Raw genomic sequence first — 282599 nt, 5'->3', positions numbered from 1 at the left:
CAAAATCATAATAAAAAACTATATATTGTTCCATAAATATACCACAATCTACAGTTGTGGGCTGGGGTGTGGTTCAGTGGTAGAGTGCTTGCTGGCATATGTGAGGCACTGAGTTCGATTCTCAGCACCACATATAAATAAATAAGTAAAATAAAGGTCATCAATAACTTAAAAAAAAGAAGACTCTACAATAGCTCTCAACTGTGTCTATGCCAATTCTATACCTTATTCTCTGGTTTATAAGATAGATATGGGCTTGGGATACAGCTCAGTATAGAGTGCTTGCCTAGCATAGATAAGGCCCTGGGTTTGATCCCCAATACAGAAGAAAAGAAAAAGAAGATAGGTTTGAGTTGGTTACTAAAGTAGTCCTTATACCCTACTGGTGATGCACACCTATAATCCCAAAGAGACAGGAGAATCACAAGTTCAAATCCAGCCTGGGAAATTTAGTAAGACCCTGTTTCAAAATAAAAAACAAGGGGCAAGGGGCTGGGGATATACCTCAGTTGGTAGACTGCTTGCCTCACATGTAGAAGGACCTGGGTTCAATCCCCAGCACCACAAAATAAATAAATTAAAGAATAAAAACCAAAAAGGACTGGGGATGTAACTCAGTGATTAAGAATTCCTGGGTTCAATCCCCCATACCAAAAAAAAAAAAAAAAGGAATAAAAGTAATGGGGATGTAACTTATTGATAGAACACCCCTGGGTTCAATCCCTAGTAACAAAATTTTTTAAAAAATAGTAGAACCTGGGCTGGGATTGTGGCTCAGCGGTAGAGTTTGCCTAGCACGGGCGAGACCCGGGTTCAATCCTCAGCACCACATAAAAAATAAAGACGTTATGTTGTGTCCATCTACCCCTAAAAAATAAATATTTTTTAAAAATAAAATAAATTTGGCTTTAAAAAAAAATAGTAGAACCTTACTTCCCATGAATTCCCATCTAAGATTCTCCATTTCAACCAGGACCCTCATTTCTGCCCATACTAGCCTTCTACCTAAATTGGCCTCTCTCTATTCTCCTCCTCCAGGAGACGTCTGTAAACATATTATTCTACCCTCTGCCTTTTCTGGATCTGCAGACCACAGGCTGTGCCACAAAACTCGCCTCTTAGTTATGCATTATCTCCATCTCTCCAGGGTCCTGCGAGTACAGATGCTGATCCTCAGTAGATGGAAAGCTCCTCTAGAGCAGAGACTGTACCTTGAACCTTCCCTTAGCATCGGCCCTGTTAATGGGCACATGGTGGGCTTAGAATAGATTCGGAGATTTAGAAACAAAAGGGACTTCAATTTCATTTTACAGATGAGTTAACAGAGACTCAGAAAGAATAAGTTGTAATCTTCCTCTGCACTCCCACATTACTCCGTTTGTACCTCTTTTATGGTATTTATTGCTTTCTGTTTGTGTTTTAATTATCTTTCTACCTTGTTGTACCGGTCTTTCTCTGTACTTTTATGAGCTACTACTCATTTGCCCTTGGCTTGAATGCTGGTCTTCCCTACGGCTCTGTCTTGGGTCAGCTAATCTGAGCCATCCATCCCCAAAGCCTTCAGTGACCCCCAATAAAGTGGATGATTCATTCATCTTTAGTCCCACAGTATCTCAAGTGTCAGCTCCGTGGGAATGTACTCCTCCCTAATCCTTGGGTCTAGCGGATGGCCAAATTCTATTCATTTACTATGGAAATGCTACATTAACTCTGATCCCTGTATTCACTGCCATTTGCCATGAGTTCAGTCCTCCTCGTCCCTTAATGATAGGAAGAGCTTCTTACCTTCTCCTTATAATCTTTCTTTTCCTGTTAATTCACCCTCAAAGTTGCTACCTAAGTTATTTCCCTGAAAAATTAATAAGGCCCTTTGACACCTACAATAAAATCTGAAACTTCTGAGGCTACAGGTGTAGTTCAATTGTAGAGTGCTTGCTTCGCTTGTGTGAGGCCCTGGATTTTATCCCCAGTACCACAAAATAAACATATTTCTTAGTCTGGCATGCAAAGCTTGTAAGAGAAAGGCCAATAGTGAAGCCAGTGGTTAAGTTATACTAACTACCAGGAGGTGAATTTTGAGTGTTATGTGAGTGGTATGTGACCTCAGGCAGATTTATTTACTTCTCTGTGTCTGTTTTCCCTTGTTTGAAAAATAAGCACATGCCATGCATGAAGGCAAACCCGCCGTAATCCCAGCCACTCAAGAGCTAAGGCAGGAGGATCACAAGTTCAAAGCCAGCCTGAGCAATTTAGCAGGGCTTTAAGCAAATTAGCAAGACCCTGTCTTAAAGTGAAAATTTAAAAGTTCTGGGAATGTAGCTCAATGGTAAAGCATCCCTGGGTTCAATCCCCAGGAACCCACCCCTCACTCCCATCACACACACAAAAAAGATCAGGGTGTGTGTGGCTCACTGGTGGAATGCTTGCTTACCATGTGCAAAGCCCTAGGTTCAATCTCCAACCCAGAAAAGGAAAAAAAAAAAAAAAAAGATGTGGCTGGGCATGGAGACATGCCCCTGTATCCCCAGTACTCAGGAGGATAAGGGGAGAGAGTCATTTGAGCCCAAGAGTTTGAGACCAGCCTGGGCAACAGAGCGAGACCCTGTCTCAAAAGAATAATAATTTTCAAAAGATGCTATTTGCCCTTTTTGCACAGATTCCATTATCTCCATGGCAAAAACAATCCTCGGGTCAACTTGAAGCTGGGGCTTTTAAGAAAGATGTTATGCCTGAAAAAAACCAACCTTCCTTTCTTAACTCACATTGAACACTGAGGAAGAGGCTGGAGTCATGGCCAATTACTTGCACGTAGCTGCACCGTCTAGAGCAGGAAGGGACCAGAAATTTTTATAACCCTAAGAGAATGGCAAGAGAGCTTCTTGAAAGATCTGATGGTATCTACTCTAATCAGGTAAATCCAGCAAAAGCCAGATGTCCTCAGGGGGGAACCCGGAGGCAGGGAAGCTGTCCCCTGTACCTGTGTAGGCTGCCTCATCCTGTCCTCAGCTCCGGGCAACTGTCTTCAAGTCATTAAAATTCTTGTGTATCTACCTGCTTGACTTTGTTGGTGCCTTTTATTTTTTATTTTAATTTTGGGTCTAGGGATTTAACCCAGGGGTGCTTAACCACAGAGTCACATCCCCAGCCCTTTTTACTTTTTGAGACAAGGCCTCACTATGTTGCTGAGGCTCCTGAGCCTCTGGGATGATAGGTGTGCGCCATGTGCTGGGCTGTTGGTGTCTTTGGATTAATTACAACCTCGTCACCCTTTTATAAGTACACAGACTGGTATGAGAAACTGGGGGGAGGCAGAGATGGGGCCAGGTTGATCCGTGGGTACTAAGTTATAGGTAGACTGGAGCAAGAATTACAGTTCTGTTATTGCACAGCAAGATGGCCTTAGATAACAGCAATGCATTTCAAAAAGCTACAAGAAAGGAGTTGGAAGGTTTTTCATCATCAAGTATTGATGTTTGTCAGATTAACCTGATTTAAAACATTGCACAAGGTATTCAGGTATCAAAGTATCACATGGTAACCCATAAGTGATCTATGATTTTCAAGTTTTTATATAGAAGATGAAAAAATTAAGTTCACAAATTTTAATAAAAAAAAAAAGAAGTGAAATTGGCTGGAAGCTCCTCGCTTCTGAAGTAATTTGGAAGAAGTTTTTCTAAAATTCGAGCAGAGAGAGAGTGCAAGATTCCTAGGTGCCCAGAACACCCTCAGAGGAAGATCACAAGAATATTGTAGCTTAAAGTGCAAAGGTACCAACTCAATGCTGGTGCCCCTCAGACCTTGACTTCAGGTGGTTTGGCACCGTAGTTTGGAAAAATGGACACTGAACAAGGTCCAAAATACTCTCTCCTGGGCATTTTAGTTGCTTTTAAAATTTCATTTTATGATGGTACTAAAAATTGAACCTGGGGAGCTCTACCACCGAGTGACACCCTCAGCCCTTTCTATTTTTTATTTTGAGACAGGGTCCCTCTAAGTTGCTGAGGCTGCCTTGAATTTGTGATCCCCCAGCCTCAACCTTGTCAGTCCCTGGGATTACTGCTGTGCACCTCCAAACCTGGTTTAGTCTGGGTGTTTTAAATCAGCTCTTGCCAGAGGAGCCTGGCTTCCTGGGGTCCCTAATGTCTCCTTGACAAGTTAACTGGGCTTGTCGATGGGAGAAATTTAAACCAGTGAACCCTGAGGGCTGGGACACATAGCTGGGTTAGAGACTGGAGTCAGCACAGGAATCGAGGATCCATTCAAACCACGCCACCACGACCCTGAGCAGCTTCCCGAGCAGAACTGCTGAGGTGGTAGAATTGGGAGAGGACCAGGGTCCCTGAAGCGTGTCCTTTAACTGTCATTGGTGGGGCTTTTAGTGGCATCGTGGAGAAGACAAAGGAAGAAGGAAAGTGAGGCAAATTATAGAGAAGTGAAACATGTTAAATGAGAACAGTAATCGAAACCCCCGGGGGCTATAGAGTTACATAAATATTATCCTATCAATGTTTGATTATGTAGACCAGGTAAAGGTAATGGTGTTTATTACCACATTACATTTTTTCCCCATATTTTTGGTTGGTTCATTCTAGCTGCCCCTGATGATGGATGGGATTTGTTATTACAGATTCATACCTGCGCACAACATAACGATGTGATTTGGTTAATATCAGCTCCCCAACACTTTGCCCTCTCTGGTTTATGTTCTTCACAGATGCATACTGTTGTTTTTTTAAAAAAATTGACACATAATATTTGTGCATATTTGTGGGGTATAGTTTGATAATTCAATATTTGTACACGATGTGTGTAATGATCAAATCAGGGTGATTAGCATTTCTGCCTCTTCAAGCACTGATTGTTCCTAGGTATTGGGAAGCTTCGGACTTTTCCCTTTTAGTTATTTGAAATATACAATAAACGGTAAGTTACGGCCAACCTACTGTGCTGGAGAACACTCGAATGAATTAACCTCTCCCTAAGCCTTCTCCCCTGGCCCCTTCCTAGCCTCTACTCTCTACTTCCATGAGGTCAACTCTGTAAGCTTTCACAAACAAGTGAGAACATGAGTATCTGTCATCTGTGCCTGGCTTACTTAACAGGATGTCCTGTTCAGTCCATGTTGCCGTAAATAACAGGATTTCATTCATTTCTGTGGCTAAGAGTATTCCGTGATGTGTAGGGACCACATTTCCACTCATCTGTTGATGGACGCCTTGATTGATTCCACACCTTAGCTATTCTAGATAGTGCTGCAGGGCTGGGGATGTGGCTCAAGTGGAAGCGTGCTCACCTGGCATGCGTGAGGCACTGGGTTCGATTCTCAGCACCCCATAAAAACAAAATAAAGAGGTGTGTCCACCTAAAAAAAACTAAAAAGATAAATATTAAAATAAATAAATAAATAGTGCTGCAGTAAACATGGTAGTGCAGGGGTCTCTTGGACATTATTTCAATTTGGGGGGGACTTAGACCTAGTGGTGGGATAGCTGGAATCCTATGGTCGTTCTATTTTGGGTTGTTTGGGGATTTTATTTTCCCTTTGTTGTTGTTTTGTGGGGCTGAGGAGTTCTACTACTGAGTCCCATCCCCAGTCCTTTTTATTTTTTATTTATTTTGAGACAGAATATCATTAAGTAGCTGGGATTACAGGCCTGCACCACCGTGTGTCTTCTGGTTTTGAGACAGTCTTGTTTGTGTTTCCCAAGCTGCTCTCCAACTCCTGGGCTCAGGTGATCCTCCCTCCTCAGCCTCCCAAGTCCTGGGGACTACAGGTACGTGCCACCATACCCAGCTATTTTGAGGAATCTCCATACTGGTTTTCATAACAGCTCTACTAATTTACATCCTCACCATCGGTGTATTCAGATTTCTCCCTTCTCTGCTTCCTCACCAGCATTTATTTACTTTTTGTCTTTTTTTTAAGGTAGTCATTTTTCTGACTGGGATAAGATGATATCCCACTGTGGTTTTGATTCGCATTTCCCTCATGATTCCTGATGTTGAGCATTTATCAAATGCTCTTGTGTAGTTATCTTTTTGTTTTTTGGTGCTGAGGATTGAACCCAGGACCTCTAGCATGCTAACCATACCTTCTGCCACTGAGTTATACCCCAAGGTCCCTGTATGGTTTTTTTTTTTTTTTTCCAAAATGTCTATTTTTCTAGACATTTAATACAGGAGATTTAATACAGGGACACTTAACCATAGAGACACATCCCCAGCCTTAACCCTCGCTTTTTTTTTTTCTTTCAATATTTAGTGTATTAGTTGTATTTGGACACCATACCTTTATTTTATTTATTTATTTTTATGTGGTGCTGAGGGTCGAGCCCAGGGCCTTACATGTGCTAGGCAAGGCTCTACCCCTGGAGCCACAATTCCAGCCTTTTCCCCCACCTTCTATTTTTTATTTTGAGACAGGCTTTCAGTTGCTTAGGGCCTCACTGAATTTTTGAGGCTGGCCTCGAGATTTCGATCCTCCTATCTCAGCCTCCCAAGTTGCTGGGATTACAGGTATGCAGGATCACACCTGTCTATTTTTTAATCAGATTTTTTTTTTTTTTTTTTTTTTGCTGCTGAGTTACTCGAATTCTTTAAATATATTCTGGAAGTTAATCCCTGTTGGATGTTTAGTTTCAAAACATGTCATTCCATTTCTCAAGTTATCTATTTTCTCTGTTGATGATTTCCTTTGTTGATGGTTTTCCTTTCTATTTTTCTGGTCTCATTCCCCTTAGCACTGGTGTGTGATAGTGTACAGGGAGTGTTGGCAGAGAGCTCACTCAGGGCCCAGTGTTCAGATTTTATTGGGACTTAATTACATAGATAAGAGGAGTTGTTGATCTCAGTCTCCAGGTCACCTGATACCACCCGAAGCCCCCACCAGGGGTGAAGTAACATTGTCGGTCTTTCTGGTAGGGCCCTAAGTCACACTGTTAGAGTATCCAGTAAGATACAGGCCCCCAGACAAAGATTCCCAGTCAGGCACAACATTCCAAATGCCTGATAGGAGAATCTTCACAAAGCCTAAGGCAAGGGCCAGAACTTCTCTTTGGGTAAACTCTTTTTTTTTTTTTTTTTGGTAGTATTGGGGATTGAACCTCAAACATGGTAGGTAAGCCTCTACCACTAAGCCTTTTTGTTCTTTTTTTGAGTCAGGGTCTTACTAAGTTGCTTGAACTGGCCTGGAACTTGAGATCCTCCTGCCTTAGCCTCCTGAGTAGCTGGGATCACAGATGTGTGCCACTGTGCCTGGTCTGGCTTGAATTCTTTTATTTATTTATTTTATTTTTTAGTTGTAGATGGACACAATACCTTTATTTTATTTATTTTTATGTGGTGCTGAGGATGGAACCCAGGGCCTTACACATGCCAGGCAAGTGCTCTATCACTGAGCCACAGCCCTGGCCCCTTTGAATTCTTTACTTCATGTGTTTATATAAAAAAGCAAGGGGGGCTGGGGATGTGGCTCAAGCGGTAGCGCGCTCGCCTGGCATGCGTGCGGCCCGGGTTCGATCCTCAGCACCACATACCAACAAAGATGTTGTGTCCGCCGAAAACTACAAAATAAATATTAAAAAATTCTCTCTCTCTTTCTCTCATCTCTCTCTCTCTTTAAAAAAAATCCTCTAAAAAAATTAAAAAAAAAAATAAAAAAGCAAGGGGCTAGGATGTGGCTCAGTGGTAAAGTGCTTGCCCCGCATGTGCAAGGTCCTAGGTTCAGTCCCCAGCACTGCAAAAACAAATTTAAAAAGAAAGCAAGGAAACAGGCATGCTGGACTACATCTGCAGTCCTATCTACTTGAGAGGCTGAGGCAGGAGGGTCTTTTTAGTCCAGAGTCTGAGGCCAGGCTAAGCAACATAATGAAACCCTATCTCAAACACACATGCACAAAAATAGAAGGAAAGAAGGAAGCTTTGTGAACTGGGAATGTTGCTTTGGTAGTGCGCCTGCAGAGGATGTGAAGACCCTAAGTAGGAACTCCAGCACTGCAAAAATGGAAAGAAAAGAAAAGTGGCTTTGTGTTGAGGCTGGTGTAGAAAGCTCTTGGAACCAGCCCAATACAGTCCCAACCTTTGTTAAAAGAAACCATTAGGGGCATATAAAGAAAAATCTTTTGAAATCTAATGGGAACAAAGCTACACTCCCAAGTACCAGTAAAACTGGTGGTTCTAAGAATGTGCAGGAAGAGGGCACCGACTTACATCAAAACTGGGTTTGGGGGCTGGGGTGTGGCTCAATGGTAGAGCGCTCGCCTAGCATGTGTGAGGCCCAGGGTTGGATTCTGAGCACCACATCCAAGTAAATGAATAAAACAAAGGTGTTGTGTCCATCTGCGACTTTAAAAGTTTCTTTAAAATGTCTTTGTTGGGGGTATGCTCCATGGTAAAGGGTGTGTGTTTAGCATGCTCACTTCACCATGGGGCTGGATCCCCAACAGCATAAATAAATAGAAAGAAAGAAAGAGAGAGAGAAGGTTAAAAACAATGGCTTTGCGCTTTCTGGTTTAGAGTATGGCGTGTAATGAGCTGCAAGTTATCTTTTTTAACAAGGAAACAGCTGGGGGGAAAAACCCAGAATTAACATTTTTTTTTTCTTTTCTGTTACTGGGACTTGCTTAAACACTGAGCCACATCCCCAGTCCTTTTTTATTTTGAGACGGGGTCACATTAAGTTGCTTAGGGCCTTGCTAAATTGCTGAGGTTGGCTTGGAACTTCCGATCCTCCTGCCTCAGGCTCCCCAGGCACTGAGATTGCAGGCGTGGGCCACCGCCCCTGGCACCAACACCTTCTTAGGTCTGTCAGAGAATTGAAGATACAGGGCAAATAACTGTCCCCAAAACTAGACAGACAGGTGGGAACAGAGAATCACAATCCACTAGAGCTCAAATCTCCATGAGAAAAAGTATTCGTTTAGGGAAACTAGACGAAATGCAGAAGACTCAATACCAACAAAATTCTAGGGGCTAGAGGTGTAGCTCAGTACTACAATGTTTGCCTAGCTTAAGCAAAACCCTATTCTAATAATCCCTAGCCCCACAAAGTAAATAAATACACTAAAAATAAAAATAAAGAAAAGAAAAAAAAAAAAGAAAAGAAACTGGGCACAGTAGCTCAGGGCTGTGATCCCAGCAAATCATCAGGAGGCCGAGGCAGAAGGATCACAAATTGGAGGCCCGCCTCACAACTTAACTAGACCCTAAGCAAACTGGAGAGACCCTGTCTTAAACACACACACACACACACACACACACACACACACACACACAAAGGACTGGGGATATAGCTAAGTGTTAAATGCTCCTGGGATCAAGCCCCAGTACCAAAAAAAAAAAAAAGGGGGGGGGGAGAAAATGGAATCACATAAAAGACTCAATTAAAACCACAAAAAGTAAAAAAAAAAAAAAAGAGTGAAAAAAATAGGAACAAATAATTGAAGCAATGAATAGAAAGCAGTAATGATATGGTAGCTACAAACCCTACTACATCAATAATTCTTTCACTTCTCAATGATTTAAATATAGCAATTGAATTAAAAGACAGAGGTGGTGCCGGGTGTGGTGGCATTGGGAAGCCGGTCCCTGAGATGCTAGGCATTCTGTGGTGTGGATTCTGCAGTTTTTCTTTGAAGGAAATTTGGTGTTTCTTTTCTCTTCTCAGAGAGTTCGTTGTCACATGAGGCTGTCAAGGGGGATTGTCTTAACTTGTTTGTGCCGCTATAAACAAATACCAGTGAAAGGTATAAAAAACAAACAAACAAAAAAAAAACCCAGAAATTTGGGCTGGAGTTGTGGCTCAGTGGTAGAGCACTTGCCTTGCATGTGTGAGGCACTGGGTTCGATGCTCAGCACCACATAAAAATAAATAAACAAAATAAAGATCCATCAACATGTAAAAAAAAAAATTAAAAACAAATAACAGAAATTTATTTTTCACAGTTTGGGAAGCTGGGAAATCCAAAATCAAGCCACCAGCAGGTTCAGTGTCGATTTTCAAGATGGTGCTTTGAGTGCCCTGTCCCCATGAAGGTAGAAGGGGGACCTAGTTAGTTCGTTCCAGCCTTTTTGTAAGATATGGTTCTCATTTCCCAGGGCAGAGACCTCCTTACCTTCATCACCTCCCGAAGGCCCGCCTCGCAGTGAGGCTGCACTGAGGATTACCTTTCAACACTGATTTTGGAGACGATATAGACATTCAAACTATAAACGGGATTATAGTATTCCTTGTCTTGAAGCCAAATCTACGACTCTTACATACATCAAATCTACATATGTTTAAACCATATGTGTCAAAATTCACCAAACAGTCCACTTCATTATTTTTTAATTTTTATTTATTATTATTATTATTATTATTATTGTACTGGGGATTGAACCTAGTTGCACTCAACCACTGAGCCACATCCACAGCCCTTTTTATATTTTATTTAGAGACAGGGTCTCCTTAAATTGCTTAGGGCCTCGATAAGGCTGGCTTTGAGTTGGTGATCCTCTGGCCTCAGCCTCCTGAGCTGCTGGGATTACAGGTGGGCACCACTGCATCCGGCTCCAAATTGTCCATTTCAAATGTGCTCATTTATGCACATTGAGGCCACAGCACTGAATAAATAAATAGAATAAAATAAAAAGGAGGGCCAGTGGGAAAGTCTTTGGCCTCTGTCTTTGTTCTTGGCAAGGCCCTTATTCTATTATTTCAGTGGCTATACAGGACAAAAGAAGCAGAATAACTTTCTAAAGAGTTACTAGAACCAATTATCAGTAAATAAATTCAAACAAAAAATAAATATCCAAATTTCAAGGAAGCATAATTTGGTAAACTAGATAGAAAGGTATGCTCACTTAAAGGGAAAGAAATTCAGATCAGCACAGACTTCCCAACAGCAAAATTGAATGCCAGAAAACAAGAGTAGCATCTACAATATACTTAAGGAAAGAAACTGAGGAAAAGATTATTATTTTGGGGGGTTGGGGGAGTACCAAGGATTGAACTCAGGGTCACTTGACCACTGAGCCATGTCCCCAGCCCTATTGTGTATTTTATTAAGACAGAGTCTCACTGAGTTGCTTAGCACCTCCCTAAATTGCTGAGGCTGGCTTTGAACTTGTGATTCTCCTGCCTCTGCCTCCTGAGCTGCTGGGGTTACAGGCATGTGCCACAGCACTGGGCAAAGATTATTTTTTTATTCAGTCAAACTGCCTTTTCAAACATAAAGGTTATCAACAAACACATTTAAGCCAGCAATAACTCAGAGAATATTAATTGCATGCATGCTTCTTGAAGAGACTACTAGCACTGCTGGGGGAATGAGGAGGCTGAGGCAGGAGGATTGCAGTTCAAAGCCAGCCTCAGCAACAATGAGGAGCTAAGCAACTCAATGAGACCCTGTCTCTAAATAAAATACAAAATATAGCTGAGGATGTGGCTCAGTGGTCAAGTGCCCCTGAGTTCAATCCCTAGTACTCAAAAAAAAAGAAAAGAAAAGAAAAGAAAAGAAAAGAAAAACAAAAAAAGCTACTAGCAAACTAACAATAGCCAGCCAAGAAAATGTGGGCAAACTTTAAAGGACTGACAGGAGATTTTAATGTTTTGAATTCCAGTTTTCAAACTAGCATGCCAAAATCAAGTTAGGGAGAAGAAAAAAATGAAGGGAATGAAGATGACATAATATTACATACCCTGTCATCAACATAGGAAGACTTGAATTACCAAAAAAAAAAAAGAGAGAGAGAAGGGGGAGGTAACTTGAAAACAGAGTAAGTCTGCAATAGCTCAGAATCAAAAGGTATCTTTTAAGTGTGATAAATCAAGTAGGCAGTGGAGTTGGGGCATAGCTCAGTGACCGAGCACATGCTTAACCTGCAAGAGACCTTGTGTTCAGTCCCCAACAGCAGAGACAAAAAAAGCAAGAGATGAATAAGCATATTGAATGCCATAAAGGTAGGCCCTGAGTCAGGTAATGCTACCAATTGAAATTGGCTCAAGAAAGGGGAGGGGAGACAGGAGGAAGAGGATGCACACCCATGATGCCCATGGCAGGGAAGCAATAAATACTGTTTTAAAAAAAAGTGCTCAGGGAGGGCATTATATAAAGGTAGAATTACAAACATAATCATGAGAAAAAACAAACAGGGGACTGGGGATATAGCTCAGCGGTAGAGCTCTTTCCTAGTATGAGAGAGGCCTTGGGTTCAATACTCAGCACTGAAAAAAATGCATCCATCTGTAGAGATAGAGATTGAAAGCGCACACAAAATACAGAATTGATCTTCTTCACTTTTAAACACATCAGGCACACAGAAAAATACATGAAATATGAATTACAGAATAATCAATAGTTGCAAAGCACATGCTCATTAAGTATTACCCAAGTCAGGAAGCGGAACATTGCTAGCATTCCTTCCTGATCATAATCTCCAACACAGATAACTACTATTCTGACTTTCATGCTAATTATATGGTTTTTTTAAAAAAAAAATTTATAGTTTGACAAACTATGTATAGATTCCCAGTCTTGCCTATTTTGGGACTCTTTGGAAATATTATAATCATACTGTATTTGTTCTTTTGTATCTTATTTATTTTTTCGCTGCTCTGAGAATCAAACTCAGGGCCTGGTGCATGCTAGGCAAGTGCTTTGCACTGAGCTACATTCCCTGCCCATCTTCTTTTATTTAAAAATGTGTTTCAGAGGCATCCATTATATTGCACATGTAGGCAGTTTGTTCGTTTTCTTCGTAGGATAATAAACCACTGTTGCCTGAGCATAACAACCATTTACTAAATCCCAATAATGGCGTTGTATGAAATAGAGAAATTGTAGCTCGTTTAGGTTTTCCTTTGCATTTCACTGATCACCAGCCCTCCTTCATGAATTTGTTACCTATTTAAATGCCCTAATTTTTGAATTGTCTGTTCAGGGTGTTTTGCTCGTTTTTCTAGTAGGTTGTTTTTGTTTTCTTTTTTTTTTTTAAGATAGCTTTGTGCAAGGGGGGGGGGGCGGCAGGGAAGTATTGAGGATTGAACTCAGGGGTGCTCTGCTTCTGAGATACATCCTCCAGTCCTTTTTATTTTTCATTTTGAGACAGGGTCTTGCTAATTTGCCCAGGCTGGTCTCTAACTTGTGATCCTCAGCCTCCTGAGTAGTTGGTATTACAGGCATGCACCACTGCACTTGGCTCTTTCTATTATCTTGATGATGTTTTTGGATGAATAAAAGTTCTACTTAATATAGACTAATTTATCTTTCTTTTTCTTTACAAGTGATGATTGTGTGTGTGTGTGTGTGTGTGTGTGTGTGTGTTTGTGGATGGAACCTAGGATCTTCTGTATGCAAATCAACTGATGTTTTTTGAAATTAAATTAAGAAATATTTGTCTTGGGAGGCAAGTGGTAAGTTTGAGGCCAGCCGGGGCAACACAGGGAGACCTTGTCTCAAAATAAAAAATAAACTGGGTAAGGTGGTGCATATCTGTAATCCTAGTGACTCGGGATGTTGGGACAGGAGGATCACAGTTCAAGATTAGCCTGGTCAGTTTAGCAAGATCCTGTCTCAAAAAAAAAAAAAAAAAAAAGTGCTGCCGACATAGCTCGGTGGTAGTGAGTTTGCCTGGCATGCTGGAGGCTCTGGGATTCATTCCCATCACCACAAAATAAGTATATTAAAATAAAATGAGTTTCAGGACTAGGGTTGTGGCTCCTGGTAGAGCGCTTGCCTCGCATGTGTGAGACACTGGCTTTGACCCTTAGAACCACATAACAAATAAAATAAAGGCACTCTTCCATCTACCACTACAAAAAAAACTTTTTTTTTTTAAATTTAAAAATAAATAAAATGGGTTGGGATGTAGCTCAGTGGTAGAGTGCCTCAATACTGGGTTCAACCCCAGGACTATAATAAAAATTTTTGAAAACCAGGAACCAGGACACTTTTGTCGAAGGGTTGGCAGTACCTCAGTAATGGAGTCTTGCCTGGCTTGCATCCCCAGAACCATGAAAAAAGAGTTTCTTTAACCAGAGGTCATGAATGCATATGGTATCACCTAAATTTTTATAGTTTTGTCTTTGGTTTGTTTGTGCTGAAGATTGAACCCAAGGCTACGCCTATGATGGGCAAGTGCTTAACTACTTAACTAACAGCAAGCCCTAGTTTTGTCTTTCTGACAGATGATCCATACCCTTTGGAATTTTCTGGAATTGATTTTTTTTTTTTTTTTGTGGTGCTGGGGATTGAACCCAGGGCCTTGTGCATGTGAGGCAAGTACTCTACCAATTAAGCTATATCCCCAGCCCTTGGAATTGATTTATATGAATGGTACTAGTTACTTTAAAAGGTGAGAATAAGATTCTGGGCTGAAAATGGGAAATTGCTGAAAGTCAATGTGGAAAGCATTTAGACTACTTGGTCCCTTCTCCACTCGGTGTAGCCAGGCAAGGACCTGTCCAGGTAGGCGATATGGGCTGGGCTTTAGGTGTTTGCACACCCCATACTTGGGGCTAAAAATGGAGGGAATCAATGAAAGTTTGGTTTTCTTCTTCAACTCTGGACCCTGAACTTAGGAAGTTAGGAATATACTCTCTGAGAGACTCAGAATTCTTCTACAAAGAAATTGACCCTAGAGAAAAGACTTAACAGATAAAAAGGTTGGTGAATACTCCATCCCTAGGTCCACCAGATCACCTAAGAACAACTCAATGGCTTTTTTTTTTTTTTTTATAAGAGACAGTGAGAGAGAGAGAATTTTTAATATTTATTTTTTAGTTCTCGGCAGATACAACATCTTTGTTGGTATGTGGTGCTGAGGATCCATCTGGGCCCCACGCATGCCAGGCGAGCGCGCTACCGCTTGAGCCACATCCCCAGCCCAACTCAATGGCTTTAAACAACAAATCTAAACCAGGTGTGGGGGTGCACGTGTGTAATCGAAGCTAGTTGGGAGGCTGAGGCAGGAGGATTGCAAATTCAAAGCCAGCCTCAGCAATTTATCAAGGCCCTCAGCAACTCAGAGACACCCTGTCTCTAAATAAGGAATAAAAAGGGCTGAGGATGTGGCTCAGTGTTCAAGTGCCCCTGAGTTCAATCCTTAATACCAAATAAACAAGTAAATAAATTAAATAAATAAGTAAACAAAAAGGGCAGGGGGTGTATGTAGCTCAGTGGTAGAGAGCTACCCTAGTCACACACACACACACGTATAATAATAATAATAATAATAGTAATAATAATAATAATAAATGTTACAGACTAGAATCACCCAAGGGAAGAGGCACGTAGGATGGGTTCCAGGAGAGTTTTAGGTGTAGAACACCTACCTGTCCTCTCTCAGTGGAGTTTGCAGACAGGTTTTATTTCTCACAGCAATGGTGTGTGACAAAGTTCATGGAGTACTGCCAATCAGGGAAGCTCACCTGAGCCTTGATGTCCAGAATTTTTATTGTGACTTGGTCACGTAGACATCACTGATTGTCTAGGTGGCTGACCCTCCAGCCCCTCCAGAGCTTGAACTGATACTGCATGGTTCAAAGCCCCCACCATAAACCACATTGTCAGCATAGACTATCTGGCATGGCCTAAGGCCCCCAGGTAAACAAAGACATTCTTATCAGGCAGAACATTCCAAGAGTTTAGAGATTACCTCTCAGGAGGTGCGGGCAAGGGCCAGGCCCCTCTTTGGGTGAGGTTAATGCTTTACTACACATGCATGAATAGCAGGTGAATAGCAGGAGGTCAGGATCATTGGGAACCATCTTAAATGGTTGCCCATGACACTCACCGCTTAGAAAACTTCCCCCTCTGGAGGATTTGGATCAGCCCCAGCCCCCAATCCCTAGGGATTAAACCCAGGGCCTCATGCATGCTTGGCAAACACTCTGCCACTGAGCCACATCCCAGCCCATAAGTGGATCATTCTTAAATATAATTAGACTACCACTCTTTTTTTTTTTTTTTTTTTGGTACTGGTGATTGAACTCGGAGGCGCCTAACCACTGAGTCACATTCCCAGCCATTTTATTTTTTATTTTGAGACAGGGTCTCACTTAGCTGCTCAGAGCTTTGCCAAATTGCTGAGGCGATCCTCCTGCCTCAGCCTCCTGAGATGGTGGGATTCCAGGTGTGTACCATGTGTCTGGCTAGACTACCACCCATTTAAGGAAAGTCTCCACTATAAGAGAGAGAGACCAAAACAAACCATGAAGGAAAAGAGAACTTAGAAAAACCAGAGAGAATTCAGGGAATAAAGCCAGATTAGAGCCTGAGGCTGTAGCACAGTGGTAGAGAGCTTCCCTAGCACTTGTGAGGCACTGAGTTCAATCCTCAGCACCACATAAAAATAAACAGATAAGGGTTGGGGTTGTGGCTCAGTGGTAGAGCATTCACCTAGCATGCTTGAAGCATTGGGTTCCATCCTTAGTATTAAGTAAAAGTTAAAAAGAAATTGTGTCCACCTACAACTAAAAATATATATATTAAAAACATTAAAAAACAACAACAACAACAAATAATCTGGGCATAGTGGCACACACCTGTAATCCCAGCGGCTAGGGAGGCTGAGAGAGGAGAATCGCGAGTTCAAAGCCAGCCTCAGCAATTGCAGGGCGCTAAGCAACTCGGTCTCAGTGAGACCCTGTCTCTAATAAAATACAAAATAGGGCTGGGGATGTGGCTCAGTGGCTGAGTGCCCCTGAGTTCAATCCCTGGTACCAAATAAAAATAAAATAAAATAAAATAAAAGCATGCTATTCATCTACAACTACAAAAACATTTTAAAAAAGAAAAACTAGATTTAAAAAAGTAACCAACTGAAAAGCAAAATGAAACAAATGTTACGATATTAATAGAGAGATCAAATATTGCATCTACAAGTAAAGAACAAGATAAGATAGTTAAAATATGATAAATAAGCTAAAATTTAAAAAGCTTAATATTTGGGGAGATGGGAGAAGGGACGTGTGATGGAGTATTGCGGGGGAAGACTACAACTTAGGTAAGTCTTCGTTGTCTAAAGTAGGTAGTTGTCAGGGGTGAATTCAGGTTTTGCAGGGCCTGAAAAAATACAACTGGGGAGACATTCTTTAAGAAAAGTAATGCAAGGCTGGGGTTGAAGCTCAGTGGTGGAGCGCTTGCCTAGCATCTGTGAGGCCCTGGGTTTGATCCTCAGCACCACATAAAGATAAATAAAGGTATTGTATTCATCTAAACTACAAAAAAATATTTTTTTAAAAAAGAAAAGTAATGCAAGACTGGTGTAATAGCATGTACCTGTAGTTCCTACTACTCAAGAGACTGAAACAAGAAGATTGAGAGTTTGAGGCCAATCCAGTCAATTTAGCAAGACCTTGTCCCTTAGGAAAAAAAAGGAAGAAAGGGAAAGGAGAAAGGAAGAAAAGAAGAAGAATACAAAATTACAAGTTCAAAGTTACTGATGGGATTTTGAAGTCAGATCTGGTGGTGCACTAATTCTAGACACTCAGGAGTCTGAGGTGGGAGGATCACAAGTTTGAGGCCAGACTCAGCAACTTGGCAAGACCCTGCCTCAACATAAAAAATAAAGGACTGGGTAGCAGGGTGTCTCAGTGATAAAGCATCCCTCATCCCTCAGTTCAATCCCGAGTGTAAGCACAAAATGACGGAGACAGGTGCACACCTCATGAATCTATCAAAGCCTTTATTCAGCAGCGAAGTCAGGCATCGAATGGACACACATTCTGGAGAGAAAATGACTGCCATTACAGGAGGGGTCTGGGCTTATATAAGTTACACACTGGGAGGTGACTTAACCATTGAAGACTTCAACAGGACATGGGCATTCAGGAAAAACTTTGCAAACATTAGCAATTTGTTTTTACTGGGCAAGAATGGAGGGTCCATTGTAACTGTCACTGAGGAAGGACGTATTGGGAAAGGATCAATGCTTGCCCTTTTCCAGGGATTGTCTTGTCACTGGGTGATATGTACTTCCTTCCCAGGAATTGTCCTGTAACTGGGAAAAGACTATTGGGAAAGGATCAAGGATCGATGCTATCAATGTTTTGCCTTCTTCCTCCCTTCCTCTGCTCAACCACACTGTGTTGGGGGTTGTCATCTCCATATCCTTCACCCAGGACCACAAAATAATAATAATAATAACAACAACAACATTTAAGAAAGAAAGAAGGGTTTAAAGCTGGAAGTGTAGCTCAGAGTTTAGAAACACAAATACCAAAAGAAACAACTGAAAGGATTGAAGGTTGGGCTGGGGATGTGGCTCAAGTGGTAGCGTGCTCGCCTAGCGTGCCTGAGGCACTGGGTTCGATTCTTAGCACCACATAAAAACAAAATAAAGATATTGTGTCCACCTAAAACTAAAAAAAAAAAAAAAATTGTATTAAAAAGGTATTGAAGGTTGGATATTGAAGAAATCTGGGTAGAATGAGATATGCCATGGAATTGCTTTCTTGTCAAAAGTCCTGGATGCTATTTGACTTTTTGTCCTATATATAGGTCCCCTTCCTTGTTTAATTCACTTATTTATTCATTCGTTCTTTTCTTGTGGTACAGGGGGTTGAATCTAGGACTTCACACTTCATACTTGTTAGTCAAGCAAACACTCTACTATGAAGACATAACTGCAGCCTTTTGTTTTTTTTTTTAAATGGTACTAGGGACTGAACACAGGGGTACTTTACCACATAGATATTGAGCTACATCCCCAGTCCTTTTTACTTTTATTTTTATTTATTTGTCAATGGACTTTTTTTTTTTTAAGAGAGAGTGAGAGAGGGGAGAGAGAGAGAGAGAGAGAGAGAGAGAGAATTTTTAATATTTATCTTTTATTTTTTAGTTCTCGGCGGACATAACATCTTTGTTGGTATGTGGTGCTGAGGATCGATCCTGGGCCGCACGCATGCCAGGCGAGCGCGCTACCTCTTGAGCCACATCCCCAGCCCCGTCAATGGACCTTTATTTATTTAAATATGGTGCTGAGAATCGAACCCAGTGCTTCATGCATGCTAGGCAAATGCTCTACCACTGAGCCACAACCCCAGCCCCCACCCCAGTCCTTTTAACCAGTCCTTTATATTATTTTCTTGAGATAGGGTCTTGCTAAGTTGCTGAGGCTTGCTTCTACTTGTGATCCTCCTTCTCAGCCTCCTGAGTCCAGGGGATTACAGGTGTGTGCCATTGACCTTGCTCCTCAGCTCTTTTTAAAATCTTATTTGGAGACAGGGTCTTGCTAAGTTGCCCAGGCTGGCTTCAAACTTGGAATCTTCCTGCCTCAGCTTCCTGAGTAGCTAGGATTACAGGCTCATTCATTCTGTTTTAACTCCATACCTCAGTTCCAACCCCCCTTCTTTGTTAGAGTGTCATTCTAATGTGTTTAATGACCTCTCTTGATCAATATGGTGAAATAGGCTGTTGGCTCCTTCCCCTGCGTGCAAATGTGGAGAAACTACCTGTTTCCAGATAACAAAGAGCAAACTGTAAGAAACTCCTGGGCAGATAAGGTTGTTTTGAACTAGTACGTGTGTACTGGGGAGTTGGAGTGGTGGTTGCACTCTGGGACACAGAGCATTGCCTTGGCTATGAAAGGGTCATTTGGACAAAATCAGCTCATTTTCCTTCCTCTTCTTGCCTCTCCAGCCCCCTGGCATTGGATCATCATTGCCAGCCTCGACTATAGAAATATCTGCAATCCAATACCAGGGGTGGCTTTATCAGAGCACCAAACCCTGCTAGACTGATGAGTTAGAAAAATGGGGAGGTGGGGGTGGACTGGCCACGGGCATTATTCCTCCTCTTTAACCAAAAAATACCCTCTGCTGGTGGATGGCAATCCAGGGAGGGCTCCTCCTGAGGTTCAAACTCTGAATTGCTACTTAAAGGAAAGGGAGGAGGTATGATTAATTGGTTTCCTAGTACCTGGGGATATCTACCCTAGGGCTACTCTCCTCCTCTCTCCTTAAACTTTTCTGGGTTAACAAAGAACTAGGATCTGGCTTTTCATCTTTTTCCAATAGGCATTTCCAGAAAGAGTCGCCAACACACTCAAGGAAATATGCATTCACAGGCCAAAGGAAAGCAAATAAAACTACTCAAAAAGGGTGTGTGTGTGTGAGATGGGGAGGACATATCTATCAACCAAAGCGCCAAGGAATTAAACAAATGATGAATAATTTGTGAATAAGTTGTTCTGTTTGGTTTTTGTTTTAAATGTGTGTGTGTGTGTGTGTGTGTGTGTTGTATGTTGGAGATTAAACCCAGGACATGACATATGCTAAACATGGGTAGTAAAACCACTGAGTAAACCCCCACCCTAAATAGTATAGATAGATAGATAGAGATTGATAGATTTTTTTTTCTTTTGCAATACTAGGGATTTAACCCAAGGGCCCTCTACCACTGAGCTACATCTCTAAGCACTTTTTACTTTTTAAAAAAATTTTTAATTGTAGATGGACACAATACCTTTATTTTATTTATTTTTACGAGGTGCTGAGGATTGAACCCAGTGCCTCATTCGTGCCAGGCAAGTGCTCTGCCACTGAGCTACAACCCCAGCCCCTTTACTTTTCATGTTGAGACACGGTCTCTCTAAGTTGCTGAGACCGGCCTTGAACTTTCAATCCTCTGAGTCACTGGCATGAACAGACCTGTGCCACTGCACCCTGGTTTCAGCTAGCATGTGTCTGTAAGGGTGCTTACTTTTTCCCCTTTCTCTATTTTAACTCCTTTAGCTTTGATGAACCCCCAAAACAGACCTTATCATTAGGACTGTGAGCGTAGGTAGATTATATGGCAAAGGATACCAGAAAGGATGGAGAAGCAGAGAGTGGCACATGGCAGGGAAAAGCCAACAAAGAGTCTACAGATGAACAGTTCTGTTGTGGGCAGCTAGGACTTTGTTTTGCTGGGGTCCTGCTGAGAAACCACGTGAAATGCCTCAGAATCCTTCCACTGATGTCACTGAAACTGGAGTTTCAATGTTTGAGATGAGAGTTTGAGAGGAGATTCTCCACGTCAGTCACCAGTTTCCTCTGGGTTCTTGTCTCCCAAATTTTTGAAGAATAAAATCCATGGACAGTCATGCAAGGAAAAGGAAACGGAGCAGGATTTTTTAAGCGAAAAGAGATGGAACTTCCACCATATAGGAGGGGGCATGATAGCAAAAAAACTGCATTTTGGTGTGCCAGCTTAGGAGTTTATATGTAGTTCTGGGGAGATCATGGAGCAAAATGTATGTTAAATAGAAACTGAAAAAGTAACAAGGGCTGGGTTGTGGCTCAGTGGTAGGGCACTTGCCTGGTGTGTATGAGGCACTGGGTTCGATTCTCAGCACCACATATAAAAAAATAAATAGAGGTCCATTGACAACTTAAAAGAAAAAAAAATATATATATATAGTATTCCTACCTTCCTATTGTCTTCCATCTGAGTTCACTCCTACTTTCTGATATATATATATATATATATATATATATATTAATAGTTTTTAATTGTAGATGGACAAAATATTTTATTTTGTTTATTTATTTTATGGTGGTGCTGCCGGCCTCCTACATACTAGGTCAGTGCTCTATCGCTGAGCTGCAACCCCAGCCCCACTTACTTTCTGTTTTCCAACTCTGAGACACAGGGGTTGACCGGAGGTGTTCCGACAGGAGAGCCACAGGTTTTTTACATTGAAATAGGCCTTGCTGGTGCTCATTAATTTGTCTACCGGTTAGCCTCCAGGTGTGTTTTCTGCATTTGAATAAGACTGAGCATTGATATTCTTATTCACCAACACCCATTAGTTGGTGGCCGCCCTCCCCGACAGATATTAAGCCCCTTCACTTCCACCTCTCTGATTGTGTTGCTCAGCAATTATACATTCCTGGAGATTTCCGAAAAAGACCTCCGTTGGAGAAGGACAGAAACACTGGCGCTTGAATGGGAATCTCGTCGGGTACTGAGAACTGTTGACAGCCGTAACGGAAGTCAGATGGGTTGAGAGGATTTGGAATATGGCATCAATGGTACCTGCTTCTCTCTCTCTCTTTTAATATCACTATGAAATCACCAAGTTAAAAAAAAATACCATTGTTTTTTTAATTGCTGTGACCAAAATACCAGACAAAAACAACTTAGAGGGGCTGGGGATATAGCTCAGTTGGTAGAGTGCTTGCCTTGCATGCACAAGGCCCTGGGTTCAATCCCCAGCACCACACAAAAATAAATAAATAATTATTTGAATATATATATATTTTTTTATTTAGGAAGAAATATTTATTTTGGTTTAGTGTTTTTTTGTTTAGAGTATTCAATCTGCTGGCTCCATGCTTTGAGATTGAGGTAAGGCAGAAGATCATATCTGAAGGGCACGGTAGAGGGAGACTGCTTAGTTCAAGGCCATTGGGAAACAGAGAGAAGGAGCTGGGCCGAGAGGGAGAAGGAGGGGAAAGGGCCCCGGAGAAGATGAACTTTTCCAGCCCGGGCCCACCCAGGGACCTACTACCTTTATCTAGGTCCCACATCTCAGTATTCCATTCATTTATTAATGGATTAATCCATACAATGGAAATTAACCCACTAAGGAAGTCAGAACCTTTATGATCCAATCATTGTTAGAAGCTCCACTTCTGAAGACATGACATTTTGGAGGGCATTCCAGATCAAAACCATCACAGAGATCTGGGTGGGTGGTGCACACCTGTAATCCCAGTGGCTTGGGAGGCTGAGGCAGGAGAATGCAGAGTTCAAAGCCAGCCTCAGCAACAGTGAGGCAGGTGCTAAGCAACTCAGTGAGACCCTGTCTCTAAATAAAATACAAAATAGGACTGGGGATGTGGCTCAGTGGTTGAGTGCCCCTGAGTTCAATCCCTCATACCTCTACAAAAACCCATAACAGTCATAATCTTTAACATTTTTCTTTTTTTTTTTTTTTTTTGGTACCGAAAGGGTTCTTTTTTATTTATTTATTTATTTTTAGTTGTTGATAGACCCTTTATTTTATTAATTTATGTATATGTGGTGCTGAGAATTGAACCTAGTGCCTCACACATATGAGGCAAGTGCTCTACCACTGAACCACAACCCCAGCCCTGAACCCAGGGGTTCTTTATAACTGAACTCTACATCCTCAGCCCTTTTCATTTCTTATTTTGAGGCAGGATCTTGCTAAATTGCCCAGGCTGGCCTGGAACTTGCCTCAGCCTCCCAAATGGCCAGGATTACAGGTGTGCTTCACAACGCCTGGCTGGATTTGGAAGTTTTTTAAAATAAAAATCAAAACAGCATGATTTGGGGGCTGGGAACACAGCTCAGTTGGTAGAATATTTGCCTCATCTGCACAAGGCCCTGTTTCAATCTCCAGCACCACACACACACACACACACACACACACACACACACACACACACACACACACCACATATATACAAAAGAATGGCATGATTTTGGGGGTTATTCCTTTATTTGTTTTTCAGTACTGGTAATTGGACCCAGAGCCTCACACATACTAGGCAAGCACTCTAACACTGAGGTATACCCTGAGATCTTTTTTTTATTATTATTATTATTTTTGAGACAGGGTTTCACCAATTTTCCAAGGCTGGCAGTGAAGTTGTGATCTTCCTGGAAAGGCCTCCCAAGTAGCTGGGATTCCAGGTGTGTATCACCACATTTGGCTGCTTTCTACCATGTTATTAATGAGACCTGACTAAATAAAAAAGAGAGAAAAAAAGAAAACTGGGCTGGGAATAGAACATAGCTTAGTGGTAGTGTGCACGTGCAGGTCTTTAACTTCAATTCTCAGCATCCCATTAAAAAACAAACAAACAAACAAAACACTAAATTGAGTTTATCCAATCCAGTGTCTCCCACATGCTAGGCAAGTGCTCTACCACTGGGCCACAGCCCCACCCCGGGTGGTCCCTTATTAATCTCCCTCTAGATAACATCTCTGATGTGTGGATTAGGATGATAATGGTTACCTAGCTTACTCTTTAGGAAACTGAAGGCCACTTTGCTGAAAACATTGACTCTTCATGTAGGCCTGCCCAAATTTTTTTTTTTTTAATTTTTTTTAAGAGAGAGTGAGGAGAGAGAGAGAGAGAGAGAGAGAGAGAGAGAGAGAGAGAGAGAGAGAGAGAATTTTAATATTTTATTTCTTAGTTTTCGGCAGACACAACATCTTTGTATGTGGTGCTGAGGATCGATCCCGGGCTGCACACATGCCAGGCGAGCACGCTACCGCTTGAGCCACATCCCCAGCCCATGGCCTGCCCAAGTTGGATGGGTGCCTGACTGAAAGGGGATGAAAAGGCTTGGCCTCTCTCTCTTCACATTGTGTCCGTCTCCTGTGTTGTCCATCAGATTCTACTCAACTCTGCCCATAGAATGAGAAATGTTTTGTCCAAAATTAAAAATAGAGGGGCTGGGATTGTGGCTCAGCGGTAGAGCGCTGGCCTAGCACAGGCGGGACCCGGGTTCGATCCTCAGCACCACATAAAAATAAAGGCATTATGTTGTGTCCATCTGCATCTAAAATAAATAAATAAATAAATATTTTTTTTAAAAAATTAAAAATAGAGTTAATTTGACCCAGACTCCAAAGCTAAAGGCACCTGCAGCCACCATGATTGGAAACCAAGACATAATGAAGAGACGTGGCACCCAAGATCTTCATCTATTCCCAGAAAGGACATGAATGTTCTTCCCCTTTATTAACCTATTCCTCTTCCTCATTATTCCAGAAGTCGGAGAAGGTGATTTGGGAATAAAGCTTCTTCTTTTCCACACTTTGGCTACTGAATAAAGCCTTTCTCAGGCCCCGACACTTATCTCTTGGGCATTGGTTTTTCCATGGGATGAGCCTGCCAACCTGGGTTCTTTGATTGATTGATTGATTGATTGATTCAGTACTGAGGATTGAACTCAGGGGGCACCTCACTATTGAGCTGTATCCCAATGCCTCCCTGGGCCCTTTAAGATTTTTATGGGGCCGAGGTTGTAGCTCAGTGGTAGAACACTTGTTAGCACTTATTAGGCACTGGGTTTGGTCCTCAGCATAAAAATAAATCAATAAAATAAAATAAATCAATAAAATAAAAGTATCGTGTCCATCTACAACTTATATATATATATATATATATATATTTTTTTTTTTTAAAGAGGTCTTTATGGTTATACATAGTAGCTAGATTCCTCCTGACAAACTCAGACACGTGTGGATGATTTCATGATTTCAGTTCATGATCATCCCTCTCCTCCTCCTCCTCGTCCTCCTCTCCCCTTCTCCTCCCTCTACTCTACCAGACTTCCTTTAGCTTGTTTATTATTTTGTATTTGATTGGTGCTTTATGTAAAAATTTATCCTTCCCTCCCCCTTTCATTTATTTTACTTTGTTTTCCACAAATGAGAGAAAGCATTCAACTTTTGAGTTTCTAAGTTTGGCTAATTTTATTTAATATGATATTTTTCATTTACATCCTTTTTTTTTTTTTTTTTTTTGTACAAGGAATTGAATCCAGGGGTGCTTAACCACTTAACCAGCACTTTTTTATATTTTATATAAAAAAGTCTGGCTGGGCACAAATAACCGAGCTGCCACAAAGCACTTGTATGTTCAAACAGGAAACTTTATTGCCCGAACTCCACCAGCACTCCACGCACACTTCCTGGGAACTCTCTTCCACTCCACCGGGCTGCACTCGCACTCACTCTGAGAACCCCAGGAGAAATCAACGGGAAATCCAAAGTAGGGGGCAACTGAGGCAGCAAGAGAGGCGGGCCCTATTGCCGGACAGTAAAGGTCTAATATACAATTGAATACACAGCTTAACATAACCATCATCATCTCAATGGCTCCCTGGCGTCACCTCTCAACCACTCCCTTCTGGCAAAAATGCCATGCGTGATCCCGACTCAGCTGTGGCCCTCAACAGGTCTCATTGAGCTGCATAGGGCCTCCCTAAATTACTAAAGCTAGATTTGAATTTGTGATCCTTCTACCTCAGCCTGCCAAACTGCTGGGATTACAGTGTGCAACACTTTTCCATTCCTTTACTGACAAATGCCATAATTTCATTCTTTTTAGTTGGCTGAGTAGAACTCCACTCTCTCTATAGAACACAGTTTCTTAATCCATTCATCTGTTGATGGGCATTTCCCCCAGCCCTTATTTAATTTGATGCAAGGTCTTGTCTAAGTTCCTAAGACTGGCCTTTTGTTCTGAAAGGTAAAGTTTCTAAGCTGCAAGGTCTGAGTTAAAAAGTGAAGGACCAGGTATTGTTAAGTTCCTCTGCCACACGCAGAACCTGAAATTCCTGAGGCAGTTAAGACAACGCCCTACTGGCCATTTAGCCTAGGGCCCTGTGTAGCTTGTCATGTAGGCATACAGGGCCCTGAACCAATCAGTTTGAATGTGTACCCCGCTTAGGAGTGACCAATCACCCCCGCCCGACCTGTTCCTGCCAATGAATGTGCTAATCATGTATGAGAGTTGTTGTTCAATTTTCCCGTGCCTCATGCTGATTTGTTCTGATGTATACAAAGCCCCCGCCCTCCCCAAAAAATGTACTTAAGCACTGCTTAGCCTCTGCTCTGGGCTCTGGGCTGCTCTCGCTTCTTGAGTGAGGCCTGGAGCCTCAGCGCACTGAATTGGATCCTCAATAAATCCCCTTCTGCAATTGCATGAGTCAGTCTCTTGGTGGTCTCTTCCTCCGACTTTTCGCCGGACCCTTACAGTTCCTCCTGCCTCCGCCTTAGGAGTCACTGAGATTACAGGCCTGTGCCACCATGCCCTGCCTAAACCTGAGTTCTGTAACAAAACTACATTTAGTTGCAAGTTGCTATTAAACTTACTTTCTTCCTTTGTTCATTTTTTTCTTTCTTTGCTTCTTTTCTTTTGTGGTCCAGGGGCACTCTACCACTGAGCTACCCCCTGGCATTTTTTAATTTATTGAAGTACTGGGTATCAAACCTAGGGGTACTTTACCCCTGGGCTACATTCCCAGTCCCCCAGCCCTTTTTATTTTTTACATTGAGACAAAGTCTCCCTAAATTGATCTCAAACTTGGAAACCTCCTGCCTCAACTTCCTGATTTTCTGGGATTATAGACATGCAACAGCATGCCCAGCCAGAAAACTTTCTTAAACAAGAAAGAAATATGGGGACCAGGTTGTCTCCTGCTCTGAGCTATTGCATTTGATAATCAGGATTTTGCTCTGAGCAACTCCATTTTGAGTTTAAGCGCTAAGGCAGAATGACTTGGTAACTTGTCTGGGCAGATAGATAACCACTAGAGGTTGGATATACATACAGAATTGATGGAAAGGGACAACCCCCAGGTGCTCAGCACAACTATAAAGCACAAACTGATAATTTGTACCAAAAATTTTTTTTACCACCTGTCCCTGTGAACACACTGAATTAAATCAGAGGCACATGAATGAATCCATGCCATGATATGGATGTTGTGAGCCAGGCAAGAGGACGCAGCTCAGTAATCCTAGCTGCTCTGGAGGCTGAGGCAGGAGGATCCTAAATCCAAAGCCAGCCTCAGCGAAATCAAGGCATTGAGCAACTCAGTGAGACCCTGTCTCTAAATAAAATACAAAATAGGGCTGGGAATGTGGCTCAGTGATCGAGTGCCCCCAAGTTCAATCTATGGTACCTCCCACCCCCAAAAAGTCAGCCTTATCAATTTAGCAAGGCCTTAAGCAAATTAGTGAGACCTTGTCTCAAAATTAAAAAAAAAAAAAATAAAAATAAAAAAGGCTAGGGATGTGGCTCAGTAGTTGAGCACCCCTGGGTTCTATCCCTAGTATCAAAAATAAAATAAAATAAAATAAAGTGAATGACTCTGAGGTCCCTGTGAATCTATTGTTATTTGATAAATTCTGATGTTGTGGAAAGACATAAACGTGTCTGGCTTATGTTAATGCCTCAGCCTGGCTGGGCACGATTCAGGAGCCACTTGTCAAAAGAAACGAACTTTATTTTTAGAACCATACAGGCCAAACAAAACAGCTCCTCAGGAAAAACCCTCAGAGCCCAACTGCCACCACCGGCTTCCCACAAGCCTCTCACACAAAACACAAGCCTCACCACTTCCCACAATCCTCCTGCTCTTGAGGCCTATTGGCTGAGTCACGTGGGCGGAGCCAAAGAAGTCCCCCAATGAGCATCACCTCAGAGGAGCCAATCAGCTAGATGTTGCTGGGGCCGCTGTGAGCCAATCATCAGCTGGCAGGCTGAAAGGGCGGGGAAACAGCCCAATGAGCATCACCACAGAGGAGCCAATCAGCTAGATGTTGCTGGGGCCGCTGTGAGCCAATCATCAGCTGGCAGTCTGAAAGGGCAGGGAAACAGCCCAATGAGCATCACCACAAAAGAGCCAATCAGCTAGATGTTGCTGGGGCCGCTGTGAGCCAATCATCAGCTGGCAGTCTGAACGTTTGCTGGCAGCTGGAAGTTTGCTGGGGCCCCTTCGGCTGTGGCTCTCAACATGTTAACATCATAGCTCACTCACAACTGGCATAGTTGGCAGGATTCCATTCCTTAGAGAAGGAATCCAATGATCAAACAGTAGCAAAATAATTGAAAATATTCAAAATATAGGTAAAAATGGCAATATAGATAAATTTTGGCACCCATACCAACTTCTGCCAACCTAAGGCAAACCATCTGTGGTGAAACCCAACTAGGGCCCTGGAAGGAGAGCACACCTCGGATCTGTGCAGAGAGGTGTGGTAGGTTGGAGATCTGGAAGGCACTCAAGCCTGCACTCAAACCAGTTATGAGAACTGGTTTACAAAAAGAAACATATAAAGTAGCAAAAATAAGGGAAACAAACCTCAGTTCACACATCTACAATTATTCCTCTGTAAGGTGGACAACAGAATTATACTAAGAAATTATTTGAGTGGGCAAGAAAACTAGGAAACCAAAAAAATTAGTGTTAGGAAGAAGATAAAGAACAGAATAAAAAGAAATGCCCTAAAATGGTGCTTGTCTTCAGGGATCCATGGTACCCCACAGAGCAGGAGGTTAGAAGAGAGATAGCAATAACAGCCCCAGAGGAGATAAAATTAGATTTAAAGGATCCTACTGATGTAAACCCTTTAATATACAGAGATCCTAAAGAGGAACCTGCAAAATATTTTTTTTTATATATATATATTTTTTAAAGAGAGAGTGAGAGAGGAGAGAGAGAGATAGAGAGAGAATTTTTTAATATTTATTTTTTAGTTCTCGGCGGACACAACATCTTTGTTGGTATGTGGTGCTGAGGATCGAACCCGGGCCGCACGCATGCTAAGCGAGCGCGCTACCGCTTGAGCCACATCCCCAGCCCTGAACCTGCAAAATATTAAAAAGCCTGTCACAGGTTGGTTGGGACAGATTTCGAGCAAACTGCTGCTCATAAAATGGGGTAACTCAGGGCAGGGCACAGCCTTTTCTCCACAGAAGTTTATTTATAAACGTCATTAGTACATAGACCTCGACTAGTTGAAAGATTTGAAAGATGGAATCAAAGAACCAGCCTTCAGATCTGGGATTGTGGCTTAGTGGTGGAGTGTTTGCCTAGCATGTGTGAGGCACTGGGTTTGATCCTCAGACCTCATAAATAAATAAATTAAATAAAGATACTGTGTCCATCTACAACTAAAAAAGAAAAAAACTAGGCTTCAGCTGGGTATGATGGTGCATGCCTACAAACCCAGGGATATGGGAGGCTAAAGGTAGGAGGGTCAAAAATTTGAGGTCAGCCTCAGAAAATTAGTGAGAACTTATCTCAAAATTTAAAAAATAAAAGTAAAAAGATATGGGGATGTAACTTAGCAATAAAGTGCCCCCTGGGTTCAATCCCCAGTACAAAAAAAAAAAAAAAAAAAGCATGGGGGGACTAGCTTTAGTTGAGCATGGTTATTTCTCAACTCTGGAGGCTGAGGCTGGAGGATTGCAAGTTAGAGGCCAGTCTGGGAATCTTATTGTGACCTTGTTTCAAAATAAAAATAGAGGGCTGGGGATATAACTCAGTTGGTAGAGTGCTTGCCTTGCATGCACAAGGCCCTGGACTCAATCCCTAGTAACACACACACACACACACACACAAAAAAAAAAAAAAATAGAAAAGGCTGAGACTATGGCTTAGTGGTAGAGTGCCTCTCTACCCTGTTCCCCCACCAGAGAAAACCAGGCTGTTTCCATCTTCCTGCCATTTTCTTGCTAATTGATGAAATATTATACATATTCCAAACAAGGAGACAAAGGAAGAGTCAAGAGCAAATGACTTCCACTTAAGTTTTATTAGCCAGAATTGAGTCACATGGTCACAGTTTGCTGAAAGAGGGTCTAGAACACACTTCTCTATTCTGGAGTAAGGCCCGCAAAAAAATTGTTTAGAAAGAAGGTTGAGTGAGTCAATCTCCTGTATAACTTAGAATGAAACATATATAAATGGACAAGAATCTGAAGAGTTAGCAATGACATTTTTCTTCTCTCTTTTTTTCCCCTCCTACTGAAGATTGAACCTGGGATACTTTCCCACTGAGCTGCATCCACAGCCCTTTTTATTTTATTTTATTTTATTTGTGGTATAAGGGATTGAAACCAGGGGCGCTTAACCACTGAGTCACATTCCCAACTCACCCTTTTTTAAAAAATATATATTTTATCTAGAGACAGGGTCTCGATAAGTTGCTTAGGGCCTCTTTAAGTTCCTGAGGCTGATTTTGAATCTGCGATCCTCCTGCCTCAGCCTCCTAAGTTGCTGGGGAATGCACCTGGCTAACAATGGCATTTTTCAAAGTTGTCCAAGTCGTTATGATAAAATGGGACTATTTGTGAAGCATAAGTTGAATGAAAAGAAAATTTGTTTTGAAAATATACTGTGTTGGGGCTGGGGATGTGGCTCAATCGGTAGCGCACTCGCCTAGTGTGCATGCGGCCCGGGTTCGATCCTCAGCACCACATACCAACAAAGATGTTGTGTCCGCCGAGAACTAAATAAAAAATGTTAAAATTCTCTCTCTCTGTCCCCCTCTCTCTCTCTCACTCTCTCTTTAAAAAAAAAAAAAATATACTGTGTTATTAAATGGATCTCTATTAAAATTATTGTGACATGTCTCTAAATCTTTTTTTCTTTTTTTGTACTGAGAATTTAACAGGAGTGTTTTACCACTGAGCTACATTCCCAGTCCTTTTTGTTTTTATTTTTTGTTATTTTGAAACAGGGTCTCGCTGAATTGCTGAGCATCTCACTAAATTGCTGAAGCTGACCTTGTACTTGTGATTCTCCTACTTCAGCCTCCAGTGTTGCTGGGATTACAGGCATGTATTACTGCATTCAGCTGTCTCTTAATCTTGTATAAATTAATCACTATCTCTCTAGCTATTAGCTATCTATTTGATTCATGCTTTAATTTATAGCAACAAATACCTGAAATCAACTAGACCTGTTCCCTGCCTCCTAAAGCATGGGAGGGGATATGGGGATAGAAAGATAGTAGAATGAAACAGACATTAGTACTTTATGTATACATATGACTGCATGACCAATGTGATCCTACAACATGTACAATCAGAAGAATGAAAATTATACCTCATCTATGTATGATATATCAAAGTGCATAAATGCATTCTACTGTCATGTATAACTAATTAAAACAAATTTAAAAAAATTTAGATGTTCTTGCCGAGTGTGGTGGTACACTCTTGTAATCTCAGCTACTCCAGGAGGCTGGGGTAGGAGAACCTCAAGTTTAAGGCCAGAGCAGCAATTTAGTGAAAACCTGTCTCAAAATAAATTCAAAAAGGATTGGGGTATTGTTCAGGGGTAGAGTGCTTGCCTAGTGGGCATAAGACCCTGGTTTCAATCCCCAGTACCATGTACCATACACACATACATACACATACCCACCCCCCCAAAAAAAATAGTAAAAAAGAAAAAATAAAAATAAAGAAAAGAAGAAAACCTTCCCACCTGGGGACTTGTAACAGCAGGGGCTGGAGATGTGGCTCAAGTGGTAGTGCGCTCGCCTGGCATGTGTGCGGCCCGGGTTCGATTCTCAGCACCACATACAAAGATGTTGTGTCGGCCAAGAACTAAAAAATAAATATTAAAAAAAAAAAAGAAAACTAAAAAAAAAAAAAACATGCAGCAGCTTGAATGTGGCTTTTGGGCTGCTTTAGTGTGTTGACTCATAACCTTTGGCATCTTCCCTCCACCCCTAAATGGTGAAGAATTGCCCCATTACTGTACCTGCTACCCACCCCTCTATATTAGTCAGGATCTCAATTCTTTCATGGTTTTGGGGGGACCTTAGCCATAAAATCCCTCAGTAATTGTATTCCAATTCCAAACCAGCATCCTGGACCATTCCTTGTAGTGATTAATTTGTATACTTACACAATAAAAACACAGCAGTTTTAACATCAAATAAAACATAAATGTGACTTAAAATGGGCAGACAACACGTCCTATTTGACCATAGTACAGTAGATTTACAACTGAAGGAGGTGATAAAGTAAATCCATACATGAATAAATCCTCTAGTAAATCCATACATCTCTGTGACAAATGCAACAATATCACAAAATTTTGAAAAAATCACTTGTAGTTAGTTTCAGAATGCAATTATTTTTGTACACCAGACTTGCTTTCTTATTTCCATTCCATTTTTTTTAAACACAGAGAGAGAATTTTAATATTTATTTTTTAGTTTTCAGCGGACACACATCTTTGTTTGTATGTGGTGCTGAGGCTTGAACCCAGGCCACACGCATGCCAAGCGAGCATGCTACTGCCTGAGCCACATTCCCAGCCCTCCATTTTTTTTTTTTTTTTTTTAGTTGTTGATGGACCTTTATTTTATTCATTTATTTATATGCGGTGCTGAGAATTGAACCCAGTGCCTCACACATGCAAGGCAAGTGCTCTACCACTGATCTACAACCCCAGCCCATTAAAAAAAAATCTTATTATTAATTTATAGCTATCTTTGCTAGGGATACTTTGGAGGATGGTGATTCATTACATAATAAGGTGCTAGAAAGTAAGAAAAGACAATCTTTAGCAAATAACCCCCTATATATCCCAAATGCATACTATAATGAAATGTTATTGTATTAACATGGCATTTGCTGCAGGGTAAAGTATTCAAGGTTGTAGTCCTGAAGGTCTGTGCTCAAATTCTGATGCTTCAACTAACCAAGACTCATTTTTTTTTTTTTGATCTGTTTTAATAGAATGATAATTCCTATTTTTTAGTTTTAAAATTTGTTCACAAACAATTTCAATTCTATTAAAGAGTTACAAGTACAGCACAAAACCTTTTTTCCTGGACCATTTGGAAGCAAACTGCAGACATGATACCCCATCACTTTTGAAATTTGTTGATGTATTTCCTACAAACAAGGATATTTTCCTATTTATCCATAGTACTACTATCAAAATCAGTAGACTAACACTGATACATTACTACCACCTAATTCCTTAGACCCTGTTCAACTTTTACCAACTGTTTCAATAATGTCCCTGGTACCAAAATAAATATACCATTTTATTTCCATTTATGGTGCTGGGGATCAAACCCAGGGCTTCACACATGCTAGGCAAGTTCTCTATCACTGAACTACATCTCCATCCCTGATTATTTTGAAGTTTAGTACATTAAGTACATTCATGTCATTGAGCCTGTTGGAGGGGCTGTGAGAAGCTGAGCAGTCCGCTGGGCTAGGGGCCAAATTTTGATTACATCAAAGCACTGCTGAAGCAGGAAAACTGTGGTTACTAGTGAAAAATTTTTTGGCATATCACTAAATAGTAATAATAAGTACCTATCTGCCATCTGAATAAAACGGTAAGCAAAATCAGGTATCATCCCTTTCATGGAGTTTAATGAGACAAATATCAATCAGATAATAACACTAGTGAAAGCATTAATGCAAACAGAGACATTATGATGAAAGTATTATGTACTTCTTTTTTTTTTTGAGAGAGAGAATTTTTTAATATTTATTTATTTTTTAGTTTTCGGCGGACACAACATCTTTGTTTGTATGTGGTGCTGAGGATCGAACCCTGGCCACATGCATGCCAGGCGAGCGCCCTACCGCTTGAGCCACTTCCCTAGCCTCAGTATTATGTACTTCTGTGTTAGTACATAATACTGATCTAGATACTTTCCATGTATCAATTTAGCCATCAAATAATTTATTATATGTACTATAGTAAAAATACCTATAACTATTTTCCTCGCTGATATGAGTATGTGATGAAACAGGCAGAGAAAGATTAATTAAGTCATCCAAGGTCGAACAAACAGTAGGTGACAGCTGGAATTCAAATCCAGTCAGGCCTGATTTGAATTCCTATTCTATAATGCTTCTTAGAAATAGTCTAAAGGGAAGAAACAGAGATATATATGAACATCTAACAAAAATTGTTTTGATCTAGACGGGAACTTCTCTAAGTTGGAGGAGGTATTAAATCTGTAAAGTTTGTGGGGACGGTGGTGCAAAATGATCATTCCAGCTAGAGAAGAGCATATGCAGAAAGCCCTGGGGCAACAGGGAGCATGGCGCAGTGAAGAAACCAAACCTAAGGCCAGCGTAGCAAGAATGCAGAAAGCCAGCGGAAACTAGGGCATGCTGTGTCTAGTGAGCCAGTCCTGCTCAGATGTTATAGGTTTATAAGCTCTTAAGGATTTTGTTCTTCACTCTAGGATCAATAGGAAGACAGGAATGTTGTTTGGAAGAGCAAGGATCAGCTCCCTTTAGAAAAGATCACTCTTATTGCAGGGGAGTCAGAACTCACAGAGCTAAGGAGGTGGTGTCTTGGGGTGGGAATTAATTTAGGATAGTGGGAATGGAGATAATTAGAGGGATTTGGGCCAATATTTAGAAAGCTAAATCAACAACACTGTGTGATAGATTGGATATGAGGAGTCAGAAACTGCAGATTTTAAGAATACCCAAACTATCATTATTATCTTCTTTCTTTCTTCTTCCTTTCCTTTCCTTCCTTCCTTCCTTCCTTCCTTCCTTCCTTCCTTCCTTCCTTCCTTCCTTCCTTCCTTCCTTCCTTCCTTCCTTTTTTTAGGGGTCCCAGGGATTGAACTCAGAGGCACTTGATCACTGAGCCACATCCCATACCTATTTTGTATTTTATTGAGAGACAGGGTCCCACTGAGTTGCTCAGTGCCTGGTGTTGCTGAGGCTGGCTTTGAATTCTGGATCCTCTGGTCTCAGCCTTCCCAGTCTTTGGGATCACAGGTATGTGCCATGGTGCCCAGCTGGGGTTACAGGCATGTGCCACAGTAATCCCGTGTAGACACAGCATGCCCTAGTTTCCGCTGGCTTTCTACATTCTTGCTACACTGGCCTTCGGTTTGGTTTCTTCACTGTGCCATGCTCCCTGTTGCCTACATATGCTATTCTCTAGCTGGAATGATCATTTTGTACCACCGTCCCTAACTCTCTTTCTACTTACAACTCAGTACATGATAATATTGAGATAGGAAACATGGAAAATGTAGAGATTTGGGGGGAAGATTCTTGAGTTTTTTTTATTTTTTATTTTGTTTTGAGACATTGTCTCACCAAGTTGCTTAGAGTCCTGCTAAATTGCTGAGGCTGGCTTTGAACTTTTGCTCCTCCCGCTCCAGGCTCCTGAACCACGGGATTACAGGTGTGCACCAGTGCGCCATGGTAGATTAAGTCTTGAATATGCTGAATTTGACATTCATGTGGAAAAATTAAATAGGCTGTTGTCAAGAAGGGCCTGGACCTCAAAGGATATATCTGAACTGAAGATACAAACCTGGGAGTCATGTTCATAGCAGCACAATTCACAATATCCAAACTGTGGAACCAGCCTAGGTGTCCATCGGTGGATGAATGGATAAAGAAAATGTGGTATGTATGTACAACAGAGTTTTATTCAGCCATAAAGAACTATGAAATTATATAATTTTCAGGCAAAGGGTTGGAAGTTGAGAAGGTTAAGTTAAATAAGCCAGACTCAGATGGTCAGGGAGACATGTTTTCTCTCTGATGTGGAAACTAGAGAGGAAGAAGGAAAAGAAAGGTGTGGGGGTGGATCTCATGAAAATTAAAGGGAAATCAGCAGAGGGAAAGGACCAAAAGGAGAGAAAAGGAAAGAAGAAATACTGGAGTATGATATTGGGCAAATTACATTGTTATATTTGGTGTAGATACAAATATGTAACAATGAATCCCACCATTACCTACCAATAAATAAATAAGGGGGAAAAAACACAACAAAGCCACTTGCAAGTTAACAAAACAGAAAAAAACAAAATGTGAGGGTTATCATTGTGTAGATGGTGGCATGAATGGATGCTTAGGGGAAAATTATTGAGAAGAGAAGGAAATGTAGGCAGAATTTGAGAAAACCCAGCATTTAATAAGCCCGTGCAGAAAAGGGTTAACTTATTAGGCTTGATTACTAAAATTAAGAACATTCCGGCTGGGGATGTGTCTCAAGCGGTAGCGTGCTTGCCTGGCATGCGTGCGGCCCGGGTTCGATCCTCAGCATCACATACAAACAAAGACGTTGTGTCCGCTGAGAACTGAAAAATAAATATTAAAAAATTCTCTCTCTAAAAAAAAAAAAAAATCCAAAGAAAAGCTTAGTTTAAGGTCTCCTGGGAAATAACCTCTATGTACTTGGAATATCCCAATAAGTATATTTTTTTGTATGCCTGAGGCTTGTGAGCATGAAGTCTAAGTAGTTGCCAGTCGTTACCTGCCCATGTGACTCTGATATCAGGGCTTGGGTGAGCTTCCCCACTTGGCAACACTGCACATGTGTTGTCACCCATCATTGCTAGGAGAATTAATGTTCGTGCAACTCCAACAGGAGGGGACACCTGGAAACTCGGATTTGTTTTCTTCTGGTCTTTGTTCCTCAAGCCTTTTCCCTTTGCTGATTTAAACCTGTGTCCGATAACTTCAATAAACCATAACAGTTTTCAAACTTATGTAAGTTCCTCTACCAAATCATTGAGCCTAAAGGTGCACCTGGGGACCTCTGACACAGTCTGTAAACTAGAAGGAGCAGTCCAAGGGGGTTGGAGGAAAATCGGGAGAGGATGGTGTCATGAAAGCCAAGGAAATAAGTAATTCCAGAAGGGAGGTTGGCCAACAATGTTAAGTTCCTTGGAGAAGACAAGTAAGATTAGGGGTAAAATATGTCCATTGTATATCAAAATATAGAAGTAGTCCACAATCATGGTGAGTAGTTTTGTTAGAGTGATGGGAGTGGAAACCTGGCAAGAGTGGAATGTGACAGAGATATTTAAATAAAAAGATCTGTTTAAAAAAAGTTACATGTTAATTTCATTATAAATAAATTTAATAGAAAAATACATCAAAACAATTCATCTAATAATCCAATAGGGATTTCTTTGAATTTATATCATACATTAAAAACTTCTACAATGGGCATACTTTATGAATCAGCAATTCTTTCTATTTTAAGGACTCTTCAGAAAAATAATTATAGATATGCAAAAATCATTCATCAAAATTCTTGTCTTTTAAAATTTATTTTTCAGTGTTAGGTGGACACAATATCTTTATTTTACATTTATGTGGTGCTGAGAATTGAACCCAGTGCCTTGCACATGCTAGGTGAGCACTCTGCTACTGAGTCACAACTCCAGCCCCATCATCAATTTTTTTTATATTTATTTTTTAGTTGTAGTTGGACACAATACCTTTATTTTATTGATTTACTTTTATGTGGTGCTGAGGATCGAACCCAGGGCCTTGCACATGTTAGGTGAGTGCTCTCCCGCTGAGCCACAACCCCCTTCCCCCTTCATCTTTTTTTTTTTTTTTTTTTTGGTGCTGGGGATTGAACCCGGGGCCTTATGCATGCAAGGCAAGCACTCTACCAACTAGGCTATATCCCCAGCCCTCATCATTGTTTTTAATAACAAATATTGGAAACTACCTTATTATCTAATCTTATTATCTATGGCTAATATATTATAGTACCTCCACATAATGAAATCTATGTATTATCTAATTGGAATGTCTCTTGCTGATTTCAAGAACTAGATGTAATGTGTATGAAAACACTTTGTAAATTGTAAAGTACTATTAAAATGTGTTTATTACTGGTATTACTAAAGTGTCCCTGAAAGACCTTTGAAACACAGAAAAGTCAATAGGTAGTAACTAGCTGCAGAACTTTGCTATCTGTCCTGCTTTTCTTGGCCTTAGTGGTTCTTCTAGTTACTCAGATAATAGAGCAAGTTAAATGTCCATCATGAAATGCTGAGAAGTGAAGTTTAAATGATAAAATGTCACCTTTCTATCCCTTGACCTTATCCACTGGTGAGTGCAAGTTTGGCATATTTACAGAAATGTCCCAAATCTCAACTGCGGCTCAGCATCCCTCTGCTGATCCTCGGACACTGTTCTGCACCGGCTATTGACCACAGTTGCTCTGTTTGTGAGGTATAGACCAAGTCAGGTGTGATGGGTGATGGTGCATGCTATAATCCCAGCAACTTGGGAGGCTGAGGTAGGAGGATCACAGGTTCCAGGCTAGCCTCAGAAGCTTACCAAGACTTTGACTCAAAAAAAAAAAAAAAGTGGGAGGAGGGTTGGGCTAGGGATGTGACTCAATAGTAGAGTGACCCTGGGTTAAATCACACAGATCTCTCTCTCTCTCTCTCTCTCTCTCTCTCTCACATACACACACACACACACACACACACACACACACACACACACCCCACACCACACACAGGTACAGACCAGCAAATCCTTTTGCAAATCCTCATGACACCCTCTGGGCTACTGCCTTACTGCTGCCTTCGGTACCTACTCACCTCCAGTGCTGTTTTCTTGAATAACTGGAAATATTCCATTTCTGGCTATCCGATATGTCCGAAGGTTTTTCTCCACAGCAGGCCCTATCAATATCATGTTGAGAGGGTCATGAGCTAGGTAAGGAGAATGGCTGGACATAGCCTCTCCCTATACATACTGCTCGGATAGGCCCACAGCATGATTTAGCTTCTTAATGTTTTCTCTCAATAGCACATAAGAAAAGGATTGTTTCCCACTCTAGTTCTGTCTCCTTCAGGGAACTCTGGGTCTACTTTCATATCGATGTTTAATCATACACTAGGTATCATTATTCATACTCCATAAACACTATTTGTCAAACAATCCTGAGGAAACACCCTCTCACAACTGAGAAATGAAGAAAGTTAAGTAAGCTGCCCCAAACGCAAGCCAGTAGGTGGGGAAACTAGGTTTCATAGTTAGCATTTTGGTCCTCTATGATATTTGGTTTCTCTACCAGACAGGTTTCTACATCACATCTCAGACTCTTCTGTGAATTTCATGTTTTCTCAAGTAGGATTTCTGGGTCCCCAGAAATCTTACTTGAGAAAATAAAAAATATTTTAGTGTCAACACATATTCCATGACAGTTAAATTCTAGGCACTGCTTTCTCAAAGCACCCCGTGCACTTCAGGGGCTGTTTCCTCCGTATTAAAGTTATGTAATTTTGGGGGGAGTATTGAGAATTGAACCCAGGGATACTTTACCTCTGAGCTACATCCCCAATACTTTTTATTTTTTATTTTGAGACTAAGTTGCTGAGTCTGGTCTTGAACTTATGATCCTCCTGCCTTAAGCTTCTGAGTCACTGGGATTATAGGGATATGCCACTGCACCTGGCTCAAGTTATATAATTTTTAAAAACACCCTCACACTTTTTTTTTGTTGTTGTTGCTGGAGATTGAACCTGGGGCCTTGTGCCTACCAGCTGAACTATAACTATATCCCCAACCCAAATAAAGGGAAACAGTAGCAGGTATCAAAAGGTTAATAAAAACTTTTGGCTGAAAAATTAAGTCCATTAACCTTATTATTATTATCATTTATTGAGACAGGGTTTAAGGTGCTTAGGGCCTAAATTGCCAAGGCTGGCCCTGAACTTGCAATCCTCTTGCCTCAGCCTACTGGTGGCTGGGATTAAAGGTGTGCACCACTGCACATAGTAATAACCTTATTTTTTAAAGTAAAGTTATTTATATTCCATATTTTTCACTACCTACTAGATACTATCCTGGTCTAATCAACCATTATTCCTTAACTGAATTAATATTGTATTTGAAATACAACAGGTCTTTCTTCTTCCACTTTTACCCTTTATAGGTGATTTCTCTAGAAAGTAGCCACACTGACTTTTTTTGTCAAGCTTCTGCTTTGAGCTGGGTGCAGTGGTGCATGCAATTTGGGAAGCTGAGGCTGGAGGATGACAAGTTCTGCTTTGAGTCTTTGCTAAAAAATCCATCCAGGGTTTCACATCTTACTCAGTGGTCTTCTGCTTTTTTTTTTTTTTTTTTTTTCAGGACTGTGGATGGAATCCAGGGCCTTGTAAATGCTAGGTGAGTGCTTTACTACCGAGCTGTAACCCCAGTCCCTTCACTCAGGGGTCTTAAAACTGGGATATGAGCTGGTAGTTGGTGCACACCTGTAATCCCAACAACTCAGGTCGAGGCAGGAGAAGCGAAAATCTTAGGTCATTCTGTGGAATTTAGTGAGACCCTGTCTTAAATTAAAATAAAAAGGGCTGGAGATGTAGATCAGTGGTTGTAGGTCCTTGCTTAGCATCTGGATGGCCATCTTAAGTGAAAACTGCCATCTTAAGATAAATTTTTGTTTTCCCTCCCAAGGGCCTTTCTGAGAAAGGCTCACCACTCCCTCATACAAATCCAACCCTTGACCACCTGCATTAGGACCCACCCGGCTCTAATACCTGAGCCTGCCCCACAAAATCAGAACCCAAGCCTGAATTGCCTCTGTCTCTGGAGAGATGGCCTTTATTTGTCAGCTCTGACAAATAAACTCTCATGTTTATCTCTGCCTGGTCTCTTTCATTTCTCACTGGCTGGTCTCCTAGTTCCTCGCTTTCCTTTCATGGATGCTGAAACCCAGGATCAGGTTCCCCAGTGTGCCCACTCCCCTTTTTGAGGGTCTCTGAGTGTCCTGATCTGAATTCCATCGTGGAACCCAGCCCTCCATTCTGCTGAACACTCTCTCTGCACCCACCACTGGACATTTCAGTAAGACCCATCTCCAGTCAACCTAAATGAACTACGAGTCCTGGGAAGTGACCATCGATTGTCTGGCACTCCCAGGGTTACCATGTCGTCGGGAGCACTCCCAGCCACAGCTTTCACAGCTATGGCTGATCCCAACTATTGACTGGGTCTATAGGTGGTCTTTTATTTGGGTTTTGAGAAAAACTACAGAGGAGGATTGGGAATTGTTCCTGGTGAGACCTCTCAGGCTTGGTTTAATCTCTATGGGCTTCTGCCCTAGATAGTCCTAGCTGGGCACCCAAGTGCCTCTATGGGCCCTGCCCCCAGTGCTTACCCAGTGGTGGTGACAACCCCTGAGTGTAACCAGTCCTCTGGACTGGGTGATACTAGAGACTGGGGGAAGCCCCACCTCTAAACTCACCTCCTATATCTCACCATGGGCAGCTCCTCATCCATTCTCTCCCGTAGTCCCCTAGGTTGCCTCCTGGCTAACCTAGAGTCTCTCTCTCACCCCAGACCTAAAAACCCCAAAACTTATCTGTTTGTGCAACCAGATCTGCCCTTAATATCCTTTGGACTCTAACTGGCTGCTTAATGGCACTTTAGATCCAAATATTATCAGAGATCTTTTCAAGTATTATGAGCATTGGGGAAAATGAAAAGGATATCATATTCAGGCCTTCTCCTCTCTAGTTCTAAGCCCTCTTTCTGCAACTCTTGCTCTCTAGCACAAGTGCTCTTAGCTCTCACCTCCCCTATGCCTGCTTCCAAAGAGACAAAAAATCCTACCCAGGACTCTTCCTTCTTCAACCTAGCTCATGAGCCTCCACCATACCACAGTTCTCTTTCTGATGAGGCCACCTCAGCAAATGTCCCCTCAGCCCCTCCACCCTTCTCTCCTCCTGCTACACGATCATGGGCTGCTGCTGCCCAACCCACATCTCTGTGTCCTTTATGCGAGGTGGCCTGGGTGGATGGTGTAATCTGGGTTCATGTGCCTTTCTCTTTGTCAGATATTTCACAGATAGAAAAGCCGCTTGGGTCCTATACTTCAAGCCCCACCAAAATTTCAGTATCTGACCCAATCATATGATTTGACCTTCCATGATGTCCGTATGATCTTGTCTAACACCCTCCTGCCTGAGGAGCACAGGTGAGTTTGGGAGCAAGGTAGAAATTATGCTGATGAGGTACATCAGACCTCCCCTCCCCATCTGATTGGCACTGGAGCAGGCCCTGATTGGAACCCCAACTGGGATTATAATTAGCCTGGAGGAGTAACTAGTAGAAACCAATTCATTACTTCAGGACTTAGAAAGGTACCTCATAAGACTATCAATTATGAGAAGCTCCAGGAAGTCATCCAAGATAAAAATGAAAATGCTCAGCATTTTAGATCACCTGACCAAGGTTTTATTACAATATACTGATCTGGACCCTGAGACTCCAGATGGGAGACAACTACTAATGACCTACTTTTTCTCCCAGAGTTTCCCCAATATTAAGGCCAAACTAAGGTGCCCTGAGAGGGGTCCCCTAACTCTCCAAGCTGAGGTTCTGGGAGTTGCTTTTAATGGGAGAGACTAGAAGGTAATCTGCTCAAGCCATCCATCCGGCTTCAGCATCTATCCCTGGTTCCACTGGCCCATGGAAGGGTCCCTCGGGACCACTAGGACCCTGTTTTAAATGTGGTCAGATTGTTCACTGGTCTCATACATGTCCTAAGCCTCGAAAGTCTCTGGGCCCTTGTCCTAAATGCCATCAGAAGGGACACTGTGCTGCTGAATGTCCCTGAACCCATAGCAGCTCCAGGCTATCCAGCCCTTCTGGTTCCCCTTTCCAACACTTAGGACTGGCTGCAGAGGACTGACAAGGCCCAGGTCCCCATCACCTGATTACTACCATCACTCTGTGGGAATCCAGGGTAACTCTGTGTATTTCAGGTAGGCTGTCTCTTCCTCCTAGGCACTGGGGCTACATATTCAGTCCTCAAGGAGGCCTACCACTCATTCTATGACCTCTATTGTTGGGGTAGAGGGCAAACCTTACCAGCCTTTGCAAATATCTAGCCTTGTTTGTGCCTTTGGCTCTCCAGTTTTCACCCACTCCTTTTTGGTCATTCCACAGTGCCCTATTCCCCTTATGGGAAGGGACATTCTCACAAAGTTGGGGGCTACACTTTCCTTCTCCCCAGAAGGGCCTTATACCATGAGCCCATTCACATTCATCTCAAAAACCCCCTCCATTTTATAAGGGCTTACATTCCTTACCCCCACTTCCGCCCCCACTGTCCCCTTTTATCTCTACACATTTTCCTGGTGGAAGATCCCAGTCTTATTTTCCATATGTGCTCACCTTTAAATCCTGCTACTCTCCTCCCAGCTCCTCAGGACTCTTCCACCTCTTCTCCTCTTCCTCATTCATGCATTGAAACTTTGGAGAAGTTTCTCCCATATCCCTCCCACATACAGGAAGCCCCCTTGGAAGGGGGTAATGGGAAGGCAACATACACATGGTTCACAGATAGCGCCTCCTTCCTTCAGGAGGGAGTTCATCGGGCAGTGCAAGCTATAGTCTCTCTAACCTCTGTTGTGGAAGTGGCTCCTCTCCCCAATAATACATCTAATCAGCAGACTGAACTCGTTGCCCTCATCAGAGCCTTCACTTTGGCAAAGAGAGGCTCCCTCAATGTCTACACTGACTCTAAATACTCTTTCCACATACTTCTCTGCCACTCTGCTATTTGGAAGGAGTGTGGATTCCTCACCACCAAGAGAACTCAATTACTAATGCCCCTTTTATCTCTGGTCTCCTTCAGGCCTCAATGCTTCCCACTGCCATTGGAACTGAAGGATGGCAGCTAAGTAACCCCCTTCTCCAGTGGGCATTTCCTTTCCTGACCTCTCTCCTTGTCATAGGCCTTTTGCTAATGCTCGCCCCCTGTGTCATTAGATTTATTCAAGACCAGATTCAGGGCTGGGAATGTGGCTCGGGCAGTAGTGCGCTCGTCTGGCATGCGTACGGCCCGGGTTCGATCCTCAAGCACCACATACCAACAAAGATGTTGTGTCCACTGAGAACTAAGAAATAAATATTAAAAATTCTCTCTCTCTCACTCTCTCTTTAAAAAAAAAAAAAAAAAAAAGACCAGATTCAAAGAATCTCTAGCCAAACTGAAAACCAGCTTCTTATACAGGACTTTTAATCCCTCACCAAAATTGGGCCATCCAGAGTCAGTATTGCCCAGCACCTCCTGACCATCACCATTGCCCCTAACAAGGGTCCAGATGCCATCCCTTCCAGGGAGAAAGAAGCTGTAGAAGATTGATCTACGCCCCTGTCCTTTAATGAGCCCAATAACAACAAAAAGGGGAGAATGTAAGGTCCATGCTTAGCATCTGGATGGCCATCTTAAGAGAAAGTTTCACTTTCCCACCCATGGCCTTTTTGAGAAAGGCTCACCACTCCCTCATACCACCCCATCCTTAACCACCTGCATTAGGATCCTGGCTCTAATCCCTGAGCCTGCCCCATCTGCCTGGTCTCTTTTATTTCTTGCTCCCCTGTCTCCTGGTTTCTCGATTTCTTTTCCATGGTAGAGTGCTTGCCTAGTCGGTGGGAGGCCTTGGGTTCAATAGCTACTAATGAAAAAAAAAATGGGTGAGGGTATTAAACTCATTTAGTGTCCTTTTTTTTTTTTTTTTTTTTTTAAAGAGAGAGTGAGAGAGAGGGAGGGAGAGAGAGAGAGAGAATTTTTTTTATTTTTTAGTTTTCCGCGGACACAACATCTTCGTTTGTATGTGGTGCTGAGGATGGAACCCGGGCCGCAGGCATGCCAGGTGAGCGCGCTACTGCTTGAGCCACATCCCCAGCCCCTTAGTGTCCATTTTTCCATTAGATTTAATTTAAAAATGTCAGTATTACAAAATGTCAGAAATTACACTGCAACTAGTTTAAACTTATGAAAAACTGTAGAACATGTTTGAGGAGAGAAAATGTTTTTTCCAAAAATTCTTTAATGGACATAAAATTTTATAAAAATTAAAGACCACTTCTGTATCTGGCCTGGTCTCCTTAATAATTCTCTTATCTTATGCCTTTCTACCCTCAACCTTGCTCAAGGCATTCCAGCCACAATGACTCCTAGCTTGTTCCTCTAACAAGCTTGCCTCAGGCCTTTACACTTGGAACACACAGAGTCCTTCACCTAATCAGCAGAGACCTTCCTCAATCATCTATCCCTTTCACTCTTATTTTTTCAGGAAGCTCCTTTGTTTTGTTCTTGCTGTGTAATCTCAGCTAAATCTGACACAAAACAAGGTTAACACTTGTTTTTCTTTTCTTTTTTTTTTGAGAGAGAGAGAGAGAGAGAGAGAGAGAGAGAGAGAATTTTATTTATTTTTTAGTTTTCCGCGGACACAACATCTTTGTTTGTATGTGGTGCTGAGGATGGAACCCGGGAGGCACGCATGCCAGGCGAGCGCACTACCGCTTGAGCCACATCCCCAGCCCAACACTTGTTTTTGAATGAGTAAAAAATGTTCTTTTTTTAGCCATAAGGCAGGCTGGCCTTTAACTTATCCTTCTACTTCTACCTCCGGAGTAGCTAGGATTACAGACCCATGCCACCACGGACAGTTTCATATGGTTTATTTTTTGGTACTCTAGAGTCTTTTAACCACTGAGCCACAGCCTCTGTTTTTTTTTTTTTTTTTTAAATTTTTAAATTTATTTTTTAAATAGTTGTAGATGGACATCATGCCTTTATTTATTTATTTTTATGTGGTGCCGAGCATGGAACCCAGTGCCTCACACATGCTAGGCAAGTGCCCTGCCACTGAGCTATAGCTCCAGCCCCTCAGTTTTATTTTTTATTTTGATACAGGGTCTCCTTAAGCTGCTTAGGGTTCCCTAAATTGCTAAGGCTGGTCTCTCAACTTTCAATCTTCCTGCCTCAGCTTCCTGAGTCTGCGAATTACAAACTCAGTATTTCAGGCATGGGTCACCATTTATGTGGTTTATTTTAAAGACTTAACATCATATACAGATAAGTTTCTCGGGAATATTGTCAAAAAACTAAGAATTTATGAGCCTAATACTGAAGCAGCCATTATAACACATAAACCCATCTAAATACTTAAAAAAATTTTCTTTAAAAAATTTGTAGATGGACACTATAAGGTCCTTGCTTAGCATCTGGATGGCCATCTTAAGTGACAGCTCACCATTTTAAGGAAAAAGTTTCACTCTCCCGCCCAAGGTCTCTCCCTCATACCAGCCCAACTCATACATTCTTGAGCCGGCCCCATAAGTCCCAGAGCTCAAGCCTGTTTTGCCTCTCTCTACTTTGGAGAGATGGCCTTTATTTGTCAGGTCTCACAAATAAACTCTGGTGTGTATCTCTGCTTGGTCTTGGGCTTTCATTTCTCGCTTAACCGTCTCTCATTCCTCACTTTCCCTTCAGACTCAATACCTTTATTTATTTATTTAATTTTTATGTGGTGCTGAGGGTGGGATCCAGTGCCTCCAAGCGCTCTACTACTGAGCCACAACCCCAGCCCTCAAACCCCCAAATACTTTTTCCAAATAAAAAGACAACTCTTAGGGAGCTGCCACCCTACTAATCCCGGGACTCGAAGAGGGACTCCCAGGACGTAATCATATTGGGTAGAGCGGTGACACCCCACACTGTCACAAATCAAAATCTGCTTAAGTGACTTTTCAGCATCCATCAGCTCGCTCTCCCACTTCCTGATTCAGGTCTGGGGTGTGGCCGTGGCATCTCGGCTTTAAAAAGCTCCTCAGTTGACTGCTTCGTAGCAACGTTTGAGATGCACCTTAAGAAGCTATAAAGAGCCTAAGGAGTTGCTTCCTTAGTGGGTCTTTTCAGGCTATTCTGGTGACCACTATAGATATATATATCCATAAAAAAAAAAAAAAGCCCGCTTTACCGCTCCCCTGGGTCACAACCTCTCAATTGAACAGGCGTCAAAGCACCGCAGAGACCCAGGAGGTGGCCACAGCGGAGCCAAGAGGACTCAGCGTCCGACTGAGCCGCAGGTGAAGCTTCCCCGGAGACGCGCCCGTCGCGAGGGATGGTGCCGCCTGGGAGACATTCGTTCGGGAAGGAATCCGGCCCAGACTCCAACCCTTCCACCCTTCTCCCCATCGCACCACCCCTGCGTCCGAGCTCATAACCACCTCCAGGCAAAGGCCACCCAGTGCCAGTGGCCTCTAGCTTTAAAAGCTCCTTCGGAGCTAAAAGGCCGTCGCGCTGACGCAACGTACCGGCCCCTGAAGGCCGAACAGGAGTCGAGGACGGCCCCGCGCCCGCGCACCGAATTCCCGCCTCCCTCCGGAGGACGTCCGTGCGTACGTGCGCGCGCCGCGCCCTCTCTCCCTTAACCGCGCGACGCGAGGGCGGGGGCACCCCGTGCGCGCACGCTCTCGTTGGTTCGCTCGCTTGCTCGCTCTCGGCGGCCGCTCTCGCTGCGGCTGCGGCTGGGGCTGGGGGCGGCGGCGGCGACGCGGGCGGCGGGCGGCGCGGGGCGGTCCGGCGGGTTCAAAGAGGAAAACATGGCGGAAAACAAAGGCGGCGGCGAGGCTGAGAGCGGCGGCGGGGGCAACGGCAGCGCGCCGGTAACTGCCGGGACTGCCGGGCCCGCGGCGCAGGAGGCGGAGCCGCCTCTCGCCGCGGTGCTGGTGGAGGAGGAGGAGGAGGAAGGCAGCAGGGCTGGCGCGGAGGGCGGCGCGGCCGGGCCCGACGACGGGGGGGTGGCCGCGGCCTCCTCGGGATCGGCCCCTGCTGCCTCTGCCCCAGCGGCCTCAGTGGGCCCTGGGGTGCCCGGGGGAGCCGTATCGACGCCGGCCCCAGCTCCAGCGTCGGCTCCCGCTCCGGGTCCCTCGTCGGGGCCGCCGCTTGGGCCACCAGCCTCGCTCCTGGACACCTGCGCGGTGTGTCAGCAGAGCTTGCAGAGCCGGCGTGAGGCGGAGCCCAAGCTGCTGCCCTGTCTTCACTCCTTCTGCCTGCGCTGCCTGCCGGAGCCGGAGCGCCAGCTCAGCGTGCCCATTCCGGGGGGCAGCAACGGCGACATCCAGCAAGGTGAGTCGGAGGCCCTGCCCTACGTCGGGCCGCAGGGGATTTGTAGAGCCCAGGAGGATCTGGGAACCAGGTGCTAGGGACCGAGGCTGCGCGGACCGGCGCGGTCCTGTGGCGGGGGTGGGGTAGGGGGAGTCTAAGACGCTAAAGACATGGCCCCTGGGACAGTTCCAGAGCGGCTGGACCGCCAGAGATATGGGGAGAGTGAAGGGAGGGGTGCCGGTTGCGAGACACTGGGGGAAGGGACTCTGGCTGCGAGGGAGGTTTGAGGTGCGGATACTAGTTGAGCCAGGTTCTGCAGCGTGTGGACCCTGACCGGTAGAAAAGAGGGGTTTGTGAGACCCGTTGTGAGTAGGGTGTTTTAGGGAAAGGCCCGTACCTGGAGAAGGGTTGTTGAAAGAGTGGGTAGGAGATAACGGCAGTGAGGATGGATTGCTCTTCAGGGAGGGAAATGGACCTGTTCTTGGTTAGGAGAAAGAACTACAGCTTAAATGGAGGTAGGTGAAAGACATTTGGAAGCTTGGGGCCAAAAGAAGGCTCGTGTTAAAAAATAATTTTAAGATGACATTGGGAAGGAGAATCTGGGGAAGTGGTAATAGCTGTGAAGGGCCTTCGTGATTAGGGAAAATCCTAAGATTTGAGGATGAAGGAGAAATGAACTTGGAAGGGACATAGGAGTTAGGAGTGTTGGGCATGCATTTGCTTCATTTATTGTACGTTAATGAGCTTGCAGTTAGGGCATTATGCTAGGAATGAATAAAATACCCAACGAAAATGTCATTCACACTCTAGAGAGAAAATGAATATATATCGTGCAATAGTGGAGGCTGGTATTCGGTACCATGGTTGGTGACACAGTGCAAACTTTGCAATAAAGGAAATCCTTGAGACGGCTTCTTGAAGGGTGACTACATCACCGGGTAGGAGGATATTCAGGGCAACAGAGCCCCTTTTTATATTTCTAGAATTAAAGGATGTGTAGTGTGATTGGAGGAAGTTAGATTGGATTAATGGGTGGAATAGATGAGGGTTCCACAGTCCCTTTTCTGTACTCTTAGGTCTAGGTGTGTTTTGGACTTCAGAATATAGTATTTTGGAATTTACCTTTTTCTAGTAAGATCTCTTATGTAGTATGCTAGTGGGATCTGTTTTTAACTTTTTGCTATCAACATGTTTACATTTCTGCATTAAAATATCATGTTGAATATCATGTTGTTGAGATAGACAGTAGCCTCCAGAGATTCAGGTTGGTTTTGTTGCAAGCTTATGAAAAAACTAAAATTTCAAAACTTTATTTTGGTATCGAGGATTGAACCTACTGATTCTTAACAACTGAGCCACATCCCCAGCTAAGTTGCTGAGGCTGGCTTTGAACTTGCCATCTTCCTGCCTTAGCCTCCTGAGCTGGAGGGGTGTGCACTATCACGCCTGGCTAAAATTTCAGAACTTTTAAATTTTGATTATGGACTTGTTCTAAAGGGTTGGAATTTATCCTGTAGAGTATTCTGTTTAATAGAGGGCCTTCCTGAAGGCTTTTTTATCAATAGTTTAAAAGGATCAGATTTGTGATTCAGAAAGATCACTTGAAGCACTTGAGAAATGAAGGCAGGTGAGGCTGGAAGCAGGGAGACCAGTTAGAATCTCAGAAGTAATCTAGGTGAGAAATTATCATTTGCATGGGTAGTTTAGGACTGAAAATGAGGTGTTACACAAGGAAGCATTTTTGTATGGAGGAATGGTAGGCACTTTGTGAAACACTGAGTTTGCATGTCTCCTTTGCCACTTTTTACTTACTGTGTGGATAGATTAATTATTCTTAGCCTCAATTTTCTCATTTGTGAAATAGGGACAAAACTATACATACTTAATAGAGATATTGAGAGAATGAAGTAAAAAAAATGTATAGTGACTAAGTACATGGTAGTTACCAATGAAATGGCAACTAGTTTATTACTGATAACTGACTAAGTGGAGGTGGGCATTGAGATTGATGTGAAGGGGACACATGTTGGATGAATTTCAGGTTTCTTGTTTGGTGGGTGGTAGCTCTGTTAATGTAAATAAAGAATTCAGGCATAGGACTGGAAGATGTAGAGTGCTTGAGATGTACAGTGGTAGAGTGCTTGCCTAGCATGTGTGAGGCCCTGGGTTCAATCCTCAGCACTCTTAAAAAAAGAAAACCAAAAAACCCCAAACAAACAAAGAACAGGCACAAAAGCAGGTGTGTGTGGTGGAGGGAGGATATAATGATGAGTTCTGTCAGATATGGTTTTGAACTATTGGGACATGCAGGGAAGAATGTTAATAAGAATGTTAATAAGAATAACAGGGCTGGGCTGTAGGTCAGTGGTAGAGTGCCTGCCTTGCACGTGTGAGGCAGGGGTTCAGTCCTCAGCACCACATAAAAATGAATAAATATATTGTGTCCATCTACAACTAAAAACATATTTAAAAAAAAAAGAATAAGGTTTTAGTGGATGGAGAAGATGTATCAAGGATAGCTGCTTATGGCCCCATGAGCATGATAAGACACATGGGATTCAATGTTCTTGTGAAAACCTGGATTAGGTGAGAGATTTAGAGGGAACCCAACATGCAAATTATGTTTGTGATTTAGGGACTGAGGCTATAGAGTTGGCTCTGGAATTTATGCAGGAGAGAGAAGAATAATCTGTAAATTCCCTCTTCAATTCTCTATCATTTGTTTTTGAACTAGAATAAATAAGTGGAAGCAAGTTGATACTGTCAAGAAATCTTAAGTAATTGCTTTCTAAACAACATCTAAAACAAATTGAATGTGGGAATCTACCTTGTTTTTAGGTAGAGCATATAAAAAATACCTTTTTGGTAGTAACTCAGGTACCTTTTGCTCCTGAAAAATGAGAACAGGCAATGCTAATATGGACACTGAATTTAGAGGTAGGGAATATATTTTTGCCACTTGATTAGAGGTAGTTTATGCTTTTTCTTTTATAGTTTCTTTATAATGTCATTCTTTAACATTCACTAAGTTGAATTTTGAATCTGAAATTGCTTTATAACTGAAATGCTTTAAAAATGCAAGGTATTATTAAACAACATGTGATTTCATCTTTTCTATTCTGGAGAGCCATAGCTGGTAGTTCAAATCACCATCTTTCCTAAGTGGTTCTCAAACAATCACAAGTATACCACTCTTTCTCTCTCTTTTTTTTTTTTTTTTAAAGAGAGAGTGAGAGAGGAGAGAGAGAATTTTTAATATTTATTTTTTAGTTCTCGGCGGACACAACATCTTTGTTGGTATGTGGTGCTGAGGATCGAACCCGGGCCGCACGCATGCCAGGCGAGCGCGCTACCGCTTGAGCCACATCCCCAGCCCACTCTTTCTCTCTTAACTGATCTTTTTTTCTAAATCTTTTGATAAACTTATTCTCACGGTTTTACTGTCTCTCTAGGTTGATAGTTCTCAAAGTGTGGTGTCTAGACCATCATCATCATTATCAGCAGCAGCAGCATCTGTTATGAATGCAAATTCTTGGGCCTCATGCCAGACCTTCTGACTGGCAGTCTGTTTTAACAAGTCCTGTAGGTGATTCTGATGCACGCTTGAATTTGAGAACCACTGTTCTTGAACGAAGAGCTTCTCACATCAAATGTGTCCTTAGAAAGGCTTTCTTTTGCCTGGTGGTGGGGTGGGGTGAGGATCAAACCCAGGGCCTTGTGCATGCAAGGCAAGCACTCTACCACCTAAGCTATATTCCTAGCCTTAGAAAGGATTTTTTTCTTGACTACTCATTTTAAAGTACTTTTCCAGGTGACTCTGTGACATATTTTATCTTAACACAGCTAAAATAAAAATGTTAGTTCTTGTCTCTTTTTCTAAAAGAATATTGTAGAATGTACAATCAATAAATAACTTTGGATGAACAAGACTCACCTGGAGAGCTTATTAAAATGCTGATTTGAGAAATTCTTCAGTGATTCTGATTCAATTGGATTGACTTTGCATCAGCACTGTTGTTTTTTGTCTTTAGTGGGGTGGGGTGAAAACAACCCTTACACATGCTAACATCTCTATCCTTTTTGAATTTTACTTTGACTCAAGATCTTGCTAAATTACCCAGGATCTTGCTAACAAGTCCTCTAGGTGATTCTGATGCAGAATGATTCTTATGATCTTCCTTCCTCAAAGTATCAAGTGGCCAGGATTATAGGCATACACTATCAAAAAAAAATTTTTTTTTTTTTTTTTGGTACCAAGGTTTGAACCTGGATCCACTTAAGTAGTGAGCCAAATGCCCAACTCTTTTTATTTTTCATTTTGAAACAGGGTCTCACTAAGTTGCTTAGGGACTTGCTAAGTTGCTGAGGCTGGCCTTGAACTTCTGTCCTTCTGCCTCAGCCTTCTGAGTTGCTTAAATACAGACATGCATACCATCTACACTTTTATTAAGTACTATATGTGATTCTGGAGCAGGTTATACCTCCGACACTTTGAGGAACTTGAGTAAGTTGCATTTGATTCTGCTCTTAAGAAGAAGTTATGTGATCTTTGGGAAAGGCACTAGGCATCTTGTCAGGGTTTTAAGTAGTATAAAGAGGCAGAGTTCCTACCTGTAAAATTCTATTGATTCTGTTATTTTTTTAATTCTGTTATCTTATTTTAACTTTTTATATCTGTTTAAGCTTAGTATTATAGTTTGTGGGAAGGAGTGGAAGAATCAACATAAAAAACTATTTTATTTATGAATTCTTCAGTTTATTGTAAAAAGCCTGAGATGGTAATGGGGAGGAAATACCTCTGGGTTTATTATGAAGAGTACTTCTTCTTCATATTTCTGCTAATCAAACACCATGGTGAGCCACTCTGGGAAGTCTTCTGTTTGAACCCTTGGAATTTCTTACCCTAGGAATACATATACTGCACAGCAGTTCTAACCTCTGTATGACTTATCTGGGCACTTTTTAGTCCCAGCTTTCTCTGATGTCCTTTTTTAGTGAAATAAGTTGGAGTGTTAGGGATCCAATCTGGGCCTCACGCATGGTAGGGAAGGGCTGTAAATTGAGCTATATTCCCAATCCCTTGAATTTTTGGATGGTAATATGGTATCATATCAGCAACCAGTCATTAAAAGATGTGTCAAAGGGAGCTAACGGTCAGACCTCTCTAGCCATCTTTAACTTGTAATAATAGCAAATGATTAATCTGGTTCAGCCTCCTGAATAGCTGGGAATATAGGTGTAAGTGCAGCCAGGCCTACTAAGCGGTGATCTTTAGTTTGGTCCCCAGAATGTAGGTATCATGGTGTCTCTGAGTCCCTATTAAGCTCTGCAAGTTTACGACTGATTTCATAACTTTAGTAGTCCATTTACTATGCTGACATGTTAATGGTGAAATAGCAATAATGGATGAAACTGCTAACACCTTTGCGTAAGTTAATATAGTTGCTTTAAACTATTCATTGTATCTTTATTGCCACATTGGTTTCAAGTTGAATTACTTGGAACCAATAAAAAAAATTTGGGGAGGGTGGGTGCTGAGAGCCATAGCCAAGTAGGAATGACGCATAGCATTTTGGGTTGAAAGGTGACCCTGCTCAGGGATTAGGGTGGCTCCGGGTTTAGGGTGGATCCTGATGGGAATAGGGCGGATCCAGGATTAGGGCGGGTCCTGCTGGGATTAGGGAGTATCCTGCTGCCTCAGGCGCCTGCTCCTTTGGAGTTCCCGGTTGAGTTCTCCGGGTTCTGAGAGAATTGGAGCCAAATGCTGCAGTCTGGCTGGGCACAAAATAATCGAGCCACCACACCTTGTAGATTCAAACAGCAACTCTATTCCTATTCCCGAACTCTCACCAGCACTCTACACGCATGTTCTGGGAAAATCACCCCCTCCACTGGGCTCTGCTTACCAAATACTCCCTGAATCCACGAGAACTCAAGGAACGCTCGCCTAAGGCGAGCCTTGTTAATTTGCTGAGGCTGGCTTTGAACTTGCAATCCTCCTGTCCACCTCCTGAGCCACTGGGATTCCAGGCATGTACCACTGTGCCTAGCTAAGCATACTTTTTAAGTCTTTTTTTTTTTTTTTAAAATATGATGACATAGTCAGTTATCTGACTACATAATTATTTGAAGAAGCTATTGAATGTATTCTTCCCTTTTCTTAAGCATGTAGACATAGCTATATGAGGTTAGATTTTCTTCAGAATTTATATTCTTTATGTTATTCAAAGAAAACAATTTGTCAAAACAGATTAAGTGAGCTGAGTTTGGTGGTTCACACCCATAGTTCCTGCTACTTCATAGTGCTTTCTTCTTCTTTTTGTAGTGGTGGGTATTGAACCCAAGGCCTTGTGCATGCCAGGCAAGCATTCTACCAACTGAGCTATATCTCCAGCCTGAGTCCCTGCTACTTGAAAGGCAGATGCAGGCAGCTCCCTTAAGTCCATATATATATATATGAGTTTAAGGTCAGCCTGGGATACATAGTGACACCTGTCCTAATAAACAAAAGCCCCCAGATGAAATGCAGAAGTAAGTATCTAGATGTCCTGTACGAAAACACACATTGCAGAGATTGAGAAAATGTAGGACAGTGCTATTCAATTATATGTGTAAATACTTTTTATGATTCTGAGGATTGAACCTAGGGCCTAGCACTAGCATATACTCTACCACTGAGCTACATTCCCAGCCCCATAAATTTTTTTATTTGGAAAATAAGTTAGTTTTGATTAAAAAAAGTTACTTGAGTATTATTTAGTCAGCTTTTCATCACTGTGACTGAAGTACCATAGAACAACAACTTAGAAGTAGATGCTGCTCCAAAATTGGGGGCCAGGGGGTAAGGGAAGAATAGAGGAACGTTGAGTTGTGCAGTGGGATGTGAGGGAGGAGCGAGGGTGGGGGGATGGGAAGGACAGTAGAATGAGATGGACAATATAAATGTATGGTTGCATATCAATGTGACTTTGTACCATGTATAGGAAGAGGAGGGAGAAGTTTGCTCCATTTGTATACAGTGTGTCAAAATGTATTCTACTGTCATGTATAACTAATTAGGACAAATTTTAAAAAAGAACAACTTAGAAGAGGAAAAGTTTATTTGGGCCTCACAGTTTCAGAGGTCTCAGTCCATAGACAACTGGCTACATTGCTCTGGGACCAAGGTGAGGTATCACACCACAGAGGAAGGGCCCAGTGGAGGAAAACTGCTCCCTTCATGGCAGGGTCAGGAGAGAGAGAGGGGAGGAAGAGGCCACAGGGAAGAGTTCTTCCAGGGCATGCCCCAAGTGATATACCAACTCCAGCTATATCCTACCTGCTGACTGTTACCACCCAGTCAGTACATTCAGGCTAAGATGGACTGATTATGTTATAGCTCTCATAATACAATCATTTAACCTCTGAATATTCCTGCATTAACAGGAGCTTTTGGGGACACCTCATATCCAAACCATAATAAACGTGTAAAGAGATGCTGCTGCTAATGATTATTATTCTATTTATGTGTAGTAATGGAGGTTGAACCCAAGGCCTTGTACATGGTAAGCAAGCCCTCAACCACAGAGCTATACCCCCATTCCTTGTTATTTTTTATTGAGACAGGGTCTTGCTAAGTTGCCAGGGCTGGCCTTGAGCTTTGGGATGCTCAGGACATGTCATTTGAGTAGCTGGGATTATAGATGTGCATCATCATGCCCAGTAATAACTCATTTTAAAATAAATTAATATTAAAATTTCTGCTTTAGTTTCTGATGCTTTACATATTGATGGCTATAATCACCTAAGCAAAAGCTCTGAGTTCTCAGTAATTAAGAATGTAATTATGCTGGGTGCAGTGGTGCATGCCTGTAATGCCAGCAGCTCGGGAGGCTGAGACAGGAGGATGGAGAGTTCAAAGCCAGCCTCAGCAACCGTGAGGCACTATGCAACTCAGTGAGACCCGGTCTCTAAATAAAATACAAAGTAGTCATGGGGATGTGGCTCAGTGAAATTAGTAAAAAAGGGATCCTGAGACTAAAATGTTTGAGACCTGCTCCCTTAAAGGACAATAAGAAAGTGATAATTTAGATTCATCAGGCCAGAAGGAAGAATATTAAATTACAGAACAGTAGGAGGCGGCAAATTTATACATTTATCGTCTTTAATTTTGGTACCCATCACAGTTCAATATAGAGCCTACCCCCAATAGAGTAAAAATGAAGTAAGTATTTAGTAACTGAAGCTTGGCTTTCATAAATAGCTTACTGTAGATCCGATTCATCCTCCTCCCCCATATTTATGACTTAAAGTTCCCTCACTGTACTTTGCTGAGGCCAAGTTCAGAGACTGGGATCAAGGAAGTAGATAACTGCCTCTCTATTCCTAGTCTTTGGATCCAAGGGGAAGTGAGAAAAAAGTAAGGATGAATGAATGCAGATACAAATTTTTTTGGTACTGGGGATTGAACTCACGGTACTCAACCACTGAGCCACACCCCCAGCTCTATTTTGTATATTATTTAGAGACAGGGTCTCACTCAGTTGCTTAGTGCCTCGCCATTGCTAAGGCTAGCTTTGAACTTGAGATTCTCTTGTCTCAGCTTCCTGAGCTGCTGGGATTACAGGCGTGTGCTACTGTGCCCAGTCAGATACACCATTTTCAGAAAAATATGTAAAGCTTGTGTTCTAGTAATATAAATGATATGCACTATATAGTAATAAGTATATAGTGTACTTTGTGAGTATGGGTGTGTATATGGTGGTAGGGATCAAATGTAGGGCTCATGCGTATTAGGCAAGTGCTTTCCTACTGAGTTATATCTCCAGCCCCAGCAATACTTTTTGAATGCTTATAATGTATGATTTATGTTTCATCTATCAATTATTTGTCCATGTGTTTTTATTTTTCTTTAAATTACATTTTTATTTGTTTTATAAACATTCTTTATAGAGTTCATATAATTTTTTTTGTTGGTTATGGAAGTTGAAGATTTTTTTCTGAGCTTATAGCTTGGTGTGGTAGTCAGCCTCCAAGGTGGCCCCATATTCCTGTCTCCTGGTTATTTACTTGCTTCTATGATTTCTACACACAGTTTCTCAGGGCTGGTCTCTGTGACCAAGAGAGTATAACAGAATCAACAGTGACTTCTCAGGCTTGGTCATTAAAAGAATATAGCTATTTCCCTGCTCTTTGGATCCCTTGTTCTTGGGCAAAAAAGTTGCCGTTTGTGAGAATACTATAGTAGTCCTTTAAAAGTGCCAGAACTGGGGTTTTCTGCCAATACCCAGCACCAACAGCCATATGAATGAGTAGCCCTGGCTCATGTCTGATGCAGCCTTATCAGAGGTACTGAGTCAGAGCTGCTAGCCATGGCCCTGCAAATACCTATTTAAAGGAAACTTTTAGAAATAATTATTGTTATAAGCCACTGAGTTTTGGAATAATTTGTTACACAATGGATAATCGATACACTTGATTTAGCCACTGTTTTCAAATAATTTGTTACACAATAGATAACTGATACACTTGATTTTTACTTTATAGAGAGCTGATTTTTCATGTTTGAGTGTTTTAAAAACTTTTAATCAGTCCATCCCACCCTTCATGCCTTGCTTTTTATTTGTGGTACTGGGGATTGAACCCAGGGGCACTCTACTACTGAGCTATATCCTCAGCCCTTTTTATTTTTTATTTCAAGACAGGAGCCCCCTTGGTTGCTATGATTGGCTCTGAACTTGGATCCTTTTCCCTTGGCATCCTAAGTTGCTGGGATCAGAATCTTACCAAGTAGCCCAGGTTGGCCTTGAACTTGATCCTGCCTTAGGCTCCCAAGTTGCTAGACTCCCCCTACCCCCATGTTGCTCTATAGCTATTTAATATGCTCTTCACATATATCTTGTTCACCATGCCTGGCTCAACCGACATTCTGAAAAATCCTTTTTTTGGTACCAGGGATTGAACTCAGGGACATGAGACTACTGAGCCACATCCCCAGCCCTATTTTGTATTTTATTTAGAGACAGGGTCTTAAAGATTTGCTTAGTACCTTGCTTTTGCTGAGGCTAGCTTTGAACTCTCCACACTCCTGCCTCAGCCTCTTGAACTCTCCACACTCCTGCCTCAGCCTCAGCTAGGATTACAGGCATGTGCTAGTGCGCCTGGCTCCAAAAGATTTTTTTGTTGGATTTAAAAAATCATTTACATTTCACATTTCTATGAGCTTTATTTGGTTTAGTTTCATAGAATACTCCCCACTCCCCCACCGTGGATTTAATATCTTCTTTCTTTGGGAATACTAATTAAGTTTAACATCCCTAGATATTTTACTATTCTCACTATTTATGTTTTTCTTCTCTACCTGTCCCCTTCTTTTTCCCTCAGTGCTGGGGATCAACCAGGGACTTCTGCATGCTAGGCAAGTGTTGTACCACTGAGCTAGTTCCCCAGTCCTGTAGTCTATTTAAACAACATTAATAAAAATACCATTGCATACTATCATTTCAAACAAAAGAGGAGAGTGGATTTCATATATTTTGCTCTAAAGGCACAGTGAATTATTTTCATGGTGTTGGCCAAGCATAGTGTTTTTATACTTTGATTTATAGTTATGTTAAAAGATACAGCATGTAGCATACATGGAACCAGACTAAGCGCTAGTCATATTCCCAACTCACAGGAGAGCAACATAAGTGAAGTTTAAAATGAATATTTAATCACAGCGGAATTTTTTAAAGATAAAAGTGAAAATGAGGCTAAGACCAAGGTAAATTTCCGAGTGATGCCTTCATTAGCCAAGCAGAGAAAGCCCTTTACCTGTGGTGAGTTAATTTAAATCATCCTCAGGGCTAGGTGAGGACCTACAGTCCAGCTACTTAGGAGGCTGAGCCAGGAGGATCATTTGAGATCATAAGTTCAGACCAGTGTAGACAGCATAGCAAGGCCTCCATGTCAAAATAAAAATAAAACAAAAGCAACAACAAAAACCTATAAATCCTCCTCAGTTAAACAGCAAAATGTTATTTTCCAAAAAGAATTTCATTCTTATTAGTTGATTTATTACAGATATTTTATGCCACGTGCGGTGGAACATGCCTGTAATCCCAGAGGTTCAAGAGGTTGAGGCAGGAGGATTGGGAGTTTAGAGCTAGCCTCAGCAAAAGTGAGGTGCTAAGCAAGTCAGTGAAACACTGTTTCTAAATAAAATAAAACATAGGGCTGGGGATGTGGCTCAGTGGTTACTAGCCCCTGAGTTCAATCCTTGGTACCCTGCTCCCCCCAAAAAAATTTTTACTAGATTAATATATTTTGAATTTTGTTGATAAAAATTTTAGAAATTTGTTTTCTTATTTAAGTACTTACATAATATCTTTTAATATTATCTGTTGGCCCACAAAGCCTAAAATATTTACTGTGACTTCTGATGCCATATCCCACACTTGAATTGAGTGGGAAGGATTAGACATTGGTCATGAGTCAGATTTCAAGAAGTGTGATGTATATAGCCTACCTTATTGTCCAGGATTTGTAAGAGTAAAAATTTCTAAATTTCTACTTCTAATATTACAAATGACTGCAGAATAAAAAGTATGAATTACTATGTGGTTTACTAACAGAACGCCAATATCCAAATTATATAACTTTTTTTTTTTCCATTACTGGGACTGGCTTAAAAAGTAAATCTCATGTTCTAAGTACTTACACAAAAATTGTCACTGAAATGATAACCTATTGTTTTTTCATCTTCAATAGAGAAAATATAAGGGTTGAGTACTTATGAAAAATTGGAAATAATAATTTTAAGCACTGAATTTCAGCTCTCCTTCATTATATTAAATTTTCTGCTTTGTTCTGGGATGTAGTTAATCTGTAGAGTGCTTGCTTAACCTGTACAGGGACTTGGGTTCAATCCCCAGCACCACAGAAACAGCAAATAACACTAGGGTAAAGACTGACATTTAAGCCACCTTAAAATTTTTTTTTTCCTGCTTTGTGTTGAGTCTTACTTTTATGTGTTTGAGAAATATTAAAGAGATATGTAATGAACCTTGAACTCCTTAAACCTTACTGAAGAGCTAATACTCAGAGTATTAAATAGCATAAGACATACTGTAACAGTAAACTAATCAAGTGTTCATTGAAATATTGTTCAGTAGAAGATTCTGATTAGTTATGGCTGAATTTCGCTGCTTCTCCTCTTATTGTTTTTTTTTTTTTTAAAGAGTGAGAGAGGAGAGGGAGAGAGAGAGAGAGAGAGAGAGAGAGAGAGAATTTTTAATATTTTATATTTTAGTTCTCGGCGGACACAACATCTTTGTTGGTATGTGGTGCTGAGGATCGAACCCGGGCCGCACGCATGCCAGGCGAGCGCCCTACCGCTTGAGTCACATCCCCAGCCCTCTCCTCTTATTGTTGATTTAGAGGTGATGATCACCTTTTCTTAGATGATTTTATGCTTTGGCTATAATTACTTCTAAACTATTTAATTTTCCCTTTTTCTGTTTTCCTTCTTCATTTTATGTTGCATACTTTCAAGATAGGTTGTTTGAATTACAAGAATTAGCGTGGATAGTGTGGAAAGAATTATGTGGATTGTTGTTGAATTATTTGACTAATTCAACAACTTCCTTTTTATAAAATAACATCAGTTTCAAGGTAAAACTTTTTCTTGTTACTTAAAAAAAATTTTTTTTAGTTGTAGATGAACACAGCATCTTTATTTATTTTTATGTGGTGCTGAGGATCAAACCCAGTGCCTTACGCGTGTGAGGCAAACACTCTACCACTGAGGTACAGCCCTAACCCTTTCATGTTTCTTTATTTGCTCATAAAAATTTCTCGGGGCTGAGATTGTGGCTCAGCGGTAAAGCGCTCGCCTAGCATGAACGGGACCCGGATTCGATTCTCAGCACCACATAAAAAATAAAGGCATTGTGTTGTATCCATCTACACCTAAAAATAAATAAATAAAATATTAAAAAAAATTCTCTCAAAGGGGTAATATTATCTTCTTTTTCTTTTGGTGCTGGGGATTAAACCCAGGGCCTTGAACCTGCTTAGCATATGCTCTGCCAGTGAGTTATACCCCAAACCTTCAATAATTTCTTTCCCTTCTAAGAGGTCTTGTTCTACTGTCCAGGTTAATCTTGAAATGATCCTCCTGCCATAGACTCCTGAGTAATTGGAACTAAATGTGTATGTCATTGTGGTTTTCTTTTATTTAGTAGTATAGGGATTGAACCCAGGGACTTGGGCATGCAAGTGCTCTACCACTGAGCTACAACCCTAGCTCTTTTTATTTTTTGTTTTGAGACTGGGTCTCATCAAGTTACCCAGACTACCCTAGAACTTGTGATCTTCCTGCCTCAGCCTCCCTAGATTACCAGTGTGTGCCACTGCATCAACCCTCTTTCCTTTCTCTTTCCCTGTCTGTTTCTGTCTCTGTTTCTCTTGAAGCAGAGTGGGGAAATCGTACCTAAACGTAGTTCTTCCATGTGGAGATAGTAGGATAAGCCTCAGATACCTTTAGAAACCATTGTAAGACATAAGGTGTAATGGAGGTTAACTAGCCTAAAACTGAACTTAAAAAAAAAAAAATCAGTTGATTTGAATTGAAATTTGAATTTAAAAAGTACTCTGTTTTGGCCAAATAATACCAGGTAGGCTGCTAGTTTTCTGCCTTTGTTCTAACTTAGTAGAATCTTATTATTAGTCTCTTTATTTGTATTGGATATAATTAATTATAATTCGACTTCTTAATTTTCTTTTTTTTTGACTTCTTAATTTTAAAAGCTTAAGTACTTAAGTAAACTTTTTTCTTGAGAGTGTTTCCATTCAGTAAGCTATAGCATAATATGTTCATTAGTAAGCATCACTGTACTCGTCAGTATTGCTTTTTTTTATCTAGTTGGAGAAACAAATGCAAGAGCTTTTTAAATTGTGTACATAAATCTTACAGTGAAATTTGGAAAGTTGATTATAATGCTGCATAAATAAATGATGCTTAGGTCTCAAAGTAAATTCATAAATTTTTCTATCCTGTGTTACAGGTACCCTCAGAATTTTACTGATTCTGTGTCGAACCATTTTTGTGGGAGTAGTTTAATTTGTGTTTTCCTGACAACTAGTAAAGTTCAGCATCTTTCTGTGTACTTATGGCCTTTTCCTCCCCCTCCCTTTTTTTTTTTTTTTTTTTTTGGGGTGGGGTGGTGCTGGATATCAAACCCAGCCCTCACTCATGCCTGGCAAATATTCTACCATTGAGCTTGTGCTCTACCACCAGCTCTGGGTGCCTACATTTTTTTCTTTTTCTTTTCTTGGGGACCGGGGATTGAACTCGGGACAACTTAACTACTGAGTCACATCTCCAGCCCTTTTTTTGTATTTATTTAGAGACAGGATCTCACTTGCCATTGGTGAGGCTGGCTTTGAACTCCTAATTCTCCTGCCTTAGCCTCCTGAGCCACAGGGATTACAAGTGTGTGCCACTGCGCCTGGTTTATATTTTTTCTTAATGGATTGTCTGCCCTTTTAAATTTTTTTCCCTTCCACTGGGTGTATGTAGGATTCTTTTCATATTCCAAACATGAATCCCTTGTCAGATATGTTGTCAGATTTATATATATATATATATATATATATATACACACACACACACCAGTAATTGTCCCCCTTCCCTCTGCTGGTACTGGGGATTGAGCCCAGGTGGGCTTTGCCACTGAGCTGTGCCCCTGCATCTTTTTATTTTGAGACAGTCTTGCAAAGTTTCCAAGGCTGGCCATGAACTTAGACAAATCTTCCTACCTATAGCCTCCCGAATAGCTCGGATTACAAGTGTGCCCAATGATACCTGGCCTTGCCTAGTAATTATATTTTAGAATTTTACATTTATTTTAGCTTTTGAGTAAGTAGTACTTTTATATTGGCTCAAAAATTAATTAAGTCCACAAAATTACATAGTGAAAATCCTCCTTCCCACTCCTTGTTCTCATCTAGTTCCTGTCTCTCCAATAGGTAGCATGTGTTAATAGTTCATTTTGTCTTTTAGTTAAATCCATTCATTGTTGGAAAGAATAGCCTCTTCAAAGAAATGATGTTGGAACAATTGAATATTCAAGTACAAAACAACGAAGTTGGGCCTTTCCCATGCATATGCAAAAATTAATTTAAGATGGATCAATAAGCCAGTGGTGGTGTGTACCCTGTAATCCCAGTGGCTCTTGAGGATCATGAGTTCAAAGCCAGCCTCAGCAATGGCGAGGTGTTAAGCAAGTTTGTGAGACCCTATCTCTAAAAATAAAATACAAAATAGGGTTGGGACTGTGGTTCAGTGATTGAGTACCCTTTAGTTGAATTCCTAGTAGACCCCCCCCCAAAAAAACGATGGATCAACAACCTAAAAATAAAAACTGAAATCAAAACTCAGAAAAAAATAGTATATCTTCATGAACTTGAGATTGGAGATGCATTCTTAAATATGAGCAACAAAAGGAAAAAAATAGATAAATTGAATTTCATCAAAATAAAAAACTTTGGTGCATTAAAGGAAAGTAAAAAGATAACCTATGAAGTGTGAGGAAATATTTGTAAGTCCTATATCGGATAAGGATGTAGTATCCAGAATGTTTAAAAAACTCTTAACAAACTAATAATAAAGACAGATAACCAAATTAAAAAGTTGGCCAAATATCTGAATAGACAGTTCTGTAAAGAAGACATGAGCAAAAAGTGCACATGAAGGCGGCGTGGTGGCGTAGGCCTATAATCCCAGTAGCTTGGGAGGCTGAGGCAGGAGGAATTCGAGAGTCAGCCTTAGCAAAGGCGAGGCGCTAAGCAACTCAGTGAGATCCTGCCTCTAAATAAAATACAAAATAGGACTGGGGATGTCGCTCAGTAGTCGACTGCCCCTGAGTTCAATACTCATTACCCCCACTCCCCAAAAAAGCTCATGAAAAGATGCCCAAGATTCTTTGTCATGAAGAGAAATGTAGCCCTGGGTGGGAATATAGCTCAGTGATAGAGTGCAGAGCCCTGGGTTTGATTTTCAGCATTGGAGGGGAAAGTAAAAAGGGAGGGGTGGAAGGAGAAGAAAGGGAGGAGAAGAAGGAGGGAAGGATGGGGAAAGGAAGACAGATACCATTTTATGCCAAGTAGGATAAAACTGGCACCCAGTGTGATGGCTGAGGCAGGAGGATCATGAGTTCAAAGGCAATTCAGTGAGACTCTAAGTAAATACAAAAAAGGACTGGGGATGTGGCTCAGTAGTTGAGGGCTCTCTGAGTTCAATTCTCAGTAACAAAACAAAACTGGTAGTGCTTGCTTAGGCAGCAAATACACTAAAATTGGAATGATACAGAGAAAATTAGCATGGCCCCTGCACAGGGATGACATGCAAATTCACAAAGTATTCCATATTTGTGGAAATAAATGTTTGTAAATAAATAATTAATTTTAAAAAGTGGCAAATGTTGGAAAGGATGTAGGGAAATTAGAACCTTTATATATTGCTGGTAGGAATAGTGATTCTTCAGAAAGTTAAATGTAGTACTAATATGTAGCTTATTAATTCCATTCCTATATTCTTTCATATCCAAAAGTTGAAAACATTGATTCAGTGATACCAATCAGTGTTAATTGCAGCATTACTTACTAACCAAAAGGTGTATATAGCCTAAGTGTCCATCAGCAGATGAAGTGATAAAATAATGTTATGTACCTAAAATGGAATATTATTTGCCCATAAAATGAAATGAAATTCTGAAACATGCTGCAACATGAATGAACCTTGGAAATATAAGTAAATTAAGCCAGACACAAGTGGGCAAATATTTTAGTGTCTACACTGATAATGAAACATTCACAATAGGCACATTCATAGAGATGGAAAGTTGATTTTAGATTACAGTGCAAGGAGGTTGGAAGGAATGTTGAATTGTTGCATTTCTGTTTGAGATGATGAAAAGTTTTGGAAAAGGTGGTAATGATTAGATGCTTGCAAAACATTGTGGCTCTTTTAAGCCCACATAGCCATTTTAATTTTTATGTATACGACTATGTGGCCTTAAAAGAGCCTCAATGTTTTGCAAGCATCTAATCATTACCACCTGGATTTGGAGGCAGAGGCTCAGTTAGAGGCTGAGGCAGGAGGATTGCTTTGAGTCCAGGAGTTCGAGGCTAACATAAACGACTTAGCAAGATCCCATCTTAAAAAGGCAAATATTGTTTTATATATATTATAACACTAAGAAATGCTCTAAAAAGTGATTTTAAAATCATGTATTTGAGATATTTTTTATCATATATTTAAAAATCAGTTTTGACTGTGAATTCTTTATTGTAGAATTCACTGAATAAAATTCACTTGTAACTGTAGTATAAATAATTGCTTTACTTTTAGAGTCATTCATAAACTTGGGCAGAGTGGCAAAAAATTTGACTTGCCTGGCAGTTCCTGTATTTCCAGCTGAGATTGAACAAGGCACTGCTCTGCCTGTTTTCAACTCTTTCATTGTAAACAAGTATCCTCTTTAGTGCCTTTTGTTGGTGATTTCACTATTTAAAATGACCCCCAACTGAAACACCTAAATGCCCTAAATGCCCTCTTGTGTCCTTAAAAGCACCAAATGTGTGCTTTTATGGGGAAAATAACTTAGAGAAGCTTCATTCAGGCTTTAAGTTCCAGTACTTAGGCTGTGAATTCCATGTTAATGAACTAGCAATATTGATGATTGAAAATATTGTGACCAGAGGCTTGTAGAAACCTAATCCTGTATTTCCCCAGGACCATTATTTAGAATTTACTAATTTATTGTTTGCATCAACTTTGTATCACCTAACTACTCTGAATAATGAGAATTGACCCAATGTCAGAGCAAATAAAGTCTTTTTCTTGGGGAGGGTATGTGTACTAGAGATAAAATCCTGGGCCTTGTGCATATTAGGTGAGCACTCTCCCACTGAACTATACCTCCAGCTCCTAAAGTCATTTTTTTATGTAAATGGAAATACTACTTTGAAGCCTATTTAATCTGATATTAATGTAGCCACTTTTTTCTTAAAATATTTTTTTTTAGTTGTTGATGGACGTTTGTTTTATTCACTTATTTATATGTGGTGCTGGGGATCGAACCCAGTGCCTCACACATGCTAGACAAGCACTCTACCACTCTACCCCAGCCCTAATATAGCCACTTTTTAAAAAAATATTTGTTTTTTGATTGTAGTTGGACACAATATCTTTATTTTCTTTATTTATATTTATGTGGTGCTGAGGATTGAACCCAGGGCCATGCATGTGCTAGGTGAGCGCTCCACCACTGAGCCACAACCCCAGTCCCCACCCCCCCAGCCACTTTTAAAAAGAAAAAAATGCTTAGAACTGTGGGTATATATAGCTCAATGATTGAACACTTAACCTACTACCCATAGGACTCTGGGTTTGATCTCTAACACTGCAAAAACAAAACAAGCAAGCAAGCAGCTGAAAAAACCTTTGGGAATCAGAGTCGGGTGTGTTGCAAGTTTGAGGCCAGCCTTGGTGGCATAGTGAGACCCTGTCTAGGTAGATAGGCACACTGGGGATATAGATCAATTGTAAAGTGCCCTTGGGTTCTAATTCCCAGTATCAAACAAACAAAAACCTACCAGAAAAACCACCTAAAAAAAAAACAGTTGGAAGGTAGGTATGTAGTAGCTCTGTGGTATAGTGCCTGCATAGCATCCGCAAAGCCCTGAGTTTGAGTTCCAGAACTACAACCAACTCACCCCATTCCCCCTCTTAATTGACATAATTCACAAACCATATTTCAGACATTTGAAGTATATGTTTTGGTAGTTGTATGTTCACCGAATTGTGCACTATTGCCACAGTCAGTTTTAGAATATCTTCATTATTTCCCATAGAAATGGTTCCCATTATTGATTATTTCATATTTATTGCTTCACCCTCTCCCCATATACCTGTGAAGCTGTTGTCCACTACAGTGTGGAAGTCTCATGTCTCCACAGAGGGCATTGTCTTGAGCATGAGCTATAATGAAAAATGATATAATTACCTGAGATATAATGATTTTTGTCAGGGTTCTCCTTGACTGTTTCTCTTATCTCTATTAAACTCTCTCCCTGTTGGTATCATACCTAGCTGTTAGGCTCTATTAATTGTTTTGATTACTCTTTTTTTATCAGTTTATTGGGACAAGTTTTTCCATAGACTGTTGTGATTGATCCTTCCTCCACCCCTCATAGGTTTTGAAGTTAGTTTTAGGTTTCTTCTGTCCCTAGCAGAACTCTTTAGAGATCTTTTTGGTTCTGTCTTGTAAAGTAGTTTGCCCCATTGTTTAGCTTGCTATTCTTATGGAGCTATCATCTTCCTTTTAATTATTTGCCACCCAAATTTCCTGTTTTTAAGAGTGCCCTTAGGCTTGAATTTATCCATCATTCTGTTCCAGCTCTTTATTCTTATAGTCCTCATTTTCTCCTGGAAAATTAAGTCTTTGAGCCTCTGCTTCAAAGTTGTTGCTGGAAACAATGATCTACTTTTTGGGGGTGACATGAGCAGTTTGTTGGGTTCAGTAGTATTTGGTCTCATTGACTTCTCCTGGCATGGATCCAGGTGAGCTGTTCCAACATGTTTTGGCTATCTTTGCTCTAGGAATTGGTATTGGTTAGAAGAAGGGAGCTTGTAATTTCTGGGTACACACTGTTTTGAATTTAGCATTTGCAGTCCAGGGCTAGGAGAGAGAGAGAGAGAGAGAGAGAGAGATAATTTTTTAATATTTAGTTTTTAGTTCTCGGCAGACACAACATTTTTGTTTGTATGTGGTGCTAAGGATCGAACCCAGGGCGCACGCATGCCAGGCGAGTGTGCTACCGCTTGAGCCACATCCCCAGCCCCACTCAATAGTTTCAACAGTGGATTTATTATTTAGTAAATCATGTTGTAAAGAGATGTATGTTATCCAGATTTTGTTGTTCAGTTTAGAGTACAGGTAGTGTAGATTTAATATGAGTTTTAAATGCCCTAGGATTTTTGCAGTGGTAAGTGAGGATTGGCTTCACTTTAAACTTACCAGTGCCATTAGCCCATAATAAGAGAGTCAGCCTGTTCTCAATTTTCCTCTAGCTATGAAAGTCCTAGATAGTGTCTTCTTTCTGTAGAATTGTGCCTAAATTGAAAATCTTTTGTTTAGCATATCCACTTTCATCAATTATCATAGCCAGATCTTCTGGATAACTTACTGTATATTCTAAATCAGCACTTGGTGCTGTTTCACCTGGTACTTTTATGTTACAGAGACAGCTTCTTTTCTTAAGTCTCATTAACCAACCTGTGCTATTTTCAACTTTTCTTTTGCAGTTTCATCACCTCTCTCAGCCCTCATAAAATTGAAGGGATTTAGGGCTTTGCTCTGGATTAGGCCCGATTTAAGAGAATGTTGTGTCTCGTTTGATCTTCTATGCAGATTGCTAAACCTTTCTCTGTATCAGTGATAAAACAAGGCTGTTTTGCTTTCCTATCATTTGGGTGTTCATTGGAGTAGCACTTTCATTTCCTTCATGAACTTTTCATATGTCTCCACAACTTGGCTAACTGTTTGGCACAAGAAGCCCCAGCTTTTGTTCTATCTCAGCTTTCAAAATGCCTTCATAGGCTTGATCTTTTAAGTGGGACTTAAAGGGTAACTCTTCATTTCATTTGAACACTTCAAGGCCATTGTAGGATTTTTATTTGCTCTAATTTCAATATTATTGTGTCTCAAGGAATAAGGACGCCCAAGGAAAAAGCAAGACTGGGGCTGCAATGGTCAAATCACACAAAATTGATTAAAGTCACCATCTTATGAGTGTGGTTTGTGGTGCCCCAAAAGCAATTATAATAGTGATGTTTAAAAATCACTGGTCACAGGTCATAATAAAAGATGTAATACTAATGAAAAAGTTGATATACTGTGAAAATTTAGGAAAATGTGACAGACATGAAGTTAAGTACATGTGTTGGAAAGATGGCATTGATAGACTTTCTTGATACAGGGTTGCCACTAACCTTTAATTCACTGTGAGTGCAAGATTATATGTACACATTTATTAGACCATTTAATTTTCCTGTAGGTAATGAGTCTCTGCTTTTCTGTTTTATTTTGTTTATCTCCATACTATTTTGTTTTTCTGTTTCCCCTTTATTTCACCAGATTTTTCCTTACATAGGTTTGAAGGTGAATTATTAGGTGCACATATGGTTTTAATCATATCTTCCACATAATTGATATTTTTATCATTATAAAAATTTTTGTTATTTTTGTGTACAGCTTGCTAGGCAAATACTCTGCTACTAAGCTACATTATATCCCCAGAACTTTTATGACATAGGGTCTTGCTATGTTAACTCACAATCCTCCAGCCTCAGCCTTCTGAGTAGCTGAGATTGTGTTTGCGCCACTATGCCCAGACTCTAATTAATTTTTATTAGAACGACAGAGGCCAAATATTTTCTTTCTTTTTTTTTTAATATTTATTTATTTTTTATTCTCAGCGGACACAACATCTTTGTTTGTATGTGGTGCTGAGGATCAAACCCGAGCCACTTGCATGCCAGACGAGCGTGCTACCACTTGAGCCACATCCCCAGCCCCCAAATATTTTCTTATATAATTTGTTTTGAACTACTTCCCCCTCTCTACCCCACATATTGGGGATTGAGCTTAGGGTTGCTCTACTACTGAGCTATATCCCTAGTCCTGTATTTTTTTGTTTTGAGACAGGGCCTCACTAAATTACCCAGGCTGGCCTCGAATTTGCGATCCTTGTGTCTCAGCCTCCTAAGAAGCTGGGATTACAGGCATGCACCATGGTGTCTGGCTGTTTTGAACTATTTTATTGTGAAATAAGATAATGTATACCATGTTAGAAAATATTTTCTGTTTTGGTACTCCTTAAAATTTAAAAGAAAATATTTCATGTTTGAACCATAATATTTTTTTCCTAATTGTCAATTATTTTACTTCATTGAGTTGGCAGTTTTCTTTTCAGTGAAGGTACTTTTTTTTTGTTGTTATTGTGGTAGTGGTGGGCAGGCACTGGACTTATGAGATATATCTCAACCCAGCAGGTCATCTTTTTTTTTTTTTTAATTTGTTCTAATTAGTTATACATGACAGTAGAATGCATTTTGACATTGTACACAAATGGAGCACAACTTCTCTTTCCTCTGGCTGTACATGGTGCTGAAATACAACAGTAGTGTAATCATACATGTATATAGATAGGGTGTAGTTAGAGTAATTATGTCTTCTTATTCTATTATCCTTCTCGTCCCCACAGCCCCACCCCTTTCCTCACTCCCCCCTCTAAAACCAAAGTTCCTTCATTCTTCCCTATCCCCTGCCCCACTATGGATCAGCAGTCCACTTATCAGAGAAAACATTTGGCCTTTGGTTTTGTGTTATTGGCTTATTTCTCTTAGCATGATATTATCTAGTTCTGCCCATTTGCCTGCAAATCCATAATTTCTTTCTTTAAAGCTGAATAATATTCTATTGTGTATATTTTTCCACTCATTTATTGAAAGCCATCTAGCTAGGTTGGTTCCATAGTTTAGCTTTTGTGAATTGAGCTGCATCACGTGGCTGTGTCACTGTTACATGTTGATTTTTTTAAGTCCTTTGGGTATAAACAGAAGTGGGATAACTGGGTCAATGGTGGTTCCATTCAGAGTTTTCTGAGGAATCTCCATACTGCTTTCCATAGTGGTTTCACCAATTTGCAGTCCCACCAGCAACGTATGAGTGTAACTTTTTCTCCACATCTTCACCAACACTTACTTTTGCTTGTATTTTTTTAATATTTATTTTTTAGTTTTAGATAGATACAGTATCTTTATTTTATTTCTGTATGGTGCTAAGGATTGAACCCAGTGCCTCATGCATGCTAGGCGAGCACTCTACCACTGAGTCACAACCCCAGCCCCTGTTTGTATTCTTTTTTTTTTTTTTTAAAGAGAGAGTTAGAGAATTTTTTCAATATTTATTTTCTAGTTTTCGGCGGACACAACATCTTTGTTTTTTTGTGGTGCTGAGGATGGAACCCAGGCTGCACGCATGCCAGGCGAGCGCGCTACTGCTTGAGCCACATCCCCAGCCCCTGTTTGTATTCTTGATGATTGCCATTCTGACTGGAGTGAGATAAAATCTTAGTTTTGATTTGCATTTCTCTAATTGCTAGAGATGATGAACATTTTTTTATGTTTGTTGATCAATTGTTTTTCTTTGAAGTATCTGTTCAGTTTCTTAGCTCATCATTTTTTTTAAGTTATTGAATTGTTGGGCACAGTGTCGCATGCCTGTAATCCCAGTGTCTGGGGAGACTGAGATAGAAGGATCGAAAGTTCAGAGTCAGCCTCAGCAACGGGAAGGCACTAAGCAACTTAGTGAGACCCTGTCTTTAAATAAAATACAAGATAGAACTGATGATGTGGCTCAGAGGTTGAGGTCCCCTGAGTTCAATCCCTGGTACCCAAAAAAGAAAGAAAGAAAAAAAGAAAAAAAAGAGTTATTGAATTAATGTCCATATGTATGCAGTCAGAAAAATCTTGTTTTGGAGAAAGAGTCTCACTTTGTTACCTAGACTAATCTTGAACTGGTGGTGTCTAATGATTCTTCCTTTAGCTTGTAGCTTCCTGAGTACTAAAACTACAAGTGTGTGCCATAGTACCCATGTAGTAAAATCTTCAATTTTTAGAATTTTTCCCTTGTTAGTCAGATTTTTTTTGCTGACTAACAGAAGGGCATGGAGAAGGAATGCTGCTTACTTCAATGGTAGCCAGAAAGCAGAGAGAATATGAGACAACAGGTACAAAATATGGACTCCAAAGACATGCCCCAGTGACCTACTTTCTCCAGGAAAGCCCCACCTGCCTGCAGTTACTACCTAGTTAGTCCATTCAAAATTATTAACCCAGCAAATGGGCCAATCCACTGATTAGATCACAGCTCTAGTAATTTAATTACTTCACCTAAATGTTCCTGCATTAATATAGGAGCTTTGGGGGAATACCTCATATTCAAACCATAATACTATGGTGAAGGCGCATCATTATAGTTTTGTGGACATAGTAAAGCAGATTCTTTTTCTAAGTTAAAAATTTTCATTTATTGATTCAGCTTTGGGGTCAGATCCTTTTTGGCCAGTTTTATGTGTGTGTTTGTCTGTGGGGTGTGTCTGGGGATTGAACCCAGAGCCCATGCCAGGCAAGCACTTTACCACTGACTTACATATATTTTTAGTTGATGCATTACCCTGTTCATATTTGTGGGGTGCAGTACTATAATTGGGTATATTTTGTACAGTGTGTAATGATCAAAACAGGGTAATTAGCGTTTCCATTTCCTCAAAAGATTTATCATTTCTATTAACTGGGAACTTTCAATTTCTTCTTGGTATTTTGATATTATATATTGTTGTAGACTATGCTCATTCTAATGTGCTGTAGAACACCAGAACTCATTTCTCCTACTAAGTGTATTTCAGTCTCCATTATTGGTTCTACCCTCTTCCCTTTATAGTTTGTAGTGATCACTATTCCATTCTTTTCTGAGAATGATTTTTGCAGCTTTCACAAATGAGTGCCTGCCTTATTTCTTAGTTCACTTGACATAGATCCCCCAGTTTCATCCATGTCACTACAATTTTACCCATTCATCTATTGAGGGACTTTCTTGGGGGGGGGCTACCAGTGGATTTTTTTACTTGTTTATTTGTATGTGGTGCTGAGGATCGAACCCAGGACCTCACACATGCCAGGCAAGCACTCTACCACTGAGCCACAACCCAAGTCCTTGAGGGACATTTTGATCCTGTATGTTGGGTATTGTGAATAGTGCCACAATAAATATGGCAGTACAGGTATCTCTTTTACTCATGATTTCATTTCCTTAGTGGGATATTTCCAGAATTGGATAAGTAGATGGTAAGGTAGTTATTTGTGGCTTTTGAGGAACCTCCATTCTGTTTTCTATAATGACTATACTAATCTACATTCCCACTCATGTGTATGAAAGTGTTCCCCTTTCTGTTTTACCTTACAAGCATTGTTATTTTTTGTATTTTTGATAATTGCCATTCTCAACTGGAGTGAGGTAACTCATTGTGGCTTTGATTTGTATTTCCTGGTTGATTGATATATTGAACCTTATTTCATATGCTAATTTCCTTTAGATAGTGGGGCCTTGTTCATGCTGGAAGAGCATTGTACCACAAAGCTGCATCCTCAGCCCTTATTTGCCCCTTTGAAAATTGGATGATTGTTGTTGTTGTTGTTATTCTTAACTGTTGAGTTCCTCATTTATTCTAAATATTACTTCCTTGTCAGATTGTTGGTTTGCAAATACTTTATTCACTATGAGGACTGTTCACCCTTTTGTTTACTTTGCTGTGCAGAAGCTTCTTTTTTTAAATTTATTTTTTAATTATTAGTTGTTCAAAACATTACAAAGCTCTTGACATATCATATTTCATGTATTTGATTCAAGTGGATTATGAACTCCCATTTTTACCCCATATACAGATTGCAGAATCATATCGGTTACACAACCACGGTTTTACATACTGCCATACTTGTGTCTGTTGTATTCTGCTGCCCTTCCTATCCTCTACTATCTCCCCTCCCCTCCCCTCCTCTCCCCTCTCCTCCCCTCCCCTCCCCTCCCTCTACCCCATCTACTGTAATTCATTTCTCTCTTGTTTTTTTTCCCTTTCCCCTCACTTCCTCTTATATATAATTTTGTATAACAGTGAGGGTCTCCTTCCATTTCCATGCAATTTCCCTTCTCTCTCCCTTTCCCTCCCACCTCTCATCCCTGTTTAATGGTAATCTTCTTCTCATGTTCTTCCTCCCTGCTCTGTTCTTAGTGCAGAAGCGTCTTTGTTCAATATAATATCATTTGTCAATTTTTGTTCCCTGTCTTCAATGGTTACGTCTTAAAATTTGATTTTCCTGGCTACTAATTTTCTTCTAAAGAGTTGTCATTCCTTTTTCCAGGTCTTTTAATTTTTATACTATCGAAATTATGTTTATTTGTAATTGCATTTTTATAAGAGTTCTGAGTCCTTTTTAAAAAATTTGTTTTTTTTATATATACATGACAGTAGAGGTATATTTTGACATACTATACTTACAAGGAGTATAACTTATTCTAATTAGGATCCCATTCTCTCTCTTGTTTTTTTTTTTTTTTTAAATTCAATATTCACCTCTGCTTCATTGCTGTAGCCTCTGCCATAGCCACCTCTTCCTCTGCTGCCTCCTCAATTAGTTTTGCCTTAGTAGGAGAGAATATGAGACAACAGGTCCCATTTTCTGATTGTTCAGCTTGGTTGCCCTCAAGTTATGGAACCTCCTTAAATGGGATATACTTGTTCTTAGCCTATTCGTGAGTATGGCTTCTTTTACAGGGTCAAGTTTGGCCATGATTATGTGGTTAGTGGTCATTGGTGAACCATTAGACCAGGGTAGACATGATACATTTTGTTTCATCTGCTCTGTACTGATACTTTTTGAAATTTAATGTCTTTTCCAAAGAGTTGCAGTGCCTCTACTGTTCCCTGCTCAGCTAATATAGCTGGAGTTAGAGAAGATGACCTTTCATAATTCTTTCATGCCTGATAAGTCTGTTAGTGCAGAATTCAAATGACCTCCTAAAGAAAACAGTAAATAAGCAGTTTACTGGATCTAGGCAGCCATGGAATTTGGGTCTTCATGGTTATGAGCTGAGATTTCATGGGCCATTATAATTCTCTGCCTCCTTCTGGCACAAGAGAAAAGAAAATCTAGTTGTATGCAAGTTTAAAGCACACATGTGCACATGCAGACCAAAGCCTTGCCTTCTGTGAACATATATCATTATGAAGAATTATTTCTGTTCGGTTTAGTGAAAAATCAATTTTATGCAATGTTCAGTAAACTCTTTGTAGGACCAGATAGTAAATATTTTAGGCTTTGTGGACTGCATACAATGTTTATAGATTTTTCTCTTTTCCCTTAAAAATATAAAAGTCACCCCCCCCCCCACACCTTTTGACATACTGGGGATTGAACCCCAGGGCCTCAGTCATTTTAGCAAGAGCTCAACTACTGTGTTATATCCTCAACCCTTTTTATTTTGAGACAGAATCTTGCTGAATTACACATGCTAGGTTTTAATTTGCAGTCATTCTCTTTGCTTCTCTTTATTATCAGCTCTTATCACGGGGCAACGAACATTTTACATCTCCAGCTCCTCATGCTAACAGCTGTCTGCTGTTACCTCCTTTGCTATAAAATCTCTAAAAAATCAACGGGCCTGTTGTTTCAGAATCTAGTTATTTTCTCTTTTTGCCTTCATGCCCCTTAGTTAATACATATTTCTTCTTAGCTGCCTATTGTTGCCTATTGTTGGGTACACATAGGGTGGAAATAGAGATGAATGGACATAGTATATGGTGGAGAGAAGAATTTGCTTAAGGATGATTATACCTCTCAAATTCAGGGCTGTTGGCACCTCTTGACAATCTTATTCTCCAGCTTTCCGTTCCCTGGGTTATTTAATTCAGACTTTCAAAAACTCAGTCCACGGGCTGGGGATGTGGCTCAAGCGGTAGCGCGCTCGCCTGGCATGCGTGCGGCCCGGGTTCGATCCTCAGCACCACGTACCAACAAAGATGTTGTGTCTGCCGATAACTAAAAAATAAAATATTAAAATTCTCTCTCTCTCTCTCTCTCTCTCTCTCTCTCTCTCTCTCTCTCTCTCTCTCTCTCTCTCTCTCTATCTCTCTCGCTCTCTCTTAAAAAAAAGAAAAAAAAACTCAACCCACAAGGAGTTTCTCATTACTTGTACATACTCCTCTTTAAGTAGGGGCCATAAGTGATAAATCCCCTCAACTTCTTTTTCCACCTGAAAATGTATCTTTTTCATTCATAATTATTTTCTAAGAGAAAGGAGAGAGTTGTTGATTGAAGGTTGATTGAAGTGGCTGCTGGAGGGTATCAGCAAGGGAGGCTAGGGGTGACTAAATAAAAAGATTGTTAGGTTCAGCCCAAGAGTCTGCTAACATTTAAACATAGTGTGCGCTGGTGCGGTGGCGCATGCCTGTAATCCTGGTCACTCGGGAGGCAGAGACAGGAGGATAGCAGGTTCAAAACCAGCCTCAGCAACCCAGTGAGTCCCTAAGGAACTCAGCTAGACCCTGCTTCTAAATAAAATACAAAAAGGACTGAGGATGTGGTTCAGCGGTTAAGTGCCCCTGGGTTCAATTCCAGGTACCAAAAAACAAAAAGCGCAAAAAAAAAAAAAAAAAAGTATGCAATTCTAAAAGTAAATCGATAAGAGTGATGACAAGTTGACCATAAATGGAAAAGTAGTTTGATTCTTGTTTCAGTTATACATATATGTTTGTATACTTTATTTTGATGTTAACATGGAATTTGCAGTTGACAGTGTCTGAAAGCCATCTTCTAAATCTGAACCTTCCTTTTCTTCTGATAGACTAATAAATATTGGTACTGTCTTTTTAAATTTCTTTTGGTGATGTTCAAGATTAAACCCAGAATTTTGTGCGATTTAGACTCTGTAGCTAGCTACATCTCAGTCCGAGGTATTGTCCTTGACATGGTTTTTCCTTAGTAATCATAACTCCTTATCAGATTTGAATTACTTATGTACTGGTGGGTTTTATACAGATTCCTCAGATTCACAACTATGCTAGTTAAGTAGGATGTACTTAAAGCCTACTCATTACAAATATTTTGGTGAAAATACATTTTTTTCATTGAGTAATTGTGTAATTTTTCATGGATGACCCACACCAGAAACTACAATTTTGAATTTCTTTCTTACTGTAACTAATACTACTCCCATCATCATGAAGTCATTTATTGTGCCAGTTGATTTTTCCTCATCTCTAATTATAATCATCTATATTACTATGGAGTCTTAGTTTAATCTTATTTTGTTATTAATAGACAGTAGACCAACTTTTTAACTAGAAAGGTAGGTTAGCATAGTTTTTAAGAGCTCATTCTGTAATGAAGAAAATGTGGTTTATATAAACAATGGAGTATTATTCAGCCATAAAGAAGAATGAAATTATGGCATTTGTTGGTAAATAGATGCCACTGAAGACTGTCATGCTAAGTGAAATAAGCCAGATCCAGAAAGTCAAAGACTAAATCTTTTCTCTGATATGTGGAAGCTAGTCCAAAATAAAGCGGGGTAGGAGAATTCCACTAAAATAGAAGAAAAATCAGTGGAGCAGAGGAAAGAGTTGAGGTAGAAGGTGGAGGGATGGAATAAGGGAAGAACAGTGGAATGAATCTGACCTAACTTTCCTATGTACATATGTGAATATCCACAAGACACTAATTAAAAAAAAAAACTTTTAAATAAATAGGAGAAAAGTCAGTAGAGACGAGGGGAGAGAATGGGGAAGTACTGGTGACTGAATTAGAGCAAATTGTATTCCATACTTTTATAATTATGTCAAAAGGAATCCTGATGTTATGTGTAACTAAAAAAAAAAAAAATTAAAAAAAGGACTCATGTTGTAGTCCCTCACATCTTGGTTTCAGATGTTGCCTGCCCTGCTGGGCCCCCTCCACCATTTATATCACCAAATGTCCTTGAGAAAGTTTCCTGGTCTCACTGAACCTCTTTCTCCTTAAAAGTGTGGAGAGTCACCGAGAGTCACTGAACCTACTTTAACAGGTCTAAATGAACTAATACATATTAATTTTATAGTAAAATCTTACATTAATGTAAATGTAATTTGACCATGATTGGCTCCTTTCTTTAGCAAAGCCTTCATTCTCAAATGGAAACTAGAATTCTTGAGTGAGGACAGAAGTGCAGGATATAGCAAGGTTGAGCTGGGAAACATTAGACAAGGGGCATAGCAACGGAAAGTAAAGTTCACATCTGCAGTAGTTTTTTTTTTGGATATTTTTTAGTTGTAGTTGGTCACATACCTTTATTTTATTTATTTATTTTTATGTGGTGATGAGGATTGAACGCAGGGCCTTGCACGTTCTAGGTGAGTGCTCTACAGCTGAGCTACAATCTCAGTCCCTACAGTAGTTTTTATAAGTCAATTTTTGTGAATCAGGCTGAAAAAATTTGTACCAACCAGCAGAGATTTCTTGGAATTCTTTTTTTTTTTTTTGTACTTGGGGTTGAACCCATGGGCACTTTACAACTGAACTACATCCCCAGTCCTTTTTATTTTTTTCAAAGTTATTTTAAATTTTAATTTTAATTTTTTTTTTTTTTTTTTTGTCGTGCTAGGGATTGAACCCAGGGCCTTGTACAAGTGAGGCAAGCACTCTACCAACCAGCTATATCCCAGCCTCCTTTTTTTGTTTTGGGACAAGGTCTTGCTAAATTGCTGAGGTTGCCCTTGAGTTTGTGATTATCCTATCTCAGCCTTCCAAATTGCTGGGATTATAGGTATGCACCATTGCACCTGGCTATTCGTGGAATTCTTCGCCTGTGCTTTAGAACAGTTATTCTTAAAGTACTGTTCTCAAAGCTGTAGCTTCAGCGTGGCACCTAGTTGTTGTCTTAATCTTTGAAATTTGTTATTGGCTACTTAGTAAGGCTTCCACAGACTATATTCACTTTCTAACAACTTGACTATTTTATATGACCCAATTTCCAGGCCCTCAGATATTGTGTTAAGGCATTGCTTTATTGTAGTTTTCTTCTTGTTTTTCTTTTGGAGGTGCTGGGAATTGAACCCATAACTTTGTTAGGCAAATGCTGTACCACTGTATTACATCTTCATGTCCAGCTCAACCCCCCATCTCTTAGTACTAGGGGTTGAACTTAGTGTTTTATGCATACTGGGCAAGAACACTACCACCGAGCTATGTTCCCATGTCTTTTAATTTTGAGACAGGGTCTTAAACTTGAGATTCTCCTGCTTTAGCCTCCCAAGCTCCACCCCCCCCAAGGTTGTATAATAAATAGTAAGCCTAGAGGTAATTTTATACTATATTTTTAGTGTACCTCTGTTTTGACTGTTGACTGTCACATGAGGTTATGAATGGAATTTTCCACTTATGATCTTATTTTGGTTATCAGAAAGTTTTGAGTTTTGGAGCATTTAGCTTTTAGAATTTTGGATTTAGACTCTCTAAGTCCCGTGAACAGAAGGGCATTTGGATCCATTCATTAAATCATGATATTTATCTATATAAATATCTATATGCAAATTTTGATATCATGTACCATGATATAGACTGAAGAATGTATATAGACACGATACAATACACAAGTGTGCACAATTATACATAAAACAGACAGGAAACAAAGATTTGATAACTTAAATCCTTATAGGTAGGTAAAAGAACTATTATATTTAACCCTTTAGAAATTAAAATAGAGCCTGTAACAGATTTTTATAGTATGACCCAGACATGAAAGGGGCTTGTGCAGTTTATAGGAATAGTGTCTGTCAGTTATGGTGGGCACTGAAATCAAAGGTTCAGGTGGCCACTCATCCTCAGTGTGGGCAGATTTACGTCCATCATCACCACTGTTTATTTTCCATTCTTAGGACTCTTCAGAGGAAAAGAAGACTTTTACATATTGGATCTTTTCATTGTCCTTCTTTGTCCCTAAACCTAGAATTTTTATTCCCTATTTCCTTTCCTCCCCTCCCCTCCCCCCTCCCTTCCTTCCTTCCTTTTCTTTCTTTTCTTTCTTGTTCCTGTTACTGTAATTAAGTTCTCCCCATGTCCTCAATTCCTACACCTTATTGGAGGTTTCTTGTATACTCCAGGTACTCTGTGCTCAATCCTTCTTACTGGGGATTTCTTGCACATTCCCCATTCCCCTTTCCTAGGTATGGTTTCATGTTTCTGAATATAGTCTCAATTCCTCCCTTCATAGGGGTTTCTTGCACTCATGTCTTAGTAACACTCAAACAGCCTCTGGTATATCCTGACCACCAAGGAAGTACTCTTTCTTGAGAATAGATTTTACCTACCTTGGTCTATGCACGGAGTTACCTTGTCACTATGATGCTTTTTTGGGGTCATTTTTTGGCCTCAGGGATTACAGTTTCCTTCCCCACTCTGAAGCCACTATGTCAAGGCAGTTGGGTTGTGTCTCCTGTAAGGAGGAAGTCCTCACAACCCCCTAGTTGACTTATGGAGCCCCATGTTGGGCACCAAAATTGTTAGAAATACCAGGAATTTTTCAAAATTGTTAGAAGTTAACAATTTCTAAATATCATTTCTAAATTTCTAAATAAACAATTGTTAGAAATTCAAAATTGTTAGAAATACCAGGAGTTTTACAAAATAGGTAGAAACACCAAGGAATCAAACACATGCTCGGAAATAGCCTGGCAATGTGAACTACTTCTGCTTAGAAGGGCATGCTACTGTACCTGGCTAGCTAATCCCAATTAAGGCTAAATAACTGTATTTTGAAAATAAGCCATTGAATTTTTTTGTTTGTCACATGACTTATTGTGGTTAACTCTTAAGTCTGGTGAGGATTTTAATCTGTAGGACACCTAAATCCTACTCCATAGCTTTATAAAAGGAAGTTATTACAACTTTTAAACTTTGTTGCCTTGTTCTCAGCAGTTGTATGGAATGATCTTGTGTGGCCTACTTGAATCAGTGCTGCATTGCTTGGGCAATGTAAAATTGCTTGGGCAGTGTAAAATAGCTCTTATTTTAAATGCAGACATTTATATAATTTTAAGATTTGTTGATAATTAAAGAAGCATATAACAAAATGATCCCTAAGCAAATTTCAACTGTCTTGGGGATCAGTCATACTGGTTGCTGTGCAATTTGTTCTTATAGATTAATTAGTGGGGTTTGCTGATGTCTTTAGACTTGCATTTATTACCTTATGTCTCACTGGGACTTCCTTAATCTCATGTTTCTGAATTGCAAGCTTCTCTGAAAAACTTTTCAGCAAACGAGTCTTTCTTAGGTGTATCCTTGTGTTTCTGATGTACACTAGGAGGGGTTTCTTCTTCACTATTCAGTTATCCTTTTCCATTTAAATTCTCTTAAAATTGCTACTTGTTGATTTGTGTGCCTTGCCCCTTTGTCCACCTTCAAGTTTTTTTTCCAGGGTTAGTGTGTTAATCTTCTAAATTTCTTAATATTTTAATGGGGATTTCGAATGAGAAAAAGGTGAATTTGTGTTGTCAGCCTGCTAGATTAAATTGAAAATTTCAAAGAACCCGAGAGCTTGTTGATCTTCAAAAGAAATAGAATAACTGGGATAACATTGAATCATCTATTTACACAGGAATAATGAGTACTTTGATCATATTGACATTCCCCCTACCCCTGTATTAGGATTTGAACCCAGGGGTACTTTACTACTGAGCCATATCACCAGCCCTGTTCTTTAGTTTGCTAAATTGACCATGCTGGCCTTGAACTTGCTGAGGCTGGACTCTTAACTTGTGATCTTTCTGCCTAAACCACCTGAGTTGCTGGCATTACAGGTGTGCACCACTGTGCCCAGTATCTTTTTTTGTTTTTGTTTTTGGATGCTGAGGATTGAACCCAGGGCTTGTGAATGCTAAGCAAACATTCTACCATTGAGCAACATACCCAATCCCAATTTGAGTCTGTCTTACTGTGAGCATAGACTGTTGCTCCATATTTTGTGTTCTTTAACAAAAATATTCCTTTAGTTTGGTGTTGCAAGGTTTACATTAACTTTTTAATAAAATAGTTGTATATGAACACAACACATTTATTCATTTATTTATTTGGTGCTGAGAATCGAACCCAGTGCCTCACATGTGCTAGGCGAGTGCTCTACCACCAAGCTACAACTCCAGCCCCCTACATTAACTTTTAAAATATTTTTATCTGCAATTATATGTGTGTATATATACATATATTATGCTATCTTTTATAGCCCCTTATCTTTAGTGAACTTTATGTATGCTATCCTTTTTGCATCTGTTTTTCCATTCTTAGTTGAATTGGGTTGTCCTGTCAACTTGGAAAATGATAATCTAATAGAAGGATTCTCAGGACTCAGAAAACTGCTAGACTCCTGTTTTGTCATAGTGAAAGGATACGTATTGAAATTGGCGAAGACTAAAGGTGTCCTAGAGAAAGAAGATGCAAACTCTGAGATGTTCCCTTCTAGTGTAGTTAAACTGTTAGGTACTTAACTATCCTAGGAAAAAACGTGGGACAGTACACAGCATATTGCCAAGCAGGGAATCTCACCTGAGCCTTGGGATTGAGGGTTTTTATCAGGGGATCAATCTTTAAGGGATGCAGCCTCTGTATAACTGACAGCAGCAACTATGGATGCCAGTCCCCTCAGAAGTCAATATGAATGCAGTAGTCCTCTGGTATACTAAAACAGGCATTCTCCCTAGTCATACTATTGGCATAAACCGTCTGTCTAAAAGTACTTGGTTGCCTGTAACCTCCAACACGCTAAAAACACTCTTACTAGGCTGGAGTTGTGGCTCTGTAGAGCTCTTGCCTAGAGCATGAGAGGCCCTGGGTTCAATTCTCAGTACTACATTAAGATAAAGGTATTGTGTCCAACTACAACAAAAATAATAAAAAAATAAAAACTCTTATTCTGGCAGCCCATCCCATTGGTTCAAAGGTCATCTCCAGTTCTGAGACAGGCCTTAAGAATGTGCAAAATTTGACTAACTCAGGCCTGCCAAGCAAATACTTTTTTGTACACTATAAATTCATGTTTATTCTTTAAGACTCCAGGTGAGCATAATCTCTTCAGCAAAAAGCTACCTTCTAAGAGTTAATTACAGCTGGGTGTGGTGGTTTAGGCCTGTAATCCCACCTATTCAGGTGGCTGAGACAGTAGGATTCCAAGTTCCAGGCCACCTGGGTTAAAATAGTAAGACCCTGTCTCAAAATAAAAAGGGCTAGGGATATAGTTCAGTGGTAGAATGCCCCTGGGTTCAATCTCCAGTGAAACCTCCCACCCCCCACCCACAAATAAAAATAGTTGCTCCCATATCTTTGCCCCTACAGTTAATTATACTTATTTCCTTTATAATCATTCTATTTATTTTTCTTTCTTTCTTTTTTTTAGAGAGAGAGAGAGAGAGAGAGAGAGAGAGAGAATTTTTCAATATTTATTTTTTAGTTATTAGCGGATACAACATCTTTGTATGTGGTACTGAGGATCGAACCCGGGCCGAACGCATGCCAGGCGAGCGCGCTACCGCTTGAGCCACATCCCCAGCCCATATTTATTTTTCTTAAAAATTTTTTATAGTTGTAGATGGACACAATATCTGTAATTAATTAATTAATTAAAATTTTAGTTGTTGATAGATCTTTATTTTATTTATGTCTTTATATGTGGTGTTGAGACTCGAACCCAGTGCCTCACACATGCTAGGCAAGCACTGAGCCACAATCCCAGCCCTCTTTAGCTCTTTCATAAAGGCAAGGACTATGTCATTTTCATTCTTATCTTCAATTTTATTGATACATAATAGATTGTTGTATTGACTTTGGTGTTTTTTTAAAGTTCCTTAAACTTTAAAAAATGTTATGTTACCTCAGCAGTTTTGGTAGTATAAATGAATTTCCCACAGTAGCATAAATTAAAGTATCTCTAAACCAAGTCATAATTTGAGGTTATAAGATTGTATTTTAGTTTTCTATAGCTGCTGTAAACAAAATAACCATAAACTTGATGTCTTAGAACAACACATATCTTACTTATAGTTCTGGAGGCTGAAAGTTTGAAATCAGTTTTAGGTTTGCCTAAAGCCAAAGTTTTGGCAGAATTGATTCCTTCCACAGGTTCTGGTAGGAGAAAATCTGTTTCTTTGTCTGTTCCAGCTTCTAGTGGTCCATCTTTCCTTCATCTTCAAAGTACAACACTTTAATCTCTGTTTCCATTACCAATTGCCTTCTGCTTTTCTGTAGTCTAATCTGCATGTACCTCCCTCTTATAGAATCAATTCATTACATTTAGGGCCTTTTGGGCATTCCAGAAATATTTCTAATCTCAAGGGCCTTAATCTAGTCTCATCTGCAAAGTTCCTTTTGCCCGGTAAAGTAACATTTATAGGTTTCAAAGATAAGGATTTCTTTTGGGGCCATTCTGCCAACTGCATCTTACATAATAAAAACAAAACAAAACAAAACAAAACACTGTTTTGAGGGCATATTAACACTTGTTTTCTCTTTCCTCTAGGGTATCCCCCGCACCTGAAATAACTCTGGGTTATATTACATAGTTCTCTTGTTGCTCATTACTTTGATCTTGTGTGTGATAAATGAATGCTTTTGATCATTCACAATTTCCTTTTATTTCTTTTGAAGAATATTATTTAATGTTGCCACTTTGTGTTGTAGTTGGTGTAATACGGTGCCCAGTATGCCGCCAAGAATGCAGACAGATAGACCTTGTGGATAACTATTTTGTGAAGGACACATCAGAAGCTCCTAGCAGTTCTGATGAGAAATCAGAACAGGTATGCTTCTCAAGTTTTCTTTATAGTAATGTCTTGATATGAAAATGTAAATCATAAGAAAAATGTGTTTGGATAGTTAAGTAGTTTAGGATAGTACTGCTATAGATAGGTCTGTTTCAAATTGAAAATAAAGGATGGCTCTCTACTCTCAAACATTAAATAAAACTTTATTTTATTTATTTATTTTTTAAAGAGAAAGAGAGGGGGACAGAGAGAGAGAGAATTTTTAACATTTATTTATTTTTTCTTAGTTCTCGGTAGACATAACATCTTAATTTGTATGTGGTGCTGAGGATCGAACCCGGGCCGCACGCACGCTAGTTGAGCGCGCTACCGCTTGAGCCACATGCCCAGCCCTAAATAAAACTTTAAAAGTCAAGTTTTGCATAGACTTTGTATTCTAAGCCTTAGATTTTTTTATTACTTAAATGTTTGATATATAAGGAAAAGGATTTTGTTGAAGATAAATAGATAATAGAATAATTTTATTCTTTGGATAGTGAATTAACCAGTGTATTTGAGACCCAGTTAGAAAGTTTTCCCTATTTTATTTTGTAGATCTCTATTTGGTAAATTTAATATAGATCAATATTCTTTCAGGTATGTACTAGTTGTGACGACAATGCAAGTGCCGTTGGCTTTTGTGTAGAATGTGGAGAGTGGCTATGTAAGACATGTATTGAAGCACATCAAAGAGTAAAATTCACTAAAGATCACTTGATCAGGAAAAAAGAAGATGTCTCAGGTAAGATACATGTGTTTTTAACCTTTTTCTTTTGATTCTATACAATTTTTCTACTTTTTTATAAGTTTTGGATACTAGCATCAATAAGAATTAAGAAAATTAGTCAAAATTTTTATTATGTTTAGTTAAAAAACTAATTTTTTTAAAAATTTTGCTACAGAATCTGTTGGAGCATCTGGTCAGCGCCCTGTTTTCTGCCCTGTACACAAACAAGAACAGTTGAAACTCTTCTGTGAAACATGCGATAGATTGACATGTAGAGACTGTCAACTATTGGAACACAAAGAACATAGGTACAGAAGTCATACTCAATTATTGAGTGCTTAAAAATTACTTATTCTTCTTAAAGCAAATATTGACCCCCAATTTTGTCCCTTAGCATTTTAAATCTAACTTTTGTGTGTTTTATTTCTTAAAGTAGTGTGTGTTGATTGATGAATTATTTGTTTTCATGTTCATGTCTAATTGACTGTCTTATGAATATTTGTCAATGTATCATTATGTAGGGTTGGGTTTGCAAGAATGGAATTATATTATTTATTTGTTGTTCTTGTGGTTCAAATAAGCTATTTCCAACTGTAATGTACTTAGATTATGGATTATAATCTGTAAAGCAATGTCCTCATGGATGGTTAACTGACATTCTCATAAATACAGCTAATTGATATCTAACATCAAAGCATAAATATAGATTTCAAATTAGATGTGTTATTTGCAGGAAACTTAGGAATTTATAAACAGCTAAATAAATATAAGCACTAAGCTTAGTTATTCTTTTAATACACAACTTTGTATTTTAACCATATTTTGTCTTGAGAATTAGTAATATTTATTCACTCATCATAAGTCCCTTTCATCTGAACTGTTTGAAACTGTACTGAAAGTCTTAAGTCAGGTATATAAGAAAATTCTTATAAATTTTCCCACCTTCCATGGCACCTTTGTATTACAAGTAAAAAAGATTATTTAATCTATCCATAGTCTAGAATTTTTGAACATGTTTTTATTATGTTTAGTTAAAAAACTTTTAAAAAACGATTGTTTCAAAGAACAATGTTTCTAATGGATGGAAATAAGTTTTATGAATCTATTGTCAAGAAAGGTTAGGAGAAATTAGTTTAACCATACTTAGGTTATGTGTGTGTGTGTGTGTGTGTGTGTGTGTGTGTGTGTGTGTGTATGTATGTGTATGTATATGTCCCGAGGCCTCACTGTGTTGCTTGTGTAGGCCGGCCTTGAATTTGCAATTCTCCTGCGGCAGCCTCTTGAGTAGCTGGGATTGTAGGTGTGTGCAACTGTATGATTTCTTTAATGAATTAATTCATGTTAATTGGATCTGATAGTCCTAATTGCTAATAATCATTGCATCTTTACTTTGTGTCAGGCACCCCCCCTCCAAGTCTTTTTTATTTTTTTTATTTTGAGACAGGGTCACACTAAGGTGTTGAGGCCTGCCTTAAACTTGAGATCCTCCTGCCTCAGCCTCTTGAGTCACTGAGATTGTTATAGACATTCGACACCACACCCAGTTTGTGCCAGGCACTTTTCTGAATGTTGAATGCTCCTTTAATTCACAGCAGCTATTCATGAGTTATAAGTACTGGCATTATGACTGTTTTAAAGGGAGACCATCTCCCCACAGAAAGCTTTAGTGGTCTGTATAGGGTCCCATAGTAAGTGCTAGAATCAGGATTTAAGCACTCACATTCAGGTTTCAAAACTCTTCTTAATCTCTGTGCTCATTTCCCCCCATATGGTATATAAAGTACAGTAGATAGAATATCTCAAATTTGATTGTAAAAGGAAATGCTTTTTGTTCTTTTTTTAATGGCAACTTTCACTACTCTAAAAGAATACTTACTAATCCTGTATTAGCCTTAGTTTGTTCTGTTCAGAAGTGTCTTATTTTACCTGGAATGTGGCTAATATTTTACTTGAAGTGACTAATCTTATGGATGCCTTCACCTTTAGGGACAAATCCTATCTGTCTGTCTATTTATTTATTTAGTTGTAGTTGCACACAATACCCTTGTTTATGTGTGGTGCTGAGGATTGAACCCAGGGCCTTGCACCTGCTGGACGATTGCTCTACCACTGAGCCATAATCTCATCCCCTAGGGACAAATCTTATCATTGATTATTTTGAAATGGTCTCATTCAGACATTAGATTACCTTTCTCAGAGATGTAGTGAGATATTTTTTTTGAGCACTTACATTCCTTTTTTAAAAAAAATTCTGGTTTGCTATATGACAACGGAATGCATTACAATTCATATTACATTTATAGAGCACAATTTTTCATATTTCTTTGTATACAAAGTATATTCACACCACTCATGTCTTCATACATGTACTTTGGATATGCTATCCATCTCATTCCACTATCATTTCTAACCCCATGCCTCCTCCCTTCCCCTCCCACCTCTCTGCCCTATCTAGAGTTTGTCTGTTCCTCCCATGTTCCCCCTCCCTACCTCACTATGAAACAGCTTGAGGCTGGTTGTTTTCAAGAATCATAATAATAACCATTATTTATTAGGTGGTTAGTATATGTCCAATATTGTTAAAACACCATGAACTAGATTTTTTTAAAAGTTATGTTTATTGAGATTATAATTTATATGTGGGGCCATTTACTCCGTTTAGTTTTATAGTTATATGAATTTTGATAACACAAGTATAAAAAAGACAGCAAATATGGATATATAGTACTGTTAAGATACAGAATATGGGGGGGCTGGGGATGTGGCTCAAGCGGTAGCGCGCTCGCCTAGCATGCTTGCGGCCCGGGTTCGATCCTCAGCAGCACCACATACCAACAAAGATGTTGTGTCCGCCGAGAACTAAGAAAAAAATAAAATAAATGTTAAAATTCTCTCTCTCTGTCCCCCTCTCTCTCTCACTCTCTCTTTAAAAAAAAAAAAAAAAAAAAAAAAAAGATACAGAATATGTTACCTTGTCCTTATTTTTTTAAATAGAGAAATTAATTTTAATATATTTCCATTTAACCCAATGGATTGCCAACATAATTTGTAAAAAAAAATAATTGTTAGTAAGATATTTTATGTTCATTTTCTTTGTATTAGTAATTCTTTGGAATCTAATATCTATTTAACACATAGCACACTATACATATACATATTTTAAATATTCATTGGCCTCATGTAACCAGTGGCTGCCATATTGGCTCTTTTCTCCATCTTTCAGCTTTTGGTGAGACATATGCTGTAGGCTGCCTTATAAGTCCCCTTGTTATGTGGTTTCTTGTGGAGTTCCATCAGAAAGGGACACCAAAGAGATGAACTTAGAATATTCAAGAATAGAGTGAGGTGTTTTATACTGTGAGTTGGTTTCTACATGCTTTTGGTGGGAATCACTTCAGTTAGGTCACCTTCTCCTACAAATTTTTTATAATGGCTCTCTCTTATTTCACCTCTTACATCTCCAAGTTTCCAGGAGGAAAGGTGCTTCACAAAATTTGTTAGATACCCTCAACCTTGCCCTTACCTTTATAATTACCTTATTAAACAATTTTTACTCTGATTGATTTTTTTCATCCTTGAATCTTGAATAATGGATTTTAAATTATAAGAGAGTAAAATATACCTCATCTCCTATCATAGGCAATGTAGATACACATACCAGATTAATTATATATTAAAATATAACAAAATCCTAAAACTTTTAAAGAACATATATGTATAACTTTGTGAAGAGAAATGGAAAACAAAAAATATGAAATAAACAAAAATCTGAAAAATAGATGATGATGTTAAATTTTTTGTGTAAAATTTATTAAAAAGTTGAAAGAGACATGAATTGTATTACAAGTTATTTTTGTTTGTTTTTAATATTTAGCTTGACCTTTTCTCTTTTGGTTGGCTTTTCCTTTATTGTAGTTATTCCCGTTGCAGATTTTCATTGTTGTTTTTTATTTCCTCCTCTTGGGTTATTTTGCCAAGAATGTTCTGTAGTGCAGGCTTTCTTGTTATAAATTCTTTTAGCTTTTGTTTATCATGGAAGGTTTTTATTTTAATGTCAAGTGTGAAGCTTAATTTTGCTGGCTATAAGATTCTTGGTTGGCATCATTATCTTTTAGAGCTTGGTATATGTTGTTGCAGGATCTCTTAGCTTTGAGAGTCTGTGTTGAAAAATCTGCTGAGATCCGAATTGGTCTTTTCTTATTCTGGATGCTAGGCATTTCATTTTAATGTGTCTTGGTGTAGATCTGTTGTAATTTTGTACATTTGATGTTCTTTAGGCCTCTTGTATTTAATTTTCCAGTTCATCCTTCATGCTTGGGAAATTTTCTGCTATTATTTCTTTGAAGAGATTGTGCATTCCTTTGGTTTAAATCTCAGAACCTTCCTCTATCCCAGTAAATCTTAAGTTTGGTCTTTTGATGGTATCCCATAATTCTTGGATATTCTGTTCATCGTTTCTTACTATCTTCACTGTGAGGTCAACTTTATTTTCAAGATTGTATATTTTGTCTTCATTGTCTGAGGTCCTGACTTCCAAGTGATCTAGTCTGTTGGTGATGCTAAGTATTGAGTTTTTTTTTTTTAAAGATAGAGTGAGAGAGAGAGAATTTTTTAAATATATTTATTTTTTAGTTTTTGGCGGACACAACATCTTTGTTTGTACGTGGTGCTGAGGATCGAACCCGGGCTGCACGCATGCCAGGCGAGCGTGCTACCGATTGAGCCACATCCCCAGCCCCAGTATTGAGTTTTTTAATTGGCTTATTGTTTCTGTCATTTCAAGTATTACTATTTTTTCCCCAGTATCTTTATCTCTTTCTTGAAGTAATCTCTTGCAAGTTGTATTTGCTCTCTCATCTCTTTGTTGGAGTGATCAATTTTTGCCTGTATCTACTCACTTAGGTCATTTTTTTAAATTCCCAAATCATTTTAGTTATGAATATCCTGAACTCCTCTCCTGACATTTCACTATCTATGGATTCTATTGTTGTAGTATATTGGTTTGTTTGGGGCACTTTCCTCCCTTGTTTTTTCATGATGTCTATGAGTCTTCCTCTCTTGCAGTGTAGATCTGAGTTATTTTAGCTTCTGCCCTATTGTCTTTTAGTGTCCCTATAGGTTACCAATACCTCACTTTTAATGGATAGATCAATATTACAGCACTCAATGTACCCAACGTGTAGGCATATATCAGTTAGCTTCTATTTTTACATATACAGTTTTGTTGCTAATCAGAAATGATGAGCTTGGATATCTTCTGCCTTATAGTCAATAGGTTTGTATAATGGTTTACAGTTTCTAATTGTAGAAGGGGGGTTTGGGAGATTGGCTGAGATGTTTATGAAGTAGGATGTGAGAATATGGAGGTATTAGATTATATGACAAGTGAGAGGGATAATCATAAGAAGCTGGCTGTTAGTAGGAGAAACAAGAGATAGGCAATCCCATGCAAGACTCCCTGTTACCTCAGCAACAGGATAACTGTTAGCTCCCCTAGTAGTGATACCTTTGGTGCAGCCAGTACACAGGGACCTTGATGATGTCATCAGGTCCTTATTGTTGTCCCTTGATAAAAGTGGTGATACCCAATTTTGTGGTGGTGGCAGCCTCAAGCTTATATGTACCTCACCTCTGGTCTTTGGGCTACCGGGCGGCAGGCAGGCCTCTTCTCCGGGTTTCTTATATAATGTTCTAAATTGATGGTGACGGGCAAGAAGAAAAGGAAGATGTTATACTTTTTCTCATGAAAAATAGCTTTGTTGGGCATGGCTTAAACCCAAGGGGACTTAGAAAGGAAAAGAAAGAGTAGCTTCAACTACCTCCATCTCAAAGTTTACTCTGATCCTTCCCTTTCCTTCACTATATTTCTTAATTCGGACTTAGATATGAGTAATAATCTATTGATGTGTCTACCTGAATATAGGAAAAAGTAACCTTTTTCTCCTTTTATGCTTAATTCAGGACCCCAACCATTTGTGTGGATTTCTTTCCTTCCTTCCTTCCTTCCTTCCTTCCTTCCTTCCTTCCTTCCTTCCTTCCTTCCTCCCTTCCTCCCTTCCTCCCTTCCTCCCTTCCTCCCTTCCTCCCTTCCTCCCTTCCTCCCTTCCTCCCTTCCTCCCTTCCTCCCTTCCTCCCTTCCTCCCTTCCTCCCTTCCTCCCTCCTTCCTTCCCGTGTGAGGGCGGGGGGACACAGAGAGAGAATTTTTAATATTTATTTATTTTTTCTTAGTTCTTGGCGGACGCAACATCTTCGTTTTTATGTGGTGCTGAGGATCGATCCCGGGCCACAGGCATGCTAGGCGAGCGCGCTACCACTCGAGCCACATCCTCAGCCCCTGGATTTTTTCTTTCACATTGACCAGTTCTCTGATACCAGCTGGAATTAGGAGTCTGTCTAGAATTAAGAATCAGATCCCATTGGTTAAGGGTCTAGTCCCACAGACTACCTACTTCAGATGCCATAAACTGATGACTTGGGTTTGCTAGATCATTTGCTAGAGTGACTTGCAGAACCCAGGGACATCCTTAACCTACTACTGCTGATTTATTATAAATAATACACATGAACACCCCAATAATGAGTTACATAGGGAAGAGCTTCCAGTCTCTTTCTGTTCTAGGCTTGTTACTGCCTACACATTCAGCAACCTGGAAGTTTTCAAAGTCCTGTCTTTTAAGTTTTTAGGTAGCTTCACTGTGTTATGGACAAAGACATCGACCATTTGTAATCAACTCAACCTTCAGACCCTCTTTTCTTCCTTTAAGCTTAGAGGATAAGACTAGAAGGTCTAACCCTCTAATCATCTGGCTGGTTTCTTGTTGGTTTCCTTGGCTATCCTGGACCCCCAGCAATCAGTCATTAAAAATATTAGCATATTAAAAACTCTTACCACTTCAGAGATTCCAGGGTTTGTGGAAACTGTGCAGAAAGTGAAGACAACAATTATTTGTAAACTGGTGACTTGGGTTTGCTAGATCATTTGCTAATTATGTTCCAAACATAGTCAAGGAGGTACTACATTTTTTTTTTTAAGAGAGAGAGAGAGAGAGAGAATGAATTCTTTAATATTTATTTTTCAGTTTTTGGCAGACACAGCATCTTTGTTTGTATGTGGTGCTGAGGATCGAACCCCGGGCGCATGCGAGCGCACTACTGCTTGAGCCACATCCCCAGCCCCTACAATTTTTTTATATTGTGTGTGTGTATACATATGTATATATATGTTTGTATATACATACACAGAGATACATCTTGGTTCTTTAAGATTATCTTTGCCATATAAGTTTTTGCAAGTATGCTCTCTGATGTTCACAGTGAAGAAATTATCTCTAATGACACAGTTCTCAGAACCTGTCCCATTCTTAAGGGTTGTATGACTATGTGTTATATCATGAAATCATACTTTTCTTTTTGTGTGTATTTCTATAATATTTTTCTTGGATATATTATTGACAGAACTCATGTCATTTGACTTAAATAGCTCAGGTTCTTATTACTATCAACAGATTTATAACTGGTCTCTCTGGTTTGAGGTTTGCCGTGTCAAATTCATTCTGTTAGTATTGCTCTCAGGATTATTGAAGTATAGTGTCCCCAAAAAGCAGCAACAACAAAACACTGCAGCGTTCCCCTCACAGTTAGAGTTCCAAGTTTTCAGCATAGCATACATTATTAATTTAACTAGCATCTTTCTCCTTTAAGTATTTTTTTAATATGGGGCTTTGCTATGCTGCCTAGGCTGACCTTAGCCTCATCCCTCCCTGCTACCAGCATCTTTATCTTCTGTTTGCAAACACCTTCTCTACTACCACCATCATTCTATTTCCTCCTCCTCCTCCTCCTCTTCTCCTTTTCCTCCTCCTCCTCTTTACTACTACTTCTCCTTTCTTTATTTTCATTGGTACATTACAATTATATATAATAAGACCATCTTCTCTGTTGACATTCACTGAAAACCCACATTTAAGGGGAAATAACATGCCTTTTGAACTGATTAGTTTTTACCTTCTTTAGCAAAAGTGGTGGTTTTTTGTTTATTTTTTATGTGGTGTTGAGGATTGAACCCAGTACCTCACATGTGAGAGGCCCTACACCTGCCAAAACCCAAGCCCAAGGGTGGAAGCTTTTTAAGGATGCTGTCTATTTACCTTGGAATTGCTGTCCATAAATGATGTAACTGTTGATTAATAGAGAGCTGTTTATTAGTGTATAGTAGATCCTTAGTTGGTTCACAAGCTAGCCTTAGGGGGAGGAGGGGAAGAGGATACCTATTTGTAAATGTGAAGAGTACCTATTTGCATTCTCTTGGTTGTGTGTTCCTGTGTAAACTATTTCCATTTTACAGGGAACTGTTCTGACACTGCCTTCCTTAACAGAGTGTTGTTTTACATCATCGAAGACATGGGTATTTCAGGCTTGAGGATTATTTTATATCCTAAAGTCATCTTTCACCCTCTCCCTGTACTGGAGATTAAACCCAGGGCCTTGAATATGCTCTACCACTGAGCTACATCCCTCAACCTTTTTTTAAAATTTGAGACAGGGACTTAGTTGCCCACCATAGCCTTTAACTTGCAATCTAGTCTAAGCCTGCCAAGTAGCTAGGATTATAGGTGTCTACCACGGCCCAGTCATACATTCTCAACAAATGCCCAAAAGTAGGTAATATTTTCTCAGATGATGTATATTGTATCATAATATCCAGAAGTTTTCTGTTCTAGAATTCTCATGGTTGCCTGTAGATGGCACTTACAGTCTTTTGTTAAGCTCTAGTTGGCATAAGTATATTTTGCTGTCACTTCTAAAATCACATTTGAATGTGGATCATAGTGGCCCAAAAGTATTGAGACGAGACTGCTTTCTGTAATTTGGATATGACCTGTTCAGGCCTCATTCAAATATGGATGTTTTATTCCCCCTTTTAGTTTTGTTTGGTTTTATACTTTTTATTTTTTGTGTCTTTATTGTGGGAAATTTCAGACATACATAAAAGTATAATAGTAAAAAATCCCTGATTTTCTCAGCACATAACTTCAACCATTTTTTTCCCCTATGTACCCCACATACGTTCTTCTCTCCCTCTTCCTTTGCCCTGGAAATTATGAAGATTATTCCAGACATGAGGAAGGTCAACATTTAGTTGTGGCTTACAATGTACTAAAAATGTACTGCAGGTTGTGTTTTGTCGTTTTCTAAATAATACTGTATATAGATGGTTCTAAAGATGGTTTGACTTAAAATATCACAAAGGTAATATGTGTTCAGTAGAAATTATACTTGGAATTTTGATCTTTTCCCAGACTAGCAATATGCAGTATGCTAGGCAATGGCAACAAGCTGTACTTTTGGGTATTTAATCACAGTAGATAGTGATATTCCCATATTTGGAGTGTATGTCCTTTAAAATTCAAAGATATCAACAAACACTAAGCTTAGTTCTAAGGTAGGTGATAACAGCAGATTTTCTTGATTTGTGGAGTGTCATGATCTAGGTTATTTTTAAAAATTACAACCATTTGAATAGTCTGAACCTTTTCTGGATTTTTTAACCAAACTCTGTTGGTCATACAACCATTGCATTTAAGTTTGTGTTACCTTGTTCTTAGGTTTCTGATATTATCATAATGTTATCCATATAGTGTTATTACACTTGAGACCTGTATTTAGTCTAAGTCTCTCTTAATCAAGTTATGACAATTAAACTGGTGAATGGAAGTAACCTTGTGGCAATATGACAGGTATGAATTGGATCCCTCCCATGTGAAAGTAGGTACTGGTTGGCTTTTTTTTTTTTATTTGGGTTGCTGAGAATTGAACTCAGGGGCAGTCAGCCACTGAGCCACAACCCCAGCCCTTTTTTGTATTTTATTTAGAGACAGGGTCTCACTAAGATTCTCAGCACTTCGAATTTCCTGAGGCTGGCTTTGAATTCACAATCCTTCTGCCTTAGCCTCCCAAGTCACTAGGATTACAGGCATTCGCCAGTGTATCCAGCTGGCCCTTTTTTGAGATGGAGACAGAAGAATTTTTTTTTTTCCCATAAGTTCAGCCACTGAGTACCAGTCTTCCTTAGGCAGTTATTTATTTTTATGTTAAGACCATATCAGGGACTGCTGATACAGTGGTGACACTACTTTATTCTAATCTTAATAGTCAACTGTGAGTGAGTCTCAATGAGGTATTCACGATTTTCCACAGGCCATGCAGGGCACATTGTATAGAGAATTCGTTGGTACCACCTTCTATTTTTTATTAAAATGATAATCTCTTTTTGTCTGCTATGTATCCTGTGCTATTTCAAATTAACAACCTCTATGTACTTGAGCAGATCTAGAGGTTCCCATTTAGCATGTCTAATTAGACTGGCTTTTCTGTGAACTCTAAGCCTTCTGTTTTCCAATACTAGGTGGGTGAAGCATACTAGACATAATATCCATATCGGTGACATATTCACAGAAAGTTTGTTAAAATATTCTAATTTTATTTTTTGTTATTGGAAATTAAAACCTAAGTACCCTTTACTATGGAGTTTCACTCCAGTATCCTTTTAAATTTTATTTGAGATGGAGTCTTGCTAAGTTGACCAGGCTGGCCTTGAACTTCCAGTTTTCCTCCCAACCTTCCAAGTAGCTGGGAAACTATTCTGATTTTAATGTGAACAATCACTTCAATCCCAGCAGCATTACCACCTCCCAGTCTAACCGTAACATTTGTTAGAACTTAACTTTAATAATTATTAGGACAGTAAGATTTTGGACTTAAAGTGCATCGGGTTTCCCTGTCAGGGAGTTAAACAGAAAGAAATTAGAAATGTTATTAATGCATAATATGTAGGTAATAGGATATTCTAAAAAATTTTACCACCATAAAATATACATGTCTATTATGAAAAATTTTTAAATTTATCAAAACTTGGGCTGGTGTTTGACTGACTGGTAGAGTCAAACGTTGCCTAACATGTGCGAGGCCTTGGGGATGATTCTCACCACATAAAAATAAAGAAATAAAAAATATATTGTGTCCAACTCCAACTAAAAAATAAATATTTAAAAAAATTTATCAAAACTTAAATAACAACCCATTTTCAGTTAAGAAAAATGTAAACAGATGTAGTATCAAATTATGACTGCAAGAAATTAATTGTAGTGCATACTGTACTATGGCAATAATTTTGTGGTCACCCCCTGTTAAATTGTGGTATTGGGTATTGGGAGTATCTGTTTAAAATGCCTTGTGATATTAATCTATATGAGCAATTCATCTTGTCAGTATATTTTGTATTACAGTAAAACGTGATCTCTCCATGTTCTGTAGTATATTTCACTGTGTATAATATATATATGATAAAAATATGCACTAACCAACTGTTTATGTTATTGGGAAGGCCTCTGGTCAGCAGCAGACTATTAGTAGTTAAGTTTGGGGGGAGTCACATGTTATACATAGATTTTACACCATCGGGTCAGTATTCCCTGACTCTTGTATTGCTTTGGTTCCCCAATTAGGGGTTTAGTTAGAAGACTTTGCCTCTTTTAGGCATTTCAGTTTTTTAAAAAATTCCTTAAAATTTTAAAATTTCTTCAAACTGGCTAAAGCTAACTTAAGGCTCTTTAAATATTAGGGACTAGATGGGGTTCCTGTTGGTCCACCAGGTTAATGGAGCATTAAGACCTTTCTTTCAAACCCATTAATGTCTGCTTTATTCATCATATTTTTACATAACCAAATGTGAGGTAAATCTATTGATTCCTTCCCTTTATCTTTTCCTGCTTTCTTGGGAGTCATTGATTTTCTGTAGATCTCTAAGACCCACAAAGAGAAGCTGAGATACTAAAATCTTATAAGACTTCTTAGATTTTGCACAACTATGATGCATACTCACTAGACTACTATTCATCCCCCCCCTCTCCCGCCCCACCCTCATCCTCCCTTTGGTACCAGGGATTGAACCCAGGGGCACTTAACTATTGAACCACATTCCAAGCCCCTTTTTATTTTTTATTTTAGACGGGATCTCACTAAGTTGCTTAGGGACTTGATGAGTTTCTGAGGCTGGCTTTGAAATTGTAGCCCTTTTGCCTCAGCCTCCTAAGTTGTTGGTATTACAGTGCTCCCAACTCCTAGATGACTATTCTTAACAATAGTGACAGTCTAGCATGGCTGTGTGAGAAGTGTTTCAGCTGCTTATTTTAGGGAGTTCCATTGAGCATTTATAGGAGGACATTTTTTCCTTCTGAGGGCAGAAATAGTGGCTTTTATTGAGTCCAGCAAACTACTGGACTCAATAAAAACCTACTGTCTTCTAAGAAATAACCTACTGTGTATCTGGATCATGTATAACAATTAATGGGTGTTTAGTAGTGAGCTATGTGACCTAAATCAACTCAAATATGCTATTACATTCCACAGCATTCAAAACCAAAGATACTGCCTCTGTATTAATCACTCTCATAATCCAGTTTGGTAAAGGTTTTTCTTTAGGAAGCTGATGCTGTTGATCTACAAAATGAGACAGTTTCTCTTACTATACTCTTTGGTTTAGTAGCTTCCTGATTTTGTCTTTTTCTTGTTTGGATTACCTTGTTACTAGGTACAATGCCCCAGGATAAATTTTCCTTTAGAAGTGACACTGAGACTGGTTGTGATACATTAGACTGGCTGATATATTTATTTGGTGAGTCAGCTCCTTAGGTATAGGGTTTTTAATTCATTGTCAACTTTTACTTCTAGTAATTGCAGCTGCAGTTCCAGCAGCATAGGAATCAAAGGTTTATTAATTCCTGGCCTCTTATCCTACCTCTTCTCAAACGTTGTGTTTCGATGAGTCGGAGTTGCTCAAAGTTGAGTTGAAATCCTCAGCAACTTAGTAAGACCCTATCTGAAAATAAAAAGGGCTGGGGATATGCCTTAGTGGTTCAATCCCCAGGAACTAACAAAATAAAAAGAAAGAAAAAAAGAAGCAATCATGGGGCAGAGTCTAGTAGAGTTACAAATGTGGAGCTTCCAGTTTTTTTCTCTTAGTGTAGTCATAGTTATTGTTAACTCACCCTGCCAATGATGTGTGACAGTGTGCAAGAATATTGCCAACCAAGGAACCTCATTTGAGTCTTGGTGTCCAGAATTTTTGTTAAGGTTCATCATAAGGACACTGAGTTCACTGTCCACATGGCAAACTTCAGTTTACAGGACAACCCACCTTGAGGTTGATCTGGTACTTATATTCATATTATTGGCATTTACTTATCCAACTTGGCTCAAGATCCTCAGGTAACAAAGATACTTGATGGGACATTTCAGGTTAGAGATTACCTTCCAGGAACTGAAGGCAAAAGGTAAACCTCTCTTTGGGCAAGGTTAAATCTTTCACAAAATAGTTAGTGCTATCTTCCACTTGTACTCAAGTAAAACAGTGCTGTTCCAAACTTCTCTGCCTTTGCACATGTAATTTCTTAGACTTATAGATCCACCCTCCTTATCTGTTAGTAGAGTTGATATGACCTTAAAACTAGTTCACTTCTATGTGTTATCTTAACTAACATGTTCTGTTTCATTTTTTCTTTTCCTTTGTCCCTCCTTCTCTATCTGGACTTCATCCTTTGTAGGGCCTGTTGGATTTTAAATTTCTTATATGCTTATCAGTGAAGTCAGGTCCTCTCAATATTCCCACAACTTGCCTTCCCCTCCACCCCAGGTATATCCAAGGGCATTCTACTGCTGAGCTACATCCCCAGCCGTTTTTTATTTTTATGTTGAAACAGGGGTTTGCCTGAATTGCTGAGGCTGGCCATGAACTTGTGGTCCTCCTGTATTAGCCTCTCAAGTAAGCTGGGTTTATAGACATGCTTCCCATTTCTTTTTGAATGAAAACATTAAATTTTTTTTTTTTTAAAGACCTGTGGCTCTGTCTTTTATGAAATTAGCTGAGTTTTTTCCCCCTTATTCTTTATTAGCTTAGTTTGCGGCTTTTATAGGCCATTTAGTGACTTACCTATTATTTTATAATTCTCACAGTTCTCTTTTATCCTTATTCATTTTCCCCTTAGTTTGATTTTATATTACTTTTCTTAGATCTTTATGTTGAATTCCTGCTTTATCAGAAAGATGTGAATTTTTCCTGAGTACAAATTGAACTTCTTTCAAATATCATTGACTTCTATAGTCAGTAATTTAATTTTGATTATGTTTTCCTCCCCCTTTTCAGCTTGTTGAAAAATTGATACATAATATTAGTGATAAAGATAGTGAACCTTTTAAAAAATATTTATTTAGTTGTAGATGGACATTGTTTTATTTATTTATTTTTATATGGTGCTGAGGATCGAACCCAGTGCCTCACACATGCTAGGCAGGTGTCCTACCACTGAGCCACAACCTCAGCCCTGGTTAACAGTGTGTCTATGCACATCTTTTTTTTCTTTTTTTTTCCTGATATTGAGTATTGAACCCAGGGGTATTCTACCCCCAGCTCTTTATTTTTAAATTTGAGATGGAGTCTTGCTGAGTTGCCTACGCTGTTCTTGAACTTGGGATTTTCCTGTCTCAGTCATCAGAGTAGCTAGAATTACACCTATGCATCACTGCACTTGGCTACGTGTATTTTTTTTAAACAACAGGCAAACTGTTCAACTTTATTAATAATAACAAGGTTAGTAAAACTAAAACTACAATAAGAAAAACATGTAAACTAAACCATTACATATACACAGTGCATATTCAGGCAACATGGGAGACAGTTACTTTTAATATACTTAAAATTGGAATTGGTTATATGTATCTTTAAATGGAGAAAATATATTACCAACTTTAAAGTTTGTTGTGAAGATTGAGAATTGTACCTACGAAGTATTTAACATTGTAAGTGCTCCATAATAATGTAGTTTTGATTGACTGTTACTAACATATTGACCTACAAATTTTCTTTTATCTTTAAAATCACTTTCTTGAGGTTTTTGGCATACTTCATGACCTTGGATATTGTTCTCACAAAGGAAAGCAGCTATGAAACTATATGAAATTTTGTACCTGAAAGTCTTATAAGGTTTCTACCCAACAATGGGGTTATTCCTCCTCTCTCTATAAAAGTTTTATTCACAGTAAAGGATTAAAAGAGGTATAGAGCTTAGTATGGTAGCTCACACACTTAATTTCAGCGATTTGGGAGACTAAGGCAGGAGGAGTGTAAAGTTCAAGACCACTCACAGCAGATTAGCTAGACCTCAGTAATTTAACAAATAACTTAATAAGATGTAACTCAGTGGTAAAATGCCCCTCAGTTCTGGCTGGGATTGTGGCTCAGTGGCAGAGCGCTTGCCTCGCAAGTGTGAGGCACTCTGTTTGACCCTCAGCACCACATAAAAATACATAAATAAAGTAAAGGTATTATGTCCATCTACAACAAAAAATATTTTTAAAAATGCTCCTGGGTGCAATTCCTAATGGGGGACAGAGAGGATGGGAAAGAAACTATATGGAAATTTCAGTTAGTTTTCAGAAGCTCAGTGCCAGTAGACAGGGGCCACAAGCCCAGCCCTACTACAAGCCTGTGCTTATGTGTCCTCCCTTGCCTGACACAGTGTGTGGGGTTCATTCCACCCTCCTTGAGAAAGAGGGGATTTGGTGCCTGTCAGGTGTGTCCTGGATCAGGGATGGCTCCCGAGGGGCCTATAGGCTTTCTGCGGGCATGGTGTTTTCATCATAGCTGTTAATTATTTTCTCTTTTCTTTTTTTTGGTACCAGGATTATACTCCTGGTGCTTGACTACTGAGCCACACCCCCTTCCTTTTAAATATTTTATTTAGGGTCAGGGTCTCCATGAGTTGCCTAGGGCCTCCAGCCAAGGGCCTCACTGAGTTGCTTAGGGCCTGGGTAAGTTGCTGAGGCTGGCTTTGAACGGTGTTCTCCTGCCTCCGCTTTCCAAGTCACTGGGATTACCGGCATGTGCCAGTGGACCAGCTGGTAACACTTTTCTTGTGAGTACCTGCAATGGATAAAAGTGGCAGTTACATCCCCCGTCCTCCTCCCCCCAACCTCTGAATTTATATCTGGAATGAAACCCATGAAATTAATCTAGAGTAGCAAATTTCTCAAGACCTGGAATGACTTTGGACAGCATGAGGAGGCCTTGGAAGGCCTGTTTGAGAGCACAGGGCTACAGAAGAGTTTACCAGCAGAAGGACTTATGGCAAACAATTGATCAGAAACACCATTAGGGAAAATTTTGAATTCTTCAGAAGGCTGATTCTTGGTTCAAATTAAGTAAAATCTACACTGAGGAGGAAACAGTTTTCAAATATGAAAAGCAGGGCTGGGGATGTGGCTCAAGTGGTATCGCGCTCGCCTGGCATGCGTGTGGCCCGGGTTTGATCCTCAGCACCACATACAAAGATGTTGTGTCCTCCGATAACTTAAAAAAAAAAAGAAAGAAAGAAAGAAAGAAAAGCATGTTATTTAGCATTCTAATGTAAATTTAGGAAACAAATGAAATAGTAGACCTTATTTATTTTTAACAATGGTAAAATATTTTTCAAAGTTTCAGACCCGGGGCTGGGGATGTGGCTTAAGCGGTAGCGCGCTCGCCTGGCATGCGTGCGGCCCGGGTTCGATCCTCAGCACCACATACAAACAAAGATGTTGTGCCCACCAAAAACTAAAAAATAAATATTAAAAAAAAGTTTCAGACCCGTCTCTAAGAATTTACATGATTCTGGGGGCTGGGGATGTGGCTCAAGCGGTAGCGCGCTCGCCTGGCATGCGTGCGGCCCGGGTTCGATCCTCAGCAGCACCACATACCAACAAAGATGTTGTGTCCGCCAAGAACTAAGAAAAAATAAATAAATGTTAAAATTCTTTCTCTCTCTCTCTGTCCCCCTCTCTCACTCTCTCTTTAAAAAAAAAAAAAAAAAAAAAAAAAAAGAATTTACATGATTCTGAAACTTGATAATATTCCAAATATGAAACATTTCATTGAAAAAAGGATACTTAAGAAGTGTACCCAAGGAAGAAGATCTCAGAATGGAAAAGTGTTTCTAACAAATTATATATATATGATCTTGGCAGCATAACAGACATTAGACTTGGTCTTTCAGACTGCTTCATTGAATCAATGTTGGATTTCATTCATATGTGCCACAGAACTGACCTGCTTTCCTTCACTTAAAGATTCTACACAACTGTTCCCAAGTTCCAGCTCTCCAGATGTTTTAATGTCAGAACCCTTGAGATTTGGCATTTATACAGGTAGATGAACTTTTGCCCAGTGAGTGCTGCTAATACAGACCAACATGAGCATTATTTTCTTTTCTGGCGATGAAGTAAAATCAAGTTATTTAAGAAGAAGAGAAGCCACACTGCATTTCTGCTATATAAGATTACTTTGTCATTGCCTTTTAGTCTTTCTCATATTCTTCTCAATTATCTTGTTGAATTGATTTAGCCACCTGGTTCTGTTCTTGTTAACACACATCTCTCAGTGCCTTCTCTCTTCATTTTGTCTTTTTCCCTCTGTTCAGTTAGGGAAAATATGCAGGTATTCCTGTTATTCCTGATGGGATCAGTTCTATCTGTCAAGGGAGAGAAAAGACAGGGTGTTCCAAAAACTGATTTCCCGTGTCTTGTAATAGCAATAGCCAGACAAGACTTTGGCAATGGCAGCTTTCTAGTACAGGAGACTAGCCCTTCAATCATGAGCCGTCATGCCTTTCAACCCATTACTTTGTATTACTTTCTAATACAAATGCCTAAACCTTCTGTTTCCTTTTTGTGTTTTAAAATGTTTTTACAAATTGAATAATACTTTCCCTTTTCTTTTCACCTGTTAGTTGTTACAAATCAACTTCAGTATGAATAAGTAAGGGAAATATTGAGTTTGGAGTTAAAAATAAACTTTCTAGGATTGAAGCTGAATGATTTCTTAAAATTGTAATGGATAAATTTGGAATCGGGAAGTCAACATTTTTTGACATTAAAAAGAATTAAGAAATTTGTTTTAGGGCTGGGGATGTGGCTCAAGCGGTAGCGCGCTCTCGCCTGGCGTGTGTGCAGTCCGGGTTCGATCCTTAGCACCACATACAAAGATGTTGTGTCTGCTGAAAACTAAAAAATAAATAAAAATTAAAAAAAAAAAGAAATTTATTTTAGACTTTGTACTTAAGTAAGACATGCCATTAGTAGGGGCTGAGAAGAAAAGAAGACAACAAGAGCAAAATACAGTGATATAGATGATGCCATCTACATGTGGTACCAGTAGAAACACCTAGCTGGACCTGTTAGAGGTATGAAGCTTTAGGCTGCTGCACAGAGATTTATACAATGTTTTGGGTGAACAGCCTTAAAAGGTCTGTTTGCTTGGCTTTTTAGATTTCCAAATGGGCATACAACCAGGAACCAAAAAGTATGTATGGAACAAGTCCTAAGTTCAGCTTCAGAAAATGCTGTGCCATTTAGATAAAAACTGTCTATGATAATGGGGATGAGATTGACCTCTTTTGAAAGTCAATGCCAGAAGGCATTCAGGAAAGTAGAAAAATCTCCCTGCCAGGGAGGAAAATAAAGAATGGCTGTCTGCCTTTTTGTGTGCAAATATAGAGGGAACTCATAAAAATCACTTCTTGTTGGCAAATCCAAGCTGTCTCCAATGTGATAGAGGTCATGGGTATATTACTTGTGATGTATAAACCCAGAAAAGATGCTTGGTACATCAGAGAATTATTTTCAGAATGATTCTTTCTAAACTTTGTTCTAGAAGTCCAGTATTTTCAACCTAATATTCTAAGACTTCATGAAGAGGATGTCAGAGCATTTTACTTTTGGACAATTCCCCAGCTCACCCTTCTGCTAAATACTAACCAGTGAGGACAGTTGAATAAAATACATGTAATTCTCCATAAGGCTTCAGCTTGGATTCAAAGAATCAGGGTATGATCTTCAGTTGCAAATGATTATGAACAAGATAAAGGTGAAAAAAGAATTTCTAAGATTAAAGTTTACAATATAAAAAGAGCAGTTTTTAAATGGGCAAATGTTGGTTGAAGTAAAAGCAAATAGCCATACTAAATGCATGGGAAAAAAGGAAACTGACTGTGATTTTTCAATTCTTAGAGATAGGGATTACAGAGAGATTCTTTTTTTTTAAATTTATTTTTTAGTTTTACGTGGATATCTTTATTTTACATTTATGTGGTGCTGAGAATCAAACCCAGTGCCTTGTGCATGCAAGGCAAGCACTCTTCCTCTGAGCCACACTCCCAGCCCCGAGAATTGGTGTTTTGAGACCTAGGCATCATGAGATTAAGGATACCTTCAGTATACCTTCAAATTGTGGTTGAAGTAATTACGTTTTAAAGATTTTTGCTTTTATATCATCATATATGATATAGGCTTTGAATCGTCGTCGTTTTTATCAACTGATATTGTTTTGCATTTTAGTGCCCACTTATGTTGGTTATAAACTATGCAGTTTGAAAATAATTTTATATTTCTTTAAAGTGTATATAGAAGCTAGGAAAAATAGATGTGGAAGATCTGATAATTGATCTGGTAGAGTTGAATGAACTCAGGGTATGTTAAGGAAATATAAAAGAAGCCAATCAGTTTATTTTTCAGAAACGCACAGTATCTCAGGATCTTGAGATGATAAATAGCGTAAAAGTTGAGCTCTTTTCTCTAGAGAGAAATAAAATCAGAGACGCTTTGGATTTGGGAATATGAAGGATTGGGATAAGATACTAGGCTAAAATAGAAAAGATTATAAATTTGCTGACTAAACTGTAGGAGTACCCTCTACCCACTTGTTTCTGAATTTCCAATAGTGAGACTTTTCCATTTTATATTTTATAATCCCTTCCTATATCCCTCTTAGGCACTAAACTTTTCATCATGTGGAGAAAGTCAACGATAAAAAGAGGTTGCTAAAATTTGGCATGCTCACTAGGTTCATTTCTAGTTTAAAAGTTGGGTCTTTTCCAGATTTCCTACTCCAGTCCATAAATCTTGTTCTCTCACAGGAATCGAAGAGTCTTTTAAGTATATTAAGTATGAATGGATGTTCGAGGATTATGATATTGGAGGGGAGCTACTGTGGCTTATGTTGTGGGATATGTTAAAAATTTCCAGTCTCTGCTGGGCATGGTGGCTATAATCCCAGTGGCTCAGAAGGCTGAGGCAGGAAGTTCATAGCCAGCCTCAGCAATTTAGCGAGGCATTAAGCAACTCAGTGAGACTCTGCCTCTGAATAAAATACAAAATAGGGCTGGGATGTGGCTCCATGGTTGAGTGTCCCTGAGTTCAATCCCCATATCCACCCCCATCCCTGTCCTACCCTGCCAAATTTCAGTTTCTATCTTTTGTAAATCTATTCTTGAAACATTTGTGGTGTCAGGATAACTGTAAATTCATAGTTTAGGCTCACTTAAATACAGGCAGAATTCTGCTTAGTGAGAGATTTTGCAGATGTTTTGTTCTTGATAAAAAGGAATAAATGTTGGTGTCAGCCTTTTTTTCTGGTTTCTTTGAATTTGAATGTGATGTTGGGAAATCTGATACTACTATCTGCTGGTGAGGGCAAGTGAAAATACTCTCAAGGGTTCTAGATTTGATGTTGAACTGTTAACACATCAACTACCTATTTCTTGTCTTTTTTTTTTTTTTTGGAGGGGGAGTACTGGGGATTGAACTCAGGGCACTTGACCACTGAACCATATATCCCCAGCCCTATTTTGTATTTTATTTAGAGACAGGGTTTCACTGAATTGCTTAACACCTAGCTTTTGCTGAGATTTGCTTTGAACTTGCGATCCTTCTTCCTCAGCCTCCTGAGCCACTGGGATTACTGTGCTTGGCTTGTGTCTTGTTATATGAGCCACTGTTAGTCACTACAGTTGGATGCACATGAAAAATGACCAAGATGCACTAGAGAAAAAAGAAGGATGAAAAAGCATGATGTAGGAACCAAAGGAGATGTCAGATTATTAGAAATTACAACATCCTCAAAGATTCAAGAAGCTGTTGGTCACAGCTTCTTAGTATAAGGAGAGGATCTCTGTAAAAGTCATAATCAAAATAGAAAGCACTCCTAGAAGTATAATGGTTAAAATGAAAAATTAATAGGTTTGGTCAATAAATTCTAGGTAGTCCCCTAGAAACCAGACCAAAAGAAGGGAAAATAAAAATGTTTAGATTATGAGTTCTGACAGACATACAATATGAAAAAATAAAATTTTGGAAAATTATCAGATAACTAAGGCAAGAAATTCTTTGAAGAACCCAAAGTCATCAAAATGAAATGTCTTTAGTTTCTAGAATGATTGTAAACAAACAAACAAAAAGACCTATATTGAATTGTATACTATCAAAAAATTACAGTATACAATGGATTAAAATTAAGATCATAAATTTCCAAAGAATATTAGAATGTTGCCAGCCAATGAGATAGGAATCATAAATGGGACCCTAAAAAAATTAGCAGGGGTGGGGATGTGGCTCAAGTGGTAGCGTGCTGGCCTGGCATGCGTGTGGCCCAGGTTCATTCCTCAACACCACATACAAACAAAGATGTTGTGTCTGCCGAAAACTAAAAAAAAAAAATATTAAAAATATTCTCATTCTCTCTCTCTCTCTCTCTCTCTCTCTCTCTCTCTCTCTCTCTCTCTCTCTCTCTCTCTTTAAAAAAAAAATCGCAATATCACGAGCTAGAAGATGCTGGAATAGTGACCTCAGAAATTGAAAGGTGAAGGGAAAACAACATTTTTCAACCTAGAATATTACAATTAAACTATAAATTGGTGTGAGTGTAAAATGTATTATACCTTTTTAGCATTCAAAAGTTCAGAAACTTTGTCTCTCATTTACCTCTTTATGGAAAGATCAGAAGATATGATCTTCCATAATAATTTATTAAACCAAAGAAAAGTAAAAGGAATACCTCAAACAACAGCTCTGCAATTTTTAGACTAAAGAAATGAAAGTAAAAATGGAACCATATCTACTATATTTGTTATTGGGTTAATTGAAAAACAATGTTGAGAGAAATTTGAGATATATGATAGATCATAAGAAACATTAAGAGATTGTCAGAATGGGATAAGAGAGAACTTGTCTCTTGAAGTAAGTCTTTTTCTCCTGATGATGATGATCACTGTAAGATCACTTTCATTCTTCAGTCCTTACCTGGTAAAGATGGGGTTGATTTATTAGAAGTAGAATTTTTTGTCCATCTCACAGATTATAGCTCCAGATTCCAATCCTCTTTACCACCAACCTTTGCAGCTTCTCCATTCATTATTACCAGCCTTGAATCTACCAACTCCTTTATCCTTATTTTTTACCAAGAAAGTTCTGTACTCTGAGATATCTTTCCATCTGTCATCCTTTAATTCCTATAAGACTCAATACATGCCCAATTCTGACCCTTCTTCTACTTGTTCTCTGAACTTCTTGGTTTGTTGTTAAGAGAAAGATCCTCAACTTTGATCTTTTACTGGGGCATTTTGCTATAATATACTATTTCCTCTGCAGCCTTTTTAACTGGTGAATTTTTTTTTTCTTTCATGTCCTATGTATCACTGGTTGTAGAGGTGAGATAGGTCTTTGCTATTTGTAGGTCATTCTTTCTCCTCCTTCTTTTGGAATATACAGATTTTAATTTATAATATCCAGATTTTAATTTATGCCACCATCCACAACTCCTTCTAGCTGTCCTCTAAAAACTCCATTCCTGGGCTGCGGTTGTGGCTCAGTGGGTAGAGCCCTTTCCTAGTATGTGTAAGGCACTGGGTTCGAACCCTAGCACCACATAAAAAATAAATAAAGGTATTGTGATCTACAACTAAAATTTAACAAAACAAAACCCAAAACAAAAAAACTCCATTCCCTTTTACTCTTGAAGATTGTTGCTTCTAACTCAGTGGTAAACTCTGGAATACTACTATGATCTTAATATCTGGCAAATTTAGTGTATGTAAATTTGGTTCTTCAGAACTCCTAGTCTTTGTGTTCTTTGAACTCTTTTTTTTTGGTAGCAGCTATTGAACTCAGGGGCACTCAACCACTGGGCAACACCTCCAGCCCTATTTTTTCTATTTTATTTAGAGGCAGGGTCCCACTGAGTTGCTTGATACCTTGCATTTACTGAGACGGCTTTGAGCTATTGATCATCCTTTTTTTTTTTTTAAAGAATTATATAAAGGTAATTTTTATTTCGTTTTTTTTTTAAATTTATTTTATTGGTTGTTCAAAACATTACAAAGATTGCAGAATCACATCGGTTACACATCCACATTTTTACATAATGTCATATTGGTAACTGTTGTATTCTGCTACCTTTCCTATCCTCTACTATCCCCCCTCCCCTCCCCTCCCATCTTCTCTCTCTACCCCATCTACTGTAATTCATTTCTCTCCTTGTTTTTTTTTTTTTTCCCATTCCCCTCACAACCTCTTATATGTAATTTTATATGTCCTTGAGGGTCTCCTTCGATTTCCATGCAATTTCCCTTTTCTCTCCCTTTCCCTCCCACCTCATGTCTCTGTTTAATGTTAATCTTTTCCTCCTGCTCTTCCTCCCTGCTCTGTTCTTAGTTGCTCTCATTATATCAAAGAAGACATTTGGCATTTGTTTTTTAGGGATTGGCTAGCTTCACTTAGCATAATCTGCTCTAGTGCCATCCATTTCCCTGCAAATTGCATGATTTTGTCATTTTTTAGTGCTGCGTAGTACTCCATTGTGTATAAATGCCACTGTTTTTTTATCCATTCATCTACTGAAGGGCATCTGGGTTGGTTCCACAGTCTAGCTATTGTGAATTGTGCTGCTATGAACATCGATGTGGCAGTATCCCTGTAGTATGCTCTTTTAAGGTCTTCAGGGAATAGTCCGAGAAGGACAATAGCTGGGTCAAATGGTGGTTCCATTCCCAGCTTTCCCAGGAATCTCCAAACTGCTTTCCAAATTGGCCGCACCAATTTGCAGTCCCACCAGCAATGTACAAGAGTACCCTTTTCCCCACATCGTCTCCAGCATTTGTTGTTGTTTGACTTCATAATGGCTGCCAATCTTACTGGAGTGAGATGGTATCTTAGGGTGGTTTTGATTTGCATTTCTCTGACTGCTAGAGATGGTGAGCATTTTTTCATGTACTTGTTGATTGATTGTATGTCCTCCTCTGAGAAGTGTCTGTTCAGGTCCTTGGCCCATTTGTTGATTGGGTTATTTGTTATCTTATTGTCTACTTTTTTGAGTTCTTTGTATTCTCTGGATATTAGGGCTCTATCTGAAGTGTGAGGAGTAAAAATTTGTTCCCAGGATGTAGGCTCCCTGTTTACCTCTCTTATTGTTTCTCTTGCTGAGAAAAAACTTTTTAGTTTAAGTAAGTCCCATTTGTTGATTCTTGTTATTAACTCTTGTGCTGTGGGTGTCCTGTTAAGGAATTTGGAGCCCGACCCCACAATATGTAGATCGGAGCCAACCTTTTCTTCTATCAGACGCATAGTCTCTGATTTGATATCAAGGTCCTTGATCCATTTTGAGTTAACTTTTATGCATGGCGAGAGAAGGGGATTCAGTTTCATTTTGTTGCATATGGATTTCCAGTTTTCCCAACACCATTTGTTGAAGATGCTATCCTTCCTCCATTGCATGCTTTTAGCCCCTTTATCGAATATAAGATAGTTGTAATTTTATGGATTGGTTTCTGTGTCCTCTGTTCTATACCATTGGTCCACCCACCTGTTTTGGTACCAGTACCATGCTGTTTTTGTTACTATTGCTGTGTAGTACAGTTTGAAATCTGGTATTGCTACACCTCCTGATTCATACTTCCTGCTTAGAATTGCTTTTGCTATTCTGGGTCTTTTATTTTTCCATATGAATTTCATGATTGCTTTATCTATTTCTATAAGAAATGCCGTTGGGATTTTGATTGGCATTGCATTGAACCTATAGAGAACTTTTGGTAGAATTGCCATTTTGATGATGTTAGTTCTGCCTATCCATGAACAGGGTATATTTTTTCATCTTCTAAGACCTTCTTCTATTTCTCTCTTTAGGCTTCTGTAGTTTTCATTGTATAAATCTTTCACCTCTTTTGTTAGGTTGATACCCAAGTATTTTATTTTTTTTTTGAGGATATTGTGAATGGGGTGGTTTTCCTCATTTCCAGTTCAGAAGATTTGTCGCTGATATATAGGAATGCCTTTGATTTATGCATGCTGATTTTATATCCTGCCACTTTGCTGAATTCATTTATTAGCTCTAGTAGTTTCTTTGTAGACCCTTTTGTGTCTGCTAGGTATAGGATCATGTTGTCCACAAATAGTGATAATTTAAGTTCTTCTTTTCCTATCTTAATGCCTTTAATTTCTTTTGTCTAATTGCTCTGGCCAGTATTTCGAGAACTATATTGAATAGAAGTGGTGATAGAGGGCATCCCTGTCTTGTTCCAGATTTTAGAGGGAATGCCTTCAGTTTTTCTCCATTTAGAATGATGATAGCCTGAGGCTTAGCATATATAGCTTTTATAATGTTGAGGTAAGTTCCTGTTATCCCTAGTTTTTCTAATGTTTTGAACATAAAGGGATGCTGTACTTTGTCGAATGCTTTTTCTGTGTCTATCGAGATGATCATATGGTTCTTATCTTTAAGTCTATTGATGTGGTGAATGATGTTTATTGATTTCCGTATATTGAACCAGCCTTGCATCCCAGGGATGAATCCTACTTGATCATGGTGCACATCTTTTTGGTATGTTTTTGTATACAATTTGCCAGAATCTTACTGAGGATTTTCACATCTAAATCCATTAGGGATGTTGGTCTGTAGTTCTCTTTCTTTGAGGTGTCTTTATCTGGTTTGGGGATCAGGGTGATATTGGCCTCATAGAATGAATTTGGAAGTTCTCCCTCTTTTTCTATGTCCTGAAATAGATTGTGGAGTATTGGTATTACTTCTTCTTTAAAGTTCTTGTAAAACTCTGTTGTATATCCATCCGGTCCTGGGCTTTTCTTGGTTGGTAGTCTTTTGATGGCTTCTTCTATTTCCTCACTTGATATTGGTCTGTTTATGTTGTTTATATCTTCCTGACTCAATCTGGGTAGTTCATATGTCTTAAGGAATTTATCGATGCCTTCACTATCTTCTATTTTATTAGTTTTGTCAATTTTTTTGATTGTTTCTTTTGTTTTGATTTCATTGATTTCAGCTCTAATTTTAATTATTTCTTGCCTTCTACTGTATTTGCTGCTGATTTGTTCTTCTTTTTCTAAGGCTTCGAGGTGTAGTATGAGGTCATTTATTTGTTGGCTTTTCCTTCTTTTAAGGAATGAACTCCATGAAATGAATTTTCCTCTTAGTACTGCTTTCATAGTGTCCCAGAGATTTCGATATGTTGTGTCTGAGTTGAAAGATCAGCAGTTATCCTGATTGGTTTACCCCTAAATGTAATCTGCTTCCTCTCTCTTGTGGCTTTTAAGATTCTCTCCTTATTCTGTATGTTGGGCATCTTCATTATTATGTGTCTTGGTGTGGATCTCTTATGATTTTGTACATTCGGTGTCCTGTAGGCTTCTATTATTTGGATTTCTTTTTCATTCTGGGAAGTTTTCTAGTATTATTTCATTGAATAGATTGCTCATTCCCTTGTTTTGGACCTCTATACCCTCTTGTATCCCAGTAACTCTTAGGTTTGGTTTCTTGATGTTATCCCATAATTCTTGGATGTTCTGCTCATGATTTCTTAACATTCTCGCTGAGCTGTCTATGTTCTATTCAAGTTGAAAAACTTTGTCTTCGTTGTCTGAAGTTCTATCTTCTAAGTGTTCTATTCTGCTGATAATACTCTCATTTGAGTTTTTAATTTGGTTTATTGTTTCCTGCATTTCCAGGATTTCTGTTTTTTTTTTTTTATATCCTCTATCTCCTTATAGAGTTGATCTTTTGCTTCTTGGATTTGTTTATGTAATTCATTGTCAAAGTGATTTTTCATTGTCTGAATTTGCTGTATAATGTCTTCCTTGAGACTCCAGATCATCTGAAGCATGTATATCCTGAACTCTTTGTCTGACATTCCATCAGCTGCAGATATTACCTCATCTAATGTTGAATTGACCTGTATTGTTTGTGGTCCTTTCTTTCCTTGTCTTTTCATACTGCTCATGATTCTTTCTAGCTTTGTGAAACTGTAGTGCTAATATTTTTCCCATTATATATTTGTATTGTTCTTGTATAGCTCCAAAATCCCTCTTTTGTGGAGAAAGACAATGTTTACAGTTCCCAATATCAATAGTACATTATCTAAGCACAAGTTTTCATTATTAATACATTTATAGTTAGATTCTAAGACTATAGATATTGGTTTTAATTATTACTTAAAATATATTCATTAGTTTCATAAAAGGCGTACCATATCTGGTGGCATATAGAAAACTTAATTTCAGACGAAGGATGTTATACTTAGAGGGAACGGAGTGAGGGTATGAGGTTAAACTAACTTAGCACCTTTGGAGAACTCTAACCAATAGACTGGTAATTTATGGAAGAATGTATAGACTCAACCTCCTATCTGAATTTAGTTAGTTACCCTATATATAGATAGCAAAGGTTAGGAGATTGAAAGTGGGATAGAGAGAATACGAATGACAAAAAAAGAAAAAAATAACAAGGAAGAAAAGAGAAATAAGAGAAGGAAAAGGAAAGTAAAATAGAAATAAAGAAAAAAATCAGGGGAAGGTGGGGTATATGCAATTCCTCTATATTATATTACTTTGGTAATTCGGTTGTTCATGCACAGTTCTTGGTTTCACATATGCTGAAGTTGTGTTAGAGAAGAAAAGACAGAAAGAGAAAAAAAAAGTCTCTCAGGACAGTTTTCCTTGCTTCCAGTAGGTGGCGTTGTCTATTCCTAGCTTGAGCCTCTGTATTCAGGGTGGTGGGTATAGCTAGTGTGAAAGGAAATGAGCTTCCACCTGTATCTTCCCTGCTCTAGTCTCTGAGGTAGAAACCAGGTGCCTGTACAGTTGTTGTTTTGCGTTGATAGCTACAACCCCCAAAAGCTTGTGGGAAATATTTTGAGTTATCGCAGCTAAGGGTGGGGGAGTTGGATCAGCCTCAGAACGTGCTGGTAGCCACACCCCTTTTGATGGGTTTTAAGGGTTGATGGGCTTCCTCTGGGCTAGCACTGGAGGAGGGCTGGACTTCCTCCTCCGGTCTGACTTGGCCCCCTATTGATCATCCTTAAGCCTCTGGAGCTCCTGGGATTACAGGTGTGCACCACTGCACCTATTGTCTTTGAACTCTTTTCTAGTGTTCTTGTTCTTTAGTTTGCGGTAGTCACAGTCGTATAATGATATACTGTATATTGTCATTTCTAGTAATCCTACTAGTTTCATGCAATTTTCTTTATGGCCTTGTTTTCTATCATTCCTGCTCATTCTATTTAGTAACAGACTTCCACAAGTATTCAAGCACATAGTAGCTGCTTTTAAATAGTTGCGAAACCCTGGCTCTATCTTTTAGTTGGAGGACCTTTCCCTATCTTTTAATTGGAATGTTTAATCCCTGTTAGACTTAACGTGTTAGGTTTATATGTACTATTTGGTTTTTGTTGTGTTGCTGCGTAGAATGCAGGGACTTGCACATGCTTACTGAGTTACATTTCAGCCTTACAGTTTGTTTTTTTTTTCTATCTGCTCTTGGCCTTTTTTTTTTAATATTTATTTTTTGGTTGTAGATGGACACAGTACCTTTACTTATTTTTATGTGGTGCTGAGGATTGAACCCGGGGCCTTGGACATGCTAGACAACCGCTGTACCCCTGAGCCGCTGTATCCCCAGCTCTTGGCTTTTAAAGCTGTACCTCTTCATGCTTATGAGTAATTGCTTTAGGGGTAATGATTTGCAGCTCTAACTTAATGACTCCTTAAAGTATTGTACCATTTCTCACTTTTTAAGATTTTATTAGTAACCTTACAGTAGCCTTATAAAACAGTAATTTATTATCCAATCCTTATTTTTATTTTTTAAACACATTATAACTTACCTTGTAGTGCTTTTTTTTAAAAAATAGCTGACAATTTTAAGACAGTTATAAGAAAGGAAAATAAAAGCCTAGTGTTTTATACTTACTCACTTATTACCATTGCTGTTTCACCTCATTTCTTCCTAAATATATAAATTTCCATCTGTTATATTCTGTTGCCTGAAAATTGTACTCCAGCGTTTTTTGTTTAGCAACTCCACTCAGCTTCTGTTCATATGAAAATCCTTAGTTTAGAAGGATAAATTCCTCTAAAATTCTGGGTTGACAATTTTTCCTGTCAACATTTAAAAAAAGTTACTTGTATCTTTGCCAGTGTTGATGTCCATATCATTCTTTCCTCCATGTTATGCTTTTCTCTGTTTGCTTTGTCAACTTTCTTTTATTGATTGGGAGCAGGTACACACCTGTAATCCCAGTCATCCAGGAGTCTTGAGGCAAAAGGGCCACAAATTCCAAGCTAGCCAGCGTGGGCAATTTATCAAGACCCTGTCTCCAAATTAAGGAAAAAAAAAAGGCGGGGGGTGGCGGGGGACTGGGTATGTAGCTCAAGGATAGAGTGCATTGAGTTCAACTCCCAATATTCACCCGCAACATACACAAAAAATATTTGATCTTCCTGTTGGCTGTGATTTTGTCAGATATGTATTTCTGTTAATCCTGTGTGCAGTTCACTGAACTTCTTTTATCTATGCCCCCACCTTTCTTTTTCCCCCCAAAAAAGAGATGGGGTCGTACTGTGTTGCTTAGGCTAGCCTTGAATTCCTGGGCTCAGGTGATCCTCCTGCCTGAGTCCTCCTTAGTGTCTTGAAATATAGACATATGCCACTGATTAGTTTATTATTTCTTTTTAAAAAAAAATGTTCGATGGGCATGGTTGCACACATCTGTAATCCCAGCAGCTCAGGAGCCTGAGGCAGGATGATCTCGTTCAAAGCCAGCCTCAGAAAAAGCAAGGTGCTAGGCAACTCAGACCATGTCTTTAAATAAAATACAAAATACAGCTGATTTGCTTAGTGCCTCATCATTGCTGAGGCTGGCTTTGAACTTGTGATCCTCCTGTCTTAGCCTCTAGAGCCGCTGGGATTACAGGCCAGCACCACCTGGCTGTTTAATGCTTTCTTTAGTTATCTCTGATTTGTTGCTAAGTCCATCAAGGAATTTTAAAATTTTAGATATTGTATTTCTCTAAAATTTTAATTTGCTGCTTTTTTGGTTATTTTCTGTGTTGAGATTTCTTATGTACTCATTGAGCACCTGTGTTCATTTAAAGTTTTGAATACACAATAGCCCATTTAAAGTCTCAGCTATTAAAATGTGAACTATTTTGGTGTCCGGTTATTGTTGAGTGTGCTTGTATTTACAGTGACTCATTCTTTATTATTTCTTTGATTATATCACACACACACACACACACACACACACAAATGTATTTATTTATGGTACTGGAGATTTAACCTACAGCTTTGTGCATGTTAAGCAGATGCTATAGTATAATACTATCCTGTCTACCAATTTTTATTGTGATTTGGTCATTGTGTATAACACATTGTTGAAAGTTTAAATTCTTTTCATCTTCCGAGAACTGTTGGTTATTCTGATAGGCAATTAAATTAATTATGGATCACTTTTATTCTTTTATAAGTTTGTTTCTATACTTTATTAGGAAAGAGTCCAAGGTATTTCCTTTAAGCCTTTGTAACTTCACTTTCTAAACTGTTTCTTGGAAGATCTTGTCAAGTTTTGGTTTAGCCTTTTTTTAGGCTAGGACAGGCCTAGACTAGAAGGTAGTGCCAGGGTGTGGTCTTTTATATCAAAATGTGACCTTTCTGGTTTTTCGAGTAGGTTGCCCAGGAAACACAAGTCCCTTTTTCCCCTGGAAGGAGAGTAAATTGGAATTCTGTCTAGCAAGCATTGCATAATCTCATCCTGTGCATAACCACCCAGATTTTGACCAGGGATTTGTGAGGAATTAACATTTATTCTATATCTTTCCTTTTCCTAGCCTCTTTGTGCCTCAGTCTCACCTTCTGTATATCTCTATTTCTGTGCCCTGCCCCTTACACTCCAGCCACTCAGAAGTTCTAAAATTTCTGTGTGTGGTCTGCTGGATCACTAGCTATGTATTTGAGTTATAAAATTGTGAGCTGCAAATAGCTCATTGAGACAGTGTGTGCTTAGCATATGCAAGGTCCTAGATTAGACCCCCTACCTCCACACACACACACACACACAAAAAGGATAAATCTCTTTATAGAGAGGGTAATTTGCAAAAATTGCAGTCTTTAAAGGATTTCATACTTTGTCTGTGGTCCAGTGACTTTATATAGCTGCCTCCTATATTTCTGTCTTTGTTTTACAATCTTAGTGACAGGACTAGTCTGGTGCCAGTTACTCTGTCATGGGTGAAAGTGAAAGTCACCTTTGCTCTACCTTAAATTTTTTTATATCCTATAGCAATTTTGTGTTTTAAGGATCAGTGTGGTTTGAAAAAGTAGCTGCTTAAAACCTAATAATAGATGTTTTTCTTAAGGAATAAGATATAATAATGGTCATTTTTATGGAACTGTATAAGTGAAATTCCTCTAAAATGTTTTCTTAAAGAAATAGTTTTTATTGGCATTATATTTTTAAATTAAAGTGTTTGCTTTAAAGCATATATTCAGTCCTAGATGTATATTAGAACTCCCTAAGGAGATTAAAAAAGAAAATAACTATTGCCTTAGTTCTATTCCTGCATAGCAAAAACATTTTATGGTATTTAAATAATACTGGTAAATCACCTCAGATATTTTTTCTTATTTAGTGAAGGTGAAGAACTACTTCCTTAGAAGGACCTTTGCCAAAATTATTGTTTCAATTCTTCTAAAAATTTAAAAAAATCTTTCAGATAAGTTCTGAATACATTTTTGGTTAAAAAGTGTACATATGTATATAATCAGTCCTCTTAGGAAACTAGATTTAGAATAATGGCAATAAATCAGTATTTCTTATCCAAGCACATTTTTTTTCCATTAAACACGTTTATTGTCAGAGACAAAATAACTTGCTTATTCAGTATTTATTGATCTTATTTGTTCAGTAGATACTTTCTTGCTCACCATGTACCAGATACCATAGTAGGTGGTGACTATCTTAGAATTTTGTAGTCTGTGAGACTGAGATTCAGTGTGTGGCTCTGTGGTTCCATAATAGTTCATCAAAGTATCTCCAATATAAAATTGCTTTATTTAGGTATTGCTTCAAACAGAGGTTTGCTCTCTCTCTCTCTCTCTGTGTGTGTGTGTGTGTGTGTGTGGTGTGTGTGTGTGTGTGTGTGTGTGTGTGTAGTACTGGTGATTGTGCTGGGTAAGTACTTTCTCACTGAGCTGTATGCTCAGCCCTTTTTATTTAAGCTTTTTTGTTTGTTTTTGTGTTGAGGAATTGAATGTAGGACTTCATGCATACTAGGCAAGAGCTCTACCGCTGAGTCACATCCCTAGTCACATACACATATACTGAGCCCTTTTCATTTTATTTGAGACAGAGTCTAAGTTGCCTAGCCTGGCCTTGAACTTGTGATCCTTCTCAGTCTCAGTTTCCTGAATAACTGGGATTAGCTGTGTTAATTTTAATATCATAGTTTTGGGGGCCTAGTAGAATACTGTCCAAGGAATTCATAGAACAAAATGATTGTTTATGATAGAGAATATTTGAATATGACTAAGAGTTAGCTTGAAAGAGAGGAATATCAGGAGAGAAAACAAGAAGAAACAGGGGCTAGGGTTGTGGCTCAGTGGTCACATGCTTGCCTAGCATGCATGAGGCACTGGGTTGGATTTTCAGCACCACACACAAATAAATAAAGGTCTATCAACAACTTAAAAAATATATATATATTAAAAAACAAGAAAACAGCCAGACAGAATTTTCTTTCAAAAAACCCCTAAAAACCAAAAATAAAAAACTCTAAGAAATAAACATAAAAAACATTCAGAGTGGATATTTCCACAGATAAGTGTTACCCATTTGCCAAAGGGTTAAATGGTATCTTGGATGAAAATTGTGTTAATTGATAAATTTATTACAAAGATTGAAATCCCATAAATTATCCATTTATGGGATTGGAGCAGCACAACTTGACCTAAACATTTTTTATTTATCTCTGATCTTTTACTGTATGCCTGTTTTCTGTCTTTGAGATGGTAGAAATATCATGACTTGAGGAGCCCTTGTCTGTGTATCCATACAGTGTAGAATTTTTAGCCACTAGTCCTCTTTATCACATCACCCTAATAAAGTTTTTGTTTTCTTCTTGGTTACAATGTAAGGAAAGGAAAAATGGGACTTTGTTTTACCTTGTTTATTGTGTTATTTCTTCCTAGCAAATATAGAGTCATTGCATTACCAATAACAACTGCTTTAAATTGCAAGATGCATCATAAACACAGAAGTACCTATAAATCTAGTGGAAAGAGTAACAAAAATATTTTTTAAATCTGGTTTAGGATTATGTTTTTCAATCAGTAATCTCTAAATATTGAATCTGTTGCATTCTTTATTGTCTTTTAACCTTTTTTTGTGGTTTGTTTTTTTTCCCCCTATGTCTCCCAGTTTTTAATGTTCAAAATGTAAGACAATCTCAGTTGAGAAATGTTTTGGTTTGTTCTCTCCCCCTCCCTCCTTTCCTTCCTTGTAACAGAGACTGAAACCAGGGGTGCTCAACATCCCCACCCCTTTTTATTTTTTTAAGACTGGGTCTTGCTAAATTACCTAGGCCTTACTAAATTCTGATGCTGGCTTTGAACTTGCAATCCTCCTTCCTTAGCCTCCCAAGTGGCTGGGATTACATGTGTGTGCCACCATGCCCTCCACAGATGTTTTCTTGAGCTGTCTGAACTGCTACTAAAGCCCACCCATTGCATGTAATATATTTAAAAGCTGTCAACCATTCCCCCTTTAAATTTTTTAAAAATTTTGAGACAAAGTTATACATTCATAGAGTTGCCTCCCTCCCCGCAAAAATTTCAGATGTCTTTTTTGCTTTTCACTAGGCCTTTAAGATTGTTGCCTGAATATTTTCTAGTATTTCATTCTTTCATGCATAGACATTTTGCTGCTGTTAGTGGATCTTTTCTTCCTCTGCTACTTCTGTTTATTTTTACTCAAGGTGCCATGTTTGAGAGAGAGAGAGAGAGAGAGAGAGAGAGAGAGAGAGAGAGAGAGAGAATGTGAATGTGTGTGTGTGTGTGTGTGTGTGTGTGTGTGTGTGTGTGTATATATAGATTATTTCAAACTAGGAACTTCTCACTTTCTTTGAAAAAATACTTAAGCAAATTCTTGGTTAAAAGGTTTTCTTCAATAAAGGATTGAATTTCCTGTTGTCATTGCCTCAGGGCACTACCAATTTAGGACAGTTACATTTCCAAAATGAAGTTTTGAACCACTCACATGCCGTGCATTTGTCTGAAATTCCATATGTGGGACATTTTATTGCTGCAACATCTTAGGGTTCTCCTCTCTACTGTTCCACAACACCATTGTTTTGTCTTAGATCCAGGGCAAGTTTCCTTTATCCTGATTTCAGAGCACTTTTGGTTCTCTGCTTATTCAAATTTATACCTATAAAACAGTAATTATAATGAAAACAATGAATCTATTAATAGCAAAAGTTTAGATTTGAAAGGCCTATAAGTGATGTCTTATTCTAGGTGGGCAGTTTTCCATAATTTAAAAATGTTGCTCTGCTCTGGTGATTTTCATTGTTTACATCAAGAAATCTGTAGGGCTGGGGATATAGTCCAGTTGGTAGAGTGCTTGCCATGCATGCACAAGGCCCTCGGTTCAATCCTCAGCCACACACACACACACACACACACACACACACACACACACACACACAAAATCTATATATGTACCTAATATATATTTTTTCCCTCTTGAGCTATTTTAAAAATTTTATTACTGCTTTTAAGTTGTTTGGAATGATATATCTTAATGTTCTTTTCTTTTTTTTAAGAGAGAGAGAGCATTTTTTAAATATTTATTTATTTATTTTTAGTTTTCGGCAGACACAGCATCTTTGTTTGTATGTGGTGCTGAGGACTGAACCTGGGCCGCATGCATGCTAGGCGAGCGCGCTACCGCTTGAGCCACATCCCCAGCCCAATGTTCTTTTCTTAATATGTTTGGGGATGTTGAATTTAGATGTATGGATTTATAGTTTTCATCAAATTTGGAAATTTTGTTCCACAATTATAATTGTTTCCAGTTTTTTTTTCTTTGTAATGCCAATTATACCTTATATCATTGTAGTTAGGAGCCACCTTTGTTTCCTTTGATTCCCTCCAGTTTTTCTGTTTTCATTTTGCATACTGTTAATAACAGATTCTTTATAGAAGAAAAGATTAGATAGAGAGATGTGTGTGGTGTATGGGGGAGGAGAGTAAAAGATTGTAATTTATTAAGTTAGAAAACAGATATAGAACTGGAATTGATTTGAGTAAAATTGTGCTGTAAACAGCACAATGTTTTTCTTTAAAAAAAAACAAATACGAAAGAAAATGTTTCTAGTATAAGACCAGCAGTATAGAAAGTAAAGCATACAAGTACCAGTATAATACTCCTGTTTTGCAGTAGTGCAACTTTTAAGTACATATTTTTTGCACCATTCATAGTCCACATTCAGTTATAGCTCCACACTTTACAACATACCCACAGATCCTAAATAAAACTACTAAGAAGAAATAACCCAGATGTTTACTTATTTGACCAACCCCTCTGACTTTAAAAGTGCAAAAAGGCTTACATATATACAGATCAAGCCATACACAAAATGTTACTTTATCAACTAGTAATTTTCTAAAATAAAGTTTTAGTACAATGACAGTAAAATAAGGGAAGAAACCTGAAGGAATGAAGTCCTAATCACTGTACGTGCCTTTTAAAAAAAAATTAACTTTTGGACAGTAGGGGGAAACTTATTATCAGTTACAAACAAAAGTCAAGTAGTTTTTTGCAAGAAATTTAACAATTGGGTACAATGTCTTTCCTTTGTTGCCATTACTTCATAGTTTACTTGTCCATTGTCATGAGTATCTGCTTCCCTGATCATTTTATCAGGTTCTTCATCCCTTAATTTCTCAAGATTAGTCATCACCTGGTGAAGCTCTGCTGTACTGTTGGAGGCATTGCCAGCCTGAATCACACAGAATTCTTCTCTAATATCTTCTTCACTGTCTGTGTCTTTAATTTTTCTTCCACGATTGTCAGAAGTTTAATATCATCAGCTATGCCATTATCAGCATCTACATCATTAATTATGTCCTGTACTCCTCTTCTGTGGAAATCTGCCCAGGAGACTTCATTTTAGTTCCCAGTTTCTTTGTTGTTGCACTTCTATCACCATCCTTGTCAAATAATGGAAACAACAATAACAAATAAACTTCTTTGAATCCTGTAGTCTGCAATTCCAACAGTTGGTCAGTCTTGCTGTAAGTGCTGCTGGTTTTGGAGACACTGCTGCCTAGTTTACTCACTCCATTCAAAATCCATGATATCAGTGATATCAGGCTTTAAACTCCTGTGACTCTTATTAATACCTTTAAGCCTTAGGTGCTTTATATGTTTTGACCAGTTTATTCTTAGTATAGTTCTATAAAGGTAAATATTGAGTTGTCCATAGCACCCAACTAATTAGATAGCATCTAGAACTGGGCGAGGTGGCACACACCTGTAATCTCAGCAGTTCAGGAGGTTAAGGTAGGAATATCTCTAGTTCAAGCCATCCTTGGCAAAAGCGAGGCACTAAGCAATGCAGTGAGTTCCTGTCTCTAAGTAAAGTACAAAATAGGGCTGGGGATGTGTTTCAGGGGTCGAGTGCCCCTGAGTTTAATCCTCAGTGCCCCCTTCCCTGCAAAAGAATAGGATCTGAATCATTAAGTTTTTCTAAAGATGTAAGGTCTGGTGGTATTGATGGTATAAGCATATAATTCAGTTGTCCAGGGCTTACTGGACATGCACAAGACCTGGGTTAGATCCCCAGGACTGGGTGGGGATTGGGGGATTTAGTGAGAGAATCCACATGACATTTTATTAAATTCTCAAATTCTCAAAAAAAAAAAATCTCAAAAAAGGCTAGCTGATGCTATCTGTAGATTGAGAAGTACTTAAATGAAAAATGATGTTCAAGATTTTCTTCACAGTAATCTAGGAGATGGTGTAGGTGAATATGTTGATTAAAATTTGCCATCAATTTTGAAAGTGGATGATAGGTTCAGTAATTTCAAAAAATTCTTTAATTTCAAAAAGTGAAATAACTGAAGAAAAATGACACAGCTAATTTTTTTTTTAAAAGGCCCCTTGTTGGGCTGAGGTTGTGGCTCAGTGGTAGAGCGCTTGCCTAGCATGTGCAAGGTGCTTGGTTCCATTCTCAGCACCACATATGAATAAATGAATAAAATAAAGATCCATCAACATCTTAAAAAAAAATGCCCCTTGCTGGGCATGGTGGTGTATGCCAGCCATTAGGCTGAGGCAGGAAGATTGTAAGTTCAAGGTCAGCCTAGGCAATTAAGTGATGACCCTATTTCTAAATAAAAAATTTTAAAAAGGTCTGTAGTAGCTGATGTAGTGGCATATGCTTGTCATCCCAGCAACTGAAAAGGTTGAGGCTGGAAGATGACAAGTTTGATCCTAACCTCAGCAACTTAAGTAAGATCCTGTCTCAAAATAAAAAGGGCTGCAGATGTGGCTCAATGTTAAAGCACCCCTAAATTCAATCCCCAGTACAAAAAAATAAAAAATCTGGGGTTCAAATTCCCAATCAAGTTTCTCAGGCTAATTTGATTTGAATACAAACTAGCATAAATGTTTTCCCAGATGCTTCAGAATTAAATCATTAACAGTCACTAAGTACTTATTTGGCAAGTCAGGTAGTAATGTTCAGGATTTACTAAAACACAAGGTGTGCATTTAAAAGTTTGAAGTTATTAGCTGAGGTGGTTCTCAACCTTTTAAGATAACACCTTATTATTTATCCATCTCCCATCCTTTATTCATGAGCACTGTAATTTCAAAAATAGCTCAACAAACTGCATTAAAAATGGGTTCTAATAATAAAATAGCATGGGCATGATGATTCATTCTGATAAAAAACCAGATTGCCAGTTGTATATTTATTATACTGAGTTTCTATAATTTTAGCCTAAAGCTTAGGAAGTTTTCTTAGATTTTCATCTTAAATTAAATCCTGGCATATATAATTTTTACTTAGATGTTTTGAAATACTAGTGAAAACACTGTGTCTGAGAAAGCACATTAATAATTGTTAATTCACAATCCAAGATTAAAATTAAAAAATACTTTCAAATGTTCTTATATTAATCAAATTTATACTTATTTCTTTCACTTATTCTTCCTTTTTCCTGTTTCTAAAGTATTTCAGTTAGACTTTTGATGAATTAGAAAAATATTTGTGCTAGGTTAAATCTATAAACTATGGGAGATAATTTATAATCAAAACTACCTTTATATTTTCCCCTTTTTGTTTTATTTCACCTGTTTGAAAAACTCTAGTGTTCTCTTGTTCGATCATACAATTGAAATTTATTTGAGTGAACACAGATAATTTGATCATCACTTTTAAATAAATTCCTGATAATTCACCATTATGTATTTTTAAAATTTTTATATTTCACTTATTTGTTTGTTTGTTTTGGGTATTGAGGATTGAACTTAGGGGCGCACAACCACTGAGACACATCGCCAGCCCTATTTTGTATTTTATTTAGAGACAGGGTCTCACTGAGTTGCTTAGCACCTCGCTGCTTCTGAGGCTGGCTGTGAACTTGCAACCCACCTGCCTCAGCCTTCCCAGCTGCTGGGATTATAGGCGTGCATCACCATGCCCAGCTTTTATATGCCCTTTTTAGATATACATTGACAGTAGAGAGTATTTGACATAGTATAATTTTTCATTCTTGTGCTTGTTTATTCATGTATGAACATAGGAAAGTTATGTCTAATTCATTCTACTGTCTTTCCTATTTCCATCACCCTCCTTCATTTCCCTTTGTCTAATCCAATGAACTTCAACCTCCCCCTTTCTGCCTCGCATTGTGTCCACGTATCAGAGAGAACATTAGGTCTTTGGTATTCTGGGACTGGCTTTTTTCTCTTAGCATGATAGTTTCCAGTTCCTTCTATTTATCAGCAAATGCCATCCTTTATCACTGAGTTATAGTTCATTTTCTTTATCCATTCATTTTTTGAAAGGCACGTAGGTTGGTTCCATAGCTCAGCTTCTATAAACATTTATGAGGCAGTGTCACTATAGTAAGCTGATTTTAAGTCCTTTTGGTACATTCCAAGGAGTAGGTTAACTTAATCAAATGGTGGTTCTATTCCAAGTTTTCCGAGGAATCTCCGTACTGCTTTCCAGACTGGTCGTACCAATTTGTATTCCGACCAGCAATGTGTGTATAATTTTTTGATACTTGTACTTTATTTGTATAGATTTAGCATAGTAAAACATTTCTTATTGGCCATAAAGAAATCGTTGTATATGGAATAAATCAAATGCTGGTCTTCAATGAAAGAACCAATTCTCATGGGTACCCTATCCAAAAATAGGACAGCTTTAAAGTGGAATGTGTGCACATGTGTTTGGGGTGCTGGGGATTGAACCTAGAATCTTTAGCATGCTAGGCAAGCCCCTTAACCACTGAAGTATACCCACATCCAGCCTTTTTTTTAAATTATGAGATAGGGTCTTGCTGAGTTGTCCAGGCTGAACTTGTGATCCTCCTGCTTTAGCCTCCTGAGCTGGTGAGTTTACAAGCATGTATCACCATGCCCTGCTAAAAGTCTTCTAAATTAAAAAACCACATGTATAATGGGGGCTGTTTAAATAATATCTTAGATAGTTTTAGTATACACAATCTTACAAACAGTTTGATTGCTTAAAAATAGTCATACTTCCCAGATGTGGTGGTACATACCTATAATTCAAGGGACTTGGGAGGATAAGACAGGAGGATTCAAAGTTTGAGGCCAACCTCAGCAATTTAGTGAGGCCCTGTCTCAAAATAAAAAATAAAAATGATTGGGAATGTAGTTCAGTGGTTAAGCACCCCTGGGTTTTATCTGTGGTACCTGTATAAACAAAAGATAAATAGTTAATTAATAAATAGATAAATAGTTAAACTGGCTGTGCTCTGGGTTAAACCAGGGCCTTATTCGTATCAGGTAAGCTCTCTACCACTGAGTCACATCCTTAGCCCCTGGCAAATTTTAATATATGTATTTTACCACAGTAAAATTTTTCTTTAAATCAGCACACAAAATAAAAACCTGATCAACAATTTTTTATAACACAGATCTGCATATTGCTCTACACTTTTTCTTACTGCCCTCCATTCTTAACCTAGTAAACTTCCCTTTATGTTAATTTTATAGCATTTCCCCATATCTACCTGAGATAAAGACATCTAAGTGTTCCTAGGCTTTTTATTTGCATGTCTATTCCTGCCTTTACTTTTGTGATACCAGTGTCTTAAAGGATGATTACATTTTTGTCAGTATCTTAGATGCCTCATTCCTTGTGACTTTTCCTTGACTTTGCTTTAACTAGGCATTGAATTTTTCAATTCTAACTATGGGCCTTACCATAACCACCTCCCAGATCAACATTGCTTTTGATCTTTTACAGAGTCATTTGTTCCTACTTGTTTGGTTATATCAACCAGTAATAGTACTCTGTTCCATCATCTGAATGGTCTATCACCTATCTTGGAGTTTTAACTGGTCTTTCACTTCTACTCTCTTCTTTAGATATTTTTCTATTTCTGTCTAGTTATTTTCCTAGAATGTAAATCTGATATTTACATTCTGCTTAGAAATATTCAAGGGTTTCCCATTATTTAAGAGACTAGATTGCAGAAGTACCATGGTATACCAGGTCATTTACAGTCTGCCTCTGGAATAATCTACCTTCCTTTCTTTCTTCATTAATTTGTACCCCGCCCCCATCCCGTCGTCCCTCTGTTCCTTCCTTCCTTATTGAACCCAAGAGCACTTTGCCATCAAGCCAAGTCTGCAGCCCTTTTTATTTTTTGTTTTGAGGCAGGGTCTTGTTGAGTTGCTTAGGGCCTGACTAAGTTGCAGAGGCTGGCCTCAAACTTGCAATTCTCCTGCCTCAGCCTCCCAAGTCACTGAATTAGATGTGTGCATCACCATGCTTAGCTGCCTCTGGATTTTTTTTTTTTTTAAATCAGTTACTGCTTTATCTTCTGTCCTTTGCATATTCCTTTGACCATCTTAATGTCTTTATAATATATTAACTGTGCCAACAGAGGTTTCTGTTCTGACATCTCTGTGAAGTTTTCCTTGCTGTTGAGGCTGATTTAGTTAGTAGATTCTTGTTTTAGGTTATAATATACACCACCATTATAGCTCTTGTCACAGTGTGGTATCAGCTTATATTTGTGCCTATATATTAACTATACTATGAGCCAGATGAATCTTTTTTACTCATGTAGAAATCACATAAACTACAAAAAGGAAAGAAAACTATTATTTTAGCTTTCTAGTAATGACTAACCAGTAAGGTCTATACTTCCTTCACTAGAAAATTCTAACATATACTAAATCAAGTTAACAGAGTTGAAATTAAACTGGTATTGGTTATATTTTTTAAAAATACGTTTTTAGTTGTTGATGGGCCTTTTTTTTTTTATTTATCTGAGGTGCTGAGAATCAAAAGCTACAACCCCAGCCCAATATTTTTAATTGATATAATCATTTTGAAAAGTTTGACAAGGCATCTCGAATTCAAAAATTATTTCAAGTATGATTATAAAGACAAGATAAAGAATAAAATTCAGACTCATAATTGCATATATAGTATGATCACACATAATTAGTTGTAGTTAAGTAGTAGAATGCTTTTTCTGGCAATCCCCAACATAGACAAACAAGGAACTGTATATTATAGTGCTAATAGTGGGTTTTGTGATATTGGAATAGAGTGATTTTTTTTTCTCTTCTTTTGATAGTATATTTGTATGGTATGCTTGTGTTTTATGATTTATAACAATCCAATATTTGGATTTTTTTAAAGTATGATCATCAATCAAAATTTTAACAAAAAACATTATTTCAGTCTTTTTTTTCCTTTAATAATAGCTGTCCATGATTAGAAGAAAAGGAATTTCTATTTAAAAGATGCCTTTGAAGTAATACACAAGTGGCTAGCATGTGGAGTTGATTATTTATGTAAGGTTTCAAGGTTGACTTAAGTTATTCTTCTTTATATCCCGATTTCAATTTTCAATTTTATATTTTAAATGTAGTTTTTGTTTTTGTTTAAAGGTATCAGTTTTTGGAAGAAGCTTTTCAAAATCAGAAAGGTGCAATTGAAAACCTATTGGCTAAGCTTCTTGAGAAGAAGAATTATGTTCATTTTGCAGCTACTCAGGTGCAGAATAGGTAAGTGTATTGCCTTAAAACCATAATTTTATATTAAGAATTATTAAAACATTTTAAAATGTTTATTTACTTATTAAACATATACAGAAAACCTAATTTTTAAAAAATAATGATTTAATTTGAGTTTGGGTTTATAGTATTTGTTAAGCAAAATTTAATTGACTAGAAAATTTTTATACTCTTAGCATATGTGTTTGACTATTTTATAATTAAAAAGATTAGTCTGTATAAGTTTTAAACTTGGAAAAAGAATTTAATATATAGAGAATTGAATTATAGAATTTAAAGTAAAGATTGTGTGGGAGGTACAGTATAGAGGAGCAAGAACAAGTATAGTGAACAGATTTATTCTCCCGTCTCTAAAACAAGCATTAAAAACAGTATTTATCTTATTAGTAGCATTATAACATGAATATATAATATAGTTTTTCACATATTGTAAGCACCCAGATTTTAGCTGCTGCTGTTATTTTTATCAAGAGAAGAAGTTATACTTATTTTGGTACATTTCTTAAAAAATTAATTTTATAGGGGAAAATAGAAATAAGTTCCATGGGCAAATAGGTTAACAAAGTTAGGACTCTTACACTAGAAAGACAAACACTTGGAGCTGGCATAATTAAAACATGAAAATTCTTAAAAGTATGAATAGGGTCACAATATAATTATTCCATAAGCTCACAAATATTGGAACTTTCTCCTGACTATTAAAATTTATTAATTTTTTATGATTAAAATGGCACATAACAAGCTGGGCATGATGGCACATACCTGTAATCCCAGAGACCAAAGACTAAAGCTGGAGGTTCACAAGTTCAAAGCCAGTTTGAGCAATTTAGGAAGGCCCTAGGTACCTAACTTAGTGAGACCCTATATCAAAGAAAAGCGGTGGCAAGGCTGTGGAGGTGGGGTTGGGGATGTGGCCGGATGGTTAAGTGCTCCTGGATTCAATACCTGGTACCACAAAACAAAACAAAATACAACACACACACACAACAGATGCTCAAAAATATCAAATAGTTGAATGAATGAAAATAGTGCTTTAAACATGGTAGAACTTTTCTTCCCAAGTAATAACAAAAGAAAATGAAAGGCTCCTATAGATAATAAATGTAAATGCACATACTGTCCATTGATGGTTTTTCTTTTGGGGGGTGGAGAGGCTTATTGTTGAATGATGCTTGATATTTTTTTTTTTTTAAAGAAATGTCAGGATGTTTTAGATTAAATTGCTGATATGTTGTGGTTTATGTTGAAAAAGATCAATGTGTCTTCTCGGAAGTTATTGATCGATGACTCTTTCAGAGGAAGATAGTTGATTCATATGGCAATCCCAAATTTTTAAATGTATGCTTTGTATGTATTTTTTACATATGTTCCTGGATTTGTATTCAGAAATAGAACAAAATGTTTATCTTTTATATTATATAGCTTTGGGTAAATTAATGATTTCATCAGAAAGCTTTAAAAAAACTCTTACAGTTCTAATAAGAATAATAATAATAATAATTATTAAATAATCTCCCTTCTCCTCTCCTTTTTGTTTTTGAGGAGTTTCAAAAAGCTAATGTATCTAGTAGTCACATCCTGAACAACGTTTGAAAAATAAAAGCAGTTCTTTTCACAGGAAAGAGAAATGTGCTTTCCTTTTTGTTTGTTTTATTTGCCTCATGCATATTAATGTGGAACACTTCCACACAAAGTTACATCCACCCCCCGCCCCCACCCGTGTCTATCTGTCTCTCTCTCTCTCACACACACACACACACACACACACACACACACACACACACACACACACACGGGTGAAAACCGGGGTAGGCACAGGCTCACAGCTGAGCTACATCTCCAGCACTTTTTAATTTTATTTTGAGACAGGGTCTTACTATGTTCAGCATACTGCCTCAGCCTCCCAATAAACTGGGGTTACAGGTATACACTACCATATCCAACCTGTTATTTGTTTATTTATTTTTGCTGTATAGAAACATTGTTTATTCAAATGGCAGGAAGCATGGCAGCAGCAGGTGAGTACGGATAGCCAGGCAGGAGCTGACAGGTTAACACTGCTTCCTTTATGTCCCCCGAAATCCTGCTTTTAGATGGCCTGTTATTTTTAAATGTACATATTTTCTTCCTTCTTGCTTAAGTCCAATAAGACTCAGGCTAACTCTTCTGCTTTCACCATGCTTAATGATTTTCATCTTTGGCTCAGTCATTTTATGTGTAGGACTTAACATTTCTTATCCCTAGTAATTAGTTCTTTTATTTTTTAAAAATGTATTCCACTCACTTTAATAAGGACAGAATTCAATAAAATTTACAAATAAGTGCCTAAACAAGCTGTGATATACAGGCAACGGAGGAAAAAAAAACTATAGAACTATTGCTTAGAGTATATTAAAATTACTCAGATATGAATTTAGCCAAATGAAAGGCAGTTTGTACCGAAGTAAAATATATAAAAAGTAAAGACTGCCTATTATGGTTTTATGTTGGCATTTTATTTGTTTATATTGATGGGATTGCTTTTTTCCCATTTTGTAAGTTATCATAACTTCCACAACCATTATGGGTGCTCATACCTATTTCTAAAACCAATGGCTATTTTTAAAATTGGATCTAGGGACTGGAGATATTTGGGATGTTGCTCAGTGGTAGAACACATGCTTAAATTGTGAGAAGCCTTGGGTTCAATCTCCAGTGGCACACCCCCCACACACACACCAAAAAAAGAAAAGAAAAACAAGATTGAAAATGTTTTAATGTTCTTTTTACTATATACACTAAGAAACTGTTATGAGAGGAAGTTATGGAAGGAGGGAGAATATCAGAACCCACATTTGAAGTGTTTTAAGTTTTAAGTGAAAACAAACAAATGCTTTCAAGTTTGATGCCTGCCCTTTCAAAGGGTGATAATAGGTTCCCATCTTTGCACATTATTCAAGGAAAATATTAATATTAAATAGTACTAATGGGCCAAATTTGACACTAGCCAGCAGTCCTTGGTGTATTAGATGTTTGTATATCGCATTCATGTCCTAGTGATTAAAGGAGATTTTTCTCCAGCTTAATGAATTGACCTTTTATAAACTTGATTTAAATTTCCTAAATATTAAATTCATTCTTTGTCTCTATACATAGCTTGTTTGGACCAAATTTAAGTGGTAGATCTGCTGAAACATAAGTTGTACACTTTGACAAAGTTTTGACTTTAATTTCTTGATTAAGTGCCCAGTTGAATTTTTGTAACAGTTGATGACTCAAAGACATAGGATAAGTTGATAACCTAATGATGCATTTCTCTTATTCAGGATAAAAGAAGTAAATGAGACTAACAAACGAGTAGAACAGGAAATTAAAGTGGCCATTTTCACCCTTATCAATGAAATTAATAAGAAAGGAAAATCTCTCTTACAGCAGCTAGAGGTATGGTTCAAAGCCAAAATAAAACAAAAACTGCTTCTCTTGCTCTTCAGCTGTTTTTAATGTTTATTGAAAACTCTTTTAAATGGTTGGGGATATGGAAATAAAGTAAAATTTAAAAAATTTTTTTAAAATTTTCTATTGGGAAAGAGACCTTTTTTCTACTTACGGCCCAATTTGATAACATTAGTTTTAGCTATATACATAGTTAGTGATATCCTCCCTGGGAATGAAAAAAAAAAAAATTATTGAAATGTGATGTAAGTGAAGACAAAGCAGGCCTGTCACATTTTTTTCTTTCCCCCTAACAAGGGGCCTCAGTTTAATTTTTTTCATTTAAATGCATGTTGGGCTTCTGCTTGAGCCATTTGTTTATTTCACCTTATTTTAAAATATTTCCGTAGTTTTGCCAAACATGCTGCTTATGTTGAAATTTATAAATTTTCAATATTGATATTTTTATGGTGTTAGGTTTTTGTGTTTAATTTCTAGAGGTGTATCTAGTTATTTTTGTTAAATTCAAATTAATTTTAAATCAGTGACTTTATTGCCTACAGGTCTCAACATTTCAAATGTGAATTTTCTGAGAAATTGAATTTCTCAGAAAAGAAACTTCTCACCTTGAAATTTCCTGTTTGAAATTTGTGCTCTTAATTAAGTAGGCTCAAATAATATGGGGTTATATTCTTTATACCATTGAATAATAATTTAAGCTATATATTGATTAAGTAACTTTCATTTATCTCAGATTGCCCTTAAAATTTTTTCCATTCAATTTCTGCTTAGAACTCTTAAGAAATTAGAAACATTAGTTACATGCAAATAAAAGAAATTATGTGAACAAAATATTATCTCTGAATTTCTGTCTTTTAAATACATCTTTCCATTGAAACACAATTGTGAAATTAAAAGTATTCTTGCCCATATCACTGAAGTTGGGGGTCTCTTTCCTGTTGTACATCTGGGTAGTTGCTTTCAACCCTAACAGATGGTTCTTACCTTCCTGCAGAGGACCGTGTGAATGGAGAGCATTTAGCAGTAACTATTTTTGATACAGGTTAATGTATTATAAATAAAACACATCCAAGAAGACATTTTAAAAACCATTTAAAGGGCTTCAGAATTAAAAGATGCCTCTTAAGGATAAAGTGTATGTATGTAAATACCTAATAATGAATATGCCATATACTCCTAACATGATAATAATTTTAAAATTTCTAGTGTAATATGTTCCTACACTTTGCAAAAGAGAGGTTTTCCTAAGCTTTATAAAAGTAATGATTTCTAGTGAGGTTGTAAATCAAATTTGTCAATTGGATACTTTTATTCATTGATTTTCATTATAAAATTAGACACTTATTTCCTTAGTCAAAAATATTATGCAATAAATTAAGGTGAATAATTTTGGTGGGAGAAAAGATTAAGAAATAAGTAGGTAGATTGTTTGAAAGGCTGAATGTCAGAATATATCAGATATTACCCATTCCTTCAAGGGATTTCAGTTTCTGTTAAGTAGTTTATTTTTCCTTTGCAGGGATTTCTGAAATTGGTTTTTCTAGTTTGGTCAGTCTTCACCTCTTTGTTCTTTTTTGTTTTGTTTTTTTTTTTTAAAGAGAGAGAGAGAGAGAGACTATTTTTTAATATTTATTTTTTAGTTTTCGGCGGACACAACATCTTTGTTTGTATGTTGTGCTGAGGATCGAACCCGGGCCGCTCGCATGCCAGGTGATCACGCTACCGCTTGAGCCACATCCCTAGCTCCTCTTTGTTCTTTTTGAATTTGTCATGTCAAAAGTTTTCCTGAGTTGGTGTTATGGCTCAGTGGTAGAGCGCTTGCCTAATAAGTGTGAGGCACTGGGTTCGATCTCAGCATTACAGAAAAATAAATAAATAAAATAAAGATATTGTGTCCAAATTCTACCGTTAGAGCTCTGGAATTTATCTTTTTGTTTTAGACTTAGTTAATATAAAATTTTCACTAATTTAATTTGAGCTAAAGAAATTTTAACTTCAGCATCATGCCACACCAGTAAAAATATTTTTGGTAGTTTAGAAAGTCAATTCCAGGGCTGGGATTGTGGCTCAGTGGTAGAGTGCTCGCCTAGTATGGGTGGGACCCGAGTTCGATTCTCAGCACCACATAAAAATAAAGGCATTGTGTTGTGTCCATCTACAAAAAAAGATTCATTGAAAAAAAAAAAAAAAGAAAGTTTCTAAAGTATTTCTAAAGGTCAGCTTATAATTTCATATTGTATATTGGATTAACCTAATAGGAAGACACTATTTTAACAGACATTTTATATCCTGTAAGAAAAAAAACCGACATCAACTAACATTAATTTCTATTTATAGATTCTTTTAGTTTAGTAAACTCAAGTTATAGTTCCACTTTTGTTACTGATCTTTCCTCTTATGGATCATAGGCTCATTAAATAAGCATGAGCTTGTCCAGTTATCTTATTTTTAAAGTAAACATAGGTATTATGTACATATGATTTTTATATATGATATTTATTCTTCAGTAAAGCTCTTGTTTTTTTTTTTTTTTCAGAATGTTACAAAAGAAAGACAGATGAAGCTACTACAGCAGCAGAATGACATCACAGGCCTCTCCAGGCAGGTGAAGCATGTTATGAACTTTACTAACTGGGCAATTGCTAGTGGCAGCAGCACAGCACTACTGTACAGCAAGCGACTGGTAAGACATAAAATATCTTTATTTCTCTTTAATCAACTTCATTAAGGTATTATTTACAATAGGAGAACTAACTACAACTGTTTAAAAGTATCAGCTTGAATTTTGGCAAGTGTAACTCCCCCACATCAAGATATAAAAAGTTTTCATTGTATCCTTGTCCCTTCTACCCCTGACCCTAGGCAACCACTAATCTGATTGCTGTCCTTTTCTAGAATTTGATATAAATGAAATCAGACTGTATTTATTCTTTTTAGATACCTAGTACCTTAATATAGTTTATTGTCAGAGATGGCAGAAGAAGTATATACATTTTATTTGAGAGCTAATTTAAATATTGACACTGTCTCATCTGAGATTTGACATAATTGGGCTGTGTGATGACTTTTTTTCTATGTTTCTGTCTTGTATGTATAAGACTAATATGAATTTTTTCCCTCTAAGATTACTTTTCAATTGCGTCATATTTTGAAAGCACGATGTGATCCTGTTCCTGCTGCTAATGGAGCAATACGTTTCCATTGTGATCCTACCTTCTGGGCAAAGAATGTAGTCAATTTAGGTGAGAAATCGTTTTATGAATATAACTTTGAAATACCAAATTAAGAGAAGAATACATGTCAAGCAAGTTTTAGATGAAGTTTTTAACCTTAAAATGTGAAAGACTTGGAATATATTTATTCATTGGAAATTCTACTTATGGTTTGTGTTGCTATTTCATTACATCTTAAGAGTTTGTCAGTATGGGGGTTTTTTGTTTGTTTTGTTTTGATGATGAAGATTAAATGCTGGTCCTTGAATTCTACCACTGAATTACACCCCAGTCCCCTGTAGTGGTGTTTTTTAATGTGTACCACTTGTAGTGTTTCATTTTACATCTTTTAAAGTTAATATTGATTGTTTTATGTAGACATCTTAGCAAATGATTATTCATTCTCTGGAAGAATTTTGTAGATACTTAATAATTAAATAATGCCAAATAATGCACTATAGAAGGACCTTCAAAAAGCTTCTATATCCAATAGTCATGTCCTGAGGAATGTCTGAAAGACAAAAGCAGCTCTTTTCACACAGATGAAAAATGGACTTTGCTTTTGTTACTCCACACTGTGGAGTAACAAAAGGTGAAAAATTACAGAGAAAGAGAAAAACAGCTCTAATTTAAAAATGGTGGTGGGTGAAACAGGGTTACAGGTGTGGCAGATAGCAATTCTATCCAGAGAATTTCTCAGAGACTAGGAGTTTGAGGTCAACTTGGGCAGCATCGTGAGACCCTGTCTTAAATAAAAAGTTGCCCATCAGTTAGAAATGTCTAACCAAACGAATAAATACACTTTCAGAATAGACAAGTCCTTAACATTGGGAATGGTTAAAGTCGAGTTTTCATGGGTTTCTGTTTAAAAATGGTAATCTTTGGGTTAAAAAATATATATTCAAATTTGTCTATAATTGTTTTTTAAAATAGTAATCTTTGGGTTAAAAATTATATACAAATTTGTCTATAATTTTTGTTAAAAACAAGCAAAATCAGAATCTGTGTGGCAGGTTTTTATGTGGCCTGACAACTTCTGCCCTAAATCACATGCAGCTAAAATTTGCCTTCTAACTCTAGAAAGTAATAGCTCTAATTTTATTGAGTCTAGGTTCATTAGAGATATTGGTCTGTAGTTTTCTTTCTTTTAAGTGTCTTTGTCTGGTTTTGGAATCTGGGTGATGTTGGCCTCATAGAATGAATTTGGAAGAGCTCCCTCTTATTTCTATTTGCTGAAATAACTTGAAAAGTATTGGTATTAAAGTTGGCTCCGATCTACATATTGTGGGGTCGGGCTCCAGATTCCTTAATAGGACACCCATAGCACAAGAGTTAACAACAAGAATCAACAAATGGGACTTACTTAAACTAAAAAGTTTTTTCTCAGCAAGAGAAACAATAAGAGAGGTAAATAGGGAACCTACATCCTGGGAACAAATTTTTACTCCTCACACTTCAGATAGAGCCCTAATATCCAGAGTATACAAAGAACTCAAAAAATTAAACAATAAGATAACAAATAACCAATCAACAAATGGGCCAAGGACCTGAACAGACACTTCTCAGAGGAGGACATACAATCAATCAACAAGTACATGAAAAAATGCTCACCATCTCTAGCAGTCAGAGAAATGCAAATCAAAACCACCCTAAGATACCATCTCACTCCAGTAAGATTGGCAGCCATTAGGAAGTCAAACAACAAGTGCTGGCGAGGATGTGGGGAAAAGGGTACACTTGTACATTGCTGGTGGGGCTGCAAATTGGTGTGGCCAATTTGGAAAGCAGTATGGAGATTCCTTAGAAAGCTGGGAAATGGAACCACCATTTGACCCAGCTATTCCCCTTCTTGGACTATTCCCAAAAGACCTTAAAAGAGCATATTATAGGAATACTGCTACAACGATGTTCTTAGCAGCACAATTCACAATTGCTAGACTGTGGAACCAACCCAGATGCCCTTCAATAGATGAATGGATAAAAAAAATGTGGCATTTATACACAATGGAGTAGTACTCTGCACTAAAAAATGACAAAATTATGGAATTTGCAGGGAAATGGATGGCACTAAAGCAGATTATGCTCAGTGAAGCTAGCCAATCCCTAAAAAACAAATGCCAAATTTCATCTTTGATATTAGGAGAGCAACTAAGAACAGAGTAGGGACGAAGAGCATGAGAAGAAGATCACCATTAAACAGGGACGAGAGGGGGGAGGGAAAGAGAGAGAGAAGGGAAATTGCATGGTAAAGGAAGGAGACCCTCATTGTTATACAAAATTACATATAAGAGGAAGTGAGGGGAAAGGGACAAGAAAACAAGAGAGAGAAATGAATTACAGTAGATGGGGTACAGAGAGAAGATGGGAGTGGAGGGGAAGGGAGAGGAGGGGGGATAGTAGAAGATAGGAAAGGCAGCAGAATACAACATACACTACTATGGCAGTATGTAAACAAGTGGATGTGTAACCGATGTGAATCTGCAATATGTATATGGGGTAAAAATGGGAGTTCATAATCCGTTTGAACCAACTGTATGAAATATGAAATGTCAAGAGCTTTGTAATGTTTTCAACAACTAATAAATAGAAATAAAAAAGAAAAGAAAGTAATAGCTCTGGGAAAATGGTCACTTCTAAGGTTATAAATGGTTCAAACTGTGCAATATGTCCATAGAACACAGTTTTGTAGCAATATAGTACTTTGTCATTCAGCAATTCAAAAACTTAAGAAATTTAGTATGTTTTTTTAAAAACTATTTTTAATTGTAGATGGACACAATACCTTTATTTTATTTGTTTATATTTATGTGGTGTCAGGGATATCTCATGCATGCTAGGCAAGCACTCCACCACTGAGCCACAACCCCGGCCCTGGAATTAGTATCTTTTGAGTCTTATCATGAAGAGATATTTAAGCTTGGCACAGTGATGTACTCTTGTAATCCTAGCAACTCAGGAGGCTGAGGCAGGAGGATTGCAAGTTCAAGACCAACCTCAGCAACTTAGTGAGATTCAACATAAAACAGGTTGAGGATGTGGCTCAGTGATTAGGATACCATGGTTCAATCTCCAGTATCAGAGAGAGAGATAGATAAATATGAATTAGACAGTCTATATGGGCATGTCTCTCAGCTCTTTAATTTTCTATACAACCTGTATAAACAAAGAATAAGAGCAGATTATATATTCTGATTACTTAAAAGTTGTTTGGGAGGAGGGTTTCACAATGTTAGGTTTCTGATCATCTTCTTTCCCATCCACCTCCTCTCCTCCCCCCTCCTCCAGCTCCCATCCCTGCTATACCCGCGTACTAGAAGCTTTGCAGTGCTGAGAGTTGTCAGAAAAGGAGGAGAATATAGTGAATAATTTGCGAAGTAGTTGATTATATGCAAATTCTTTTTATTTTTTTAAATCCTCAGGTAATCTAGTAATAGAGAGTAAACCAGCTCCTGGTTATACTCCTAATGTTGTAGTTGGGCAAGTTCCTCCAGGGACAAACCACATTAGTAAAACCCCTGGACAGATTAATTTAGCACAGCTTCGACTCCAGCACATGCAACAACAAGTATATGCTCAGAAACATCAGCAGTTGCAACAGATGAGGATGCAGCAACCACCAGCTCCTGTACCAACAACAACAACAACAACACAACAGCATCCTAGACAAGCAGCTCCTCAGATGTTACAACAACAGGTGAGTATTGTATCACTACATTATTGATACACATAATGAACAAATCAAGACTATTCTTTATCTTATATAAATGAGCCATACATTCAAAGTTACTAGCAGGAATAGAATTCAAAGGTCAGATTATTTGCTCTGGTTGTGATAGGACTGCAGGGGAAGTGTGAAGAAGAAAAACTATAGATAAATAACTTACCATGGGAAACAAAATGAACTTCTTATTACTCCAAAAGTGCTGAGGCTCTTGTCTTCCACACAGGATCTTTTTTGTTTTTCACATGGTTGTGGGACAAAGAACCACATTGTCTAAGCTCTGATATGTTCCTTACGCATTTTTTTTTTTTTCAAATCATTCCCATCTCTTTGTCTTTCTTGCTCTTTCTGCCCCTCACACTCAAAACTGTTACTTCTGGGTGAGATAAGTTAGTGTGCTTTAATCACACACACACACACACACACACACACACACGAGACAAGAAATTTTGGAGTGATACACACACTTTTGGTTATTAATACTTCTCTAAGAACAATGACTTTGATATTTTGCTTTATACCCTTCTATCCTGACTGAATTATTTTTTAGCATAACATTTTGTAATGTAAAGATATTTATAAAAAATATTATATAAATTGCAATTTCCACTTTTTATAGCCTCCAAGATTAATCAGTGTGCAAACCATGCAAAGAGGCAACATGAACTGTGGAGCTTTTCAAGCCCATCAAATGAGACTGGCTCAGAATGCTGCCAGAATACCAGGGATACCCAGGCACAGCGGTCCTCAATATTCCATGATGCAGCCACATCTCCAAAGACAAGTATGCCTAGAGTTACATTTGTAAGAATCATACAATTTTAAAACTAAAAAGATATATTTTTTTTTTGCTAATTGTTTGGTGGGAGCAGTTCTTTGATATATGATTAATTAATAATGTGATTAATTCTGTATGTCCTCTTGTCCCAGAAAAGTACACATACACATGAAATTTTTTCTTCAATTTTAAGAATTGCTTCGTCCTTTTAATCCCATCACGTACTATTTGGGTTAAGGATCCCTGATATACTCCAACCTATTTACTAACAAAGTGAAAAATAATCTCAGGAACTTTTGATGTACATATAATCATAAGAGAATAATGATAAAGTCAATCCTAGAATTTGAATTTTCTGATATTGTTCCTTTGCTCTTTTAATGTGACTTTTTAATCCGAATATTAACCAGGACTTTCAAAAGTAATACAGATAGCTATATATAACTTTTTCTTTTCTGAAGTATTATTTTGTTTAGAGTGTAGAGTATATGTTTAACCTTAAAAATAAGGGTAGGATGGGGATCTAGCTCAGTTGTGAAGCATGCACAAGCCTTAGCAACAATCCACAGTAATCCCCCAAATGTATTTAGAGACAAATGTATGATCTTTACCTGAATAGTGTATCATATTTGTATAGGAGATATGATTATAAAATGAGGAAAGTTTTACATAGGATTTTAAAGTAATTGCTTTTCCTGCAAAAAAACTAATAAATGTCAAAAAATACATTAAGCCAGGCAGGGTGGTGCACAAAATGATAAAGTTCATATTTTAATTTGTAGTAGTGTTTTTCAAAACATGTTTCAAAAGCCATCAGAATCACTGGTCAGCTTTTCGTAGAATGCGGGGGCCTTGTTAAATTCTGAGCCACTGAATCAGAATTTCCAGTAGGAGAGTACTTAGTAAACTTTTACTGAGTTAAAACTTTTAAAAATATATAAATAAACTATTACTTAGTAAACTTTTACTAAGTCTCTCGGATCAGCTTGCATGCTAAAAGTTGAGAAAACTCTATTCTAAAGCTGAGATCCTTCAGCTTTTTGGTCCAAGTACTTCCAGAACCACTTTTGAAAAATATATTCTCCCTCACATTTGGCAGGTTTCATTTCAATTTTTCATTGTAAGCTTATGAATAGTTGCAAAAGAGATACTTCCTAGCATAATAATTTTGGCATTATAAAATGAAACCTTGACATCATTTTTTTGTTTGTTTTGTGAGAGGCAGGGTCTTGATAAATTGCTGGGGCTAGCCTCAAATTTATAATCCTTCCAACTTAGTCTTCCTGTAATCATAGTGGTTACAGGTATGTACCACCAAACCTAGCTTATCATTCTTTAAATGACTATTGGAATCTCAAATACCATGGCAAGCTCTTTTGAAAGTTAAAGTTTTACATACTTTTGTCCTTGAACTCGAATTTTACTGCAGAATTTTATCTTACTCTAATTTTTTTAATTTGTTTTTGTTTTGGTACTGGGATTTGAACTCAGGGGCACTTATCCCCTGAGCCACATCCCTAGCCCTGTTTTATATTATATTTAGTGATAGGGTCTCACTGAGTTGCTTATGCCTTATTTTCACTGAGGCTGTCTTTGAACTCTATCCTCTTGTCTCAGCCTTCAGAGCCGCTGGTGTTGCAGATGTGTGTCACAGTGCCTTAATGTATTTAGGCTTAATGTATTTCTTGATAGACATTTATTAGTCTTTGTAATTTTTTGCAGGAAAAGCAATTACTTCATGATGCTTTGTTAAATTTTAAGTGACAGTAAGGCTGACATTAAATTTCAAATTTTTTCCTGTGGATACAAATTATCATTAAATTACTTTTACATAATTGTTGAAACAGATTTTTGTTGTGTTGTTGTTGTTGTTGTTCCTGGGATTGAACCTAGGGATACTTAATGAGACATTGCTGAGATGATAAGGGCCTTGCTGTGTTGCTAAGGCTGGCTTTAAACTTTCAGTTTTCCCTGCCTTAGCCTCCTGAGCTGCTGGGATTACAAGCATTTGCTATCATGCCCCGCATATTTTTTAATCTGGTATAAGAATATTAGAAAATAGTGGGTTCATATGACTATGGCTGTGGCTGTGGCTCAACGGTAGCACACTTACCAGGTATGTGTGAGGCACTGGGTTCAATTCTCAGAATTGCATATAAATAAATAAAATAAATGTCTATTAACAATAAAGAAAAAAAAAAGAAAATAGTGGGTTCAGGGCTGGGGTTGTGGCTCAATGGTAGAGTGCTTGCCTAGCATGTGTGAGGCACTGAGTTCTCAACACCACATGTAAATAAATAAAGGTCCTTCACAACTAATAAAATTTTTAAAAAGAGAAGAAAAGAAAATACTGGGTTCAATTTCTAGAACTACAAAAAGAAAAAAAATTCCTTTGGTTATAACCATCTCTGTGAGGTAGATGGAGTCTTTTTACCCCTTTCTATATATATATATATATAATGTTTGTATGCTATAGCATGTTGTTAGAATAAGAATCCAACACTGAATTTTTTTTTTTTTGAGGGGGTGGGGAGTACTGGGAATTGAACCCAAAAGCACTCTACCACTGAGTTCCATCCCCAACCCTTTAATTTTTCTCATTTTGAGATAACCTAAGTTACCAAGACTTGCTTTGAACTTGAATCCTCTGGGAGGATTGCACCAGGATTGTTCCTGTGCTCCAACACCCAGTTCAACATTAGTTTTTCTTTTTTTTTTCAACAAAATTAACATTGATTTTTATTAATAGTTTTGGTTTATGTTTTCATGAGTTGCTCTGGAAGCTTGTTCTAAAACATATGTATTTAGGAATTAAAAGTATTTTATTACAGAAATGTTCTTTGGTTCTTCAAATTATCTAGATTATAAATCAGAACCAGTGATCTAACTAGGTGTGGTGGTACATGCTTGTAATCCCAACAGCTCTGGAGGCTGAGGCAGGAGGATCAGAGTTTAAAGCCAGCCTCAGCAATTTAGCAACGCCCTGAGCAACTCAGTGAGACCCTGTATCTAAATAAAATATAAAAGGGTTGAGGATTTTACTCACTGGTTGAGTGCCCCTGGGTTTAATCTCTGATACCCTCCCACTCCTCCACCCCCACACCCTATCCAATCCCGAAAAAGAACAGTGATCTACCAGAACTGTTTGAAAATTGTTTTAATCAGTGATAGGTTCATCAGGTCTTCACTTTTGTTGTTCATCAAATATTATAAAGATTTGTTAAGTTTCAGAGTTAGTCACTTATTACCCACCCAACACTATTATTAATTAAGTGGAAGAAGGGCAAGAGCCAAGGAAGTGGTGAAAAGTTAGTAGAGCGTAGCACATTTTTTTTTAAAAAAAAATATTCTTTAGTTGTTAATGGACCTTTATTTTATTTATTTCTATGTGGTGCTGAGAATCAAACTCATTGCCTCATACTTATTCTGCTACTGAGCCACAACCCCAGCCCTACACATTCTTACACAAAAAGTTTTTTTTGTTTCTTTGTAAAGATTAGTAAATAAGGACTGGGGATGTGTTCAAGCGGTAGCGCGCTCACCTGGCATGTGTGCGGCCCGGGTTCGATCCTCAGCACCACATACAAATAAAGATGTTGTGTCCACCGAAAACTAAAAAAGAAATATTAAAAAGTTCTCTCTCTGTCTCTCTCTCTCTTAAAAAAAAAAAAAAAAAGATTAGTAAATAAGATGACTGAGGATCTAGATATTAAGTTTCTTAAAACTGTTTTAGATCCCATGTACCCCTTAGCTCCTGGAAAGCACTGAATTTAAATATTATGAAAAGCTAGGTGATCCCCATTTCAAAGAGTACAGAAGCAACAGAATCAGACTAGCCAACTTTCTCAGAACATTTTCCTTAAATTTTAGGGCTTACCCTACAGAATCATTGAATGTTAGTAGTTGTAGTTTTTAAATATTTCAGATGATTATATGTGTATAGTAACTTTTCCCCAAACATCTTTATGTACATGACTTTCAATCATCCTCGTAACAGATGTCACAATAAAACAGGTGAGGAATCATTTATCCTTATTTCTAAATTGCTGTGATTATGTGACTTGGCTCAGGCCGTATACTGTTAGAGCCAAGAGTCAATGTCATATTTAGTCTCTATAAATTAATTGTCTTTTCTGCCATGTCAAGCTGCATTACATAATTATTTTTATTAGAAAAGAGTCTAAAGGATCAAGGAAGTATATGGAGAAAATGGTGACTTTCTTGGCCTGGTAAGTGACATCTTGGGGGCTTCCAGATCGCCTTCTAAAGTATATTCTTGTCCGTCCTGAAATAGGATCATATCACCAGGCTGACAGGTAGGAAAAGTATTGGCAAGTCCTTTTCTATAGATACTACACAGAAATGAATAGAAAATGAATCGGCTAAGTCTGAACTCTTCTGCGTAAGTTTGAGTGGGGCCATGTTGTTGCTCAGCCACGGGCCCCAAACACATCAGAATCTTTTCTAAACAAAGAATTGCCATGAAGGTACAGTTCAGATATCCTGGCAGATCAAATAATAATGTCTTCTTTCTTAACAGCACTCAAACCCAGGGCATGCTGGACCCTTTCCTGTCGTATCGGTACACAACACCACAATCAACCCAACAAGCCCTACTACAGCAACTATGGCCAATGCAAACCGAGGTCCCACCAGCCCATCTGTTACAGCAATAGAGCTTATCCCCTCAGTTACCAATCCAGAAAACCTTCCATCATTGCCAGATATTCCACCCATACAGGTTTGTATTTGAGTTGAATGACTCATTTGAAGCCTCATTGATCTCATACTGATTCAAGAGTTGAGTATTTATTCCAGAGTGGTTCTTTTTTGTTGTTGTTGTTTTGTTTTTTAATTTTTTCAAATTCTAACAATTTGAAATTTCCAGTAGGAATAGATAGTTGAATTTTGAAAAGTTATTTTGCTAGAGCTGGCATTCCTCAGTAGTTTTAAGTTAGAGGAATTTGAATATTCTCTGTTATGAGACTATCTAATAAAATAACAGATTAATATCAGCCTTTCTAATAGGCTACTTCTTCCTGTTTTTCCACCTGCCAACAAGCAGACTTTGTATCAGATGTTGTACTCCTACTGTGAGTTTGTAGCCAGGGAGATAAACCAGGATGAAAATGTGATCAAATCTTTTGTCATTCTTCTTCTTCTTTTTTTTTTCTTATGTTTATTTTTTATTGATTTATATGCGGTGCTAAGGATTGAGCCCAGGGCCCAGCATGTGCTAGGAAAGCGCTCTACCACAACCCCAGCCCTTGTTGTTCTTCTTTTAGATTGATAAGGAAGGATAGTTAACTCCTCTTGCAGTGTTGTTGGGCTAAGAATGGAAGTTATAGATATCAGGCACTATGAGGCATACAGTAAAAAGAAAATAATGGTGAGGAATAATTGCTTGATTATGAAGGGCCTCTAAAGTTTCTTGTCCCTTTCAACTCTGGCATATCTCTGAAGATAGATATCTCCATTGCCTTCTGGAATTTCTAATTAATTTGAATTAAAAATATTTTTTTATTTTTCAAAGGCATAGATGGGTTTATTAAGCCAAATAAACACATGTGCAAGGGAGCATGGGGGAAACTCCAGAGAGAGAGATGTCTTTGGTGTACAGCAAGGACTGTGCATTCAAGGGAGAATACAGGCTATCTCCAGAGAGAGAGAGAGACAGAGAGAGACAGCCAAAACATTTTCTTTTTAAATGTAAGTATAACCTTTAAGGATTATACTGAATTAATGTCCTGCATTATATTACTTACTTAGTGTCAGAGGTCACCATGGTAGCAAGGAACAGTGCAACTGCTGAAACAGCAGGGCCCTTAACACTCTTCCTGTGGCTGTCATTTAATATTTTTGTGTACTTATCAGTATATGTAGGAGTCTTAAATGATGTTCTTACTATTTCAGAATTGTTTGAAAACCACTGACTTGCGAATTTTCTTAGTTCATTTTCTTCTCTGATACTAATAGAGCTTTTTTGGCTAAGGGAATGGCAGTGGAGGAGGCCTGGGCCATGTAGAATGGACAATTGGAAAAATATAAATATAAATTAAAAAGTCACACTTCTAAGTTAAAAGCAAAGTGCTTTCACAGGTATTATATCAGTTTAATACTTGGATTCACCTAATTTGATATGTAATATCCCTATTTTATGATGTAAGACAGGTTAATGATTTTCCCAGAGTCACACAGTAAATGGAAAGGTTGAAATTTAAAGCCCAGTCTCTCTCCACTGTCCACAGCAATAACAAGGAGACAGTTTGGAATTATAGGCCTGGAAAAGTGTATGGAGAGTCTTTGGGCAACCAGAGGCATGCATATTGTTAAGTGAGTAATTCACATTTTACTAAGGACTTATTATATGATTAAGTCCTTGGGTATTGAGGACAAGAAGACAAATAAGACTTGGTTTCAGTTGATAAGAAAGTTAACAAAGGGAGAAGGCTGATTATAAGTGTCACATTTAACCTAATTTCCTAGGGTTCAGTCTTCCTACAGAAACCAGATGGAGTAAGTGTAGGTGCTATACATCTAAGCTGAGCATCATAACCTGTATTAGACCTAACCCTGTTCTACTCAGAAGAACTTTAAGATCAAGACAAGAAACTTCTTATCTTTAATTTTTTTAGAGTGGGGTAGGAGGAGCAAATTCCATGCTTTTTCCTACAAACCTTTCTCTTCCCTTTAATTGCAGATGTGTTCTGTTTTATTAGGGTGTTTTAATTGAGTTATGTTTCATATACCATGAAATTCACTCAAAACATATAATTCAGTGTTTTTTTATATGTTATATGATTGTTTAACCATCACCTGTATTTCAGAATATTTTTATGGTTCCCTAAGAACTGTCACTCTGTATTCTCTTCGAGCCCCTAGAAACCACTAATCTGCCTTCCATTTGTATATACTTGCTTTTTCAGGGCATTTCATGTGAATAAGATTATACACTGTGTGGCCTTTTGTGGCTGGCTGGGTTTTCTTCATGAAAGAGTGTTTTCCAATTCTATGTTGCAGGTGTCAGTACCTGATTCCTTTTTATGATTAAATGATATTCCATTGTATAGATATGTTACATTTTGTCAGCTGGTGGACATTTGGGTTTCTACTCTTAGACTAATAGGAAAATGTTGCTGTAGTCACCTGTTCTTTGTTTTGTTTTTAGGGGTACTGGGGTTTGAACCCAGGAGCACTCAACCACTGAGCTGCTTAGCTTAGCACCTTGCTTTTGCTGAGGCTGGTTTTGAACTTTTGATCCTCCTGCCTCAGTCTCCCAAGTCACTGAGATTGAAGACATGTGCCACCCTGTCGGGCAAAAACAAGCAGTTAGATGTGGTTACAACAAAAGCACCAACAAAGTAGTTAATATAAATTAAAAATAGAGAAGAAATCTCTGTCTCTTGAAGACACCTACTTTCCTCATTAACCTTCTGTAGAATGGTATAGTAAAAAGAAACTCCTGGAAGGCTACATAGAGAGCAGATGAGGTAGCATTAATTATGCAAAGCAAGTAAAATACATACAAAAGCCAAACTTTGAATATTTGCTGATTTATCTTAGTACTGATCATTAGAGCTATTCTTGTAGAGTAGAACGTAATTTATTTTTTTCCCCTGAAATTAGAGCTATTTATTTTTTATGTTGTGCTGAGGATTGAACCCAGTGCCTCATTCATGGTAAGCAAGCACTCTCTACCTCTGAGCTACAACTCTAGCCCTGAAAACTATTATTTGATGTACTCAACTTTTAAAAGACCTCTAGACCTTATAAAAGTAACATTGTAGTTTAAAAAAAAAAAAGTTTCTCAGGAAAAATGAATGTCTCCCCAATTTTTTTTCACCCAACCAAGTGCACTTTTACTAATTGGTGTACAATCTTTCAGATATTTTTCCAAAAATATATACAAATAAAAAGTAACAGAAAATGAGATTGTACTATACGTACTTGCCTGGTATGTAGTATAAATATTTTCTTGAAAGTTTTGTTTTTGTACTTTTTTCATATTCATACAATTTTCTTGATTTGTTGGGGGGATGGGGAGATAAACACACACACACACACACACACACACATACATACATTTTTTATTAAGCCCTCTGTTGGTGAACCTTTGGTTTGTTTCTCGTATCTCACTATCAGAAGTTAAGCAGCATTTGTGAAAAAATGCTAACATGATTAGTCATTAGGTAAATGAAAGTTAAACCCAGTGAGTGATAACATGACACACCTATTAAGATGACTACAGTTTTAGAAGACTCATAACAAATATTGGGGAGAAAGTGGACAAACTAGAGGCCTCATACATCATTGGTGGAAATGTGAAATGGAATAACCACTTAGAAAAATAGCTTCTTTGTTTCCTAAAAGTTAAACATACATGTACCACAATGATCCAACCATTCTACTTATGTATTTGCTGAAGAGAAAAGGAAATATATGCCATGTAAAGATTTACACAGCAATTCATAGCAGCTTTATTTTGCAATAAGACCCTGGTATCAATCTAAATGTCCCCCTTCAATAAACAAAGTACATTCTATACAATTCTATTTACATAAAACCCTAGGGGGACTGGGCACAATTGTGCATGCCTATAGTCACAGCAGCTCTGGAGGCTGAGGCAGGAGGATGGCAAGTTCAAAGCCAGCCTCAGCACAAGTGAAGCGCTAAGCAACTCAGTGAGACTCTGTCTCTAAATAAAAATGTAAAATTGGGCTGGGGATGTGGCTCAGTGGTCAAGTGCCCCTGAGTTCAATCCCCAGTACCAAGAAAAACAAACAACAACAACAACAGCAAAAAACCTCTAGGGGTTTTTATAAGCTAACTAACTTAAACTGATAAAAAGCAGATCAGTGATTGCAGACAGGTTGAGAGAGGGCAGGAGAGTGATGATATAATGAATTTTTTCACTGTTCTTCAGTTTGGTTTTCCAGTTTCTTTGAATGCGTTTATTTTATTGTATATTGTTTATGCGTTAGTGCTAGTTATAAAAAGTTGCATTTCGGCACAGTAAGCATGTAATTGAAAACACATACAAATACTTCTGTAGGATAGTTTGGTACAAGTATAATTTCTGGGTCAAAAGTGATTACACATTTAAATTTTGCTATTGACATTTTCAAAAACATTGTGCCAGCATTTTGAAAGTACCTATTTCTGCCCTGTTTTCCCAACACAGGGTTAAATTAAGCATTCTTCTTGTCCATCTTTTCTGATAGGCAAAATGACATTGTTGATTTGATTTTCATCTCTTTAGTGTGGTTTGACTGTCTTAATGTTCATGAGTTATTTTTATTCTGCAAATTATCTTTTGTCATGTCTTGGCTCATTTTTTCTATTGAATTCTTTTTCCTTTTTGTATTATAGAAGTTATTTATGTAATATATATATATGTATATATATACGTTCTATGCAATTCAAGGATGCTAAAAATAAAAACATTGGTTTAATATGAGCTGATATTTTTTTAATTAAGACTTTAACTTTAGTGACTCGTGTCTAATGAAAACTAGAGGTGAATGAATGTTTTGGGTGGCATTTCCTTGTTGGGCACTATAATGTTATCAAGCCATTTTATATACAGCTTTTGTTCACCTTTTCTAACCTTCACTCTTGTAGCCTTAGGATTGTATGTCCAGTCAGAGACTCACGTTGTAAGTGGAAAATATAAATGAATTAAAAGTAGAGTCAGATAATATGGGATTTTCGTGTCTTCTCATTTGTTTGTAGGTGCTATGTAGCCCTATGTCTATCTGTGGCCTACCTTTAACATCCTCCCTCTTCACAAACCTTCAGTTAATTTGAGGTGCAGCTAGGGATAGTTATGAGCTTACAAGTGATTCCTTAGCCAATAGTCATGGCCACAGGATAAATTGACACAACTATTATTATCCTTTAATTGTCCTTCCATCTAATCCATAGCCTCCTCTCACCTTTAGTCTTTCATGTCTCTGTCATGAGACTTTTTATGGACTTTGAGAAAATTGTCCTATTTACTTAGGAGGATCTTCTGTGCCTGTGGTATGTTGTAAATTGCTTTCAGTCCCAACTCCACTTTGGTTTATATGTATAGTTTCCACCAGAGCCTGTACTTGGATGTTATCATTTCCCTTTTTCGTTGTAGTTGTGAAAAACCAATGCCCTTTGGGGAAAAAAAGAGCAAGAAGTAAATGCATGTGTTCGCTTTTGTCTTGAATCAGAACTAGAGTTGTATAAGAAATAATCTGGAGACCAGGAATGTGGTTAAGTAGTAGAGCATTTGCCCTGCACGGGGGCAAGGAGTTGGAAAATTTGACCTACTCGGAGAGGAGATAGAAAAGCCGGCAAGTGTAGATACAAACAGACCTATAAGCAAGAAGAGTAGCAAGAACAATTTTACCATATCTTGTATGAAATGGTACAAATTTAAGGTAGTGTTCATGCTTTACTAATACCTTTTTACTCTTGCTTATATATTTTCTTATTCAATCATCATAGTTCAGCACTGTAGATGGGGTTTTTTTTTAAAGGTTATCTTTTTTTTTTTTTTTTTTTTAGAAGGAGAAAGAGAGAATTCTAACATTAATTTTTTAGTTTTTGGCGGACACAACAACTTTGTTTGTATGTGGTGCTGAGGATCGAACCCGGGCTGCACGCATGCCAGGCGAGCACGCTACCGCTTGAGCCACATCCCCAGCCTAGATGGGATATTTTAAAGATCGGAAAATTGTATTTATTTTGGGAACCTGACCAAAATCACAGTGCTGGGTCCTCTGTTCTTATTCTACTGTCTCTTAAGTACAAACAGTTTCAGATGTCCTGTGGACTCTGTTTCATGTGTATAATAAGAGGCCTTGTATGCCAGGCTTTCTGTGGAGTACAATAACTTTTTATTGCTTTTTTTGGGTTTTGACATGATTGCATTTCTACTTGGATGAATGATTATGGCAAGGCTATGGACATTGAAATAGAAGGAAACTAGGGACAAGAAGACTGATAAGTACAGTCCTGTAGCAATTTTGAGAAAACATTAAAGTGTCCAAACTTTTTTCATAATAGAACATACAGGATTTAATGGATCATTAGGTTTTTGTCTTGAGTGATTAATATAAATTATAGTCTCAACTCACATAAATTTTGTACTGTGTGAATTCTCAGAGAAGCATAAAGAAGCAACAATTAAGTTGAGCTTGATATTAGAAAATCTATTAGTTTATTAGTAGACTGAATATAAGTATTGTGACAGTAATGAAATTGATTACTTCTCTGCTCTGCTTTAATCAAAGCAAATTTATCTTTATCTTCTTTCCCTTTAGTTGGAAGATGCTGGCTCAAGTAGTTTAGATAATCTACTAAGTAGATACATCTCAGGCAGTCACCTACCCCCACAGCCTACAAGCACCATGAATCCTTCCCCAGGACCCTCTGCCCTATCTCCAGGATCATCAGGTAAAGCAAACAGGGATATTGCCTCATTTTCTTTAACACCTTAAAAAAAAGTCTCTTAGTATCTGTATCAGAAAGTTTTTTTTTTTTTTTATGAAAAGCAGAAACGAGATAGGTGGATGCAGAAGACAGACAGACACACACACACACACACACACACACACACACACACACACACAAAGAGATTGAATGATTGACCTTAAGGAATTAACTCCCATGATGATGTGACTGTGGGTATTGTCAAGTCCAAAATGTACAGGTAGAAGATGACTTGCTTCTCAGAGAAGAGACTCAGGGAAGTTATGTTACAGTCTTGATTCCAGAATCTGTAGGCAAAATTCTTTTAGGGGAGTGGAGAGAAACAGCTTCTCAAAGTCTCAGCAGGTTAAATAAGGCCTACCTACATTGTGAAGGATAATCTGCTTTTCTCAAAGTCTATTGCTTAAATGCTAATTACAAATACATCTTCACAGTAATAGCTAGAATAGTGTTTGGCCAAACAGCTAAGTACCATCTTATATATTTACAATACAGATTGAAGAGTTCTTTGGTCTTAACACAACTTTAAAATTTTAAGATTTGTTTAAAAACTGAGGAATGACAAGTGAATTTTCCAAGTATAATTTTTTAAAAATCACTGGAAACCCATGAGGTGTAGCTCTCTTTGAAAATCTCAGTTGTTTTTTTGTTTGTTTGTTTGGTTGGTTGGTTGATTTTTTGATCCTACTACAAGGTTATTCAGCTGAATACTCAGGAATACGTGATTGAAGCACTACTAGATAGGTTAACAATCCAGAAGTGGTTATGGAATACATTTTTCTGATATAACCCTACTTTTTTCTTACTGAGGTAGACCACTTCATTATTTCTGCAAGGAGAGTTCAAATATAAATGTAGATTTTACATGAGGTACATCATTAACATTTTTTGAATCACAAAATTTTTTAAGGTATAATAAGAATTATTGTAGGACTTCTGAAACAAATGAAGGGTAATATAAGTAGAATATTTTGTCAAGTAGTTTAGTTGATTGAGTAGTATTCTGAAGAGGATTCTAAGGCGATGTCTGGGCTCTGCAAAGAGAAACTAGTTGATGTCTGCCAATGGTTATACATGCCATCACTGATTTTGCTCTTATTTCCGGGAGTTTCTGAATTGGATTATAGTAGCCTTGAATTCTGAACATTCTTATATGCATTGGTACTCAGTTTGACTTACTATTTTTTAGGTTTATCCAATTCTCACACACCAGTGAGACCCCCTAGTACCTCTAGTACTGGCAGTCGAGGCAGGTGAGTATTATGCTATTAATAACTTTTTTCATTTTATGAAAAAATTCAAGTATTTAATAAAAGTAGACTATATAGTCCCTATATACTTGTCACATAATACAGACCATTCTTTCCTGGTCTGTATTATTTTGAAATAAATCTCAGATATCATGTCACTTTACTTGTGACCATTTTAGTATCCCTTAAAAATAAGAATTTTTAAAAATTTTGCATAGAACCATTATCACATTTAGAAAAATTGGTAGCCAATTGTTTAATATCAGTACAGATCCAGTTAATATTCAGAGGTTTCAATTTTTTGACGAAAAAATTTTTTAAAACAGAAACTTATTTCAGATTTCTTTGAATCAGATTCAAGATAAGCTCTGTAGGTTGTCATCATCTGAAATGCTTACATCAGTATCAGTTTATTCGTTGTAGATCAAGTTTCTCCTATAGAGCTTTCCCTGTTTCCCCATCTTGTCATTTAAATGTTTTAAATATGTTTTTTGTGTATATTGACATTCCAATGAGGTTTGATCGTATTTCATGTTTGCTTTGGGAGAAGTGAGGACAAGAATACTTTCACTTCATGTTAGTACTGTATGTCCATCAGGGACACCTAATATTCATTTGTGTGTGTGTATGGTGGCAACCATTAATGATCATTGAAAAACGTTATTCTGATTCTCTTGTTTCTTTATTAGTTTAGGATATTTTTATAAAGAGATAGACTCTGTCATCATTTATCAGCTTAATTCGGAAAGCAAGACAAATTATTATTAACTTTCTTTCATGATAATGAGTTGATTCCCAGCATCCTCCAAGACTAAGCAACTAGTTTTATTATTACCTTTAATGAACTCATATATTTACCCATATTTTTGTTTTAATCCACTATAAATGTTATTTTTGTTGAAGCTTAAGCTATTCAGTTGGCTTGTCAGAAGTTTTTCGGGTTTGCTTCTTACTTTTTCTATAATCCTAGCCTCCTTATTTCCTATGAAACAATGTGCCAGGTTCATCTTGCATGTTTCTTGCCTCTGTCCTGAAATCAGCCCTTTTTCTAAGAAATCCTAGTCATGTTAGTAGGCATATGTTACTACTAAATTGTACATTGTTTCTTAAGTCTTTTCAGTGGGTAGAGATAAGACATAGGAATGTGTGTGTGTATGTGTGTGTGTATGTTTAAGATAAAATATAATAAACATTGACTGTTTTTTATTCTTTTGTACTTGAAGTAGTTTACAGTCTACAGTTTTATTTAAGATATTACATGAATGGGGTGTTTTTTCTTTGTTTCTTTTTTTGTTTGTTTGTTTGTTTTTGTGCACATGAGATTGCACTCCAAAACTGAGCTATATCCCCAGCCCTATTTTGTATTTTATTTAGAGATAAGGCCTCACTGAGTTGCTTAGTACCTTGCTTTTGCTGAGGCTGGCTTTGAACTCACAATCTTAATTAGTTTTTGAAAGTACATGCAAACTGAGTGAAAGTTATATATATAACATTAGTCTTACCAGTTATTTACTTAATAGTGATTTTGTTTTTGTGTTTTAGGTAAAAGTAATTAGTTTTATACCTCTCCTTTTGCCACTCATTTGATGATTTTGAATCATATAAGGATGTTCCAGGTTGTTTGCTTCTTACCTTTCAGTCTCCTTTTCTCACAAGCGAAAATAATCTCTCCTTAGATGAGTCTTGCTGAACTGCTGTTTTTGTTTTGTTTTGGTACTGGGGATAGAACCCCAGGGGCATTTTACTGCTGAGATACAGCCTCAGCCTTTTTATTGTTATTTTTGTTGTGCTGGGGATTGAACCTGTGAATAGTAGGCAACCACAGAGCCGCATCCCCACCCCCATGAACCATTATTTGTATTGTTTAGTTGAAAGTAGAAAGAGAAGCAATCATGAACCTTTTATACTATAGGTGAAGCACCCCTATGTGAAAATCTGAAATCCAAAATGCTCTAAAATCAAATTTTTTGAGTGTTAACATAATTCCACAAATGGAAGATTCCCATTCTACCTCACGTGGTTAGTCATAGTCATAATCCAATGTGCACTAAAAATGTTGCATAAAATTTACCCTCAGGCTATGCAAATAATGTATATAAGAATCATAAATTAATTTTATTTTTAGATTTAGATCCTGTCCCTCAGATATTATGTATATGCAGATATCTAAAAATCTGAAATTTCAGGCACTTCTGAAACCAAGCATTTCAGATATGGGAGACTCATGGAAAATTGATTTTTTTTCCCTAGACTCCTTAAATGATTTACTATAAAAATAATAAAGTGTATTTTTAGGGTCTTCTGAATATTTGCTTTACATTCTTAAAGAATTTGTAGCTAGGCTTAACTGCTTTATAAGTTGTCCTTATTTTTTTTGTTTTTAAATTTTATTAGTTGTGGATCATCAGGAAGAACAGCTGAGAAGACCGGCCTTAGTTTCAAATCTGATCCAGTGAAGGTCAAGCAAGAACCTGGGACTGAAGATGAAATATGTAGCTTTTCAGGAGCTGTGAAACAAGAAAAAACTGAAGATGGCAGGAGGAGTGCATGCATGGTAAGCTCCTACCAGGGTCTGACATTGGGTTAAGGAGGTCACTTCACTGATTCCCTGAGTGTATCAGACTGAATAGGGGTTCTAGGTATATTCATTTGTCTTTGAATTTTTATGCCTGATAAGTACAAGTGTCTCTTTTTCTAACAAGTTTTTTTTATTTTGTGTGGTTTTAGGGGAGCAGCAGGGTATGTCTAAGAGTCAGCTACAATTAATCAGAAAAAGTCTTTATTGTGTTAAGTACTCATTTGAAATTATCTTTGAATTTGTATTTGGTTAGTATTTTTGACGTGATGCTGAATTGAGTTTTATCTTGTTCTGAATGTATTGATCATCTTGATATTTGAAGTGAGTGTCAGGCCACAAAATGTCTTTATGTGTTGTCCATGACCTATGAGCTCAGCATTAAGATTGCTGGTATATGGGGCCAGGACTGGGCGCAGTGGCACATGCCTATAATCCCAGTGGTCTGAGATAGGAGGATTTTGAGTTCAAAGCCAGCCTCAATGACTTAGCAAGGCCTTAGGTAATTTAGCAAAGACCCTGTCTCAAAATTTTAAAAAGGGTGAGGCTTTGGCTCAGTGGTTAAGTGCACCTGGGTTCAATCCCTGGTATCCCCCCCCCCCCAAAAAAAGAAAGATTGCTGATATGAAAGAAGTTAATTGATCAAATACTTGGGATGGGAAGATTGCCTTTTTTGGCTTATAAATTACTGACCATTCTAGAGTTTCTAGGATGGAATTTTATATAATTTATAATTTTTATAAAATTTATAATTCAGAATGAAGAAAGCACAAGTCCCTCTTTATTTAAAAATTTTGATTTTTTTGTTTTTCTACCCAGGTTTCTATCTTACTTTCTACATGATTGGAACATAGAGAATTTTTTAAAACTTCATTGTCTTTATACAAATTTGTCTTTATACATGACAATAGAATGTATTTTGACATTGTACAAATATGGAGTATAACTTCCCATTCTTGTGGCTATACATGATGTGGAGTTAATACTGGTCATATTCATATATAAACAAAGGAAAGTTGTGTCTGATTCATTCTACAGTCTTTCCCATTCCTGTGCCCTCTCTCCTCTCTGGCCCCTCCCCTCCAATCTAGTGAACCTCCCCTCCTCCCTTATCCCCCACCTATTGTGAGTCAGCAGGTGCATATCAAAGGGAACATTTGTCCTTTGCTTTGGGGGGATTGGTTTGTTTTGCTTAGTATGTTGTCTCCAGTTCCAGTCATTTACTGGCAAATGCCAGGATTTCATTCTTCTTTATGACTGAGTAATATTCTGTTGTATATATGTACCACCTTTTCTTTATCCCTTCATCTATTGAAGGGCACCTAGCTTAGCTGTTTCGAATTGAGCTGTGAACATTTGTATGACTACATCACTACAGGATGCTGATTTTAAGTTCTTTGGATATAAACCTAGGAGTGGAATAGTTGGGTCAAGTTTTCTTAGCAATTCCATGCTGCTTTCCAGAGTGGTTGCACCAATTTGCAGTTCCACCAGCAATGTATGAGTGCACCTTTTTCCCTATATCCTTGCCAATATTTATTGCTACCTATAGTCTTTTTTTTTTTTTTTTAGAGAATTTCTTTAATATTTATTTTTTGGTTTCTGCAGACACAATATCTTTGTTTGTATGTGGTGCTAAGGATCGAACCCGGGCCGCGCGCATGCCAGGCAAGCGCACTACTGCTTGAGCCACATCCCCAGAGCCCCTGCTACCTATAGTCTTTAATTGCCACTGTAACTAAAGTGAAATCTCAGTATAGTTTTGATTTGAATTTCTCTAATTGCTAGTTGTGTTGAACATTTTTTTTATGTATTTATTGACCATATTTCTCTGTCAATTCAATTCCTTTGTCCATTTATTGATTGGGTTATTTGGGTTTTTTAGTTCTTTATATATCCTGGAGATTAATGCTCTATCTGAAGTATAGTTGACAAAGATTTTCTCCCATTCTTCAGGCTCTCATATCATGGAACATAGAAATTTTTATCTCAGGGTATTAGTATACTCAACATAGTATATACATAGATTTAGAGAGCAACAGATTTAGTTTTGGATTTAAAGCAGTGTCACACCTGCCTTCAAAACTTAATTTGCAAAGTACCCCATAAAAATGAACACAAAAAAAAATTGGTGAAAGATTTTACAATGTCATAATCTTCCTATATTAATAGACTGATAGGTGAGCAGAAGGATAGGATAGAATGCTTCTGGTTGTGGAAAAAAAGTGCTGTTATCAGTTCTCTATAACTCTGGGCACACCTCTCAATGTATTTAATGGTATAATTAATTTCCTTGTTATTTTTGTGAACCAGTAATAGAGGGACAGGTATCCCAAAATCACATAAATAACCTTAAAAGAGTTCTTTTGAGTCCATTAATCAAAGTTACTAATATGATTTATAAAATAATTTTAATTTATGTCAGTATGTATATTGATGTAGCTTTTAAATAACACACACACTGCATGCAATAAGGATTAAATGTTTTTTTCCCCAAGAATTTGTCTTTGTTTTCTTTCAGTTGAGCAGTCCTGAGAGCAGCTTGACACCACCTCTTTCAACCAACTTGCATCTAGAAAGTGAGTTGGATGCATTAGCGAGCCTGGAAAACCATGTGAAAACTGAACCTACAGATATGAATGAAAGCTGCAAACAGTCGGGGCTCAGCAGTCTAGTTAATGGAAAGTCTCCAATTCGAAGCCTGATTCACAGGTCAGCAAGGATCGGAGGAGATGGCAACAGCAAAGATGATGACCCAAATGAAGACTGGTGTGCTGTCTGCCAGAATGGAGGGGATCTCTTGTGCTGTGAAAAGTGTCCAAAGGTCTTTCATCTAACTTGTCACGTTCCAACCCTTCTAAGCTTTCCAAGGTACTGGTGATATAAATCATTTTTGTTTTATGTTGTCATAAGTTAAAAATGTCGCAAAAAGTTCTTCAAGGCAAAAAGCCCTTTTTGTTTGTTTTTGCAATAATTGGGATTGAACCCAGGAACTCTCTATCACTGAGATACATTACCACTCCTTTTTTATTTTTTATTTTAACAGTGTCTCTCTAAATTGCTAAGGCCATCCCTCAACTTGAGTATCTCCTTCCTCAGCATCCTGAGTAGCTGGGATTACTGGTGAATTTTACCACACCTGGCTACAAATGGCCTTCTTAACCAAAACATACCATTTCTATAAAACTTTGGTATTCACTTAAAGAGTAGATGTCATCTCCTGGCCTTCAATTTATACTTCAATTTATACTCATTGTAAGCAAATTTGGTAAAACTCCTAAGATGGAGAAGAGCAAGGGAATCGGTGAGCTAGAGAAAGTCTTTTTGCTTTTGACGGTGACTTGTAAGTTTAATTTTGGGGGCTGGGGCTATAGCTCAGTGGTAGAGGACTTACCTATTATGCATAGGTCCTGGGTTTGATTACCTAGCCCCTCTCCCAAAGTCTAATTTAATTTAATTTTAAATTTTATTTATTGTTCTCATTGTGGGGATCTATCTCACCCAGGGCCTTGTATCTGCTGACAAGCACTTTTAACAGGCATGTTAGGCAAACACTTTACTTAAATTTGTATTAATTATTATTATTATTGTTTTTTTAAATAGAGAGAGAGAGAATTTTTTTTTTTAATATTTATTTTTTAGTTCTCGGCGGACACAACATCTTTGTTGGTATGTGGTGCTGAGGATCGAACCCGGGCCGCACGCATGCCAGGCGAGCGCACTACCGCTTGAGCCACATCCCCAGCCCAAATTTGTATTAATTATTAATGGACCTTTATTTTTATGTGGTGCTGAGGTTCGAACCCAGTGCCTCACACATGCTAGAAGTTCTAAAAGAATTCTACCACTGAGCCACAACCCCAGCCCCAATTTCTTTTTAAATAATAGTTAAGTCGGGAACAGAGGTGCTTGCCTTTAATCTCAGCAACTTGGGAGGCTGAGATAGGAGGATGGTAAATTTTAAGGCTAGCCTCATCAAAGTATAGGGCTCAGGGTTGTGGCTCAGTGGTAGAGCTCTTTCCTAGCATGCGTGAGGTACTGGGTTTGATCCCTGGTACCACATAAAAATAAAACATAAAATAAAATACAGATATTGTGTCCATATACAATTAAAAAAAATATTTAAAAAACAAAGTATAGACCTAATCCCACTGGCTGAGGAGTCTGAGGCAGGAGGAGCACAAGTTCAACGCCAGCCTCAGCAACTTAGTGAGGCCCTAAACAACTCAGTGAGAAAAGGGTTGGGGATATGCTTCAGTGGTTAAGTTCAGTCTGATAAAATTGAACCAGGTTCAATCCCCAGTACCAAAAAAACAAAAACAAACAAAAAAAGATACACAGTGTGTGTCTACATGCTTGTACTTACAGATATGTGTTTGTATTTTCTGTCTTTTGATTGGCCATGAAAAAAACTTGATTTATTGTTGGCATGTTTAGTGCATTCCAAAACAGTATAAGATACCTGAGAAACTCCATGTCTTCTACTCTTTTTTTTCTTATTCGGGGACTAGGTCCATGTTATGTTACTATGGGGACCTGAGAGAATTGGTCTTTGGTCTTATACAACAAATACTTATCATTTTTGTGCTATGACTACATAGGCCCATTTACTGCAGTGTTTCCACTTACATTTTCCCTGAAGGTAATCACTTGAAGGATGAGTTGGAATAGTTTGGGAGTAGGAGGGTTTCACAGTTTTCAAAATTGGAAACTAAAGAAAACAAACTAGAGGCCTGCATCCAGAGAACTAGGATCTCTAAAGCAGACTTTGATGTAATTACTTGGACTGATTGCCTGTTTCCCTGTTTAGTGGGGACTGGATATGCACATTTTGCAGAGATATTGGGAAGCCAGAAGTTGAATATGATTGTGATAATTTGCAACACAGTAAGAAGGGGAAAACAGCACAGGGATTAAGCCCCGTGGACCAAAGGGTAAGTGTCAAATAAGTTGATTTGTTACTGAGGATTCTGCAGTTACTTGTTGATACATCCTTCTTTTTTTTTCTGTGTAATGTACAGATAGGCTCATAACCTGTTACTTTATAATCTTGTTGTGATCTGATTGCATCATTTATGACTTCTGAAATCTTTGTTACTAACCTTGTGCTTCAGACTCTTAAATTCAACTTTTTTTTTTTTCCTTTTCCTTTGATGGTATTGGGGATTTAACCCAGGGCCTATGCATGCTAGGCAAGCATTCTACCAACTGGGCTATATTCCCAGCCCTCTATATTCAACTTCTTCAAACTTACCGTGTCCCAGTGAAAATCTTTTTTTTTTTCCCCCCTTGTAGTCCTGGGCATCAAACCCAGGTCCTCACCCATACAGGCAAATGTTCTTCTACTACTGAGCCACATCCACAATCCCCAACAAAAATCTTGATTTCTAATCCCTACCTCAAAAAACAAAAGCAAATAACATCAAAAACTGCACTCAGACCTTCATTGTAATTTTTTTTTTTGGAGGGGGATGGGAGGTATTAGAGACTGAACTCAGCGGCACACAACCACTGAGCCACATCCCCACCCTTATTTTGTATTTTATAAAGAGACAGGGTCTCAAGGAGTTGCTTAGCACTCCGCTTTTGCTAAGGCTGGCTTTGAACTCCCCATCCTCCTGCCTCATCCTCCTGAGCTGCTGGGATTACAGTTGTGCGCCACTGCGCCCAGCATGTTTTCCATTACTTAATTGCACCACCACTCACCTCTTGCTCAGACTAAAATCCTATTAGAAATGAAAAAATACTCCAACATGACTTTTCCTACTTCCGTCACTATTGCCACCCTAGACATCTATCATAATCTCTTTCTTGGTCTTTCTTGTTTTTGGTACTGAGGATCAAATCCAAGGGCACTTTACCACTGAGCTACAGTCCCAGTTGTTTATATTTTTATTTTTTTATTTTGAGACAGAATCCCGCTAAGTTGCTGAAGTTGACCTCAAACTTATGATCCTCCTGCCTTAGCCTCCCAAGACACTGGGATTATAAATGTGTGTCACGGTACTCAGCCTATCATAATTTCTTATCTGGGCTTTTATTATAATTTCGTAGCTAAACTCCATTTTTCTATACTGCATAGTGTTTTTAAAATAAATAAATAAATAAACAAGTCTGTTACTTCCTTTCCTTGCTTAAAATCCTCAAAACAGTTTTTCATCATTTAAAAAATAAATCTAGAGCTCTGTCCTCACTTCAGACTTTTGGTGATTTAATCTATGGTCTTATTTGCAGAGGCAAAATATCTGTCACATAGTTCTCTGATCAAGTTTGTTTCTAATTTGATTCGCGCGCGCACACACACACACACACACACACACACACAATCCTTTCTCCATTATCTGAGGAGGAAGTATGTGTTTAAAATGTATAAATTAAAGAAGTTGAAATAAATAGAAAACTACAAATATAAAATGTATGTCAGTGTCCTGACTATGAAAAGAAAGAGTTTGTAATTAGATTGAGAAGATAGACAGGTTTTATTTATTTTGAATCTGAATGGAGTCATTTGTTTCCTGCCTCAGAGAATTATAATTCGGTGCAATAATATGTCAAGAGCTTTGTAATGTTGTGAACAACCAATATAAAAAAAATAAAAATTAAGAATGTGGAAAAAAAAATAATTCGGTGCAATAGTAATCGGTTACTTACTTTTTTATTACCAGGTAATATATGTTTTTGTACAGAGCAATACATTTTGCTTTTATGACTCACTTTCCATTTGTGTAAGTAATATGAGTTGAGAAAATCTTATATTAGAATAAAGACACTTCCTTAGAGACAAACGTAATCTCAGTTAAATTGGAAGCAAGGTGGTTTTCTTTGTATGTGATTCAGTTGACTTGGATAGCTGTTTTGTAGGAGGTTGATGTTCAGGGTTGGTTGGTTTGTTTTTTCCCCCCAATAATATTTTGTAGTGATATTGTTCTCATTCTCAAGAATGTCTTATTAGGTGAGACAAATACTTCACATGTCTTCCTTTTCTTTTTGGGGGCCAGAAATGTGAACGTCTTCTGCTTTACCTCTATTGCCATGAATTAAGTATTGAATTCCAGGAGCCTGTTCCTGCTTCGGTGAGTTGTGCACCTTAATACTACCTGCCTAATGAAAAATGTCTCATTGAATAGGACTGTGGGCTCTCTTATCTTAATCTGGACCTGTATTGAAACTCAGGCTTCTTCAATAAGCTCCTCAGCTTATCTAAGACACAGTATATTCTGATACTATTTACTTTTTCACTTGGTCTCATTTTTTAATTCCTTTCCTTCCCTTTTCCTTTTCCTCTCTCCCCTTCCGTCTTCCTCCCCGACCCTCTCTTTCATAAAATTTATGGGGTTGTGGTGAGGTAATTTAATACATATATACTATTTCTTACCTAATTAGGTTATTCTAAGGATTATAATCAATATAAAGTGTTTAGCATAGTACCGGATAACATAGTGGGTATTTATTATTTACAGTTTAAAAAAATTTGTTCTCATGGTTCTGGCAACAAACAACTCTGTAACTCTATAATTAGGTGAAACTGTACACCTTTCCTTTTTAACTGTAAAGTGGGATTATTAGGCTAAATTATTTCTAAGATTCCAGTTCTATTCTTTACCTTGGGTAAAAAACAAACCATGTAAATATTAATTGAATAAAAATATACAATTCAGTCTTTCACACTGGCTCTGCCATCATGAGCCTTCTTACACAGTCAAGATTGAGGAAACACTGGAGAAGTTTTGCAGGTCAGTGCTTTTTGTTTATCTTACAGGTGACTATTGTAAGGATAAAGACAGAGGTTCTCAATGCCTAATAAGTGGGATAAGAATATGTTGCATACATTTTATTTGCTAGCCCTCTGTTATTGATTATTAAGTGATAGTTTACAGGATAGACTGAAATTAATTTTAAAGCACAAAAGGTCTAGACATAAAGATGGTGTTTTATACAAGTAGTAGTCATCTGATTCTAGAAAGTGTTTCTTTTCAATTTAGGGATTTCAAATGAGCAAATGACTCATTTTTTTAATCTTTTCATGGAGTATTTAAATAGTTGCTCTCTGTTCACTTATTTCACAAGGGTAGAAATATATTTGGCCATGGACAAAGTCAGAAGAATACTAAATGGTTAATACATTCTTTTATGTTATAACAATTTTTCTTTCAGAGTTGCTGAGCTAAAACTTATAAGTAATAATTTCTAGGATGTCTTCTATAAGACATCATATTCTGGGGGCTGGGGATGTGGCTCAAGCGGTAGCGCGCTCGCCTGCCATGCGTGCGACCCGGGTTCGATCCTCAGCACCACATACCAACAAAGATGTTGTGTCCGCCGAGAACTAAAAAATAAATATTAAAAAATTCTAAAAAAAAAAAAAAAAAAAAAAAAAAAAAAAAAAAAAAAAAAAAAGACATCATATTCTAATCATAACATTAATCTATTTTGTAACTTTTCTCCTTTAGAAAAAACAAATTCTTTAGGAGTCATAAACTGCTAATGAGCCAAATATGGCCTTAAGAATACTGGTATAGGTGGGCACGATGGCACACACCTGTAATCCCAGCAGCTCGGTAGGCTGAGGCAGGAGGATTGCAAGTTTAAAGTCAGCCTCAGCAAGAGGGAGACACTGAGCAACTCAGTGAGACCCTGTCTCTAAATAAAATATAAAATAGGGCTGGGGGTGTGGCTAATAGGTTAAGCGCCCCTGAGTTCAATCCTAGAGTCCCTCCCCCACTCCACCCCATCCTATCCCCCTAAAAAGAATACTGGTATAGGGCTGGCGTTGTGGCTCAGTGGTAGAATGCTTGCTTAGTATGTGTGAGGCACTTGGTTTGATTCTTAGCACCACATATAAATAAATAAAATTTAAAAGGTCCATCAACATCTTTTAAAAAAGAGAGAGAGAGAGAATACTGGTATAGGCTGCCCCTGCTGGTTGCTTACTTTCTATGTCTACTTATTGTTAAAGATTTGTCTTTGAATTCCATAGCCATGGAGATTGGCGTATATTTTGCAATAAGATTTGGTTTTTATTATATAATTGGCAGAAGATTTAAAGTTTATTCACTATTCTCCAATATATCCACTATTAATGTGATGAATATGCTATGCATTTTAAAACTAAATCAGTTTGGCATTTTAGAAAATTCTTATCTGCCCTTATTTATTTATTTTAGATACCAAACTACTATAAAATTATAAAGAAACCAATGGATTTATCCACCGTGAAAAAGAAGCTTCAGAAAAAACATTCCCAACATTACCAAATCCCAGATGACTTTGTGGCTGATGTTCGCTTGATCTTCAAGAACTGTGAAAGGTTTAATGAAGTATGTTAGCTTCCAACCTATAGAATATTAATTTTTTTAGTTTTTGTTTGCTTATTTGTTTTTTGGATTTTGTTTTACCTGAAGGAGTTTTGATTAAGACATTTTTCCTGCTTCAGTCCCGTCAAAAGTAAAAATTGATTTTATTTACAACTCCAAAGAAGAAAGTTTACTGTGTATAATTTGGAGTATATAATTAATATTAAGAATGTTATTGAATATCCCTTGGGTACAGAAAAGTAGCCTGCAGTTAAGTAGATTTTGTAGGGTATGGTTATGAATAACCTATATTTTGGATATTTATAGAAAATATATATGTACTCGTGTTCTTGGATTTTATTTTTAACCACAGAAATGTAGAACCTTAAAATCATGAACATATCTTTGTTGACTCATCTTGAATAATACCTTGCAATGTGTAATGATGAGTTACTGATTTCAACAATGTTACCTTTATTAACTTTAGGATTTTGTTGTTTTTGAGGATAAGAATGAGTTATATACACCTCAAGAAGAAATGTGTTACATAACATTTTGTATTTATCTTTGGGATAAAATCAAAGCTACTGTAGAAGTTTTCATTATAGGAAAAGGAAATGGAATTGGATAAGAATCCGTAAAATCTTTATAAGATTAATACTAAAATCTTTTTATTGCTGATGAAATTTGGGTGCCATATGACTTAGTAAAATAAATCACATTGAGTCAAAGTCTACTGATAGTTTCTTGGGGCATCCAGATGGCATTTTAATATTAAAAACATACAAAGTCTTTGAGTTTAAAAGTCTAGTCACCTTTATAGCAATATGCCACAGAGTAAATTATTAAAATCTCACTAATATAAATTTTAAAAATACAGTCCCAAGTTTTTTGTCTTATTTCTAATTAGTTTTATTGCTTTCAGATAAATGTGCTTTTATGAACTATAGTTGACAGAAAGACCCAGTTTACCTACTTAATTTTATTAACATATTACCTTAAAGATAGAATCTGGTTGTTTTTCTCTTGAATAGATTGATGTGTTCTGACCAATTCCTGCTAAGACTAACCTCACTAATTTAGAATGAGGCAATTATTGAGGTTTCACAGTAGCTTTATAGTAACAGAACTTTGTAAAGAAAGTGGTTCCTTGTTCTATAGAATTTTAGAAGGCACTTAATCTGGTTATAGCAATTTGTTCTCCCTAGTATGGCTGACTTTCGTCACCAATCCTGTGCAGTCTCATAACTTTAGAAAGGATTATAATTTCCCTTTTTTTTTTTTGACTCTGGTGTCCTTTTTAGATGATGAAAGTTGTTCAAGTTTATGCAGACACACAAGAGATTAATTTGAAGGTAAGCTTTTCAGACCATGCAAACTTGGTGAAGGAATATGCATTACCAATAGGTGAATATTCCTATCTTTTGCTTGCAGGCTGATTCAGAAGTAGCTCAGGCAGGGAAAGCAGTTGCATTGTTCTTTGAAGATAAACTCACAGAGATCTACTCAGACAGGACCTTCGCACCTTTGCCAGAATTTGAGCAGGAAGAGGATGATGGTGAGGTAACTGAGGACTCTGATGAAGACTTTATACAGCCCCGCAGAAAACGCCTAAAGTCAGACGAGAGACCAGTACATATAAAATAAAATGGCATGAACTTAAATCAGTTGTTTTAAAAAAAGAAAGAAAGGAAAGGAAAAAAAAAAAGCCTTTTATTTAAGTGTTGCTGGAATATCCTGCCTACAGTGGGCACCTCCTTGAAGAAGCTGATAGCTTTTATACAGTATTAGATTGAAATAATGGACAGAAAACATTCTTGTCAAGAAAAGGGGAGAGAACTCGATTTGCAACTTTAAAGTAAAAACAAAAAGTAAAAGTGAAATGACTTGAAGATTTGTTACTAACGAGGATGATTCTCTGATTATTAGAAATTGCAAATGTTTATGATCATGTGGTATTGATTGGTGCAGGATACTGGGTGTACAAGTAAACATGTAAGGCTCATGTTGCTTGATGAATTGTTTTTTTTTTAATTAGAGCGCAGTTATTTAGACAACTTTTAAGCCTCCTCCCTACACATACATTAACATACTTTGTTGTTTTCTAGTGAAAAATCAGTGTAACTCAGATTCCACTTAATGTCAACCAGGTATAAATTGAATCATCATGCCAATATATTTCTTTTTTCTCATTTTGATGTTGTTGGGCCTTAGTTTTTTAAATTGGTTTAAAGAACTCAACAGCAATTTTATTTTCTATTGATATTTAGGATCTAGGAAACATGACCATTGATCATCATTTAATCAACTTCAGTGGTCTACTGAAATAAGTATGGTAACTTTTCAGTAGTGGATCATATAGAGTTACAGTAGTCATTTCCAGAAAACACTTCCACACAGTTGTACTTCCCAGTCACATCATCTGATCATACAATTATTCCCATGAAAGGCAGAATGTTTGTTTCAAAATTAATCTAGTTTTCTGTACATTTGAATTTGAGAAGGTGACAACTGGCTCTTATCCAGTCTTCCTTCATATCAGTTTTCTGATAGACCACTATTGGCAAACAGTAATCTGTCAACTACCAAATGTGTAAAATTTTCTGTATTTCACTTTGTCTTATTTGTAAATAGTGAACTAAAACTTCTGGCAGATCAGCAACATTTGCTGAGCCTGTTTTTTAAGCTAATGTGTATTCTTACTAATGTTCCTATCAAGAATGGATTTGTAATATATGCTGTCTATTTCTAATGTTCACATTCATATTTTGAGGTTCTATCTTATTTTAATAGAGAACAGACTTCTCAAACTCTTCAGAAGCAGCTTATTATTGAAATATCAAAATATTGAAATAAACCCGGTGGGGTTAGATTACTCATCCGTCCACCAAGTGGGACATTTGCATGGACTTGGGGGCTTAAAGGACTTAGAAGAGACCTGTAAGTAAATCCTAAAAATGAGCCAATCCCCCACTTGAATGGTTACTGGAGTAAACCCACCTTTGCTACCCTGATTATAGTACTTGAGGCAGATAACCAACGTGGCTCTGGTTCATTTTTCTTCTCTTCATCTGTGATACTCAGATTCAAAATGTGTGTTCTAGACTGTATACAGGCTTCTCTTTTGTTGGATTAAAAAACTTTAGTCCTACTTTTGTATGGACACATTAGAATATAAAGTGACCAAAATAGAAGAATTTGCCATTAAATATTTTTCAGACGTCAGCAGATTTGTGGCAAATCACTCACTTTTTTAAAAATTCAGTTTAAGCAATTCAGACCATAGATTACTCAGATTATTTGACATAATTGTCTAAGAAGCAAATATTTTTAGTGCGTATTGAATCAAATAAAGTGCTCTAAAGAAATTATTATACAGATTTCTTTGGGTTGTTTTTCTTTCTTAACAAGGAAGGGGTGGGGGTAAACAGGAATATGATTCAGACCTTCTAATGGTATATTTAAACAGTACTAATTTTATTATTGCTTCTTTCATCTCTAACTTCTTTTTAGCTTCTCCTTTTTCTTTTCATTGTAAATTAGGCTTTTACAAAATATAGACTAAACTATTTTATTATTTCACTCAAATTTCAAATTCCTAAGAAGAAGGTTTAAAATTTTTTGAATTTGTTTTATTTTTTTGTAAGTGGAAAAATAATTTTAAAATGCTTTTTACCTCTGCCTACTCCCCTTTTTCCACACTATCCATGATTTTAATATGTAAAAATATATATATAATGGTACTTTTTGGAAAGTATAACTTCATTTTATGAAGTTCTGATATTTGAGTTCTGATGTTTTATTTTTGCTTTTCATATGAATACATTTCAAAATTCCTGTGTAGATTCTATCAAATGAAGGTAAAAGCAAATTTTAATTAAATACTTTTAATAATTGGAACCCTAAAAGATAATGTGTTCCCATAAAAACATTTTCATGTTAGGTAGATTGCCCCTCCCACCTTTGTTTTAATTTTGGAGTGGTTAAGTCAGTCAATTAAAAAGCCATATAAAATAATAAATGTCAGCATTTAGTAGGCTCCATTTCTATTAACAAAGATTATTTTTACTGCTGAGGAAGTAATATTAAATTAATAGCTGTCAATAAGCCACTTTTTGGAGATACTCAGTTTAAATTTTATTAAAAATTTTTTTTCTTGCACGCCCATCATTGTGTTTCTAACCTCATTTGTCCAATTCTAACATAACTGTGGTTACAAAGTATTAATGTTCAGTTAAATGTTTTTCCTATTAATTTATGTTAAAAAAAAATACTGAACTCCTGAAGGCAGTTGTTATCCTCACATTTCTATTCTTTTTTAAGAATTTATTCTAGTATTTTATTTATTATAGCTAGTATTTTAGATTTGGAGAAAAGTCCACCTAACAATGTTTCCTTAAAAACTTTCAAAGTTTTGGCTACAGTTCAGTTTATTTCTCCCATCAGAGAAATGAGAACAAAGTGTTCCTCAGTCTGTTCTGCTGACCACCACCCCCCCCTTTTTTTTTTTAGCACTTGGCTCCACTGATTCACTGGCCTAAGGAATTGCTGTATAAGGTGCAGTGTGTGAAAGTTCCAAAGTATGATTAGATTGTAGATTATGCTCTATATATCAAACCATCACTGAAATGAGAAGGCATTAGATATACTATTGAAATTCTTCTTTTGGGAATCAACAAGATGGTTTTTTCTAACTTCTATTTCTTACATAAAGGAATTTTAGATAATTTTAAAAGTCATTTAAATTCTCATTTGTTTTCTCGTAAAGGATTTTGACATTTTTAGTTAATCCAAAGAAGTAATGCTTTAAAGTGTGCAAATTGTAGATTTATCAATTACCTCAGCAGGTATCCTGCCGTTTAATTATTAGTGATTAGTGTTGATAAGCCAGTAGATTCAAGTCTTCCGACTATGCCCTTGGATTGTCTCTTACTGTCCAAAATGGGACTAGATGCTGTTGCTCCCTTCTCCCTTAGCCTTTATACTCTACACCAATTCACATATAACACATGAAACAAAGATATCATTCCTTGGACTGAGGAGGTAGCTCAGTGGTAGAAGTGCCCCTGGGTTCACTCTCCAATACTGCCCACCCTACCCCATAAAAGAAAGATCTCATTTCTTGTCAGAACCAGCACTGCTTATTTGCCTGCTCAACACTGGATCATTGAGTAGTTTTATAAAATCTGCCCATTCTAAATCCCTTAGTTAAAGCAATCGTTTTAAATTTGCATCATGAACTCTTAATTTATGCACCTATATTTATTATCTGCTGAAGGTGATTCAAGATTTTGAAGGTGTATTATAGTTGGATCATGTATCAGATGTGGATGTTAATTTTTTTCTCCCTCCCAGTTATCTTCTTCTTGATAAAGCAATAACACTGCTTTAAGTCTGTTGGCTAATAGCATGTCATAATTCTCTCCTGGATGGTGATTTTATAGGAAAGTTTGTATGCATATCACCCAATCTATCTTTTAAAAAAAAATAAGAAATTTAAATGTATGCTGGAGGTAATAACAATATATTGTGGCATTTTATTTTAAAAATTGGGGAAAGTTGCATATTTTTTTAAAAGTAGGTGTTTGAGTAAAAAAAAATTGAAGGTACTTTTTTAAGGAAAAAATTTATATGCCACAGTTTACATAGACATTTCAGATTTCAACATGTACTCTTGAATATAATGGCTTCTTTTACTTGGCCAAAAGCATGTCTTACTTGGTCAAAATACATTTCTTCCATCTTGGTTTCTTATGTTTGCTTACATGGTTTTTTATATATTTTTATTGTATCTTAGAAACAAAATTATCTTAAAGATTAGTTAATTTGGGCACATTTGTCATATTAAACTACAGGATGTATAAAATTAAGTTTAGCCCTTTGTAGCAGTGATCTTTAAAAATTGAAAATTCTATTTTAAATTCACCAAATTCACATGTGGGAAGGCACCAAAATGATTTTGCAAGTGCCATTGCAATATTCCCATTCAATTGTGGCCTAAATTTCATTCTTAAGAATGAAATGCATGTCTGCTCCTGGTCTGAAAAATGTAGGCATTTACTATGTTTTAAAACAGCAAAACATGTATATTAGCCTATAAAACAAAGGTTGTGTAATTGGAAAGCCTGTGATTTTTCTATGTAGACATACCTACACACAAAAGGGTTAAATTCACAGCCTTACTCTAGTTCCTTGCTTCCAGTATTTCAACTGGTCTCCTCCCCTCTTTATTATTATTACTATTACTATTATTTTTGCACATAGTTAACTACCCTTCAATATGATTCTTAAAGAAAAAGTGCTGTTTCTGTGGTATTGTATTCTCTAAATGATCATATTTAATTTTTTTTTAAACAAGGTTGCAGTTTCTAATTGTTCTGTTCCTGTGTTTTTTGCTGGTGTGTAATAAGAGCAAGTTTTTTCTTTTCATGGTTATTTAATACATTAGCTGCCTGTAAATAATTCTTGTTATAATGCTCTGGAATGTGTTGTAGAAGTTGTATTAGATTAGTTTAAAGCCTTGTTTGAAAAACCACATTGTTTTGGTTATTTCTATTAAATTAGAAAATTGAAAACATTTTCAAATGAATTTCTTTTTTTTTTTTCCTCCCCTCTTCTGTGAGTTGGGACTTCATAATTCCAATTCATTTTAAAAATGTGTGCCAGGCTCTGGAGATAGAGTTGTCAACAAGATAAAATATAAACCTTGCCTTACAGTATTTAGACTCTGTTAGAATAAAGAATGTTGTGATAGAGATTAATACAGAAATAGTTGGAATACACAGGGAAGGATCTAATCCAATATATTTTTTTTTAATGTAGGCTATAAATAATCCATGTGAGCCTTAAAACTAGCAATCTGGCAGTGGAATGGAGAAGATAACTGTTGAATTTTGGGATATGTTGAGTTTGAGGTACTGAAGGGAAGATAAAGTGCAGGTGTTCATGGTCCTGGCACTTATGAGAGATCCCTGGACTGAAGAAAGCTGTAAGATCCATCTATTGGGAATCGTGCCTATTTTTATTCTCTGGTGAATATGCCTCATGGTAGGCATTTAGTAAGTGTCTGAAGTTAAGCTAAGAACATAATAGCTGGTAACTCAAGCAATTTAAAGTTATATGTTCTACAAAATTTATATAATGAGAAGAGAATTATTGAAAGAGCAGAGGAAACAAAAGAAGTAGAAAAGGAAAGCGCTATAAGACCTATGTTAGGTGGGAAGAAAGAAGAGTGATAATGGAACATAAGCTAAAGGGGTTTCAAGAAGGGGTGGTGTAATTATTAGTGATATTAAGTGTTGGCAAAAGATACAGTGACTGCCAGGTGCAGTGGCGCACGCATGTAATCCCAGCAGCTGGGAAGACTGAGAGGAGTTCAAAGCCACCCTCAGCAATGGCTAGGCGCTAAGCAACTCAGTGAGACCCTGTCTCTAAATAAAATACAAAATAAAGCTGGGGATGAGGCTCAGTGGTTCAGTGCCTCTGAGCACCAAATAAATAAATAAAGTGGTTGTTGAGTTTAGCTGTGACAAAACCATAGATGGCCTTGGTAAGAGCTACTCCAAATAGAGCAGCAACAAGGAGTCTGTTAATTAAATGAGTGAGGCATGGAGGGAACAACTGAGTGAGCATACTCTGGTTTTCCAGGAATTCTGGCTTTAAGTTTTCCTTAGGTTAAACAGAATTTACACAGTCATGAATAGCCAAGTAAAACATTCAAGTGCAAATTTCTAATCTGGGGGATTTTGTATTGCCCAAAATCCCTGGATTTTAACTACTCATAAAGTTTTAATTTTAACCCTAGTTTTTCCAGTTCTTTTATGATCTAGGTTTCACTTGGCTTGTTGTGAAAATGAGGATAGTCATATCCGGTTCATGAAATTCATATAAAGATGAATTTAAGTCATAGCATATGGTTGACACATAGCAAGTTCTTCACAAACATTTGGTTTCTTTTTCATGTCTTCTATCACCATGAAAAGGGGCAGATTAGAAAATCATTTCTCCCGTTTTAATGATGAGATGAGAGAAAAGGCATCCTTTAAATTTGTCCTCGGCTCTTAAAAATTAATGTAATTCTAGCCTGGCCCAGTGGCACACACCTGTAATCTCAGTGGCTCAGGAGGATAAGGAGTTCAAAGCCAGCCTTAGCAAAAGCAAGGAGCTAAGCAACTTAGCAAGACCCTGTCTCTAAATAAAATACAAACTAGGGCTGGGAATTTGGCTCAGTGGTTAAGTGCCCCCGAGTTCAATCCCTTGTACGCCTCCTCCCCCAAATTAATGTAATTCTACATTAATTGATTAGATTTCTAAATTCCAACAAACACCCATAACAGGCTTTGGAGTTTTAAAAAAATAAAACTACCAAATATAGAATTATCTCAAGCTTCCTCTTCATGTTATCTAGTCTCAGGTGGTAGTAAATGTACCATTGTTCTTTGATTTGAAAATAGCTATCTGAAAAACAGTGGTACATAGGGACATTTGTTTCTAACATTATGCAGGCTTCATGTCCCTAATGACATAAAATACTTGGAAAGCTGGATAAGATTCATTTTTTAAAAATCTTTAGTTATAAAGATATTCAAAACTTCACCCCACTGTCTATATAGCATTATTGCCAAAAACATTGACACTGAATGTGTCTTCTGGAATAAACAAAAGTGGAATGTAGGACATTTATAAGACCTCTGATTTGTATTCTTCTTTAAAAAAAAAAAAACAAAAGGTAAATATCTAAAGCAGGTAAGGAGACACATAAATCGAGTGGAATAAGTGAATTTGGACTTGATTTTTTAATTATATAACCTCAGTCATTAGAGATGCTTCAAGGACATCTCAAAATTTGTATATGAACTTTTACATAATATGGAATAATGTTAAATTTTCTTAGGTAAGACAGTGGTTCTGTGCTTTTGTAGAAAAATATTCCTTTTCTTTGGACATGCATGCTGAGATTGCTAGAAATGAAATGTCATTCTATTTGTTACATTTCAATCATTAGGTAAAAGTGTATTGTGTATGTATAAAATATGTATGAGATACTTCAAATATCAGCAGCAGAATAATATCCAGTGAGTCTTAGTGAAAAGTAGATGAGTATTGTATCAACTTCTTTGTATGCTTGAAATTTTTTAAAAAATAAAAATTTAGTGTGGGATTGAACAAAAATTACAAATATAGAGAAGTAGCAGTATTAAAAGATGATAATTGCTCTGAAGGCTGTGACAATTCTTTTATTTAAATGACTTTAGAATGGGCTAAGCTCCAGAAAGAAGACAAACCCTTTTGGCCAATATAAGTATGGAGTCAAAGTGAGAGACTTTCAAACCTGGAACTTCAAAAGATAATATAGTCAGTGAAAAAATAGGCCAAAATATGCTACCTCAGATGAGTGAGGAAACTGGGTGGGGAAAAAAAATGTGTGTAGTGGGGGAAATCCCCCTGAAAATTTGTATTTCAGGCTGACAAGCTATTTAGAACTTAAACTCATGTGGTTAAAAACTTAAGAGGGGGCTGGGAATGTGGCTCAAGCGGTAGCGCGCTCGCCTGGCATGCGTGTGGCCCGGGTTCGATCCTCAGCACCACATAAAAAACAAAGATGTTGTGTCCGCCGAAAACTAAAAAATAAATAAGGAAAACACTTTAAAATCAATCTCAAAGTTAATTTTCTTTCTTTTTTATATATTTTGTAATTGTAGGTGGACACGATACCTTTATTTTGTTTATTTAGTGGTTTTTTTTTTTTTTTTTTAAATATGGTGCTGGGGATCAAATCAAGTGTCTTAACACATGCTAGACAGCACTCTACCCACAACCTCAGCCCTCAAAGAATTTTCATAGATAGCATTCTAGTTATCTTTGACTCCTTGTCAGAGTCCCAAAAAAGACAAAAAATAATGATTATGAATAAATGAGAAACAATCTATCCTGCAAAAACTGCAGATATTGAAAGTATTGGCTGAATGAATTTTTTAAAAATCTCTAAAAGCAAATGATATTATAGTACTAATTTGACTTTTAGGGGGCTGGGGGATCGATCCCATGTGTATGCTAGGCAAGCACTCCATTGAGCTATGAATCTAACCAGCTCCTGGCATTGTTGATGGTACCAAAAAAAAAAAGTGTGTCTTTTGATACGCAATTGCTTAAATTCTGTGCAATTTGAAATACATGAGGAATAGAAAAGAATTGTCAATAAAGAATTATATGTTTAGAATTGTTGGACTTGGGTGCAGTAGCACACACCAGCGATCCCAGCAACTCAGGAGGCTGAAGGAGGAGAATCTCAAGTTCAAGGCCTCCCCTCAGGAACTAGTGAAACCCTGTCTTAAAATTAAAAGGGATGGGGATGTAGTTCAGTGGTAAAGTGATCCTGAGTTAAATCTCCAGTAACAAAACATAAAAATATAATTGATGAAGATGGAGAATAAGCAAGAATATATTGGAAGTAAAATGACGGATCAGTCGTATTTGAAAACTATAAAGTATCTAGACATGAAAAGCAAAACACATAAAGCAAAAGAAAATGTGAAGACCAAAATAAAAAGAAACTAAATAGTACGCATTGTAGCTACAGAATATATGAAAGAACATTTTTAAAAGATAAATGAACATTTAATAGAGTGTCATACACAGTGGAGTTTTATTCAGCCACAAACAACAAAATTATGGTACTTGCAGGAAAATGGATAGAATTAGAGACCATAACTTTGAGCAAAATATGTCACACTCAAAATCTAAGTTTCCGTTATTTTCCCTCATGGGAGCTGGAGGGAAAAAATGGGAAAAGGGAACACTATGAAGGTAAAAGAATGATCATTAGAAAGAGAGGCAAGTTGGGGAAGGAGGGTGTTTGGGAATTAAATTAATTAAATTGTTTATATATGTGTGTTTGTGTGGAAATGTGCCACAGTGAAGCCCACCATTCTGTGTAATTGAGATGCACCAGTTAAAATAACAAAAATTAAGACCTTACTATCAACCTCATTTTTGAGTGCTCCAAGAAAAAGGAAACAAGCTGAATGTGGTGGCACATGCCTAAAATCCCAGTGGCTCAGGAGCATTATAAATTCAAAGCCAGCCTCAGCAATTTAGTGAGGCCCCAAGCAATTCAGGGTGACCTGGTCTCTAAATCAAATGCAAAAAGGCTGTGGGTCAGGGTTGAGTGCCCCTGAGTTCAATCCCCAGTACCAAAAAATTTAAAGAGAACTGAATGACTTTCAGCATGACAATGTAATAAGTACTGCTTATCGACTCCCAAGGGAAACATGAAAATTATTAAAAACAGACATGTAGGGCTGTCGATATAACTCAGTTGGTAGAGTGTTTGCCTTGCACGCATGAAGGAAGCCCTGGGTTCGATCTCCAGCACCACATACCCCCCGTCCCCCCCCCCCCAAAAAAAAGAATCCCTTAAAAAACAAACCAGGGCTGGGGATATGGCTCAAGCAGTAGCGCGATCACCTGGCATGCGTGCAGCCTGGGTTTGATCCTCAGCACCACATACAAACAAAGATGTTGTGTCCGCCAAAAACTGAAAAATAAATATTAAAATTCTCTCTCAAAAAAACAAACCAAACATGTAAAGCTTCTGTAAAGGCCCTCAGAGGGCTGGGGTTGTGGCTTAGTGGTAGAGTGCTTGCCTAATGTATGTAAGGCCCTGGGTTCAATCCTCAGCACCACATAAAAATAAATAAAAGGTATTGTGCCCAACTACAACTAAAAAAAATAAATATTAAAAAAAAACAGGACTGCAGACATGTAAATATTCTGTAAATGGCCCTTTGGAAAAAAAAAATCTATTCAAGAAAACCCATTAAAATTCTGTAGGAAATGTGTGTGATATCTAATCCCAAATGTTCCTCTTCCTTCCTTGTTTAGCAGCATGGAGACTCTGGACTACTTTAGCCAAGAACAACAGGTTCCTTGTCAGACTACGAATTCAATTTTTCCAGAAAAATATACTTGTAAAAGTGAAGTTCAAACTTAAAGGCACAATACTGGAGGTTGTACTAAAAATAAAAAGCAGCTGAGATTGAAAGTACTGTCTAAACTGTGAGTCCTCTTAGTCTATAGGGAAGGATTGGGGAGTAAGTTCATAGAAGATCTCCTGGTATTAGACAAGTATAAAACACAGACCTCAGAATTCCTTCAAAGAAGCCAGAAGGTGGTCAGATTAGTTTATAGAGCAATTGGTGCCCCAGAGTATTGTGGAAAGTAATAGAGCAATCAGTGGTGACTTAACATCTGGGCTTGTTCAAGGAAAATAAGACATCCCTAAAATTTCTTTCATTCCAAAGAAATTGGGCCTGGCCAAAGCTGTAACCATCTGTGGATCTCAGCAGAAGCTTAATAGTGATGGAGGGGAGGGAATAGACTTCATCACTGAGATAGTCACTAAGCAATAACAAATCCCAGGTTGTGGGAAAGGAAGGACTAGAACCCACTGTTGGCTACAACATATGATCTAAAATATCCAGTCCCTAACATACCAAGTATGCAGCTCATACACTGAAAACACAAGCAGGCAACAGAGTGACTAGATATCATGTTATAAGATAAGAAGACTTGAAAATTGACATTAAAATATGTTCCAGAACAAGCTTCTTGTACCTTGTAGTCTAGGCTACTCAGGAGACTGAGACAGGAGGGTCTTTAGAACCCCAAAGATCAAGGTCAGCCTGGGCAACTCACATCTCAAACAAATAAAAAAAATGTTTCCAGAATTAAAGAAAACTGATTAAAGAAGTAGTGCAGCTGGGCATGGTGATACATGCCTGTGTGCTTGTGGCCAACCAGGACAACTTAAGATCCTGTTTCAAAACACAAAAATAGTGGCTAGGGATATAGGGCTGATCGTGCGCTGGACTACCATATGAGATCCTGTGTTCAATCCCCAGTACCACAATAAATAAAAGACATTTAAGAGAAGAAAATAGAAATTCTGAAGTTGCAAAGAACAATAACATTCACTAGAGAGACTCAATGGTAGACTTTAACTGGCAGAAATAATGGTAGACCAAGAGGACAGACTTAAGAAAAATGAACATTTCTTCAGAAACAACTCAGTGACAACCAATACCAACACAGGCATCAGAAGCAGCAGAAGGAGAGAAAGGAAAACAATACCCAAATAGTAGCCCCACCCAAACTCCCCAAATTACTTGCACATCCAGAAACCTGTATGAACCCTAAGTTGCATACACAAAGACTTCAACAGATATAAAAACAACAAATGGTGACAGAGACAAGAAGAAAGGTAGAAGGAGAAAAAACATTTTCATGGAGATAACAGCTGTTTGCACAGTGAATGCAGCTAGAAGGTAATGGATAACTTTCAAAATGCTGAAAGGAAAAAAAAAAAAAAAAACTGCCCAGCAGGAGGATCATGAGTTCAAAGACAGCTTCTTCTAAAGGGAGGCACTGAGCAACTCAGTGGGACACTGTCTCTAAATAAAATACAGAATAGGGCTGGGGATGTGGCTCCATGGCCAATTGCCCCTGAGTTCAACCCCTAGTACCCTGCCCCCAGCAAAAAGAATTCTCCATTCAGCAAAACCCTTCAGAAATAAAGGTGAAATACACTCGGACAAAAAGAATTTGTGGCAGACTTGTCTACGAGAAATATTAAAGGAGAATTCTGCTGAAACAAGTGATTTTTATGTAATTACCACATGGGCCAATACAAATGAATACAGATCCCTTAAATTTCAAGTCAAATTCTTATAAAAGACCATCTGTATTTCCTCTTGATTGATTTTAAAATAATTGAATACAATTATATACATACTATTTGCCCTATAAATATAAAATTTTAATAAATGTGTATTTCCTAATAGAACAAAGGAGGTGGGCCTGGAGCAAAATTGTACAGGAACAGGGACATTACAGTTGGTAAAAATAACAAGGTTTTGGATTTGTGACATTAATGGGGTAAAAAAGCAAATTAAACACATGTTAATACATAAGAGCAGTGCTTCTATATGGAATTTGCTTAGTGTAAATTTGAAGCATACTCTGATGAGATGTAAATGGCAAAGACCAGATTAGCTAAAAATATCCTCAGAATACGCTGTGAGAAAACATTAAAGAAATAAAACTGCTATAATCAGGAAATATTCACTTAATTCAAAAGAAGCATTAATAGAGAAATAAAGATAAAAATATGTAAAACCAAGAAGATATATAAATCTTTCAATACCAATAATCACATTAAATGTAATTGGATTAAACAAAAGGCATTATAGATTCATAAAACATGATACAAGTATATAAAGGAGACACTTTAGATTTAAAGCTAAATATGATTCAAGTAAAAGGATGGAATTGGGAGTGTAGCTCAGCTTGCCTAACATGCGCAAGTCCCTGGGTATGATCCCTAGCAAATGAAATAATTTAAAGGATGGAATATGATATGTCATGCAAACAGTAATCATCAGAAAGACAGAATGACTTAAAGAGAAAGTAGAAATTAAAACAAAATTATATAGAAGGACTTTTTTATATATAAGATAAAAGGGTTAATTTACCAGGGGGATAAAACAGGTAAACATAAATTAATGAACCTTCTGATGGGACACCAAAATATATGTGGCAAATGCTGACAGCAAGCCAGGACTGGTGGTGCATGCCTGTAATCCCAGTGGCTCAGGAGGCTGAGGCAGGAGGATCTCGAGTTCAAAGCTAGCCTCAGCAAATTCGTGAGGCCCTAAGCAACTCAACAAGATTCTGTCTATAAATAAAATATGAAAAAGGGCTGGGGATGTGGCTAGACTTCAATACCCTACTTGCAATAATGGATAGAATAACTCCAAAAATCAATAAGGAACAGAAGAAGACTTGTACTATGCTATAAACCAACTCATCTAATGGACATTTATAGTCTATTCCTCCCAACAAACAACAGAATATACATTGTTTTCAAACACTAATGAAACATTTCTCAGGAAAGGAAAGAGTGTGTTAGTCCATAAAACAAACCTCAGAAAATTTAAAAGAATAGAAATAATACAAAACATTCTTCAATTACAGTGGAATGAAATCAGAGATTGAGGGCAAGGAAAAAATTGGGAAACTTATAAATATGTAGAATTATTAAACAACACTTCTAAATATTAATGGGTCAAAGAATAAAATAAGAAAATACTTTGGAATGAGAAATGAAGGTAAAATATAATCGAACTTAGGAAATTAGGCTAGAGCCCTGCTCAGTGGGAAATTGGAGGAGGGCGGGTGGAGATTTTTTCTTTTGCACCCTGCAATCAGGCAGAATTTATGCCTGGGATGTAAAGTCAAATTGTTAAACATCTGAAAGTAAATGTAATACGTTAAAGTAATAAAATACAAAAAGTACATAATATTCCAATAATTACAGAGGAAGTATTTAGCAAAAATCCAATGTCCTTTTTCATTACAAAACCACTCAACAAACTAGGTACAAAAGGGAACTTCCTCGACCTGATAGAATATCTGTGAAAAACACACATTAATGTCATAACTCATGAAAATATCATCTTGAGAGCCAGGGGCAGTGCACATGGAGGCTGAGACAGGAGGATCACAAGTTCAAAGTCAGCCTCATCAAAAGGGAGGCGCTAAACACCTCGGTGAGACCCTGTCACTAAATAAAATACAAAAAATAGGGCTGTGGATGTGGCCCAGTGTCAAGTGCCCCTGAGTTCAATCCCCACTACCACCACCCCCCCACAAAAAATATGGTGAAATATCACCCTGTGATATCATGGTGAAAGCTGAATGCTTTTTCTCAATGTCAGGAGAAAAGGATGACTGCTTTTACTATTTCTACTCAGCATTGTGCTGGAAGTTCTGGCCAAGGCAATTAGGCAAGGGAAAAAAGAAGTTAAGATTGGAAAGGAAGAAGTAAAACTATCTCTATTCATACACATACAATTATGCATAGAAAATTCTAAGGAATTGAATTTAAAAACTTTGAAAACTAATAACAAGTTCAACAAAGTCACAGGATCTAAAGTCAATGTACAAAAGCTATTATATTTCTACACCTATCAAACTACCGTATAAACAAAATATATTTTATCCATAGAATGGAATATTAGCCAGAAAAAAAGGAACAATATGAATGAACCTTGAAAACATTCTAAATCTAAGAAGTAAATCATGCATACACTGCACACTCAATTCATAATCCATACAAAATATTCAGCAAGAGAAACTTCATAGGGATAGAAAATAAACTAGTGTTTACTTACAGCTGGGCACTGATGGATTGGTGGGGTTGATAGCTAAAAGGTATGTATTTTGGGGCAAGGTGATTAAAATGGTCTAAAACTGAAAAAGATCGTGTAATATGTATAAATATACTAAAAATATTGGATTTTTATACTGCATGGGGGCAAATTGTATAATGTGTGAAATATCTCAATCTGAGATAAACAATAAGAGAATAAAAATACTGAACGATAACAGCATATAAGTTGGAAAGGGGAACTCAAAATCAAAACATTTTGACTCTTGAATTTTTTGATGGTAAGATGTTAGTTACCAGGAGCTGGGGTTGTGGCTTAGTGGTAGAGCACTTGCCTAGCATGTGTGGGGCACTGGATTTGATCCTCAGCACTACATATAAATAAATAAAAATAAAGTTCCATCAACAACTAAAGAAAATTAAAAACAATCAAAAAAACAACTTAAAATGTAACCCTTAAAAAAAATAATAGAAATACAGTGTGTAATATACATAAAAGGGAAGATGAGAAAATCTGAAGGAAGGAAGAAGTTGTGGTGCATTAAACATGATGAATAGAAAGCAAAAATAATATAAAAATAGGTTCAAATGTTAATGAATAGAAATGTAAAAAAGAACTGCATTTAAAAATCCATATACCCACTGGACATGGTGGTGCACACCTATCTATAATTCCAGTAACTCTAGGGGCTGAGGCAGGAGGAGTGCAAATTTAAGGTCAACCTCAGCAATTTAGCGAGACTCTGTTTCAAAATAAAAAATTTTTAAAAAGGCTAAGCTTGTGGCTCAGTGATAAAGTGCCCCTGGGTTCAATCCTCAGTAAGGAAAAATACTACGCATACTAATAAATTCACTACATGATGATAAAAGAGCCATTTTGCCAGGAATATATAACTATAATAAACTGTAACCACCTAGAAACATAAATTCAAAACAGAGAAGGACTGATAGAACTATAAAATAAAGTGAAAAATTCACCATTTTAGTGACATTTTTAGAACTGGGGATATAATAGTGGTAAAGCACCCTAGGTTCAATCCCCAGTACCAAGCAAATAAACAACTCTCTCCACCCTACCCCACCCAAAAAAAATCCTTAAAGAAATCATGAGTATAGGTTAGGATGCTGGTTACTTTCAGAGGGAGGCAGTGGGCTGATGGGAATGTGGCATACCATGTGCTTTCTGGGATGGCTATCGGAGTTTTATCTCTTGATCTGATTTGCAGTTACAAGGGATGTCAACCCTTGTAACTATTTGCTAAAAAATAAAAATTTGCTAAACTATTCAGTTGTATTATTTTTCTGTATATGTTTTATTTTTACAATTAAAAAGATTTTTAAAATATTTTTTATAGTTGTAGATGGACAGAATGCCTTTATTTGTTTATTTTTATGTGGTGCTAAGGATCGAACCCAGTGCCTCACGCATGCTAGGCAAGTGCTCTGCCACTGAGCTACAGCCCCAGCTCACAATTAAAAGATTTAAATGAGTTATAAAAACAGATCTGGACCACTTTATGCCAATAAACTTGAAAATTTAGATGAAATTAATTAACAAGTTCCTAAAAAAAAAAAAAAATCAAACTGGGGCTGGGGATATAGCTCAGTTGGGAGAATGCTTGTCTTGCATGAAGAAGGCCCTGGGTTCAAACCCTAGCACCACCAAAAAAAAAAAAAAAAAAAAAAATAGTCAAAATCAAACTGATGTGAATTTAAAGAAATTAGATCCATAATTAATCATCCACTTTAGAAAACTCTGAGGATAAATGTCTTCGGGTTTTTTTTATTTTACTTTTTTTTAAAGATGGGTCTCCCTATGTTATCCAGGCTGGCCTCAAGCCCATGGGCTTAAGTGATCCTCCTGCCTTATCCTCCACAGTAGATGTGATCATGGGCACACTACCACTCCCATTCTACTAATTCTACCAATCATATGAAGAAGAAATAATGCTTACTTTATACAGTTCCTTTTAAAGAAACTAAAAAAGAAAATACCAACTTCTTTTCTATTCAATTTTCCTCCCCAAGATTAGAAAACCCAACCAAAGGGTTGGGGGTTAGATTTTTCATTCTTTGATGATCTCCCTAAGCTCATGATCTTTTCATCCTGTCTCCATCCCTTATCCTTCAGTCTTTCATCACAGATGTGTTGACCTTCTTCTACTTCCATATGCATAATCTTCCTGACTACATGGTGTCTGTCAATACATGACTATTTGTTTGTTAATTTGTACAAGAGATTTCCTAACTTCTGAGTCTCCGGAAGATATATATTTTTTTCAATCTACTGAATAAACTTCTGCCTACATTTAAATAAACAGTAGAGTCTTGCCTTTGAAGTTAAATTCTTGCCTCTTGGCATTTTCCATTCTTCTGGGTACCAGGACCCTTGTGGATGACAGGCACGTCCCTGGGCATGAGGCTGCAACAGGAGCCAGTCTGTATGCTGATGTTTGGTAGTAGGAGAACCCCTGTTACTGCTTGGCTAACCGGTTTCTGTTCCTGTTGAAGTGGCTGCTTAATTAAAAAGTGACACCTTCCTCTCTATTGTCTTCCAAAGAAAGATCATGCTTGGCAATTAGGTAAAGCCTTGAGTGATGATAGCTGGTTGTGAGTCAAGAACGGTTCTCATGATCATTAAATAAGCCTTGACAGTGGTATACAGTGTGTGATCCATCCAGGGGCTTGACAGTCTGGAATTTTTCTGGCATTAAATCGGATTTATATATTTTTATTTTTACATTATTCGATAACATTTCCTGAAATTATCATGGAAATATTTCAGTATTTTAACCATGAAGTTGTGCTCCATTTGTGTACAATGTGTCAAAATGCATTCTACTGCCATGTATAACTAATTAGAACAAATAAAAAATAAAATATTAAAAAAGAAAAAAAGCTTTTTAAAAAAAGCATTTTTGTTATATTGCAATAAACTTCCTTGTAGCTGGAGAAACACACACACACACACACACACACACACACACACACACACACACACACCCGGTGAATGTGGTATGTACTGGCCAAATATCAGCTCTGGTGTATCCACTGAATTTAGCCCAGGGGCTATGAGTGTTGGCTTCTTGATGAACAGTCTCTCTCTCTCTCTCTCTCTCTCCTCTCTCTCTCTCTCTCTCTCTCTCTCTGTCTGGAGGATGGATATTGAATAATGTCATACCTGGGCCACTTAAAAAAATTCATAATTTTGTTTTACAACATATCACTCTAAGAACTAAACAGGGTCCAAACAAGTAATTTGAAAAGTACTAAAATTGACAATGAAAACAGATGTTACTAATAAAACAGTTGTAACTGGGGAAAAAATTTTTGAGGCACTTTTAATTGCCAGGAGTATAGGACAAATTGAAATGATGAGTGAAGAAAATTGATAAAAGAGAACACATTAGGACCAGACACTGTGGCACATGCCTGTAATCCCAGTGACTCAAGAGACTGAGGCAGGAGAATCAGCATTTTAGCAAGGCCCTAAGCAACTTAGTGAGACCATGTCTCAAAATTAAAAAAAAAAAAAGGGCTGGGGATGTAGCTCAGTGGTAAAGCGTGCCTGGTAAGTCCTCTGTACCAAATGGACCAAGATAAATAAATTTAATTAAATTCTTTAACAAGAATTTAGAAAACCTGGCTGCCCACTAGAAATGGAGGAGGAGAGCATAAAGATTTCAAACCTGAAATTAACATCACACCCCCCCCCCTTGCTACATCTGCATGTCTGACTTCTTCCTATCCAGATAAAGGCTTTTCTCCAAGAAACCTTGCCTAATCCCCCAGCAGCATTTTCCTTGGCTGAATGCTGAAGCATGAAGTCTAAATCTTAGATTACTTAGCACATGCCACTCTATGATGCTAGATACCTGCCTGAAAGTAAATTCTAAACACCAAACACCCCTACCCCCCAGCTACATCCCTTGCCCTGTTCCCCTCACAAGGCTTTGTTTCTTTCAGTCCCACAGGACACCCTTCTCCACCTCAGTCTGGAGCACCCTTCTCATTTCTTCTCACCAAATTCCACTAAGCTTAGGACAAAAGCTACCCACCCTCGGGAGGATTTCCTAGTGGGCTGGAGTGGCTACAGCCTTTCTGCAACCCAGTCTCTACAGGAACTCATTTGTCCTTAGATGGCAGGGGACCCACACCCAGGACAAGTCTCTAGATTTGCTGAATGACTCAAGAAGCAAGAATGTTCAGTCCCACCCGCACCCCCACCCCCTCCTACCAGCCTGCCTCATTCAGCGATGACGACTGAGACCTACTAGGTGCTGGGGTACCTTAGTCCACACTGCAGCAAGTTACCTACCCAAAGAAGCTTAGTCTACTCACGGATTCAAGAGTTATAGGTGCTGTGAAGGGCATGGAAGCACTGGGCCTCACCTGTCCACGGGGCCACGTGTGCCTTGCCCAGGGGCACTGTACCACTGTGCTACATCCCCAATCCTTGTTATTTTTAATTTTGAGACAGGGTCTCAGTAACTTGCCCAGACTGGCCTTGAACTTGCGATCCTCAGCCTCCCAAGTTGGCACTGAATCTTGCAGGGATTGGCTCTGTTGAGGTCTGTGATGCCAGCAGGGAAAAGCAAAGCTCTCTGTGGCCATGACATGGTGACTAACCACCTTCCTGGCCATCCAGGACCTGCACCTTCTGCTCCCACCCTCCAGTAGCACTAAGGCAGCAGAGGAACCATGGCTGCCTGCTTTCCTCCTAGCCTGAGCTTCCCGTCCAGGCCAGAGCAGATCTCACCATCTCAGTGAGGGCCTTCGCTCAGAAGCTACTTAATGAATTCTTCCCAACTCAGATGAGAAGAAATCTCATCTAATTAAGTTACCGATCTCTAATTAAAATTCTATCATTAATTGTGGGATGTAACCCCAACTTCCCAGTCCTAGACTCCCCCTACCCACAGGGTCTCCTAGAAAGGCTCTAGGGAAGGAGAAGGGCTTACGGGGGAGGGGAGGTAGCTGAACCTTGCCCCTCTCCCTTTGGCTGCTCAGCAGAGTTGCCTCTTGAGGAAAGCAGGCTGTCCACCTGCCTGCCCGGGCTGGCCTCTCAGCTCCCATCTGCCAATCCCATCTGCTCTTCCCAGACCACCCTGCCGCTGCTGCTGGGACCCCTCTCCCATCACTTCTGGTTCCCTGCAAACCCTGCACCTCTCAGCTTCTCCCTGGGGAGCTGTTGCCCAAACTTTCTTTGCATCTCCTCTCCTGCCAGAATTGTGTGTGTGTGTGTGTGTGTGTGTGTGTGTGTGTGTGCTGAGGATTGAACCCGGGGCCTTGTGCATGCAAGGCAAGCACTCTACCAACTGAGCTATATCCCCAGCCTCCTGCAGGTGTTATCTCAATTCCTTAACCAGCCCCTTCCCCACTCATTCCTCCTGCCAGGCATCTCAGGAGCCACTGTTCAGCAGTCAAAAGAAACCAGCACGGAACTCTGCCTTTCTACATGCACGCCACTCCAACTCCTTGTTCTCCTCACTGTCAAGGAGAGTGAGACCAGAGGGTCTTCCCCCAAGACAGATCTCTTTTGGTGGTTCGCAAGCCTCCAGGTGGGGAACAGACACAATCGTATTCCTCCCTGGAATGTCACACATGAAGCCCAGAGGTAGAGAGGTAAAGGGAGCCCTGTGAGAGAGATCAGGGACCAGATGACTCTACTGGTTAGTGGCCTCTGGAGCCTGGAACATGGTTTCTTGACTGCCTCCAGTGAACATTTGCTGGGCATCACCTATGTGCCACGCAGTGAGTCAGAGCCACTGCCACCTCAAGAAGCTCGTGATCTTACTGGCACTCCCACCCCAGGGCTCTTCCCAAGTACAGCTGCTGCTAGGGGATGGATTTGGGGTCACTGGTATAAGAAGAAACCACTGATTCTCATTTTCCTGACCTCGTGCCTGGCGAGGTGTTGAACGTCCTTGCATCCTTATTCAATGCATCTGTCTCCTTTTCCCTAATCTAAGATTTACAGCAGCAGGGGCCACACAACCCCTCCCGTTGCTGTGGAGTCAGACTGTCCATGGAGTGCTAAGGGAGTGACCTGGACTTTCCGCAGGAGGCCCCAGGTGCCTCGGGGGTCTGCAGCTTGCCTGCCCCTGATGTGTGAGGCACAGTCAGACTGATGGTGACCTAGCTTCCCCGACTTCACAATCTCGGGAGCTCTTTTCTCCCTGGGACAGTTCTCTACGGGCAGCCCCCTAAAATGACATCCTCCATTCTAGAAGGATGACAATAGCCGACGTTTATTCGGTGCTTACTTTGTGCGAGGTACTATTTTAAGCACTTTCAGCAGAGCGATTCTTCCGGTCCTCTCTGACAAGTATGCAATGGGCTCTTTACTTATTTATTTATTTTGAGGTGCTGGGGATTGAACCCAGGGCATTATACATGTGAGGCAAGTTCTCTACCAGCTGAGCTATATCCCCAGCCCTGAAATGGGTTATTAACACCATTTTGCAAATTAAAGGAACAGACCTACCAAGGGGTTAAATAATTTACTTAAGAACTGGGGTTGTGGCTCAGTAGTAGAGTGCTTGCCTGGAACTTATGAGGCCTGGGTTGGATTCTCAGCACCAGATAACAATAAAAAACTAAAATAAAGGTATTGTGTCAATCTACAACTAAAACATATTAAAAAAATAATAATTTACCTACTTTGTGTACAACCAGAGATATGAAAAATTGTACTCTTTCTATATAATATGAATGGTAATGCATTCTGCTGTCATATATAACAAACTAGAATTTTAAAAAATTTACAGCCTGATGCAATGGCACACGCCTGTAATCCCAGCTGCTCTGGAGGCTGAGGCAGGAGGATCTGAAATTCAAAGCCAGCCTCAGCAAGAGTGAAGCGCTAACCAACTCAGTGAGACCCTGTCTCTAAATAAAATACAAAATAGGGCTGGGGATGTGGCTCAGTGGTTGAGTGGCCCTGAGTTCAATCCCTGGTACCAAAACCAAAACGAAACAATAATAATAATTTGCTTAAGGCTCCAGTTGTTGGTAACAAACCTTCGATTTAAATTCAGTTAACCTGGCTTCCAGTCTATGTGCTTAACTGCTCTACCACCCTGCCTGTTGGCACACCACGTCACTATTAACCCTGGCATGGATTCATTTCTCTGGACATCCTCCACAGCCATTTAAGAACATCTATCCGGGTGAGGGGGTACAATCTTGTGTGGGTGTGTGGGTGGGGGTGATCCATCCTGGTCATCAGTTCCCACTTCTCTGGATCTGGCAGGAGTTGAGGATAGTGTCTATCCCGTCAAGGCCCCATCATCTGTTGGGGGCCAGAGACTCAGTGCCCTGGGCCTCAGCCTGTCAGCTCGTGGCTGCGGCCTTGGGGATTGCCTGGGGTGGTGTAGGCCTGAGGTTTGTGGTGGCTGGGACACGTGGGCTTGTGCTAGCAGAGCCTGGGACTCCACCCTGTCTTCTGCTACTCTGCTCTGTGCACTGAGGACAGTTACCCACCCCGTCTGTCACTGCGCCAGGACATCTCCTCAGGTGAGTGGCCAGGAAGAGGTGTGGGCACGATGGCCCATACAACCTCAGTGTTCTCCACACCCGCCTGGTCCTGTGGGAAGGAGAAGAGAACAAACGGTTTGGAGGAGACTGGAAAAAGCCCCGGAGGCTCAAGTGACCTCAGCATGCTCCAGGGCTCCTGGGGTCCCTTTGGAGGGAAGAAGAGGTGGGCAGGCATCTGAAATCAAGTACCAGTGACACAGGTGGGCAAGACCCCTGCCTGGGAGCTGCAGACCCTCTCCATTTGTCTGGGTGCAGGGAGGCTGGAGTGTTAAAATCCCTGGTTCCTTTGGAGACTAAGACAAAACGGGAAAGTTCACCTGCTGGAGGAAGAGGCTAGGCAACAGGAAGGTGGTGTCTCTCAGTGGTGGGATGGGAGGTAGGCAGTTGTCTACTCGTGGGCGTGTGACCAGTGAGCCTAGGACCTTCCCCAGCCTCTCTTGTCTGAGAGCCAATCCTGCCCACAAGATGTGAGCTGAAATAAGACACCTAGTTCCTCTTCCTGTGATTAAAAGGACAGAGTGTGGGCCTCCTGCCCGATGGCTGGGAGGCTGCAGGGATTGCATTGACCATTTGGATTTGAAAACTGAAGATCACGTGCTGAGGTGCACATACCAGCCCTGGCTCGCCCGTCCACCTCTGGAGTGTTACCTGAGAGACAAGGAACTTCTGTTTCTTTGAACCCTGTGGTTTTGGATTTTCTTTTTCTTTCTTTCTTTTTTTTTTTTTGTCATTGCACTTACCCTATATGCTTGGACATGGACTTCAACTTGGAAAGGTAGAAGGAAGCAGGGAGCCCGTATTGGAGAAGGTGTAATGTTCTCAACCTGAGCAGGGCAGAATGTAAGAGGGACTTTCAGAAGCTTTGGAGCTAGGCCTCCCATTTCCATGTAAAATGGACCTGGCAGGAGGGAGGCCCCAAGGAGATCCTTAGTGGATCCTTGTTAACCTCAACGGATGGGATGCAGGTTGGGAGAAGCACAATTCAAGGACACCTGGTGCTGGAGTTGGGACCCTGCCTGTAAAGATGGCCGGGGCAGACCTGAGGTTGCTTCTCTGGTGTGAGGCAGGCATGGATCCTGCTGGAACACAACACACATAAAGTGAGCCGTGAAGTTTACAGGAAGCACCATTTTCCCTAAGGACACGCTGCCACTGTATGTCACTGTCACAGTCCCTCCTTTGAGTATCCTTCTCCCACTCACTGAGGAGCTTTGTTCTCTGAAGTCATGGAATCAGAAATTTCACTGTTTGAAATGTCATCAGTAAGAATGAAACACCCCCCTCTTGTTTGGACACAGGCAAGGGGCCTTGATCTGCAGCCCAGGTATAGACCTTCAAATGGGGGTTTCTGGACCCCACATTCTCAATAAGGTATCCTAACTTTGAAGATTATAAAGACGGAGGACCTTGGGCTCACTTTGCAGCTCAGACCTGACACTGATTCTTTCACACTCAAGTTCGATTTTCTATGAGCCTCAAGAAATACTGGTCTTTTTTTTTTTTTGGTTGTGCTGAGGATTGAACCCAGGGCCTTGGGCATGCTAGGCAAGCGCTCTACCAACTGAGCTATATATATCCCCAGCCCCAATTTTTTAAATTTTTATTTTTTAGTTATAGGTGAACACGATGTCTTTATTTTACTTTATGTGGTGCTGAGGATCGAACCCAGGGCCTCACACATGCTAGGCGAGCGCTCTACTGCTGAGCCACAACCTCAATCCCCTCAACTCCCATTTTTTAAAAATATATTTTTTAATTGTCAATGGACCTTTATTTCAATTATTTATATGTGGTGCTGAGAATTGAAACCAGTGCCTCACACGTGCCAGGCGAGTGCTCTACCATTGAGCCAAAACCCCGACTCTTTTTTTGTATTTTATTTATAGACAGGGTCTCCTTTGTCAAGGGCCTTTGTTATGCTTGAATTCGGGACCCCCAGAAGACCACTAGAGACCAAGATCAATGTAAACAGCAAAGAGGTGTTTATTGCGAGCTAGCTCTGTCCTCCGCCCACACACAGCAACTGGTGATGCTGAGAGGCCCCGAGCCCAGGGTTTGCAGCAGTTTTATACATTCTTTGGAGAAGGCAAAGACCTCCACATACATCATAGCATCTCTTAGCAAATCATCACACATCGAGGGAAAATCAAATAACAACTCTAAAACACGATTAGCACATTCACTGGTGGAAACAAGTTGGGTAGGGGGGATTGGTTACTACAAGAGGGGGATTCATTTGAACTGATTGGTTTAAGCCAAGAGGGGTGTTCACGCTGAACTACATGGTTTCCCAACATGTTATCAACCACCATAAATTCCTCAGAGGGTCATCTTTTTGGGGGGTACGGGTGATTGACCTCAGGTGCACTTGACCACTGAGCCGCATCCCCAGCCCTAGTTTTTGTATTTTATTTAGAGACAGGGTCTCACTGGGGTGTTTAGCGCCTCGCTTGTTCCTGAGGCTGGCTTTGAACTTGTGATCCTCCTGTCGCAGCCTCCAAAGCCGTTGGGATTACAGGCATGTGCCACGGCACCCAGAGGACTGTGGTTGGTTTTGAAGAAGTGGAAACTCAGGTTCCAGGGGGAGTCTGTGGCTCTGAAAGGAGAACCAGGGTAAGGGGGAAGCAGAAGGGGGAGGAGAAGGGCTGTGCCCTCCAAGTTCAACACCAGAAGGAAGCAACAAGGCCTGGCGGGGAATTTAATGGTGAGTGTTCCCTGGGGTAGGGGTGGGGGGATGCCTGGGGCCTCCATTGTTTGCTCCTAATGGGGCTTCATTGGTCTGTCCTCCATGGGCTGTACTTGCCCCTTCCTGAGTCCCTTGTCTCCCTGACACATAATTAGCTCTATACATAAACTCTCCACCCTGCCTCCCTGAGCTAGGATTGAACCTACTGAACCCGTGGCATTTTACCACTGAGCTAAATCCCTAATAGCTAAATCCCTATTTTGAGACAGAATCTCACTCAAATACTAAGGGTCTCATTAAATTAACTGAGGCTGGCCTCCAATTTGCTATCCTCCTACCTCAACCTCCTACCTCAATCTCTGGGGTTACAGGCATGCGCTGCTGTGCCAGCCACAACTCATATTCTGACAATCAAATATTTTCTCTTTGTCGCCCCATTCTTGGAAGTGTTATCTATCCCAACTGGCAGGACACATCAACGTGGGCAGCAAACCTAGATGGGGAGGAATGAAGGGACAAGAAAAAAGGATGACAGCAAGACGGGAATTCTGATCAAGCTGCAAACTTTTATTGTTCACACAGGGGTATTTATATGCTGTGGATGGGGAAGCTCTCTAATTAGTAATTGCTGGATGTGGGTGGTAAAACTGCCAGCTGCAAGATGTCTGATGATCCTGATAACCGCAGGATGTTCCAGGGAGATCGGTAGCTGCAGGATGCCTCCCAGGGGGCTGTCAGGCTATTCTTTGAAGGAGAATTTCCTTCTAGTCCCTGACAGTTATCTAGTGGTTAAGAGTGAGGGCCTGGGGTTGAACCCCAGCTTGGCCTTGGGCAAGCCACTCATTCATTCTGTGCTTCAGTCTCCTCATTACCTGCCTGTAAGGTCTGCGTGGATTTAATGAGTCAAACCAATGGTACACATAAGAGTCACTCAGAAAATGTTCAGTACCATTATCAGATAAATCACGCTCAGTAGGTCTGTCTATTAAAATAAAGTAGATCCCGGACGAGCCCCCATATGTTATGCTCGAATTCGGGACCCCCAGAAGACCACCAGAGATCAAGATCGATGTAAACAGCAAAGAGGTGTTTATTGCGAGCTAGCTCGGTCCTCCGTGTGCACACACAGCAACTGGTGACGCTGAGAGGCCCCGAGCCCAGGGTTTGCAGCAGTTTTATACACTCTTTGGAGAAGGCAGGGACTTCACATACATCACAGCATCTCTTAGCAAATCATGAAATAACAACTCTAAAATATGATTAGCACATTCACTGGCGGGAACAAGTTGGGGAGGGGTGATTGGTTACTACAAGAGGGGGATTCATTTGAACTGATTGGTTTAAGCCAAGAGGGGTGTACGTGCTGAACTACATGGTTTCCCAACATGTTATCAACCACCATAAACTACTGGGGGGTCATCTGGCATCCCAGGTATTTCCCTGTCTCATGCTGATTGGTGGCTGCTAGGGGGTTGCTATGGGTCCCCACCTAGCCTGACTGAGTCAGGGACACCTGGTGCACAGCAGATCTCTCCTGTTATTTGTAGATAAACAACTTATCAGAGTGGGAATGTGCCTAGGAGTGCTCTGAGGGTCTTTCCAAGGACAAAGGTGATGTCCCTTCCTTGGACAGGCTTTGCTCTGAGGTAGAGGCTGGTTTTTCAGATGCTGACCTGCTTCTTTTAAAATAAAGCATATATCATAATACCTAGGGGTTTAGGGGAAACAGTGTGGGTTTTGTATGTGGATGGACACTTTGTTGCACTGTGTGGTCTCACCTACCCTGGGGTTGTGGCTATCCTGGAATCCACCTGAGCCTGGCCCAGCTGGCCTGCCCCAGGAGGAGGCTCAGGGACCCTTGGGGGTGGGCCTGATCCAGGAAATGGGAGCTTCCCTGGGTTTCTCTCGCTTCCTGAACTGAATAAGCTCCAGGCCTAGAGCCAGGGCCCCCTGGCTGGGTAACCTCAGAAGGGGCCATTTCAGAAGTCCAAGATCACCAGGTCGGACACAGCTCCTAGGAAAGTCCTGAAGTGAGAAAAGTCTATAGCATCACGTAAACGTCTTTGGGTGTGGTCTCAGAGGTGACCTTTCAGTCAGTCCTGCTGGGTTCCTGGGCTGCTGGGTTCCCAGGAAAGGGCAGGATGGCGTGGGGGCTCTAATGTGCAGAGCCCTGCAGAGGTGGGGGAGGGCGCCTGAGGCTGCACAAGGCCTGGGGCCACTAGTCCTGAGAGCTGCAGGGCTCTGCTTTCCCTTGATAACTTCCTGGAGGAAGACCCCCGGGGAGGGTGGTATGAAGTTGGAGGTTCTTTGCAGTAGGTCAGCATCTGGCTGTGAAAACCCAGCCTCTACCTCAGAGCAAAGCCTGTCCAAGGAAGGGACATGGCCTTTGTCCTTGGAAAGACCCACAGAGCACTCCTAGGCACATTCCCACCCTGCTAAATTGTTTATCTACAAATAACAGGAGAGATCTGCTGCGCCAGGTGTCCCTGACTCAGTCAGGTAGGTGGGGACCCATAGCAACCCCCTAGCAGCCACCAATCAGCATGAGACAGGGAGATACCTGGGATGCCAGATGACCCCCCAGTAGTTTATGGTGGATGTAGTTCAGCATGAACACACCCCTCTTGGCCTAAACCAATCAGTTTAAATGATTAGGGTCTGTAAACAAGTCAGGATGGCACCTGGCATTTTGCAGAGGGAGTGGTTTGTGAAGTAACGCCAGCGAGCCATCAAGTGTGGAGATTCCTTATTGGTTGACTGCTGTATCTAGTTTATGTTAATTAAGATAAGCTGTGTGGAATGTATATATACCCCTCCTGTCCTACAATAAAGGGCTCCCACTCCTGCTGTATCAATCTACACAGGTTGCTCCTCCCCCCCCGCCCCCCCCCCCGTTATTTTGCTGCAGCCAGACTGCGGCAAATCCCCCTCTTGTAGTAACCAATCCCCGCTACCCAACTTGTTCCCGCCAGTGAATGTGCTAATCATGTTTTAGAGTTGTTATTTGATTTTCCCACTGTGTGTGATGATTTGCCATGATGTATGTGAAGTCCCTGCCTTCTCCAAAAAATGGATAAAAGTGCTGCAAACCCTGAGCTCGGGGCCTCTCAGCATCACCAATGCTGTGTGTGCACACGGAGGATGGAGCTAGCTCGCAATAAACACCTCTTTGCTGCTTACATCGATCTTGGTCTCTGGTGGTCTTCTGGGGGTCCCGAATTCGAGCATAACAGCTGCTACCGGAGGAATGGGCTGGGGCTGAGAGTGACAGTGGGGATAGAATTTTCCATCACTTGGCTTCACTGAAATTTGGGAGACTGAGGTCGATGAAGGAAAATAGGTTTAGTCAAAGCCAGGCTTGAAAAGGAGGAAACACTGTCTCCAGTCTTCATCTTTGGGGTAGTCTGGGCCATAAACAGATTTCATTTTATTCTTTCTTTTTTTTTTTTTTTTTTTTTCTTTTGGAGGTGGGGGTGGCATTAGGGTTTGAATCCTGGGGATGCTCTACTAATCAGGTACATTCTCAGCTGTTTTTTTTTTTTTAATATATATATATTTTAGTTGTAGATGACAAAATACCTTTATTTTATGTGGCGCTGGGGATCAAACCCTGTACCTCACACATGCTAGGCAAGCGCTCTGCCACTGAGCTACAACCCCAACCCCCATTCTCAGCTGTATTTATTTATAATTTATTTACGATTTATATTTTTAATTCTGAGTCAAGATCTCTTAAGTTGCCCAGGCCGGTCTTGAACTTGCAATCCTCTTCCTTTTGCCTTAGCCTCCAGAATAACTGGGTCTGCAGGCATGCACTAGATGTGCTCCACACAAACAGCTTTTGTAGGAGAGGAGGGGGTACAGTGGGACAGAAGGCAGGAGGTATCTCTATCCGTATGTACATATAGATAGCTCCGTTGTGCAGGTCAGAGATATGTCCTAGGCTGTTTCCCTCGTGTCCTGCCTCGCTCAGGGGCAGCTTCTCGGTTTTCCATTCTCAGGTGGTATCGGGAGCAAGGTCTGTTCCTGCAGTTCCAGACCTCAAGAATGACTGCCCTACAAGCCCCGTTGGGCCAGGTTTCCTGTGCTCAGACTTTCTGAACCAGCTCAGGAGATGATTCTCCCCTTCAGGGCGGTCAGTGGGCACCAGAATTTTTCCATCAGGAGCCTCTGGGAGCCTTACCCAGGACCTTGACAGCCCCGAGGACTGGCTGCCTGGCCTCCTCCATGGCCAACGTGGTCTCTGCCACTGCCCAGCCACCAGCCCTCAGGAGCCAAACCTCCTCCCCAAGTCACCTTCTGGGAAGGGGGCAGAGGAGCCGTCTCTATAGGACACAGGGAATCTCAACAACTTTGACCAAACCACTCTAGAAGCAGTGAGGGAAAACATTTGGGATAGATTGGGGTGAAAGGTATTAGTGAATGGGAATACCGGTGGCCAGTCTTATTCAAACCAGGAAACACACCTGGAGGCTGACCTTAATGACCTTAAGGAACACCTGCGGGGCCTATTTCAAATGTAAAAGACGATGAGGCTCTCCCGTGGGAGCACCTCCTGTCAGCTCCTTTGTCCTAGAGGTGGAAAACAGAAAGTGGGTTCATACCCAGGTGGAGGTTACAGGAAGGGAGGTGGGGGTGAATGGGTGGAGGTTTTGGGAAGGCGATCTCGCCTTCATACTTTTTCAATGCCTATCTTACATAAATTTTGCTCCATGCTCTACCAGAACCGTGTATAAACTCCTGATCTGACACTCCAAATGTTTTCTTTCCTGCTACCAAGCCCCCTCCCACATGTCAGCAGTTCTACCTCTTCTTGCTTCAATAAATCTGACAACATTGACTCTTCCTTTCCATGGTTATCCTTGGGTTTTATTCTTCAAAATTTGTGAGACGTGAGAACCCAGAAGGAAATAGGTGAAGCGGGGAATCTAGTCTCATCTCAAAAACTCCTGTTTCACTATGGGAAATGCAGCATGTAAGTGCAATTACACCTGGTAGGAAAAATAAATACACGAACATTTCTTTAGAAAATCCCTTGATACTGGGGAACTATATTGTCCAAATGACATTGTCATGTGGTGTGCGTACACAAATATGCAACGATTCCCACCATCGTGTATTATTATAATGCACCAAGAAAGATAGGGAAAAAGTAAAATTAAATTTAAAGCATTATTGTTGCTCCTGCCAAAAATAAATAAATAAATAAAACTAAAAGAACAAAGAAAAAACAAAAACAAAAACAAAAACACTTGCCTTTGAATCCTAACTATATGCACCCATAAAATACAAATGCATTGTATCTTGGAAGACATATTATTTAATTAGGAGTCTGTTCCAGATTCCTGGAAACACCATAGAATTGTTTTTCTATTTCTTTATTAAAAAGACCGTTTTTTTGTAATTAATCTGATAATTACATTGGGTTCCCTTATTATGTTTCAAAACCCTTAGGTGTGACATCTGGGGGACAAGAAAAACAAAGGAGGCCAGGAGCTTCCTGGAGGACCATTGGGGGGGAGATTAAAGAAATAAAATGCAGATGGTGGAGCTGGGGGCAGCGGGTTAGATGTATTCACCGGAACTCAGGCTTGAGCACAGGCCTAGGGGATGCTTGGGGCTCCTGCTGAGTTGGGATTTCCTACTGCCACTCGGATCATTCAGATATTCCATCTCTACCTAATCTCCGGGCCATGCCATTGTCCATTGTCGAGGCCTTGGGAAAAACAATTTCCTGAGAAGGGCTTGGAGGCCTGGCTATGGAGGGGATGGGCCCGAGCTCAGAGCTGGTTCAGCCCGGAAACTCGGTGTCCTGTCCATAGCAGGGCCCCGCCTGTTACCCCCTGTACAAATTGTGCTTTCGTTATAGGAGTCCTAGGCCTGACTCGGGGGATCTGTCCTGAGTGAGCTATGTCATTAACATCGACCAAACGTGTTTTTATCTTTCCACAATGTCAGAATTGATTGAATAATAATAAGATCCTAAAGCGACACCATTTTTCATCAGAGGCACTTGTTCACTGAATACTTGTGGGTCACCTGGTGGTCACAAGCCAGGCAAACACAAGTGCTTTTGTTCCAGTCTTAACACGTATCTCACTGCACACACTTGTATATATCGGTGACAGAAAGTTCAGGAGACTGAACTCAGAGCACAGGCAGAGAGCAGATAGGAATGCCAAGAGTCACTGTGGGTGGTCAGATAAGATTATGAACCAGCCAAAGAACTTGTTTAGGTGCAGAGCTGACAAAACCTAGGAGCTTATTCTGGGCTAAGGTCCGGCAATTTCCAAAAGTGGCAGTTTGAGATGTCAGATTGGAGTGGGCCATGTGTGGTCATCAGGGGCAGGAGAAACCACACCCTGCTAAGGTGATTTTTCTTGGCAAGACTCATGACCAGGTGCTGGGGACAGCGTGCCACTGTGTCCAGTCTCAGGGTGCTCCTCTTTTTATCGTCCTTAAGTGAAGGATTGCTTCATTTGGTGGTCTAATGTGTTCAAGAAGCTCATGGATCTGGTTTTTCCAACATGAGTTTGATATGCCATGCCTTCATGTGCTTCTGATTAATTCAGTAAGTCCACAGGTGGTCATTTTTAATAGCACAGATAATTTATCAGTTTGTGCCTTATGGTTGCGCTAGGCAGATGGTGGTTGTTTACTGATACAAACAAGGCGGTGAGTCATTCCAACTCAGCACTTAAACTCAAAATGGAGTTGCTTATGGCAAACTACGGCTTTATGAATGGAGTAACAAAGGTTTAAGCACAACCTGAAAGCTATGTTCTGAAGCCAGGCATGTGGTGGCCCATGCCTGTAATTCTAGTGGCTCAGGAGGCTGAGACAGGAGGATCACAGGTTCAAAGCTAGCGTCAGCCACTTAGTGAGGCCCTAAGCAACTTGGCTAGACCCTGTCTCTAAATAAAATATAAAAAGAGATGGGGATGTGGCTCAGTGGCAATGCATCCCTGTGTTCAGTCCCCAGTACCAAAACTCCCCAAGACCCCAAACCCCTCTGTTGTATATATGGCAAAATAACTCAGAGCAGGGCACAGCCCGCTCTCCACAGGATCCAACAGATCATGTTGGGCCACTTACCCCAAAAACCAAACAGAAAAGGTAATGCAGGCAAGCATGAAAGTGAGAGAGAATAGAAGGAATGAAAAATAGCTAGGAAGGAGACATAAAGGAAACTTCTGTTAGGCAGAAAGAGGAAATAAACTCCAGTCAGAAGTTCTGGCCTGTCCCTCTTAAAATTTCTGGAAAATCTGTAAATCAGTGTTGTGTCCTGTTTATTAGCCCACCAACAAACAAATTAAGGAAAGAGAGAGATGACAGTTGGAGAAACCTGTAATTTTGGGGACTTTCCAACATTGTCTGGTCATCATGATGAGTTCAAGTCAGCCTAAAGATCCCAAGAATAACCAGACCATCACAAACCCTCCAGTACGGCAGACTAAACGCAGGGGCTCTTTACCACTGAGCTATGTCTCCAGTCCTTTCTATTTTATTTTGAGACAGGGTGCTACTAAATTGCTGAGGCTGGTCTAGAATTTGAGATTCTCTCGCCTCAGGCCTCCTGAGTCACTGGGATTACAGACCTGCAGAGTAGGGCAGCAAAGAATTTGGGGAGATGGAGCTGGGGGATGGGAGTTGGAGAGCCCCAATTCAAGGGCTGTTTACTAGCTTTGTGCACTTTTGCAAAAAGAGTACTCCTGCTGGGCGTGCAGATGTGCAACCTGTAATCCTAGTGGCTCTGGAATCTGAGGCAGGAGGATTGCAAGTTCAAAGCCAGCTGCAGCAATTTAGTGAGGCCCTTAGCAACTCAGTGAGAATCCCTGTCTTCTAAATAAAAACTAAAAAGGGCTGGGAATGTGGTTCAGTGTTTAAGCACCCCTGAGTTCAATCCCTGCTACCAAAAAACAAAAACATAAAAACCCAAAGAACAAAACAAAAAAACAGTATTCATGATATCTCCGAATCTTTATTTACGCTAGAAGAGGGAAACAAAATATTTGTTTGAGTTCTTTTTTTTTTTTTTTTTGGTTTTGTATACTGGAAATTGAACCCAGGGACTCAATCACTGTACTACACACATTTCCAGCTTTTTTAAAAAAAATTCATTTTGAAACAGTGTCTCACGAAATTGCTCAGGCTAGCCTCCCATTTGCAATCTTTTTGCCTTCTGAATAGCTGGGATTACAGGTGTGCACCAACACACCTGCCTTTTTTTTTTTTTAAGGTTTAAATTAAATGAGATATTTTTGATAAATCTTTAAAAGCCTAGACCAGACTATGAAATACAAAATAATATTAATACAATTTTTGCTAATATCAGAGAGAGAGGCAATAGTTTAGGCTATTGAAAACCCTAAAGGTTTTCTGGCCCAAGACAAGGTTATGGGTCAGAAAATGCTTAGAGCAAAAGGCCATTACAAATACATATTGTTATTGTTTCTTGTTGTTGTTGTTATTATTATTACTAGACAGGGACTGCTTCAGAGGATGTAAAGTGAATTCGATGTAAAAAATCCCGGGGCTGCCTGTTCTGGTGAATTTATGATCGTGAAGCACGGCGGCTGTGGACATGGTGGTCTCCGCCTTCCACAGCCTCATTAAAATCCATCCTTGCAGACCGGCGTCGGCGCCTCTCTTCGGAGGAGCACGGCCGCCCTCTGGTGGAACACCGCAGCATTGCAGGGCCCGATGGCTGGGAGGCCGCTAGGGGCGCTGCAGACGGCACGAACCGGTGGAGCCCAGAGATGGGCTGCTAGTCCCTTGGATAGACTTTAGAGAAGGCCATGAGTTTTCTGTCTGTTAGGCATTTGGAGTGAGGCTGGAGGTTTTATAACACAAGATCTTACTGGTTTAGTCGGATCACCTGGAAGAGGCACTAATCCCTAATTGACAAAGCACCATTTTCTTTTGGTTCCCAGTAGGATGAAAAGCATTGGCTAAACAATTCCCATCTCTTGCTCTTTCACACTTCAAGTTCATCAATGCCTTGAGAAGGAATTCAGAAGAAAGAGGTGGAGAAGGAGGGAAGGGCAAGACGGTCCGGACGTCCCAGTGTCCTCCTGGTCTGAAATCTGTCCGACTTTGCTCCATTCCCAGCAAAGCTCCCCCTCTTGCGTGGCTCACTGATGTCCAGAGTGGGCCCTGGGCACGGAGGGGAGGTGGGGGTATGAGGAGACCCTCAGACACATATGAGGTGCATGGCCCTCCCACGGGGCAGGTAATGGTCTCTCTGGAGAAGAGTGGCGCTCCCCATGGCAGGCTGACCCCACCTGGGTGTGGCTCTGGGAGGGTCTCTAGGGCAATTGCTGTCACTGGCAAACTTGGCTCTCTCTGACCCAGTGAGCCTCCAGGAACTCAAAGAAGACTTTCCCTTGACTTGCTCACTGGGTCCTTCTGCACCTGTGTTTGCTGGAGGCAAGAATTGTCCTTCTTCTTTTTTGGTACCGGGGATTGAACTCAGGGGCACTCAACCACTGAGCCACACCCCCATCCCTATTTTGCACTTTATTTAGTGACAGGGTTTCACTGAATTGTGTAGCTCCTTGCTGAGGCTGACTTTGAACTCTCGATCCTCCTGTCTCAGCCTCCCCAGCCGCTGGGATTACAGGCACTCGCCCCTGCACAGGCAAAGGGTTGCCCTTCTTGAACATCATTCTAGGGAGTCAGAATCAGGAATCTGATCCTGGACAGTCTCCCCCTCCCCCCCATATTTCTCCTGCCTCTGCTTCTCCTCACATGGTCTCTACTTCACAGTTTTATCATGGATTCACCAAGATATAATCACAAATAAATACAAGTCCTCAGGGGCTCTCCAATTCATTCCAAATCCCAATAAACGAAACTGATAATGAAGGAGGCTACGGTTGACAAAATTTGTCCCTGACTAAAATCTAACAGAGGGAAAAATCTACTTCACCGAATTTAAAAAATTTTGACTGTGAAAACAGTCGTGAAAGAAAATTCCCAGTTGCAGATGCTATAATGGGCAGAATATATACGGACCCGAAGCAGGTGATGAATCATCTTTATGAACTTTTTGGAACTTCAATGGAAAAGAATGATTGCCAGTGAAAATAATTTCAAGAATACAAAGATGGAAAGTAGAAAAAAAAAAAAAGGAAACTGTTTAACTGCGTAGCAAAATGGATTAGGAAATCAAATAGGATTAAAAGGATTCACTGAAAAATGCTTGCTCAGTGAGAACCAGTCAGAGCTCCTATCTCCTATGATGTAAGGTGCTGGCAACCCTGTACTGACTTACAGCCCCTGGTGACATCTGTTCATATCATGGACCCACTTCATGCCTTATTTACATGTAGAACAACTCCAAAATAATGAGCTTAGAACTCAGTCTCTTTGCAATTGATTTCATTGATCTCTAAACTTCCCATGAGTTCTATTCTCTATATGACTGCTCTCCCCACCCCCATTTTTTCTTTTTTTTTGGTGCTGGGGATGGAGTTCGGAGCTTCATACATACTCAGCACATGCTCTACCAATGAGCCACACCCCAGTATTTCCCTAGTATAGGCCCCTGCCTCTCCCTACAAGGCTCTGTCCCTCCAGCTTCCTTCTCTCTCTACACCTGAGCAGTTTTAAACCCTGTAGGTTTCACTGCTACGTCTGTGCTGACCACTAGAAGATACTCATCTTTAACTGTAGCCATCGCGCTTCTTAGCCTCAAACAGCAGTGGCAGCAGCAGCCACCAAAGACTGAGTAACTTGAGTGGCAAAGGGATCTATTGGAACAACATGAGGTTCCTCAAGAATTGACAAGAAGGTGTGCCCGTTGCCAGGCGCGGGGGGTGCCTGCCTGTCATCCCAGGGATTCTAAAACCCAGGGTTTAGTCAACGTCAGGAGACAGCCCAGGAAAGAAGCCCAAAGCTGTGGCACCGACCCTTTCTCAAGCCTCCCCAGGACAGAAGACGCACCTGCTCCAGGCACAGGGGTGCAGGCCTGTTGTTCCATGCTGCAGCCCAGCTGCAGCAAAATAACAGGAGGGTGACGAATAAGTTGTATAAGTTGATACAGCAGGAATAGGAGCCGTTTATTGTAGGACAACAGAGCTATTTATACATTTTGCACAGCTTATCTTAATTAGCATAAACTAGATACATCAGTCAACCAATAAGGGCTTGCTTTTGTTACTTCTCAAACCACTCCCTCTGGCATTTTGCCAGGCACCATCCAGACTTGTTTATGAACTCTAACATTCCTCTGGCAAAATACCAGGTGTTATTTTGACTTGTTTACAGACCTTAACAGTTCCAGTGACTCGGTAGGTCGAGGCACGAGGAGTGAAATTGGAGGCTCTCCCCTCAGCAACGAAGTGAAGTTGCTAAACAACTTAATGAGTCCCTGACTTAAAATAAAAAATAAAAAGGGCTGGGGAATGTGGCTCAGTGGTAAAGCACCTCAGTGGTTCAACTCCCCACTACAAAAAAAAAAAAAAAAAAAAAAAGCAAAACAGCAAGCCGAGGAGACTAAGCATAGAAAAGGGACAGTAAAGTGGAAACAGTGACTGGATTCCCCCCACTTCACCCCACTATAGTCACAGGGGCCTTGTGGTGGGAACCTATTGTCCTTGCAGTATTGGTACCAATGGCTGCACCAGGGTTGCCTGAGAACTCTAACTGCCCTGCTTGGGTCTCTTGCCCAGGGGTGGGCCACACTAAGGCCACCCACCCACTCTCTGGCTGCCAGGGTGAGGGGAGCGCAGACATTGGGTCTTCCCCTCCAGGATTCACCCAGCAGCAGGTTCTGCCAGCACGGGAAGTGGGGTTAGGGGTGTGGATGGGACCCACTTCCTCACTCCTTTTTATATTTTATTTTGGGACTGGGTCTTGCTAAGTTGCTTAGGGCCTCTCTGAGTTGCTGAGACAGGCCTTGAACTTGCAATCCTGCCTCAGCCTCCAGAGTAGCTGGGCTTACAGGGTCCACCGCCCCACCCGAGGCAGGTGGGTCTTTGTCTTGGAGAGGCTTGAGGAAGGGTTAGTGCCACAGCCGTGGACTTCTTTCCTGCTACGAGGCTGCCTCCTAGCTTTAACACCCTGGGTTTAGTGACCAGACACAGTTACCTAAGCTTTTTTGACCCACGTAAAGCCCCGTATTCTTGGCCTCGCAGGCCACTTAGATTACAGGCTGCAGGCAGAGAAAGTAACGTCCTCTGCAGAGTTGCTCTCCGGTCCTGCAGGTTGACCACCTTTGTCACTGGGATAATTCTAAAAGAGGCAAAGGCACTGAAAAATGCTGCCATTCAGATTAATTTTTCTTAGCCATCTCCTTGGCTTCGTTCATACCCCCTGGAGTATTGTAGGTGACGATTTTTTTTTTTTTTAAGAGAGAGTAAGAGAGAGAGAGAGAGAATTTTTTTTAGTTTTCGGCGGACACAACATCTTTGTTGGTATGTGGTGCTGAGGATCGAACCCGGGCTGCACGCATGCCAGGCGAGCGCGCTACCACTTGAGCCACATCCCCAGCCCTGTAGGTGACAATTTGACCAAGTGTTTTATCATAGTATAACAAGTGTTGCTGGTTTCCCAGTTGGCAACGACTCTTTCCTCACACCTGCTAGCTCAACGCCACACTTTTAGGTACCAACTTCTAGGCAACTTAGAATATAGGTTTTGCTTGGCCTAAGAGAAGCTCCAAAATATCAATGACTTAAACAGATGCAAACCATCCCTCCTGTAATGGTAGAAAGGTAGGCAGTCTAAGGCTAGGAGGGTGGCCTGCAGGGGACAGCACATCTGCCAGCACCTTGATCTTAGACTTTCCAGCCCCAAGAACTGTAAGAAATAAGTTTCTGTTCTTTATCAATTCCCCTGTTTCAGGTATTTTGTTATAGCAGTATGAACAGATGGAGACGGCCCACGTCCCTTCTATCTCATTGGCCAGAAGCTAGTCATATGACCACACATAACTTAGAAGGAGCCTGGGGAGGTAAGTGTTGATTGGTGAGAACAGAGAGTGGATGTTGGAGGAGAACTTCAATGTCCACCCCAGACTTCAGAGTCAACCAGCACCAGCGAAGTAAGGTAAGACCATTCGATTTACCAGGTCAGCCTTCCTGCCTATTGCAACTGCCATGATTGTCTTGTCTTTGGCAGTTATGCGCCTAAAATCTGCTTTTTCACATTTTAGCTATTGTGAATTATGATGCTATAAACATTGATGTGGTTGTGTCCCTGCAGTATGCTGTTTTTAAGTCCTTTGGGTATAGTCCGAGGACAGGGATAGCTGGGTCAAATGCGGTTCCAGACACCCTTCAGTGGATGAATGGATAAAAAAAAAATGGAATTTTACTCAGCAATAAAAGAGAATAAAATCATGGCATTTGCAGGTAAACGGATGGCGTTGGAGAAGATAATGCTAAGTGAAGTTAGCCAATCCCCCCCAAAACAAATGCCCAATGTTTTCTCTGATATAAGGGGGGGTGACTCACAGTGGGGTAGGGAGGGGGAGCATGGTAGGAATTCATGAATTCTAGAAAGGGAAGAGGGGTAGGAGGGATAGGGAGGGGGCAGGGGATTAGCAAGGATGGTGGAAGGTGATGGACATCATTATCCAAAGTACATGTACGAAGACATGAATTGCATGTCAACATACTTTATATACAAACAGAGAAATGAAAATTGTGGTATATATGTGTAATAAGAATTGTAATGCAAAAAAAAAACCCCACAAAGTACATGTATAAAGACATGAATTGGTGTGAACATACTTTATATACAAAGATATGAAAAATCGTGCTCTATATATGTGATAAGAACTGTCATGCATTCTGCTGTCATGTATTTAAAAAAAATAAAATCATTAAAAAAGAAAAAAAAAGAAATAACAAATAAAAAAAATCTGCTTTTTCTAGTCTGGTATCTTTCCTTCCCCATTAAAGTCAGGAATCCCATTTCAAGTCTATCTGACGGCATTATTGGTCTATGGAAATCCATCCCAGGACTGATTCTCAGAGAAGGGGGTGTGTTCTGTCTCAGCCTCCTCTGGGCCTTCCTGAGGACAGAATCAAGAGATGTATGGGCAGGTCACACGTGATAAACCTCCTTTGGCAATTCTAATCTCTTTAAAATTTCTTTCCCTCATTACTCCATGAAATTTCACTTTGCCTGTGCTAGAGTCAAGTCCATTGCCGTGATCTGGATCTGAAACCTTCCCCGAAGGCCCCTGTGTTGAGGGCTTGGTCCTTGGCTTGGTGCTATTGGAGGGTGGTGTGACCTCTAAGAGTGGAGTCCAGTGCGAGGGTTTGGGTCTTTGGGGGTGCTCTCAAAGGAGACGGTGGGATGCCAGTCTCTTCTTTGCATTCTGGTCACAAGGTGACTGGTTTTGCCATGCGCTGCCACCACGATGTGCTGCCTTGTCACAGACCCGAAAGCAGCATGAGCCGTCAATCATGGACTGAAACTCCAAAAGCTGTGAGCCGAAATAAGTCTTTTAATTTTTAAAAGCTGATTATCTCAGGTGTTTGTTACAGTAAGGGAAAGCTGACTAATACAGTTCCTGTTTCCAAACCAACAGTCGACATAGCCATTAGGATTACTGAGTGGCTAGAGAGCACACTGACTCCTGATCTCCGGCAAGTGTATACCTGATTAATTTCTGGCTGATGCACCAGGACAGACACTGATCTGCCACCGTATTCCCCTCTTAGACATGAAGGACTCAGCTGCTGGGAGTGGGGTCCCAGCCGGCAGCCCACTGTGAGAATCACCTCGCCCAGGGTCACACCCGACCTGGAGCAGCCACATCCCATGACTGTGGCCCAAGCCCATCACCTTGGTCCTAACTCAGAAGAGCTCTGAAGGGTCACCCCAGCTCCAGAGCGTTTCCTTCGCCCCAAGGCTGCTTCTCTTCTGGTCCAGAGGCGTGGTCCCAAGAATGTTTTCTAAGAAAGGTTCTGCATCTGTAATTCTTTCCATGGGGATTTAACATTTTAAGTCATTACAACCCTTGCTTCTGGGTTATGCCAGGATCTGATTTTTTTTTTTTTTTAAATCAGGGATTGAACCCAGGTTCAATCTTAACTGCTTTGTGCTTAATCACTGAGCCACACCCTCAACCACACTCTCCTCCCCGTCTTTTATTTTTATTTAGACACGGGATCTTGCTGAGTTGGAGTTGGCTTAGGGCATCGCCAAATTGCTGAGGCTGGCTTTGAACCCAAGATCCTTCTGCCTCTGCCTCCGGAACCCCTGGGATTATAGGTGTGTACCACCACCCCTGACTGGCTGGGATCGGATTTTCTGCATGAATTCTATAAGCAATGAGACATGGAGCGGAGGAAAGAGGCAGGAGTAGAACAGTGGTTTTCCTTCTGCAAAGAAATGTGTGTGGGGAGTTATGGTATCTTCAAGCTAGTCAGGACTGGTCTCGGCAGACAAAGGATTGGTAAATGTTTTGGTTAGTAAGGGACATTCATCAGGGGTTCAATGTTCCAGATCTTCCCAAATGTCCTTATTAGGAATTTGGAGTCCCAGTCTTTCGTGAACAATCTCCTGTCACATACACACCTAAGGGAATCGGTCAATCCAGCAGATGTTGAAATTTGGCAGTGCAACCCTGTGCTTGGTTTTCAGCTATCTTAGCCTTTAAAAGACTGTAAATAAGATATTGTGTTATCACAGGGTTGGAAAGTCTTCAGGTTGTAAATGGAGAGATTTAGGTTTGTCATTTCTGTTTTTTAAAACTGTCCAGTCCTCTTAGGAGAAGCCACATTTCCAACACTCCCTGTGATTCATGCTCTTCATTTTGTTCTATGCAAGTAGCAATATGGTCCTCCAAGTTTTGCCTTAATGAGTTCTTCATTCCAGGTGACTATAAGTGATAATTTAATTCTAGCAATCTACCTCTGAGAGTTGGGAGCTGCTAGATCCCCTGAACATTAACTGGATTTTACTGCCCTGTACTCTGACAACCAATCCTCCAGTCAACCCTCTGATTTCCTTGTGCCTCTGTCTTGTTGAATTCTTTACTAGTCAGGGTCCTTGAGTTCAGACAACAGAAACCAGCTCTGGTTGCCTAAATGGGAAAAGGAATTGATTTACGAGGGATACTGTATAGCAGAGTCCACAGGAGGCTGGAGAGCTAGGCTTAGAAAATGTGTAGGAGCCAGAGTAGGGTGGAGTGGGGGCTGCAGGGTACAGACACCATCACTGTGGGATGCCGACCCTCCTGTGCCCACCAACACAGGACCCGGATGTTACCACTGGAGCCCTCTAAATGAAACGTCAGCTATTCTCTGCTCTTTTGTTTCGCTGGAGGAACAAAGTGTTAAGTAGAATTCGCTAATGGGTTGCACTTGGGTTGAGTGACCCATGACCTCAGGTATTATAGGTGTCTGGCCTCTTGTTGGACTTCTGCAGAATCAGGCTTTGCCTCCTACCAAACTCAGAAGGTAGCAGATTCTCCAACATTGAAGGTGAGTTCCGATGCTCGGCAGCAAGACCCAAACCAAATCAAACCAAGTTCATTACCTCCAATAGCCTCCCAGTCCTCTCCACTTGAACATCCCACTGGCTGCTCCAGCTCCCACCTGTAAACCCAAGTCATCCTCTTCTCCATCAAATACACTTTTCCTTTGACATCCCTCAACTCATTTGGGGACATGTCTCTCTATCCATGCCGTCACTCCAGCTAGAATCCCACAGGGCTTCCTTGACTTATTTCGCATCTAAAACCATTAGCTCAGCTTTTATATATTCTGTCTCTTGGATATCTCACCATTTTACATCTCCTTGTCTTGATTGCCTCTGTCCTTACTTCAAGCCTCTGCCATCTTCTCGTTGAGTTATTTCAATACATTCTTTTTTTTTTTTTTTAAGAGAGAATGAGAGGAGAGAGAGAGAGAGAGAGAGAGAGAGAGAGAGAGAGAGAGAGAGAGAATTTTTAATATTTATTTTTTAGTTCTCGGCGGACACAACATCTTTGTTTGTATGTGGTGCTGAGGATCGAACCCGGGCCGCACGCATGCCAGGCGAGCGCGCTACCGCTGAGCCACATCCCCAGCCCCTCAATACATTCTTAACTGGAATATTGATCAGCTAGTGAAGCAATCATTCTTGTAGCAAACCACCCCAAAACTCAGAGTCTTACTACCACCATTTCTTTCTCACTTGGGAGGCTCCAAGTTGGCTGAGGGTCAGTGACCTCGGATGGGCTTCGCTGGCTTTGCTTCAAGTTCAAAATGCAGGTGGAGTTTAGCTCGGTTCCATTTGTTTGTCATCCTCTAGGACTGTTGGCTGCCAGAGGCACGTTCTTCTCAGAGTGGCCCAAAGTCAACATGTGGTAAGTGTCCTGCATCTACCACGAGGCCATCGAAAGGGCTAGGTGATGGAATATTACTTAGTCATAAAAAAGAATGGAATGATGGCATTTGTTGGTAAATGGATGGAACTGGAGACGATCATGCTAAGTGAAATAAGCCAGTCCCCAAAACCCAAAGGCCGAATGTTCTCTCTGATGCATGGATGCTAACACACAAAAAGGAAGGGGGAAGGGAAGAATAGAAGGTTATTCATTGTATTAGACAAAAGGGAATGAAGGGAAGGGAGGAGGGTTGGGAAAGGGAAAGACAGTAGAATGAATCGACATAACTTTCCTATGCTCATGTATGAATCCACTGCCAGTGAGACTCCATATCATGTACAACCACAAGAATGGGAAGTTATACTCCAGGTATATTTAATATGGCAAAATACAGTCTACTGTCACATGTACCAAAAAAGAACAAATTAAAAAGAAAAGAAAAGAAAAGAAAAGCCGTGGATGGACATAATGCCCTTCAGGACAGTAAAGACTTCAACCTATTGCCACCGGCTTCCCTTCCTCCAGCCCTGTCCCCCTCACATCCACCCTTCCCTCTGCAACCAGAGGTATTCATCCATGGGGAAGGTCCCTGACATCTTTGACATTAACATGAGGGACTCAGGTGCGTTCAGGCTGGTAGGGAAGTCACTTTCATTCTGACCCCTACAGAAGTCCCCTCTCTGATCCAGGTCACATGGATCCACTCTCTTGCTGCTGTCCTGGACCATGCACCGGTCAGTACTCCCTCAATAAACCATACTCTGTGCATTCTCGGGTCCGTCTGCTTCTTCCTCCATCCCCAGGGCACCTTTCTGTCAGTTATTTTACACCAGGTTTTCTTGGAACAGAGGAGTTTAGTAAATATTTATCCAACTGCACTTCCTCACACCCATAACTTCTTGTCCACTGACCACCTGTCCCCAAGACCACCTATCTATCTTTTTATTTGGGGGGCCAGTAGACCTTCCAAGAAAGGAATAGAATTCCGTATCTTCCTCAGCGAGGAAGAGAGCATTCCCGGGTAGGCTGGAGAACGATGACTCCATGAGTAAACCAGAGCTTTTGGCATGAAGGTGTGACCATGAGTTTTGATTTGGAAGTTGGAAGGGTTCTCTAGAGAAACAGAACCCACAGGAGATACAGATGGAAGTTCATTATGGTAATTGGTCCATGAGATCATGGAGGTCAAAGTGTCCCGAGAATGTCATCTTTAAGCTGGAGCCAGCAAAACTAGTGGAGTAATTCAGCCCCAAGGCTGATGGTGTGAGAACAGGAAGACCACTGGGGTGAATTCCAAAGTCAGAAGGCCTGAGAACTAGGAGAGCCTAGGCCTGGAGAAGATGGGTGTCCCATCTCCAGAAAAGAGAGAGAAAGTGAGGGGGAGAAAAAAAATCCACCCCTCCCCTACTCTTTAATTCTGTCTGGTCCTCAACGGATGGGATGGTACCTACTCATATTTGGTAAGAGGGACCGACTTTACTAAGTCTGCTGATGCAGATGCTGATCACTTTGGGAAACACCCTCACAGACACATGGGAAAACAATGCTTTGCAGGATCTGAATATCTCTGTCCAGTCAAGTTGACACAGTAGATTAACCATTGCAGTTGATTTTTCAGCTCATCATCAACTAGTGGGAATGGCTATCTGGAAGCCAGAGATTGGAAATGCGTTGGGTCAGAGCTGGAAATGTATATTGGGCACCATCCATTTGGGAGTGAAAATGAAAACCATTAGAGCTACCTAGAAAAAAGAGCAAAGGACCAAAGGAAAAAATCTTTTACCATGTGATGAAGACCAAAACTTAGTACTTAGTGCCACTAAATGATCAGATAAACAGATATATATATATTTTCTTTCTGTGCTGGGGATTGAACCCAGGGCCTTGTGCATGTGAGACATGCTCTCTACTAACTAAGCTATATATCCCAGCCCTAAACAGACATGTTTTAATGTGTTTGTGAATTTTTAAAAATATTTTCTAGTTGTAGATGGACACAATGCCTTTATTTTATTTATTTATTTTTATGTGGTGCTGAGGATCAAACCCAGTGCCTCACACCTACTAGAGGAGCACCGACTAGACTGAGCCACAATCCCAGCCCCATGTTTGGAATTTTAATGTCACCCATGTAGTGGTGGCAGGTGAGCTGTAACAATTAGGGGGACAGTCTGTTACTGTGTTAGGACATTTTTATTTTTTATTTTGAGACAGGGTCTTGCTAAGTTGCCAAGGGTCTAAGTTGCTGAGGCTGGCCTCAAACTTGCAATCCTCCTACCTCAGCCTCTGGAGGCTCTGGGATTGGAGTCATATACCACCACACGGGCTACTGGGTTACGGCTTTTAAAGTCCTCCCTTATCCCATCAACCAGGTAACTGCTACACACATTCATTCAGGCACCTATAATAATAGGATATGATACTTAAAGTTCATGCCATGGGAATAATAGGATATGATACTTAAAGCTCATGCCATGGGAATAATAGGATATGATACTTAAAGCTCATGGGAATCAGTTTTGATTTTATTTTTAATGAACTTAGACATCCAGTGTGGGTATTGGAGAGTTCCAAGAAGACTGAAAACAGTCTGAAACCAGGAGTAGATTTTCCCAGAAAACCATAGAAATTTAGTGGGAGAAAAAACTCCAAAACTTTTTATTGACACATGAATGTTTAGGGGAACCCCTGTGAATCTTCAGTGTTTCAATCTAAAGATCTATATTACCAGCTGTTTCCCACAACAGGAATAGAAGATGTTCCGAAAAGTTCAAACAGAAGAAAAATCACAGTTCATCTTGTCTCTGATTTCCTCAGAGTGCCATGAAATTCTCCCCGAATCTGTCCTAGACTGAAATGCTTGTGAGAGTCGCATCGACTGTGTTCACGGTTAGATGATCTAGTCAAAAAGTTTGTCTTCTAATCCTGCTTTATTAGCCATGAAATGGTTTTCTTTTTCATGCATTATTGAAAGTCCCAAGTTTAATAAAGTCAAAAGCATAACAATGTTAGAAAGGGGTAGAGCTGCTTTTCCTGATCCCAGAGCCGAAATTTTCAAAGTGAAGCTGGGGAGCAGAGAGGCTGTGACGCTCACCTCCTTGGTGATTGATTGCTGCATCAGAGAGGAAAATGGGAGATGAATCTGTCGCTTGGTTGCATCCATCCTTTCTGCATTTGAAGAAGTAATCTTTTTCATTTATGCCATTTTTCTTTTCTTTTTTTTTTTTTAAGGTGGGGGGTACCAGGGATTGAACTCAGGGGCACTCGACCACTGAGCCACATCCCCAGCCCTATTTTGTATTTTTTTTTTTAGAGACAGGGTCTCACTGAGTTGCTTAGCGTCTCCCCGTTGCTGAGGCTGGATTTGAACTTATGATCCTCCTGCCTCAGCCTCCAAGCTGCTGGGATGACAGGTGTGCACCTCTGCACCTGGCTGTGCCGATTTTCTAATTTGTTTCAGCTTAACAGTGAGATTGGAAAATAAGAGAGCGATAAAAACATGGAGGAGAAATGTAGAAAAGTTGGAGTTTATATGATGCTATTTTATTTCAGTTTAAGAGAGGAATATATAGATGAAACAAGCTTTGAGACAAAAGTATAATCAGAGATAAAGGAGAGACATTTCATAATGACAAGATGGATTCACTGGGAAGACATTACAAATGTAAATGTGTATGTACCTAAGAACACAGCTTCAAGCAGTACAAAGCATAAAACCCCTGTGTCAGCAACTGATAGAAAAACTAGACAGAAACAATTAGATGACATTAAAATTCACAAACATGGGGCTGGGGTTGTGGCTCAATGGTAGAGTGCTCATCTAGTAGGTGTGAGGTACTGGGTTTGATCCTCAGCACCATATAAAAATAAATAAATAAAATAAAGACATTGTGTCCACCTACGACTAAAAATTATTTTTTAAAATTCACAAACACATTACAGCATGTGTAATTAGATGTAAACAACAATTAGATTTAAACAATCATTAACCTTGACGTAACTGATACTATAGAATACTATGCCTTATGGCTTCTGAGTCCACATTGTGCATGATATAGTCCCACCAGACAAACTTCATGCTGGGCCATAAAACATGTCTCAATAATGGTCAGAGGTCTGAATTCATATACAGTAGGTTCTCTGGCCAGTGGGTAATTAATACGAGAAATCAATAATAATACAAAACCTAGGAAAACCTAAAATGGTGAAATTAAACCATGTGCTTCTAAATAATCTCTATATCACTAAAGAATAACGTTAGAAAATATGGAAACTGAAATGATGATGAAAATACAATGTACCAGAATTTGTGAGGTGCAGCCAAAGCAGTAAGTAGAGGGAAATTTATAGCTTTAAATGCTTACATTGAAAACAAAGGTCTACAGAGAATAATAGTTGTAGTCCTAGCCTCCTTAATTTATGTAACACATTAATATTGAGCCCTTAATTTTGGAGATAAGTGCTGAGCAGAACAGACATGGTTCCTACCCTCCTGGTGGCCATAGTTTACTGAGAGAATCAAATAATGAACAAGAAAACACAGAAAAATATAAGGTTAAAATGATGATAAATGTTGTGAAGGGAAGGGACAGAGGGGATTGGGGACAGTTTAGATTGGAATATTAGGGGAGGTCTCTTTGGGATAGCTGCATTTAAGCTTAGTAGGACTTGAGTTAAAAGCAGGAGATAGCCAAGCAGTGCGTGAGGGGAGTACTCCAGGTAGAAGAGGTTACACTGGGAGAGGACAACTGGTCAGGGTCAAGGGACCTCCTTGTTAGAGATTAATTGCAGGGCTGGGGTTGTGGCTCAGTGGTAGAGCGCTTGCCTAGCACATGTGAGGCCTTGAGTTCGATCCTTAGCACCACATAAAAATAAATAAAGTGTCCTACTAAACTAAAAAATTAAAATAAAAAAAAAGATTAATTGCAATATGAAATCTGAGAAAAATCATCTTGCACAGACAGGGCTCTGAGTTGCAAAGGTAGCTAAGTATTATGTGAAATCTTAATTTATTTTCTGTGCATTTTCCGATTCCTTTGCTTTTGGGTCCTTCAGGAGCGGCTGCTCTTCCTCTAGACCACCCCAGTAGAAATAAAAACTCAAAGAGGCTGCAAGGCCACGGGCCAGACAGAAGTGCCTGGTGAGGCCTTATGAGTGAGTCAGTCTTCTGCTTCCAAAAACTAGCCAAGACCAGTGCTGGAGGAAGAGCGTGCAACTTGGATGGAAGGAGCGAGGGTGGTTGTAAGAAGGGAAGGCTCTTATCCTGACAGAATCAGAGTGAAAACAGAGCTGCCTACAGTATAGACCCTCCTCGCATCCAGTGGACCACACTCAACTTGCAGTAATGGACGGTGTAGGTCCTGTGGACAGATGGTAGGGGACTTGGACAGAATGTAAGGCAGCGACCCTCACACTTTTTGGTCTCTGGATTTGTTTACATTCTTTATTTTTATTTATTTATTTTTGAGATGGAGTCTCACTTTGTTGCCCAGACTGGTCTTAAACTCTTAAACTCCTGGGCTCAATCAAGCCTCCCAGTAGTGGTGGGCACGCCATCATGTCCCGTTTTCCAAAAGGATGTTCTTCGTGAAACTGGCTCTGTTTTTCTGCAGGGGTGTGGTGGTGAGGGACAGTCTGAAGGTACAGCTCTGGTTCATGCCGAGGCTCAGCTCCTTTAGCCACTATTTGCATCCTCCGTGAAACGTTTACTCATCTTTGTGTCCTCAATGAGAAATATAATATCTCACTAATTTTATTTTATTTTATTTTTTTTGGTACTAGGGATTAAAACTGGGGGTACTTAACCACTGAGCCATATCCCCAGCCCTCTTTATATTTTATTTAGAGACAGCGTCTCACTAAGTTGTTTAGGGCCTCACTAAGTTGCTGAGGCTGGCTTTGAACTTGTGATCCTCCTGTCTCAGCCTCCTCAGCCGTTGGGATCACTGGCATGTTGTTACCATGCCCAACACCTCTCAGTAATTTTATAAAAATTGTTTTAACTTTGAAGATCTTAAAGCACCCCACCCACACACCCACCCACCGGGTGCCTGGGGACCACGCCTTGAAATCTGATGATTTAGGGTGACCCAGTGTGAAGGTGAAGCCTTAGCCCCTGATCAAAAGGGAACAGAACAGTCAGTTGGAAATTTTCCTCTGAATACCAGCACCAGAATAGAAATCCATTCTGGCTTATTTAAGCAGCAGAGGGATTTACTGGATGGAGCCTGGGTAGTTAGTTTACAGGATCACCAGGAGGCCGGTGTGAAATAAGCAGAAAGATCAAGAGAAGGCCGTATGTTCAGAACCAGAGCCGACTACACCCTGGAAGCGGTCAGGTGCAAGCAGTCTCTACTGCCTCTGCAGCTGCTGTTGGTCACCAGATGTGGCTGCATGCACCGTTGACACTCTGCGGTCCCAGCTGTCATCCTCACCTTTGTCACCTGCAAAGATGTAGACTGAGACTCTGAAGCAACCTTGCCTGGCTGACTTGGGCCACTCATCTTGTCCTAGCTGCTCAGTAAGCCCGGGAAGCTGTTAGGACCTGATATCCCCAGCTCCTATGGTGGACCAGAGCTCTGCTTCCTAAGGAGACTGGTAAGGAGGGAAATTCTCCAGGAATGGGAAATAGTTTGAATCCTAAGCAGCCCCCAAAAGACAGCAGACTCCCGGAGTCCACTTCCGCAGGAGCTGTACATCTGATAGAAACCAGCCAAGCGTTGGCCACTGGAGAGATAGGGTGAAGAAATTGGCAAGAAAGAGAGCACCGAGATGAGGAAGGGACTTGGAAGGGGCCTGGCGACCTCCCTGCATTGGAAGGAGACCGAAAAGGAGTAGCAAGAGGAGGAGCCTTGTATTCAGGAGCCACGAGGGAAGGGTGCTTTAAGCAGCACCAAGTGGTTCTGGGTGTTGAATCCTGCCCGGCAACCCAGAAAACTGAGTCTGAGATATGCCCATCAGTGGATTACAAAATGCTGCAAATCTCCTTTGCTCTCTCTCTCTTCTCTATTGCCCACGAGTGTGAATTATTATTGCTATTTCCTAAAAACAGTCAGGGGAGATGGGCACGTCATTTAATTCTCCAGGTGTAGTTTTTCAAGAAAAAAGGGATGTGGACCGTCTTGGAATATCCCTCTTTAAGCACTTAGTCCTTTCCTCAGCTGGTGTCTCTGTTAAGTCCTTTGCTGACATGTGACCTGACATCACCTGGGGAGCTATAGGAAGGTCTCCCTGCCTTAATGGCTTTGCAAATAGCTGCCATCTATTCAATAGCGCTTTATGGAACATCGCCAGGGGGTATCATGAAGCTCTGTGTTAAGGATTGGGTGTTACATGGAGGATAAAGCAATAATCTATGAGAAAGAGCACAGATGTAAACTTAAAAGCATGCACACAACAAAAGGAAAAGAAGCACAAGTGGATAGGTTTCCACTTCCTTTCTGGCACTCATTTCCAGCTCTCTGGGATATGGGCCTTGGAGCCTGTGGCCTCTCTGTATGGGCCACCATCTACTCCCACCTCTCTTGCTACACTACTCTGGACTCAATGCCTCTTCACCTTTCAGGTTGTGGGTGTAGACATCAGTTTTCCCATGAACCCTCTCTGACTTGCATGTCGGCTTGGATCTCTGTGCCCCTGCAACATCTTGATTTCCCCTTATCTGCCTGTTTCCTGAAAAGTCTTAAATGCAGGAGCTTGTTTATCTTATTTATTGAGACAGAACTTTCTCACAATTGCGTCTCCATCACCACCTGGCACGTCGTAGATGCTCAATAAATATTTACAGAATGAATATGTGAGTGAGTGACGGATGGATGGAACAGTTTAAGAGTCCGTAAACACTGACAAGCCACAATGTTAGGGAATAATCCGGACTCTGTGGAGGGCCCCCGAGAGGCTTGTTGGAAGATGAAGTTCTGCGCAGGCTTAGGAAGGCAGACAGATCTAGACTAACAGGGACCAGCGATGCCAAATTAGACAGTTGATAGCTTTTGAGTGTGAAGGGGACGAATTTGCATTGCTGGAGGGAAATGTCTATTTCGGGTAGTGCCTAGGAGCTTTCTAAGCATTGTAGGTGCTGGAGGGGGAGCATGCTCCTTCAAAGCCTGTGCCGTGGTGAATTGTGGTGAGTGCAGGGGCACAATGAGCCCTATCCTCTGTACCCTTCTCTGCCACCAGGCATGTGTCAAGTGCCCCAGCCCTCGGTGGTGGTGGTTGTGACTGGAGTGGGGTGCAGGTGCCCTACAAGAAGGGCCAGCCCCTTGGCAGAGGGCTGTGGGATGTGGGGGATCCAGCCAACCCTTGGCCATGGGACAGGCGCACCATCTGCACTGCGGGTGATGCGACTTTGCAGCTGCCACAGCCTACTCAGGCATGTTTGACACAAGCTTAGCAAATAGCTTTTCCAGGAGGTTCATAAATTTCCAATCTGCTGTGCCACATTTCCCCTACAACTGCTACCCACCAAATATTAAATTGGATCCAAGACCTGAAGGGTAATCAGAAAACGTATGGATTCATCACGGAACTGGAAGGGAGACTGGGGCTCAGATGGCCCTCTCAGTGGGCTCTTCCTAGAAATCATACTGTCCCTTACTGCAAAAATTATGAAGCCATGTATAGGAGTGATTGTCAAATCTGTCTGTCTTTACACACAGAGGTGTCCCTCAGATGCTGCCTATAAATTGAATTTTGTCACTTTCATACAAAAGCAATGCAGCATTTCTTTTTTCTTTAAAAATTTTTGGCTTTATTTGTGAGTCACACTTAATAATTGTACATATGGATGAGGTATGATCGACATTTTTGATTTGACATAGCCTTTAATGTTATTTTAAGGAATTCTCTGATAAGAATTCCTTTTGCTAAGGTTCAAAAAGTGATCCTCAAATTTGTCTTTTATATAAATGGTATCTAACTATGGACATATTTATGGGTGTGTTTGCATTTTCTGTATGTTGAGATATGCAGAAAAGGTTGACTGCAGACTTGTTTTAACACTTCCAGGCTTAATAGAAAAGAGAGAGGAAAGGTTGAGTTTCATGCCCAAAGTAGTTGGCACTAAGATTTCATCTTCATTATTATCGACACAACAAAAGACAGAAATGCAAAATAGCAGAACATTCTGGGATAAACGCCTTATAGCTCAGAGCTGCATTTCAAACAGCTTTTTGATATTTTAATGCCCAGGGAGGTTGAAAGTACTTACTAATTGAAGAACTAGGGAACTTCATTGCTATTTCTGAACAAAATCTAATTATAGATAAGACAAGTTTATAAATATACGATATAAATTACCCGGGATGATTGGAATGTCCCCAATTCCTGTTCTGTTTGACTGAAATGACCATCCCTCCCCTCCTTTTCACATTAGCTAATGAGGAACGTTTGCAGTAATTAGTTTTCTGACTCTTGAGAGTAACTTTGGAAGCCAGAGTAATGATACCTTAGAGAAAGTAATTTTAGGGGCTGAGGTTGTGGCTCAGTGATAGGGCACACGCCTTGCATGTGTGAGGCACTGGGTTCGATCCTCAGCACCACATAAAAATAAATAAAGATATTGTGTCCACCTACAACCAAAAAATATTTTTAAAAAAAGAAAGTAATTTTAAGTGTTCAAGTTCACACAACTGTGAGGTAGAGGGCCCCATTGATTTGGGCTCCAGGGAATGGGTGGGGGGCAACCCTGTAAGTGTGAACCCAGAGGAAAGTGGGTGTATTTTGAAGTTCTTGGAGGAATGTGTGGCAAGTGCGGGTTTCCTTTGTAGAACTCGTCACCACTCTGGTGTTCCTGGGGGTTCTGTGCTCCTAGGTCCCTTGGAAGGGCCTCTGAGGCAGAAGTTCCCTCAGGTACAGAAGGGCCCTCTAGTCCCGGGCCCGAGGGCAGGGACCTCAGCTAGTCTTGCATCCTGGCAAGGTGTTGGCAGGGAAAGAGCGAGAGCATCAAAGACAATGGGAAGCCTGGTTTGGGTTGTGGGAGTGCCCTGAGCAATCGGCAGGGAGTGAAAGGGAAACAGGGTACAGGGCCCCAAGGAGGGTCCCCAGGGTCTTGGTATTCTATTCAGTTAATATGTGGGAGACCCTGTTGCTCACTGGCATTTCTTCATACTCCTGGCAGCGAAAGGGGTGAACTCAGAAGTAGGATCCATCTTTCATCTTTCTTGGCCTGACATGTGAATGTTATGAAAGGCACTCGCTTTTGACCCTGTGGAAGGATGGGACCGTCCTCTCTGGCTGTCTGGGGATAGCCGTCGGTGGCAGGTAAAAACGTAACTCACCTGTGATAGGAGAAGGGAGAGCGATGGGGCGGATCTAGGCATGTCTCAGATCCAGCTGTTCTTGAGGTCATTGTGTGGGGGATGTGCCGTCTAGGAGGCCCGACAATCTTTCCATTAACTGTTTGAACTGGGTTTCTGTCACTTGCAACCAGTAAGTTCTGGATGATTAATTCGCATTTCTGGTTTTTAAAGTCATGAATGTACTTAATAAGAAAAAAGAAGCACAAAAGTGAACATGCTCTAGACCATCCTTAGGTCCAGGGCTCTGCTTCTTGGATTCTGAGACAAGCCGCGTGAGCTCAGGGGCCGTCCTCATTTGGCTCCATGGCCCAGTTGTGAAAAAGCCAGGTTTGGAGAGGGGGAAAGAGTCAGACTGCAACTGTGGAAGCCACCGTACCTTTGCAGAGAGATGGTGAAACCTTCAGTAAAACCCAAATGGATTAAAGTGAGGGAAGACCAAGCCAGGAACTTCTGCACTAGATGAGAAAGGAACCTGAGTTTGTGGCCTTAGTAAATTCAGCCTTTGGCATCTTTCTCCCAAGAGAGTGCTTGTCTTTTTTCTTTTCTTCTTCTTCTTTTTTTTTTTTAAAGAGAGAGTGAGAGAGGAGAGAGAGAAAGAGAGAGAGAGAATTTTTTTTTTTTAATATTTATTTTTTAGTTCTCGGCGGACACAACATCTTTGTTGGTATATGGTGCTGAGGATCGAACCCGGGCCGCACGCATGCCAGGTGAGCACGCTACCGCTTGAGCCACATCCCCAGCCCTTTTTTATTTTCTTGATGGTGCCTTTTAAAGAAGGAAAGTTTTAAATATGAACATATCACTTAGTTTTTACAGTGAATGCTTTCATTGTCCTGACAAATCTTTGCCTACTTCAAGGTTTTTTGTTGTTGTTGTTTTGTTTTGTTTTTTTATGGTACAGGGGATTGAACTCAGGCCACATCCCCAGCCCTATTTTGTATTTTATTTAGAGACAGGATCTCACTGACTTGCTAAGCGCCTCACTCTTGCTGAGGCCGGCTTTGAACTTGCAATTTTCCTGCCTCGGCCTCCTGATCTGTAGGTGTGTACCACGGCGACGGGTTGCTATCTCAGGATTTTAAAGATTTTTCTCCTGTGGTTGCCTGAGGATACTTCATGTTTAAATTTTCACATTTAGGTCTGTGATGCATTTCAAACTATTTGTGTGTGTGTGTGTGTGTGTGTGTGTGTGGTATGATGAGTCAAGGTTAATCCCTCCCCTCCCGCGCCCTGTGTGTATGTACATTATTTCCAGCACTATTTGTTGAAAAGAATGTCCTTTCTCCTATTGGAAGAGTTTACCAACTGGGTCAAAATTCTATTTCTAGATTTTGCTGGGTTCCATCATTCTCTAGGGCTACCCTCATGGCAATAGTGCATTGTCCTGATTGATTGCTGGGAATCTTCAAATCAGGTGGTGCACGTCATTTCACTTTGGTCTACTCTAAAATACTTCTTTTGCTGTGATAGGTCTTTTGTATTTGTCTGTAAATTTTAGAATTAACTTGTGTTTTCCTGTGCTGGGGATCAAACTCAGGCCTTGTGCATGCTAGTCAAATACTCTACCACTCAACTATAATTCCAGCTCTTCAACTTGTCAACTTCCATTAAAAAAAAAAAAAGGCTTTTTATTTATTTATTTATTTATTTATTTAAACTTTATTTTATCTATTTATTTATTTTTATGTGGTGCTGAGGTTCAAACCCAGGTCCTTGCACCATGTGAGGCAATCGCTCTACTGCTGAGCCATAACCCCAGCCCCTCATTCATGAGGATTTGTATGAATCTATTTATTTCTCTCTGAAAGTTTTAAGAGAGAAAAAAAAGGCTTTTTAAAAAAATTCAGATTTCTTTGAATCTATAGATCAATTTGGGAAGATGTGACATCTTAACAATACTGAATTTTCAATTCATGGACATGATATTTCTCTCCATGTATTTAGAACTTTATAAATTTCTCTCAGATATGTTTTGTAGTTTTCACTACCCAGGTTTTCACTTACAGGAATTTGTTAAAATTATCTCTTGGAATCTCATAATGTTGAAGTTATTGTAAATAGTATTTTTAAATTCCAATCTCTGGTTTGTTATTTATAGAGATACCATTAAATGTGGATCTCAGCTGGGTGTGATGGCGCACATCTGCAATCCCAGCTTTGCAGGAGGGTCGAAAGTTAAGAGGTCAGCCCCAGCACCTTAGCCGGACTCTGTCTCAAAGGACTGGGGATGTAGTTCAGAGGTAGAGCACCCATGGGTTCAATCACCAGTGCACAAAATAAACAAACATATAAATAAATAAATGTATATCATATTCCGTGACATTGCTAAATTCATTTATTCTAGGAAGTTTTTCTTTTGGTCTTTTGTTTGTTTGTAGATTCCTTAGGATTTCCATTTCCATAAACATGCCATACGTGACTAAAGATCATCTTTCCCCCTTTCTCCTGTATATTCTGTTGTTTTCTTTAATATCCTGGTGTGGAATTCTAGAATTTAGTGTTGAGTAGAAGAGATGAGAATGGAATTCTTTGTCTTATTCCTGTTATTTGAGAGCAAACACTTTGTTTTCCCTCATCAAGAAAGATGTTAACCATAGACACTCTTTACCAGGTTAAAGAAGTTTTCTTCCATTCCTACTTTTGCTGTGTTTTTTTTTTTTTAAATCATATATAGGCATGGTGGCACACGTCTGTATTCCCAGCAACCTAGGAGGCTGAGGCAGGAGCATCTCAAGTTTGAGGCCAGCCTCAGCAACTTTGTGAGATGCTGTCATTCATATATATATATAATATTATAATATATATATATATATATATATAAAGTGGTCTGGGGATACAGCTCAGTGGTTAAGCACCTGGTACCAAAAAAAAAAAAAATCATGTATAGGTATTGAATTTTTCCAAATGCTTCTTCCTGTCTAAAGGCAATGCCTCAGGATCATTAAGGACCCACAACCACTAAGCCTGGCCCAGCCTGACGCAGAGAGTGAGCTTGAGCACCACAGCCCTCCATAGCGTGCAGGCCCTCAGCTGCTTGGGCTGGCAGGGGAAGTGCCTAGTCTTGAAGAACTCTTTCCCCAGCTTCTGGTTGCAACATTTTTTTTTTTTTTGTACTCTGTATATATATATATATATATATATATATATTTTTTTTTTTTTTTTTTTGAGAGGTGCAATGTGTGAGAGATTTCTTTCCTTTCCTTCAGTACTAGGGATTGAACTAGGGAGTGCTCCAGCACTGAACTGCATCCTCAGCCCTTTTTATTTTTTATGTGGAGAAAGGATCTCATTAAATTGCCCAGGCTGGGCTTGAACTTACCATCCTCCTGTCTCAGCCTCCTGAGAAGCTGAGATTGCAGACCTGCGCTACTTTCCTGGCTGCTACCCTTTCTCCTGCTCCTTTCAGGAAAGCTCAGTGAGTTTCTAACAGTTTCAACCCTTTCTTTCTCTAACTGTGGAGGCTTTGCACTGAGGGCTGAACTTCAATGTTTTCCTTTTATTCCTCTTGATTTTTTCTTTAATTAAAATTTTTTTTCCCCTCTTAATTTTGCTTTTGAGGTCTCCCAGAGAGAAAGACAAGAAATCAATGAGGTCTGACTGTGCCCAAGGCACTTATTTTACACCAATCATCAGCACCCTCAATTTCTTATGTCACGTTTGCCTGGTCAGGTGATGTCGCTCATCAGTCTAGCGTCCCAGGCAAGCCTCATCTCAGCCCATTATTAGCCTGTTCCACTCTCCTCTACTTAGTCTCATCTCTGCTGCACCTTCCTGTAAAGTCCCATAAGAAGGAATTCTATAAATGATTACATACACTCTCTCAGGACCAAAGCCACCTCACCCCTAAGATGACTGCAGCCCCTGGAACTCAGGACTTCACACTAACTTATTGATGCACATTTCCTTAGCTCTGTGGCCCAGTGGCTCCAGTCTAGTGGGTTGGTTCCTACAGAGCTCTCATCTGCAGGTTCCTTGGGCATCTTTCCGGAGTACCCTGCACCACAGCTACTTCTGGGAAGCCTCCAGTCCTCTTTCAACCTTGCCTTGCCTTTTCTGTGAGATTTCACTGGGCCCAGGTCACTCTTTGGGGTCTAGTAAGATGCAAAACCTCTCCCCTTCCCATCACCCTCTTTCTAAACCAGTCCATATCCTCTCTCAACTTTCCTTCAAAGGAGATATGTCTCTTCCTGCAGACTGAATAATCTTTATTTATTGATTTTTTTCTACTGTTCATGTCCTAGTGTAAGAATGAGTCCTGTTTTCAAACTACTTCCGTTCCTTCTTGGTTTCCTGAGTAGATATGATTCCTAAAGTTAGGCTCTTCCATGAACCAGTCGTTTATAGCGCATTCTTATTCTTTTTGCTGAGTCATTTCTCCTGCTTAATCAAGGAAATACTATATTATCTTTAGAATAAGATTCCTTTATTAATAAATGCTCTCTCTATAGGTGAAACCCATATTCCCATTCTCGGGATTCTCAAGCCACAGTTGGAGTTTATGGATCAAGGAATCAGAGCCCTGAGACCACGTTGTGCCTCTTAGAGCCAGTGAAGTTGAGCTTGAAGCCACATGAAGTTGAGTTTGCTGCTTTCCCAATTTAGACTCTTGGCACTGAGGGTAATTTGAGATAATCAAAGAGGAGAACTCAAAGCAGGGCAGCTGATCTTGCACTGCTTATGTCGGGTACAATGATTTAGAGTCAGAGCCACATGGATGCTGTATAATAACACGAAACTCAGTCATGCCAGTGCACTTGGAGAAAAGAAGATCTTCAGGCATGGCTGGCTTGGGTATAAATTGGCAGGGCCCTTCTGAAGACCAAAGGGTGGCAGATGTGGTGCCATTAAGGGTGCCTCTGCCCTCTGCCACAGAAGTTCCAATCCAGAGAAATTCTTGTGGAAAAGAATATTAAAGCACTGTTCCTAATGAGGAGTTGGAAGCAACCAAGAATCTGCCTTTAAGGAACGGATAAATCAAATGCATCCTAAGAAGTATTACACTGCAGCGAGATGCTACATGCCACACGAGTTGGTTAGACTGCAGCAAAATGGAGGGGGCTATTCAAACCGTATTGAAAAGAAGAACGAGCACGTTCCTTCTTTTAATTTATGTATGTGATTTAGTATTTAGTATTTCACATAAATACTACTATGCGAATCAAAATCACATACATACATAAAACTCACTGAATATTCTGTAAGCATATTCACATTTCCAGGGATATATATTTACATTTCCGAGGATCTATATCAGATACTGGAGAATGGGTTTGGATTGGGAGGAAGGCTCTGAATTCTGAAATTACGGGTCATATTAAACATATCTTTTTATTCGGATACATTTTGAGATTTAAAGCCTTGTTGACCCCAGAGAGACTGTCCCTCCTAGGGCTGGCTAGCTCCCACAGGCAATAAATCACATTCTGAGGACAGACCTTTCATATGCAAACCAGCTGCTGTAGATCCCAGATCCCAAACCACCTCCTTTACCAGGCTCTCATGGGACTCTCCCTCTCTGGGTGCTATCCCCCTACCCCAAATTCCCCAGGGTCAGGTGCCATACAAACAGGCAGCCTCTAAACTCTGGGGTAGGTGAGAGGTCACTCAGGTTTGTAATCCGAGCGACTTGGGAGACGGAGGTAGGAGGATCCCAAGTTCAAGGTTAGTTTTGACAAATTTGAGGCCAGACTCAAGTTTGTTTTAATCAAGTATGGTCGAAAGAAGATATTTTATCTTCGTAGACGCAGGTTTAGGATTAGCTACACTCCCAGCCCCGGCCCTTGTGTATGCTAGGCAATCTGTCTACTGCCGTGACAAACTTAAGCCAGTCAGGGTCACTCCAGGTGACTTGGGCTGGCACTAAATAATCGCACACAGAAAGTACCTTTTTCTTGGGGTTCATCGATGGCTCCTTTGCCCCAGCTCCCATGGGGAAGCAAGAGAGGCAGGCAAAAGAGAGAGAGAGCATGCCCGAGACCATCCTATTTATTGGCAGGAAAGACATTGGAGAAAGTTCAACCCAAATAAGGCAAGGGCTTGGGCTTCAGGGGTTGCTTGGTGATGGTGCTGTTTTGCAGGGTCAGCAGATTTGACTGACATCTTGGAAAGCCACACCCATCTCAGGTGCTGTGTGGGATCAAAGGCAGAGGGAGGGAAAAGGACACATAGGTGGCACCGCCCAGTCAGAGCAGCAAGGTCAGTCCAGTCCCCTCCTGTGCTCAAACGCTCACAGCTCACACACATAGCCCATGGCTGGCTCGCGACACGCTACCACTGAGCTACAACCCCAGCCCTCACTTAAAAAAGTTTTTTTTGTTGTTGTTCCAAGTTTATGTCAGGTGAAGTGGTGGTACCCACAGTGTTCCCAGCAACTATGGGAAGCTAAACAAAACTACCCAGTTTCACCCACTGCGGGCTTTTTGGAGTCTTTTTTCCATGGTGCATCTCCAAAAGAGCCCAGATTTTCTAAAACAGATTGCCGCTTGGAAAGCCATATCTTTGTGTAAGTCTGGTGGTCCATAAATCTGGGGAACGCTGTGCTAGGTGAGGGTACATGGATGCACCAGATAAGTGATAAGAAGCTGGAGCTGTGGTGGCACATACCTGTAATCCAGTGGCTTGGGAGGCTGAGGTGGGAGGATTGAAAGTTCAAAGCCAGCCTCAGTAACAGCGAGGTGCTAAGCAACTCAGTGAGATCCTGTCCTTAAAGGGCTGGGGATGTGGCTCAGTGGTTGAGTGCCCCTGAGTTCAATCCTTGATACCCACGCCCCCCCTTCCTCCCCCCTCCCCCCCAAAAGATGCTGGAACACACTGAAGGGACTTCAGGGATTCATTTGACCAAGCCCCAACTTTCATGAGGGGAGGTGTTGTGATCACTATCTCTGTATTCAAAGGACACAACCTCAGATGTATATAAGAACTGAATGATCGGATTAGAACCCTGGTCTTCTATCATGTGAGACAGTCTTATTTTACGCTGTTATATTTTCTCTAAATGTTTAAAATAAGCATTGTGAAACTGTATTAACTACACTCTACACCAGCACTTAATCTCTAGCATTGTATTTTATGGCATATTTGTGACAAGAGTTTCTAATTTTTTTAATTTATATTTTTTAGTTGTAGATAAACACACAGTATCTTTATTTATTTTTACGTGGTGCTGAGGATCGAACCCAGTGCCATAGCTACAGCCCCAGTCTAAGAGTTTCTAATTTTTAAAATTTTTTTGGTAGTACTGGGGATTGAATTCAAGGTCTCACACATGCTAGGCAAGTGCTCTGCCTTTGAGCTACATCCCCAGCCCGAGTTTCTAATTTTTTGAGACAATAAATACAAGGTAGTTCGCTTATATGATTGAAAACTAGCCTATTCCTCTAACTACATGCTCCATCAAAGTTAAATATTTACTTTTTTTGAACAGGTTTCTGACTGTTATAACTCTACTGATACTGATTCAAAAATCATATTTTAAAGGTTAACGTTATTTTCCTTCATTTCTCTCAGCTTGGGATGGTCCTTAAGGACAAAAAGACTTAAATTGAAATACTACTCCTATCCGCAGCGATAAACCATTGTTACCTTAAAGTTGTAAGAAAAGAAGGAATTAGTAGGAGAATCTTCTACCCAAAGGTTGATAGAGTTCATTCATGTCAATTTCTTGCAATTGTAGACAGTTAGCACAATGTAGACACTCCATAGAAATATTTGCTAAATAAATGAAATAAAAACGTTTAAACAGCAAGTCAGACTTTGGTGAGGTGATGCAAAACTTTGGTGTACCAGTTCCACAGAGGATGCTGAGAGAATGAGTTTTCTCCTTTTTCTAGTAAAGAAACAAGACTTTCAATGCTGATTATATATTTTCCAACCAAGAGAGGGAAAAAAACCCCAACAATCTCAAAGATTTAGAGTCTGGGAGTATAATTCAATTGGTAGAGTGCTTGCCTAGCATGCATAAGTCCCTGGGTTCAATCCTCAGCAACCCCACCACCAAAAATAAATAAATAAATAAAAATAAAAATAATAAAAAAAAGAACTTCAAAGCCGTAAATAAAACTCATTCCTTTGAACAAGACTTGTTATTACTTGGACAGAAAACTAAATGGCTTTCATTCCTCACTAGCAGAGAAACCACATGATTCCAGGGTATAAAATATGTCTATTAATAGCGAGTCGCTGGCTGGAACTCACTTGGTTGATGTTGACTCAGTCAGCTTTACAAATCATGTCTTCTTCTTTTAAAGAACCTGTTATCTCCTTCATTTTCCAGAAACAACACCAGGTAGAAATCTGAATCTTACTTGATCAGATATCATAAGTGATCTTCTAAACCACCCTCTCCACCTGTTCTCAAATATTGTGTGTGTGGTGTGTGTGTGGCATAGCTCGTCATTGAGAAGGAAGAAAACTTGAGAAGTCATTTTCTGTACAAACACAGTGATCTGTGGAATGTTTAAAAGCTGGACACGGAATATGAAAGTCATATGTAAATCAGTTCCTTTGGCTCTCACCTGGGAACTTCTGTTGTCACTCTAAGACTCTTGATGGTAAGTTTTCCTAAATAGATGTGGGGAGATTGGGAGACAGTATTTGATGAATATTTTATTCTGTGCCCAGAAAAAGGTATTTTTAAACAACCAATTCTTTCTGTGAGGAAAAAAAAATTCTCCTCTGCCGAAGAGAGCATATTTCAGAGAGAATAATTTAGGGAGCCCAGGGACCTCAGAAACCAGACAAAGAGGCAAAACAGATTTGTATGATGGTCACAGGGCCCCTCGTTGCTTTGGAGGAGGAAAAAAAAAAACAGCAAACACATTTTATGAGGAAAATTAATTTTAATATGTTGAGTTTTACCTCAGTGTGCTTTGCTTATTTTTTTCATATTAATGCTCTGTGGAGCTCATCCAGCAGAAAAAGACTTTCTTAAGTATAATATCTCCAAAGACTGTAAGGAGAAAGATGATATTTTTGACCTTGAATCTAGGTTCATCATTCTATTTCTCTTAAAACCAAATATCCCTATCCCTTTTCATTTTTAAATTTTGAGGCAAGATCTTTCTAAGTTGCCTAAGACTAAAGCTGAAGCACGAGGCTGTCTTTGAATTTGCAATCCTCCTGCCTCAGCCTCCCCCAGCGGCTGGGATTACAGGCATGTGCCATCACACCTGGCTTCAGTTGTTGAATATATTCTGAGTAGTTCACTAGATTAAGCCTGGGTATGCTTGGCCTGTAGATACCAACTTATTCCTTTTTTTTTTTTTTTTTTGCAGTGCTGGGGATTGAACCCAAGGTCTTGTGCATGCAAGGCAAGCACTCTACCAACTGAGCTGTATCCCCAGCCCTGTTCCTACACTTCTAATTGTGGGTATCCTACTCCTTCCTTGGCAAAACAATTTAACCAGAACTTCAAGTGAAGAGCTATCCTGTTTGAATGTGTTTTTTTTTTTTTTTTTCCTATACTGGAGAGTTTTCCTTTAAAATCCAATGGTACTATTTTCATTTTTAACAGCAACAAAGAGTTTGTATAATTTTTGGAATCCCTAAAAAGTTAATATTTGTCATATATATGAGACAAATATTAATTTTATAATTTTATATTTTTTAATTTTATATATATTTTTTTTTTTTTGAGATGCCCCAATCACTTAATGGAAACTTTTGGGCAACTTTACTTCTCAAATAAGAATCTCCATGGGCTGGGGATATGGCTCAAGTGGTAGCACGCTCGCCTGGCATGCGTGTGGCCCGGGTTCGATCCTCAGCACCACATACCAACAAAGATGTTGTGTCCGCCGAGAACTAAAAAATAAATATTAAAAATTCTCTCTCTCTCTCTCTCTCTCTCTCTCTCTCTCTCTCTCTCTCTCTCTCTCCTCTCTCTCTCTTTAAAAAAAAAAAGAATCTCCAAATTTTGGAAAAGTTGGGGCTGGGAAATCAGAAAAGTTCAATTGTAGGGTTTCTTTATAAGACATTCAGTGTATATACTACAGAGCAAATATTCCAGGTATATTTTTTAAGTGAAAGAAGCAAGTTACAGAGTAATACTGCTAGCTTCTATAACAAGCAGGCCCCCAAATGCACATAGTAGGAGTGTATTTCTGGTTCATATAACAACAGTCCAGCACAGGTGCACTGGTTCTTGGGGTAATTCTCCTCCAAATTGTCATGCAGAGCTCAGCTGAAAGAAACTCTGTCATCTTCAACATGCGGCCACCTCTACCCCAACCAGCTAGAAGGAGAAAAGAACTTGAAGCAGCATGTCTGGGAGGATCTCATGGTCAGGCCTGCAAGAAAAGCCCATCCCTTTTACTCATGTTCTGGCTAGAAGTGATCACATGACCACATCCAATTGCAAGACAGGCTGGGAAGTGGATTCTAAGTGGTTTTCAAGAAAAGGAGAATACGAATTTTATTTATCAGTCTCTGACACACACACACACACACACACACACACACACTCATGAACATGTATGTGTGTGCAAAAGTGTGCATGCTGACTGTCCCCCAAAGGTCTATGTCAGGCTTGGTCCTTGGGGTAGTGCTATTAGGAGGCCCCAGATCCCAGCTGGACTTTGGTTAGAATTGTTCCTTAGCTTTCCATCCTAACCCCTCTCTGCAGTTGGCAGGAACCAGCTCACATGAAGTTGTGGGCTGTTGAGAGGTGGGGTCTTGTGGGTAGTCCCTAGGTCATTGGGGTGTTCTCTTGAAAGGGATTATGGGACCCTCGTGTCTTCCTCTTTCTTTTCTCTTTTTGCTTCCTGTACAGTTTGCTTCATGGTGTGCTTCCTGCCAACTGCCATCCAGCACTCCCACCAGAGACCTAAAGCAATGTGTTTTTCCCGTCTTGAACTGGAACCTCCCAATCTGTGAGCCAAAATAAATCTTTTTTCTTGTAAGTTAATTATCTCAAGTGTTTTGTTATATAATAGAATACTGACTAATACAACAGGCGTATCTTAATTAAAAACATAACTGTTAGCATGTTCATAGAAACAAATATGGAAGAGTATGAAGGAAATCACTGCTCACGACTTCCTTGGGAAGACGGAATGTAGGAAACACTTTTTATTTTCTAATTATATCATTGAGAGGAAATAGCAGCATTAGTGTTCCATAAAACTTATTAAAATATGTATATATGTGCACTTATTATTCCTTAACTAGTTTCTTTTGACCCTAGAGGGAATTTCCCTCAGAGTTGTGTGAGGAAATAACATGGGAATAGGGGGCATTGTAATGTGGCACCTCACCCACAAGTTCCAGGTAAAGGCAGAAACTGATACAAAGACAGGACTGTGGTTATGAGCCATTTGCTAGATCTTGTCAGGCAAATCTCTTAACCCCTTATGTCTTCTCCATCTCAGCACGGTCAGCATTGGGGGAATGTCCTGTGCATGCAGGATGTCAGCTGCACCTCTGACCTCTACACACCAGGTATCTGTAGCAGTCCCTCTCCCCACCTAGCTGTGACAACTCAAAATGCCACCAAATATTACCAAATGTCCTTTGGTGGACAAAAATCACTCATGGTTGAAAAACCACTGAATGAAACCCTCTGAGTTTCAACTTTTGCATTTGCAGATTGGGTATAATAACCACTTTCTGGTATAACAGGTAAGGTAAGTGACATCAGCTTTTATAATAAACAATCCCCAAAATCTCAGTGGCTAAGTAAAATGAGAGTTTTCTGCTTGTGTTCTCCATGTGGAAAGTCGAGGGGCTAGGTGGCTTCCGTGTTGTGGCTCTCCCTTCCTCTAGGTCTATGGAGTCCTCTCCATTCAGTTGTGGAGTGCAAAAGACAGGTTGTAAAAAGTGGGAGATTATTGTAAGCCAGGCCCAGAAGTGGTGTGTTTTTTTCTTCAAACATTCCATTTGCCAAGGGTTGGTCACGTGACATCTGCCTGGAAGGAAGCTGGGACTATGTAGACTAGTTCAGTTCCCCAGAGGCAGCCTGCCAGTCTGGGCCCGCAGGGATTTTGGAGAGTAAAGAGAATTTACCGTCTGATTGTGGAGGGTGTGTTGGATGTCTCAGAGTTCACTAGCCTGATGGAACAAAAGAGGTCACATTGACGCTGACGTTGAACTTCTCTGGAAGGTGGAATTTCAACCTATCAACTATTCAGTCTTTCCCAGGTATTTTTGTGCACCTTTGGAGACTCAGGGTACTCAGGATGAGTCTCCTCAGGTTCCTTGGCTGGCTGTCTTTGTGGAGGGCCATGACACAGAAGCCTCCACTGCCACACGGGTGAACCTCGTTCTTGCCACTGTGCTAGGACTACCATTGTCACAGCTGCTCTTTGTGGCTTTACTGACCCCCGGGGATCTGGCTGCTATGTTTTGGCACCAAGATAGGGACAACGACTGCCCTTCTCTTGGTTTTGGTTGGTTGCTTCCATCATAGTTGTGCCCCAAATCCCAGCTGGACTTTGGTTAGAGTTGCTTATTAGCTTTCCATCCTAACCCCTCTCTGCAGTTGGCAGGAACCAGCCGACGTGAAGTATTGTGTTGGGGACAAAAATTGCCCTTTCCCATCCTCTTTTCTGCTCAGTACTAGCTCAGACCCCCTCAACTCCTCCCCCCATGCCTATCTGCTGATGTCAACAGACACCCACCAGGTTATCAGCCCACCCGTTCTGCAACAGCAACGTGGGCTGAGCTCAGCCGGGACTGATGCACCGATACCAGCTTTAGCAGCATCCTTCCTGAGATTCCCAGGGTGCACTGTTGAACAGGCGCTGCTATAAACAGCAACTACATGGAGCGGAAGACATTACAAAGTCAGGAGGCGATGTCTATTGTGTTTGCCCAGTGACACAAGCTTATTGCTGATTTAGTTTGCAGGAACTTTAGGGCTCTTGGAGCACAGTGGTACTTTGGTGATAGCATGTTAGGTACACGTGATAAATCAGATGCTCTTCATACTTAATTAAAGATGCAGCTTTCTAAAATAAATCACCAGCCAGCAGCAGCAGATCGAAGGGAGATTAAGCTCCCAGCTCCACCTGCCTGCTCGCTCACCCCGTCCTCCAACTCAGAATGTGTACTTAGCTCAGTCACCTAATTAGGTTAACACGTATTTTTAATGAACTCAGCTTTTACCACCTGAGATAAAGATCATATTTGAGATTTCTAAAACTCAAACAGAGAATTTGGGTTTCGGTTTCATAACGATTCCAATATTTTTTAGGAAACTGTAAATGTAGTCATTTGGGAGGAAAGATGAATGCCACCAGTACCTCTCCTGTTCTCACCCTGATTCGTTTTGTTTGACCCCTGGAGTTGGCTGCCCTTGCATTTTAATTTATTTGGCAAATTTCCAGGCCACTTTGAGAGCAAATAAGATAACCTTTCAGAATTCTTCTGGGCCTGTGGAGATGCCATTTCCTGATGCCTAAATGCAGGAGTAATTTTTTTTTTCTTTTAATGGGGGAGAAGAGTTGAATAGAATTGTGCCTATGAGATGGAGAGGGTGTGTGTGTGTGTGTGTGTGTGTGGGTGTGTGCATGCATGGGGAGGCTACATGCGCATGTGTGAGTGCATGCACATCTGGGAGAATGTGTGTAGCAATGTATGAAGGTGTGTGTTCACTTGTATGTGAACGTGGGTATGAATTCCATGTGTGTATCCATGTGTATGTGGATCAGGGCGTATATGTGTGTACATCTGTGTATATGTGTAAGAACACGAGCATGTTGTGTGAAGTGTGTGAGGTGTGATTGTGAGTATGTGAGAGAGAACAAGTGCTCACAGAACTTTAAGAGCTAATGTTTTCTTTCTTATTTTGGTACTGGGAATTGGACTCAGGGTACTTAACCTCTGAGCCACATCCCTGCCCCTTTTTGAATTTTATTCACAGACAGGGTCTCACTGAGTGGCTTGGCACCTCTCTAAGTTGCTGAGGCTGGCTCTGAATTGTAATCCTCCTGCCTCAGCCTCCTGAGTTGCTGGGATGGGAATACAGGTGTGTGCCACTGCACCTGGCTCTTTTTTTTTTTTTTTTTTTCTAATTTGGTCTTGTGGCTTTTCTCAGGAGAGTGGCTACAAACCCTAGCCCTGTCCTGATAGGGCTCTAGGGGACTTGGTCATGGATATTTATAATGTGCCTTTCACAGGATGTGTCTTTATTCCAGTGGCCAGCCTAATGCCGACTGGAGCCACCTGTGACCAGCTGTCCCTCTCACAGAGACTTGTTTATACTGGCACTGCTCTTGTGGCTATTGCCCTACTTGTGCCCAGTTCATTCCTACTAAGATGACCACTGGGGAGAGCCCTGACCAGGAAAGAAGTGAGGTTCGGGGGTGTCTGCTGGTCGAGACCCAGAGGTGGCAATTCACCAAACACATGAAGAAGCAGAAGCAGTGTGGTGTTCACAGATCCTGGGGAGAAGAGGGCACACCTCATCAGGTCAACAGGAAGAGAGGAGCCATGAGGGACCTGCAGCTCAACCAGCAGGTGGGGAGAAAGAAACAGAGAAACCGTGAGGGACCTGGGTCCAGGGCATTGCCCAACCAGGTTTCCCATGACCAGTCCTAATTGGTGGCTTTGCAGCCAGCAGACACAAGTTCCACAGTCACACTGTGACGGACAGGTGCAGCTACACTGTGGCACATCTGCACAGTGCATGTGGGGTGTGGAGGACGGGGGGGGGGCAGGAGTTGTATCCACTGACTCAGAGGGCGGTGGTCGCCAGGTGGTGGCTCTATAAGGCAGATATGTAAATGGGTCACACCGAGGAACTGGACACCTCGCCAGGGATGAGCTTTTATTCAAAATGGAAGCCAAGGCCACATGCCATCGTAGGAACTTAGGCTAGCTGGTCAGCCTCAGCTGAAGGGGGCAGTCCCCCTACTAGAGCCACCCGGAATCAAAGACTTGACTTCGGCTCTCACTGCCATTGACCCAGTTTCTTCATTTGGTAATTCTCATGTCGGTCCAGTTCCCCTTTCAGGCTGGACAAAAGTGGTCAGAGGGAGTGAGCTGGGAGAACTCAGAGGGGGGTCCTGCCAACAAGTTCAGCCACGTGACCCTTCCTGCCAGGATCCAACCTCTTACAGCCAGTCCTTCCTCCCTCCCTCCCTCCCTCCCTCCCTTCCTTCCTTCCTTCCTTCCTCCCTTCCATTCCCTCCTCCCTTCCATTCCCTCCCTCCCTCCCTCCCCTTCCCTCCCTCCCTCCCTCCCTCCCTCCCTTCCTTCCTTCCTTCCTTCCTTCCCTCCCTCCCTCCCTCCCTCCCTCCCTTCCTTCCGTCATTCTTTCGATACTAGAGATTGAACCCAGGGGTGCCTTTCCACTGAGCCATATCCTCAGTCCTTTTGATTTCATTTTGAGACAGGGTCTTGTTAAGTTGCCTTAGCCTTGCTAAGTTGCAGAGGCCTCCTGCCTCAGCCTCCTGAATTTCTGGGTTTATAAGTGTACACCATTGTGCCTGTCATATACTTAATATTTTCTTTAAATTGTTATAGTTAAAGCTTCGTCCCGGGGTTTCATAAACTGAATTCCAGACCACTCACATATAATCGAATTATAGAAGCATACCAGTGGTGACTGACCAGAACATAAAGCTGTTCCCATGATCAGCCCCGAACAATTGCAAGGGCACTCCTTATAAGCCTGAAAACTGCAAAAGGGATGTTCGGGGGTCTAGCCAATGCAAGCAAGCCAGGTTACAGAAGTGGGACAGTGCAGTCAAGCGGTGGAAAGCTTAACTAATCACAGTTAGCCCAGTCACCCCAGTTACAGACACAGAGCCCCATTACCCTAGTTACAGAAACAATGCCCCATTAGGTAGTTCCGTGATCTTAAAAGTTTCTATAGCAAAAGGAAAAGAACATCTTGCCCCAGTCGAGACCCTTCTACTTGGCCTGGTTGTTTTATAGAATGGAGTCACAAAACGAAATGGAGTCACATTTGCTTTTACTATCACAAAATCAGCTCACTCTTCAGCCTAAGCAGCCTAATTCAGAAGGAAACTTTGCGTCAGGCATGGTGGTGCATGCCTGTCAACCCAGAAACTTGGGGGGCTGAGGTTGGAGGATCACAAGTTCAAGGCCAGCCTCAGCAACTTAGCCAGACCCTGTCTCAAAACAAAACAAAACAAAACAAACAAACAAACTAGGGGTGTGGTTCAATGGTGGAACACCCCTGGTTTCAATTCCCAGTACCTGGGGGGAGGAAGGAGGAAACTTTGTTCAAACTAAAAATAATTTGTCAAAAATAGAATAAAAACAAAGAGTGAAAGTAAATCAATATTATTCAATTCTAGGTATATGATGTTGTCTAGCAAAAGGTCTAAACCTTAAAATCTATTCTCTCTTTATTAAAAAGGAGAATTAAATAAGTTTGGAAAAATGTTGAAGATACGCTAGCACTGAATTGAGATTTTCTTCTTGATTTAAACAGAATGAAGAAAAGGGAAGAGGAAATGACTTTCTCCTGATGTGAGTCAATATTATTTAATTTATCTCCCTGTACCGACTGGGAGAAGCTGACAGAAGGGGGAACTTGAGATAACAGCAAAGGTGAAAAAATAAAAAAGGAAAAAGATAGAAAAGCAGTTAGCGAAACCATATTCAATATGGAGACCAAAGTAAAGTGAGCCCACATAAGAGCTGTTAGTGTCTCTGAAGAAGAAAACCCAAGGAATGGAACAGAAATTGAAAACTGTATTAAAGTTATAATTGAAAAAACTTCTCTGAAATGAAGGAATAAATAAAACTATAGACCACTTTGTCCCAGGGAAACTAACATGTGACACTTGACTCCAATCTATCTTGACTACAACACTGAATTCCAAGGAGAAAGGAAAACAAATACCTTTTACAAATAAAAGGTAGAAAAAGCAAATCAATTGAAAAAAGAAGAAAAGAAAAATCAAATCACGCTGTTCTTCTTAACAATACTAAAGACAACAAAGCAGTAATTACTGAAGAAAATTTCTGAGGAATATTGTGACTTCTGAATATTATAATCACCTGTTACTAACCAAGAATAAAGGCCACCAATAGATATTCCAGAACATCAAATAATGGGGGTATATAACACCCGTAAACTCTGTGGAGTTGGAGGAACTTAGCTGAAAAGCCATTAGCCAAGTGGTGAAACTAAACAATAGAAATTAGGAACTGAGAAGATGTAAAAAAAATCCATATTTCACTGTTTATTTATTTACTAAAATTAAAATTAAATTTTATTTTTTGGATACCAGGGATTAAACTCAGGGGCACTCAACCACTGAGCCTCATCCCCAGCCCTTTTTTGTATTTTATTTAGAGACAGGGTCTCACTGAGTTGCTTAGCGCCTCACTCTTGCTGAGGCTGGCTTTGAACTCATGATGTTCCTGCCTCAGTCTCTGGAGAGGCTGGGATTACAGGTGTGCGCCACTGCCCCCAGCTCATTTCACCCGTTTAAATGTGGAACCAAGACTAAATAACACTGCATTTTGTTTCAGAACATAAAGAATGTTTGTTTCAGAATATAAAGATTAAAAAAAAAAACTTGTAAGCTTGTCAATGTAATATAATAACATGTAGGAAATTCAGAGGTCAAGGAGAGGCATAATAGGAAAGTAAGAGCATGCTAATTTTTATTTATTATCTACTTTTACAGCTGAGGTCGTTCTAATTTTAAAGAGTGAAATAAAGAATTGAGAAACTCTAGCTCTTAAACTTTTTTATCATTTTTTTTTTCTAGAAGTAAAGGGAGATTTTGTTTCAGTGATCCATTCTTGCATAACAAACTATCCTCAAGCTTAGTCTTTTGATCACAATTTGGAAATTAGGGCAGGGCACAGAAAAGGGACAGTTTGTCTCTCATCTGCCTGGTGTCAACTGGCATTGTTAGACGGGGCAGAGGGGCCACTCCCAAGATGGCTTACTCACATGGCTGGCAGAGTTGTGGCTGGCTGTTGGCTGGGAGCTCCACTGTGGCTGTTGGCCGGGACTTCAGTTCTCACCCTTGTTGACCTATGTGCATGGCCTGGACTTCCTTGCAATGTGGTGGCTGCGTTCCAAAAAGAAGGCAGTGGGAGCTGCCAGTTCTCTTAAAAGCCAGGCCAGAGCTTGAACAGGATCATTTCCACGATACTCTACTACTCAAAGCAGCCCCAAGACCAGACAGAGAAATAGACCTCTCTTCTCAGTTGCAGGAAGGACAAAGAATTTGTGACTATTCTGCCACAGCAACTGTCACTGCATATTTCTTGTAATAGAGCATTTTCCAGTTTCATTTCAATTTTCTTTTTCACATTAAATTCAAGCATAATATGAAATTTGCTGTGTTTACCAAAAATAAAACATAATCCAATTTTTCTGAAATTTCTTCCATCCATCTATCTAATGGATGCTATATGAACACATTCACAAGAGCTTGTCTAGAATAATGATTAACAGATATTAGCACCGGGTGTTGGCACATGCCTGTCATCCCAGCGACTCAGAAGGCCAAGGCAGGAGGATCAAAAGTTCCAGGGCCAGCCTTAGCAACTTAGGAAGACCCTGCATCATAAAACAAAAGAAAATACTAGTGCTGGTGACTTCTAGTACCATGGTATCTAGGATGTTTTTAAAAGACAGTTTGCTTTGCGTCTATTTTGTTTAAATTTCTTTTCTTTCTTTCTTTTTTGGTACCAGGGATTGAATACAGGGGTGCTTTGCCACTAAGCTACATCCCAGCCCTTTTTAAAATTTTGAGGTATGGTCTGGTTGTTTAGGGCCTTGATAAGCTGCTGAGGCTGGCTTTGAGTTTGTGATCCTCCTGCTTCAGCCTCCTTAGCCACTGGGATTACAGGCATGCAGCACCATGCCTGGCTACTTGTTTAAATTTCTTTTACTTATCAATATATATTTGTTATGAAACCAATAAAGTCTTTATTTGATTAAAGCCTAGAAGAAAGTAAGTTTTTGGAAAATATTTTTTTCTCCTAGCCAGAGAGGCCACACTTACTATGGAAGTAGGTTGGAGGTGTCCTTGGGGATCATTGAGTGACACTTTGTGGTGTGGAGGAAGAAAATTGGGTCCAGAGAGTGAGTGGTTCAGGCTCACGAAGCTCTTCTCATTCAGTCCTATGGGAAGAAGACTAGTCGATGACCTGGTCAATGATCTGTTTTCCAAAGTTTTCAATGAGCTGTGTGGTAGTCAGACTGAGTTGTGTTCCTGAGTTGTGTGTCAGAATCTTTTCCAAGATGGGAGGGAGTGAATTGGCTTGAATTTATCGAAGCATGAATCTGTGCATTTGGATGTAACATGTGGAACCAGAAATGTGTTGTGTTTGAGAAGAAGAACAGAGACGATTTCAGTGGCTGGCTTGACTTTTGAGCACCTTAGTGGAAATTTGGAAAGATTTCTCCTGAGCCTTTAAATATAAGTTCCTTATCTGGGTGCCTCCCTGAGGCACGACCAGTCCAGAGAGGAGGTCTACCTGTGGCTGAAGCCCTCTGTGATGAACAGAGGATTTTTCCAGGGAGAAGGACCTTAGAATCCCTTTGAAGATGGCAGACTCTAGGTAGAAGGTTTGGCTTTAAAGGCAAAGAGAAAGAATGGGTTAGAGACATGGCTCAGGCAGGAGCAGAGTCTATTTTAGACTAGACTCCACGATGTAAATTGTTGTTGCTGCTCCTCCATCAGTTAAAGAATCATTGCTTGGGTTTTTCGAGTAATTTCTGGAGAGTGAACAGAAAGACTGGGGGTCCTGATGTAGGTGAGGAGCCAGTCAGAGGGATGTCCCCGAGGTGGACTCACACTCTCCCAGGCCTCTCTGCCTTGCTGGTGCTCTGGGGAGACCGACTATTGCTTGATCAGAGAACGTGGCCTCTCAGGATGGCACGGTGGGCCCTAGCTGGTGCAGTCTGGCCTTGGCCTCCACAGATGTGATCTTGGCCAGCTCTGCTCCTTACTAAAGGGCACAATTCAGAGTTCATTTTTACTAAATCTTCCCTGACATTGTGCTGAAGCTACTATTTCTCAGCATTCAGCAGCTCTCTGGTGACCTTAATGGGAAAGGAGCCAGCCTCCGGCAAATCTCTTTTTTGAGCAGAGAGAAATATGACCATGAAGAAGGCAATAAATAAAGAGCCAGTACAGTGAGCGCGGCAAGGATGGAAACCTGCTGCTTTGTCCAACGGCATCAAGAAACAGAAACATGCAGAATCTATCGTGTCTGATTCAGTTTGCTGTTTTTTTTTTTTTTTGAGGACATTTCCCTGTAGAGCCTAATTCTGCTTTCATTCTTGCTTTCTCATCTGCCACAAGAGGGCTGGAGAGGTTCGCCTCTGTAATCCTTCCATCTCTTTCTGTCTCCTTCCACGAACAACAGAGATTACTTCAGGAGTTAACATACTGTCTTTTGAAAAGTCGTGTCTTGTTCCGAACATTTTTGAGAAGCATGACAAGGATGCTTGATTAGGTGGGGGTTGGAGCACTCAGGAAACAATCTATCCTTTTAATAAGCAAACCCCAAGCCTCTTTAATTGAGCACATTCTATGTCCCAAGCATGTATTAAGCCCGGGGCAACAGTACAGAGAAGAACAAGGAGTCGTGGAGAGCTGATTGCATTTGGAGAATTGTGAGTGCTTCCAAATAGTTCAAGTGAGGGAGGCATATGATTTCTCATTGTTTTCAGAGAGAAAAAGGATAAAAACATCTTTCCTCATAGATTTTATTTTTCAATGAAAAGGAAAGAAAAGACCCAATATGTTCAATGCTGCCATAAAAGGTTGTGCATGGTGCTGTGGGGACTGTGAAGGAAAGAAGAAGGAGCTGAATCAGTCATGGGGGAAATTGATGGGGTTTGGGCCAGGTCAGGAAAGGTTCCCAGTACAAGAGAAGATTGGGTTGAATGGTAAAGGGTGGGTAGATTTTTCTCTAGGGAAAAATGGGTAAGAAGGGACTCCAGACAGAGGAAGCAGGATGTGCAGATGCTTAAAGGCCTAAACATGCACATCACACACATTACAAACACTCTGTAATGATCCGAGCAGCCAGTGTGCATGCATGCACATGCACACACATACAGAGAGAGAGAGAGAGAGAGAGAGAGAGAGAGAGAGAGAGAGAAACCAAGGCTGACACCTTCTACCTTGTGCTTCTAGGGGACTCTGGATTAAGCAGGACTCATTGCCAGTCCAAGCGCTGACTTCTCAGTGTGACACTTACACACTTGGGGTAACACAGAGTAACCCAGGGGAGAAGATACCAGTCCTTTAAGGAAACTCCACATTGTGAGGGGTGAAGGCTCTTCTGAATATCTAATGAAACTAAAATATTAAAAGGGCACATACTCTTTTCCCAAGTGTATGCACACACACACTCTCCTGAGTACTGCATATTCACATTGAAGCTTGAAGGCAATTTTAAGGAGCTTGTAGACCTCCCTGAAGCCCACCCTGACTACCAGATGAAGACCACCGTTTTTTTTAATATTTATTTTTTATTTGTAGTTGGATGCAATACTTTTATTTTATTCATTTATTTATTTTTTTATGTGGTGCAGGGGATCGAACCCAGGACTTTGCACGGCGAGCCACAAGCCCAGCTCCCCCTCCCCGCTAAGACCACTGTTTAGTGGCGTCTGAGAGATCCCTAGGGGGCGCAGGCAGTTCTGACAGCAGGACAGCCTCCCTTGGAGGCAATTGCTCTTCCAACCTTGTATTTTCTGGACTCTGTCATCCAAGAAATGCAGCCCGAAAGAGAACTGGCTCTTCTTCGCCTCTTCATTCCGTTTCCTGAGTGGCCGAGGCGTGCAGCAGGTCATTGGAAAACGATTCCATTTGCGCGCAGCAGGTGATGGGCAGGAGTCGCTGCGGCGGCGGCGGCGGCGGCAGCGCCCGGGGCCAGGGCCGCGCGCTGACCTCCCTCCCAGGCCCGGGCCGCGTGGCTGCAAGGAGTTTTAATTAGAAGGCAGGGGCGGATTTGTCTTCTAAAGCACATCAGGGATAAAATATTAAAAGGGCACACACTCTTTCCCAAGAAAATGAGTTTCCCTGCCAGTGTATTTTATTGGAACAATAATCCTGACCAAATCAATGAAACACTCCATCCCTGCCAGGGAGGGTTGACCAAAGTAAAAGCATTTTTTTTTTTTTTTTTTTGTCATAAAAACAACTCCCCTTTATGCAGCACCGACCGTGAGCCCGTCTGATTCCAGACGGATCGGTTCATTTAACCCCCCTGAGACCCTTCCTGGACCTAATGTGTAAAATGGGGAGACAGAGTCAGAAACACACACATGGGGAGACAGACTCACAGCCAGTAAGTGGCAGAGGTTGGAGTTTAAGGATCAAACCCAGTGCCTCATGCATTCTAGGTGAGCACTCTACCACGGAGCCACAACCTCAGCCTCAACTTAAGTCTTCATGTTATCTAGAAAACACCCTCACAGAGTGGGGTGTGGTGGAGCACACCTGTAATCCCAGCTACTCAGGAGGCTGAGGCAGAAGATGGCAAGTTCAAGTGCAGCCTGGGTATCTTAGCAAGACCTTGTCTCAAAATTAAAAACTAAATGGGCTGGGGATGTGGCTCAAGCGGTAGTGCGCTCGCTTGGCATGCGCGGGGCGCTGGGTTCCATCCTCAGCACCACATAAAAATAAAAAAAATATATAAGATGTTGTGTCCACTGGAAACTAAAAAATAAATATTAAAAAAAAATTTCTCTCTCTCTCTCAAAAAAAAAAAAAAAAAAAAAACCAAAACTAAAAAGGGTTGGAGTATGTAGCTCAGTGGTCAAGTAACTGCCCAACAAAACAACAATTTCCTTTAGAATCTTACAGGTTTTGTTTGTTTTCTGTCTTTCAGGGTTGCTATTGAGAGAATCGTTGCCATGTTGATTCCTGATCAAATGTGGAAATTTGTATATGATTAAATTTTTCCTCCCTGGAAATTTTTAGGATGGTTTCTTTATCCTTGATAGACAGCAATTTCAGTCCCCTTCCCCACCTCGTCATTATATACTCTCAGATGGGAGACCCTACTCCTGTTTTGTGGAATTTTCTCCTATTGTTTCTTTGGGAATTTCTTCTCTTCTATCTGCTTTTTCTGGAATGTCTGTTATTCAAATGCTGACCTTATTGTTGGGTTTTCTAACTGTTCTAATCTTTCCTTTTACATTTATTTTTCTTTTTATTCTACTCTCTGAGAAATTTCTTCAATTTTATTTTCCTGCTTTCCTATTGAGTTTAATTTTTTAAAAAATTATATTTTAAACTTCCAAGTGAGCTTTGTTATTTTTGTTAATGTTTATTTTAAAAAATATCTTCTATTCTCAAATGTATGGATGTAATTATCTTACTATAGTCCCTAAATAACATTTATAGATTTTAGAATGTTTTCTCCTTTTTTCCTTTACTGTCTCTTCTTTTGAGTTTCTTTTTTTCTGTTGGTCTATTTCGATCTCTTTCACCTTCTGCATATTGTTCCAATGTCTGGTAATCCTTGGTCATCTGATTTTAGGACATGAAGACATCATCCGTGTTTTGAGGCACTAAAATGCAGATCCAAAGCTCCGTGTACATAGCAGGGGCCTTTTGTCCAGTGGACTTTACTGTGTAGTGGTGATCAGTTGAGGACCAGGCTTTTTTTTAGAGATCCCCCCAAAGTCAACATCTATAGTCATTTTTCCTGGAGCTGGCCAGCTCCTCTCTGAGGAACTTTTACCTGAGCAATATGAACTTGGCCTCTGGCCTCCTGGAGCAGAACAGGGGAGCAACTAGGGTTCAGAGTAGTTTTCAGGAGGGAGGATGATAGCCTCATCCCTGAGCTTCTCCAGGGAGCAAATCTCCAGCCCTCTGCTGAGGTGGTCCAGGAGGAACTGACTACCTGGGCAAGGCAGGAGAAGGGATGCGTTGGTCTAACCATTTCTTTTGGTCTTTTAACCATTGTCCTTTTCCCAGCCCAGCGGGTAAGTCTACCTTTTCAGGCAGCTCGTGTCTCCCGTTCCTGAACCTTCCTAAAGACCTGTCGTAGATAGGCCAGGCTTGCTTCTTCCTGACATCGTCCCTCTCTTGCTGGCTTTGTTTCCAGGGACTCCTGGTCCATCTGCTTCTCAGCTTCCCAAATCTGGTAGCCATTTGTTGTCTGCTGAATTTTCTCCCTGCTTTCTTAGTCTTTTGGTGTGGATTAGTGCTGTGCTATCGTCTCAGCAGACTTTTGGTAGTAAACCGGTGAAAGAATGTGTTGCAGACACTAGTTTATCTAGAAGCTCCCCCAAGTCGCCACCCCTAACTTGGGGGCTTAGAAGAGGCTGATGGGGAGAAGCCACCTGGTTGTAGAACTCCAGTGCTGCCCTCCTAGGCTGGCCAACTCGCAGTGTTTTACAGACCACACAGGGAAGTTACACGAGCAGTGCTCTGGAGAGCGTCAAGAAATCGCACTGCGTAGAACGTTCTTAGTGGGACAGGAGTCCCTTGGTCAAGTTAGCTGCAAAGCAAATCCCTCTCCCCATTATTCTGTCACCATCTGGCTCGGCCTGCCAAACGTGTGGCCAAGCAGCTACTGAGGCTGGTCCCCTAGGGACAGCCAGCAGTCAGCTTCTTGGCAGGTTTGGTCACAGGGGAAATCCAGGTTTCGGCTTGGCTGGGGACTGCTTTGTCCTGGATAGTGTGCCATCCTCTCGAAATGCCCGACTTCTCTCTCCTTTCCCACTTGTGGTCTGATGGACTTCTTTATTATTATTATTTTTTATTTTATTTATTTATTTATATGTGGTGCTGAGGATCGAACCCCGGCTTCGCACAGGCTAGGCCAGCGCTCTACCGCTGAACCACAACCCCAGCCCCTGGACTTTTTATCTATTTATTTATTTGTGGTGCTGGGGACTGAACCCAGGGCCCTGTGCATGCAAAGCAAGCACTCTGCCAACGGAGCTACATCCTCCGCCCCTGGACTTCTTATTTTTAGGGCCCAGATGAAATGCCAGTGCTCCTGCCCCTCTCCTTCAGTCCTCAGCACCATGTTCGTCGCAGTGCTTTCCATGGGGCCCAGAAGAGCCTGGTTCACAGGACTGCGTTCATCTGTTTACCAGCGGCCTCTCCTGTTGGACAGTGAGCTCATGGAGGCCAGCAACCCTGGTTTTCCTCTACCCCACTGCCTGGCACGGTGCCTGTTGTATACATGGCGGCAGTCGATGTGTGTTTGCTGACTGACTGGGGCAAGGGTTGGTCCTCTGTGTGTACTTTTACTTGGATGGTGATGGGTTTCCAGCGAGCTACCCTTTGGATCCACACTGCAGCGTGGAGGCAACTTTAGGCTCTTATTGGCAATACTCTCTCCCCCAGCTCACTGCCAGGAGGGGGAGCTTAGGAATGAGTGAGAACAAAGTACATTATCCAGACACAGTTAGCCTCTGCATGGGGTGTACTCCTAGGGAAGGGTGGCAGATGGGGGCACTCACTCTTGCTCTCCCCTTGGGCCCTGATTGGAATATGGCTTGCTCCCTGCTGCTAGTGTGAGGTGATGGGCCTGGATATTTGGTGGCTTCTTGTTCTGGTCCCTTTTGTGATCAGCAGTGTTGGACTACCACCTGCAAACACACAGTTCAGGTTCTAACTCAAACTCAAAGGAGAGCATCAGCCCTGTGTATCTACTCCAGTTGGAAAATGCCTTTGTTTGTGTTTGTTTACTTTTTGTGATACTAGGGATTGAATCCAGGGGTACTTTATCACTGAGCTACATCCCCAGCATTTTCTGTTTCTTTTTTTTTTGTGGTGCTGGGGATTGAACCCAGGGCCTTATGCATGCAAGGCTAGCACTCTACCAACTGAGCTCTATCCCCAGTCCCTGCTTTTTCTGTTTTTTATTTGAGACAGGGTCTTGCTAAGTTGTTGAGGCCAACCTCAAACTTGCAATCCTTCTGCTTTAGCCTCCTGAGTTGGGATTACAGACCTGTGCCACCATGCCCAACTTGGAAAATTGCTTTGTTTTGTGGCATCACGTACTACAAAATAAATAATTTATCTTCTTTAACATCAGGTTTTGCCTCTCAGGAGGCATGCCTGTGTACAGAATTTAAAAAAAATTTAAATTTGATCTAACTTATTATACATGACAGTAGAATGCAATTTGATACATTGTTCACAAATGGAGCTCAACTTCTCTTTTCTCTGGCCATATGTGGTACAAAGTCATACCAGTAGCATAATCATACATGTATATAGGGTAATAATGTCTGTCTCTTTCTACCGGCTTTCTCATCCCCACAGCCGCACCCCTTCCCTCACTCCCCTCTGCACAATCCAGAGTTCCTTTATTCTTTCCTAAACCCTCCACCCTTCACTATGGACCAACATTGGCTTATCAGAGAAAACTTTTGGTTTTGTAGGATTGGCTTACTTCATTTAGCATGATATTCTCTAGTACCATCCATTTACCTGCAAATGCCATAATTTTATTCTTTTTTTAATGCTGAGTGATATTCCATTGTGTATATGTACCACAGTTTCTTTATCCATTCATCTATTGAAGAGCATCTAGATCGGTTCCATAGCTTAGCTATTGTGAATTGAGCTTCTATAAACATTGATGTGGCTGTGTCCCTGTAGTATGTTTAAGTCGTTTGGGTATAAACAGAGGAATGGGATAGCTGGCTCAAATGGTGGTTCCATTCCCAGTTTTCTGAGGCATTTCCCTACTGCTTTCCATAGTGGTTGCACCAATTTGCAGCCCCACCAGCAGTGTATGAGTGTGCCTTTCGCCCACATCTTCGCCCACACTCATTACTGCTTGTATTCCTGATAATTGCCATTCTGACTGGAGTGAGATGAAGGCTTAGAGAAGTTTTGACTTGCATTTCTCTCATTGCTAGAGATGTTGAACATTTTTTTCATATGTTTGTTGATTGATTGTATTTCTTCTTCTTCTTGAAGTAGCTCATTTATTGATTTTTTTTTTGTTGTTGTTAAGTTTTTTGAGTTCTTTATATATCCTGGAGATTAGTACTCTATCTGATGTGCATGTGGTAATGATTTTTTTACCATTTTGTGGGCTCTTTCTTCACATAATTGATTGTTTCCTTTGCTGAGAAGAAGCTTTTTAGTTTAAATCCATACCATTTATTGATTCTTAATTTTACTTTTGTGCTTTAGGAGTCTTGTTAAAGAAGTTATGTCCTAAGCTGACAATGTGGAGATTTGGGCCTACTTTTTTTTCTATTAGGTGCAGAGTCTCTGTTCTAGTGCCTAAGTCTTTGATGCACTTTGAGTTGACTTTTGTGCATGGTGAGAGAAAGAGGTTTAATTTCACTTTGCTATATATGGGTTTCCAGTTTTCCCAGCACCATTTGTTAAATAGGCTATCTGTTCTCAAATGTATGTTTTTGGTGCCTTTGTCTAGTACGAAATAAGTGTATTTTTTTTTTTAAAGAGAGAGTGAGAGAGGAGAGAGAGAGAGAGAGAGAGAGAGAGAGAGAGAGAGAGAGAGAGAGAGGGAGAATTTTTAATATTTATTTTTTAGTTCTTGGCGGACACAACATCTTTGTTGGTATGTGGTGCTGAGGATCGAACCCGGGCCGCACGCATGCCAGGCGAGCGCGCTACCACTTGAGCCACATCCCCAGCCCCGAAATAAGTGTATTTATGTGGGTTTGTCTCTGTGTCTTTTATTTTGTACCATTGGTCTACATGTCTACTTTGGTGCCAAAACCATGCCATTTTTTGTTACTATTTCTCTGTAGTATAGTTTTTTTTTTTTTTTAAAGAGAGAGAATTTTTAATATTTATTATTATTTAGTTTTCGGCGGACACAACATCTTTGTTTGTATGTGGTGCTGAGGATCGAACCCGGCCAGGCGAGCGCGCTACCGCTTGAGCTAAGTCCCCAGCCCCTCTCTGTAGTATAGTTTAAGGTCTGGTATTGTGATGTCTCCTCATTCACTTTTCTTGCTAAGGATTGCTTTGGCTATTCTGGGACTCATTTTTCCAAATGAATTTCATGACTGCTTTTTCTAGTTCTATGAAGAATGTCATTGGGATTTTATTAGAATTTGCATTAAATCTGTTGAGCAGTTTTGGTAACATGACCATTTTGACTAGATTAATTCTTCCTATCCAAGATCTTTTCATCTTCTAAGGTCTTCTTCAATTTCTTTCTTTAGTGTTCTGTAGTTTTCATTGTAGAGGTCTTTCACCTTTTTTTTTAGTTTGATTCCCAAGTATTTTATTTTTTCGAGGCTATTGTGAATGGGGTAGTTTTCCTAATTTCTCTTGCAGTGGCTTCATCCCTTATGTACAGAAATGCATTTGATTTATGGGTATTGATTTTATATTCTGCTACTTTTCTGAATTCATTTATTAGTTCTAGAAGTTTTCTGGTAGAAATTTTTGGACCTTCTGAATGTAGAATCATATTGTTAGAAAATATTGATAGTTCGGGTTCTTTTCCTATTTGTATTCCTTTAATTTCTTTCCTCTGATTGCTCTGGTTAGAGTTTCAAGGACTATGTTGAATAGAAGTGGTAAAAGAGGGCATCCCTGTCTTGTTCCAGTTTTTAGAGGGAATGGTTTTAATTTTTCTCTGTTTAGAATGATGTTGGCCTTGGGCTTAGCTTTTACAATGTATGTATCCCTAGTTTTTCTAGTGTTTTGAACATGAATGGATGCTGTATTTTGACAAATGCTTTTTCTGCATTTATTGAGATAATCATATGATTCTTGTCTTTACATCTATTGATGTGACATATTACTTTTGTTTATTTGTGTATGTTGAACCAACCTTGCAGCCCTGGGATGAACCCCACTTGATTGTGGTGCACTATCTTTTTAATACGTTTCTATATGCAATTGTCATAATTTTATTGAGAATTTTTGCTTCTATGTTCATCAGGGATATTGATCTGAAGTTTTCTTTCCTTGATATGTCTTTGTTCTGGTTTTGGTATCAGGGTGATATTAGCCTCACAAAATGAGTTTGTAAGGGTTCCTTCCTTTTCTATTTCATGGAATACTTTGAGGAGTATTGGTGTTAATTCTTCTTCGAATGTCTTGTAGAACTTGGCTGAGAATCTGTCTGTTCCTGGGCTTTTTTTTGATTGGTAGACTTTGATGGCATCTTCTATTTCCTTGCTTGAAACTGATCTGTTTAAATTTTGTATGTCCTCCTAATTCAGTTTGGGTAGATCATATATCTCTAGAAATTCGTCAATGTTTTCAAAATTTTCTATTTTCTTGGAGTATAAATTTTCAAAATAGTTTCTAATTATCTTCTGTATTTCAGTAGTGTTCATCATGATATTTATTTTTTTCATCATGAACTTTAGTAATTTAAGTTTTCTTTCTGTTTATTAGTGTAGCTGAGGGTTTATCAGTTTTACTTATTTTTTCAAAGAACCCACTTTTAATTTTATCAATGTTTTGAATCATTTCTTTTGTTAACATTTCATTGATGTCAGCTCTGATTTTAATTACTTCCTGTCTTCTACTGCTTTGGGTGTTGATTTGTTCTTCTTTTTCTAGGGCTTTGAGATGTAATATTAGGTCATTTATTTGTTGGCTTTTTATTCTTTTACAGTAAGAGCTGAATGCAATAAACTTTCCTCTTAGCTCTGCCTTCCTAGAGTCCCAGAGATTTTGATATGTTGCATCAGTGTTCTCATTACCTCTAAGTATTTTTTTTTATTTCCTCCCTGATTTCTTCTGCTATCCATTCATCATTCATAGCATGCTATTATACTAATCTATTATACTTGTCTCCAGGTGTTGGAGTAGCTTCTATTTTTTATTTTATCATTGATTTCTAGTTTCATTCCATTATGATCTGATAGAATGCAGGGTAGTATTTCTATTTTTTTTTTTCTTTTTGTATTTGCTGAGAGTTCTTTGTGGCATAACATATGGTCTATTTTAGAGAAGGATCCACGTGCTGCTGAAAAGAAAGTGTATTTGCTCGATGATGGATGAAATACTCTATGTATGTTCGTTCAAGTCTAAGTCATTGATTGTATTATTTAGTTCTATAGTTTCGTTTTTATTTGGAAGACCTGCCCAGTGGTGAGAGAGGTGTGTTAATGTCACCTAGTATTAGTGTGTTGTCGTCTATCTGATTCTTGAAATTGAGAAGGGTTAATTTGTTGTATGTAGATACGTATTTATGATTGTTATGTCTTCTTGATGTATGGTTCCCTTAAGTAGTATGAAATATCCTTCTTTATCCCTTCTGACTTGCTTTGGTTTGAAGCCTACTTTGTCTGATATGAGGATGGAAACCCCTGCTTGTTTACACAATCCGTGTGAGTGAGATGTTTTTCCCCTATCTTTCACCTTCAGTCTGTGGATGTCTTTTGTTAGGAGTAAGTCTCTTGAAGACAGCATATTGTTGGGTCTTTTTAAAATGTAATTTGATTTTTTTCTCTTGCAGCCTATAAAATTCTATTCTTATTCTGTATGTTAATCATTCTCACTATAATGTGCTTTGGAGTGGGTCTACTGTAATTTTGTACACGTGGGGTCCTATAAGCCTCTTGTAATTAATTCTTCATTTCTTCAGATTTGGTAAATTTTCTGGAAAAGATTGTATCTCCATGCCTTTGTCTATTCTGATAAATCTTAAATTTGGTCATGCTATTCCATATTTCTTGGAAGTTTGTTCATGGTTTCTTACAATCTTCCCTGTGTGGTTGACTTTATTTTCAAGAGTATATATTTTGTCTTCATTGCCTGAGGTTCTATCTTCTAAGTGGTCTAGTCTGTTGGTGATACTTTCCATTGAATTTTTAATTTGGTTTATTATTTCCTTCATGTCGAGGATTTCTGCTTGATGCCCTTTTAAAAAATATATATATTTTTTAGTTGTAGTGGACACAATATCTTTATTTTATTCATTTATTTTTATGTGGTGCTGAGGACCAAACCCAGCACCTCGCACATGCTTGGCAAGCGCTCTGCTGCTGAGCCACAACCCCAGCCCCTTGGTTCTTCTTTATTGAAGTGATCTTTCACTTCCTGTTTTTTCTCTCCTATACTATCATTTATTCTAGAAGATTGGACTAACCATGTACTTTCTGAACACCTTCTCTGACATTTCTTTTACTGTGTTGTCTATGGATTCTATTGTTGGAACATGTTGGTTTGTTTGAGGCACTTTGTTCCCTTGTTTTTTCCTGTTGATTGTGTCTTCCCATCTGATGGTATGGATCTGAGGCAGCACAGTGTCTACCCTGAAGGCTTCCAGTGCCTCACCTTTAAGGGAAGACCAATATTAACAACACCCAATGCAAACAAAAGACACCTTTAAACCAACAACTCCTATTAAGACATCTATAGTTTTGTTGCAATAAACAGAAATGATGTTCAATTATTGTCTACAATATAAATAGTAAGTTTGCTGAAAGGGTTCATCATTTGAAATGATGGACAATGAGGAAACAGAAATAGTGTAAGGTGTGATGTTTATAAGCAGGAAGGAGAGAAGATAGAGGTAAAAATTTATAGTAAGAGGGAGGAAGGAATAAATAGAGGTTGGTTGTTAGTATGAGAAGTGACAAAGAGAATCCAAGGAGACGGGTGAGATAAAAAAATATATACAGATTTAAAAAAGGTGAAAATATAAGAATACACAACAAAACTGTAATAGACTATTCAGGCATCACATTCCTCAATAAATTGATGCATGAAAAATATTTTGGTTCAACGATGGTAGAGATGTGTGTGAGAGAGAGAGAGAGAGAGAAAAAAGGAAAGTCTAAATGGAAAATTAATTGAATGATTGCTTCTGTTGGCTTTCAAAAATTTTCTCAGCCTCCCTTCTCTGCTGATAGATGGGGATGTCTGAAGTTTGATGGTAGCTCCAGTCCAGTGGGTGCAGGAGCAGTTGGGTAGATGAGCCGATAGTAAGATGGCCCTCACACCCTCTTCCAGTCTTCCCACCTGTTGTAGCCAGCCCCTTCTGTCCTGCACACTTTGGGACTCACTGAACTGGAGAGAGACTGGTTTTCTCCGCTTTCTCCAACCTGACCCCCTCAACCCCACTCTGAAGGCTTGCCAGACCCAGACTGGCCCATGCAAACCCAGCTGCAATCTGACGGACCTGGCTTCAGCTTCCCCAGGCTCTACCTTGCTGTATCTCAATGCCATTTCTACTTGCAGAGAGTCGGGGATGCGCTCACACAAAGGAGCGACCCTGCAAGAGGCAGCCAGATGGCGGCCACTAGGACACCCAGCAGGAAGACCTCAGGTACAATCAGACCTGCAGGTACCCCGACAATATATCTCCAGGCGTTGGACGGAGTCCTTAGACTGAGGTGGCTGCAACCGGAAATGGCAGTGGTGGTGGTGGCAAACCTGCATGCCCTGGCTAGTGTCCCAAGATGGCAGTGGCCGTGTGTAACCAACCTGAAGATACTGTGACAATGGACTTACAGGCAGCAGCAGGCTGTGGGCAGTGGGTGATCCGCTGGTGGTCTGCTGGTGCTCTGCAGGCTAAAGACAAGTGATTGGTAAGTGGATGTCAGTCGGTGGGCAGTGAAAGGTAGGCGATGGGCAGGCAAGAGGCAGACAAGTAGGCAAATGGTGGACGATAGGTAGAGGTCAGCCAGCAATCTGTGCTCAAAAGGCGAGTGATATCCTGGCAGATGGCAGGTGATCATGGCAGACAAATGGGGGGTAAATAGCAGGGGATCAGTGGGCAATGTCTGCCTCACAGAGAAACAGTATTTCCTCTGCTTGAATCCCGAGTCAGGAGCTACAAGGAATGCAGCCTCCCTCTAGTATGCCATCTCAGATGGTGGAAATAGCATTCTAGCAGACAGTTTACTGTTTCGTTGGGAAAGACCATGTTTTCGCAATGGCTCTGCAGACTGTATTTCAAGGGTCCTGGCTCTTATCACAAAGGAGTATTTCTGATAAAGACGGACAAAGAAAATCTTCAAAGAAATGGATCTTTCCTTGGAACTTTTAAAAAGAGGCCCCCAAATAATTCAAATGTTCATCAGCCAGTGACTGGATAAACAAAAGGTGGTATATTCATGCCATGGAATAGTATTTAACAATAAAGAAGAACTACTGCTGACAAGCAAAAACACGTATGAATCTCAAAAACACTATGCCGAGTGAAAGGAACCAGACACAAAAGACTGTACGGTATATGGTTTTGTTTATATGAGATTTCTAAAGATGAATCTAGGGAGATAGAAAGCAGATCAGTGTTTGCCTGGGACTGTGGGTGGAGTGAAGATGAACCCATGTGGCCACCAGGATTCTACTTGGAGTACCGGAACAGTTGTACAACTGGACTGGAGAGGGTTCTACCACTGTATCAACAGCTGTCAGTCCAGCGGGCCCTGTTAATGGAGAATGGTATGATACGTAAATGGTAAGTCAATGAAGCTGATATCTGGCCAGGGTTGGGGTGGAGAAGGCCAGACAAAAGAAATCGTTGGTGAGTTCTCCCTTTGACTTAGGAAACAGACAGAAGAGAGCAGCTGGGGCTCCACTGCTCTCTGGATCTAGGTTTTAGGTGAGCATCAGCCTTGAAATCTTTTCCTTTCCATGTAACTGCTCTGTCTTCTTGTCCTTGGAGGGGAGGAAATGGCACAGAATCCTCCTTCTGCCTAAAACAGTAGAACCAGAGAAGTGCAGGGAGAGGAACACATTTGGCTCCCTGAGCTGCCTCCCCCACATGTAACCTCTCAGTTCACCCAGCCCAGCAGCCTCTTCATCGCCCCTTTTAGCAGTGACTTTAGTCATCCAAGCGCAGAGCACAAAGACCCAAATTATCAGCGTGAGCAAGTTCAGCCTACACGTTTCAGCTCCAGCCCCATCGAGACGTGTGCTTCCTTGAGAGACAGCCCTGAAGGGGCAGCTCTGGACAGGAACACCAGGCCTGGGGCTGTGAGTGGCCAGGTGGGAGGTCAAGGACCCAGGTTCATGAAGCCCAAACCACCCGGAAAGGACCAGACCTACCATGCGGGAGAGGTGAGGAGTGAGAAAGGACTCGTGGAATAACAAACTTGCTCATGATATCAGACCACACCTGCAGACACTTCTTCACACCTTGCAGAACCCGTTCACAGGATCTTACTCAATCCACATAAGCTCAAGGCAAGATTGTCATTGATACCCCAGAAACTGAGGGAGAGAGGCAGGATTATCATCAGTGACAGAGCTGGGGACTCAAACCAGTTCTTTTGACTTCAATTAATTATACATACTATATAATCTGTCCTTGATATCCACAGGGGATTTGTTTCAAGACCCCTGGTGTCACTAAAACCCCCAGATGCTCAAAACCCTTATATAAAATGGTGTAAATATTTGTGCAGAACCTAGGTACATCCTCCCCAATACTTTAAACTCTAGATTACTTATAATACTCTAGATTACTTATAATGCCTAATATAGTGTAAATGCTACATAAATACTTTTCATACTGTTTTGTTTAGAGAATCACGACAAGAAGAAAGATCTGTACATGTTCAGTGTTGACACAGGTATATATATATATATATATATATATATATATATATATATTTTTTTTTTTAATATTTTAAAAATTCTTTTTAGTTGTTGATAGACCTTTATTTGTTTATATGTGGTGCTGAGAATCGAACCCACTGCCTCACACATGCTAGGCAAGTGCTCTACCGATGAACCACAACCCCAGCCCCCCCTCCCCCGACACAAATATTTTTGATCTGTGTTGGTTAAATCCAAGGAAGCAGAACCAGAAGATATGGAGGGATAAATGTGCTTTGTGTGTGCACATGCATAAGCACACACGTGTACACATGTATGTGTGTGTGTATATATATAGAGATATTTTTATAATATATACTATATATTATGTGTATATATATATATATATATAGAGAGAGAACACATATGTAAAATGTATGTTACATGGTGTATATATGTAAATACATGGTATATAGACACTATTACACTGTATCTGTACATATATACACATAAATGTGTGATTGTGTGTACATATGTATGGGCCTGCGTTTGTGTGTGTGCATTCAGTACCTGTCGCCTATTGGGTCCTCTTTTAAATCCCTTCCATTGGGTCCTCACCACAACCCCATGACTTTGGTACTTTTTAACAGATGAGGAAACTGAGGCAAAGAGCAATTCCTTGTTTAAGGTCAAATGACAGAGCTGGGATCTGATCCCATGTGGTCTCGTGTGCTCTCTGGACACTCTGCCACTGGCCTCTGGGCCCACCGCATGGCAAGCTGTGGCTTGACTTCAGGGTATGGACAGCACTACGGTCCTGGCCGTGGCAGCCCCAGCCTGTGGTGCCGTGCTGGCTTCACCTGCTAGAACTGCATCTCCTGCCCCCCTCGCAGCTCCCTCCAGTCTGCGTCTGCCTCTGAGGTTGCCAGCCCCACAGTACCGTCCTGGGGAACTAGAAAAGCAGATGGGTCTCATGGGCCTGTGGATGTTTGCAGTGACATGAGTGTTGATTTATTATCTTCTCTGCATGTTGAAAATGGTCTTCTAAAAACTTTATGGATATATTTACATGGAATTCTTCCAACTAAAGAACGCACTGCAATACAAAGAAATTTGCTGCCAATATTGTCTCATTTCCAAGTGACATTGAATCAGGTCTAAGTAAATATTTATGATTTCTCTTGAAATGTGACAGACTCGTGACATGGTAATTAATTTTACTGTAGGCTGAATTCAGAATGGCTTTGGTAATCTGTGAGTAGGTGTGTAAAATGTTTATAAGGCTTTCAAAACATAAGCCCAAGGCTTAAATGAAACCTTAATCAGACAACCGAAGACGAAGAAAATTGCAATTCTAATTTTGCTGATAGAATTTCTATGGGAAGCAAAGAGTTTGAGAGATTGATATTCACTGCAGAGAATCAGCACAGATCATATATTTTATGTACTGTTAAACTATTTGGAAACTTCACGTAACACTGACTCTTCAAGAAATGCTTGCTTTGAGCAGTGGATAAAAAAGAAAGGCTAAATTTAGAAAATTGGTTTGGGTTTGGGGCAAAAGCTGAGAGAAACAGAATATTTCACGACTCTCTGCCAGGAGGGTAAAGGGGTGGTGTCTGATTTGAGGCCTCCATATTTGGGTGCTTCTTTCTCTCCTCAGAAGCAGATCTTACATTGTCTACTTGGAAAAAAAAAATCCAGAATCTGCTTAGTTTTCGCCACCTCTCCCATTACACATGACTCACCTGTCCCCCTCCTGGGTGCCCTGCTCCCAATCATTCTCCTTCCCTTCAGGGTCCAGCCCCATCCCTCCGAGAGCAGAAGTGAGCTCATGTCATTTCTCTGTCGCCACCGGCTTCCCATCCCACACACCACCTCTACATAGAGTCTACAGGTCTTACCAGATCTGGCCCTGACTGTGACAACCCTGACTCCCTCCTTCCTTGGTCCTTCTGTCTGGCAACTCTCCAGCATCTGCTGACCTCTGTTCTTCTCCTCCTTCTGGTTTTATACTAGTATCACCTTCTCAGCTGACCACCCCATCAACACAAGTAGTAGCTGCTTCATCCCCAAGTTCCTGCTTGCCTCGTCCACTGTACTTTTTCCTTTAGGATTTATCACCATTCAACATCGTCAGTCTTATTTATTTCATTTAGGATATAAACTCCGAGAGGAATTTTTGTCTGTTTTCTTTACTACTACACCCTCAGCACCCACTATAATGCCAGGTACACAGCAGGCACAGAGAAAATACATATTTATTGGATGGATGGGCAGGTGACTGGACAGAGAGGGACTTTCAGGATTTTCATCACTGTTGTACGAGGAATGGGTTTCTTTCTTTTTTTTTTCAATTGTTTTTTCTTTTCTTTTTTTTTATGGTGGTGCTGGGGATTGAACCCAGGGTCTTGTGCATGTGAGGCAAGCACTCTACCAACTGAGATGTATCCCCAGCCCCTTATTTTTTGCTTTAAAAACTTTTTAAATTTATATATGACAGTGGAATGCATTACAATTCTTATTACACACATAGAGCACAATTTTTCATATCTCTGGTTGTATACAAAGTATATTCACACCAATTTGTGTCTTCATACATGTAATTTGGATAATGATGTCCATCACATTCCACCATTATTTATAACCCCATGCCCCCTCCCTTCCCCTCCAACCCCTCTGCCCTATCTAGAGTTCATCTATTCCTCCCATGCTCCCATTCTCTATCCCACTATGAATCAGCCTCCCTATATCAGAAAAAAATTTGGTATTTGTTTTTTTGGGATTGGCTAACTTTACTTAGCATAAACTCCAACTGCATCCATTTACCTGCAAATGCCATGATTTTATTCTCTTTTATTGCTGAGTAATATTCCATTGTATATTTATGCCACATTTTTTTTTTTATCCATTCATCTATTGAAAGGTATCTAGGATGTCTCCAAAGTTTAGTTATTGTGAACTGTGCTGGTATAAACATTGATGTGGCTGGGTCCCTGTAGTATGCTGTTTGAAGTCCTTTGGGTGTAGATGGAGGAGAGGGATAGCTGAGTCAAATGGTGGTTCCATTCCCAATTTTCCAAGGAATCTCCATACTGCTTTCCATATTGGCTGCACCAATTTGCAGTCCCACCAGCAATGTAGGAGTGAACTGCTGAGGGCCATTGCCAAGTAAGAATGACGCATCGAAATTTCCTTGCCAGCGTACCCCATGTTAAATGGAAATTTGCTGTGACATTGCATGTGTCTTTGAGAAAGGTGACCCTGCTCAAGGACCAGGGTGGATCCAGGTTTAAGGTGTATCCTGCAGGTTTTAGGAAGTATCCCGGTTTAAGATAATTTGGGTTTAAGGCGTTCCGGTTTAAGACAATCTGGGGTTTAGGGAAGTTCCAGGTTTAAGGTTATTGCTGCTGGGTATAGGGCGTTCCTGCTGCCTGGGTTCCCGTTGAGTTCTCGTGGAATTCAGAAAGCATTTGGGACGTGAATTGTGCGGGCAGAACTTGAATTTCCCCAGAACGTGTTTGTGTAGAGGCCGGTGTGAGTTTGGGAATAAAGAATTGCTGTTTGAATCTACAAGGTGTGAGTGCCTCCTGATCTTGTGCCCAGCCAAGACTGCGGCAGTGTACCTTTGTCCCCACATCTTCGCCAACACTTGTTGTTGTTTGTCTTCATAATAGCTGCCATTCTGACTGGAGTGAGATGAAATCTTAGAGTAGTTTTGATTTGCATTTCTCTAATTGCTAGTGATGATGAACATTTTTTCCATATATTTGTTGATTGATTGTCCGTCATCTTCTGAGAAGTGTCTGTTTAGGTCCTTGGCCCATTTATTCATTGGGTTATTTGTTTTTTTGGTGTTTAGCTTTTTGAGTTCTCTATATACCCCAGAGATTATTGCTCTATCTGATGTGTGAGGGGTAAGGATTTGCTCCCAAGATGTAGGCTCTCTATTCACCTCACAAATTGTTTCTTTTGCTGAGAAGAAACTTTCAGTTTGAGTTCATCCCATTTATTGATTCTTGATTTTAATTCTTGCACCAAAAAAGTCTTATAAGGAAGTTAGGGCCTAATTCCACATGATGGAGATTAGGGCCTACTTTTTCTTCTATTAGAAACAGGGTCTCTGGTTTTATTCCTAATTCCTTGATCCATTTTGAGTTGAGTTTTGTGCATGGTGAGAGATAAGATTTTTAAAAGAATTTTAACAAATTCTTCAAGTGAATATTTTGCTTACTAAACTTTATTATCATTATTATTTTTATTTGTTCTACTTAGTTATACATGACAACAGAATGCATTTCAATTCATTGTACACAATTGGAGCACAACATTTCAATTCTTTGGTTGTACAAGGTGTAGAGATATACCATTCGTGCAATCATACATGTACCTAGGGTAAAGACGTCCATCTCATTCCACCATCTTTCCTACCCCCCATAACCCTACCTCTCTCTGTCCAATCCATAGTTCCTTCATTCTTCCCATTCCCCCTTCCCTCATTATGGATCAGCACCCACTCAGAGAGAACATTTGGCCTTTGGTTTTTGGGGATTGTCTTACTTCACTTAGCATAATATTCTCCAACTCCATCCATTTACCTGTAAATGCCATAATTTTATTTTCTTTTAATGCTGAGTAAATTCTATTGTGTACATGTACCAAATTTTCTTTATCCACGCATCTATTGAAGGGCCTCTAGGTTGGTTCCACAGTTTAGCTATTGTGAATTCAGCTGCTATAAACATTGGTGTGGCTGTGTCACTATAGTATGCTGATTTTAAGTCCTTTGGGTATAGATGGAGAAGTGGGATAGCTGGGTCAAATGGTGGTTCCATTCCAAATTTTCTAAGGAATCTCTGCACCAATGATCAGACCCATGAGCAATGTGTGACCGTACCTTTTTCCTCACATCCTCTCCAACACTTATTATTGTTTGTATTCTTGATAACTTCCATAGAGTTAAAAATCCCATAGAACGGATTTCTGAGAAAGAAGTAAAACATTTTTATTTTTGATCCTGGGGATTGAACTCAGGGTCATTCAATCACTGAGCCACGTCCCCAGCCCTGTTTTGTATTTTATTTAGAGACAGGTTCTCACTGAGTTGCTTAGTGCTCATTTTTGCTGAGGCTGGCTTTGAACTCACAATCCTTTCTGCCTCAGCCTCCTGAGCCACTGGGATTACAGGTGTGCGCCACCACGCCCTGCTAGGAGTAAAACATGTCGAGAAGGCCCTGGAATATACTGTTGAAAGGTGGAGACCTCTGGAATTTCAGTGTATGAGCTGCTGAATAATGAGCTGGTGGTTAGATTATTTCTATAAGAATAACAACATGTCATTAGAATTGAGTGAATCACACAAAATTCTGTAGTTTTTCCTAGAATTGGGGTGCAAGGGGAAAGCAGAGTGGCGGGGGAACTGTTCATCTTACATCTTACCTGGGTAAAATGCAATAATTAACAATAATTCCCCAAGTACAGAGTCAAGCCCCTGATTCAAAGCCTGTCTCAACCTGCAGAGTGGAAAGGGCCCGGGGCAGACTCAGGACTCTTGACATTTCTCAGAAAATTCATTTCTACAATGTAGACTGGGGTATTCAAAACCATAACTTCACATACTGTTTTGCAGTTTATGATAACTTTGTAAATTGCTCACTGAACAATTGTATTATTTTATGCAATATTAATCTGTGTTTATTGAGCTATTACCCTACACTAAGCACTTTAATACAGTAGCTCCTTTGGATCCCCCAAGAGTTTATTCATTCAACAACATTTATTGAGCACCTACTATTTGCTTGGCACTATGCTTGGAGCAGAGATTTCAAAACTGTGTTGGTCCTGCCTCAGGGAACCTCTAATACAGTGAAGGAGACCAAAAACTCTGGTACTCCAAAAAGCTCTATGTGGTATTTGTGATGGAAGGTCATGGAGTAGGAGCAGGGCCCCTACTCGTATCTTTTTTTTAAAAAGAAAAATTAAAAATTCCATTTTTTTCTCCATCAAACCTGTAAGTCTGCTAATTTCCTCATTTGCCTGTTGGGATGGACTTTTCTACCAACGTCATTTAGTCTCTAACGACTGTTCTTATTAACAATGATCAGATTCGGGTTAGAGGCTGTCCTGGGCTGGCTCAAGGGAGGGTGATGGAAAGTTTTATCCTCTCTGCTGCCTTCTAGAGTCTTTCTGAAGAAGGTTGTTCCATGATGGGAAGTTTGAGGCCTCTTTGTAGGTAACTTGAGCCAATGGGGAAATCAGGACTCACAAATCTACCCTTAGAATTGGACCCCAAGAGCTCCTAAGTCTATAAAAACAGCCTGTACTATCCCAGGGGAGGGAGACTGACGGGGGAAATGGGAAGGGGATATTGAATGTCTGCTAATATTTGATTTAAAAATAAAAACAGAACTCCTTCTTGCCTAAAGTGAATACACAGATTGACCCATGGGTGCTTCCTTGGTTTGTGTGGCGGTGGTTACACATCAACCCCTCAAGGGGCTTCCCGAGGGACACGGAGGACACACACACACACACACAGATACCCACGACACACACGTGTGCTACGGGCACGCAGGCCAGCTCATCTGCTTTCAGAGTACTGTAGCTTATCTGTGCTACACGAGAGGAAGGACAGGCTGTATTATTGAATTTGAACTAAATGGATCCTCACTAAAGGGAAGAGTGGTTTAAGAAGAGCCCTACAAAGAAGGAAGGAAGAAATAACACCCATAACGCAGAGCCATGTAGACAAAAGAAAGTGGCACCGTCCCTAATTCAATCTAGGCTCACTGTCAGTCACATGAGGTTAGAAACCACGGCCATCTAATCAGATCAGACAAGGAGCTGACGAAAGCAAACTTGGAAATAATCAAGAGGACAATAACTTCTCCTCCACTGCCTTTGTGATAAACCTCACTCTAAGTGTACCTCAGGCCTTGAGATATTAGCTAGTCAGGGAGTGCGTGCATATAATTTATAGATGAATAAATATGCTCTATTGAGGCGCCTGCCCCCAAGTTTTGTGTGCGTGACTGAAAAACATCGAAGGCTGTTGTTTCAGGGAACTAGCTCTGTTTTAACCAACCCACCCCGGTCCTTTAAGACCAGGTCTGTTATTTGAGTCTGTCATTTGGGCAGACCCCGATGATGGCTAATGTGTACAGACCTGAGATGAAAAATTTGATTCACTGACAACCTGCATTTCTTCATCAACAGTATCCGGATGCTGTTCCTTGAAAGACCTTCCTATGTGCTGTGAGCCTTTGCAAAAGTAATTCATCTTTTTATATATATATATATATATATATATATAAATAACTATTTTATACTGTACCATAATGGGAAATACTGAAATGTCGTTGTCTACATATATTTCTTCATACTGTGAAATTTAATCTATGGTTTTAGGGTTTTCTGTCTCCTGAATGTATTTTTGTTTGTGTCATTTCTTAGTCCGACAATGATTTTTCTTTTTGTGCAAGAAAATTTGCGTAACTGCTCCACATGTAACGCAGTGTTAATAGGTGAGCCATGTCACAGAAGGTTGAAGAGCATGTGATTAAGGGTCTGCTTCAAATCCTTTTGACCCTCTTCCCTGCCAGGATTCCTTCCCTGACCTCTGATCCTGACCTCTGATCCTGACCTCTGATCCTGACCTCTGATCCTGACCTCTGATCCTGACCTACTGGCCCTTCACTCCTTCCACAAGGGGTGAGCCTCCACGTCAGGATTGGGGGCTCTCATCACCACCCCAGGCCTCAGAAAGGGAGAACAGAGAGCAGGTGTCTGCAGACTGACATTCCCAGACCTTGTGAACAGGTGCCACTTAGTTCTCAGGGGAGTTCCAAGGGAGAATTGGAACTTCCTTGCCTCAAGATGCGTCTCTCCAGAGGTGGCAGGAAGTTCAGCAATAAGGTACTCAAATCAGGCTCTGTTATTTGGGCATGTGAACTAATTTCATTGTGTGTCAGTTTTCACATCTGTAAAATGGGGGTAATAACAACGCCCACTTTGTGGACTTGTAGAAATGAAATAAGATTCCACATGAACTGTATGATATGCGTAGTCTGATAAATTATAAGTTTCTGAAAAAAAATGTGAGCTACTCTTACTATCCTGTAGGATTATATTCAGACTCAGCCTTCAGCTGAATACTTGGCAAGAACCTCGTGACTGAAGTAAAATTGGACTTTATCACTTGGAAAGTGATAGGATCTTATACTATAGCTCTCATTTAGAACAACCTAAATGTGGTTTCTAGTAACGGGCTTTGGGAGCATGCAGACTTGGACTCAAATGTCAGCTGTACCGCACGTTGCTGTGACACTGGGCAAGTCACTTAGCTTCTTTGGCTTCCTCTGTGCAGTGGGATTTACACAGTGATATTGAGGGTGAGGAGGCGATGTAAGCATAGCACCCAGGACTTAGTGATTCTCTCCTTTTTTATACTGTCCCTCTCCTTTTTTTTTTTTCTTTACACGACCATAGAAAAACTTATTAGAAGACTAAACATTTATTGAACACCTGCTGTATGCCATGTACTAGTTGGACATTTTATTGTCTCATAGAATCTCCTGTATTGGCTGAAATGATGTGAAGTATTTATTAAAAACATTTTTTTGTGTTTTATTTATGTATTTTTTCAAATTCTAATTTGTTATATATGACAGCAGAATGCATTACAATTCATACGACACATATAGAGCCCAATTTTTCATATCTCTGGTTGTATACAAAGTATATTCACACCAATTCGTGTCTTCATACATATACTTAGGGTAATGATGTCCAACTCATTCCACCATCTTTTTTACCCCTCCTATGCCCCCTCCCTTTCTCTCCCACCCCTTTGCCCTATCTAGAGTTCGTCTAATCCTCCTTTTCTCCCACTCCAAGCCCACTATGAATCAACCTCTTTGTATCAGAGAAAACATTCAGCATTTGGTTTGTTTGTATTGGCTAACTTCTCTTAGCATTATATTCTCCAACTCCATCCATTTACCTGCAAAAAATGCCATGATTTTATTCACTTTGAATGCTGAGTAATATTCCATCGTGTACATATACCACATTTCTTTATCCATTCATCCACTAAAAGGGCATCTAGGTTGGTTCCACAGTTTAGCTATTGTGAATTGTTCTGCTATAAACATCAATGTGGCTGTGTCCATGTAGTATGCGGATTTTAACTCCTTTGTGTATAAACCAAGGGGTGGGATAGCTGGGTCGAATGGTGGTTCCATCCCCAGCTTTCCAAGGAATCTCCATACTGCTTTCCATATTGGCTGCACCAATTTGCAGTCCCACCAGCAGTGTAGGAGTGTGCCTTTTCCCCCACATCCTCGCCAACACTTATTGTTGTTTGTATTCTTAATAGCTGCCATTGTGACTGGAGTGAGATGAAATCTTAGAGTAGTTTTGATTTGCAACTCCCCCATTGCTAGAGATGTTGAATTATTAATAACAATTTTATAGTTGAGAGAACTGAAGTTCATAGAATCTAAGACCTTGTCCAAAGTGATAACCTAACTGCAAATGTTATTCCTGTTTCTTATTGCCTGCACCACCCTGGGTCTAAAGGGCAATACCGGGCTATGGATATGGCTCAGTAGTAGAGCTCTTGTCTAGCATGTAGGAGGCCCTGGGTTCCAGGAAAAAAAAAAAAAATTAAAGGAGGATACCTGTTTCCTGCCTCTAGTTCTAAAAGCTGGTGGTTAAATCAGAGCCATGAAAAAGTGGTTGTTTGAAACTCTTTCCGTAAGTCTGGAGGACCCTCAATGTCCCTCCATAGCCTCAGATAAGGGGGAATATGCTTTAGTTTCTCAATTCCAATTAGCGTGACTTCCAAGGCCTATTTATCCCTTGGAATAAATTTATCTCCTCCTCCCAACTCCAGAAAGGCCCTGTCTGTGCTGTTTGATCTTTGGGAAGGGGGTGTTGGGCACAGGGTCTTGCTGTCGGGATCTGAGCCAGCAGTTTGCAGGGCTTTCATTGACGGAAGTTCAGTTGGCAATGCAGGACGGTGTGTCCACAAGAGAGGCAAGCCTCGTGGTGACGGCTGGCTATTAAAGTTGACCACCATCTGAAATCGATGATCCCAGACTGGCGGGATCAGTTAGGGTCAGCTGTAATTTACATCACAGAGGAGCCCCTGGGGAGGGTGCAGGGAAGCAGATGTGGGAAGGTGGTAACCCAGGACCGTGTTGGGACCCAGGCAGGTGGCAGCCAGCATGCTGCAGGATGGAATCTCCACACAGCTGCTTTTCAAGAACAAAAACATCCCCCTCTTTTTTTTTTTTTTTTACTTCTGGTTTTAAAACAGGGCATGCATATTATTATTATTATCAAAAAACAGATGATATGAAAAGTTTGAAGAAGAAAATGAAAATCCCACCATTTACCTGCTGATAACACTCTGCACAAATTCTATGGACTTTTTTGGTTCATCTACCTCTGGGCACCCACCATTGTTTTGAAAACAGGACTGTATTTTATGATTTCATTTTATCACGTCTAATATATCATAATTTCTCTCCAAAAGAATATAGACTGATGCTGCTATATTTAGTGGGTGTGTTGTATTTGATTCTAGAGATTCCATTATAGAGATGTACGATTAAATATAGCCCTTCCCTTATTTTAAACTGTTTCCAAATTTCCATAGTCATAAACATGGCTGCAACAAACAACCTGATACATGTTTGATGCTTCATCCTGTGTCCATTCATCCTGACCCTGAAATTCCCCAAGACTCTGGGAACTTTGATCTCCATTATGTACACTCTATTGGCAAATTATGGCTGAAACATGCATTTATTCATTCACTAGAAATTTTATTCATCATTGATCAGGTGACTATGATGTTTCAGCTACAAGCCTATGCTCTGTGGTTATGCAGTGAATCAAGCAGATCAGCTATCCGGCCTCAGAATGTCCTCATTTAGAGGAGAAAACAGATGATAGAGAAAATAAATGAGAATGTATTAGGAGGTGGCAAAGAGAAAAAATAAGGGGTTACAGTTAGTCATTCAGTATTTCCTCTTTTTTTTTTAAATACCAAGGATTGAACCCAGAGGCACCTAACCACCGAGCCATATCCCCATTCCCCTTTTTGGTATTTTATTTAGAGACAGGGTCTCACTGAATTGCTGAGGCTGGCCTTGAATTCGCGATCCTCCTGCCTCAGCCTCCCGAGCGGCTGGGATTAGAGGCGTGCGCCCCCATACGTAGCCAGTGTCTCCTCTTTATTTTCTGTGGTTAACAGGCTACTCAACACCGATTGATGCCTGTGGGGTGCTATCAACTGCGCCAGGTATTGCCAAGGAGAGCGCGGGGTCACCCAGGGAGATCCTCGTCCTGACTTACGCATTTCACGTGTGTATATTTTGTCTTCTAGATTAGAAAGTCCTAGAGGGCAGAATGTGCACTTTTCTGTGTTCTCCCCAATATTTAGAATAATGTTTTTGTGTAAAGAGTGTGTTCAGTAAGTGCTCGCTCCTTTCCTATGAAATGGAAATGGTGCCAGTGGTTTTGAGAGATGGCAAACTGGATTCCAATAAGCTAATAAAGGTTCAGGGGGATTTCGCTGTTCTTAAAATTTGGGTGAAAAAAAAAAGTACTGATTAACACCCAAGGTCCATGAGAGATGATCCATTTAGATCACGGTATTAGCATTTTTTTTTTAACTTGCTCTAAACCGTGTATCATCCAATATAGTAACATAGATAAAGTTAATACTAAGTGTAGCAATTTTTGCAAATGCTGCACAAATCAGACTGAATTAAATAATACCATTTTTTTTTTAAATGGAAAAACAAATCAAGTAGGGAAGCAGGTTGAGTTCTCCATGTCTTACTGTCACGCCACGCTCTGCCAGAAGGGGGCGCTCTTGCACGAGTCGCAGGCCTTGAGAGAGGGACCCAAGGATTCCCTCCACTCTTCCAACAACACCTGATTTTGAACTTCCTCCCAGCTTCCGACAGCGTTTCACCTGCCATTAAAAGAAAGAAAGAAAGAAAAAAAAATCCTCGCTGTATAAACATAGGTAACTCTAGGTAACTGTAAGAGGATGAAGGGGTGCAGGGTAAGACGCGCTTTGGAGCTGTCTTGATTGAATGACTGATACTGTCATGCGTTGTGTCCTGTTATGTTACATGCATTCTTCCCGGTTCTTCAAAACACACCTGCAAGAGGGATACAGTTATCTTCACTTGGCAGACAAGGACTCTGAGAAGTCCCATCACTTTTGCGAGGTCGATGTGTAAGCTGGGGAGACCTCTGCCTGAACCAGGGCCCTGCACCTCTGCCTTGCAAGCTTCTGCTGTAGCTGCCTTTACCTCCTCACTTGACACCATCATCACCACCATCATTTTATTATCATATTCATTTGGCCAAAAGCATTACAGATGTATGTGTATGTTATGTGTGTGTGTGTGTGTAACTTGGACATACATTAAAACTATTTTTTTTTTTTAAAGAATAGTTTTAAGTTCCTCTAAGCTTTTGCCTTCACAGATGCATGGCCTCCCTCATCTTCAATACCACCCACCAGAGGGGTACCTTTGTTACAGCTGATGAACACACTTTGCCATCTTTATCCCTCAGAGCTCCTAGTCTGTGTTAGGGTTCACTCTCGGTGCTAGCACCCACCACTGTAGTATCATACAGAGTAGGTTAGCTGCCATAAAAATCCTCTGGGCTCTACCTAATCATAAGCCCCCTCTGCCCAACAACTGGCACCTGTGGATCTTTTTACTATCTCCAGTTGTGCCTTTTCCTGAAGGTCATTGAGCTGGAATCACAGAATGTAGTCTTTTACTTATTTATTTTAATTTAATTCGATTTTTAGTACTAGGGACTGAAAAATCAGGAGTGCTTAACATCAAGCCACATCCCCAGCACTTTTTATTTAGAAACAGCATTTTGCTGAATTGCTTAGGGCCTGGCTGAGTTGCTGATGCTGGCTTTGAACTTGCCATCCTCCTGCCTCAGTTGGCCAAGCCGTTGGGATTATAGGCATGCACCACCATACCCGGCAGTATGTAGTATTTTACATTGGCTTCTTCCACTTAATAATAGGTCTTTAAGGTTCCTGCACATCCTTTTATGCATCATTTATTTTATTTTATTTTTCCTAATTAGTAATACATGACAGTTTCATTATACAGAAATGGAGCACAACTTTTAATTTCTCTGGTTGTACATGATGTAGACTGGCACCATTTGTGCAATCATCAATCATACATGTACATAGGATAATGCTGTCCATCTCATTCCACCTTCTTTCTTTCTTTCTTTCTTTCTTTCTTTCTTTCTTTCTTTCTTTCTTTCTTTCTTTCTTTCTTTCCTGGGAATTGAACTCAGGGCACTCAACCACTGAGCCACATCCCCAGCTCCATTTTTTATTTTATTTAGAGACAGGGTCTCACTGAGTTGCTTAGCACCTTGCTTTTGCTGAGGCTGGCTTTGAACTTGCTATCCTCCTACCTCAGCCTCCTGAGTTGCTGGAATTACAGGTGGGTACCACTATGCCTGGCTTCCACCATCTTTCTTACCCTCATGCCTGCTCCCCTCTCCTACCCTCCCTTTGCCCAATCAAAGTTCCTCCATTTTTTCCCATGCCCCTCCCCCCAGTATGGATCAGTTATCAGAGAGAATGTTTGACCTTTGATTTTTTTGGGATTGGCTTACTTAGCATAAAATCCAACTCCATCCATTTACCTGCAAATACCACAATTTTATTCTCTTTTAATGCTGAGAAATATTCCATTATGTGTGTATATATATATATATATATATATATATATATATATACCACATTTTCTTTATCCATTCATCTACTGAAGAGCATCTAGGTTGGTTTCACAGTTTAGCTATTGTGAATTGAGCTGCATATAAACATTGATGTGGCTGTGTCACTGCAGTATGCTGATTTTAAGTCCTTTAGGTATAGACCAAGGAGTGGGATAGCTGGGTCAAATGGTGGTTCCATTCCAAGTTTTCTAAGCAATCTCCATATTGCTTTCCAGATTGGTTGAAATGAAATCTTAGAGTAGTTTTGATTTGCATTTCTCTAATTGCTAGAGATGTTGAACATTTTTCCATATATTTGTTGATCAATTGTATATCTTCTTCTGAGAAGTGTCTGTTGTTTTCTAGCCCATTTGTTGATTGGATTATTTGATTTTTGGCATTAGGTTTTTTGAGTTCTTTATATATCTTGGAGATTAATGCTCTATCTGATAGAGCCTGTAGTAAAGATGTTTTCCCATTCTGTAGGCTCTCTCTTCACATTATTGATCATTTCCTTTGCTGAGACTGAGCTTTTAGTTTGAATCCATCCCATTTATTGATTCTTGATTTTATTTCTTGCATTTTAGGAGTCTGGTTTAGGAGGTCAGGACCTAATCTGTCATGATGAAGATTTGGGCCTACTTTTTCTTCTATTAGGCGCAGGGTCTCTGGTCTAATTCCCAGGTCCTTGATACACTTTGAGTTGATTTTTGTGCCTGGTGAGAGAGAAAAATATAATTTCATTTTGCTGCATATGGATTTCCAGTTTTCCCAGCACCATTTGTTAAAGAGGCTATCTTTTCTCCAATGTATGTTTTTAGTGCCTTTGACTAGTACAAGATAACTGTATTTATATGGGTTTGTCTCTGTGTCTTCTTTTCTGTACCATTGGTCTACACATCTATCTTGGTGCCAATCCCATGTGGTTTTTGTTATTATAACTCTGTAGTATAGTTTAAGGTCTGGTATTGTGATGCCTCCTGCTTCACTCTTTTTGCTAAAGAGTGCTGTGGCTATTCTGGGTCTCTTATTTTTCCAGATGAATTTTATGATTGCTTTTTCTATTTCTACAAGGAATGTGGTTGGGATTTTAATTGGAATTGCATTAAATATGTAGAATGTGTTAGTATGGCAATATTTTGACAATATTAATTCTTCCTCTCCAAGAACAAGGGGGAATCTTTCCATCTTCTAAGATCTGCTTCAATTTCTTTCTTAGTGTTCTATAGTTTTCATTGTATGGGTCTTTCACGTCTTTTGTTAGATGGATTTCCAAGTATTTTATTTTTTCTTGAAGCTATTGAGAATAGGGTAGTTTTCCTAATTTCTCTTTCAGAGGGTTCATCACTGATGTATAGAAATGCATTTGTTTTATGGGTATTGATTTTATGTCCTGCTACTTTTCATGCATCGTTTCTTTTTAGCACTACATAACATTCCATTGTCTAGAAGCCCAGTTTATTTACGCAGTCACCTAAGGACTTGGATTCTCCCAAGTTTTCACAGCTATGAATAAAGCTGCTGTAAACATCTGTGTGCAGGTTTTTGCATGGACATAGGTTTTCATCTTCTTTGGGTCAATGCCAAGGAGTGTGACTCCTAGGTCATATGGTCGAATGTGTTCAGTTTTGTAAGCAAATGTTTTGCAAAGTGGCTGGGCCATTTTGCATCTTCACTAGCCATGAGTGATAATTCTGTTGCTCCCCACCCTCACCAGCATTTGGTGGTGTTGATGTTCTGGATTTCGACCATTCTAATAGGTGTGTGGTGGTATCTCACTGTTATTTTCATCTACATTTCCCTTTTTACAAATGATGTGAAGCATCCTTTCATATGCTTATCTGCCATCTGTAGATCTTCTTTGGTGAGGAATCTATTAAGGTCTTTGACCCACTTTTAAAATAAGTTTTTTTTTTTTTTTTGGTATTAGGGATTAAACTCAGGGACTCTCAAACACTGAGCCACATCCCCAGCCATTTTTAATATTTTATTTAGATACAGGGTCTCGATGAGTTGCTAAGGGCTTCACTAAATTGCTGAGGCTGGCTTTGAACTCGAAATCCTCCTGCCTCAGCCTCCCCAGCCTCTTGTTGGGATTATAGGTGTGTGTGTTACTGCAACCAGCTCTATTGTTCAGTTTGAACACTCTTTTTTTTTTTTTTTTTTTTAGTATTTTTGAAAATGGCTCTTTATTGAATGTTTTTTTTGCAGATACTTTCTCCCAAACTGTGGCTTATTTTTTTCATTCTTGTGACAGTGTCTTTTGCAGAAAATTTTAATTTTAATGTTGTCTAGTGTATCAATCTCCCCCCCTCATAGATTGTGCCTTTGGTGTTGCAACTAAAAAGTCCTATGTTATTTTCTAGCAATTTCATAGTTTCACATTTTATATTTAGGCCTGAGGTCCATTTTGTATTGATTTTTGTGAAAGGTGTAAAAGTCTGTGTACAGAATCTTTTTTTTTTTTTTTTTTTTGCCTGTGGGTGTCTTGTAGTAAGATGTGTTGAGACCACTATCATGTTCCATTGCGTTGTCTTTATGCCTTTGTCAAAAGTTAGTTGACTATATTTATGTGGTCTATTCCTCAGCTCTCTGGTTACTCCCTTGATCTATTTCTTTCTTTTTTTACAATAGCACACTGTCTTGATCATGGGAGTTTAACAATAAATCAAAAGTCAGGTAGTACCTGCTCTCTGACTTTGTTCTTGTCCTTCAACATTGCTGACTATTGTGGGTTTTTGCCTCTCAGATTGTTGATATGTACAAGATAACTTGCTGTATTTTTTTAAAGATATTTATTTCTTGGAGTAGATGCACACAGCACAATGCCTTTATTTTTATATGGTGCCGAGGATAGAACCCGGGTCCCTCCCATGCTAGGTGAGCGCTCTACCACTGAGCCACAATCCCAGCCCCTTGCTGTATCTTTGTTGCTGTTGTTTTTCCTGAGGATTGAACCCAGGGCCCAGGGCATGCTAGGCAAGTATTCTACCGCTGAGCTCCAACCCCAGCTCAATTTGTTGGGATTTTGAATGGGATTACGCTGAATTTATAGATCAAATTCGGAAGAACTGACAGCTATCTATACTTCCTATCCATCCACATGAAAATATCTCTCCGTTTATTTAGTGTTTTGATTTCTGTCATAAGAATTTTGGAGTTTTCTTTATATAGATCTTGTATATATTTTGTCAGATATATACTTAACTATTCCATTTTGGGAGATGCAAGGTAAATGGTATTGGTTTTTAATTTCAAATTTCATTTGTTCATTGCTGATATACTAGAAAGTGACTTACTCTTAATTTCAGAAGTGTTTTGGTTGATTGTTTTGAATTTTCTGCATGGACAATTATGTCATGTGAACAAAAAAGTGTTATTTATTCATTCCCAATTGGTATACTTTTTTTTTTCTTTTTCGTCTTTCTGCATTAGCTAGGATTTCATGTATAATGTTGAAAACAAGTGGTAACATCCTTGTCTTGTTCCTGATCTTGTCGGAAAGCTTATGGTTTGCCATTATTAAGTATGGTGTTAGCTGTAGGATTTTGTAGATCTTATTTATTGAGTTGAGGAAGTTCTCTTTTATGCCTAGTTTACTGGTGGTTTTTATTTTTACTTTTTTATGCATAGGTGTTGGATATTATTAAATAGATTATTTTTGCATCTATTAATATGATCCTGTGATCTTTTCTTTTAGACTTGTCTGTGTGATGGTCTGCATTAACTGATTTTAAAAAAATGGCTAAATCAGACTTGCATACCTGTGATAGATCCTACTTTGTTGTGTTGGGTAATTCTTTTTATACATTGATGGATATGATTTGTTAACATTTTGCTGAGGGTTTTTACACCTATGTTCATGAGAGATATAGGTTTGTAGTTTTCTTATCATGTCTTTGTCTGGCTTGGGTATTAGGGTGATGCTGGCCTTATAAAATGAGTTTAGAAGTCTTCTTTCTTTTTTTTTTATTTAAAATATTTGGGAGGATTCACAAGTAAAACCTATCTGGTATAACGTCTTCTGTTTTGGAATGTTATTAATTACTGATTCAATTTCTTTTATATATATTATGTATACTCAGATTGTGTATTTTTTTGTGTTAATTTTGGCAGATGGCATCTTTCTAAGAATTGGTCCATTTAATACTAGACAAAGATGCTAAAAATGTACATTGGAGAAAAATAGCTTCTTCAACAAATGGTGTTGAAAAAATTGGAAATCTGTATGCAACAAAATAAAACTAAACCCCTATCTCTCACCATGCACAAAACTCAAAGTGGACCAAGGACCTAGGAATTAGACCAGAGACCCTGTGTCTAATAGAAGAAAAAGTAGGCCCAAATCTTCACCACATCAGATTAGGCCCCGACTTCTTTTACAAGACTTCTATAGCTCAAGAAATAATATCAAGAATCAATAAATGGGGAGAATTCAAACTGAAAAGCTTCTTCTCAGCAAAAGAAACAATCGATGAGGTGAAGAGAGAGCCTACATTTTGGGAGTAAATTGTTGCCACAAGCACATCAGATAGAGCACTAATCTCCAGGATATAGAAAGAACTAAAAAAACCTAACACCAAAAAACAACAACAACAACAACAACACAGCCCAATCAGTAAATGGGCTAAGAAGCTGAACAGACACTTCTCAGAAGATAGTATACAACCGATCAATAAATATATGAAAAAATGTTCAACATCTCTAACAATTAGAGAAATGCAAATCAAGATTTCATCTCACAGCAGTAAGAATGGCAATTATCAAGAATACAAGCAACTAATAAGTGTTGGATGTGGAAAAGGTATACTCATACATTGCTGGTGGCACTGAAACTTGGTGCAACCAATCTAGAAAGCAGTATGGAAATTCCTTAGAAAACTTGGAATGGAACCACTATTTGACCCAGCTATCCCACTTCTTGGTCTATACCCAAAGGACTTAAAATCAGCATACTACAGTGACAGCACCAACATCAATGTTTATAGCAGCTCAATTCACAATAGCTAAACTGTGGAATCACCCTAGATGCCCTTCAGTAGATGAATGGATAAAGAAACTGTGGTATATATACACAATGAAATATTACTCAGCATTAAAAATGAATAAAATTATGACATTTGCAGGTAAATGGATGCAGTTGGATTTTATGCTAAGTAAGCCAATCCCCAAAAAATCAAAGTTCAAACATTCTCTCTGATAACTGATCCATGATGGGGGGAGGGGCATGGGAAAAAATGAAGGAACTTTGGGCAAAGGGGAAGGAGGGCAGGGGGATAAGAAAGATGGTGGAATAAGGTGGACATCATTACCCTAAAGTTACATGTATGACTGCATAAATGGTACGCACTGCATCTTATACAACCAGAGAAATGAAAAGTTGTGCTGCAATTGTGTACAGTGAGTCAAAATGCATTCTGATGTCATAAATGCCTAATTAGAATAAATAAATAAATTAATCAAAAAAATTTGTGAGCATAAAGTTGTGAGCATGTAGTACTCCTTTATTATCTTTTTAACGATCATACACTTTGTAGTGATCTTCCATCTTTCATTTCTGATACTAGTAATTTGTGCCCTCTCCTTTTCTTTCTCAGTCTGGCTAAGAGACTTGTTGATTTTATTGATCTTTTCAAATAGCCAGCTTTGAGTTTCATAAATTTTCTGTACTGATTTTCTGCTTTCAATTTTATCGATTTCTAATCTCATTGATTTCTGATTTTTGATGTTCTGCTTATTTTGCTCTTCTTTTTCTGTTTCTTAAGGTGGAAGCTTAAACCATTGACTTTATATATTTTTCTGTTATTTAATCCTATTGTGGTTTGAGAGCAGATCCTGTATGATTTCTATTTTTTAAAATTGGTTAAGATGTATTTTATGGGCCAGAAAGGAATCTGTCTTGATGAATGTTCCATGTAAGTTTGAGAAAAGTAGGTATTCAGCTGTTGTTGAATGGAGTAGTCTACAGATGTCCATTATTCTTAATTGATTGATAGTATTATAGAATACTGCTATGTCCTTTTCTGATTTTCTGTCTGTTAGATCTGTTCATTTTTGACAAAAGGATGTTGCAATCTCCAAACCAGGATGTTGGATTTATCTATGTTTCCTTGCATTACTACCAGTCTTTATCTTATACAATTTGAGACTCTCTGGTTAGGTATAACTATTGTTACGTCTTCTTGAGAAATCAACCTCTTTATCCCTATATGTTCTTCTTTATCCCTGATAACTTTCTTGACTTTGAAGTCTGCTCTGACTGAATGTAACAGAACCTATTTTGCTTTTTTCAATTTGTGTTAGCGTGGTACAGGATGGATTCTTCATTCCTTTACTTTTAAATCTATAAATCTATAATTGCCTTTATGTTTAAAATGTGTTTCTTGTTGCTAGGTGTATGGGTGCATACCTGTAATCCCCAGCTCTGGAGGCTGATGCAGGAGGATCATAAGTTGAAAGCCAGCCTTATCAACTTAGCTAGACCCTGTCTCAAAATGAAAAGAGCTGGGGATATAGCTCATGGGTTAAGGGCTTCTGGGTTTAACCCCTGCTAGAAAAAAAAAAAAAGTATTTTTGGTTTAAACATACAATTGAAACTTGTATTTTGATCTATTCTGAAAAATTCATCTTTGGATTGGTGAATTTAGACTATTACTGTTAAAGTGTTTATTGATATGGTTGGATTAATGATATATTTTTTACTGTTTTGTATTAGTTGCTCTTGTTCTTTGTCCCTATTTTTTGTCTTCCACTCTTTTTCTGCCCTTTGGAGTTTTAATTAAGCTTTTTATAAGATTCCATCTTCTCTCTTATCTTAGCATATTAGTAATACTTTTTAATTAAAAAAAATTTTAAGTGATTGCCATAGAGTTTGCAACATACATTCACAACTACTCTGAGCTTACTTTCAAATAACACTATACAGCTTCCCAGGTGGTGTGGATACCTTCTAATAACCAAATATAATATGTTCTAATAACCTAACTCTTTCCTCCCATCCCTTGTATTATTGTGATCATTCATTTCATTTATATATAAGCATATATAAGCATACGTGTAATATATATACATATATCATAAAGCATTATGATTGAATGCAGTGTTGTATTAATATTAGAACAAATTTATATTTTAGGTAAATTAAGAATAATAAAAATAAAAGCTTTTATTTTACCTTCATTTATTCCTTCTCTATGTTCTGGCTTTCTGTTTTGTGGATCTGAGTTTCTGACCTGTATTACTTTCCTTTCTTCCAAAGAACATGGAACACTTATTGCAAGGAAAGTCTTTTGGCAACAAATTCCCTCAAATTTTGTTCATCTGAGAAAGTCTATTTCTGTTTCACTTTTAAACGATAATTTCACAGGATGCAGAATTCTAGTTGGTGTTTTTTCCTCTCTCAACACTTTAAATATTTCACTCCACTCTCTCGTTGTTTGCACGGTTTCTGAAAAACCTGGGTGTAATTCTTACCTCTGGTCCTCCACAGGTGGTGTGTCTTATTTTCCCTCTGACTTCTTTCAGAACTTTTTTCTTTATCTTTGATTTTCTGAAGTTTGAAAATAACATGCTTTGGTGTCTTTTTTTTTTTTTTTTTCCCATTTGTCCTGCTGAGTTCCTGTACCCTGTGAACTGGTATCTGACATTAATTTGGGGGAAATTCTTAGTCATTATTGTTTCACACATTTCTTCTGTGCCTTTCTCTTTTTGATATTCCCATTATCTACACATTATACCTTCCTAGTTGTCCAATGGCTCTTGAAGATTTTGTCCTGTTTTTTTTTTTTTTTCTTTTCAATCTTTATTCCTTTGGCATTTCAGTTTTAAAGGTTTCTCTTGAGATATCCTCAAGCTCAGACATACACAGCTCTTCTGTGTCTGGTCTACTAAAGAGCCCATCAAAGGCAGGCTTTATTCTGTTACAGTGTTTTGGACTCTAGCATTTCTTTTTGTCTGTCTAGCGTATCCATTAGAGCCTAAGCATCTTTTTTTTTTTTGGTACCTCGGATTAAACCCAGAGGCACTCTACCACTGAGCCACATCCCCAGCCCTTTTTATGTTTTATTTAGAGACAGGGTCTCACTAAATTGCATAGGGCCCTGCTAAGTTGCTAAGGCTGGCTTTGTACTTGCCATCCTCCTGCCTCAGCCTCCTACAAGCATGTGCCACCACCATGCCTGGCTGAGCCTTAGCATCTTAATTATAGTCATTTAAAATTCTCTGATAATTCCAGCATCCTCGACATGTCTGATTCTGAGACTTATTGCACTTTTCAAACTGTTTTTTTTTTTTTGCCTTGTGATATGTGTTCTAATTTTTTCCCCTTAATAGCTAGACATGATGTACTGGGTAAAGGTACTGATGTAAACAGACCTTTAGTGATGAGGTGATAAGGTGCTAGGGGAGGAAATGCACTCTATTGTCCTGTGAGTAGGTCTCTGTGTTTTAGTAAGCCTGTGAGCTGGGCTTTGAACCTCTCACCTGCCTCTTGTCCCCCTGACCTTCAGTGTGACAGGATGGAGGGTGGATCTGGGTATTTTTCTTCCTCCAAAGTGGTTAAGTTTTGGTAAAATCCCTTCAGGTGAGGTTCTGGTTAACTAGTTTCTGAGGACAGACCTGGTTAAGAACAGAGTGCTTTGGCCTAGCTCAGGTGGCTTCCACTTCTCTTCCCCCCTCCAGAAATGCAAGAGATTCGTTTTCTATATTTACTCTGAGAAGCTGGTTGAACCCCTACAGGTAAAACTCACAGGAGCATGGGGACTCCTCTGTGATGAAGTGCTGGGATTTTAAATTCCCTCACTCGTTCCTACTAAGCCTCCAGCAATCTATCAACCACAGTTCAGCTTCTCCTGCCCTGGCTCTGGTTCCTGAAGGGGTTTGTGCTCCTGAATTTCTGCTTTGGTGTGTTGTGATTCCCCGAATCTTCCTAATTTGGGGGCCAGCGTTTTGCCTGCAACCTCACTTCTCTGATGAATCTCAGAGGAGCTATTGATTTTTTGATTTGTTCAGCTTTTTACTTATTGTTAGGATGGAGTGGTGGCTTTCACACTCTTTGCATGCTGGACCAGAAGTTAGAATAGTAGTCTAGTCGAAAAATGGTATTTCCTTCCAATTGAACACCATTCCCCCGTCCTCCATGGATCCCCTCAACAAAGAACCTGCCCATCTAGGTTTGCAAGGTTAGTAAGGACCTGTGGCCTCTCTCCAAGGCCCTCTGAGCTGAACAGGAAGGCACAGGGAGACCTCCCTCAGGCAGGCTCCAGCTGCCTGCAGGACCAGGCGCAGTTTTTTGACTCAATTCGTTGTCACCTGTGTAGAGCCTTCCTTTTGGCCTGAAGTTCTGCTTGCACACCCCACTGTGTGGCAGCACCTGGGAAGAAGAAGTAAATAGCTTTTCAAGCTCCCATCTTCAGAGTGATATGAAGACCTCAGTATGAAGGAGCTTCCCCCAGGACTCACCAAGGATCCTGGAGCCCAGTGGTTTTGGAGTGAATAAGGGACACTTTTATTAACCGTTGAAGCCTTTCCTCTAGATTGCAAAGTTTCAGAGCAACTGTATTCTGGGCTGAACTGGAAAAATACAAAGACAAAATTATTGAATCAAATCAGCAGAGAGTCTAACTATGTTGGTCATGAACCTAATTAGGGGGAGAATCCCTTAAAAATTATTTAGCAAAAAAGAGTTGATGTAAAATTTCTTCTCTTTGGTATAAAATTTCTTCTGCTGTTTTCATAGAGCAGATGGTGACACAGGCAAAAGTCAATTTCATATTTTATATTTTCATCAATCTATTATCTAAATACTCTTTTAAAAAAATCTCAAACTTTAAAAATTATCTATATATCATACATGTATGTATACATATATATGAATTATTAGTGTTTAATTTTTCTTCATACTGGCCAGTATTTTCCATTATGCATATTGCATATATTCTATATTATTATATTCTATAATATTCTATATTATACATAATATAATAGTCTACATTATATAATAGAAAATGCTGATATCTATGAAGAAGAGCTAAACATCGCTAATAATTCCACTACTACAAAATAATCACAGCTAACACTCTTGTGTGTTCCTTCTAACACATCCTCACATTTACATGATGTATATGAATTTCAATACACATACAGTTTTGTATCATGCTTTTTCCACATAATTTTATGTAGTATTTCTCCATGTCATTTAATATTCTTAAAATTCTAGATGTTCAGTAAAGATAACAACATTCTATTTTATGGGTGTCACATAATATATTATGGATATCATTCATCATGGTTTCTACTTTTTGATTGTGTAAATAATCTGTAATGGATACCTCTGTATAAAGTTCTTATAGGCATATATTTGTGACAATTTCCTTATGATAGTTCTCTCATTTTTAAAAAAAATATTTATTTTTTAGTTGTAGTTGGACACAATATCTTTATTTATTTTTATGTGGTGCTGAGGATCAAACCCAGGGCCTCACCCAGGCTAGGCAAGCACTCTACTGCTGAGCCACAACCCCAGCCCCTCATTCTCTCATTTTTAAACTGCATCTAGGGCCTTTTTTTTTTTTTTTTTCCATTACTGGGGATTGAATCCAGGGACATGCTCTACCCACTGAGCTACATGCTTGGCCCTTTTTATGTTTTATTTTGAGATGGGTCTCACTAAGTTGTCCAGGCTGCCCTTGAACTTGATCCTCCTGCCTCAGCCTCTGAATCACTGGGACAGGCCTGCACCACTATGCTTGGCTAGATTTCTAAAACTACTATTTCTAAAACTAAGAAGGTAGTTTTCGAGCAGTCTAGTCTCAGCCACTCGGAAGGGATGGCCAAGGTTTGGATATTGAAAACCCTTGTTCAGATTTTCCATTTTCCTCTTTGTTTCTTTGGCACTCAAGATTGAACCCAGGGCCTTGCATATGGCAGACAAGTGCTCTACCTCTGAGTTATATCCGCAGCTAAAATTGCCAGTTTTAATTCTTTTATTAAGATATTTAACAATTTTAAATTATATAATATGGCATTTTGTTTTTCTGAAGGAGGAAACATGCATCATTCAAAAGAATTAATGTTGAACACCTACTACGTGTGTGGCTCCGTACAAACTCTAGGGATCCAGTTATGTGCAAAGCAGACAGGTTGGTAATCACATATTTATGTTTGCATGTCATATTTTAAAAACCTCTGCTGGCCTGTAGAAAGACCTCCCCTTCCCATTTTTGTCTATTTTCTTTGGAACAAATCACATTTATGCTGAGATTAGAAGGAAGCACACATGTAAAGCACCTGGCACAGCAGGTCTTCAATAACAATGGTTGCCCTCCACCTTCCTATTCCCTTGAAACAGTTTTCATTCATTCATTGCATGTGCTGAGCCATGTAAATCCCCCTGATTTCCAGCATGCACAGCTAGGCTGTGTTCTTCTCCATGAGCCCAGAATCTTGGCATCAATTACCACCAGGTTCTAAGTTAAAACCAATAGAACTTGACTTTGAAGGGCCAATAATTTACAGACTTTGGGGTTCAATGTTGAGTTGTGAATCTGAGTGACAGGCGTTATGAGAAATGTTCTCTTTGAAAGTTGAATGGAAAATTTGGGGCCATTCAATGTTCCCTTTGCATTTTATACCACTATTGACTCTTTTCCCTCTAGACCTCAGAATCGCTGAGGCTCAGTCCTCAAGAATCACTTCCTAACTGGGCACGGAGGCAAACACCTGTGGTCCCAGCTACTTGGGAGGCTGAGATAAGAGAATCACTTGAGCTCAAGAGTTCAAGAGCAGCCGGGGAAACATTGTGAGACCCCCCGTCTTGAAAAACAAAACAAAGCAAAAAAGGAATAATTTCTTGCTTTGTGATCAACTGCTCATGACCTTGAGACAGCTTTGGTCATTTGGAGAGGATGTAAAACTGGCTAACAGGATGAAAGGAGGAATTCCATCTTTATGTGTTGGGCCAATTCTCCTTCCCCACAGAACTCCTGGGGATAAATACAGATTATTTGAGAGAGTAAAATTCTTCTTGTAAAATTTTTTTTTCCTTTTCTGTAAGCACTAAAACCATTCATTTTCCCAGAAGGAAGCTTGTCTCTTATGCACATTCTCTTTCAGCCTGTACCTGTTGTTAATCCAGTTCCACCGGCAGCTCCTCAGGGGCTTATTTTGTGGAAGTTCTAGATGGTCCTAGCAACCCATAACTTCTTGAAGGAATTGTTCTAAAAACCAGAAACTTTAAAAGCTAATCTTCTGGCCTTAATGAAATAAAACAAAGAAATCAACCTGGAGAAGCTAGTAGAACTCTCCAATGGGTTATAGGTAAGGAATATTACCAAACAACCTCCTCTTACCTTCTACACCACACTTAGTTTCTTTGTTAGTATCTTTTTTTTTTTCTCTCTGGATCATTTATAATGTTTAAAAAATCTTATTGGCAGCTCGTGATAATATCATGTTGCCTACAGTAAATCTAACCTAATGTGAAAAAAATTATTGGCTAAGTTTCTTTTATCCACATTAGAGAGTATTCGAAACATTGATCTCTGAGCACCTTGGATAGATCGTGGCCACCTGATAACTCTCCCAGGATGGATTTACTGCTAGTCAATGCATGATGAATTGTGTACTTCAGGAGAGCAAGGTTGGGCCCACACATGGCTGTAATGGAAAACGAGGTAGGGGAATTTATATACCTAATTAAAAGGAGCAAACTCTCAAATCCAGACCCATAAATTGGCTTTTAGAGCTCTGACTGCGGAAAGAGTTACAAATCAAAGCAATGTGAGGTGAGAGTTCATTCTTCCTGAATCAGGGGAGCTCAGCCAGCACTTTTAAAAACTGTAAGCTTTCACTTGATCTTAATTTCACTTACAATAAGAAATATAAATGTAATCAGAATTATATGACTGTAGATAAATCTGATTTATGGAAGTCTGTCAAAGCAGCTGTAGACTGTAAGAATCAGCACCTGCTATAGCTTGAGATGGAGAATCACAGGATTGTTTACCTAATAAACCCAGGAGTGTATAAGATATCCTGGATCATTTAAATTTTTTTTTGTGTGTGTGTGTTTGGATAAGAAAGTTTTAAAAAAGGAATCTGGAAAAACATATTGGATCACAAACAATTGCAGGAATATGAATTCTCTGGTGTTTTCCACATAGGGCCATAATAAATTAGTTTACCCTGGGATTTTGTTGAAATATTTTGCTGAATTGATGACTGGTGAGCATGTCCTTGTGTGGCTCCGTATGATTACCATCCTGGGTCATTTGGAGGACCTAACATTGGTTTTTAATCACACCAGCAACATAAACCATCAGAGTGGTGTGTATATTTCTTGTTTCATAAGTGCCTTTAAATCTGTAAGTAGCTTGATATCCCATGAGCAATTGAGTCCAGGCTCCACGCACGGCCGGGAGGAGAGCTCCCTGAACCTGGGATCAACTGAACTCCAGGCCCCAACACGGTCAGCCCTGGATATCCCTGAGCCTGAGGAAAGCCATCGAGTAGATGATCCTATTGTCTGGAAATGTCAAAAGCTGTGCTGGGGACAAGGGTGGAAGTCACATCTTTCAGGTCTTTGGGACCACGGGGCCCCATTCTTTGTGTGTGAGAGACTTAGAGATTCAGAAGTAGAGAACTGGAAGAGGCAAAAATGAAGGAGCGGCAAGATACCTAGAGAGCCCCTGAAAGCATTTCTTTGTTGCAGGCAAGGAGCGAGATCTTTCTCACGCAGTGTCGAGCCTTCAGCTGGCCTCCTTCAAGCCTGAGGGATTCTCTGCCAGAGGGAAGCAGGATGGCCAGGGGGAGCCAATGGCCGCCCTATCATCAGCTGTGGACTTAGTGCTGTACGAGTTTCTATAAATATTTGACATGTGAGTAGTAAGCAGGGAGCAACGATCAGGTCCGAATTACTCATTTGTTACTCTGTAAATGGAAAATTGAGTGTCTTCGGATGTAGTCAGCTTGAATCAAGTTTGACATATACCATCATCAGTGGGCGGACACACCGTGGGTGGCGCAGCCAGAGGTTCGGGAGGGCCCGTCTGGAGTGAGAAGACTCCTCTGGAGTTTGGCTGCTTGTTGGGGCACTATCCCCCTGGATTAGTCCTCAAACCTGCTCTGGGCCTGCCAGCTACAGCTCTGGAACCATCCCAGTCTTTTCCACAGGCCTTTCTTTTCTCTTTGTACTGCAACTGTATTTGGGATATGCCAGAGCCTTTTACCAGGTGCCCTGGACAATTCTACTTCCTTATTCTCCCTACTCCAATCTCTCCTATTAATAATCCCACACTCTAGACAGACTTGGGTCTGAATCCAAGTCCTCAAGTTGGAGAAGTCTCTTTGAGACTCAGTGGCCTCATCTCTGAAATGTACAGTGAGCAGCCAGCTTGGGTTGGCCTGGGATCCAGGACTTCAAGTGCTAAAACTGGGAAGACCTCTAGCAAACTGGGAACATAATAAAACAGGAGGTCTGGCTGCACCACGGTGGGCATCTTTTTCTGAGGCAGGGTGCAGACCTGGGCATCCGCGCGATGTTGGTGGGCTTTGTACCTGACTGGATGAGGGGCAAGGCAGAAGTCAATCAAGAGAGGATCCAGCAGCTTCTGGAGGAGAATGACCAGCTGACCTGCTGTATGGTGGATTATCAGAACAAGTGTGTCCAGTACCTGCGCGTGTTACATAGACATCTCATTTATTTCACTACCATCGCAGATGCCAGCCCATTCAGTTCTTCAAAAGCCGTGGAATGATCTTTCAGTTGTAAGGAGTAATTGAATGTAATCCATCTCCTATAAAATAGAGACAGGATCTTTACCAACTCACCTGCTTAAAAACATGAAACCTCTGTGGTCCTTTTTAAAATGTGAAAATGTGAAGAAAGCTACTAGCTTAACTATATTCTCAATATAAATATTTATTTTCATAATTAATCGGATCTCCCAGAAAGTAGACCCAGGTGTCCTCTTTCCAGAAATGGGAGTGTGTTCCGGTGACAAAGACATCAAGGGCATCTTCAAGACTACTCTTTAGTTTTAGTTTGTAGAGGGAAACTGAGTAGGTACTGGAGGATCAGCAGGAATTGCTGAGACTTCTGCCTGAGCCTTTAAAGGCCAAATGGATACAGTGTCTGTGTGTCCCATCCAGTTTGTAAATGTGTTTCCCCTGACCACCCTTCTCTTTCTTACTTTGAAATAAAGCTTGCTTTTCCACAACAGAACAATATGAAGGTCTAGATGTTTCCATGTAACAAGTGTTATAATTGGTTCCCTCAAAAACTGTAAGGACTTAATAGCCATAAGGTATGTAACAATACTACTGTTATATGTTGCCGACACAATTAATAGTGATTCTTTAGTATTATCTAGTATCACCTGATAATAAATGATGGGTCATTTTCTTTATCACACACACACACACACAAAAAAAAACAGGAATAGTAATATCATGGGAAAAGAGATGAGAGAAGAAACATCTCCAAAGAGGGGTCCACGAAGTTCCCAGAGAGGAAGGGGAACTCAATTCAGGACCAGTGGGGTTCCTGGCATATGTGATGGAAAAGAATGTCAGCACCTATCAGCCAAAGGCACAGACAGGTTTATTTAGGGAGTAGAGAATGCAGGTTATCCAGAGAATGAGCAGCCCTTCCTTGTTTGGGGCTCCAAAATTTATAGCAGGTCAGTAGTTAAAGGCTGGACTGAAGTTGGAGCCATGTGATTTTACACCGGTTTTCCCTGCGCCTGTCCATCTCCCTCAGTTTACAAGGGCCCAGGCCAAGGACATGTCGCTCAGGAATTACAATGCTTCCTGATCACTTTTATTCTTCTCAATGCTCATGAGCATTTTCTTTTTTTTTTAATAGATAGATAGAGAGAGAATTTTTAAATACTTTTTTTTTTTTTTTTAGTTTTTCAGCAGACACAACATCTTTGTTGGTATGTGGTGCTGAGGATCGAACCCGGGCCGCACGCATGCCAGGTGAGCGCGCTACCGCTTGAGCCACATCCCCAGCCCCCATGAGCATTTTCTTTGAGACTCATCTCTCTTTTTATCCTAACTCCCTATCTAACACCTTGTTTCTTGTATGGATGAACTGAAATATTGTTTGAAATATTGAGGATCTGGCAGGGAGTGAGTAGCCAATACATGCTAGCTCCTGCCCTCCTCAGTCAATTCAAGTATTTGTGAAACAAGGTTTGTGGAACACCTCTAGGTACCCCTGTAAGTGTTGAGGGCCATGAGCAAATAAAGGCAGATTCACAACCAGTCTTCAAAGTGCTCCCAATCCAGTTGGGGATGCAATAGGAATGCACATGAAACAGCTATTTTCTTTATTTATGCTTTTGTGCTCCATTTCCTTCCAAAAAAAAAAAAAAAAAGGATTGGAGGAAGCTCAGAATAAATGATACTGACACGTGGACCTAAGAGTTGAAAGACAACAGCCTCGTAATTAAGGGAGACAGTGGTGGAATAATTACACCAGAAACGCAAGGCTAAGGAAAGCTATTCCAATTGCACGCAAAACATCCAGAGAACAAAGCAAGAATAACACAAGGCAAACTAAAATGAACCAGTAAATTATATGGTGTCAGCTCCACAAGTTTAAGGTACTGATGCAGAAGTTCAAGGTGGAATTGATGATGATTTTCCTCAATTCTGCAGCATGACCGTGGGCTGGTCTCCCATTCCCCACTTCAGTTTCTTAGTCTAGAAACTAAGGAGGGCATTTCTTCTCACGACACCCATCAATTTGTGCGTGACGCTCTGCTTCCCCTGACTGTTA

General features: G+C 39.6%; 1 protein-coding gene, 1 non-coding gene and 2 pseudogenes across 4 annotated transcripts; 3 read left to right on the top strand and 1 right to left on the bottom strand.

The window, feature by feature from the left end:
* Positions 1 to 47567: 47567 nt before the first annotated feature.
* Trim33 (tripartite motif containing 33) lies at positions 47568 to 170149 on the top strand. Of its 3 annotated transcripts, XM_013363938.4 has the most exons (20): positions 47569 to 48170; positions 84499 to 84617; positions 85218 to 85362; positions 85523 to 85655; positions 127720 to 127836; positions 131151 to 131265; positions 133814 to 133960; positions 134402 to 134519; positions 137909 to 138183; positions 138830 to 138994; positions 143529 to 143729; positions 150286 to 150418; positions 151644 to 151707; positions 154099 to 154258; positions 156801 to 157150; positions 159090 to 159213; positions 161278 to 161352; positions 163444 to 163596; positions 164877 to 164927; positions 165007 to 170149. In XM_013363938.4, exons 1-20 carry the CDS (start codon positions 47645 to 47647, stop codon positions 165217 to 165219), a joined length of 3384 nt encoding a protein of 1127 aa, XP_013219392.2. In that variant the 5' UTR covers positions 47569 to 47644; the 3' UTR covers positions 165220 to 170149. The 3 variants fall into 3 exon arrangements, with proteins under 3 accessions (XP_077883181.1, XP_013219392.2, XP_077883180.1); XM_078027055.1 differs by lacking the exon at positions 161278 to 161352 and having other exon boundaries at positions 47568 to 48170; XM_078027054.1 differs by lacking the exon at positions 164877 to 164927.
* LOC120891128 (U6 spliceosomal RNA) lies at positions 64443 to 64545 on the top strand. Its single transcript, XR_005735548.1, has one exon. It is a non-coding gene; the product is annotated as a U6 spliceosomal RNA (small nuclear RNA).
* LOC101972425 (neo-calmodulin pseudogene) lies at positions 121352 to 121802 on the bottom strand (annotated as a pseudogene).
* A 110201-nt stretch (positions 170150 to 280350) lies between the features above and the next one.
* Positions 280351 to 280569, top strand: LOC101971860 (SS18-like protein 2 pseudogene; annotated as a pseudogene).
* The last annotated feature ends 2030 nt before the right edge of the window (positions 280570 to 282599 follow it).

The sequence above is a fragment of the Ictidomys tridecemlineatus genome, chromosome 11, assembly GCF_052094955.1.
Source record: "Ictidomys tridecemlineatus isolate mIctTri1 chromosome 11, mIctTri1.hap1, whole genome shotgun sequence".
In the NCBI taxonomy this organism is placed as follows: domain Eukaryota; kingdom Metazoa; phylum Chordata; class Mammalia; order Rodentia; family Sciuridae; genus Ictidomys; species Ictidomys tridecemlineatus.
The sequence above is the reverse complement of the archived record's forward strand: the minus strand, read 5'-3'. Positions and strand labels throughout refer to the sequence as shown.

Bases quoted from the DNA above. Each gene is read 5' to 3' on its own strand.
- Trim33 (XM_013363938.4), top strand. From the start codon at position 47,645: ATGGCGGAAAACAAAGGCGGCGGCGAGGCTGAGAGCGGCGGCGGGGGC. The intron at 138,995-143,528 runs GTATGCCTAGAG...CTTTCTTAACAG, and splicing joins AGCCACATCTCCAAAGACAA to CACTCAAACCCAGGGCATGC. The intron at 163,597-164,876 runs GTATGTTAGCTT...TGTCCTTTTTAG, and splicing joins ACTGTGAAAGGTTTAATGAA to ATGATGAAAGTTGTTCAAGT.